The sequence below is a fragment of the Temnothorax longispinosus genome, chromosome 7 (genome assembly GCF_030848805.1).
Source record: "Temnothorax longispinosus isolate EJ_2023e chromosome 7, Tlon_JGU_v1, whole genome shotgun sequence".
In the NCBI taxonomy this organism is placed as follows: domain Eukaryota; kingdom Metazoa; phylum Arthropoda; class Insecta; order Hymenoptera; family Formicidae; genus Temnothorax; species Temnothorax longispinosus.
The window spans coordinates 4,527,273-4,810,667 of record NC_092364.1 but is presented as its reverse complement, the minus strand read 5'-3'; the positions used below and the strand labels follow the sequence as shown (position 1 = coordinate 4,810,667).

The 283,395-nt window shown below is 37.6% G+C and overlaps 28 protein-coding genes, 4 long non-coding RNA genes and 1 pseudogene across 64 annotated transcripts in view; 11 read left to right on the top strand and 22 right to left on the bottom strand.

Moving 5' to 3' along the window:
* Positions 1–12,422, top strand: part of Sns (sticks and stones) — a 276,474-nt gene extending 264,052 nt beyond the window's left edge. For 2 of the 3 annotated variants that reach the window (XM_071782967.1, XM_071782966.1), the window contains exons 17-18: positions 3,934–4,123; positions 4,461–12,422. In XM_071782967.1, the coding sequence (XP_071639068.1) occupies positions 3,934–4,123; positions 4,461–4,945 (675 nt within the window). In that variant the 3' untranslated portion in view covers positions 4,946–12,422. Of the gene's footprint in view, positions 1–3,933; positions 4,124–4,460 lie in introns of those variants that run through there. The other variant, XM_071782968.1, reaches the window with a different exon arrangement.
* Positions 12,423–17,139: 4,717 nt separating this feature from the next.
* Positions 17,140–17,258, bottom strand: LOC139817069 (5S ribosomal RNA; annotated as a pseudogene).
* Positions 17,259–19,309: 2,051 nt separating this feature from the next.
* Positions 19,310–20,984, top strand: LOC139816904 (cyclin-Q-like). 2 transcript variants are annotated; one of them, XM_071784736.1, is made up of 6 exons: positions 19,310–19,503; positions 19,701–19,834; positions 19,965–20,062; positions 20,132–20,350; positions 20,513–20,743; positions 20,832–20,984. In XM_071784736.1, exons 1-6 carry the CDS (start codon positions 19,466–19,468, stop codon positions 20,925–20,927), a joined length of 816 nt encoding a protein of 271 aa, XP_071640837.1. In that variant the 5' UTR covers positions 19,310–19,465; the 3' UTR covers positions 20,928–20,984. The 2 variants fall into 2 exon arrangements, with proteins under 2 accessions (XP_071640837.1, XP_071640835.1); XM_071784734.1 differs by having other exon boundaries at positions 19,316–19,539.
* A 206-nt stretch (positions 20,985–21,190) lies between these two features.
* LOC139816903 (serine palmitoyltransferase 1-like) lies at positions 21,191–24,309 on the bottom strand. The gene is made up of 3 exons (XM_071784733.1): positions 24,101–24,309; positions 23,093–24,005; positions 21,191–22,026 (listed from the first exon to the last, which is right to left on the bottom strand). The coding sequence occupies exons 2-3, from the start codon at positions 23,994–23,996 to the stop codon at positions 21,500–21,502; spliced, it is 1,431 nt and encodes a 476-aa protein (XP_071640834.1). The 5' UTR covers positions 23,997–24,005; positions 24,101–24,309; the 3' UTR covers positions 21,191–21,499.
* An 837-nt stretch (positions 24,310–25,146) lies between these two features.
* Positions 25,147–49,254, bottom strand: Naus (cortactin binding protein N-terminal like nausicaa). 3 transcript variants are annotated; one of them, XM_071784731.1, is made up of 8 exons: positions 48,316–49,254; positions 48,078–48,179; positions 47,490–47,714; positions 46,735–47,356; positions 46,475–46,570; positions 46,112–46,221; positions 43,266–43,745; positions 36,546–43,067 (listed from the first exon to the last, which is right to left on the bottom strand). In XM_071784731.1, exons 1-8 carry the CDS (start codon positions 48,595–48,597, stop codon positions 43,053–43,055), a joined length of 1,932 nt encoding a protein of 643 aa, XP_071640832.1. In that variant the 5' UTR covers positions 48,598–49,254; the 3' UTR covers positions 36,546–43,052. The 3 variants fall into 3 exon arrangements, with proteins under 3 accessions (XP_071640833.1, XP_071640832.1, XP_071640831.1); XM_071784732.1 differs by lacking the exons at positions 36,546–43,067; positions 43,266–43,745 and adding an exon at positions 25,147–25,333; XM_071784730.1 differs by having other exon boundaries at positions 36,546–43,745.
* On the top strand, positions 31,202–34,851 carry LOC139816901 (uncharacterized). 4 transcript variants are annotated; one of them, XM_071784727.1, is made up of 5 exons: positions 31,202–31,314; positions 31,972–33,387; positions 33,748–33,997; positions 34,108–34,175; positions 34,246–34,851. In XM_071784727.1, the coding sequence occupies exons 2-5, from the start codon at positions 31,995–31,997 to the stop codon at positions 34,605–34,607; spliced, it is 2,073 nt and encodes a 690-aa protein (XP_071640828.1). In that variant the 5' UTR covers positions 31,202–31,314; positions 31,972–31,994; the 3' UTR covers positions 34,608–34,851. The 4 variants fall into 4 exon arrangements, with proteins under 4 accessions (XP_071640828.1, XP_071640829.1, XP_071640827.1 ...); XM_071784728.1 differs by lacking the exon at positions 31,202–31,314 and adding an exon at positions 31,363–31,384; XM_071784726.1 differs by lacking the exon at positions 31,202–31,314 and adding an exon at positions 31,419–31,477.
* A 2,699-nt stretch (positions 49,255–51,953) lies between the features above and the next one.
* Positions 51,954–60,500, top strand: LOC139817041 (uncharacterized). Of its 2 annotated transcripts, none has more exons than XM_071784871.1 (6): positions 51,954–53,047; positions 56,408–56,669; positions 56,747–57,013; positions 57,090–57,453; positions 57,549–57,760; positions 57,934–60,500. In XM_071784871.1, the coding sequence occupies exons 2-6, from the start codon at positions 56,557–56,559 to the stop codon at positions 58,031–58,033; spliced, it is 1,056 nt and encodes a 351-aa protein (XP_071640972.1). In that variant the 5' UTR covers positions 51,954–53,047; positions 56,408–56,556; the 3' UTR covers positions 58,034–60,500. The 2 variants fall into 2 exon arrangements, with proteins under 2 accessions (XP_071640972.1, XP_071640971.1); XM_071784870.1 differs by lacking the exon at positions 51,954–53,047 and adding an exon at positions 56,179–56,326.
* LOC139817042 (uncharacterized) lies at positions 54,416–56,069 on the bottom strand. Its single transcript, XR_011733118.1, has 2 exons — positions 55,864–56,069; positions 54,416–55,190 (listed from the first exon to the last, which is right to left on the bottom strand). It is a non-coding gene; the product is annotated as an uncharacterized lncRNA (long non-coding RNA).
* A 609-nt stretch (positions 60,501–61,109) lies between the features above and the next one.
* LOC139817040 (uncharacterized) lies at positions 61,110–64,557 on the top strand. The gene is made up of 5 exons (XM_071784868.1): positions 61,110–61,600; positions 62,644–63,024; positions 63,191–63,469; positions 63,626–64,119; positions 64,196–64,557. Exons 1-5 carry the CDS (start codon positions 61,151–61,153, stop codon positions 64,344–64,346), a joined length of 1,755 nt encoding a protein of 584 aa, XP_071640969.1. The 5' UTR covers positions 61,110–61,150; the 3' UTR covers positions 64,347–64,557.
* A 253-nt stretch (positions 64,558–64,810) lies between these two features.
* On the bottom strand, positions 64,811–69,219 carry Dna2 (DNA replication helicase/nuclease 2). The gene is made up of 2 exons (XM_071784867.1): positions 69,005–69,219; positions 64,811–68,705 (listed from the first exon to the last, which is right to left on the bottom strand). The coding sequence occupies exons 1-2, from the start codon at positions 69,041–69,043 to the stop codon at positions 65,019–65,021; spliced, it is 3,726 nt and encodes a 1,241-aa protein (XP_071640968.1). The 5' UTR covers positions 69,044–69,219; the 3' UTR covers positions 64,811–65,018.
* A 13,556-nt stretch (positions 69,220–82,775) lies between these two features.
* On the bottom strand, positions 82,776–86,912 carry LOC139816313 (leukotriene A-4 hydrolase-like). The gene is made up of 11 exons (XM_071783727.1): positions 86,789–86,912; positions 86,027–86,139; positions 85,799–85,941; positions 85,595–85,706; positions 85,453–85,521; positions 84,926–85,225; positions 84,222–84,533; positions 83,814–84,083; positions 83,457–83,734; positions 83,123–83,389; positions 82,776–82,942 (listed from the first exon to the last, which is right to left on the bottom strand). Exons 1-10 carry the CDS (start codon positions 86,829–86,831, stop codon positions 83,161–83,163), a joined length of 1,869 nt encoding a protein of 622 aa, XP_071639828.1. The 5' UTR covers positions 86,832–86,912; the 3' UTR covers positions 82,776–82,942; positions 83,123–83,160.
* An 8,670-nt stretch (positions 86,913–95,582) lies between these two features.
* On the bottom strand, positions 95,583–98,469 carry LOC139816003 (alpha-tocopherol transfer protein-like). Its single transcript, XM_071783290.1, has 4 exons — positions 98,314–98,469; positions 96,921–97,242; positions 96,361–96,724; positions 95,583–96,085 (listed from the first exon to the last, which is right to left on the bottom strand). The coding sequence occupies exons 2-4, from the start codon at positions 97,202–97,204 to the stop codon at positions 95,831–95,833; spliced, it is 903 nt and encodes a 300-aa protein (XP_071639391.1). The 5' UTR covers positions 97,205–97,242; positions 98,314–98,469; the 3' UTR covers positions 95,583–95,830.
* A 2,392-nt stretch (positions 98,470–100,861) lies between these two features.
* LOC139816672 (uncharacterized) lies at positions 100,862–103,208 on the bottom strand. Of its 2 annotated transcripts, XR_011733059.1 has the most exons (5): positions 102,813–103,208; positions 102,455–102,712; positions 101,846–102,224; positions 101,609–101,757; positions 100,862–101,530 (listed from the first exon to the last, which is right to left on the bottom strand). It is a non-coding gene; the product is annotated as an uncharacterized lncRNA (long non-coding RNA). The 2 variants fall into 2 exon arrangements; XR_011733058.1 differs by having other exon boundaries at positions 102,455–103,208.
* An 892-nt stretch (positions 103,209–104,100) lies between these two features.
* LOC139816436 (leukotriene A-4 hydrolase-like) lies at positions 104,101–109,397 on the bottom strand. 2 transcript variants are annotated; one of them, XM_071783926.1, is made up of 11 exons: positions 108,733–109,397; positions 107,405–107,576; positions 106,868–106,983; positions 106,597–106,784; positions 106,384–106,492; positions 106,242–106,310; positions 105,690–105,993; positions 105,233–105,546; positions 104,841–105,077; positions 104,459–104,745; positions 104,101–104,391 (listed from the first exon to the last, which is right to left on the bottom strand). In XM_071783926.1, the coding sequence occupies exons 2-11, from the start codon at positions 107,460–107,462 to the stop codon at positions 104,136–104,138; spliced, it is 1,938 nt and encodes a 645-aa protein (XP_071640027.1). In that variant the 5' UTR covers positions 107,463–107,576; positions 108,733–109,397; the 3' UTR covers positions 104,101–104,135. The 2 variants fall into 2 exon arrangements, with proteins under 2 accessions (XP_071640027.1, XP_071640028.1); XM_071783927.1 differs by having other exon boundaries at positions 108,996–109,397.
* A 285-nt stretch (positions 109,398–109,682) lies between these two features.
* Positions 109,683–111,455, bottom strand: LOC139816673 (uncharacterized). The gene is made up of 3 exons (XR_011733060.1): positions 111,300–111,455; positions 111,065–111,211; positions 109,683–110,986 (listed from the first exon to the last, which is right to left on the bottom strand). It is a non-coding gene; the product is annotated as an uncharacterized lncRNA (long non-coding RNA).
* A 1,625-nt stretch (positions 111,456–113,080) lies between these two features.
* LOC139816015 (leukotriene A-4 hydrolase-like) lies at positions 113,081–119,356 on the bottom strand. 2 transcript variants are annotated; one of them, XM_071783306.1, is made up of 11 exons: positions 118,773–119,356; positions 117,440–117,612; positions 116,909–117,024; positions 116,606–116,823; positions 116,396–116,504; positions 116,257–116,325; positions 115,715–116,003; positions 115,266–115,576; positions 114,804–115,055; positions 114,414–114,712; positions 113,081–114,346 (listed from the first exon to the last, which is right to left on the bottom strand). In XM_071783306.1, the coding sequence occupies exons 2-11, from the start codon at positions 117,495–117,497 to the stop codon at positions 114,094–114,096; spliced, it is 1,974 nt and encodes a 657-aa protein (XP_071639407.1). In that variant the 5' UTR covers positions 117,498–117,612; positions 118,773–119,356; the 3' UTR covers positions 113,081–114,093. The 2 variants fall into 2 exon arrangements, with proteins under 2 accessions (XP_071639407.1, XP_071639408.1); XM_071783307.1 differs by having other exon boundaries at positions 119,030–119,356.
* A 3,297-nt stretch (positions 119,357–122,653) lies between these two features.
* Positions 122,654–123,881, bottom strand: LOC139816796 (uncharacterized). The gene is made up of 3 exons (XR_011733089.1): positions 123,339–123,881; positions 123,107–123,253; positions 122,654–123,028 (listed from the first exon to the last, which is right to left on the bottom strand). It is a non-coding gene; the product is annotated as an uncharacterized lncRNA (long non-coding RNA).
* A 1,244-nt stretch (positions 123,882–125,125) lies between these two features.
* LOC139816014 (leukotriene A-4 hydrolase-like) lies at positions 125,126–132,413 on the bottom strand. Of its 2 annotated transcripts, none has more exons than XM_071783304.1 (11): positions 131,231–132,413; positions 129,630–129,802; positions 129,100–129,215; positions 128,818–129,014; positions 128,608–128,719; positions 128,469–128,537; positions 127,924–128,215; positions 127,478–127,785; positions 127,016–127,267; positions 126,614–126,924; positions 125,126–126,546 (listed from the first exon to the last, which is right to left on the bottom strand). In XM_071783304.1, the coding sequence occupies exons 2-11, from the start codon at positions 129,679–129,681 to the stop codon at positions 126,279–126,281; spliced, it is 1,977 nt and encodes a 658-aa protein (XP_071639405.1). In that variant the 5' UTR covers positions 129,682–129,802; positions 131,231–132,413; the 3' UTR covers positions 125,126–126,278. The 2 variants fall into 2 exon arrangements, with proteins under 2 accessions (XP_071639405.1, XP_071639406.1); XM_071783305.1 differs by lacking the exon at positions 131,231–132,413 and adding an exon at positions 130,974–131,224.
* A 591-nt stretch (positions 132,414–133,004) lies between these two features.
* Positions 133,005–139,356, bottom strand: LOC139816013 (leukotriene A-4 hydrolase-like). 2 transcript variants are annotated; one of them, XM_071783301.1, is made up of 11 exons: positions 138,713–139,356; positions 137,369–137,541; positions 136,815–136,930; positions 136,514–136,731; positions 136,305–136,416; positions 136,166–136,234; positions 135,627–135,912; positions 135,178–135,488; positions 134,716–134,967; positions 134,329–134,624; positions 133,005–134,261 (listed from the first exon to the last, which is right to left on the bottom strand). In XM_071783301.1, the coding sequence occupies exons 2-11, from the start codon at positions 137,418–137,420 to the stop codon at positions 133,994–133,996; spliced, it is 1,980 nt and encodes a 659-aa protein (XP_071639402.1). In that variant the 5' UTR covers positions 137,421–137,541; positions 138,713–139,356; the 3' UTR covers positions 133,005–133,993. The 2 variants fall into 2 exon arrangements, with proteins under 2 accessions (XP_071639402.1, XP_071639403.1); XM_071783302.1 differs by having other exon boundaries at positions 138,971–139,356.
* Positions 139,357–141,428: 2,072 nt separating this feature from the next.
* LOC139816008 (protein transport protein Sec61 subunit alpha-like) lies at positions 141,429–145,044 on the bottom strand. Of its 5 annotated transcripts, none has more exons than XM_071783292.1 (8): positions 144,802–145,044; positions 144,485–144,695; positions 144,222–144,411; positions 143,933–144,147; positions 143,554–143,732; positions 143,222–143,352; positions 142,990–143,136; positions 141,429–142,912 (listed from the first exon to the last, which is right to left on the bottom strand). In XM_071783292.1, exons 1-3 carry the CDS (start codon positions 144,865–144,867, stop codon positions 144,236–144,238), a joined length of 453 nt encoding a protein of 150 aa, XP_071639393.1. In that variant the 5' UTR covers positions 144,868–145,044; the 3' UTR covers positions 141,429–142,912; positions 142,990–143,136; positions 143,222–143,352; positions 143,554–143,732; positions 143,933–144,147; positions 144,222–144,235. The 5 variants fall into 5 exon arrangements, with proteins under 5 accessions (XP_071639393.1, XP_071639394.1, XP_071639397.1 ...); XM_071783293.1 differs by having other exon boundaries at positions 143,933–144,144; XM_071783296.1 differs by having other exon boundaries at positions 143,933–144,039; positions 144,802–145,043.
* A 2,231-nt stretch (positions 145,045–147,275) lies between these two features.
* LOC139816573 (F-box/LRR-repeat protein 4-like) lies at positions 147,276–157,396 on the top strand. 2 transcript variants are annotated; one of them, XM_071784173.1, is made up of 9 exons: positions 147,276–147,416; positions 149,544–149,716; positions 151,927–152,400; positions 153,901–154,125; positions 154,764–154,899; positions 154,993–155,494; positions 155,577–155,736; positions 155,822–156,203; positions 156,294–157,396. In XM_071784173.1, exons 4-9 carry the CDS (start codon positions 153,910–153,912, stop codon positions 156,608–156,610), a joined length of 1,713 nt encoding a protein of 570 aa, XP_071640274.1. In that variant the 5' UTR covers positions 147,276–147,416; positions 149,544–149,716; positions 151,927–152,400; positions 153,901–153,909; the 3' UTR covers positions 156,611–157,396. The 2 variants fall into 2 exon arrangements, with proteins under 2 accessions (XP_071640274.1, XP_071640275.1); XM_071784174.1 differs by lacking the exons at positions 147,276–147,416; positions 149,544–149,716 and adding an exon at positions 150,214–150,520.
* Positions 157,397–160,566: 3,170 nt separating this feature from the next.
* Positions 160,567–165,886, top strand: Eif3c (eukaryotic translation initiation factor 3 subunit C). The gene is made up of 15 exons (XM_071784542.1): positions 160,567–160,722; positions 161,139–161,244; positions 161,349–161,481; positions 162,014–162,298; positions 162,391–162,488; positions 162,575–162,702; positions 162,805–163,215; positions 163,320–163,529; positions 163,611–163,764; positions 163,846–164,061; positions 164,132–164,411; positions 164,515–164,708; positions 164,789–164,992; positions 165,080–165,218; positions 165,526–165,886. The coding sequence occupies exons 2-15, from the start codon at positions 161,152–161,154 to the stop codon at positions 165,663–165,665; spliced, it is 2,685 nt and encodes an 894-aa protein (XP_071640643.1). The 5' UTR covers positions 160,567–160,722; positions 161,139–161,151; the 3' UTR covers positions 165,666–165,886.
* On the bottom strand, positions 165,877–168,686 carry Vps33b (vacuolar protein sorting 33B). The gene is made up of 7 exons (XM_071784543.1): positions 168,431–168,686; positions 167,941–168,176; positions 167,635–167,858; positions 167,045–167,551; positions 166,743–166,973; positions 166,289–166,614; positions 165,877–166,211 (listed from the first exon to the last, which is right to left on the bottom strand). The coding sequence occupies exons 2-7, from the start codon at positions 168,096–168,098 to the stop codon at positions 165,948–165,950; spliced, it is 1,710 nt and encodes a 569-aa protein (XP_071640644.1). The 5' UTR covers positions 168,099–168,176; positions 168,431–168,686; the 3' UTR covers positions 165,877–165,947.
* A 110-nt stretch (positions 168,687–168,796) lies between these two features.
* Positions 168,797–173,625, top strand: LOC139816797 (uncharacterized). Of its 3 annotated transcripts, XM_071784531.1 has the most exons (10): positions 168,797–169,001; positions 169,407–169,525; positions 169,967–170,212; positions 170,294–170,415; positions 170,524–171,984; positions 172,062–172,271; positions 172,370–172,479; positions 172,613–172,827; positions 172,962–173,218; positions 173,280–173,625. In XM_071784531.1, exons 1-10 carry the CDS (start codon positions 168,840–168,842, stop codon positions 173,378–173,380), a joined length of 3,003 nt encoding a protein of 1,000 aa, XP_071640632.1. In that variant the 5' UTR covers positions 168,797–168,839; the 3' UTR covers positions 173,381–173,625. The 3 variants fall into 3 exon arrangements, with proteins under 3 accessions (XP_071640632.1, XP_071640634.1, XP_071640633.1); XM_071784533.1 differs by lacking the exon at positions 173,280–173,625 and having other exon boundaries at positions 172,613–172,802; positions 172,962–173,180; XM_071784532.1 differs by lacking the exon at positions 173,280–173,625 and having other exon boundaries at positions 172,934–173,143.
* A 644-nt stretch (positions 173,626–174,269) lies between these two features.
* On the bottom strand, positions 174,270–176,838 carry LOC139816801 (sorting nexin-7). The gene is made up of 7 exons (XM_071784544.1): positions 176,581–176,838; positions 176,157–176,312; positions 175,953–176,063; positions 175,623–175,787; positions 175,344–175,539; positions 174,983–175,257; positions 174,270–174,757 (listed from the first exon to the last, which is right to left on the bottom strand). Exons 1-7 carry the CDS (start codon positions 176,743–176,745, stop codon positions 174,398–174,400), a joined length of 1,428 nt encoding a protein of 475 aa, XP_071640645.1. The 5' UTR covers positions 176,746–176,838; the 3' UTR covers positions 174,270–174,397.
* A 408-nt stretch (positions 176,839–177,246) lies between these two features.
* On the top strand, positions 177,247–196,947 carry Rfx (regulatory transcription factor Rfx). Of its 7 annotated transcripts, XM_071784538.1 has the most exons (19): positions 180,236–180,639; positions 181,805–182,132; positions 182,658–183,171; positions 183,986–184,308; positions 184,795–184,987; positions 185,294–185,338; positions 185,712–185,817; positions 185,898–185,997; positions 186,086–186,235; positions 186,772–186,894; positions 187,329–187,510; positions 187,590–188,060; positions 188,298–188,419; positions 188,498–188,595; positions 188,720–188,875; positions 188,995–189,197; positions 189,269–189,422; positions 189,663–189,714; positions 189,806–196,947. In XM_071784538.1, the coding sequence occupies exons 3-19, from the start codon at positions 183,150–183,152 to the stop codon at positions 189,847–189,849; spliced, it is 2,544 nt and encodes an 847-aa protein (XP_071640639.1). In that variant the 5' UTR covers positions 180,236–180,639; positions 181,805–182,132; positions 182,658–183,149; the 3' UTR covers positions 189,850–196,947. The 7 variants fall into 7 exon arrangements, with proteins under 7 accessions (XP_071640638.1, XP_071640636.1, XP_071640635.1 ...); XM_071784540.1 differs by lacking the exon at positions 181,805–182,132; XM_071784535.1 differs by lacking the exons at positions 180,236–180,639; positions 181,805–182,132; positions 182,658–183,171 and adding an exon at positions 177,248–178,008 and having other exon boundaries at positions 184,807–184,987.
* A 3,126-nt stretch (positions 196,948–200,073) lies between these two features.
* Positions 200,074–205,835, top strand: Pmp70 (ATP binding cassette subfamily D member Pmp70). The gene is made up of 12 exons (XM_071784170.1): positions 200,074–200,753; positions 200,815–200,860; positions 200,931–201,118; positions 201,195–201,264; positions 201,397–201,494; positions 201,814–201,994; positions 202,091–202,303; positions 202,394–202,463; positions 202,574–203,049; positions 203,307–203,603; positions 204,146–204,307; positions 204,426–205,835. Exons 1-12 carry the CDS (start codon positions 200,635–200,637, stop codon positions 204,501–204,503), a joined length of 1,998 nt encoding a protein of 665 aa, XP_071640271.1. The 5' UTR covers positions 200,074–200,634; the 3' UTR covers positions 204,504–205,835.
* Positions 205,836–208,392: 2,557 nt separating this feature from the next.
* LOC139816569 (uncharacterized) lies at positions 208,393–244,288 on the top strand. Of its 2 annotated transcripts, none has more exons than XM_071784168.1 (5): positions 208,393–210,199; positions 230,232–230,319; positions 238,685–239,857; positions 240,761–241,100; positions 241,348–244,288. In XM_071784168.1, exons 1-5 carry the CDS (start codon positions 209,688–209,690, stop codon positions 241,614–241,616), a joined length of 2,382 nt encoding a protein of 793 aa, XP_071640269.1. In that variant the 5' UTR covers positions 208,393–209,687; the 3' UTR covers positions 241,617–244,288. The 2 variants fall into 2 exon arrangements, with proteins under 2 accessions (XP_071640269.1, XP_071640270.1); XM_071784169.1 differs by having other exon boundaries at positions 208,394–210,199; positions 238,685–239,827.
* Positions 244,289–244,509: 221 nt separating this feature from the next.
* Positions 244,510–249,075, bottom strand: LOC139816572 (E3 ubiquitin-protein ligase MIB2-like). The gene is made up of 7 exons (XM_071784172.1): positions 248,871–249,075; positions 248,416–248,713; positions 248,025–248,339; positions 247,547–247,910; positions 247,240–247,448; positions 246,809–247,053; positions 244,510–246,652 (listed from the first exon to the last, which is right to left on the bottom strand). Coding segments are annotated over exons 1-7 (1,734 nt in total). The 5' UTR covers positions 248,872–249,075; the 3' UTR covers positions 244,510–246,350.
* Positions 249,076–250,919: 1,844 nt separating this feature from the next.
* LOC139816574 (uncharacterized) lies at positions 250,920–255,257 on the bottom strand. Its single transcript, XM_071784175.1, has 6 exons — positions 254,783–255,257; positions 254,440–254,701; positions 254,075–254,362; positions 253,635–253,998; positions 253,328–253,539; positions 250,920–253,155 (listed from the first exon to the last, which is right to left on the bottom strand). Coding segments are annotated over exons 1-6 (1,227 nt in total). The 5' UTR covers positions 254,784–255,257; the 3' UTR covers positions 250,920–253,055.
* Positions 255,258–258,565: 3,308 nt separating this feature from the next.
* On the bottom strand, positions 258,566–265,657 carry Mib2 (mind bomb 2). 2 transcript variants are annotated; one of them, XM_071784167.1, is made up of 12 exons: positions 265,181–265,657; positions 263,761–264,221; positions 263,571–263,683; positions 263,091–263,479; positions 262,600–262,812; positions 262,322–262,499; positions 261,750–262,011; positions 261,362–261,673; positions 260,896–261,259; positions 260,589–260,800; positions 260,171–260,415; positions 258,566–260,014 (listed from the first exon to the last, which is right to left on the bottom strand). In XM_071784167.1, the coding sequence occupies exons 1-12, from the start codon at positions 265,214–265,216 to the stop codon at positions 259,713–259,715; spliced, it is 3,087 nt and encodes a 1,028-aa protein (XP_071640268.1). In that variant the 5' UTR covers positions 265,217–265,657; the 3' UTR covers positions 258,566–259,712. The 2 variants fall into 2 exon arrangements, with proteins under 2 accessions (XP_071640268.1, XP_071640267.1); XM_071784166.1 differs by having other exon boundaries at positions 263,568–263,683; positions 265,181–265,656.
* Positions 265,658–268,731: 3,074 nt separating this feature from the next.
* Positions 268,732–273,522, bottom strand: LOC139815912 (uncharacterized). Of its 4 annotated transcripts, none has more exons than XM_071783172.1 (5): positions 273,371–273,522; positions 271,988–273,271; positions 271,073–271,927; positions 270,776–270,977; positions 268,732–270,688 (listed from the first exon to the last, which is right to left on the bottom strand). In XM_071783172.1, the coding sequence occupies exons 2-5, from the start codon at positions 273,164–273,166 to the stop codon at positions 270,411–270,413; spliced, it is 2,514 nt and encodes an 837-aa protein (XP_071639273.1). In that variant the 5' UTR covers positions 273,167–273,271; positions 273,371–273,522; the 3' UTR covers positions 268,732–270,410. The 4 variants fall into 4 exon arrangements, with proteins under 4 accessions (XP_071639273.1, XP_071639274.1, XP_071639275.1 ...); XM_071783173.1 differs by having other exon boundaries at positions 271,073–271,909; XM_071783174.1 differs by having other exon boundaries at positions 271,073–272,349; positions 272,449–273,271.
* Positions 273,523–278,371: 4,849 nt separating this feature from the next.
* LOC139816413 (leukotriene A-4 hydrolase-like) lies at positions 278,372–282,500 on the bottom strand. The gene is made up of 11 exons (XM_071783898.1): positions 282,290–282,500; positions 282,010–282,225; positions 281,420–281,535; positions 281,082–281,330; positions 280,930–280,998; positions 280,358–280,628; positions 279,854–280,155; positions 279,401–279,670; positions 279,019–279,311; positions 278,682–278,946; positions 278,372–278,523 (listed from the first exon to the last, which is right to left on the bottom strand). Exons 2-11 carry the CDS (start codon positions 282,056–282,058, stop codon positions 278,518–278,520), a joined length of 1,890 nt encoding a protein of 629 aa, XP_071639999.1. The 5' UTR covers positions 282,059–282,225; positions 282,290–282,500; the 3' UTR covers positions 278,372–278,517.
* Positions 282,501–283,395: the final 895 nt, after the last annotated feature.

Sequence of the window (283,395 nt, the reverse complement as noted above, 5' to 3'; positions counted from 1 at the left end):
GATTATTTAAAAACTGTTTTCATGCTCAGTCGAATCTGTAGAAACTTTCTGGTTACAAAGCTAACTTTAATAATTCGAAGTTAAGCTACTTTTTTGTTTAAATTACAGTTATTTTTTGCAGCTTTGGCACACCATAGCACGTACTTTTATTTTCGTATATAAAGTCCCGATATTTTTTATAATATACCGTCACATATTTATATCATGACGATCTCATGTCATTCGATCGCAGAGTTCGGCTAAAGGTAACTATCCTCAGGTAAAATCTAACGTATCTCTTAAAAAATAGCGCTATGATGAGAACAATCTTAGTGTTAAACGCTCGCAACATCTTAATCCAATAAGATATTTTTTACATCATAAATTCTCTGCGAATTTCTTCACAAGACCACTCTAACATGGCTTTTCTAATCATTAAACACTCGCCTGCTTTCTCGCAGTAGCGTTAGACCTCGCATACAATGGAAGTAGGAGCAGTAACGAGAGAGTAACAAGATATGAAGTAATCGATGTTAACATTCAATCGCGAAGAGAAAGAAATGTTGATATGGTGGTTTCAATTCCTCGCATTAATCCGTTATTTTACAGCAATAAAAGATTTATACAACTCACCGAAATGATGTGAAACTGAATATCAGCGCAGAACGTTGATCTGTAAATAAAAACAAGAATTATACATATATAAAAAAGTTATGTTTTTTTTATCGCAGACAGAGAATACAAAATATATCTATCGTATAAAAATTATTTTTCTAAAAGTAACCCAGAGATACTTGAAACATTTTTGAAACAATAATTCAGTGAGAGAAAAATTATATTCCGTGCAAAAGAAATTAAGTGAAAAATAATTGTTTGCAAATCAGATAAAAATTATATTTTTCATTTCTATTTGCTTACAGTTCGGTTTTCATTATTTTGTTATTTAGTCAAAAAGTTATTTTATTATTTTTTATCGTTTTATTATTTTATATTCGCTCTGTTAAAGATAGGATTAACGAATATATAGCACGCACGAAATATCAAATTTATTACTATTGATCGGGCAAGAATGCGATATGAGAACACACATATAACGTGTGTAGCTTATTTTTTTGTGATTCGCGGTAAACTCGCTTTTTCGTGATTATGAGCCGATTTCACAGTCTCCGATTAATTTGATCGTCCGATTAAACTCACTCTGCATCTCTTTCTAACTGTCCCCCTTAGAAAGAGGCGAAGAAGTGAGTTTAATCGAAAGATCAAGTTAATTGGAGACTGTGAAATCGGTCCAATGCCGGGTAAATTAATCGAACGATCGAACAAATTACTTACCACGCAGAGTCGTTACGCCGTCGCCTGCATTTTTCCGTCGTCGTTTCATCGCGCGGGAATCGGGATATATAGCGCACTGAGATGAATAATAGCCGATCGGAAGCGCTATACGGCTAATTACGGTCGCGGCGATGCTAATTAACGCGACACGACAATCGCCCGCCACTTTGCACGGCACTTTTGGCGTTTATTGCACTCGCGACAACGAAAAACCAACGTAAAAAGGCGACGATCGACCGCGTCCCTCTGTCCGGTCGCAACTTTCGACGTTCATTACGCGCGATATAACCCCAGCCGGAATGATAGCGTCTTTTCGACGTCTATAGATGTCGATAGATGTCGAATCGACATCTATAAGATGTCAATTCGACGTCTACAGACGTCGGCGTTCCGGCTGGGACGGCGGTCGTTGCGAAGTGAACAACGAGCGAGAGATTCGGGCCGCGCGCGGACAACTTCACGCCGGTTCGCGAATGTCGCGCGACACAAATATCGAGTATTAGATGACGATTAACATAATCTGGGTATTAGACGGTTTAATCGAGCTGATTAGCGATCGCAAACAAGTACTGATCGATCCGATGCGCGATTTAGAAGAGCAGATAACGAAATAACGCGTCTCGATAGTTAGCCTCCCGCGAATGTCGAAAATGAAAAGACGCAATTGAAATAGAACGATCCGATTAATCGTCATTGTACATACATATGACGTTGATATAATACAATACGATGCTCGTCCATTATTTTTGTTTCGGCATTTCCGACGTTTATTGTACTTACGACGCGTTCGGGACGAGCAAGTAGCGCGAGACGCAACCGATTCTTCGACGCCATTACGGTGCACGCTGCACCGCGACGTTGGGGAGGATTCGCGGGAAACGCGCTCAACTTCACGCAGATCCGCGGAGAGTCGACATATACTATTTAAAGAATTAAAAGTTACTAAACGCCACAATCGATACGAATATCCGGAATATCTAATTCAATTACTGGCGCGATGAGCCCCGAATGAGTACCTATAATGTCGAAATAAACGCGTTTTTTAACAAATATAGACTGTGAAGTGCGTGAATAACGCGGAACGAGAACTCGACCGAAGAGAAACATTTCGGTAACGCGACGTCGAACGATCCGATTAATCTCGCGCGAGCGTACCTACATGTTAATACAACGCGATGATCACCCATCGTTTCGGCATTTCCGTTTATTTCGCACTCGCGCGACGCATCCGGGATGAGTAAATATCGCGACACGGTAAATATCGCAATAAATCGATGCTTCGGCACGTTGACGTCCGTTACGTGTGTATACGCAAAACGTTTAGGAAAGATTCGAAGCGCGCGCCGGCAACTTCACGCCGCTCCGCGAACCGCGAACTACGATCTAAAATCTAAATTCTAAAAAGATTAATGAAAATGAAATTTATATTAAATTACTGGAGGATCCCCACAATTAACGTAGGAATCGTGTCGATCGTATGCGCGATGCACTTTGAAAGAGTAAACAATATCGAAACGATGTCTTTTAATAAATAGATTATCTTAGTTCACATAACTGTAGCTATAATATGCGAGACGAAGGGAAGCGCAATATCGGAGAACGCGGCTAATCTCGATCGCGTGTTGATTTAACACGCCACGGCGATTATACGACGCCGTTCGACGCTCGCGCACGCAAGATACTTACGCTTCCCTTCGACCGAAGAAAACACACGCGCGAGTAAAGGTCTCAGCGTTGCAAACCGAGCGTAAAATGGCGGGTCGTGTAATTCAAACGGAACTAAATGAGCGACGGCGAGCTTCGTTATAAAATTTCTATAATGGACGTTAATTAGAATTATTTGGACTTAACGATCGAAACTGATTCTCGATTAAGTGTCGCTAATTATAAGCGATTACGGATTTTATGATTATGTTATTAATTTGTTGTAATGATATAATAGTATATACTGTTGATAAATCGCTAATTACAGTCTTATTATAGATTGATTATATTATTAATTAGATTAGTAAAAGTAATTATTAGATACTTTAGATATTGTTATTGCCGCATTACCTTTGTAAAATTAATAGGAAGATTTGAAATGAAAACGAGGCCGATTGTAAATGTTAACAAATGCAAATTGGATGTACATTTTAATTATCACGATTAAAGTGTTATCGCATTAATTGTCAGTATTCTGATACTATAACAAGCTATCATAAACAACTCTCACTCCACTACTCGTACTTCCATTGAATAAGATCTTAAGTACAAGAAAACACTTGTTGAAACTTGTATTAATATATTAATTACAAAGGAGGGCGTGAAACACAAGGGCTTAAATAATAAAAAAAACAATTAAATTATACACAGAAAAAGTAATATTTTTTTTAATCTATACATTTAATATCTAATTATAGGAACAGTGTATAACAAAATAATTCTCTTATATATCATAAATTAATATGTATATTGATTGTATTATTATAAGAGGGATTTTGCGATTTATTGGAACAAAGTTTCAAGACAAATAGATTTAGCTTCCAAAGTCCGTTTCATGCCTGTTGTTTGCAAAATACAATACCGGATATCGGACCACAAATCACAAATCAATTTGTCGTTTAATTTGTTGTATAACAGGACGAGGGGCGCAAAACCGCAGCTAGCACGTATTTAATAGATCAAACTATGCAGGATTTCGGGAAAGGCGGTTTAGAGATGCAGGTTCATCAGGGCACCCTCGGTCGTCGCAGCAATCACATGCAGACGTCCATGAACATGGACTCGCCACCGCAGCGGACCACCGCCAGCGGGACTCTCTCGGGCACATGTAAGTATTCATAATTAAAATGCATATAAATACATAAACCGCGAACCACTACATTTTTCATATACTTCACAACTTTAAAGATACTCCTCAGTTGCTACATTTTCAGATATACTAAAAACAACTACTCACATTTTTTTTTTTTAATTTCTCTGGTCATTGGAAATAAAATATTAAGAAATATTGGAATCCCAAACGCGAAACTTGGTGGGACGCGGTGACACAAACCGTATCAATAACATACATGGAGCCTGCTGATTCCTCGTCATTGTTTCTTCGGCCATCTAACGTCTACGTAAACTTCCGACACCTTCTAACGTCCCGTCATCTAATGTTACAGTGTCAAAGTCGAGTTACATTGGCAATCCGAGCCCGGCGCCGCCCAACGACGTGAGCTTCTACAGCGTGGAGATGGACAATGGCGGCCGGGGGTACATCAGCTACGACGGCAATCCGAGTCCGGCGCCGCCCGTGATCGATCCGACCGGCGGGCCTTATTATCCTTCGTCCATGGGCTCGACGGGTCACATAATGGGTGGACACATGACAGGGGCCGGCACCGGCACCTTGACGCGCACCAGGACGCTGCCGCGTCCCGTGCCCCCGCCCGACGTCACCGTGATGACCGCAGGCACCAAGTCGCCGATACCACCGTCGGTGCCGCCGCCGCCCGCTACGTTCGCCCGTGCCGGCGCCAACAACGGCGGGCCCCATCCGCATCCGCACTCGCATCCGGCACCGCCGCCGCCGTCCTGCCAGAGCCACCCGCTGTCGACGTTCGCGGCGACGCCGACCTACTCCGACATCGACGGTCATCTTGTCTGAGGCTCGCCGATCTTCGGGCCCAGCTCGACGCGCGGCAAGTATCGCGCCGTCGCCCAGAACGAGGACGACGAGGATCGCCGGCCGGCCACGGTCACGGAGAGGAGCACGCGTCTCTGAACGACGCCGTGCGCCGCGATGATTGTTCCTCTTCCGAATCGTCCACGTCGTTCGTGTCATACCGATCATCTCCCTAAACGGCGGCGACGGCTCGCGCACGACGACGTCGCGGCTGAAGGCCCTGCCACTCATCATCATGCGCCTGAACAATCTCCTGAAAACTGTTTGGTGCGCGAGAACGAAAGTACGGCGAGGTGTAAATAGAGAGAGAGAGAGAGACATGAGGCAAAGAGAGATAAAGAACGTTGATGCGGGAGTGAGAGAGTGGTGCACCAGGTTCACGCTGTAAACAGCCTTTCCCTTCCACGCGGTTACTTCCTAGACGAGAGGAGACACGCGCGTGGGGCTCTCCTACGCGATTGAATTCTAATCTTAGGGGTACATGTATGTATAATTGAACGCACGACGAAGAGCGATCTTGGAGAAGGAGAGAAAGAGGGAACGATCGCGCGCCAGCACGCGCGAGCGTTCCCCGAAAAGCACGAGGATGGTTCTACCGTACCTCCTCCGCTGTTCTTCTGCCTTCCCCTTCCCCCTTTTATCTTTATCGTTTTCCGCGCTCTAAACTCTTCGTCTTTGTCCGCTCGCCTTAGCGTTATTTAGCGTAACTCGCTAAACAGCGACGTAATCACGATGCATCGAACGATCGAGCTCCAAATCGACGCACCGATCGTTGAGGAAAGTATATTTTTTCTGTAAATACACGCATAATCCGAGAGGTAGACGAGAGAACAACCCCGCGATAATTTCCTCGGTTGCTTCGTGCATGTCGGCACGAGTACACTCTTCGTCATAGCGATTATGTTTAGATATCACTATGCTGGTATCAATAACTGTCGGGAAACTCGCGAAGGATCTTTGAAATATCAATACGGGAAGTGATTCTTCCTCGCTCCGACCGTGACTGACGCCAAAACGCCATTTCCAAATTTTTCAAGTGTGCAATCATAAATTTTCACGATCAACAGTGACGTTATTGTCACTATAAATATCATGGAATATATTCCCTTTTGGCACTAGAATAGCCAATATCATGCTATGGTATCATATTTAAAACGCGGAAGAAAAAATACATTCAAATTACTTTTTTTATTTTTTGTCTCTAACAAGAAGAAAAGGATTATATTTGTAATCATATTATCAAGAAATTTATCATTTGTTAAAATATATTTTCAAGCATTAAAAAGATATAAATTATATGTCTGTAGCATATATATCAAGTAATATCTATACAAAATTATTTAATATATATATTTATATATTATTTTTTCATAAAACCAATCTCTATTTGAAAAATTAGCTCACCATCAGCAAAAGCAAGCTGTTTCTTGCAAGCTTTTTTTAATGCACAAATCTATCCGTCTTCCAATTTGACATTGGTTATCCTAGTGCCAAGATACCGATTTGATCGGTATTAGATTTTTATGATCACGACGCAAGATCAGTAATATTAATTTCTAAAATATTTACAACACTTAATGATCGCACAATACTGCCCCTTTAAAGCTCACAAAAGTGGGCATATCCGTCATGACCGTCCATTGTTTACTTTCGCGTCGATGAATCGGTTCATCCCGATGATTCGAAACCGAGGGAGGCGAGACAATCGTTATTACAAAAGAGGTGTATACATGGAAAATCGTAAAGAGTCCGATAGCAGCGACATTAAGTTTTCTTTCCCTTCCCACTCTCCATTCGTGTCGTTTACGATCCTCTATTTAAGTTAACGGCGTCTCCTTCTACACGATATCTACGGGTGCTAGCCGAGTTTAGCGTTAAATGTGGCAGTTTGATCTCCAATCTCGATAGAGAGTCTCGCTTGATGAAACACTTAAAGTTATAGAATGCAGCCACCTTTAGCACTGAATGACAAAAATACTCAGTGAGTCCATTATCTCGTATTTTACAAGAGATTCAGAATTTTGCGAATGAATAGGAGAGCCTGGAGTCAATTGCAATTTTAGGAAGGATCACGATCTTAATTAATCTGCTGCTGTATATCTGGAGAAGAAGTAGACTCGAATTCTTCGCAACAACGCGAAAGTAAATCTTGGCCACAAAATATGGTAATCCGAAATTTTGATGAAATAGTTATATTTATTATATACCTGAGAATTTTTTAATACAGTGTTATACAGAGTTTCCGAAATATCTCCAAATTTAAGAGAAATATCCGTGTTCTACTCCTGGTAATTTGAACATAACATTCTGTAATACGGATATCTTTATTGTTACTCAACAAATCTCTTGTAATATAAATTCAGAATTACATATATTATGTATTAATATGGCATTTATTAGCTTGAGCCGCTCAATTGACAAATTGTATTTCTGCAAGCATGAAAACTTGCAGATTTTATTCTTTCGTAGCGACTCAAATTGTTTCTCTTGCCATTCGTCTTCCACTCTTCAATTGACTTCGGATTACTCTACGCATCGCGAGAGAGGAAGAGAGAGAGAGAGAGAGAAAGAGAGAAAGATTACGCGGCAACTTAAGCTACATATATTTGTTGAAAAGTACACGGGAAGACTTTACCATTCCGTTGTTTCTGAAACGCGAAACGACCCGTACGAGTACGTTATTAGCATAATCGCACAATTTGCATATCATAAGTCACATTCGCGCTTTAATCACTTGCGCTTTAATTACTTCGAGTTATTTATGTCGCTTAAGTTACTTATATCGCGCTATTTACGCAACTGCGCTGCGATTGTCGTCCCCTTGAGTAATTCCAACGAAAATGGGGAAAATGAATCCGAGCACTGTCGTACATCGTAGAAAACGGAGTTTTCACTGCCGATCCTGAAGTCAATACTGTAGATAGTTCGTACCGACCGTTTAATATACGTTTACCTTCTACACGCGATAAATACGAAATATACACGTATACAATGTATGTTAAATGACCGTTCGCCGCGTTGCGATTTCACGATTGTCAATCGCGATCAAAAGCGATCGGTCGGTCATTAAAACAAAAAAAAACCTGCGTATGTTTGCGTTTTTTACTGGTATAATTCCGACTTTCTTGGTGTTCCGAGTTTTTCGTTCGCCACGGATACATCGAGTTGCCGAATGCGTCTTCACTTTAGGGATGCGTTTAGGGGTGCGTTTACGAAACAAAAGATGAATAATAACGACAATGCAGACTCACTCGATCGAGACGGGCTGAGCCCGAGGTCGCAATTCGATCGTCGCGGACCCCGCTAATTGCGCCAGGATTTCACCGCAAACGGATACCGCCGCGCGAAATGAAGACACGCGCGAGATACTTATAACATAATCAGCGACAGATTTCCCCCAGAGGAGGAAACCGAAAGAACGGGGGGGGAGCCATACCAGTTAATGTCTCGGCGTAGTGATATCTTGAACAAAGACAATAGTACATAAGTTTAATTGCTACGTAATGGTTTTTAGTTAAGGGTAAATAATTCTCTGCCGACGGCGCGGCGATGTTTCGAGAGAGAACCGCATGAAGAAGAGCGGCTGTTGTGCGACTCGCGCGGACGGTCGAAAGACATAAAAAAAAAGAAACAGAACCTGCGCGGATACTCGTATTAGCTCGACTAAATGTTCATACATATACATATATTTTTGCATTTATTTCCAATTACTAATTATGATTAAAACCGTGTAAATAGTGCGATAACGTCTCAATGTTTCACGCGGTCGGAAGAGTGCGAAAAAATTTACAAAAAGAAAAAAAATAACCGAGAAAAAAGTAATTCAAATGGATCATATGAGGGTCTCACTATTACCTAGGCTATAAACGAAGTATTTGCTAGAGGGTAATAACGCTGTATATCCGGGGGAAGAAAAAAGAGAGAGAAATTAATCCTGTTGATTGTGAACGAGACAATGTCTTTCCGTTCTTCGTCGAGAGCCTAAGTAGTCAGCGTAATATATATTTTTGAAAATGACCACGACGACGACGACGACGATAACGATATGATGACAATGACAATGACAAAATGATGACGACGATGACGATGAAACTCGATGATGCGTTTGGCCTATCGTAAGGGGGATATATTGCAACAAAAGGGAGCTATGTAACGCACGCTGTGCCCTACGTTTCGGCGGTAAAGGGCTGTGACAATGAGGTGCAAGGGTCCCGACGACGTCGCGTTTCTTCGAATCGACGCCTACCGACCACACGAGGTTGCTCTATCGGGGAGAGAGGGGATGGGAAGGGGCACGATAACGTAGTTCATAACGATTCCCGCGCTGTACGATAATTATAATGATCATTGTAACTTCGCCGCTTATGAGATTGCTCGTTTCCGCGCGGGACCACGTCCCTTCATCCGTTCGTCGGCGGTAGGATTGCCCTCCTTAAGCCCCGGAGGTCGCGTAAGAAAGGAATCGATCCGCAACGACGAGAGAGAGAGAGAGAGAGAGAGAGAGAGAGAGAGAGAGAGAGAGATATCTTCCGGGATCCGCGCTTCATCCCGCGATGAGTGGAATTGTAGGAGACAATTAATACTTTACCTGGCCGGCGGCCACGTGCGTTACATCGCTCGTCGAAGAGATTGTTTGAAAGTTTTATGGATAAACGTTTTTCCGTAGCGTACGCATATATATTGTTGTTTCTCATTACAGCGATATTATTTGTTAACACGGTAGATATTACGAAGCTTAAGGCAAAAGGAGGGAGAAGTGAGGAGAAATAAAAAAGGGGAGAGAAAGAGAGAGGGAGAGATAGAGAGAGACGTGTATTGTTAAACCGCCGTTGTGTATGGAGCCGCACAGTTCGGCTTAGACTGATGATAAGAAATTCACGTATGCTCAATTAGAGATGAACATGTTCGCGCATAATTAAGAGTTCTATTTACATATACATGTTTTATATTTGTAATTAAAAAAAAACAAATCATCTATACTTAATATTACCTGAAGATTATTATTAGATTTATGTAATCTCCAAAGTATTTGCTCATCAAAGTGCTAGGCATGTTAGACGGACCGCTATTCGTCCAAAATGGTACCTTGGAGATGGACATACCATCTAACACGTACGACATTTGATATTTTACATATAAATAATAACGACAGCTCGTAATTCCGTTGATTACTCTAAGACATAGTCAATCCTAATTATACAATCATTAAGGATATGGAAAAAAAAAGAATCAATTAATCGTTTTACATGTATATAAACATATAATGTACATAGCACTTAGATAGACACAAAAAGGGAGAAAGGAAATAATGAGAAATATACTTAAATACGAATTATATCAAACTTACGAAAAAGAGGAGAAAAAAATGAGGAAAAACGAAAATCGAGAGCTTTTGTATACTAGGTGTATATTGGGTAATATATTCACTTTGTATCGTTCTTTTTACCGCGAGAAAGAATTATCGATAAATAGGGATTAGCGGCAGCGTCATTGTTTCTAAAAAAAAAAGTGCGACAAAAAAAAATGTTCAACGACGCGCGAGCGTCGTCGGATCGGGAATCGACGACGGGATTAATAAATTGTGAAGAACAAGCATCGAGGATGAACAAAAGTCGCAAGCGACGCCGCGACATTATATCCGTTCCAAAATTGATATCGCCAGTGTTCCATCGCCTTCGCGTCACCGCCACGTTTTTTCGTATATAACGCGGAATACTTTTACAAGGATCTTTCTTATTGCTCGGGCTACTTCTATACTTTTTCACACGCGTAGGGTGATAATTTTTACCCCCCTCCCCCTTTTACGCCGGAGCGTCACCGCCAAAATGATACACGAAAGTACGTCGTACTCCTCCCCGCGTCGTTTTCAAGTTTGTACATAAACTATTATATCGCGCCGCGACTGGTCTAAATGTTGCTTCCGTTTTATGTGCCAACCGATCGACGTTGTTCTTCGACGCGTGTAACATATGTCACGGAATATTAATGCGAGACGAAGGGGGGAAAAAGAAAAAAACCCAGACAGCGTAATGTCCAAAATCGAGACAAAAACATCTTAATGACATCTTTAAGACGTCTTACGTCCCCGCTTTTGAACACTGCACTGTCCGGGAAGGGTCAAGGAATCAGCACCGGTCGACAGCCGTTTAAACGGAGATTTTTCAGCTCGCGGCCGGCGCTGTTTTCTCCGAGTACAACAAAAGAGACATACGTCGGGAAAGAAAATCGAGGAATCAATGGGGGATAAACAAAAAGAGGGGAGAGAAAAAAAATAACAAAATAGAAAAGAAGCGAGAAGAAAAAGCTCTCTGATCGACGTAACGGTGTAACATAATTGAATACCCACGATTAACTGATTAATGTACATATACATAGTATTTTTACATTCTAATTCTAAATTACATTTCCAATTCTAAATGGTATACACAACACTACACTCACTGTGAGCTTCGCTCCGTCATCTGCGTATCGTGATCTGCGACGACGACGGCTGTCCGTTCCCAGAAGACGACGCGCGTGTCCCAAATCGGGACACATGACGTCTTGAAAACGTCATACGTCCCGATTTAGGACATTGCGTTCCCTGGGTTCTGTCGTCGTTCACCATCCCCCGCGCGTCGGGGGGTGAGATTGTGTCCCGTACAAAAGTGCATTTACAGTGATTATTGCTCAGCAGCATCCTCTTCTCCGTTGACTCTCCTCCATGTGCATTACATTCTCGCGCTGTTCACACATTCAATAAACGCATGCCTTGTGCCTTTTCGCCGCGCATCACGTTGCTTAAACCGTATAAATACGTAGGGCAGAATGAAGGGATAGGAAAGATACCTTGCGCGCGATGCATTTTACTATTGTTTTGCGAGACATTCGCGCGGTTTGTCCATGCAGGAGCAAGATCGTGAAAAGACGTCGGTCTTTCGAGACGCGAAATAATTAAAAAGCAACATACATATTCATTTATCTCTTTTAATACTCCACGCGATCACACTGTAGCATAATTTGCTAATTGCAAGATTTTGCGTTTGAACGACTGCCAATATTTTAATATTCGATATTAGAGAAGGAGGTATAAATGCTGATTTTATATAAAAATGTATACGCAGAGGCAGAGCGGAGCTCAACACGCTAGTCCTTAATTTAAAACCAAAGTAAAAGCAACATTGTGTAGCGTTTAAGAATCTCTATTACGTATACACACCTGTGTGTCTATACAGACATAATTATAATTAACGATTCCAATCATTGTAATTAGGTAAATGAAACTAACCGATAAGCAGATAGGTAAAAAATAAGCCACTCATTATGTGTATATCATCTTGTTTTTCCATTCATAATTTTTCACTACACAATTAACAACATTTTACCTAGGAGAGCCTTTCGTCAGCTAGGATTATTCTGTATCTGTATTCTGTATATTGTTTTCTATTGCAACTATTAAAACTGATTGTCAACTTATAAATCCGTCTGTTATTTTCTTCGTCGACAGTTTCCTTTCCCCTTTTCTAACGCAGAGAGAATTTTGCCTAATAAAATAAATTGCGTAAATTCGCAGATTGAATTTTTTCTCCTTTTATAATTGAAGTTTGGAGCACTTTTGGAGCAAAAATTAAAAACTGGCGTTATATAAAAAAGATATTTAAAAAAATACATTTAAATATAAAAAATAAAATTTTAACAAACAGTTTAAAATTAATAAACAAATAACAAAAAATGAAAGAGGTAAATTTTTTACGTAAGCACATTATTGAAAATTTATACTTTGTTATCGAAACAATTTGTGAAAAATCCAAGGAAAAATCACAATTATAAATATTTATTGCAATAATTCTTTGTTAAAAAAAATTAAATATCTATTATATTTACGTACTAAATACACTTTTAACGTATACAACATTTTTGCGAGTCATGTGTTATTGTGCAATAAACGAATTGCAAAGCGGAGCAACTATGTGAGTAATTTATTATTTTTTATTTCAAAGCCATAAAAAATCCAATCAGTTTCTAAAAGTCTAATTTTTATCTACAAGATTGTTACATAAAGATATAATTAATAATATAATAATTATAATCCAAATAATTAGAAAAAAAATGACGATAAAAATTACGGAAACGGCGAGACATTCTTTGTAGCCCAGTCAAATTTTTGGATGAAAAAATTCCCGGCAAGCTGGAAATTGGTATACAGGTTCATTTTAGTGTTCTTTTAAACATATTAAAAGTCCCCATACATAGAGCGTGAGCCGGCTGCGCCATCTTGAAAAAAAGAGTACAAAAATGAGCTTTTTGCGAATAACTCGGAAATTATTAGTTTCACGGGAAAGAACATTCAGAGCGAAAATGTAGCTGATAAAATTCCTCGCAATTTGGTTTTTTGTAGAACTTCGTACGACCATTAGTTCCCGAAATAGATGTTTTTGAAGCATCGGACAAATGAGGAAAGAGCTGTTTCTTTGAGCGTTTTTTCAAAATATCTCAGTTCTGGCTGTCCGAAAGTAAAAAATGCATACAATGAAAGTGAAAGAGAATTAAATTACCTACAAAATGCATTATTTATGTTATACCGCGCAACTAATATTTCTGGAAATATTACGGTTTAAATGAAATTTTGACTTTCGGAAATTATGAGAATAAATATTTCCTCGCAATATAAGTCGGAAATGGGTAATCCTACGTAAAAAATTGTTAAAATTAAATAGAAAGGTTATTAAATTTTCATTATTTTGGTTTTTGACCGATTTGCACACGACTAATAGTATTTTTGATATCCGTAAAAGAAACGGTTTTTAGGTACACTTCTCAAAATGGCGGACTTCCGAGTTATATTTTTTTAAAAAATACACATGTTTTTTGAAGTTTATTAAATTATCTTTAAAATGATTTTTTATTTAACCTTCTGTGATGAATACTTCCAGAGATATAGCCTTTTAAATATTTGTTTATGTTAAAAATTTCTTAATAATTTATAGTTTTTTTACAAAACATGACATAAAATAACTTTAGAAAAAATAATATCGACATTTTTTCAAAAGTTTATATGCATATGTATGTGATCCTGCAGTGGAACCGGTTTTGAAATGAAAGTTTTTAAAAAATTGTCATTTCAATTAGGTATGCCTTTCTTATAGAGTTTTCGTAAAAAATGGGGTTTGCCACACTTTTTTGTAATTTTCTCAGTTTCTATGAGAGATACGTACAAAATGCTTCAGACCAAATTTGAAGCTTATAAAATTTCCTGAAAAACAGTATATTCGGCATTAATATATGACCAACAATTATACCAACAACAGATGCTAGAATAATGTTGCTCTTTTTTCCTCAGTTTACCGTAATTTTTAATGATTTAAATATTGTCGAAAAAATTTATTTGGAAATTTTTGCGATCGGCGTAAGTTTCAAATCTCATTATACATGATGTAAGCTTCCCGTTGGTCTTTGGGTTAAATTTTTAAGACAGGTAGTATTCGAGATATAGGGCGTCGAAAGTGGCCGCAACAAATTTCTGTTTCATATGCAGAGGCGAGCACACAGTGCAAGTAAGGGATGCATATTTATTGTTGATATACTAATAAATTAAACCAATAAAAACATAAAAAACTGCGCACATAACCTAAAGTAAAATTCATAAACAAATATTAATGTCAAAACGTAAATATAATAAAATACTATAATAAATAATAATAATAATCATAACAATAATAATAATAATAATAATAATAATAATAAATAATAATAATAATAATAATAATAATAATAATAATATAATCAACAAATAATAATAATAATAAATAATAATAATAAAATAATGGGGAATTGAACTGTACCAAACATTTATAATAATTTTATGAACTTTCTCAGGTGAAGGCATAGCGAAACATGGCACATGAAATTAAAGTGTTTCATCTGCAATGAGAGAGATTCTACACAAACACTCTTCGAAGTTAAGGGAAAAGGATTGCAGACGATCCTCGAATGTAGCAAACTGCGAGAAAATGGGAAAGAGTCCCTTGATAATGCAATTAACTTCTGTGCGCGTGCATCAAAAATGTCGGAAAACTTATACGAGAAGAAACAGTATCACAGCTGATTTAAAAAGGAAAGAAAGAGATGAAGCATCCACTTCTACTGATGAATCTACATGGAAGAAAATGTTGAGAAGTGAAAAAGAATTTTTCGATTTTTGGAACACGTGTTTTTTTTGCAAAGGTGTTATCGACAATGACTTTTATAAAACTAAAAAAAAAACGTCCACAACGATTGAAGCGAATTGTCTGTACAGTAAAAAAACAGAGTTTACTTGATTATTTGAGAGAAGCCGCAAAAAAACGCAACAATGAATGGGGTCGTGAAGTGGCTGCACGTATCTCGACAACTTTAGATTTGGTGTCTTCTAAAGCGGTATATCATCGAGATTGTTATAGAAGATGGAGTGAACCAAAACCACGCGAACCACGTTTTTAATCACGCGTTATATAATGGTATATAATGTAAATGATATAAAATTGTTATAAATACATTTTTGTTTGTCTAATTTTTTTTAAACTGTTTAAAAAAGTTATATTTGAATATACAAACGTGTAAACGAAACGCCTTCTCATTAGCTCGCGAGACTTGTGACATCACTGTGACAACCAGATCTCCATAAAGGTAATGTCCCATGGCATGTATTTTCCGCGTAAAGGTGGCCAATCAGAAGCGTTTCGCGTTTCCCATTACGCATATTCACGCTTCTGATTGGTTACGTGGAAAATATGTGCCATGGGACGCCATCATCCTAAACTATTTCATATACTGAGTCCCCGGATTAGTCCAGGGAGGATTAATCTGTACAATCCTTTGGGTCTAACAAACCCACGGACTCGAGTTTATCACTACGGACACCCACACGCAGTAACATACTACACACACTCACAAATACACATTTCCGACTTTGTATTCAACTGTACCACTTGCTCTGGCCGTATTGCATTCTGTAAAGAGGAGGCAGGTGCCATTTACTTTTAGACGAAGAAGTCTACCGAGTCCGGTCTACCGCTTCTCATGCGCTTATTTGCTCAAACATTTTAGTTAATAACTCAATAACTATTGCAAATTTTGCAAAATGGTAAACGACTTTTCCTTTCAATCTATCTCCCCAATCTATCTCCATCTTTCATTACATCGAATCGAACATGCCGTATATTTATGTTAATATTAATAAACAGATACTAATATATTTATGTAATTAACTAAAATTATAGTATACAGGGTGTCCCATTTTAACTTTCGCACCGTAATATCTCGGGAATCGATGATTTCATTGAAAAATGTTTCGGACAAAAGTTGTATGGTTTAGAGGGGACCATCAGATGAGCTGACTAAATTTTGGGTCTGGCGCCAACTTTAGACCCAATAAGACCCAACTTGATTTTTTAAAATGGAAACCCCAATTTTTTATTGTATCATCTTTTTCTACTAATTAATTTGAACAACTTTTGTCTGAGACATTTTTCTGTTTGCCTGATACTTTTTGAGATATTCAAGGAAAACTTGGTAACTTTTTTCAATATTTTAGCTTACGATATCTCGACAATTGTTTGTCGGAGGGAAAAGTGGTATAGGACTTCTTCACTTCATTTCGTCTCAAGAATATGCTATTGCAATAGTACTTCAATTTTTTTTAAATATTTGTGTATGCATCTCCTTGGAGTTTTCATGTATAATATAATAATTCAAAAAATTAAAATTTAATACGGGCAATAAGAGCCAAGAGTGCCGTTTTACCGCTCAAATTTATTATAAAATACATGTGGTCAAAGTTACGAACGTTTCGACCCTTTTTGGGGTCCTCCTCAGCGCATTATATAACAGTAAATTCTACATAAATAATAACTCAAGCTATCAATTGGGTATACTTAGAACTTGACCGGTTGAGCGGTTATTGAGATCTCAAAATCTCGGGTACTCGCAACTTGTGCGTTCGCGTAAAAGAGTCACGGTGCGGTCTAGCTTCGCGGGTACTTGGCACGAGACACTACCGTGTCTCTTGATATTCATGTGATTAACTAAAATAATAATATAGAATTAAATAATATATTACATGCTATTATTTTAATTAATTTATATAATAGACAATGTATAACTACAATTAAAAAAATATCTTTCAGGCACATAAAATAAGTAAATTCCACAAAAAAAAACGCCAACAGTACGCGGTGTTCCCAAACGGTCACCCATTTAAGTACTAACCGCGCTCAACGTTGCTTGACTTAAGTGATCGGACGAGAACTTGTAGGTTCAACGTGATTTGACCGTTGGCGAAAGTATCTTTCTTACAAAGAGATAACACACTTCTTCATCAATTTTCATATTATATAAAAAAGAAAAAATTTTTTAAACCACCGATAGTGCGTTAAACTTGAAACTTCAGGCTTTAAAATGCCTTAATTTTTAATTTTTTGTCTACGATGATTTCTCGCCGAGTATCGACATCATTTCTAAAAAGTACAGGTTTAGTTTCAAAATCGTATAACTCGGTAAAAAAAAATTGTAGAAAATTAAAAAAAAACGTTTTGTAGGCAAAATATAGTTTACGGAACTTGTCAAATTCTAAAAAAAAAAAAAATTCCGAGAAATTTTTTAAATAAAAAAAATTATAATAGTAAAAAACAAAATACAAAAAACAAAAACCTAAAAATTAATTGGTAAAAAAATTAGTTTTAAAAAATGACCCCCGACTACTGCCTAAAATAAGTTAACCCTCTGGCCAGCTAACCGTTTGTTAAAAAACAAAAAAATAAGTACATGGATACATAATTATTGTTATAAGAATGTAAAATATATATATACATATATATATATAGTCATGGTGGAAGAACCATGCATACACAGTGTATGGATCACAAGCGTCGATAAGTATACGAGCTACGCGCATGAGTAGACGACTGCGCATCATACTGCGCAAGCGGTTGTCATGGAAACATTATGTGGGTTAGAAAACTTAGAAAAGTGATAACAACGAGGTGGACATGAAAGAAGTTCCACTAATAAATAAAATAAAAAGAATTCCAGTAATAAATAAAAATAAAGAGAAAGAAGAATACTCCCGAAAACAAAGGAACATGAAAAAGTAATATAATTAAGTGAATAAGTAAATTGGATTATTAGATGACAACAAACATTTTTCTAAATAATTCTGCAACCTGTAAAAAATTTAATATTAATAAAAAAATTAACTAAATAATAGAATTAACTAATTTTATAAAGCGTATTAATATTATGTTTTTGTTAATATTTTAATAATAATAAATAATTTCTGTTATATGAACAAAGTTTATTTTATGAAAAATTAGTGCAAAAATTAGTGCGAACAATTTTATTTGGTAATATCTTTTTATTAATACTATTAAAAGCTCTTTTTGTTCGAACAAAGCCTATTACAAAAAGAGCTCTTTAAACATTCAGCAAAAGATAATTTTCTTTTTTAATAATTTAAAATATTCGATGTATTATCCACTTCTCTATATATATAAATAGAAGATATCATCTGTAAGATAAATTCATGTTATTTAAAAGAGTAATACAATTATTTTTCAAAGATTTTATTAATATATTACTAAAACTTGCTATTTTTATGTATCCTTTTGTTTCTACTTGTTGACCCTTTGTGAAGTAATTTTCATATTCATAATTTGTCACTTGAATTTCAAGTTTATGAGTATATATACCATCAACTAATCCGTAATCACATGTTTTATAATTAGTTAAAAGTGTATTGAAACTGGTCTTTATACAGCCGCGTATATACAAATAATTATCAAATAATTTATTTTAGTATTTAACTTATTTTTATTAATAAACATATTTAAACTAGAAAAATATAAATCATTCATAAATGCTAACATTTTTCCTAACAGATACTTTATTTGATTAATTTGCTGTATGTGTAAATGTTTAAAAATATTATGTTAAAAATATGCTTTGTGTGTAGAAGAGAAGCAGTGTGTGCGCGTTTCAATTATCATTCTTTAATTATCACTCCTCGCAAGTGCTTATTATAATCCTATGATAATTGTATACATATATATTTGTAAGAAATAAATATTAATCAACGGGGGAGGGAGATTTCTTTAAACCAGCGTTAATCTCCCTTTCCTGTTTATTAAATATATTAATATTTATGTATATATTATGGTCAATAATATACATGTACATAATTATATACATAATATATATACACAATTATTAGATAGGCATTATATATATATATAATATATATATTTGCTATATAAGTGTAGATTTGAATTTAAGCGCTACTCGTCACGTGACACACATTTAGTTCATCACTTTGACACTGAAATTATTCTCTCTGTTTTCTTGACGGAAATTCCTTATTGATTATTACATTTGTGTGGACTGTGTGGACGCATCTCTTGTACCTGAATGAGAGGGAAAATAGAGTTTTCTTACTAACGCGCTTACGATTTTTAAACGAAACCTTTCTCGCCAAAGACAGTATATTCCGCGATGAATCCCTCAGAGCCAAGCGGCACCGAGACTCTCAGGTACAATGAGTTCACATTGGATGACACTGACATAAGGTTATACATCAGCTTACTCTTGACAGATCAAAAGCTTTTCAGTATTTTCGCAACGCAATGTGATTCGGACATGCGTTGTTATTTTCACAGCTAATTTTTCGTATGTTCGAATGATGTTTAGTTTTCTTTTTACGTTAAATTCACATGGCGTTTCGTTTTAGCTCTAAGATGAAAGACGTGATTGACGTTCTCGCGATGCAGCGCGAGAAAAGGAATACATTACAAAAGAGTATTACGATCGATTATACCAAGTCCAGCGACAGTTTCACAGTTTCTCGATTTATCTTCGAGTGTGGTATGTTGGGTGCAACGATATCTCACCATTGAAAAGTTGTTAGGCACTTTAGAAAATTTGTCGAGCTTTAGAAATCTTGTGTTTACCGTAAAAAGGTAAAGTCTTTAATAAAACGCTCGTCTGAATTTAGGTTTGAAATTGGAGGCTCATCCATTGACGATAGCTACTGCTGCAACATTATATCACAGATTTATTAAAGAAGCGACGGCACAGGGATATGATAATTATGTAAGAACGGATGGTACTTCAAGACTCGATAAGTTCTTAATAAATACGACAGAATTTTGTCTCTTTTAGCTCATAGCTGCAACTTGCCTTTATCTGGCTGGTAAAGTAAAGGACAATACGCTGAAGATAAGAGACGTAATGAATGTATCTTACAACACGCTTCACAGAGGTTCTCAGCCACTCGATCTTGGCGATCAGTATTGGAGTATGAGGGATGCAATCGTACAAGCTGAACTTCTGATCATGAGGATGCTCAAGTTTCAAGTCACGCCTGTGCATCCGCACAAGGTAAAGTGTTGTAAATATTACTAAGGCTGTGTTCCACTCTAGTTAACGTTACGTACACTAGCATTTTAGTTAACTAGAGTGAATTTGGAACACAGCCTAACTGAATAACATTAATAGACGTATGTGATAACGCATAAATAACTGCATTATGTTTCCTTATAGTACATGCTTCATTATCTGCGATCTTTGCAAGCTTGGTTTGGTGAAGAGGAGTGGTCCAAGTATCCGGTCGCCAAAACTAGCATGGCACTGCTACAAGACTTTCATCATTCCCCAGCTATTCTCGACTATCCACCGAACTTAACAGCGATAGCTTGTATCAACTTGTCATTACAAATTTACGGCGTGGTCGTACCTCTAATGGACGAGTGTGATCAACAGCCGTGGTTCAATGTAAGTATACATGATGCTACAAAATTTTTTGTCCATTTTTCTATGTTAGTCGATAGATTTATATGTAAATTTTCTTGTCACCACACAGGTTTTCTGCAAAGATTTAGCGAGGGATAAGTTATGGGAAATTATGGAAAAAATCATGGCGGCATATGATGACGAACCTGAAACGAGAGACAATTAATAAGCGCGTATCTGTATCTATTACAATAATAAAGCACTTTCCGTACATTACAAACTATGGCAGTTGCTTTATATACACTTTTTTAATTATGAGCCGTATTCAGCGAATTTTTCTAAATTATTCGATCAATAGAAAAATTTAGAAAACTTTATTTTACAATACTCGAGTATTTATTCAATATTCGGTTAAAAATATTAATTTGTATTGTATCATACGCAAAACGTTGTAATCATTTTTCTATAAAGTGTTAAGAAATAAACCTGTAAGAGATAAAACTGAAGTATATTTTCAGAACTAAAGTACAATTTAATTCGCTAATACATTTTCTCTATCCAACATATTCTTTATAATCGCAATTCTCGTATCATCCATTTTCTTTAATAACAAATATGTTCACTTTGTACAAGAAAAAAAATTTACTTGGACTAATTAATACGTATGTTGATGCATACATATGTTGATGCATACGTATGATGTATACGTGTATGCACAAAGTAGGAACATAAATATGTATAAATATTAGATATACCTATTCCTAATATACGAGAATAAAATCTTTAAATATACCTCTTTTAAGATTCATTTATCTCACTCATTAACGACAAAATTTCTTCTGTACATTTTCTCAAAGTATTTAGCACAAACTTAATATCATTGTTATCCAGACTAGCAGATATACAAAGTCTAAGACTAGGCCTAGGTAAGATTCTTTCCGTTTCCAGATAGGCAGGTAGTATGATTGCCAAGTTATTTTCTATACATTTGTTAGAAATTGCAGATAGTAATTTCTCCTCGGTGGCACGGTCTTTCTGTTCTTTCAAATATACATGCTTTAAAGGCGATTCTGCGAAACTAGAGCACACCAACATCGGGATTTCTTTGAGACCGTTGTGAATCGATAAGGTGTTATTTTTCAAAGATTGAAATACTTGTAAATTATTTTCAATCATATCTAAAGAAGTGATAGCAGCAGATGCCAGGAGAGGTGGTTGAGACGCCGAGAAACAGTAGCCAAGCCCAGATAAACGTTGATGATCGATGATAAAGGATGTTCCCACACAAAAGCCTCCAATAGTTCCCATAGCGTTTTCTAAAGATCCTAAAGAATATGTAGATATATATTATCATATACACATTTTCATATATTAACAAAAAATATCTAGCTTAGAGATGTGCGAACTATTCGAATTCGAATTTCTATGATTCGAATCCAAACTATTCAAAAATTTCGAATCTAGATGATTCGAATACGAATTATATACAGGGTGAGGCAATAACTATTACCACCTTAAATATATTCGAATCTATAAGGTCCAGAGAAAAATTAGTGTAACTAAAATTGTACGGTACGAAGGGGGCTATCATATAGCAATAATAATTTTTGTCCAGGTGGAGGGGCTTCGGAGATATCAAGGTCATCTTCATTTTTTTAAATTGATTCGGTACGTTTTTTTTCCATGTCTTCTTCGAGCTGAAGGAGAATAATCGACTGTGATTGGTCTATCTATTTTCTTACGGCCTTACCATTATGACTAAAACTTTGTTACGCGCAATGGCCTTAACAGAAAATACGAAACGTCTGATTGATTACGCGATACGCGTTACGCGGAAAATATTAGTCCATGGGGCCTTACAGAATAGGCCCTTTAGTTTGTAAGTGACCCTGTAGTAAGGTCGAAACGCTTAGAACGCTTTATTTATTTCAATTTGTAATCTTAGTACGTTGTACACCTGCCTTGTACATACTACGTTTACGCGAGCGTTACTTCTGTAGGAACTTACGATAATTCCTTCGCGTAAACGGGATTTTGCAGTAACTTACGATAATTTACTCCGCGTAAACGAGTGAATTATCGTAAGTTACTACAGAAGTAACGCTCGCGTAAACGTAGTACTGGTTCGTTAACTACTTTTTTAATTTTTTGAAATCTGGTCTTTTATTATTTTAATAATTATATTGTTAATTAAAAATTATATTTCAACAATTCGAAATTATTTGATTCGCTTCAATTCGAATGGAACTTTGTCGATTCGATTTGATTCAAATTTGAAAAAAGAAACAAAATTTGATTCGATTCGACTTGACATAACAAATCCTTGATTCGCACATCTCTACTGGCTTTAATTTCTTTTTAGTTATTATATTAGTATTAATTAATTTTTACCTATTATCATGTCTACTTCACTTCTGGGAATGTTGAAATATTCGGTAACGCCTCTTCCATGTAGACCGACGGTACCAAACGATATCGACTCATCAATAAAAATTCTCAATTTGTACTGTCTGCAAAGATCCAGTAATTCAGGTAGAGGACAAATGTTTCCTGTATTCATATAAATACCCTCTACAATCAGAAAACGTCTGATTTTCGCAGCCTTTTTAGGATGTCGTTTGTCCGCTTCCTCCTGTTTCTTCAGGAGATTATGTAGATCTTGAACATCATTATGTTTAAAATATTGGATATTTCCTCGAGACGCGTCCAATCCTTTCTGCACAGCGAAATTTACTCGCTCATCCACGAATATCAAGTCGGTACGTTTACAATAAGCTGGGATTACGCTCGACATAGTAGCGAACCCATAGGAATATGTTATAGCGTTTTCCGTGCCCATGAAACTGGCCATACGTTTTTCTAGCTCCAGGTGCACGTCGACAGTTCCATAGAAACCTCTTGGTCCACAAGATCCAACGCCGTATTTCTTGATAGCCGCCTCGGCGCTGTCTATCAGCTCTGTATTGTCACTTAGACCCAAGTAATTATGCGTACCCAAGTTGAGACAATCCCTGCCATTGACCGTCATCCGCTTCCCGATTCTAGAAGTGATGTGTTTGGGACTCAGCGAAGGATGGTCCGCTGGCGATTCTGGCACGAGGGACTCCGGCCGCCACTCCGCCAGTTTACGCTCCACCAACTCTTTCGAGGGTACCGAATCCTGGCCGCCGCTTCGTCTCTTGGAAATAAACCACACTATCCAAAGCACCAAGATCGCTTCTAGCAGAGTGTGGTAATGCGGCAAGGTGTCCCGCAAGATCTCCACCGATTCGACAAACAGGAGTTTCGTGCTCATTTTTCTTGACTAGTCCGAGCAGAGAGATATATAGAGAACGCAGGCACTTTTTCTTATCGTACGATAAAATATCAATTAACTAGAATTATATCTACATCTCTTACAAAATGAAAACATGCGACGAAAGGCTGATAACGATAAGCCGAATTATCAAGCCTTCACGAGCCACGGGCCTCACCCTTGCCCACGGTCGTGTCACATACTGTGGTCGTGTATTGGCACTTGGCAGCCTTCGCGCCAATGACCCATTAAATCTATGAGTAGTTGGAGCTTTTAGATGGTTATATAAGTACGAATCAAAGAGGTGCGAATTTGTATATTAATGCACCATTAATGCAGGCGCACAAAGAAACGAACCAATCAAGTGTCTAGCATGAAAAACGCAGCAACATCTGTCCTTTTTACCTGAACTTCTTGCACGGTTCATCTTTCCTCTTTCTCTTTTCACATTGGAGAGAAAAGGAGAAAAGATGAACTGTGCAAGAAGTTCAATTGAATAGAATAGACCTGCGATACTGTTTGCATCAGATATACGATTGGCATGCATTTCTCGGTGCGTATGAATACATGATTATTTAAATAGTTTGAATATTGAATATTTATAATAATTATTTATAATAAATATTCAATAATTTTGTAAAAAAAAAACAAACATAAAGCTTTTATGACAGAATCATTATTTTTGCGAAACGAAATATGATAAAAATATGGTGTATATGTATATTATGCACCCGCGTAAATAAGGAGCGGTAGATTATTTTATTTATTATAATTATTAAAAAGCCAAAATCTCCGGCTCTTTAGCGCATATCATAATTTCATAGAGAAATAATCTAAAAGACAGAATAATACTTTTACGAGGTGAAATAATATATATAGAGTTACGTATATGCGTACAATGGTGTTTGTGCACTGCGATAAATAAAAGGAACAATGGGTCGATTGTGTATCTTGAAACGATGTGAAAATTACAAAAGTGAGGAAATTCACTAGAGTACCTATCCACGATTTTATTTGTCAAAATCTATAAGTAAATCTGTTCACTTTTATAATTTCCACCTCGTTTTAAAATACATATAATCCGATCTCTAAATTATCATCTTTATTTATTACAATTATTAGAGATTAAATTGCAAAATTAATTTCTTTATCGGATATCTATCGTATAGCTTTGTAAGAGATAATTGCTTAAAAAAGTATTATTGACAATTAAGTACTTATTCATTGCAATTGAAGTGTTGATGAAAAACTGCAGACTTGCTGTCGTCTTTTATTCTTGCTAATGCTGTTTTCACACCTCCAATGGCAGCGCACGGTTCATCTAGTAGAAGAAAGACCTACGCAACAAATCTATAGATAAACTTTTAGCTAGGACTGTACCGAGAGAGATACACTGTCACTCGAAAGTTTTCTTTCTTTCTCTCTTTCTCTCTCTCTCTCTCTCTCTCTCTCTCTCGGCTGACCAGTAACGACTTGCCAGTGCTCTTTTCAGTATTTTATCAAAATTTTGATAACGCACGCCGCGCACCTCGATCGTGAACAGACCTGTGATTGTTCCAATTTCCGCAAACTTTGAGGTATCAAACTGATAGCGAATTCGGGCGCTTGCACTAGTGCACACTGAGTGCGCACTAAGGCTTGTTTATAATCTATTCTTATATTTAAAGTCATTTAAATACACATTTAAAAACTTTTTAGCCAATAAAACAATCTGTAATATCTATATGGATGCTGTACAAATCATTTTACAGACTAAGAAGTATTTAAGATAATCTGTAAATAATAACAATTGATTAAGAACAAGCCTTATTAGTGCGCACTCAGTGTGCACTAGTGCAAGCGCCCGAATTCGCTATGAATTTTTTTTATGGATAATTTTTTGTTACCAATTTTTTGGAAACCAGTTTGGAAATTATTCAAATTTCGAGAAATAATAAGTATTAATTAACCCATTTTCTTGAAACCAGTACCAACTTTTGTTTTAATTTTTGGAAGATAAATTTAATTTTTCATTAATGGATAATTTTGGAATAATGGATCGATTTTCTTGAAACCAATGCCAAAATTTTTCTAATTTTTTGTTAATGATTTTGATGAAATTGATATCAAAGGATTACTAATTTTATGGAAATGGCTATTATGGGGTTGAAAATTGGGTTTTATGGGGTTCTGTTGGCTCCTAATTAAAGAATGAGTTTGGGGAGAGGGGAATAGATTTTGAGCCCGCGCGAAGCGCGGGCGAAAAATCTAGTCATACTATTATATAAAACCCGACTGTTTGTCTGTCCGACCGTCCGTCCGTCTGTCCGCGAACTACTCATTCGTTAGTGGACCGAATTTTTATCAAGGGTACATGAAATAGGGGTAGAATTTCCCGGGGAGTGCCATAAAGTGTATAGTTTTTCGTTACCGATTTTCTGTAAACCGGTTTTTCTAATTTTTTCAAATTTTTCGGAAAATAACTGACCGAATCTCAAAGAATTACATATGAAACGGGTAGAATTTTCCGGGGAGTGCTATAAAGTGTATAATTTTTTGTTACCGATCTTTTTGGAAGCCGGTATTAGAAATTTTTCCAATTTTTTGGAAATTAATTGACCGAATCGCAAAGAATTGTATATGAAGTAAGGGTAGAATATTTATGAGGAGCGCCATGATGTGTACAGTTTTTGTTACCGATCTTTTTGGAAACCGGTTTTTTTAATTTTTCCAATTTTTCAGGAAATAATTGATTAATTTTCAAAGAATTATACATGAAGTAAGGGTAAAATTTCCCGAGGAGTGCTATAAAGTGTACTATTTTTTGTTACCGATCTTTTTGGAAACCGGTTCCAAATGACTGAATGTCAAAGAATTGTACATAAAATAGGGGTTGAATTTCCCGGGAAGTGCTATAAAGTATATAATTTTTTGTTACCGATCTTTTTGGAAACTGGTATCAGAAGTTTGACAAATTCGGGAAATAATTGATCAAATTTTAAAGAATTGTATATAAAACAGGGATAGAATTTCCCGGGGAGTGCTATAAACTGTATAGTTTTTCGTTACCGATTTTTTTGAGAACCGGTATCTTTTTAGAAATCGGTTACGAAATTTTCCAGAGAGAGAGGAAGAGGGAGAAAGAGAGGAAGAGGGAGAAGGAGAAAGAGAGGGAGAGGGAGAGAGAGAGGGAGAAAGGAAGAGAGAGAGGGAGAGAGAGAGGAAGAGAGAGAAAGAGAGAGAGAGAGGGAGAGGAAGAGAGAGAGGGAGAGAGTGGGAGAGAGGGAGAGAGAGGGAGAGAGAGAGAGAGAGAGAAAGAGAGAGAAAGAGAGAGAGAGAGGGAAAGAGAGAGAAGGAGAGAGAGACTATTTGCGTGTCTTGCATATGTTACTTATTACATATGTTACTTATTACATATGTCCTCCGGGGCGAAGCCCGGGTAACCAGCTAGTATATACATATAAGTACCGGACGTCTGTCTGTCTGTCTGTCTGTCTGTCTGTCTGTCTGACCGCGAACTACTCATTCGTTAGTGGACCGAATTTTTACCAAAAGTATATGAAATAGGAGTAGAATTTCCCGGGAAGTGCCATAAAGTGTATAGTTTTTTGTTACCGATTTTCTGAAAACCGGTTTTTTTTAATTTGTCTAATTTTTTGGAAAATAACTGACCGAATCTCAAAGAATTGTACATGAAACGGCGGTAGAATTTTACGGGGAGTGCTATAAAGTGTATAATTTTTTGTTACCGATCTTTTTGGAAGCCGGTACCAAAATTTTTTCAATTTTTCGGGAATTAAATGACCGAATCTCAAAGAATTGTATATGAAGTAGGTGTAGAATTTTTCGGGGAGTGCCATAAAGTGTATAATTTTTCGTTACCGATCTTTGGGGAAATCGGTATCATCAAAAATTTTTCCAATTTTTCGGAAATTAATTGACCGAATCTCAAAGAATTGTATATGAAGTAGAGGTAGAATTTTCTGGGGAGTGCTATAAAGTGTATTATTTTTCGTTACTAATCTTTTTGGAAACCGGTTCAGAAATTTTTCAAATTTCTTGGGAAATAATTGACCAAATCTGAAAGAATTACATGTAATAGAGGTAGAAAAACTAAAGAATGTAGTATTGATATTTAACGATATTAATATTTTGATTGCAGAGATTACGGTTTCCAAAAAATCGGTTATGAAAAATTATACACATCACCGTCATCCCCGAAAAATTTGAAAAATTTTGAAACACGTTCTACCGGTACATCCGCGCAACGCGCGAGAAAAATAATATATATCTCTATCATACTTCATACTATAATATAAAATCCGACTGTTTGTCTGTCTATCCGCGAACTACTCATTCGTTAATGGACTGTATCTCATAGAATTGTATATGATGTAGGGGTAAAATTTTCCGGGAATTGCCATGATGTGGTTAATTTTTCGTTACCGATGTTTTGGGAAACCGGTTCAGAAAAAAATTAAATTTTTCATGAATGTATTGATTTTCTTAAAACTGGTGCCAAAAACATACTTATAATATAAAACCCGACTGTTTGTCTGTCTGTCCGCGAACTACTCATTCGTTAATGGACCGAATTTTAAAGAATTATATATGAAGTAGGAGTAGAACTTTCCGGGAATTGCCATAAAGTATATAATTTTTCATTACCGATTTTTTGGAAACCGGTTCCGAAATTTTTCCAATTTTTCGGGAAATAATTGACTGAATCTTAAAGAACATATAATTCAAGTAAAATTTGTAAAATAATTAATATCATGTGTTAATATAACTTGAAAAATAAAGTCAAAGGAACAAATATAAATGTAAAGTATAATGTCAATTAATTAACATTTCTAATTTGTCAACAAGTAACACACGATAGATGAGTCATTTTAACTTAAAAATTAGAGTGGACTTTCTGGGACATGTAAAAAATGTTAAAATTACGTATTATTTTTTACTGTGTAATGGAGCTGTAAATTCACTATATACGGCGGGGTAAATCCTGGCACATAAGATATAACCATTTATGGCGAAAATTTTCAAAACTGTGCCATTTGGAAACCTCAGCGTTTAGAGACTTCCGCCATTTACACGTTATCTAATAACAAAGTGGTGAAAAGGGACAGGGAGAGAGAGAGAGAGAGAGAGAGAGTGTGTGTGTGTGTGTGTGTGTGTGTGTGTGTGTGTGTGTGTGTGTGTGTGTGGAGCAATACTGCGATTTGAAATAACAATCTCACGTTGTTTGTTGTAAAATAGACTGATCTTTTATTTTCGTCTCTCATAAAAAAAATATTATTTATTATTTGAAATTATGATTATTATGCACTCAAATTTATCAAATGTTATGCAATCAATGATATACACTACAATCTTATTGTTGTATATTGTAATATCTGTATAAAGATATATCTATTTCTATTTAAAATGATAGCTAAATTTAATCAACGTATAGTATAATTCTAAAACCCTACAGAATCTAGAAACTCAATTAACCGTAGTATGTACATCTTGGATTAATCTCGCCACGAAAAATGTAAATTGTTAACGATTAGCCTCTCGTCCTATATGTTTCATGAATAAAACAAGAATATGTAATGAATAAAAAAGATCTAGATGAAAGCTCTCTTTAAGAAATAGACGCGCGCTTGAATTATATAGATCATGGAATAAATCATGGATTTTAACTTTACAGAATAAAGAAATACTACAATAATAATGATGATTTAGCAGAGGGGGAAAGGGGTTGAAAGACGGAAAGAGAGAGAGAGAGAGATAAAGAAAAAGACTTTTTTGCAGTTAATACTCGCGGTACACCTATAGCTGTGTGTCGTATCGCGCGCACATTTTGTGAAGTAAACGGGTCTACTTTGGGGTGGATCCGCGCGATAAGTCGCGCGACCGCCTAATAAATACAAATGCGCGTATGTACTCGCGGTAAACTGAAAATAATACTCCCATCCTCAAGCGAGCGCTCATTTTGCCCTGCAAAGGTACGATAAGAAATGGCTGCTTCCGAGAAGCGTCATAATTGCGAGGTAAATTGGCGAATAAACACGTGATATCGTTTTGAGGGTGGAAATAGAGATCGATCGCGTGTTGTTTCACGCGGGTAAATATATAATATCAAACCAGGATGAATTTACTCTGCGACGTGATGTTTCTCTTCTTCCCTTTTTTGCATTGCGCGAAAATTTTTGCGACATTGATAAATAGCTGCCTTTAACGAGTTTAGTAAAAAAAAAAAAAGAAGAAGAAAGGGAAAGAGAAAGACAATTTCGATATTTGCGATACATCATGCAGAATTTTGTGTCAAAATAACGTAATTTCTGGCGCGTTTGTTACTTAAACTTGTTGGAGATCCTAATTAAACCACACACGAATGACAAATCTGTCTTAAGGCGCTTCGGACTGCCTTACAGTAACAAGTTTACAAAGTTTCTTCTCGCATACTTGGTAAGGAAGATTATCGTCGAGTTATTATAATTATGGACTCTAAACGTTTCTCTACTTCAGTAGATACGCGACTTGCACCGACAATTATCTCTCTGTCAGAAAATTTGTTTAGACGACGAAGTTTCATTTGTCACAACGATTTCATTCGCGTTATTGTATTACCTATCGCGTCTCTTTATTAAAATGTAACAGATCAATGAATAACGTGTGCTTAATGGAATATGATGTTAATTCAAAAGGATATAATATCTGACATATTTTGTTCAATTGTAATATGACTGCGAGATGCACATTAATTTTAAAGTGCTTTTGGAAATTCGAGAATGTTTAGAAAGATGAAGGACTGATGGTATTGCAATCAAGACGTTGCGGTACGACTTGCAATTTCAAGAATCTGAGAATATAGCTTTCAGGCTCGGTCCACTGTACTAGAAATGATGATGCGGAAAAAATTATGCAATATTGCAAAAGTTGTCTAAACACGAATAAAATTACAATGTTAATGACATGCGTATGGTCACATAAAGAATCTATTAAAGTTAATTCGGAGCTTACTCATTGTCAGTCAAAATCACATATGTATAAGGTAAACGCACCTATTTGCGTCCGTGCACCTATTTGCATCCGAATCTGATTAAAAAATAATAAAATCAATTAATATCCACACTTATTGATTCATGAAGAATATTTATTCCATTCTATAGACAATATTCTATAATTGTGTCTATTTTAAAATGTGTTTTATTGAAATTAAAAAATTATAACACGGTTTCAATTTTCATAGTCCGCGCCGTGAATGACCATCTGTGTATAAGCGTGCGCTGAGGGCAAATTCTTAGTAGATCGGTTATCGTTGTTGTGGATCCTGAGAAATAATCACGAGGTAAGTCCAAGTGTTTTAAGCAATCCAGCTCCACAAGCTACTCAAAACGTGTGATTTCATCACACGAAAGGTCAGTAAATTATTAATTTCACACAATAGTAGCAAAGCAACGCAACAACATCCTAATGTTCATGCGTGCGTCCGGTTGCTTCGAATATTCAAAGTAATTAAATCGTCAGTGTATTCATGCTAAAAATTGTCGTGAATGATGCGAAAAATATCACTTTTTCGATGTGCACTGTTTTTTCCTGCGGCACAACCTATAAAGTAATATACTTTTTATCAGAATAATTCAAGTCCACCATAACCTCTGAAGAGCACACGCAAATGGGGGCCCTACACATTCTGTTTCTATTTGCGACCGAACGATTCACTGTCAAATGTGAATTTTTTTTATTCATTAGTTTATCATTCAAGATACGTCAATGATGAACAAGAAATCAGGATAACATTAATTGACGTACGCATGTACATTAGGATGTTGTTGCCCTGCTTTGCTACTATTGTGTAAAATTAATAATTTACTGACCTTTCGTGTGATGAAATCATTTTGAATAGCTTGTTGAGCTGGATTGCTTAAAATAAAGAGAATTCTATAATATATGTATATCGGAAAGTATATAATTGTCTGTTAGAATACGATTATATTTTTTGCAGTGCGACGTTGTAAACAATCAAGAATGGGAAAAATTAGAAAAAAATGGACGCAGGCTGAAGTAAATGATGCTCTCGGACTTATCAGATCCGGAAGATCGGTTTTTTCAGTTAGCAAAATCACCGGCATCCCAAAAACAACGCTTCTCGACAAATTGAAAGGGAGAAGACCTTTGGCAGCATCATCGGGACCTGCTACAGTTCTAACAACTAAAGAGGAAGAAGAGCTGGAAAATTGGATTTTATACCTTAGTAAGAGAGGTTTTCCAGTCACAAAAACGATTCTCGTGCACAGTGTGGCAGAATTAGTCAAAAAACTAAGACGAGAAACTCCCTTTACTGAAGGACGCCCAGGGCGTAGGTGGCTTGAAGGGTTTTTTCGTCGGCACCCGCAGATTTCACAACGTGTAGCTCAAAATTTGAGCAAAAGTCGAGCTTTGATTACGGAGTCAGCTTTAAGGGCGTGGTTCGATGAGGTAGAAAAGTATTGGAAGGAAAAAGATCTTATGAACATCGACGGATCTCGCATATTTAATTGCGATGAATCTGCCTTTTATCTTTGCCCCAAGGGAGAGCGAGTTCTAACTAAGAAAGGAGACAAGGCAGTCTATAATTATGTTCAAAATGATGAGAAAGAGTGCCTCACCGTTTTGTTTATGACAAATGCGAACGGTGATCTTGTTCCCCCTATGATTGTATTCGCCTACGAACGTTTGCCTTACAGCATTTCGCAAAGCATGCCATCGGATTGGGTCATTGGGAAAACGAGCAGCGGATGGATGACAGCGGAATCTTTTTATGAATATATTACTCACACGTTTGAACCCTGGTTGACTGCAAATAACATCCAAAGACCAGTGATACTTTACGTTGACGGTCATTCTTCACATGTGACGGTACCACTTGTTGAATTTTGTGTGAGTAAGGGAATAGAATTGGTTTCGTTTATTCCCAACGCGACTCATCTTATTCAGCCCCTCGACGTTGCTCTTTTCCATACCTTGAAATCTACCTGGCGGAATACTATCAACGATTGGTGTATGGAATCTGATAACTTTCAGAAAAAAATACGTAAAAAAGATTTCGGACAGCTTCTTAAAAAAGCTGTCGATAAAATCAATATGCCAGAGGTGATGAAGAATGGATTCAAAAAATGTGGTCTTTGTCCATTTTCACCAGACGCACTTGCACAAAATGAACTGTTGAAGAAGACAAAAGAAAGTCCACAGACGCAGATGACACCGACGAATGCAAAAAACATCCAAATTGCCCATCAAAGTCATTTGGAATTCATCGAACAAAACATCGATAGCGAATTGCTGGAAGACTTTAAAGAAGCTGGTAAAACTGGCGTTTGGGAAGGCGCTGTCGACGATCGAAGTCTCTTTCTATTTTGGCAAAAAGTTGCTGGAATCACAAGTACGATACATTTTACATATTTTTAATTTTTTCACCAAATTTCAGGTTTTTTGTGTGCAGTATATCGCATAATTTCTTTCCAATTAATAATTTTACTGATTTTAATAATTATATTTATTTTTTGAATAGTGGTTTGTAGACTTTCAATTTATATAAAATTTAATTTTATTATATATTAATAAATTTAATAATCTCGACGATACCCGATTTCAATAGTACAATCAAAATTGAGCTTCAAATTTTTAAACGAATTTTTTTACCATGTCTAATTGGCATAAAAAGTTTATCATTCGAAAAATTATTCTACATTATCTCTGGCAATCATTTTAATTCAGAATTGTTGTTTTCTGCACATATAAGGGAATCCATCAAGTTTTCCTGGTGAAGAAAAAAACGAAAAAATCGATTTGATTGTCATCGAAAATGATAACGATTGTAAGACTATCCCCGACGAAAACTCTGGCTTTTCTTTCGACATAACATTTCAAGAACTTTTTAATGAGTCGGCAGAGCAAGATGTAGAAGATCTTGTTGTTGTTGACGAGCAGAAAGAGCCGCTGTTGTCTGAAATTCACGAGATTAACAACGATAACTGCGAGTCAATTTTAAAGTACATTTTATTTATGAATTACACTTTTTTGATACCCTCATACACCTATAATTTACACGCGCAATGCACATAACATTACTTTGTTGCTTTATAGTTGTTTTTCGTTTTAGGCCAACAAATATTGACACTGAAGATGTAACCACTGCACCACATGTATCAAAAGAGAGTGACAATAAAGGTAAATTAGGATTTCTCACAGCAACACAATGAATTTTAAGATAATGAAAAAGTTGCGATTTTTTTTACAGAGAATACGAACCACATTCCTCCAAACGTGTCGTCCCCTTTCAAACAATTCTTGTTTTGGCCTAAACCAAAAACTGGCCCAGAAAAGAAAAGGAAGGCGAGGATCAAAACACCGAGTGTTGCCACGTCAGCCGAATGGAAAGCTCATCATGATCATCTTGAAGAAGAAAAAAGGAAACATCGAGTAGAAGTGGAAAATAGAAAAAGAATGCGTCAAGAAGCAGCTGCGGAAAAGAAGAGGATAGCTGAAGAAACGAAGAAACGCAAAGAAATCGAAAGAGCTGAAAAGAAAGCCCAGAAAGAGCTTGAAAAAGCTGAAAAGAAAACATCTAAAACTAAAGATGTGAAAAAAAGGAAGCGTTAATGCAAGCAAATTGGTCGTAAATAATTATTTTTCAATTTTCTATGATTGTTCTATTATGTTTTAAATAAATTAATAATATAAGTATTACAAAATAATATTAACGACAATTTTCATAAATGATAAATGATTAATAATCGATCATAAGTAGCAGCTGTTATTTGATGATTATTTTTTCAATAAACAATGTTAATTCGATCACTACCAATTAAGTAGCTCGAATAAATATTTTGAAACAAAAGTTACGTCTTATAATGTTTTTGATGTATTACCAGTCATATTTATATAATTTTCACAGTAAAATTACGAACCATTAAATTTGGAAATCGCCTTAACTAGTATGGACTCATTTTTATAATAAATATAATTTTTATAAATTATTTTTATCAGGAATGTAGATAGTAAAACATCCAATACATATTTGTTTTATCCATGACGGACGCAAAATAGTGCAGTCAAATCGTGTACTAGTTTGCGTCCTGACGCAAACGGGGCAACGCAATGGACGCAAATACGTTCGAAAACGAATCAGGCGGACGCAACGACATACAATGATACCTTCGCGTAATTTTATAATTTTCCGGTGCAATATGTAGCAATTTGTCAAAACAAAAGCTTTTTTCCATAAAGAAATATATATTTTTCAATCAGTAATGATTTTTAATCAAATTGGAATAGATTATACTCGTATATTGGTCTTCTATTCTGCTATAACCCTTACATGGACGCAAATAGGTGCATCTTAATGATAATGATTTCTAAATAATGCACAGGATATTTTTGCGTTTATCAAAATCTTATAATGATATAAAGTATTATATAAGTATTATATAATACTTTATATTATATAATATATGTATTGCAATATTATATATAAAATATAGCAAAACTTAATTTAATACAATAAAACAATATTTTTGATAACAGGTATGTTAAATAAAAATAATAACACTTAATTACAAATACAAATGCCGATAACAATGATTTTATTTAATATAAAATGAAAATAATACTAAAGCGTTCAAAGTGATCAATGCACACTAAATTATCTGGATGCAAAAAATTTATCTTAGTTATTCTAGCATTAGTATTCCGGAAAATTAATTAATATCAAGTGAACTTTGACACATAGTCAGCTGCTTTTCTTGATTTTTTCTTCAACTTTTCAACTTTTTGAAGAAGCTCTAGAGTAGGTACGTATACCCACTCCATTTGCACACTGTTTCGCTTAATTAAAAGCTTGTCGATCCACGTCTGTGAATTAAAACATTGATTCTGATCGTCATTCGCCGGTATCGGTTCCTGTTTAATCTCCCAATCTTCTCGTTGCTCTAAGACGGTCTGATCCCTCACAAAGATAGGTAAATATTTGGAAGAAAAGGATGCTTTGTGAGAGCTTTCTAAAATCAATGATACGCCGTCCCGCGTATAATGAACCAAAAAACGTGGACCAAAAAACCACGTGAACCAAAAAACCAAATTGCGAGGAATTTTATCAGCTACATTTTCGCTCTGATCTTGTTCTTTCCCGTGAAACTAATAATTTCCGAGTTATTCGTAAAAAACCCATTTTTGTACTCTTTCTTTCAAGATGGCGCAGCCGGCTCACGCTCTAAGTATGGGGACTTTTAGTATGTTTAAAAGAACACTAAAATGAACCTGTATACCAATTTCTAGCTTGCCGGCAATTTTTTCATTTAAACGCCCAAAAATAATCTAATTTGACTGGGCTATTGATATAATTTTCAATATAGGTATTTTTAGAGAATTTTATAAATTTTTTCTGACAAAAACTCCTTTTTATCTTTACACGAACATAAATGTTTAGCAATAAAGTAATAATAATAAATAAACTATTACGAGTTTCCAAGTTGGTCATCTTAAATCATCTAGTCCTAGGTGTCTAAAGAAGTGTTACTGGGAGAAAGAAGAGCCTTGTGATCATATGTCAATGTATATTTTTCCTTTTGTATAGCACAGAAGATAACAATTACTATTATATTACATTACATTTGTTGTCATTCTGGACATAGAGGATGATAATGACGATGATCATGACAGTCTATAAAAGACAGGTAATAATGATGATGATAATGTGGAACAATTATGATAGAAACGAAGTACTTAAATAGATTTTAATAGAAGTATGTCTCTTAAACATTTAGTTGCGCTGTTCGAATCCAGCCTTCCTTTTTCGTAATTTGACGAACGAGACTGTCGAAATTTATTGAAAGTTTATTATTATTATTAGACTGCTCAGTCTTCATGCATCTTAATTACTCGATTTACGTGTGTAATTGCCCACGAGTGATCTTAATTCTTCGTAAAAAAAATCTCATCGTAATCGATATCATTTAATAACGGCACTAAAATTTTTAACTTATTGAATGAAAAGATCAAATACATTCACCGTCTAAAGCATTCGCAGAGATAAATTTAAATTACATTGAAAAAATTCTATTCATTTTTCATAAATTCAATTTTAGTATTAAATCGTTCAGTCGTAAAGTAAACATTATAAAGAAAAACATCTCGTTGTACCAGAATTTTGGTCGATTGTGAATTTTGAATGGATTCGAACAAATTCGCACGTCGCAACGAGATTACATACGTAATTCGCGTTATCCACAAAGGAAACAGATCGGTGATTATGACATAATTTCTTAACTGCGCTTTCGAAAAAAAAAAACGCTAGCGCATTTCTTTCCTATTCTTTTATATATATCTATATCTCTTAAACTATTAAAACGCTAGTTTTACAGCCCGAAACGCTCTTTCGTCCGCGACAAATGCGTTTGCAAAACTCACTAGAATTCTGTACATTAATAAAACCGCCCGCTACTCATGATCATCAATGTAAACTCAATCAATATTGACAGGTACCATGCTGATATATCTCAGTATACACGAAATAGCTTAAAATAAATATACGGTTCGTCTATGTTCTAACGCTCAGTGATCGCGGCAGAGTATATCAATTAAGAATACGATAAATTTTTTTTGCAAACTATTTGCAAATCTGTCCAAATATCCCTCTCGCGCGTGATATCTCGCGACGAATACGCAATTTGCGAATACGAATTTACAAATTGTACACGAATTGCATATTAAGTACAATCGTCGAAGAAAGTCCGATTTATTGAATTTTTCATCTCTGTCATCATTTAACGCAATCCCATGCGAGATTTGCGAATGCTATTGGAAGATCTCGAACAGAACTTCGATACCATTACAGTATTCTTTAGAAAAGCACAGAAGAGAGAGTTATCCAATATATATTTACATTGTGATGAGATTTAAAGTTAACGCCAAGAACCGTACAATAAAAAGAAGTACATAAGAATATTAAAAATATACACTATCAGTCAATAATTTGAACAATCTTTCTCCTATTAATCTCTCATATGTTAAAATTTCATTACAAATTCTAACAGCGTTACTACACAGCAGTAATTATTACATTAAGAAATATCAAGTTTCGTATCAAGAATTTTATAAATTTTTGATAATATTACCTAACGGTTGTTCCTTGTTTTATCTTTTTTTTTTTGCCTTCTTTTTGAGAAAAGCCGCGCTCATAAAATAAATTGAGCATTTAATTTTTAAAAAATAGTTTTTAAGCTATTGACTAACAGCGTATATACAACACAGATAAACATTTAATAAGCCTGTAAAAGCCTTGAATTACATCGGCGATAGGCTGTTCGGTAAACTCAGAGCAGACGGTAAATAAATCGGCAACCGAATATATATAATGCCTAATAACGTAAAAAAATCACAGTTTTTTATTTAAGTCTAGAAATTCGTATGTATATATATATATAAGCGGTATTAAATAATTATAGTATTTACAATCTCGAGGAAGGCCTCGGCGCGGCCTATCCAGCCACACGAGACACACGTTCTGATAATTAGTCAATTAATAATATAATGTATTCTCTCGGACAGCCCCGCTCGAGAACAACGGTCTATCTACTACGAGAGAGTTCTGAAGAAAGAGAAAGAGAGAGAGAGAGAATATAGTTAATAATATAACATTTATAAAACGTTCGTCTCGTGTTCGCAATCGTGAGTACAATTATTTTGATCCGGTACTTTGACATGGGTGAGGTTTCTCGCGCTTTGTCGTACTAAGGTAAAAGACAAGCAACGATAAGGCGTATTGAAGAACATATTTAAAATATGTGATTTCAATAGCAATTGCACGCTAGCAACAATAGTAAATTTCAATACGAGCCAGTTATTACTTTTCTTATCTCGCTTAACATGGTTCCAACTTGAAAGTAGCTAAGCTACTTTATTATCATAGATATCTAATCAAATCTTTTAATTATTAAAAACTGAAGAAATGTAAAAAAAAAATTTAACAGAATCCAGATATTTTAATATAGAAAAAAAAATTATCACTACATTTATTATCTGCGAGAATTAAAACAAATAATTTATTTTACTCGCACCCTCTGTACATTTGCCGAACTAATTACTGGCTTATAATTACAGTTAATCACGATTCGATTTTACTCTGATTTTCGGTTCTATTCCGCTCGTAGCCGCTGATCGCGGTTAATGTCTTTTACTTTATTACTCTATTTAGCACAATTGCCGCTAACAAACACACGCAATCCCGTGTGGGATTGCGGAGAGAAAAGGGTCGCTTTGATTGAGTTACGTAATATGCATATAATGGAGTTCGCGAGAACATCTCGCATGTATAAAAGTTTATCTCTCTCTTCTAATATCTCGCTATCACTTAAACGGTAAAGTCTTTTCTACGTACGAGGACAGTCACCCGATGATGATACTCCTACTCAGACAACAACACCACGAGATCTACAGTATCATGAGAAACTCAAATTTCAGATTTCAATTCGACATTTACAATGTATACCTTTTTTTATATGTAAAACGCGTTTGCATAGCTTTTGTTGGGGTATTTAGAAATTAATATCCGGTTTTAGCAAACCCGGACAGACGGAGAAAAGTTTGCAACATATGTGAAATAAATTGCATTGTCAAGAGGGTTCATCATTAAAGTATGCGGTTATTAAATACCACCATTAACGTATGCAGTTGGAAATGAGTACAATTAATGCCAACAAAGATCGTGGAGTGACGGCTCGCTAGCATTAGATATGAGTCAATTTTACAGAATAGAGTCTCCCGACAGTCTCAAAATGCGAGGCTGTCAGGCCTCAAAATTGTCCGACGTTCGTCTAAATACTCAGTACATATCCGCATTTCACATTTTTTTCAGTGTCAAGAAAATGACTGTCTCCCTTAAAACTTTAACCCGCCCGCCTCTAACACGCGACTGGTATACTATGCCTTATACACGTATATACATCCATGTGTTCGATAAAATTAACAAGACATGAATACGATTTTGTATGACTCATTGAATACCATCAACGTCTCTATTTTTTTTTTTACGACTAACTTACGTCTTTACGTACATATCTAATATCTATGTACACTAATTACCTATCAAGTATACAAAGTATTATTCGTCTTTTTTGGATCTACGTTTGTGTATTTATACGAGTGTATATATATATGCGCGTTGGTGTAAAATTAACACCAAAAGGATCCGTTTCTTGATTAATATGATATTTTACGCAGCAGTTCCTTCAAAATCATAAAATAGTCAGAGGGATGTAAAACACTGCCAAGTAACACGCGAGATAATTTTCGATAGTTCGCTCGAGAGTATTATCGGACCCTTCTCGTGTCAATTGCTAATTAAGCTATCCATTAGTCACATGGACACGAAAAACGAAAACTTCGTGCGATGAATGATACGTAAGAACACAGCGGCCTTCGAAAGCAGATGTTCATTAAGAGTTTTACTGAACATTTCCTTGCCATTTTCTATATATACGTATAAATTTTTATATCTATAGCGTACAAATACATATCAAGAATTGCCCTCTTGGAGGATAATAGTTTCGAGTAGACTCTAGCCATTAAAAGCCATTCCTCGTTTCTAACTTTAAACTGTGTTTGCTATCGAGAGAGCCACTACTCGGAGAGTAAAACTCTTAAATGTACACCCAATCTAACTCGGACGAATCTCTTTGTTGAATTATTTTGACTTAGAGATAGTGAGTATGCACAACGCGCGATGAGATCTCCGTCTTTTTATCGATAACTTTTTTTGCTGATGATTTCTCTCCCTTATTTCGAGAAGCACATCTATTATTATTATTGTAGTCATTAGCGCTACTCTCTACTATTAATTGATACACTACTATTGTTACTGTCGCTGCTGCTGCTGCTGCTGCTAAATGCTACTAAAATTACACATTTGTTAGCGTCCTGTTACTTTTTCTCCCTCTATTAATGTCATATTATCAGTTATTACCACTAGTATCGTCAATAATCAACGTAATCATTAGCGATATATTTGTTAATCTTATTATTGTTATCGTTATTTAAAGTTCACTATTTATTGTTGCGGTTACTTTTGTTCTCTTGCTGTTGCTATTATTGCGAGCATGTTCTTCTCGGTGTGTTGCAAGCTGCATGTTAATCCCCTTGGCCCTGGTCCCAGTTCCTGCTACTTGTCCGCTTGTGTTTCGCAATGACGATCGAAAGGATGACTCAGTCCTTACATATAGCGAGGGTACATTCAATCAATTAACGTATATTATTATCGGACTGTCGTGACTAAACCCTGAACTTAAATTCTACAAACGTACGTATAACGTAAAACACTGGAAGACTTTACAATGCCAGGAGTATTATTCGTAATTTCATAGAGATCATACCCCGTATCTCGTAATTAGGGATACGCCACCTAAGAATCCTAAAATCATAAGGCTATATATACATTCTTCTACGCATGATGGACATTGATTTTACATTAATAACGATTAATAACACAATCTGAAAGACAAAAGCTATTTAAGACGTTGCAAGGATTAACGTGTCGTCAACGATACACGGTAAATTGCGTGAGATTTATCAAATCGTAATCAATAAATGCAAATTTCTAGCGTTCGTGATTTAAATAATAGGTTTCAATTATCGTGCTAAATTAATGACAGTAAAAAAAAACCTACGAGAAGGAAATTAATATCTCTACGATCCACCTATTCATCGTACACTTTAGCGTAACACAGCGTTTTTACCTGAGATACGAATGAATCGTTATATGAAAAAAGAAGACGTTAGAATGTACAAATGTATAACCATCTTTTTCTTTATATCAAGGGTTTTAAAGGATTGAGTAGAAAACACTGGATCTTCTTCTATTTCCATTTTCTCAGACATTTTCTTAAAGTTCCAATGACAAAATTAATTGTGCCTTGAAAAAACAGTGACGCCTATTCTTTGGCAATGTGTACAATAGTTTCTTCCAGATAGCTCTAAAGCTTGTAGCTTGTATACGCAATTATGTGAGACAAGGCAGTGATTATAGCACGTGATAGAGTTTCTAGTTTCCCATTCTAAGTTGCGCACCTGACAATCTGGTTTAGTTAACTAAATTTATTTAATGCTTTAGCACTATCCTCTTGTAAAGATTATAGTTCTACCCGTGATATATATATGTGTAAATGCAGAACGATCATGCGAAACAGATTGAATCCGGTCAGATAAACTCGTGGTAAACTTGCAAAACGCCATACATCGAAGTCTGTTTTAAAGAGATATTTTCTTGAGATTCTTGATGTTACTTTGTGTACTATCTAGTACATATAATGGCGAGAAAGGTAGAGGAAAAAATATCTAGAGATTGCAGAATATATCTATATATATATATGTATATATATAAATTTATAAATATATAAAAATATGTGTACCAAAAAAATTTTTTTACAAAGCCAATAAGATTTGCGAGAGGTGGATTCAACTCGTTTTGCGTTATCGTTCCTCAAGTAGAAAACGAAAATCTAATTAAGAGTTGACATTACACGAGCCCTTAAATTTTTGCAGACGTTAATAAAATCTACGCGTCGTAATCAACGCTCCATACTTGGCCTAAAACGACTCGTGCTCGTCAATGATAATAATCAATGTCCGTACAGAATGAGCTAGGAACCTACACAGCGACTATCTTACATATCTGAGAAATATTTCTAAGTTTTCGCGGTTGCTCCGGTCACAACCCGAAATGCCGTTCCGTTGCAAATAGGATCCTGAAATCCTTTCATCGGACGCCGCCGATCCATGATGAGATCTAGTCGTAATGTACAACACGCACCGCTCGCCGTCCTCAAAGGACAGGTCTATCGAAAGTCTATCGAATGTACAAAGCGCCTCGCCTTTTCGTTTCTCTCCCCCTTGGCAATCTCAGAAATGGTCTCCCGCGCGGAATCTCTTGCACCGTGCAGATCCAGCATAGATTCCCATCAAGCTTTTGCGACGTAGCGTCTCGGTTTTTCTTTTTTTTTTCTATTACGTATCGCAGTGTATGTACGCTTTTACTCTCTCTATTTCGGCGCTAAATCAACGCGGCTTTGTCTGAAATCAACATTCACACGATGCTCTGTATATTGAACACATATTGCGTATTGCGTGCGTGAGTATGTAAGTGTGTATGTACGTATTTACATGTATTATGCGTTTGTTGGAGGGTGCATCTTTTTTTTACCCTATTTACGCGAATATATGACGATTATTCCGCTAAATCTACCTCGACTCCGCCGTCTTGTTACTGACCTCTTCGTCGGCGGCGGCTTGGGTGGTGCTCGCCGGAAGCGGGTGCTGCTGATGCGTTTGCATGGGAGGAGCGGTTCCGCTCGTCGCACCGTGCGACGGGACCGCCTGTTTACCGTACTTAACGGTATCCTGCGGCGGCGCGTTCTGCGATTGCAGTTCCGGTCTTCGGAGGTAAGCGGCCGCCTCTTTTTTCGGCGGTACCACTGGCTTATTCGGTGGTACCGGGGGCGGCACGCCGCGCGAGATCGGCGGCTTTTTCGCGGGCAGGACACCACCACCACCACCACTACCAGTAGTAGCGGCGGCGGCAGCGGGTGCTTGAACAGTGGGGCTGGCGGCAGGACTTGAAGACTGGCCAACGTGAAAACCGAGCTTCCCCGCAGCGGCGACGGCGGCTTGCGACGACGTGATAAGCTTAGCCGCGGCAGCGGCCGCGGTACTAACGGGCGCAGGTACAATCGGCTGTCGCTTGTCTACGGCCTGAGGAATGAACACAGAACGATGACCGATTTCAGAGAGCCGAGCCGCGGAGACGGTCGCTTTCGTACACGCTCCGCCGCCAGACAAGACCGAGCACACCGTTAAAAAACCGTTATTCTCTGCAAGGGGTGGTGGTGGAGAAAAAAGAACCATACCAAAGAACTAATCCAAAGCAGAGAGAGAGACAGAGAGAGAAACAGAGACAGACTTGGTGGAAGGTAGGTACGATAGCTTAAAAAAATTGTCAAAACCCGAAGAGGAGGAGAGAGAAACACCGTTATTTAAGCAGCAAACGATCACAACTCAGGCCGAGGCTCTCGAAATGCTGAAATTAAATTCTGCGTATATCATCAAACTGTTAATAGATAATTCCGAAGATATAGGAACACTTTTTTTCTGGCATACTCGCAAATCATCAGAGAATAAGACTTTTGAGACGTGGTGTTGGAGTTACACAATCAAAGAATATATTAGTAGAACTTAATATGCGTAACAGATCTTCAGAGAAAATATACGAGCTACAGACTATGTTTTTGAGAAATAAATATTTCAATCTGCAGACTGTGTCGGAATGTAACAAATTCGATTTGGCCAAGTATTCATCTACTTGTTAAGATATGGTGCAAACCAAGTAGTAGTAGTACGTCAAAGTTCGTAAGACCGTAAGACCGTATAATTTAGTAGTAGCGATTACGCTATTGCGATTAGGAAGTCAAGCTGGGGCAGTTTGTAAATAAAGCTCAGAAATGAGTTGCATACAATCTTTTTTTTTTTAATTGTAGGAATCGGTCGATGTACACATGTGAAATAATAATAATCTTATGTACACAAAATAAAAGTATCGTAATAAAATATAACTCTAGGTATCGATGATGTGCTAACTTATAAGATCGGTATACGGTGGAAGTGTGTGTAATATTGCGAGTGTACAACTGTTAACTTTTTAAATAAATCGTGAACGTGTATATAAAGGTATATACATGTATAACGTAAAACAAAACTGGCTCAAAATAATCTTGCGGACATTTATAGCGATCTTATTTGTAGTGTGAGGCAACGGTTCTTAAACTTTAGTGCACCATCTGATAGAAGTAGCGAGAATATATTCCGATCAATACAGAAGTTTTGTGCATCAAACATAAAATTATGTAGAAGCCAAGAACGGTGTTGTTTTTGGAACAAGCGAAATTCACTTTTTTAATTTAGTTTTTTAAATTTATTTCTTTTAATATGTAATATCTAATATTATTCTACATAAACATTTCTGCATTGTTATATAATTTAACAGTGCAGATATATTTCGTGTCTTTATTTTGTAACCAAATGTTATTTGCAAAGGAACGTAACAAATTGGTTATCAAAATGTATACATCTTTCATTAAAAAAAAATTAATAAATAGGTACATATAACATCTGTTTTTAAATAAAAAAAGATGAATACATATTAATTGTAATAATAATAATAATTATATAATTGCAATAAATATACGACTAAAGTGCGATATATTTATGATCTATAAAAATATAGAAATAAGATACATAAGACTAGAGGAAAGCTTATAAAATGCTTGTGTAAAATCAGTGATAACAAATACGTTATTCCTACTAAACAAAGCTATAGGAAGTGATGTAATAATATATATATATATATATATATATATATATATATATATATATATATATATATTATTCGCTAAATAACTTTTTTATACACAATTCTTCCACATATTTTAATTGCATAAGATGGATCTTGAGTTGGAAAAAAAAAAAAACGATTGGAAATGCAACATAAATACACAACTATTTACACTTCAAAAATATAAAATGTTTCAAAATTTCTTCAATTATTAATCAAGATTTAACATCTATATTGATGGTACACTGTGCACGGAAAATTATTTTCCTAAAATTTCAATGTTATGTATCTCTTGAATTATAAAGAGCCTACTTACATTATTAATTACAGTCTTTGTAATAAAATTCTATATTATTTTAAAAGACAGAATATTTTATCTGTCTTTATAATTTACAATATGTAAACTTAATTTTTTTTTTCAGGATCTACTTTTAAATAATATCTCTTAAATGACACACAAAATATATCGAATTAAAGCTAATCCTTATTATTCGCACAAAACACAATACTGACTTGATTTAGCTGATTTCTACTTCCAACTAAATTTTCCTATCGTTACAATGATGAATTGTTTATAAATTAGCATCTTTTGTTTTCTCTCTTTCAAGAAAATACTAGCGAAGTACGAGTACTTCTCAACGTCAGATATAAAAATATCTATCGTGTATAAATAGGCTCTATATAATCTTTAGATTAACGTCGAGTGTGTAGGGAAATGTGGATAGGTTACCTGCGTATCTGAAGGAGCTGTAGATTCTCCACCCACAGATGTTAAATTAGGCGTATATGCGACTCCGCGAAGTGCCTGTCCAGGTGTTACAGACCTAGCAATCCCAGTCGCTAAAGAAAAAAAAATTATGTTTATTATTTAACATTTTATCATTTAAAACGGCTATGCAATTCAATATAAAACTGACTAAATAATATTTTCATATATATGTATATAGAATTTATATTCTATCAAAGATTTCATTTAAACTAAGGACAATACATGTTTTTATATATTTATACTACTATTTAAAATGTATTTTGTTAAATTTTATATGTACATATTGTTTATGTTATATATTGAGATATCTAAAAAAAATCTTACTTGGTCCACTGACAGGAACACTGGATACTGTCGCAGTAGGCTGAACAACTTTACTGCTAACCATAGGTGTCCCTGTACCCAAGACTGCCCCTTTCACTGTAAAAAATGTAAAAAAATTACAAGAGATTCTTTTGTAATATCAAACATATATATCAAGGGTGAGCTTGTGTCTTATAAAATTCCCTTCATTATTCATACCAATCAACAACATCTTCTTTGATATGCGTAATTTCTATTTTTATAACTTTGCAATAACATACTTGGTTGTGGAGCACTAGCCGGCCTGAGTGTCGGCATGGCGACCAAGTTGGCTGGTTTTGCGGGTGGCGGTGGTGGAGTTACCCCAACTCCCCTGGCAGGACCGCGAGCCTGCGACTCCTTCCACGTGTCCATTTCGACTCGTAACTTTTCCAATTCCGTCTCGAAATCCTTCGCTCTCTTTTCCTCTTTCACGAGGGCCTGCCGATATTGCTGCCTCTCGATGTCGAATTGCGCTAATTGCTTCTCTAATTCCGCTTCCATCTGCAGTGACTTTTTACTCTCTTCCTCGAGGCCCTCGGCCATCGAGTCTATCCTCACCTTCTCTTCGCTGAGTATTTGTGCCAAATCCTCAGATCGTTTCCTCTCCTCAATGTACTTCATAATAATCTTCTTACGTTCCGCTAAGAGGAGCAGTACTATCTGCTTCTGTCGATTTTTTTCTTCCTCGAGATGATCGTTGGCCTTCTTTAATTCCATCTCTAGTCTTTTCTTTTCTTGTTTCTCTAATTCTAATTCCTTCTTTAATCTTGTCCGCTCTTTCTCAAGACCGTAGGTGATATCGTCACCTTGAGCGGTATCATGTTCGTGTTTCCGCTTCTCTTCCTCCAATTCTTTAATTACCTAAAGATATTTATTCATAATGAGGCAAAAATAATTATAAAATAAAATAATACATTGCAATACTTATGCTACACATATATCGCATTGCTGCTACAATATGTAACAACAAACACGATAAAAATAAGATACATACCGATCTGTGCCTAATTTCAGCATCTCTAAGGACTTTAGTCATCCTACATTGCGCCTTTCTTTGCTGTGTCACTAGTGCTTCTAGACTAGCGACTTGTTGATCAATTTGATTTCCCTCAACACCAATAACACCACCTACTATCGCAATGTCGCGAGCTAATGCCGCATGTGGATCTGCAGTACTACTAAGATACCGGGAACTTAGAAGGTGTTTCATTTTTTCTGACTGAAAGGAAAAACGATGATTGTTATGCAACAAGCCAAACGACCATTACGCGACATAGTCTGGAAGTTAAAAGATGATTAAAAAGCTTGGAGAATTAACACGTTGTCATGCAAGAAATACTCTTAAAATTTAACTCAATATTTTATAATTTCTTTATCTTTTGTATCATTTTAAAAAATAATACAGTGAGATAGTTTTAAAATAAAAGAATATCAAATCTCATTATGTATGCTTTACAATTATCCAACAACTTTATGCATGTTACTGTCCAAGCTGAAAAAACTTGCTACAGTTATGCAAGAGGACAACTATAAGACCCTTCTAAAAACTATCCTTTAGTAACAGTTATATTATTCTGATTACTTTTAATGCTGCTATCACTATGTCTCTCGCTTGGAGCTCGCCTTCCAGGTATCCCAGTAACTTCAGCAAATCAGTTTTGCTCAGCTCCATCTTTGGATTACGCTACAAATATGCACAAAGCACGTGTTAAACATTCCCAAAATTCATCAGCAGTTCATCAGATACCGCAAGGCCTCATCAGGCTCGCAGCTCATCTGACTCCAAAGCCAAGAAGAAGACGCAATGCCAGGAAACGTACCTTTAGAGTATTGGAGGAGCTCTTGTCCAGCGGTTCGATGTTATTGGCCTGCTGTTGCTGCTGCGATTGCTGCTGGGATTGCGACTGCGACGGCTGAGCGCCAGAGGCGAGGGTCTGCGCCTTCGCAGCCGAGATGGTGGCCGCGCTGGTCGGGACGGTGGTGCCCGGCAACGACACCGACGTCGACGGCGGCCCGTTAGCCGTGGTCGTTGTCATCGTCGTCGTTGCCGACGTGATACCGGGCGAGGTAACGTTGACGGCACCCTGATTCTGCGATGCCATTGTCGCGCGCGCTCTCTTTCTCTCTTTCTCCCTCACTCTTTTTCTCTCTCGTAGAGGGTGAGCTATCTACCTACCGTCGACGACGACGAGCGGGGGTGTTGTCGTCGTCGTTGCCTCCCGGCTCTGGCGCGCGGCTCGGAAAGGATGATCTCGTGAAACTCGCTCACTCGTACGTTCGCACTTCGCTCGCACGCACGAGCTATCGCCTGAGCGCGCTCCCCAAGCTGCTCCCTACGTCGACTCCCTCACCCCTCGATCCGGAGATTCGCCACGGCCGTCACGGGACGCGCGAGCACCCCCGCCGGACATCCAGCGGCCCAGGACGCTCGCCACATCGCCGACACGGGACCGACGGCCGCGCGTTGTTCTTCTTCCCGTCGTCGTCGTCGTTGTCGTCGTTCTCCTCCTCGTCTTCCTCGTCCTTTCTCCTCTCGTCGTCGTCGTCGACGTCGTCGTCGTTCTCTCGTCGCCGGTCACCTGGGTCCGTTACTCGTCGGATCGGCGCCTCGACGCCGACGGGAACGTATATTAACGTGGCGGCATCCGGCACGGCGGGCCGCTCTGTCTCTCGCTAGTCTCGCTACACTACGCTCGTCCCCTTGACAAATCAAGCGCACAAAGCGCAGCCAGCTCTACACTGCTCTACACGGTACGGCCAAGCGAAACTTGATGATCGCAGATCGTCCCCTCGTGAAAGGCGCCCCCCCACCGATATCTACCATCGATATCGATTCCGCGCCGGGTCGGATATCGATACGGCCGCGGTATCGATAGCGGTCGACCAAGTTGCCGCGGCGAAATACGAAACGCCGAAGACGCGCGTCGACGCTCGAGCTCCTCATCGTCCTCCTCCTGTCTCTCTTCGGATTTTTTGGTATACTTCAACGATGTCCCGTACTGACAATCCTACTATAAATCAGATTTTATAGCTGTCAAGTAATAGAACGCAGTAGATCTCAGAAAAAATCGGGGCATTCGTACTTCGGGATTTCGCTCGGATTAAAAAATCTTGGATCATCGATTCTTTCGGTTGTGGCCTACTGTTACATTCTCAGCGCTACAAACAAGACAAATGTATGCATATTTGGCCATCGGAGACAAAGGAGAAAGAGAGAGAAAAAATAAAAAAAATATATCGAAAAATGCGATCGAAATAATAAACCTTCGTGTCCATCGTTCAAGCACTTCAGTCAACGTCATAGATATATTATAAAATAATATGAGAGTATACATAATACAATTATAATTACAATTTATTATTATTATTACTTGACTACTATTAGTACATTTAGTACTATTACTATTGTTACTATTATTAGCATTATTGCTATTATTACCATTGTTACTATTATTACTATTATTACCATTGTTATTATTATTATACATCATACATCGATGATTACTCATCTGTCATCTCGTCACAAACGTGGTAATCACGGTCTTACATACAGGTCTGGAAACTCCTGTGTTTTTAAGTGGTGGGGGGTGTCACCGTTAGTGAGGCACGTAGACCCACGGTCGTATACACAGGTCTGGGAACTCCGGTGGTGGGGGGTGACTCACTTATTGAAGCTAGTCGGGCTACTAGATCGCAACGACAGCGGCGGCCAAACAATGAATTACAAAACGCGCCAAATTTAAGTACGGTTATAACGAGACAAATAAAGAACGCGATGCTGACTGGCAGGAAATAAATTCGTTGTACATGCAGGCGAGCATGATAAATATGACCGAGTCTTATTATACCGTGATTTTAAATAACGTTTAGTCGAGTGTCTTTAGCTACGGCATGAGACATTTTGATGATATTAGTGTCCGATTCCGGATGAATCATTGATACAATTTTAACATTATTCACTCATGAATAATGTTTAAATTGTATCAGATTTGAAAAAAAAAACACATTTCAGGTTTACATGGTAAAGAAAAAAGTACAATATAACATTATTATATAAAGAGCAGTTTATTCATTCGTCAATTTTGACAGCTTTTTTTTCACAACAAATTTTTTACTTAATTTTAAGTTTTGTTGATGAGCGTGTTGCCTCATCCTTAACCGAATGTAATAAACTAATGCAAAGGATAGTATGTCAGAAGCGTGCTCTTTGCACGGAAACGTAAAATCATAAGTTGTAATAACTTCATCGAACGTTAACTCAAAAACATCCACATAATATGCATATTTTGCGAAGCATGCTTCTACGTGACGGATGAGATTAAAAAATTTAAGATTGGCGTAAATCAAGCCACCACGAGTTTTCATATCTATCAGTTTCGTTGCCGCGTTCGGTACTGAAGCTCGACTGCAGGAATCAATTTTCACAGCTTTTATACAGGTATCGCACGAGTTATAAATTTTTAGGACCTGCTTGCACAGATATCCTAAAATTAAAATCGAATGGTTTCAGCAAATTGTTCAAAAGCTTGAAACGGCAACTTGAGAGCAAAAAACATATAACTACCATAGCAGAGAGTAGAGAGTTTGCCATCACTACTTTTAGGCCCGATTGCTCAATGTAGATTAACTTTAAACTCGGTTTAACTTACTTTTATCCTTTTCTAGTTCGAAGAATTAGAAAAAGATAAAAATCAAATTAAACCGAGTTTAAAGTTAATTTACATTGCAATCGGACCTTAAGTTAATGTACGATTAAGGTGACTTGATACAAGTCCGTCAGTAACGCGACTGTAGTTAAATTTTCGTAAAGTTAATTTTTATAATACGGGAAAAAAGCCAAAGAACGATAATTAATCCGTCACATAATTAATCCGTTAATTGTCCCACAGTAAGAACCGTGCCGAAAATCAAAATTGAAAAATGCAGCTATATCTCTTGTCCCCGTCAGATCACCTTAAATGAAGCATGGAAGCGTAACTACTACATACAACTATATTGCGCACTCATAGCTAAGACAGTACAATAATAATAAATGTTAATGTTTCTTTAAATGTCACTACACCAGGAATAGCGGCTTCCCATTTTTTGCGCATTTCTATATTTCTCGGCACTTTGAACATTGACAATTTCTCTTTCTGACTTTTGTAACCCGATTTACATTTCGGTACTGCGCACGTTATAACCATTTTTCAAAATTTTACTCGCACTGCTACTACACGTGACACAACACACAACACACGACCGTGCATTGAACCACTGAACATATAATGATATAACGGCGGCTACGGTCGTGGACTGTGGTACGACCGTGATGGCGGCTGTATACTAGATAGTAGCGACACGTGGTGGAGATATCATAAATTAAAAAACCTGCTTCAATAACTATGCTACCCCCACCACTAAAATTCGGCCGAGTTACCAGACCTGTGTATACGACCGTGCGTAGACCCCAGTATTGGAGCAAACCTATCGGACGGACGGGAAACTGAGCCGACCGTGACCATGTTCAAATGGTGGTGATCGTGTGTCAAAATTCGAAATCAGTGAAAATCTTTGAAACTTGTATGAGTGAAAGTTAACATAAATTGTAAATACAATGCCAAAAGCGTGCATTGTGCCGAATTGCTGGAAGAAATTTAAAGCCCCTTGCACAATGCCAGGCAACAGGCAATAGGAACAGGGAATAGAAATCAGAAATCATGTATAAATGCAGAATAAACAGTGACACAGGCAATAGACACAGAGTTTCCGTCACGTTGGAAATTCTGTGCCTATTGCCTATTGCCAACCAATCATAGCATTTGAATTTTTTAGGTTGTAATTAACGATTTTTTGGTTATTTCCTGTTCCTATTGCCTGTTGCCTGGCATTGTGCAAGGGGCTTAAGGCTCCTGGTCCCTGAGCCGAGAACTCTGCGTTGACGGTGGCGCCACCACTCTCTTCTCTCACTCTCTCCAATGGAGAAGTCTGTCTTGTGACATGTTGACAACCTATTTTGTTGTGCGTGCTATTTCTTTATTATTTGCTCTGTGCTTGTGCTCTAACGTTTAACGTATTCGTGAAAGTCGTAAAATTGGCCGAAAAGTAAGATTTGCATGCGGAAGGAACGTTTTCACCTCCTTTCGATAGTCGTTAAACAGCTGTTTTTCCCGTATGTTTAGGCTTCGTTTTATGGCTGTTTGTTTATTGTCGAGGGAAAAGGGTAGTTTTCGGCCAATTTTGGAAGTGTTCTGAAACGATCTATAGTGATGTTTTATTGAAATGTCTTTTTATTTGAAAATGGCATGCACAACAAAATTGGGTGTTTTCCTCGCCTCGATAATAAGAATCCAATATGGCCGCGGTGACTACCCAGGAGCCTTAAGGACAATACAGAAAAATGTTCCGTTTTTAAAGTGCCTCAGGACGAAGAATTGCGTAAAAAATGGGAATCTGCAATTCCCGGCATTGCAGTATTGAAATCGTCGCAATGTGTGTGAGCGTCATTTTGAGCCAACGTGCATCGTGCGAAAATTAGAGAAGCGTGGTCCAGATGGAAAAATTGTCATTGATGTAAGTGTGAATTATTTAAACAGTTTTGTCGATTGCATTTTCGCATTTGCATAAGGTTATGTATTAATTATATAGAATTATATACAATTATATAAAATTATATATCAAAGGTATTATATATATCAATGTACAAAGGTATATAATATATATATATACAATTATACATACATACATATTATATATGTATATACATATATAATATGTATGTATGTATGTATGTATATATGTATATATATGTATATATGTATATGTATATATGTATGTATATATATCTATATGCACACGCGCGCGCACGCACGCACGCACACACACACACACACACGCACGCACGCACGCACGCACACACACACATACAACGAGACAATCTTTTTGACAGATTCCTTACAAGCGCTTAATAGCGCTTTGAACATGCATCGGAACGCGGCCTAATTTGATTGGCTCAGCCCTAGGTTCGCCATTTTGCCTCACTATCTGAGTCACTCCCCACCCTACAAGTTTCCAGACCTGTATGTAAGACCGTGGACACACCTGACCATCTGGGAGTCGATTGTGTATCTTGAAACGAGGTAAAAATTACAAAAGTGAACAGATTTTACTAGATTTCCACAAATGAAATCGTAGATACGCTGGTGAATTTCCTCACTTTTGTAATTTTCACCTCATTTCAAGATGCACAATCGACTCCCTGACCTGACACCCTGTTGAAGGTGGCATGGTATAAATACAAGGGTATGCTCTTGCGCATATTTCCGAACCCAGCCAATCAGTGACTTGTCTAAGCTTACGTCACACTGAGCGGCACATTTAAGCAGCGAATCTGTAATAGTCTTTTATAAAAGCATTTTGAGCGGACAATATATGAATACAAAATAATGTTGATCATTTATGTGAGAGAAAATTCTGTTTTATAAATAAATAAATATATATGAACGAAAATATATAAATATAAAAAACGCACGTGACATACGGATAAACGCTCATCGTTTCCCGAATTTGTCTCTCGTTGTAGATGTTAGAAACGTTATTGTTATTTGACGAATTTTATAATTATTTTATGTGGGTTTGTCTAAATATATGATATTACAGAAAATATTATTATTATTATTAAAAAAAAAAGAATTGTGTGCATTGAATAAAAGTCATTGCGACGTACCGAAAAATTTCACATAAAACGAGATTTTAATTTCCAGTCATTTATTATTAAAATTCTGCGAATTATTAGTTTTAATCAAAACTGGTCGGAAAACGATTGGAAAAGAATTGTCAGCTGAGACGCAAAACAAAAATATATTGTGGCGTACGACATAAAGAACTATATATGCAGAGGAAAGATGCAGATAAAAGATCAAATAACAATAAATGCAGATATTTAATATACAGGTTTTTTATTAGTAAATTTTGACATCTTTCTTTTTTTTTGCCTGTGATTTGCGATTGCAATCGCTCGGTTCATTTCGCGCAGCCTAATATATGTCCTAGTCCTAATGAAGCATAATGCCTCTCTCAGGATTTTAATTTTCAATTGTGGTTCTATTATTTTTGCTAAGTTTTGAAATATAAGATTTTCTTTATTCAAACTGGATCCGTGATATTTAGCAAACTCAATATTCATTATACGAGCACATTGTAATAATTTGTCAGTCGGATACATACATTTTCCTCGCGAAATAACTTGCAGCCAATCTTGGTCACCCGTTGTTTCCAATTGGCGCGTTTCAATACCTAATATTTTATCTGTGCTTTTAAATCTAAATGCTAAGTATCCGGCTATATATTTTAAACCCTCTTCTTCGATAGCCTCGCTAATATTATCTGTTTTTCTGTACTGGACGATGCTGGTGTCTGTTCTTCTGTACTGGACGATGCTGCTGTGTGTTCTTCTGTACTGGACGATGCTGGTGTCTGTTCTTCTATACTGGACGATGCTGGTGTCTGTTCATTGAAACTTCATTTGATACAGGCAAAGGCATTGTTTCAGCTAACACATTTTCGTTTGATGTTAGTGGAGGTACTGCATGGAGATGCAACGTCGGGATAGCATCAGGATGTATCTTCCTAGTTCGTGTAGGTGAATAACCTAGTAGATGTTCTTGTAAGGGCTTCGTAAAAGCTTCATCAGCAAAATGCTTCGAACATATCCTAGCTGAAGCAAACAAGGTTTAAAGTTCTTAAATATATGCTTATAATAATAAACAAGAGAAATCTGTGGTACAATATTAGTTGCTTTCCATTTACATCAAAACTCAGATAATTCTCACTTGTGACGTCATAACTCAGTTAAATGCACGTTCCTTTTGCATGCTGGCAAGTGAGATTCAGCTGAGTTTTTATCCACAATCGAGACTGTTGCGATAATCTGGGAACGCACGGTTGCGAGAGATAGGGTAGCACAGAGAAATCAAACCGTTATGTATGAAAGTCGCATTTATTCTGAAGACGATACACACTCGACGCCGGTAGCTGATATCCGCGACAGAATTCGGAGCAGGAGCACAGGTGATAAGAGAGGGGTGGTTTGGCCTATCCCGGCCCGCCTCGTGCCGACCTCGTGTCAGCATTCCGATCGCGAAAGTTCGAGAAGCGCGAAAACTAATCGTCCTCAACAGAGACCATGTGCTTTAATGAATCTAATAAACTCACATTAAAAGTGAGGCTATGGACCTGTATTATTATTATGCGATAGCTTTGTCACCAAAATAAGCAGGTAAATACAAAATGACATATCTTACCTGAGTATAAAAATACTCACATATCTGAGTGACTCAGATCACTTGAGTGTAAATGGAAAGCAACTATTACTATACAAAAGTACATACCATATTTTGGTGAAATATTTTCTTTTCCGCATGCTTGACGCCACTTATTACACAGTGCTGCATCCTTTGGGAAGGAAAAATATTTTATTTTATTTCCTTCGATCTTTCTGGTCTTTGCCAGATAGTTCCCACACCCTTTCACATTACACGTCATTGCGTACACTGTAATAATCACAAACGAATTACTCGGCATAAATAGCGAACCGAGCGAACGCAGCCATTGCGAATCACCGAGTACATCCGATCCATTCCGATGCTACACGAGTATGACGTAAGCTTAGACAAAAGTGGTGGGAATGCGCAGTGGTCTGACACGGTAGGTGGTTGAAGGTTGAAGGTTCAAGTTCAATTCAAACCAATTCAAACGAGAGAGTCGGAGAGACTGGAGTACTGGAGAGAGTGATTGTCAGACCACCTAACCACGCGGATGTTCAGCCACCCTGATTGCCATATCGGAAAAAGAGTGATTATATATTGTATATAATATATTTATGTTACTGCGTGTAAAACGAAACCGTCTGTTTGATTTGTTCTCGTGACGTAGTGGACGGTACTGATAGCGAAGTAGAAAAGCTGTTGAGGGACGCCGCAAGAGGCGAGGCCGGTGTGGACGCGGTACGAGAATTTCTCAAGAAGTATCCTGGCAGGGTGGACGGGTGTGTTCCCGGCGGTTGCAGAAAAACGTACCTGCAGATGGCCGCGCACCAAGGTAAGCGTGAGCTCTGCACCCTTCTTCTGGACGCCGGTGCCTCTTTGTGTGCGGTCGACGTGGACAAAAATACGCCCTTGCATTACGCGGCATACGGGTATGTTGGAAATTGTTGCTGGAGTTTCCACAGCAGTGTCAGGTTACATCAGTATTCTTTCTCTGTTGGTTAAACAGCAATAACCCGGAAATAATGAAATTACTGTTATCGCGAGGCGCGGCTATCAATGACGTCAACATTTTCGGAAGAAGCGTTCTGCACGTAGCGGTTAACATTCAGCACGTGCAATGCGTGAGGGTGCTGCTGCGATCTATCAATGTCCTCAACCTCTTCAGACGTAGCGTTCTGCACGTGCAATGTGTGAGGGTGCTGCTGCGATATCACTGCGATGTTAATCTCCAGGACAAGGACGGAAATACGCCATTGCATCTCGCGGTCTCCAGGTACGTTGAAAATCGTTGCCGGAGCTTCCACAGCAGCGTCAATTACATCGGTATTCTCTCTCTGTTGGTTAAACAGGAATCAGCCAGAGATAATGGACCTGCTGTTATCGCGAGGCGCGGCTATCAATACCGTCAACATCGTCAGACGTAGCGCTCTGCACATAGCGGTTATCAATCAGCACGTGCAATACGTGAGGGTGCTGCTGCGATATCACTGCGACGTTAATCTCCAGGACTGGTGGGGAGCTACGCCGTTGCACTTAGCGACTTCGCAAGGACACTGGTCGCTCGTCGAGCTGCTGGTGCATCACAACGCGGACATCGGCAGCACGAACAAGTACGGTGACACCGTGCTGCATATTGCGATAGCCGAGAGCCCGAATAAACAGGCTGCCGTGCCTACACCCGAAAGTAGTCGGGATTCACCGCTTATATATGCTGTACGTCGTCTAAGTTCTTGGACTTTACATTAATACGTGAATCAATTTTGTATACATAGAGTCTTTTCTAACGAACAATGTCTTCTTTTGGACAGATCTGGCAGAATCTGGCGAGGCAAGGTGCAAAGACTGAATTAGCATTAGCTTGTTTCCTAGTAAGCGTGGACAGAAGTTGCAAACTTCTCGAGCAGGTCAGAAACAACAAGGACAAGACGCCGCTCGACCTTCTGGAGGGTAATCCCCAGGCTGCTCTGCTCGCCGATCTCTTACGATCTTTCAAATACCAAAGTCACAGCACGCAATTAAAGTAAGACAACAGGATACGTATTTCAAACGGTTTTTTACTAAAACGCGACGTTAAAATGATCTTATATTTTAAAAACTAGTCTTGCAACATTTTCAGAATTACTTAATAGATTTTGACGACTTTTAGAGTTTATCAACGAACGTATGTAAAATGTAATTTGATTCGTTTTGCAGGATAGAGAATCCACCGACCGGTTACGTAGAGCCTGGAAACCAGAGTCGCATATCTCGAGGAAGCGATTATGTGCAGCATCTGCATAACACGTCGTCGTAACGTCGCCTTCCTCTGCAGACACGGCGCGTGCGAGCACTGCGCTGCACCGCTGAAGATCTATCACATGTGCCGCAAGACGATCACCAAGAAGATCAATTTATATTAGAAGATCGATCGATAATCAACACGCTTATATTGGGACGTTAATTTCCCACGCGGCGCGCGCGCGCACAGCGGGTCTCGGGAGGTAGCGATGATAGATAACAATAGCAAAACGGCTCTGTTGTGTTCAGTTTTGAACAATTTAGACCCTACACAGCTCGGGACGAGAGTCACGTGTTTGGAGGAATTTCTTTACTACATGTTGCACATTCCTCCCGAGATACTCTGTTTACTTGCCTAACGGGGAACTCTGCGGTGTCAGCGTAGGAAAATGTTCACCATTTGATCGTAGCACTACGTGCGTTACGTTGTGTGCTGAAGAAATTAAACTGCCAAAATGTATATTTCTTTTCCACGGCAAATTTGTACGAAAGAGATGAAGCTGTCCATTATATCGCACCATCGTCGTGCCATTGGGATTGGCGGTCGTGACGTCACAAGGCAAAATGGCCGGAGAGAGTAGGTCACTTGTCACTCTACAATACGACGTATGTGCTTATTCCCTGAACCGAATTTTTACCAAAAGTATATGAAATAGGGGTAAAATTTTCCGGGGTGTTCCACTATGTGTATAGTTTTTTGTTACCGATTTTCTGGAAACCGGTTTTTCTAATTCTTTTAATTAAAAAATTAAAAAAATAAAAAAAATCGGTTTCCAGAAAATCGGTAACAAAAAACTATACACATAGTGGCACTCTCCGGAAAATTCTACCCCTATTTCATATACTTTTGATAAAAATTCGATTCAGGGATTTGGGCTGGGCGTTGATGAGTCAGTCAGTCAGTCAGGACATTTTCCTTTATATATATAGATTTCAGTAATTAAAATGAGACTGCCCATAAGTGAAATATGCAATTTTACCAATTCGACGCTTTCATGCCGCAATTCGATTTATTTATGTGGCAGCCGGCGACCTACTCTTCTATACTATTATATAAAATTCTTACGGGTGGTGTATGTTTGGCCGTTTTTAACTTAAAAACTATTGGACTGAATTTTTATCAAAAGTATATAAAATAGGGGTAGAATTTTCCAGAAAGTGTTATAGAGTGTGTAGTTTTTCGTTACCGATTTTCTGGAAACCAATTTTTTTAATTTTTCTAATTTTTACGAGTAAAGAAATTTAAAAAATCGGTTTCCAGAAAAGAGATAACGAAAAACTATACACTCTATAGCACTCCCCGGAAAATTGTACCCCTATTTTATATGGTATTAATACAAGTTCGGTCTAATAGTTTTTAAGTCGATTTATTTATGTGGCAGCCGGCGACCTACTCTTTTTAGTTCTGTTTTCGCCACCAGATAGCGTATCGCAGTTTAGCCATTCCCAATAGCGAGACAGGTTTGTCCGGACACGAGATAATTCGGTCTTACGTTACCTTTTGTTTTTTTTCTCGGCAATTAGTTAAGTAATCGATTGTTAAAAATTGATATCCGTACGGGGGTATCTTGTGTTCCGACAAACACGTGCGACGTACGATTTTCCTTCCTCGCGAATCGGCGTTTTCGCCTGTTCTTTATGCCGTCCATTTTTTATCCGTCTTGAAGAGAGCGCGGATAACGAGCACGAAAGAACTAGAGCTTCTCATCTCAACGTAGGAAACGCGATCGTGCTTATCATCGTGCGACAACAATCATAGGGGCTCGTAGGAACGTTCGTACATATCGCCACATTATTGCGGGGAGAAAAAAAGAATACTGCGTTTCCACGTGTTCGAAAACTTCCAAACTGTGCGAACTTCTGCTGCTTCACACGCGCAATAGAAGGGAAGGGGGCACATTTAGGTAATTTAATTCTTAACCTCCCAAGTCTCAATTTTTACATTTGTTAAAATCAAGAAATTTTTTTTATAAATTTTTGCTGAGAGGTCTCTTGTTGGCTGGTTTTATCAGTCTGTCACTTTTTGTTAAATGTTATTAATAGTATAAATTGGGATTGTGTACTATTGTGCATTTGCTATCTAGCAAGACCAGATATTTAATAGGGATTAAATATCACGATGGAATGTTGTCGGTGTTGTAGGTTGCACGAGCATTTCAATCGAACTGGTGAAAGTATCTCTCCATTGATACTTGAAATTACACGAATCTGAGGCAGCGTTTAAATTTTAAATGTATCCCCTTTTCCCATCGCATTTGCATCGTTCGATGAACGTTCTGCGTAATGATTAAAGACAAGCTAAAGGGAAACACTCAGTCTTAGAGCCAAATTTTCTAGATAGTTTGTATAAAGTGATTCGTTTGTGATCGAAAACGACAGCAGTGGAACCACGTAATTTTAAGCGCGCTTCTCATCACAAATAAAACGCACCTTCAAACGAAAAGAAAGTTCGCTTTATAATAAAGAAGCCGACATTTGCCGAGGTACAAGCTTATTATTAAGGGAATCCTAAAGTGAAGGCTGAACTTCCTCGACGTCGGTAATGTCAACATTTCTAATTCTGTTTTCTTGTCATATATCTATATCTGTCCTTGTCTAACGAGAGGCATCTGTCTTTGTTCGATTACTGCGCCATCTCTTACCACACGCAATATTGTTTATCCTGTCAACCTGAATGTGCTTTTGCACATATAAAAGTTATATAAAGTAATCTTTTTTTCTAGGTTTTCAATCTTAGATCTAATTGCACAATATTGTTCTTAAATGTTGTCCCTAGGTCATGCCGGTCTAATTTTGTGGATATTTATCGTGGAATTTTTGTACAAAGCAAATATTGTCACGTATACCAAAAATTAACAAAAATATTAATTTTTTTTTGTTTTCGATATAAATTTGACCACCATGACCTAGATTTTGATGCGTACTTTAATTCTAGACAAGAATTTTGCATTTCTATAAAGTCAATTAAAAGATTAGTGCTAAGACCGTGGTGGTAATTGAACGAAGAAAACGAAAATTGTCGGGCAAAAATTTTCCACGAACCTGGGGATTCCCACAAATTCCCTATACTGTAGCCAATCACGTTCGAACAGATTTGTCTGCCTTCTGTGGACCTCTCCCCTCTACGCTGCAGATGGGAAGTGGGAATTGGGAAAAGCCTGCTCACGCCTCACGCTCACGTCTCGGCGACGTCTCTGTCGTCTGCGTTTCTCACTCTTGCGACGTCGATGACCGTGGCGAGGGCGAGGGTGGACCGTCGGGACCGTCGCATGCATATGGTGCCGTGTGTGTTTGTTATCGCGGGTGTTATGCGGACGGTGCTGTCGGTGTTGCGAGTATCGGTCTCGGTATAGTTTTCCCACCCCCCTTCCCCGGTCGCGGTGCGAAGCGCAGGATGGGCAACCAGGTGGCACGCGTCGGGAACACGTCGCACAGGAAGGTGGAATCCGGGGCCGCGACGGGCGCCGGCAACGCGAATCACGGCACGAACGTCGCCGCCTCCGCCAACGCCGTCGTCTCCAAGAGCGAGCCGGACCATCCCAACTCTCACACGCAGTTCTTCCCGATCGAGAGCCTGGCCAAGGTACGACGGTCCGCTCCGGTCCCTTCAAAACTGCCCTCGAATCCTGATAGCTTGATACCCCTGGATCGAAAATTGCCTGGATAGAACGTGGAAGCGATACAGCAGCGATCCTCGATTGCCAAATTATTTTTACAGCTGCTTGGGAGGACGGCAAAAATAGCCTATTGCCACCCAGGATTATTTTTCTCCTTAGAATTATTTTTCCTCCTTAGGATCATTTTCCTCATTAGGATTATTTTCTTTGCATCAATTTACTTTTGTCTGTGCTACGACTCACAGAAGTCGTTTCACGCTCTTCTTGTAACTGCTTAGAATATTTTTATTATTATTAAATATTTCTCTGGATATTCTGAAATCTTGAACATCTCGAATCGTACCTTTTTTTCTGCCAATTATATAAGTTAACTATTGATATTTGAGATTGTAATCAAGTGGAAGTATAGGGGTTGATTCAATTAAGTAATTATTTTTTCTGCAAAGACGTTTGATAATATTAAAAACAAAAGTGTGGCAAGTTATTCAAAGATTGTTCAACGAGATTCCCACTGTCCCTATCTACTATCTAGCGAAACCACTGCCAAGGGAACGGGCTTGGAAAAATTAGCGGGGAAAGAAGACCCTGTTGAGCTTGACTCGATAAAAAAATTATGCCTGAGATATAGAATTGTAGAATTGGAAAACTGAGCAATTGCTCTCCCAGTTCCTTTATTTTAAGATCCCAAAACTTTCCACAGTTTCTATTTCATCATGTCATTTTTTCTGTCTATAGGTTAGTAGCTATATGTATTTTATTTATCTTATACATGACTAGCTGTTATCAAATGCTAGCATTACCTGGCTAGTTTTATTTATATAATGAAAACATGCATGGGTAACCTTCCTTTGCAAACAAAAGTATAGAAATTTATGTTTACGACGTATTCTTTCTTTGATATATTTTAATAGTCTTTTTATGCAGATAAGCAACGTATGTCCCCCTTCTTTGGAAAAGTGTAATATATTTAGTGGTATTTCTAAAACATGTAAATCTCTTTATTTTGCAGACACTGTCACAGCTCTCCTACCAAGAAGGACATGTTAACGGCATTACCAAGTCTGTATTCGAAAAGTACTTATTTCCCACTCATCCCGAACTGAGCGAGAAACTCTTCACTTACTTACACCACAATGCCCATGGCACGACTGCGTACATAAGTACAACAGCTTTCAAGCAGCAAGCTGAGAAATTTTTGTCAGTAATGAACGACCAAGCTATACTGGAGAATTATATAAAGATGTATTCGAACATAAAGAATGGCGGTAATGTTACACCCGAAATGCTGCGAGCGTTATTGATGTGTTGCTACCAGCTAGCGATGGAGAACAACAGCACCAGTTTGTGCCTTCACTCGCAACAGATAATAAATGCAGTTGTTGTCTCATGCGTTAGTAAATTTATTAATGTGATACGGTATAAATATGGTTATTGTAACTATTCATTCATTCACTATTGAACATGTAAGCGCGGTCTATCTATACTAAATTGGTGCTTTGAGTGAATAATTCATGTACAAATGTACGATATGCAATTATTCTTGTAATATTTTGCAGTTTCACGGCAAGACTAGCTTGTCTACAAGTTACGTGAGCAATTGGATTGGGCAACATTGCCCACGCCTAGTATACGGCCTACAGCGATACGTAGTACACGTGTTAACAACTGCTTATCGCAACGGTAAAGCGCTTCTGTCGAAGGAGCAACCGCAACCCCCTGTGGAGATGGTTACTCCCGTATTGGAAAAGTCGGATCGAGAGTTTCCTCAAGCAAACTTGTTACCGATAAGCTATGTCTGGTTGTTGTCGTGTACACTGCCGCAGTGTTACCTCCAGGTACGTTGTCACAGAGCAGGCAGTACAAATAATCGATACTATTATGCCCCGCCTGTAAAGTATTTTGCATAAAGAGATTAATTATTATTGCCGATAAGCCTAGTATTGTACACATAACTAGATCTACGTATCTATGTGCGTGGTGTGTATGTGTAGACCAACGATTCACCGAAGGACATAACTCACGCTTTGATAGCCAGAAGAACAGGCAGTATTTGTCCAAGGCATTGGACGTTACTGTACAATAGCGGGGAGCACGGGACCGGGGCTAATCGCTTCCTTCACCATGTATTAGGTTACAGAGGTCCCACTCTGCTAATAATAAGAGCCGCTAGTATAGAGAAGGATGAGGAATGTCCGACGTTTTGCGTGTGCTCGGCCGTCGAGTGGCGAGAGAGTCATCTCTATTGGGGCGACGAAGACTCGATGGGCATTCAACTGATTCCGTCCTATAAAATCATGGAGAAAGGCCCGAAAATACTATACCTGAACACGAATATCAGGGGCTACCCGCACGGCTTGCGACTTGGTAGCGATCCGCGTTCGCCGCTTATCAGTATCGATGAGTCATTCCACTCCGTGTCTATCGCCGGCGCGCCCTATCGCATCGCCAGCCTGGAAGTCTGGGGTTGCGGCGATATGAAGCTGAGGTAATGTCTTGCAAACTGCGAAATGTAACCGCATGTCGATGCGGATTGCGATAACGAGATGCTATTGCGTTTGCAGGGAAAAGCAATTGGAGATCAAGAAGTGGCAGGTGAAAGAAGCGGAGAAGCAGAGGGTCGTCAAGTTAAGCGCGAGCGAGTGGTTGGACCATCCCGATCGTTACTTGCTAGAACTGGCTGGTAGAGCGTCTTACAATGAGTCTAACAAATAGAGCCGCGAGAGGATAACGCGCGTGCTCAAACAGCTGCTCATATTACTATTTTACTTTGTAAATATGTATATAGCGTCAAAAATATCACCGGGATTTCTGTACTTACGTGGTGTACGAAGAACGTACGCATGAAATGTGATTATGTGACTTACGTGAAATACAGGGACTTATGCTTGACGTACTTAAGCACAAGTGCCAGTTTGTAATCGTCTATTTATTTTTCTTTTTTTCAGTATTTCCTTATAAAATGTTATTTCTATTTTACAAATATCACTTTCATTTAGTAGATTTATCTATGAAAAGATTATTTCTTAGAGTATTTTTAAAAAATTTTTAAATGTGCAATTTTTTGTTTTAAAAGTGTTTTTATCTGATTTTCATAAACTTAACTTCGTAAATTTTACTTTAATAATCAATATGTGGAATCATCTTCTGATTATACAAAAGAAAATAACATGCATATATATGAAATTGAAAAATAAATATATTTTTGTACCAAATCTCGTACATACTTATATCTATAATTATCTCGATATGTCGCGTATTTGTATATTCGCAAGGTTTTTGTTAATTGTACACTCGGTGTGATCGCGTGATGCTATTTTACGAAATCGTAACAAAACGTGATGGTTTTATCAGTCTGTTTTTCAATGCTAAACTGTTCGATTAGTCTTAAAGTTCTTTATCACGATTGTCAAGTCTCAATTCACTGATAAGACTTTTCCAGCTAAAGTCTTCCTCGCCGTCGATCAGATTTATCACATTCTTCTCGTCGATGACGTCAAACAAATTTTTGAACGGCGTGTATTTCAGCAATGTGATTTTATCAGCGATTATGATTAGCTTATGCCTCGCGCGAGTGATGGCCACCGTCAAACGTCGCTGATCGTCCAATATCTCGAATTCCTTCTTCGTGTCGTACTCGACACTCTTCGTGCACGAATACAATATAACGTCCTTGTCGCGTCCCTGATACTGATCTACAGTATTCACTTCCACCTCCTTATCTATGGTCTTTCTTAATAAATTTATATGAGCATTATAAGGTGCGATAATTCCTATATTTCTAGCATGTACGCCCGCTTCGGTGAGTGCCTGGACGAGACGCAAAGTAATAGCGACTTCCCAGACGTTGGAGTACGCTTGACTCGACACAACGTCTCTGTTCCCAGTCTCCGTGTTCAAGTTGTAAGTGCTACCGGTATTGAGTACCATCACCGAATCGTCCAAGTGCCTGGAGAGCGCGCCTCTTATCCACCTCTCGCAGGTCGAGAGAACTTGCTCCATATTCGTGCCGATCAACGTCGCGTTCTCCACCTGCTTGTTGCCCGACACCAGCTTGCCGCGATACGTCGCGTCGTTGGCCAACCTCATGATCCTCCCGTTCATTCTGTACTGCTCCCGCAGATTGACGGTGTTGTCGTCGCTGTCCAGCCTCACGAATAGGGATTCGTCCGCGCCGAGTTTCGCTGCGGTCTTGCTCTTGATGACGGGCGGCAGCTGATCCGGATCCCCGACAAGGACGAACTTGCGCGCGCTGTATAACGGTCGCAGCACCGTGGGCTGCATGATCTGCGCGCTCTCGTCGATCACGCATACGTCAAAGCTGCGTCTCCTAATGAGAGCGTGATACGCGCCGTAGCAGGTCACGCCGACGACCCGTTTGCTGTTGTAGAGTGCCTCCAGGTCCTCCGGCGAGTCGCAACTCTTGATCGCGTATTCCTCGCTCTTGCATGTCAACAGGGGATGGATCTGCTTTGTCGAGCCCAGACGCAGGAAGTCGATGTTCCGTTCCAGCAGCTTGAGGAGAACATTGTCCACCGCGCTGTGCGTGTGCGCGGTGATCAGCACGCTGGAACCCAACTCTAGCAGCAACTCTATCAGAGCCACCAGGGTCTGCGTTTTTCCGGTGCCTGGCATGCCTTTTATCAGAACGTACTCGTGAGCGGCCACAGCCTTCAGCACGGCTCTCTGTTGACTCTCGTTTAGATCGCTTATTATCTCAGTGCTGGCCGACACTACCGAACGTGGCAATTTTTCCGTAAACGTAGCCGGTCTTTTATCGATGACGATGCGTCGTAGCTTGACGCACGTCTCGTCGTTGCTCAACAGACCGGCCACGTTCGCGTAATTGAACGTAGACAGACCTGAAGAGGGAAACTTATCGATGTGGAACGTGGAATGTGCGTACAATCGCGTAATATCTTTGTCCAATAGGACTGCGACGATGTCATGCGAAACGTGCATTATATGTCCGGCGGCAATATTAACTCGTGCATCCGTGCTAACAATAATATAATCGTCCTCGGCAAACGTGCCGCCGAGCACGCTGTTCTCGATCGTCTCTCCCTTAATGTTGACGCGTGCAAACTTATGCTGGTACCTATCATCTCGCTTCACCACCCTGTCGATGGTCTTCAAGTTGCAGATACACGTCCCTCTCGCCTCCCTCTTCTCGGGACTTGTCGTCCATACGCTGCTTAAACTGCTATTACCGTTCTCGTGGCTTTCTTCCAGTTGCAATAATGCGATCCACTTCATAATGTAATCCAAATGACTGCTCTCGAAGTCGTTTCGCAGCTCTTCGATTAACGCCGTTAGTGGATGCGACGGTGACAAATTCGCGCTCGGGTCCTTCGCCAAATACGCACAGCACAGAGCCTGATAGGAACATCTGCCGCACGCGCTGTGGTGGTTTATCGGCTCAGGCAATTCCATCGCCTTTAGGTCCGGCTCCGAGTTAATATTCTGTAGGTCTTCCGGTTTTTTAGCGAAATAATGCGCCAGGGTATTGCGCAGCAATATCAAGTCCCTCTTTTCGTGATGTCCGCTTTTAATTTCCCGCATCTCGTTCTCCTTTAGATACAACAAAAGTCCGGTATCGATATCCTGATCCCTGAAGCCCATCATCATGAGATAGAGAATAACCTGGCCCCTGTGCTCGAAGGAGTACGAGGCTCTCCCGGTTTTCAACTCCAGAGGCATGATCCTCCTTCTCGAATTGATGTTCACCTCTGCCGTCACGTCTATCCTGCCCTTTATGCCTAATTTCGGTATGTAAACGCTTTCCTCAATGTCCTGTATGCTATCAATGCTCCCTTGAAAGTTGTCCTTCAGATTGCTTATGTGCTGCTGCTTGTTACCCTTAATGTAATGCTGAATGAACTCGAAAATTCTCGGGGCATACTCCGTCATGCGTTTCCGACAGTCCGCGAGCGACAATTCCGACGCGTAGAGATAGTTTATCGTGTCTTTCGATCGCAGAATATCGTCCCGCAGTTTCATCACGTCGGACAGCGTGCAGATATTTTCTCGCAATGCCTTTTGCAGCCATTGATGAACCAAAGATCCCACGGTCATCACGGAATAATCGCCGTCCAGATTTGGCAGTGACTCTATCTTCCTGAACTTCTCGGTCAGCACCGCTCGCCTGTTGCAAAATAAACCACTCGTTATTGTCGTGCCCGATATCAGCAAATCAGGCTGCGTCACGAGGAGGCCGTTATTGTTATCCACAACCCATTGCCGTGAATCCTTCTTCGCCTGTATTGTGACAATATCATTAATCTTCATTTGTGCATCCTTCCAAAATCCTGAACATGCAACAGTGTCGATACTTTCAGACTCCAAGTGCTGCACCGTTAAAACAGTAACTCTCGATTCGTGCTTGACATCAGTTATCTTACATCTCTGCAACGTGGTGAAATCAATCTGCGCGTGCCACTCCTGATCGAAGAAGCCGTCGAGCTCGTCCCCGTTCATCATCACGGAAAAGTCGTCGGAAGATTCCACCTTTAAATCGTGTAGCTTAGCTTTTTCACGCCTAGACGGTTCCACGGCGGACGACTTCAAAGCAGCGGTATTTAACTCTTGCGTTTCTTTAAGAACATGACCGTTACTATGAGTAATATCTGAAACATTTATGTTTTTAATACTGACAGAGTTTTGTGACCAATTTACACATTGCTCGCTTTTCGCCGCATCTCCCTCATTCTTATTAACTTTCTGAAGTGCCGCATCCCCGTTGCATGTTCCTTTATTTTCCTTAAAATTACTACATGGATCGTCCAAACCGTTCACTACAGATAACAATACTGAGTTCTCATGAGTGTCGGAATTTCCTGTCTTTGCAACACAGTGTTCTTTCAATGGATCTTCGTTCACATTACATTTCTTCTTAACGTTCAAATAGGATTCTTCGTCAAACGTATTATCTCTTTCCTTCCTTTTCCTTTCAATCGAGGCTTGAGTTGAAGAGTTTATATCTGATATCTTTTCGTTATCTACCGCAACCTTGGGAACTTTTGTAAAAAACGACGATATCTTTGTCTGAGATTTATTAATACCAGCGGCAGAAATCTGTAAGCAAACGAAAAAGAACAGTTTATCACACAAATTAATTTTTTAGGCTACTTTTTTGTATATAAATACAAATTGTATGCTAATGTAACGTTATGTTCTATTATACCTGTGCTAGATATTTCTTTTCTTGAATCTAGTTTAGAATTCAGAAGTGGAGAATCGTGTTAAAGTTCAACATTAATATTTTATAATAATAAGAAAAAGAATAGGAATATAGAAGGACAGAAAAATAGTAATGAGTATCAAAACAACATGCAGATACACAGTCGCAGAGAAATAATACTCATTTTCCTCACCTTCCTCTGCGACGACTGCGACAGCTGACGTTTCTTCATGTTTGCGTATAATGTATGTACTCGAAGTGACTTTACGTATATCTCTTATACACATCAATCTAAAGTGCTATCAACGTGTACCTGCACCTGCTTCAAGCATGATCGATCTTAAGTCCCACGAAAACTTATGGCGCAGAATTATCGTTCCCGCGTAAACGACAAACGTGCCGCATGGACGTCGCCATTTTGATTTTTAACAGCGCGGCCGCGTTTCGTAAACATGAGACACGTGTCTACCTGATCAGCTGTGAATTGGACTTACGACACGGTAATGCGAGTTTTTGACGCCAGATGCCTCAGATGGGCTGGATTCGGGGAGCGCGCTATTAGCGCTATTTGCTTATTCTATCCTTGTTTTACACCTGATGAGCGATAAAGATAGAACGATGCAATAGCGCTTAATAGCGCGCTCCCCGAACGCAGCCATGGTATGTGATTGAGCATTTGGGCCGATTTCGGCCCTTCGTCTCTTTCTAAAGGAGGACATCAGTTAGAAAGAGATGTAAAGTAAGGGTGCGTTCCCACTATACGCGTCGCGCGTCGCGTCACGACGCCGCGTCATGAGTTATCTAATCAAAACGTTTCATTTTCGCATATAGTGGGAACGCAGCCTAAGTTTAATCGGAGCGGAGGATCAAGTTAATCGGGGACGGTGAAGTGACAAAAATTGAAATTTTTTAAAAGAAGGGAAGAGAAATAAGCAGAAGAAAGACGAAAAGGAGAAGGAGGAAGCTAGTGTGAAGCAGCGAAGATGTAGTAAATATTTTATTATTTGTATATTATTTCCGTGTTACATGCGAAGTTAATTATATTTTTTCCAATAGTCGAATCGTACAGTTTTATTCCATTCATTTTGAATTTTTGTATCAATACGTGTGTACAGTACATATCTCGTCGCGATAGAAAGAAAATTCAAACTAAAATATTTCTCTTAATTCAGGAATTTAAGTCAGGTTTACAGAGGGGTGGTAGTGTGGTCTTTGTAGTAAAGCGCCAGACTCGTAACTCCGAGGAACCGGGTTTCGAGTCCACCTGATCACAGGAATTTTTATATTCCAAACTGCACCCCCCGCACGAGTGGGGCTCGTGCGGAGAAACTGGGCTATCTTTCGGAGGAGACATTACATTTGAAATTGGTCGTCAAGCTTGAGGAGCTTGGGAATAAGACGGTATTGATGATTTCTCTTGAGAAAATTGGTGTAGATGGTGTAGATGTAGATTGTTGTTAGATAATAGAAAATGATGTGAACCACCAACAGTTTGCCTTGTTTGCCTTGTTTTATATTTAATTTCAATTATACATCTGAAAACATTATATCATGATGTGCATATCAACTATAGTGCATCTATAATTTTTTAAATTTGTATAAAATGTTTTTTAATAAGTGCACTTTGTTAAAAGTTTACAGTTTTGTTTTTTACTTACCGTTTATCTGCAGCTTGTGGTAACTGAATAGAAAACTTATTACTTCCAAAAGTATCGTTACGTTCAGATATTTCACGTCTTAAATCAATTCCAGTAACTACATCTGTGACCTCTGATATATCAAGTCTGTAGCTATCTAAAATCTAATTGTTTTATATTACAAATTATTCAAAACCCTGGCCTACTACTTCGTTACTTGAAAGTTCTATTTTTTCTATAGTCAAAATCGCTTTTCCCTTAAGAACTTTTTGATCAAAGTCCACTTTTAGTTTTAAATGAATATCGGTTACACGTGCAAATTCTGATGATTAAAAGATATAGGAAATAAATATATATTTAAATAAAAATAAGAATTTAAAAGTAATAAGCATAAGAGCATGTGACAAGGCTTAACATATTATAATTGAAATAATTTATGTTAATTAAAAATGATATTGTTCTTACGATAAAAGTACTTTTTTGAGTTGTATTTATACAACATTTAACATAAAAAATTTTTTAAATGCATGTTTAACAAGTCGAAATGTTGCAGTTTTATAAATGGCAAAAATAATGACCTGATTTTGAAAATTTATAATTATTAACTTGTGTGAATTACTAATTTAAGGATGTATTACCTATACCTTCCCAGTCAAAAGTACAGTATCTGAGAAATCCAATTATATCGGTTGTATGCATACTTTAACGGCTTACTACTATTTAATATCATAACAAGGACGTTAATGTTACTGATTTAAGTGATTTTAACCAGTTTTTATGATTATTAACAGCGTATTTGTAAATATTCTTAAGGATGTATGTCCGTTCAGTCAAAATAAAGGGATCAAGCTGAAATTTACAGAGATTGTGCACTTATATGTCCTAAAAACCTGTGTTAAATTTCAGATTGATTGTCTGACTCGTTTAAAAAATATTAATTTTTTAATTTTAATAATTATTTAAAATATTAATTAAGATATTAATTTTTTAATTTTAATAATTAATTAAATAATTAATATCTTTTAAACGAGTCAGACAATCGATCTGAAATTTAACACAGGTTTTTAGGACATATAAGTGCACAATCTCTGTAAATTTCAGCTCGATCCCTTTATTTTGACTAAACGGACATATATCCTTAAAAATATTTACAAATACGCTGTTAATAATCATAAAAACTGGTTAAAATTACTTAAATCAGTAACATTAATGTCCTTGTTATGATATTAAATAGTACTAAGCCGTTAAAGTATGCATACAACCGATATAATTGGATTTCTCAGATTACTGTACTTTTGGCTGGGAAAGTATATAGGTAATACATCCTTAAACATATACGCAACAGTTTTGTTTTTTAGATTTAACAAGTAAACTAAAAAGACTTCTCTGTTTTGCTCAGAAAAAATCTTTACAATTAATTTTGAATGTTTAATATTATTTCTACTGTAATTAATTAAGTAATTAAAATATACCTGGTCTCGCATGAGAGTGCGGATCTCCAGGTGACAAACCCACCGGAAAATAATCTTCTCAAGCTTCGACAATGAACGAATACTTTTAACTAATTACTTTTAAACGATTACTTTTAAACTAGTCACAAAAGCACTGTACTGCTTTACCTCTTTCCCTACCTCATTTCTCTCGTATTTTACAAACATAGTTTGTTTATTAGAATATCGTTTAGACAAATTAGCCGTGACTTTTAGTAGGGGAGCTAGCTCCATTTTTTCGTGATTATTTCGGTACTTATGAAACTTTTTGTAGTGATTCAGAATGTTATTTAATGATCAAAGCTCCGGGGACTGACAAAAAAGTGGGGCGCTTTGAATGGTATAGCCACTCACTTGTGCAAAAAAATTTTTTTTTTCAAGTCATTTCGGTATGTCAGTCATTTTGCACCATAATTCTTTGATATATTTATGACTATTTGCAAATTGACTGACAAAAAAGTGGGTCGCTTGTGGGTGGTAGGGCCGCCCAAAAATGTCTTTTTTTTTTTCAAATCATTTTGGTATGTCAGTCATTTTGCACCATAATTCTTCGATATATTCTATGCCTATTAGGATAATTGACTGACAAAAAAATAGGTCGCTTGTGAGTGGTAGAACCGTCCAAAAATGTTTACGTTACGTTGTTATGTTTAAGAGAAAAAAAAGAGAAAAAAATCAGTAGTCAAACAATCGTATTATGATTTTTAAATAATGTTACAGAATCGAGTGACAACTTTTCTGAGGATGAAGATGACCTAAATGATTGTGACAAATACGATGAAGAAAAAGAAGAAAAAGATTTTTAGTCTTTTTTATTTATTTTTTATGATGATGATTTAATGCTATTTTTTATTACTTTTTCTGTTTTGATTATATAATAAATGACCGTAAAAAAAGATTTTGACTTCAGTTTACGATGTACTTTTAATTATTTATTTGAGTAATGAAAAGACAATAAGAACTAAATGAGTCCTGAGGACCATCAATGGTAAATTTAAAGAAAGAAAAAATTCATAAGTCACAAACTGTGGAATTTACAATATTTTATGATAAAATATTATAAATTCATCAGGACTCATTTTAATTCTTATAACTTTTCATTACTCAAATAAATAATTAAAGTACATCGTAAACTGAAGCCAATATCTTTTTTTACGGTCATTTATTATATAATAAAAACAGAAAAAGTAATGAAAAATAGCATTGAATCATCATCATAAAAAAGAAATAAAAAAACTAGGAATCTTCTTCTTCTTCTTCTTCATCGTATTTGTCACAATCATTTAGGTCATCTTCATCCTCAGAAAGGTCGTTACTCGATTCTGTAACATTATTTAATAATCATGATATGATTGTTTGACTACTTTATTTTCTCTTTTTTTCTCTTTTGGGCGGCCCTACCACTTACAAGCGACCCATTTTTTGTCAGTCAATTTGCAAATAGTCATAGAATATATCAAAGAATTATGGTGCAAAATGACTGACATACCGAAATGACTTGAAAAAAATGACATTTTTGGGCGGCCCTACACCCACAAGCGACCCACTTTTTTGTCAGTCAATTTGCAAATAGTCATAGAATATATCAAAGAATTATGGTGCAAAATGACTGACATACCGAAATGACTTGAAAAAAAATGACATTTTTGGGCGGCCCTACACCCACAAGCGACCCACTTTTTTGTCAGTCAATTTGCAAATAGTCATAGAATATATCAAAGAATTATGGTGCAAAATGACTGACATACCGAAATGACTTGAAAAAAAAAATTTTTTTGCACAAGTGAGTGGCTATACCACCCAAAGCGCCCCACTTTTTTGTCAGTCCCCGGAGCTTTGATCATTAAATAACATTCTGAATCACCACAAAAAGTTTCATAAGTACCGAAATAATCACGAAAAAATGGAGCTAGCTCCCCTACTATTTCAAGTATCGCGTAAACGATTGGGTATGTTTGACAAATCGAACTCACATTAAACGGAATTCTTTTCTTTTAAATATTTAAATTACATTTTTTACGTTTTTTTAATTTTTGCGTTTTAAACCCTAAGCTAAAATATTAGAGAAAATATTAGAGAGTATAAGGATCTTTTGAGAGAAATTTTGAAATATATTTATATGATTAATATTATTTTTTGTGGGAAAGATAGATACAGGTCCACTTATCACAGATTGAAGAGTGAAAAGCTAATTGTTGTCGTAATTGATAAAATGCATAAATATTTAGAAGGAATTATGTTTGATCTTTGCTGCATGTATCTGCGCGAAATCGATTGCTTGTGATCCATTTGACCAGATTCTATTTAAGGGGGTATACCACCTTTGAGCATGAACTCTTTTCACGATTTGTTTTAACATATAAGGAATAGAGCAATCGAAAATCGGCTTTAAGGGGTCTTTTTATTATACATTAAAGATGTAAAAAAAGTTTTTTGTATATAAAATACACCCTGTCAAAAGAGGCCGTGTGCGTCACGGGGATCCAGCTGGTGTACATGATTTCGGCTGACTGGTATGACCTAGAACAGAAATCCAAAAAAATTCTTAATCTGTGATAGATTGGCTATGGAGGTACGTAGCCGTTTTTAAATTGGATTGTTAGTTTTTTTTGGGAACCAATTTTATACACGATTTTTCAGAGTAAATTTGGACACTTTTGTTCAAATTAGTGTCAATTTCGCAAAAATCAGTATTTTTCAAAAATCCTACGTACCTCCATAGCCAATCTATCACAGATTAAGAATTTTTTGGATTTCTGTTCTAGAGGTCATACCAGTCAGCCGAAATCGTGTACACCAGCTGGACCCCTATGACGCACACGGCCTCTTTTGACAGGGTGTATATTTTATATACGAATAATTTTATATACAAAAAAATTTTTTTTACATTTTTAATGTATAATAAAAAAAACCCTTAAAGCCGATTTTCGATTGCTCTATTCCTTATATGTTAAAAAAAATCGTTAAAAAGGGGTTAAATTTCATGCTCAAAGGTGGTATACCCCCTTAAAGATGAACGACAAGAATAAGAGCAAAACTCATATACGTATTTGTAAATGCAAATAACGAGAGCAAAAACTCGGTTTTTTAATTATATTTTTCTACATTACGTTCTTTCATTTCAAAAAATTATGTACTTATATACTTGATATAGAATTGATACTATATATAATCGTACATGCGCGAGAGATTGGATCTTAATTAGTTTTAACGTCACAGAAGTATCGTGAAAGATACCCACTGTATCTTTCTTTGAAATTAAGATGTATGCGATTGTAAATAAGAATTCATAAACTATATAAGAAGTTATAAAGAAACAACAAGGTAGGAACATGAACAAAACAGGAGGAAAATTGGGAGAATAAGGACGAAAAGGAGATAGAAGCCAGCGGGCAACGGCGGAACAAACAAATATATATTATTTACTTTATTATCTTCATCGTGTTACATATAAAATTAATCATAGACTTTTCAAATACTCGTACAGTCCATTCCGTTTATTTTTATATCGGTATAGTACATATCTCGTGAATATTATAATAAAGAAAATTCAAACTACATCTGATGTCCGATGATATTGTATGTCCAAAAAAAAGATCCGTTTACAAAAGACAAAAATGTTTATCAGCGTATCGAGACTCGCATCTATTGTCTCGGGTTGTAATGCAAATCATACAAATTGTAAAGATTATAATCACAAGAGAATGCATATATGCAAATTGAAAAAATTTGAATTCTTGTAGATTAGTAAATAACAAAAGAATATAGTAAAATATTATGGGGATGATTTTAACAAACTCCGAATATAATATTTGTAACTTTGTAAAAAAAAAATGAAAATTTGAGAACTTAAAATAATTTATTTGATTAAAAATAATAGATTACTCCATTCTTCACATTCACATCATAACAAAAAGTGAAAAAATCGTACCTATCATCAACTTATCTCTATATCTACATATATGGATTGAATTATTAAAAACTACTTTAAACAATTTTTTATTCAGTTTAACCCTTAAATGACCAGTGGGGTCCAGCGGACCCCAGACCCTTTAGAATGAAATGTTTTCAAATGTTTTTGCCAAAAATGGAGCTCATGCTCCCATTGATGATAGTTGAGTAATTGACCTACCCGTTTGTACACTTAGCAGTACTCAGTTTACTTAATTTTTTATACTATGTTGAAATTGAAATTTGAACAATATTAGCATTTTATACTCTTCTCTAGATCTTGAACAATATTGAAAAAAATTGTCATAACTAAAGATCAAAAAATCAATGAGTAAGGAGACATTTTTCATGCTGGGGTCTGTTAGACCCCTCAGTGAACTTACGAGATTCTTGAGAGGTGTGGCATTTAAGGGTTAATATAGAGGAAAAAGGCCAAAAGTATTGTTCAAAAAGAGAAAATATGGAAAAAAATGTTATAAAATGTTTTGTGAGATATTAGTGATATTATTTAAGATTTAACCATATAATTTTTCTAATTTTCATCATTCGACAAGTAGTAAAATATCAATATAGATAAGACCCATCAAGAATGACTATTTCCAATTATTTTATACATCAAGTTAATTTAGATATCTTAAAATTAAGCTTAAATAAAAACATAATTCTTCCCTCACACTTACTTTTCAAACAGTCCAACTATTTTGTAAAAACATTTTTTTTTTATAACAATTTATAACGAATAGTTATATTCGATGGCAATTAACAGTGACTCAACTTATATATGAAAGTCAACGTTACTCTATGCTTTATCAACCATCTCATGAACATTCTCATTCACACGAAGAATGGATGCAACTTTTTTTTTTATTTCGTCCAACATCTTCCAACCCTCGGATGTATATTTCTCGATCGCTGCTTTACGTGCATCCGACCAATTATACAAATCTTCGAATATAGGATAAGTAAACTTTGGAGAATAAAATTTAATGGCAAAATTCAAGGCGGTTGGAATCTTCACCATCCATCGACTTCTGATGCACAAGCGGAGCCAAACAAATCTACGAAATATGTACGTTACTTTGCGTTACTTTGCACAAGAATAAATCGTTCTGAATTTGCATACATGTATGTGTATTTACCGTATTTCGTCATTCTGATCGTCAAATTGATATGTGCTTGCCATAACATCCATCTTCCTTTCCGACAAAATTGTATCCGATCTATGTAGCTGGTTTAAAAAATATATTTTCTAAACATCACAAAAGTCTTCTTCTATATCAGTGCTCGTATATAAACGGCGACTCAGTAGAATGATTTCACTCGATCCATTTTTCTGCTAAGGAGTGACACACTTCTTCTAATTTGAGTTTTGTTGTATCAAGCAGCCCTGGTGGTATGGCCTTTGGATCGAACCAAAAGTCCCAGTCAAAAGAATCTAACTCCTGAAAGACAAAAAGTTATTATATTTATCATACTAAAAGTAATAATACTGGAGAGACTCAGTTTATAAAATATACATTACATGTAATTTGTTAGGAAAATAGTTATACAAGTATTCTTTCCAATCATTAGTCGTTGTAGTGCTGTATGCAAAATTATTCAAATAAGATTTAAGAAATGCTTCGAATACTGTTGATCCACCCAAGATACTACTTTGTAGCTCAACCAGCAACATATATCCTTTTTCGTAAGGTACAAATTCAGTGCGCTCATCGGGCAACGAACCGGGCAACGAACTTATCGTCTAATAAGCATTTCAGCATACGACGACTTCTAAGATATTTTAGATGAAGATTAATCTACATAAATAATACAGTTTAGAAAATAATGCAGTAGGATGGTGCGTACTCGCGCACTCGCGCGCGTTTGCGTGTGCGTGTGCGTATGTGCGTTAAACGTTATGTTAAAACATTATTATCTAGCAACATATTCTGATATTCAACATTATTTATTTCTGCGGCTTTATCTAATAAAAATTAATAATTTATCATGGTTCTCTCTGAACGTCCAAATCTCTTGCTCCAATAAATTGCTTATTTATATCATCATCAAGTAAAACTTCTAGAATTCTTCTATAGTTAAATAAACTAAAACTTTTATTCAGCCACAGATGTTTATATTTTTTACACGTAACTAAAATTCCTGTCCAATTCTGAGAAATGTTCCGAGCGATTGAACTGACCAAAGAAATATCTCCGCCGAGTAAAGTCGCGAAACGAATATTAAGCTTGGACATTCTATCTCGAAATATGAGATAATTGATGGAAGCACGCATATATCAAGTGAATCTACAAATATTACGTTAAACGTGTAAGTAATAAAAATTGATAATCTATAATACTAGTATAAAATACATTCCAGATATAAATTTAAACAAATAACTTGGTTGATATTTTACCCCAGGGATAAGCTCCATACAAATCTTCGACAATTTTCAGCATATCTTCAGTTTTTAGAAATGTCTGCTTACTTAAAGTAACATACTCGGTACTCATATTTTCGGTCCACATACTTTACCGATTCTTTCACTCAGTTGTTCGTGTTTTAAGACACCCACAGCAATAACCATCGCATAAGACGGTATTGATTTCTCTTGAGAAAATCGGTGTACGTTTCCGTCGGAAATCGGATTATTTTGTAATAATGCAGATATTAAAACTTTGTATTCTTCTAGTGCTACAATCTAATAAATATAATAAAATTTATATCCACGAAAACTAAATAGAGAAATTTTATTTCAATTTTATTAAGGCAACATATATGTATAAGGAAAAATAGACATATTTGCAGATATAAAATTATGTTGTTCTTGCAAACAGGCTATACTTTATTTACTATTTTTTTTATTACTTTTATCAATAACGTCAATAATAGTCAATCAAAAATTGGGAGAACTTTTTTGTGCTTATACGTTTCTCTACATATATACATATAAGTACACAATGTTTTTGTTTAAATTCTTACCGCAGCAGAGTACTTAAATCTGACAGACGGTGTATCCTGGCAGGGAAACCATGATCTAGCATAAACTAGCTGAAAAACCTTGTTATTTTATTATTACCTTATTGTTAGATAATAGAAAATGATGTGAACCACCAACAGTTTGCCCAGGTTGTAGCCAATATAATGAAGGGGAGTGAGGAGTTGTTTTATATTTAATTTGAATCATACATCTGAAAACATTATATCATCATTGCATATCAACTAGTGCATCTATAATTTTTAAAATTTGTATAATATGTTTTTTAATAAGTGCACTTTGTGCACAATACAGATAAGAACTAAACTATCTATAGTTTATTACCCCGAGAACGCGAAACCTGTTACACAGATCGCTCTTAAAACGATTGATTGTTAAAAATTTAGGGGTATAACAAAATGCCACTAAATAATATAACTAAATTTCCTGCCCAGCTCTGAGATATTTTCAGCAAGCCTAAAAACGACGCAAGAAAGGTCGCCGCTGAATCTGATCGGCCAAATAAATATCACGCATGGACATTTTATTTTGAAATAATGGGCGATACTTGGTGGAAGCACGCATATATTGTATGTTTCTAAAAATATTCTAAATGTATATAAGATTTATTAAATATATAAATTTAAATTTTAATAACAAGTATTAAATTTAGTTAATATTTTACCCCAAACATAAAGTCCACATAAATCTTGGACAGTTTTCAGCATTTCTGGAATTTGAAGGAAGGCTGTGGTATTCACTATACTCCTTCTACAGTTAAAATCGCTTTTCCCTTAAGAACTTTTTGATCAAAATCCACATTCAGTTCCAAATGAGTATCAATTACACGTGCAAATTCTGATGATTAAAAAATATAGAAAATAAGTATATTTAAAAATAGTAAATGAGAATATAAAAGTAATAAGCATAAGCACGTGACAAGACTTAACATATTGTAATTAAAATAATTTATGTTAATTAAAAATGATATTGTTCTTACGATAAAAGTACTTTTTTGAGAGTTTTATGCAATCATTTAAAATTTAAAAAATTTTTTTAAATGTATGTTTAAGAGGGCAAAATGTTGCAGTTTCATAAATGGCAATAATTATGACCCAATTTTGAAAATTGAGAATTATTAACTTAAATTACTAATTTAAGTATATATATGCGCAACAGTTTTGTCTTTCAGACATAACAAGTAAACTAAAAAGACTTCTCTGTTTCCTTCAGATCTTTAACAGTTAATTTTAAATGTTTACTATATTTCTACTGTATATTTCTACTATATTTCTACTGTATATTTCTACTGTAATTAATTAAGTAATTAAAATACCTGTTTGTCTCAAATGAGAGTGCGGGTGACCGAGCCAATCGAGAGAGAGAATTCTTTTCTTTTAAATTGTACTTTCTGCTTTACTCCGTTTCTTTTATTTCTGCGTTTGAAATTTTAAGCTATAATAAAATAAGAATATTAGGAAACATTATTGCGAGATGGTTATGTTGAGCATTTTATACAGGGTGTTTCCGGGTTAAACGGCCAAACTTGAAATATTAATTTAGGCCTTCAAAACAAAGAAAATTTTTTCGTCTCTGGAGGTATTATTGCAAACACTGTTCAACAGATTTTGACTTCTAAGTTATAGAACTATTGTAAATGAATAATTTCGAAATAATGTTTATCCTTTTTACTGCTTTCCAGCAATCAAAATTATAATAATTATTTTCTTTACTACTTTACAGTAATCAAAATTTAAGTATTTAATATTTTGTTTAAGCAGTAAAAAGGATAATTGTTTTAATTTTAATTACTGTTTTTATTACTGTTTAACAGTAAAGAGAATAAAAATACATTTTTTTATTTTGACTACCGTTAAGCAGTAAAGAGGACAATTATTTTAATTTTGATTACTGTAAACCAGTAAAGAGGATGAACCTACATTATTTCAAAATTACTTATTCTAATTATAGCCCTATAATTTCAGAGGTCAATATCTCTTGAACAAAGCGTACGCGAACAGAGAAAAATTTTTTGCTTTGAGATTGTAAATTTCAAGTTTGGTCATTTAACCTGACACCCTGTGTCTGGTAATAGAGTAGAAACAACAGTGGAGGATATGCAGTTTGAAGTAGTTTGAAATGCCACGCGATAAGAACTTTACAGAATTACTAAACATGTATAATATATACATACCTATACCAGTACGTGAAAAAGTAGCATCTTTAGAGATAAATTATCATAATCATTCTGCGCACGTGTGCGGCATGCATGCGACACGTGAACTTCATGCGTCGCCATATGTCTACGGCTACGACTACGACTACGGCTTTGACCTAAACGCCGAATATATTCGAACCATATCTAAATATGAAATAGCCTTTAGACGTAACCCGCCTTACCGCGCTTATCCATACCCCCCGTAGGGTTACGCTCGATCTATCTCTTCCTTAGTCTATCTATCTGGAAATTATGCAATATATTTATATAATTTAACACCTAAAGGATATATTAAAGCTATTATAAAGTATACGATATTATAAAATATTGCAAACATTTTTTTTTAAATCAATATTTGAAAAATATGACAACCCGCCCCGCTCCTACTGAGGTGTTCCTTAAAAAATTACTTTTGCAAACTGTTTTTATGTGTACAAAACTTTGCTTATATGACTATCAACATATAATCACATTAATATAAAATTCTTAGAGAATGTATACATATTCCTTATTCATATACATTAATATATTATACTTCTTAGCGTTTTCAAATCAAGATTTGGGTTTGTTTACATTTTCTATATCATTTCTTATGTAAAATATATTAAATATCTATGTTTTTACGGTTGTGAGGATGGTAATTTTGGGAGCTAATTAATTTATTTAACTTTATCGCAAATTCGCCGCGAAACGTATAATTTTGCAGACATTTTTTTAGCAACTAAAATCAGGCGAAGGTCAATCATTATGGGGGCATATACACCTAGCAGGGTCCAAAAAATCGATTTTTGAATTATTTACATATTGATAAAGTTTAATATTTCAAGAATATCTGGTGCAAATTTCAGGTCAAAATTCTGAAAAAACGACAAAGTTATAGTCCTGACAGTACATTGGTGCGTCGCCCCAACGCCCGCGCCACGGCCGCACGCCGCTCAGGGTTAGAGACCCTCTTCAGACCCTTTTCAGACCCTAGTCAGATACGGCTATAGGAGGGCCACTTGTGATTGGTCTACCGTTTCTCGTCAAAAGCAAGAGAAATATAATATGAAAGAGAAAGAGAAAGAGATATAGGAGAGAAAGAGAAAGCGATATGAATGTATATCGCTTTCTCTTTCTCTCTTATATTTTTCTCTCTCGCAGGACTTTGACGAAATTGCCTGATGGCCAGACCCTAATTACAGGGTCTCTACTCAGGATTACCGATATCGCCCGACCGTCCCTTCGGTTTTGTGTTTGAGTCTATTGTGTTCTTCCGTTCTAACGGTATTGCATTGGGAGCTTTCCAGCAAGCGAAATTTTTTAATAAAGAAAATTGTTAACTTTCTTTAAAATGTATATTTTTAACTGCAAAAAACCACAATCTGATAACTCCAACAGTTTCTCAGAAAAAATTACAGGATATTACCATTTCTTTTTGTCTTCTAGGTGCACATGCTCCCTTAATGGGCCAATTGGAATTTGTAAGGGATAACTTAACGTCATAGCTGTCGCGATAAACAACAAAAATTGATCTCCTAGCATTGAATATGAGTATTATGTAATCCAAACTATTCTGACGCAATTATTTAAAAAAGAAGCATCGGGAATTTATTACGTACTCGCATATTTACAATTTGATCTTTATTATACCAATTGATTGCTGATGTTCCAGTTGAAGCAACGTCTACTTCACTTTATTATGAGAAAAAATTTAACGAAAAGTTCATGCAGAGATATGTAAATATTTTATATACATCGAAAGAATCTAGTTTGTATGCTTAAGAATATTCTATTTAATTAATATTTTTTTTCTTTTTACAAAAAAAGTTTTAACGACCCAATAAGAATTGTCATCATATCCTGTTGCGCACCAACTCGTTTACAGTCTTTAGACCTGTAATTCACAAACAAAACAAACAATTTTTTAAATTTTAACCAAGTTATCTCGCAAAACATTTATGGTATAAAAACCTATTTTTGCCACATTTTTTTCGATAAATTATACAACATTTGTGTATACTCTTTTTCTCTATAATAAATAAATTACTTTGTATGTCAGTTAATATTGACTTACTTTATAAAAAGGAAAGTTGATTCAGTTGTTAATGCGCGTCAATTTAGGTGTAGAATTGATCTTATTTGTTTCTGTGTTTCATGAAAGAACTTCTTCTCGTTGCGTTTATATGCTTTGGTCGTTATTAGACCCATTTCTTTCCATTCGTACATATCTTCAAATATAGAACACGCATACTTCGGCATACCAAAGCGAATGGCGAAATTCAAGGCGGTATTAACTATAGGTTTCCATCGATTTTTTATACACAAACGTATCCAATGGAACCTGAGAAATACGTATGCGTTACATTACGCAATTATAAACTGGTCTAAACACAAATATACATATTTACCGTATTTCATAATTACGGACATGAAAATCATAAAGATTTTGCATTATATCTAGCTTGACCGCAGTCAGTTTCGATTTATGTAAACAGTTTAAAAATATTATCTTTTGAAGATCAGAAAATTTCATTACATCTAGGATGAATTTACGAGGTATATCGATATCGATATCATTCCAATTCTCCCATTCATCTGCTAACTCGATACATACGATTTCAATCGGTGTTAGAACCGAAATGACGAGCGGCTTATAGAATTTTGTTGTAAAAAAAATCTCCAACTCCTGAAAACAACATCAAAGTCATTATTTCTAATGATAAAATGCTGTAAAATTGTAAGTTATTTGTATAAAAGAGTGTTACCTTCACTTTTTCAGGAAAGAAGCTATACAAGTGTTTCTTCCAATCATCAGTCTTTATACTTTTAAATGCAAATTTGTCAAAATAAGATTTAAGAAACCGGTCCAACATCATAGGTCCTCCTATATATTTCTCTAATTGTTCCATGACAATACATCCCATTTCGTAAAGCGTATAGATACTGACAATCCATTGTGGCGATGAAAACATAGACTTCTCAAATTTTGGTGGTTTGCTTTGTAACGAGCCGTCCATTATTTCGACTGTTTCAATCTATAATACAAATTCAACAAATAATATAGTAGGAGTATATACGAACATGTGTGTGTAAAATATTGTTATCTGACATCATATTCAACATTAATTATTTATCACTCTATTTGCTTTATCTAATCATAGTTAATACTTTACTTGTCTTTCGTATTCGGGATACATATTGTTTCGGAAAAATTCTTTTATTTCTTTACTAAACATCATTCTCTGTAGAATTCTTCTGTAAATAAGTATACTGAAACTCTTATGCAACCAAAGATCATTATAATGTGCACATGTAACTAAAATTCCTGCCCAATTGTGAGCGATGTTCCGTGCGAGTGAACTGACTAAAGTCATATCTGCGCCAAGTAGAATCGGCGAAATAAATGCCACACATGGACATTCTATTTCAAAATGGCCGATACTCGGTGGAAGCACGCATATATCGTATGTACCTAAAGATATCATCTCAGATATAGTAATAGAAAATAGTAATAATTAAAAAATAGGAGAATTTATCGTTTACAAAAATCAAATTCATTATATATACATATATATATATATGTATATATATATATATACATATATACATATATATGTAGGTCCAGAAATGTTCCGGGACTGTTTACGTTTTTTGAAATGTACAGTCCTGGAATATAACGCATATATATGTAATCAGATTCAGAAAACTGTCCCGAAAATTGCCGTAGGACATGAATTTTTTCCAGGTCAGTCCTGGAAACTGCCAAATGTCCCGGAATATACCGATATCAAAAATAAAAGTCCCGGAACATACTTCCGGACCTACATATAATATCATGCATATATATAATACTGTGTACGCATATGTATATTTAAACAAACAATTTAGTAGGTGATATTTTACCCCCGAAATAAGTTCCACACAAGTCTTCCGCAGCCTGCAAGATACATTCAATCTTCTTAAACGTCTTGATACTTACGGCACTAAGTTTGCTTTCGGCAAACACACTGCTTCTTGGACTAAGATTTGCTTTCTCTAGTGAACCCACAGCAATAACCACCGCATAAGACGGTATTGGTATTGTTTGAGTGAATTTATATACACGTTTGTGCTGAGCTTCGTGTGTGCTACTCAACACTGCAGACATTATAACTGTGAAATTCTTTCGTACTGAAATCTAAAACATATATGATATATTCGTCAATAAATATTGAGCAGACATTTTATTTTATTTCATTATTGCAGTTTATAAGATGATGTAGATGTGTATATGTATATTTACAAACGTATACTTATATACAATTTTTCAATAATGTATTATAATTTCTTCCCAAACTTTTTATAATAAATAAATAAAGAATTCATATAAGTGCTATCTATATGTTTAAAACTTTAAATTCTTACCTCAGCAGTATACGTAAATTTGACAGATGGGGTGTCCTGGCATGGAAACATAGCTTTTGCATGTATATACTAAAAGAATTCAAATTTTTATTTAACGCATATTGGTGAAAATAAGATTGCTTTGTTTGTTTATCCAATTTACCTGGCTATTCGACATTAGGAACGGTTGTGTACCATTGGCGGTTTGCTCAGGCGTTAGCCAATTTAATGCAGGGGAGCTTGGACTTGTTTCATATTTAATTTGAATCATACATCTGAAAATATCATATCATTATTGATATACTCAATTTTTGCATTAATAATAATTTTTAGTAACTGTATTTTTCTAAAATTGTCTTATATTTACTTTCCGTTATTCTCTTGATCTCTTGGTAAAGATATGGTAAATGGTCTTCCACAAAAATAATTAAGTCCAGTGTCATAACGTAAAGGCACACCAGTAGCATGATTCGTAACTTCCATTATCTTAAGATCATAATTATCTAAAATCTAATAGATTGTATTATATTAATAATATTATATTAATAACTTGTCAAAATTTTATTGCTTGATATAAAAGAAAATTTCGACTCACTATTTTATCAATAAAAGGTTGTCTTTCTATAGTCAAAGTTGCTTTTCCTTTAAGAACTTTTCGATCAAAATCCACTTTCAGTTTTAAATGGGTATGGACCACACGTGCCTCTTCTAATAATTAAAAAGATACAGAAATTAAAAAATATAATTAACCCTAGCTAGCCACATTTATTTTCGAGTCCTTAATTTATCACACTCCGGTCCGTGGAAATACAGAGTCTGAATAAGATGTTTATGATAATATCAGGCTAAGAAAATGATTTGAGTTTAGACTTATTATAAGGAAACTAGAAAATTACGTTATTATGTGAAAATTAGAAAACCGAAAAACGTTCAGCGGTCCACTGAACCGGAATGTCGCGAGCTAGGGTTAATAAATAACGATATATGAATATAATGCGTAAGTACATGACAAAAAATGATACATAGTAATTAAAATTATTACAGTAATTGCGCGTAATAATATTTGTAAAATGTAAATAATTTTTTCAGACTTTCATGCTAAATATATTTTATGCACTTAAGAAGATTCGCAGAATATGAACGTCAATTAATTAAAGTCGTGAAGGAACAACCTATTTTTGAAAATTATTAATTACTAAAGTTTGAAAGAGTTCGTGCAACGGTTTTATCTTTCGAACATCCAAATGAATTTTGAAAGCATTCTTTGTTCTATGTTTCTTAAAGAAAAATAAATAAGTAAATTTTAAATATATCCTACATTATACTTAGAACGCAGTTAATTAATTAATTGAAATACCTGGTATTGATTTGGTGTATCGATCTTGATCAATATGATTCATTTTAAAAGTATCTTTCCGAACTTTCGATCACGGATCCGAAAAGTGAATCTTTCCGATCTTTCGACCACGGACCTTTATACCTGACTGAGAGGACACATTAGGACTTCCAGCTTCTATCCACATTTTTCTGCTCGGCAACGCTGTTTAGAATGCCGGAAGGTGAAGCCAGGAACACAATACAATATCCGTATATATATATATATATATATATATATATATATATACACGGAGAGTTTTTTCTTAGAATTTACCCTGAAATCATAGTAGTTGTGGGACATGTTACTACGAAGAATTTTATGCGAGCTATTCTAAATAATATCTACCATAAATAAAAAATATTAATATTTATTACATTAAAATATAAAATATGTCTGATTAATTGTACTAAAATTATATCTACAAAATTTCAATAATTTTTCAAAAATTACCAATCTGCTTGGTAATTTTGTCACGTTGTTTGTAAAATGTTTTTTGTATATTTCAAAAATTTCTTGGTTGCCAAGTTCTCCCAAGTTTGTAGTGAATTTAACGGTAAAATATAACAATGTATATATATATAAACATATATAAACGTATTCGAATAAGGCAAATTTAAAAAATTAAACTGTCGCACAATGCTAAATTCGTTTACATCAATTATATTTCCATTTGTTTGCTTCTTTGTATATTTTTAATATTTAGATACACACTTTTGCTTTATTATAAATAGGCAGAAAGTGGAAGAAAGGACGCTTTAAAGGGTATTCTAAAGTCGAGTCCGGACTTCTATCGTATCATCCTCTTATCAAAATACAAATACTTATGTTGGTTATAACAATACGCCAATGTTTTCAATCCGTATTTGCATCCCGTATCTTATAGATTGAAAACAAGACCTTTTTTTGACGTATTGTTATATATAACCAACATATCCGTATTTTGATAAGAGGATATCATGATACGATACAAGTTTAAGAATATCCGCAGATATTCATGAAAAACATCAGGATGATAATTGATAATAAATAATAGGATTAAGGTTACATTTGAACTAATTGTTCAAATGTATTAACAATTACGCGTCATATGTCTGTAAACCGACCGTTCTGAAGCTGGATGCACAATACAAAGATACAGGCAACAAGAACAGCACTAGGGTCGATTCAGACACAGCCGTGCCGTACCCGTACCGTATCCGTATCGTTAACATTAGACAAGGATGGAGTCAATAGAAATCCTTGTCTAATGTTTCTGTTCCGTGCACGGTACGGATACGGCACGGCTGTGTCTGAATCGACCTTTAATACATGGCTTCCGGATAGGTTGAAAATCTATTGCCTGTACCTTTGTATTGTGCATTTACACAATGCGAGACAATAGCGATACCGATAGCGACAAAATTGCCGACATAGCTACAGCTTTGATATGGGTATAAAGACTTCCGATAGGTTGAAAATTTTGTCGCTATCGTTATCGCCTCGCATTGTGTAAGGGGCTTTAATGATACATTGTCGGCTTCTGATGCAGTCACGTCACAATATAAGTAAAAATAATAGATACACTTACAGATTTCTATAATACATAGAATAATTTCAAATCTATTTTAGGAAGAATTAAAATCTAGCGAATATTACTCTTTAGCGGGATTATCAGAAACCATTTAAGAGAGAAAATATTATATTTGTCACGAAACAATGAATAATGGGAACTGGTCTGTTTGCAACAATTTTATCATAAAATAAAAAAGTAATAATAAAAAGATAAATGTAATAGTATAAGTACGAGACAATAAAGAATTTAACCAATACAAATATTATATATGGGATTTCCGTCATAAAGTGGACACGTAATGCAAGCTATTCTGAAACAAATATTCAAAGAATTAAGAAGCATCGAAAATTTATCGCGTACTCGTATAATTACGATTTGATTTCTTACTGTTTATGACCTGATTATTACATCAAGGAATGCTGATGTGCCAGTTGAACCAACCTGCATTTCACTTTATTATAAGAGAGAAATTTAACTAAAAATTTATGCAGATATATGTTTATTTATCAATTATTCATAAATTTAGTAATATTACAAATAATTATAATACATTTCTTCATTTCACAAATTTAAATATTTTTGACAACCCAATAAAAATTGACGTCACGCATAGCTGCGAGCCGACTCGCTTTCAATCGTTGGATTTATAGACAAAATGTACAAGTTTTTTAATTTTAACCAAGTTATCTTGCAAAGTATGCATGATATAAAAATCTATTTTTACCACATTTATTCTATAAACTGCACAACATTTGTTATACTCTTTTTCTTCCTAATAAATAAATTACTTTGTATGACAGTTACTATATATTGTTGCTGAGACACCCGTTGCGCGCTGATCTTCGCTCACGAGAAGCCTGAACTTCGCTCACGAGTAGCTTCAAGCCGAAGCGCGTTCCCTAACGACGGGACGTATTGATCTGTTGATTAACAACTTCGACTTTTTTTTTGTTTTAGGGGTAGAGAGAAAATGCCTCGCGCATTCTACCGGGGGCCGGCCCCCGGGATATGTGGGGCTTGCATCCACTAAAAACTCTCTCCCTGACAATCAGGACGCAGGACCACAGTTACGCCACGCGGGAGACACGAGGTATTACTTCACGCGACGCAACAGTCCTCTCGCAGAGGCGACAGAAAAACGTAAACCGAAGCACAAGACCACACGAGGGATCATTCATGGGGTGCTTCGATCCCCGAGAGAAAAGATTCCTAATCGAACGGCGAGAGGAAGAACCTCTCGCCATTCCACCACCTCGGAGAGCCCTTATGATAATAACCGCGGGCAGTCATATCATTGAGGGGTCTCCTCATCGGCTGCGGGAGAATTCTCCCAGGGAAGCCCACATCCCATAAATACACGTACATACACGAGACGCATACGAACTAAACAAACAGGAACCCTCTCTGTCCGGAGAGGGGTTCTACAAAAACACAAGACTAAGGACGTGAATCTACACGCCCTTCACAAAAGGGGTGGAATACAGATACCCATCACCACATAAATAGGGTAAATACAGTACGCCCATCACAACATTGCGACCGGTCTGACCACCAGTCATGATCACCCAAATCTCCCGCGCGCACTCGCTCACCCATCTCACAATTGTTTCCTGAGCAAACCATATTTATACAGAAACGCAGTAGTAGAATATTATCATGTTACGAAAACATGTTATAAATTTATTGTATTATTACGCGATAAATAATAGTGATAAAATGTTATTGCGACATATTGCACAGAATGTAATTACAGAATATATATAATACAGGATGCTATTCGAATAAGTTAGCGATGCGTTTATGTGTCTGATAATTCAAACGTTTAATAGCTTGATTTTTAAATTTTCTTTTTAGAATTCCAACAAATTAAAATATCTTTTTGTCTTATTATAATTTTTCTACGTCTAATTGGCATTCGAAAAACATTCTTTTTCCAGAGAGGAATAATATATGGATACGATTTATAAGAATTTAATGTTTCTGGCAATAACAAAAGTTTTTTTCAAAAATCCAGTAAGCATCTCACAACACCTCGACCAATTGAAATAAAAATTAAGACACCCCAGTGATTGGTAATTTAGTGAATGGTGTATATGTCTCATATAACTGTGCAAATAGATAAGTTCTTATACAGATCATGGTCCGTTTCTTTTGTGTTAAGTCGCGCATGCAAATCAGTAAATTACTAAAAATAATGAACAGTGCATTTTTAGTAATTGTAACGCAAAAAATTCATAATAAATAAAACTTTTTAAACTGCAATATTCAGAGTTTTAATATTTTACCATTCCCTATTCCTATCACATTTATTACAATCATTATATAGATTACAGATATTTTGCTAATTATAAAAAGTTGAAATGTATACAGTTGCACACACACATGCACAATACTGTATACTTTAAAGACTAAGGATAGGTATATGGTGAGTGCGTATGTCATGAAAACAGTTTTCATATGTTAATTATGTGAATACTATATTTACAAAACTTTAATAGCACAATAATTAAAATTAATAAAATATTTTAAAAACAATTAACCGTCTACGTCTAATATAAAATAATTAATTTTTTTTTACAAATTTAAATATTTTTGGCAAATAAGAATTGTCATCATATTTTGTTGCGCACCAACTCGTTTTCAATCGTTAGACCTGTAATTTACAGACAAAATAAACAACTTTTTAAATTTTAACCAAGTTATCTCGCAAAACATTTATGGTATAAAAACCTATTTTTGCCACATTTTTTTCGATAAATTATACAACATTTGTGTATACTCTTTTTCTCTACAATAAATAAATTACTTTGTATGTCAGTTCATATTGACTTATAAAAAGGAAAAGGAAATTTGGTTGTTGATGTGTGTCAATTTAGATGCAGAATTGAATTTATTTTTTCCCGTATTTTTCATTAGAAAATGATGTTTGGTGGCATCTATATATTTCAATCGCTCTTAGACGCTTTTCTTCCCAGTCGTATAAATCTTCAAATAAGCAACGTATACTTTGGCGTAGAAAAAAAGTGATATAATTAGAGGCAACATCCACTATGGGTTCGTATCGATTTTTGATACCCAAACGTATCCAACGGAACCTGAAAAATAGGTACGTATTATATTACGGAAATGTGAACTGTCTGACTCGTAATTACCATATTTTAAAATTGCGCTGATCGAACTTAAAATATTGTGACAGCATATTCATCTTTGTTACTGATATAACGTAATCACGTATAACGTAAGGTAATGTATAAATTTCATTCAAAAATTGGATTGTCCAAATGTCTGAATTAAATTGTTCATTTGTAAAGTCATTAAATATGTGATCCTGTTTTTTATCCAAACTTATTAATTTTGTTATTAATTCGTCACATTGTTGTTCTAATGTGGTTGATTCTACTTTTGAGACTTCGATTATTTTTTCTTTGAAATATAAGTCATCTATATCACAATCTATATCACAAAACTCTATCTCTTAAAACCAACACAAAAATTATTATTTTTAATAAAATGTGTTAAATAAAAAATTGTTAATAAAATTGTTATCTCATCAAAGTAACTGATGAAACGTGTCATATATTCCTTCCAATCTCGTGTATTTATACGTTTGTCTTTATACGTAAAAAAAAATGTTTTTAAAAATAATACGAATATAGTTTCTCCTCCTACTTTTTGTTCTAATTCTACAATTTACAATATTTACAATATTCATTAGGACAAACTTTGTTTAAATTAATTGGTACCAAACTTTTTAACTCATGATACTTTTTAAACTGTAATACAATAAGACATACAGAAATAACACAATGTGTGTATGTGTGTGTGTGTGAGTGAGTAATCAAAGTTAATATTGTACTTTACTTTTTTTATTAATTTGTGTTTTACTTTTGTTACTAAAAATTTTTTTGTTTCTGGATTATACTCGGCGTTTGATTTACAATTTTGTTGTATAAAAACATTCCTAAACTTTTGTGCAACCACATGATTATAATTCACAATCGTGACCAAAAAATAATGAGAACGCACGTTACTAATATCATACTTAACGAGCAATTTGTTTAAGTATGCTTGATCTGCGCCAATTGAATTCGGCGAAATAAACATTAAATTGGGATAATCTATTAATTTTACTGGGATGTTGCGTGGAAGCACGCATAAATTTAGTTCATCTAGAATTTTAAGTATAAAAACAAGAATATCTATAATAAATAAAAAAAGAAAATTTATAATTAAAAAAAATTTTTATATGTGTGTTGATACAATAAGACAAAACGCAAAAAATGTTGATGTTTTACCCAAAGAAAATCCGCATAAATGATTAGCAATCTGCAATATTCTTTCAACATCCGTACACGATTCCCTCATTTGATTGGCACCATACTCAGCAAACAAATTGCATCTTGTACTAAACATTTCTTTTTCTAATATCCCTACCGCAATGGCAATTCCATGAGCCGAAATGGGTTTTCTTTGCTCATACTCATATATGGCTTGGTCTTGAGTTTCAAATTTATTTGTCAAATGAGCGGACATTATGGCTGGATTCGGGGAGCGCGCTATTAGCGCTATTTGCTTGTTCTATCCTTGTTTTACACCTGATGAGCGATAAAGACAGAATGATGCAATAGCGCTAATAGCGCGCTCCTCGAATGCAGCCTATATAACTCGATAAATTTTTGGTGCTGAAATCTAGAAATAAGAATTTAAGAAGCATACATAAAAAAATTAAATAGACCGTTTTATTTAATTTTTACCAAAACAGCTTAAAAGAACATGTAAACATATATGTATATAGATATAAATAAATTATTATAAATACAGATACATATGTATATTTACAAACATACATTGAAATTAATTTTATTTACACATTACAATTTCTTTTCAAACTTTTCATTGCTTTATGAATTGTATTAATAATAATCATGTTACTATGTTTATATGTATAAACAAGTAAAGAATATAAATACCATCTATGTATCAATTCTTACCTTAGCAGAATACTTAGTTTTGACACATGGTGTGTCTTGGCATGGGAACATCCCAGCCGGAACGCCGACGTCTATAGACGTCGAATTGATATCTTATAGATGTCGATTCGACATCTATCGACATCTATAGACGTCGAAAAGACGCTAGCATTCCGGCTGAGATGGCTCTTGCAGACGTATACTAAAAGATTTGAAATCTATATTTAACGTATGTTGGTCAAGATAAATTGATTTGTTTATTTATCTATTTAACTGTAAGTTTACTTTGGTGTTAGAGAATAGGAAAGAATGTCTGCCATAAGTTTGCTCAGATGTTAGCCAAATTAGTGCACGTGAATGTTCATTTGTTCTATATTCAATCCCTATTATACGTGCTACATCATTTCTTGGCAATTCTATCTTAAATAAACTGCCCCAACGATTTCTAGGACAATTAGGTCCAGCATCATACCATAATGGTAAACGAGTCGTATAATCTATGACGTTTGTTATAAACCAGACCGTTAATTGTTATCTAGAAGCTATAGATGCTCGGTATTATATATTCGCACACACTCGCGAACGCGGCAGGCGGCGCAATCCCCGTTTCCGGGAATAAGAACTCTCAGTTGGAAGAGAACTCGTTTAATAGGCAAATGTAATAATTCACAATGGCTCGCAAACACGTCTGATCGGCACGAAGGCCCGGCGGAAAATCTGAATGGCAACAGACGTAAACGTAACAACCACAGGCTCGTCGTTAGGAACGTCGGTCGTCAGGCAGCGCTTATCGCGGCTGCCTTTCGGGCTTCTATCGGGCGTCTCGGCACGGGCGCAACACTATCAATAATAATTAATAAATCAAAATTGTAATTTAATATGAAAAATTATCTACTCACTATTTCTTCAACTAAGGGATGTTTTTCTACAATCAACATTTTCTACAATCGCTTTTCCTTCCAGAACTTTTTGACTAAAGTTCACATTCAATTCTAAATGGATATAAGTTACACGCGCAAATTCTAATAATTAGACAGGTACAGGTACAGAAATTTAAAAAATATATAATTTTCAAGATTTTATGCCAACACATTTTATACATTTAAGAAGATGTGCACAAGATTGTAAGTTAATTAACGCAAAATACTAATCTAATTTTGAAAATTGTTAATTCTAAAGATACGTGTGTTAAAAGTATATGTAAGACCAGGGGGAAAGTTTCATCTTTCAAAGTCTTTCTAAATGAATTGTGCTAACATTTGTCATTTTATATTATTGAAAAAGAATGAATAAGAATATTGTAAATGTTTTATATTATTTTCATGTAGCTAATTAAACAATTAAAGTACCTGATGGTTGCGCAAAGCTGTATGGATCATTAGTTGTTGAGAGAATATTCATTTTAGAAGATTCGCTATAAGAAAAGCACTTTGAGATGGATCGCTTTAAACTGACAGCAGTTTGTTTAGTATAGTTCTACCTTTGCTCATATTTTCCTTTGTTTGGCAACATCGTCTGTTTATTATATCGTCTGTTTATTATACCGTCTGTTTATTATACCGGATAGCCATTTATATGTATAACTTTAACAAGTAAAAAATCCATATAAATAACGTCTATATATAAATTCTGGGTGTGTGAAGTCCGCACCCCTACTTTAAAATTTTTTAATTCTGATTAGAGTTCTAGCTTCTTTTCGAAGAGTATAAGAGTATTTTTATGTTTATAAAAAGAGTTCCGGCGAATAACACTTTGAAAAAGACAATTAAAAAATGGAATGCTAACTTTACACCCAACTTTAAGACCGAATAGTTCTGAATAGCTCATCTGAAGCATTTTGACGAGTACTAGAGCTCCTGATAAAAGAAAAAATTTTTTTATTTCTAACTATTATATTCTTAACCCTAGAACTCATGAGTAATTTTTTTTACCTTTTAACTCATGACTGGGGTCAATATCGACCCCACGCTTTTTTTTATCGTAAAACCGGTCCTAGAGATAAAGGGCCTTAATAGTACATGAATTTCTTCGTTTTTTAATAAAGAAGAGAATGGTATGCGATAAATTTAATTTTACTCAAGTTTAGTTAGTGAAAAATCCATTTAAAGACCGAAAAATGCAAAAAATCAGCAAAAACCTTTTTTTTAAACAAAAATTTCTATCTTTTTTTGTAATCAACCGATTTTTAAATTTCAAACGGGGTTTTAAAGAGGACACATTAGACTATTGGAAAAAAATTGTCATCGCTATGTTCTGTTCAAAAAGTATATTTTAACTTGATCTAATCTAATCAACAATCAGTACAATTGTTATTAGTTGTTACAGTTGTTATTACTATACTATATTTAATGCCATAAAGATTGGTTAAATATTTAATGTTAATAAACATGAAACTGATTAGTATTTTTATTTTCCAAAACTGTGTGGTTATCGCCGCGTATTCTAAAAATAAAACTAAATAGCTATACCATTGGTGTTGCAAAACATTTAATTATTCAATCAATCGATTTCGAGCTTTTTAAAGCTGCCTTCAACTCCAAACAAATCCGTTGCTGTCTTCGCCTTGCCCGGTCGTAACGCCTCATTAACGCGATGACCTTCTTCCTCTTGGAACCAAGCAACGTGATTTACCAATTTTTTGACTTGTTTATCATGTAACTCCTGTAGAGAACCGGCTTGACCGCCTGCCTCATTCGGAAGAATTTCGAGCGGTATGAATTTCTCCAGAGTGTCGTTTGTGGTATGCATATGAAACTAGAATTTATAGAAACGTATAGTTCAAAACTTTTATACTTTTTTCATCGAATTATATTCCGCTCTACGCAATTTTTTCCAAAAATAAAAATATAATTAAAATACGTATTATATACGCAGTAAAGAAGTAAAATACACAATATTTCTCTTATCTCTTAGCATTTAAAATTATATTATCAAATAGGAAATTTGATCTTTTCACTTTTTCACTTTTAATATAATGACATGGATAATTGATCGGTAATGTGTGTGTATATATAAAATTTAAATCTTACCATATCCATCAACTGCTTCTTCATGAATGGTTTCATCATATTCATAATGACATCTATTACCGGAGAAGAATTCATAAAATGTAAACCTTTCAATCTGACAGGCAATCCTTCTTGTAGATAGTAGAGCCATTTCTTTAGGCCCATAGGACTCAAACGGCCGACGTGACCGAAAGAAACGTTTTTCATGTCAATTAATATTATGTTGCCTTCGCAAGTGCCCTCGGTGTAAAGCCATAGATCGATTACCATATTTTGCAATTTCATCACATCGTTGTAAACAAAATGCGATGGATCGCTGTCTAGGAGTCTTCCATAAATGATATTATAGCCTTCTTTAGTAGTTCCTTCCAAAACTTGTGCTGTTCTGTCGATAATAAGATCACTTTTACTTTGTATGCGAAATTTCTCTGCGAGAAATATTGCTGCATCCATTTGTCGTGTATAAGGAATACCACACACACACACACACACACACACACACACACACACACACACACACACACACACACACAAATATAACAAATAATTAAAAATAAAAAGATTATAAATAATATACTTACACCGTTTCAGTTGCTTTTTTGAGTTCCTTATTGTTATTAGGATCTCGATTGGAGAAGAACTCAGGTACGTGAGTCCTAACTGTGTAAAAAGCATCGATAGTAGTTTTTGTCGGTTCGAGTCGATAATAATTGCTATGCAAGAACAATGCTAATTCGCTGTCTGATATCTTGGGCAAGTGAGGCTGTTTTTCGCACCACTCTCTCAACATTTGAATATCTGCCTCTTTCAATTCAGGATTCTTTTTCAGTTCCTCCTCGAACGATACTAGTTTTATCGAAGCCATCGATACTAGTTTTATCCAGCCACTTTGAATTTGAACTCCTATGGAAGTGAAAGCAATAACAATGTTGACAGAATCGTATAACTACACTACTACATTGTATATCGTAACAAAACTGGATATATTTTTTATTTATACGTATACAGGTATATAGGTGAATATAGCAAGATGTGTGACTGAATGAAGACCGCGTGAAAATTGTTCAACTTGCGTAATTTCAATACATAAATATGTAACAACATTTATTGCTTTTATTTATTTGATCCTGCGCTAAAATAGCATTGATCTGAAAAGTTTTGCGAGATAGGTGTGTTTTATTCCTTCATAATACAAAGAGATTACAGCAGATTCTATACATATGTACATACACACACACATATATATATATATATATATATATATATATATATATGTATATGTACCGACTGTCTTCGCGCTCATCTCTGAGCGTATCCCGGCATTTCAATCCGGGACGATCTCGTCGAGATCGGCTCCCGAACAGATATAAAACTGTAACGTAACGCTCCATATTTCCTCAATCATATGTCGTTATTTTATATACCTATATAATAAGATACATATCCAGGCGACGCCCGGAACAATTCGCGTACACGCAGAGATTTTCGTCCTTCTGACAAGGCCGTTCCGTGAATCGGATGAAAAAATCGAAGATCTTGCAATCGGAGATCTTGATCGCGAGGCCGAGGACGATCGCGAGAATGATACGGGGGTCAGCTTACAAAATCATATAGAACCCTCAGTGTTACCGCACGCAAACGATTTTTAATCTTAAAACGCTCGACACGAGATTTTATTAAAGATCGTCAGTAGTCAGTTCTCCCGGTACGAACGAGCCAACGATTCAAAGTCTTTTGCCTGCTCCAAAACTCTCCGTTCGGCGGTCGCTCAAATGCAATATTATATTAACTTGTTTATACGAAATCTTCCAAATAATGCATTACAATGTTTAGTTGAACGTAGTCGAAAAATTATTGCGTGCCCAATACTTAATTTTTTGCAAGCCAAGTAACTTGTCTTGCACAATTGTTAGACTAAAGTATGATCATTTTAATGATAGCGAATGAAATATACAACTTATAAATTCCATATACCTCGGATATACGTGCTACACGTATGTGAAAGGATTTCGAACGTCTCACGATCAGCCTGATGTCTTGGACAGTACTAAGTGAGATCTGCCTAGACCTTTTAAGCTGTATCAGTGGCGAAGCGGCAATGGAGAATGTAGCGTGACAGTTGAGTACGTGACGTAACATGATATCTTCATGATAATTAGGGAATGTATGAAATTCTACTTTATAGACACGTACAGTTTTCCCAATCAGCAAAAATGAGAGACATGCAATCTATAGTAACGAATGTCTGGATTTATTTTGAGTATTTCTTACAATTTATATAGGTAATAAAAATTAAAATATATACATATTTATATAAATAAATAAAAAATTAACGCGCTACTAATATAAAACAAACAAAGAGTGTGAGGGAGTTATTTATTGTAATAATATTGTATCAATAATTTACTATGTCAGTATAGATCAGTATTAATATTTATTTATTGCATTTGTATATCAATCATGTCGATTATTTACATTGAAAATTATCTACATCTACTCTTCAATATTTAAAAACGGATAAAACATGATGACATACATATATATTATGAAAATATAGAGTTCCTGGGATATATTAGCTGCACACGGATGAATCTATACACATACAAATCTACATTTAATAGTTATCTAGTACTCTATCATTAGACACGTGACTATATACGTGACACGTAACATTTTTAAAAGTGTTTGTGTCACAAAAGAGAAATCGCATCTCAACAAAGCTATTAGAATGACTTTAAGAAACATGCGAATGCCATGTGAAAATAGTTTAGTTTGTCATTGGCGTGCTGAAGATTACGCTACGCTTAAAACAACCTGACTTCGATACGCGGATCTAGCTCGCCGCGGGGCTGGGTTCGAAGGAGGCGCGGAGAAACAGAAGCGAGACGTGGGCTGGTAGAATGAAGCGTAGGTATCGTCTTTGATAACAAAATAACAAAGGTTTATTCCACAGTAACAATTGCTCACGATGTACACGTATTTACAAGGAATTAACGTGCGCAGAGTACAATTAAATGTCGTGATACACGCGGAGGCGCACGAGCATATATAATTAAAATACCTGGTTTCGCAAAAGAATGTGGATCTTTATTAGGTCTTAAAATATCCATTTTAGAGAATCCCGTTGTAGCCTTTTCAAATAACTTGTGATAACAGATCTTTATGTCTATACTGACCGCACAAAGGCACAGTGTTGCTTTTAACTTGTATCACTTTCTTTTGTTTGGCAACACATATTCTGTTTATTAGAACGTCAAAGTAACTGTGATTTTTCGCGCATAAACATATCCAAATCCATCGATCGATTTCTAAAACAGGCATGTTAAATCGATACTCGAATATATCGAAGTCCTTTCGAAAGTTTTAAAGCGTATTGTTGGCTCTTTTCCGCGATGACAATTGGTTCTCTCGCTTATTTCACGTAGCGGCTGTCATAGCATAACAGGTATAACTTAACAGTTATGTGTATCAAGAGATTGATAGTATAGGTATATGACAGTAACAGTATAATGTTAAAGCTGAACAGCGCACGCATAGCGCACGTTTGTGATGTCCAGTTAGTAACCTAAATTGTCATACACTGCGAAACTGATTAACTTTTATTAAATTTTTTTGCTTCCATTCCTTTGTTTTTTCTATTTTTTTACTCACACAATGAAAAAGTGATCAAAATGTCGTCTTCCGCGCGTCGCAGTCAGCCTCGCGGCCCGATTACATAGAGAATATGTTCGATCCTTAACAAAGTACAATTGCAATAAATAACATTTATTCTGTATGACTTAATCTTGAATACACGTTTAAGCAATTTTTTCATAATTATTATTCTCTAATTAGCATTTTTCCGTAAATTACGCTGTCAAAATGTTTATTAGCAATACATGTTTTTACAGGATTAAATACCATGTGACCAATAATTTAAAAAATTAAAAAGGCCGAATAAACGTTATCCTTTTATCATATTGGTCACTCCGTTTGCTATCAAACATAATAATATTCGTCTTTAAATAATTTCTTATAAACCGTTCACCTATCCTATTAATACTTTTTTCAAGTATCAACACAAACAAAGGTATAGGTGATCTAAAGATGTTTTATATTTAATTCTTTAAGACAACAATCTTGCCTTTTTATTAATTTCATAAACTTCGAAAAACTAAATGAGAACCGCGATTAACGCTAAGTCTATTAGCTATATCCTGCGTCGTGCAGAATATATCCTATATATTCTTACAGTTTTAAAGGCACTTAGTTACAAAAACTTATTTCGGAAATAATATAATTTCCAAAAAAGATAAATTGCTTTGTTTAATATCCTGCAGCCATTAACATAATTCTATACACATATTCTTTAAATAGTTAAATGTAATTATATATATTCTTTAATATTTTTAGAGAAGCTTTCGAAAAAGAAATGTACATTCTACAAATTAATATTTTACTTATGTATTAATATCCTATTTAAATAGTCTGTCATTTGTAGCGCAATCGGCAAAAATATCCTAATTTAAATAGTTCTGTCATTTGTAGCGCAATCGGCAAAGAAAATAAGCTATTTATGTGTAGATCCATTGTCTTTCCGATTGTACTATCAATAACAGAGTACTTTGATATAATTGAGTATTTCTATATTTTTATAAAAAATTGAAATTATTATACAACGGAGAATTGGTGGTAACATCACTATGCGCACAGTAGGGCTATTTCATAGAGCAAAATATCTTTCAATAAAAAAAATATATATATGTATAATATATAGAGATAAAATGATATTTAGTCACTACAGTTTATAAATATCAAACTATTTAAATATTTAATCACGCAGCAGATGTTAAATATACACGATATTTTAAATCTATAACAACAGACTGATATACCTTTCGCATCTTTATCTTTGTAAAATAAATTAATAAATAACAATATCGATTGCTACGAAGAGATACTTGAGATTAAGTATTGCAAAATGAAATAAAAGTCTCACAGAACCGCTATACACAATCCTATCTATAAGCATTGAAACTGGTAAATATATATACATGTACATTTTTTTTAACAGCATTAATTGCCATTATTAAATAGTCGCTCATGGCGGTGCCGAATGTGGAGGTTGGGGTCAGCAATTTGAAACAGCACTGTGCTTCTCATCCGCATAATAAGACACTGTTACGACATCGCCACATTAACGACATTGACCCTAAAAATATATTTTTTTATGAAATATTCAACAAGCGTGGGAATGTGTATGCAGGCAAAAATAATGTTTTTTTCTAACTTGATTTTTTTGTGAGGGCTGTGAAGAAGCACACACTGCGTCATAAAGAACGCCACCGTAGTGTTTCCGCCTATTGCCGCAATGTGCGCGCGAACAATTGCCAAAACTTCCATTGCGAAACTGTTGGTGAAACCACTCAATCCACCATTCTGTAACACATCATCATCGTCATCAGGATTTTAATAGTTGAATTTCTAACAGTCCGTTGAGAATAATCGTCATTATGAACTCACTCACCTCCCGTATCGATGTACTTTCGCGAATGAAAAAGACATATATCTCTATCCTTCCACCTGGTAGATAAGATAAGGCGTTATATCCACCCCATATCTTCCTTTCAAAGGCACCTGTAATGAATTAAAATATAAAGAAATATTCTTGCAATTTTAACGCTTAAAACTTGATAATATCAGGAAACGATAACAAGTGCAAATATTAAATTATACGTCTATGAGTAGTGAATGATTTTAAACGCAAAGGTAAGCGTGGTCTTTGCTTTTGTATAGGGTACCACTTAAAGTGGCGGGAATTCCTATACAGGTGCGTGTTGCATTGTCGGATGTAACATTGTTCTCGAGATGATCCTCGTCTAGGCTGAATATCATATCACTATCATCTGATAGGGGAAATGAAAGAATTAATGCCTTTGTTTTAAAAGATATGGATGGCACTAGACGTTCAGCTAACAAAAATGTAGTAACTACATAATATGTATATAAAATCGTGAATTGTAATATAAAATCCGTATACGTATACGTATACGGATATATATAATTTAGTATACGTATACATATAATTTTCGATAAAAATGTAAATAAAACTTGTAAACAGAATTGCAAAAAGCACCTGATTTTCTTACTTGATTCTTGCTCAAGGAACGACACACGATTTTTCTTTTATATTTATTCGTGTTCAAAGGTTCTCCTAAACCAAATGCCATACCAGCGCCTTACCCGTCACCATCCGTACTGCATCCAAAGTATTCTTTATCGCGAGTACGGTCGATGGACAATATAAATTGTATAGATATTTATTGATACCCGTGTTTTGCTACGGTATGTAACTACTTTAAATAAAAAGAACCAAGTCGATTTTTCATCAGGCCTAAAAGATATGGACAAATTTGTGAAAACATATTTTACTTAGTTTCACCCTCTTATATAGGGGTTGAACTTGTAAAGCTTCCTTCTTAGTGGATACTTACGACATGCCAAAAATATGCGCCAATTTCATGAGTCTTTATATAGATTTAGGGGTTTAGGCTGGACGTTGATGGGTCAGTCGGTCAGTTAGGACATTTGTTTTTATATACCTATATATAGATTACAAGAATTAAGATATTACGCAACAAAAAAATTTAATGATGACATATTGCTACACACGTAGTACTGTGTTGTATGTGTGTATTTATAGGTACATATACCAATTTACTATAAGGTAGAGAAATGTGAAGTAAATTTTAATAGCTTAAATATGTATTGAGAAATATATTTAAAAAGTTGTATTGTTCGACAAGACAAATTTAAAAACGGAAATAAATGCGGTAAACTATGTGTCTTTCAATAGATGTTTTTTAAATAAAATTATATAAATTTTCTAACACATCAGAATAAAGAAATAACTAAAATAATAATAAATAATTCAATAATGTCAAAATACAAAACTGAAATTTTACACAATACATTTATTTATTAAAATAAATATATTTTAAAATTTTCAGTACTTATCGAAATATTCCGTAAATTAATATTTGTCTTAACTAGACATACAGACGCGCATACGCGCTATTTAGCTAATATTATAGATAAAGGTACTATTACTGTCACATTATTAAGCTTTACTTTAATATCTCTATGCAGAATAGCTGAAGGAACAGAATTACATATGAACAATTATTCAGTTCTGTTTAGAAGATAGGTACTGATGACATTAATATATCATATACAAAAAAATTACACAAAAAATTCTTCTAATACATTTATTTCTTTAATTTTCCTCTTGAATATTTGTTTGTTATAAATTTCGAACAGTAGTTATTAAAATATAAATTGAATGTATATAAGACAGAATATAATATAAATTGTTACATCATAGAACAGGCCTACAGCTGGTTTGCACATTTCAGCCGATCTTATACCTACTACATCTTTCCTTCTCGGGTTTCGTAGCATCTAGGCTGTTTGCGGAAACATAAGATGCTTGAGCTCAGAGATGGTATTACATTGAGAAAAAAATTGACTGTACGATTTATAAGTTAATACCTTCTCTTAGCTTAGCTCGAATTTTTTATGGCTCCGTGAACTACATATATGCTACGAAACGAAAGGAGTAAAGTTAATAGTTAGCAATATCGGCCGCAAATTAGCTATAGACCTGTATGTCATTTTGTATCAATCAGGACAAACTTATTTTAACTTCTTTTTCGACATATCATCTTCCGTCAGTTAATATATATATATACATATATATATATATATATATATATATATATATATATATATATATATATAGGACATTTGTTGTATAATCATGCTCTATCATCCAATGGAAAAAGAATGGATGACAATCCGTTTATGGTTTCGCGAAGCATTTTAGGACGTCTTGCAGTGTTTCTAAACCGTGTTCTGGCTAACTCACGAGTTACTTCCCATTCGTACAAATCGCGGAATATTGGGCAGGCATATTTCGGCATACAATATTCGCAGGCAAATTTTAAAGCATCCTCTAATATTCGTCCGTCATCTGACCATCTATTTTTGATACACAATCGCAGCCAGAGAAACCTGCGAGATACGTGCGCGATATGTTACTCAACTACAAAACAATCTAAACATAGAAAAGTATATTTACCTTATTTCACAAATATTCTGGTCACGCAGAAATTCATGTTCTATCTTTCGTAACTGGTATGCCGCCAGAACCGTAGACAATGTAAGTAAATAGGTTAAAAATTCTATTATAGCGAGATCATTAGACTGGTCCAGTCCAATCGTATCAAAACTCGGTATTTTTTGTGCGATCCACAGGTCTGCTTGACCTTGCCAAAAAGTTTTCCTTCTGTCCATAATATAAGGGTGAGAAGCTGGGAAACGTGGTTCATTAAACCATTTATCCCAATTTACTGCAATATTTAATATCTAACCACAAGATAAAAATTGTTATTCGCTGCTTAATAAACTAAAAAACTAAAATTAAGAACTATAGTTTATTTGCATAATAAAAATCATGTTACCTTGTGTTTATGGCTAAAATATTCATACAGGGAAGTCTTAAAACGATCACTCGTTAGGATTCTACGGTTTTCAATACAAAGTACAAGAAAAGGATGGAATTTTTCGGGACCACCTAAGATATCTTGTAAGTAATTCAAAAACACACATCCTTTTTCCGACACGTACTTGATAATATTCATGGGCAATAATCCATTCGTAAAATCAGGTACTAAAGAGACGGTATTTAATAACTGCGGCTGTAATAGTAATTCAGTTTCAGAAAATAGTATAGTAAGTATGTAGTAGAAATATAAAGTGGAAAGCGCAAGTATGAAGTGAAAAATATATTATCAATCAATATATTCAATACATTTCTTTCTGTAATTTTATCCAAGCAAAATTGATACTTTACCATACTTAGCAGATTGTTAAGGCTTTTTATTTTTAGATTCGCAAATAGGCGAAATTTCATTTCTTCGTCGATTATTTCATCATTTTTAGGATTCCTATAAATGAATGTACTAAGGCCTTTAATCAACCACAAGTGTTCGAAATTGTCAATCGTAACTGTCCTTCCTATCCAGCTCTCAATGATGTTTTGAACAAATGTATCGATTAAAGAATACTGTCCTTCGAGTAAACTTGATGACACGAATGTCATATCAGGATATTGCATATCAAATTCCGGCACATTTGGTGGAAGCACACATACATTAACTGATTCACCTACAGATATTATTTTATAAATATATTAAGAATAAGATAATAATAAAAGGAACGAGACTGACAATTCCTTATAAAATAAAATGCATATAAACGTATTGTATAATACATATAAACTGAAACGACAAATTAAGTTAAAATATTACCCAAGAAACCATACGACTTTTTGATGTTACACAGAATGTCCATAATTTTATTAAGAAATTCTGATGTACACCGCTGACGAGATTGCTCTTCAGCCCAAATTTCTAGATCCATAGGTCTATCAAATACAAATTCGCGACTTTTGCGTAAACTTCTTAGTGAACCTACTATAATATATATCTCATACGGTGCCATTGTTATATTTTGCGAAAAAGAGTATATAACTCTTTCTCGGTTATACGCTTCACTCATTTCTTTACTTCCAGGCATCATAACCATAATGTTAAGACTTTTTGGTACAGAAATCTAAAAAATGTAAAGTAAACATCAATAAAAGTTGAATAGGTAAACCATTCTGTAAATAGATAAAGTAGTAAATATAAAAGTATGAAATTATAATTGCAATTTTACATGCTTACATTTATCTCCCTATCATATGTTATACTTTTCACTTTGACGTTATATTACTTTTATTAATAATATTAATGTCAATCAATCAGACATTACTGTGCTTACAAATAAATACGAAATGCATACTGTGTTTAAATTCTTACCTTCGAATAGAATGTCATTTTATTTGATGGTGTATCTTGACAGGGAAATATAGCTCTGGCATATGTAAGCTGAAAATATTGATTTGTGAGTACAATACAGGACGTTGATAGAGGAGAACTAAATCATTCTTTTATAATTCACCTTACTGTTAGATATCAAGAGGGGTTCATCATCGGAAGTTTGTTCTTTTCTTAGCCAATACAGTGCAGGAGATTGTGGACTTGTCCTATATCCAATCTGAATTGTATAACTGAAAATACGATATATACATATCGTCATATATACATATAGAATATCTGTATCAATAATTTCGAAAATCTATATACTTGTCTCTCAAACATATTCTATACTTACATATTATCGCTAAATTCCATTTGTTTAGAGCTTGTAGGGACTGTTTGGTCTGCACTATCCACGTTTGGTAGGGTAATGGTAAGTTTCCTGCCAAAGTTATTATGATGATTTCCCAAAATGGAATATAAAATTTGCCCAGGAGAATAACTACTGACTCCAAATATGTCAAGTCCGTAGGTATCTAAAACCTAATTGCTTGATATTATTAACTAAACTGAAATATATATATATATGTATTGTATACTAAAATTAAAAAAAAATGTTTACTAACTAGTTCGTTACACCTCGATACTTTCTTCTCTACTGTCAATATTGCCTTGCCTACAAGAACTTGACTGGCAAAATTCACGGTTAATTCTAAACGAGTGTGAGTCACAGCAACGAGATCTAATAAATAACAATTTATAGAAATTGAAATTTATTCAAATACTTAAAGAGGCAATATATAAATAATAATTATAAGTACGTGTCGAGAAATATAATACATTACAATTACATATATAATTTTAAAACTCTTTAGGATATAGTTTTTAGTAGAGAAATTTCAATAGCGTTATGAAATGTTTAACATATATTTTTTGTATTTAAAGAAACAATGACCATGCTACAGTGAAACAATAGCATAATTTACAAAATTGTGCGGATTATACTTAAAAACTTGGAGATACGAACGACAGCGTCGCCTTTCAATACTGATAAACTTGTAATTACCCGATATCAATGTTTTATTTTTTTTAGAAAACATAACGAAAATAAAGGTTTAATATTTAATATTATATTTATATAAATAATTACGTAATTAATATACCTGGTCTCGAATAAGAATACGGAATATCTCCTGCAGGTGGCTGAGGTAGCTGATCCATTTTAAAATTTGTGTGAACCTTTCCAAATGCGTACCGACAATACAATTATATCAACAAATTAAAAACAGTATCGCTCTCTTCCCTCTCCAACTGATCCCTCTCCTACTGTCTTACCTTTAACGTTTAAATTTTCTCGTGTTTAGCAACTATTTGTTTATTTGTTAGAGTATGAAGTGGCTTTCATGTACCGTACAAACAATTTGACGGTTACGTTTGTCAAATCAAATATGCACAATAAATATTTATTTTTCTTAACGCACGATTTATACTGAAATTAATAAGTAACAATATATAATAATATAACGATATAATATACATGTATATCGTAGGAGCGTTTATACCTAAAAAAAAACAGCTCGGCGATACGGCTAAAGCACCACTTTGTAAAATGAAAAATTTTTAAAAATATTTTTTTGCTCTTTAAGGTTTATGCAATAAAGTTCTTATAAAAAGTTTTCGATTCAGTAAATTATTCTCCTTAAATAAATTGCCAAAGTTAGGTATCATTTTTAGGCCTCAGAGATGATAAGTACGCCCTTAAAAAATTTAAAATTTTATGTTTGCGATTTAAAAATGATTAAAGTTTGAATATTAATTTTTGAAATAACCGACGACTATCATTCCAATATTAAAAAATAACGCAACACGAGGAGATTGAGACAAAAATTATTCCACAATATTTTATCGAAAGAATTTTCTTTAAATCGAAATTAAATTCTCATCATGTTCGTGTTGCGAAATGAAGCAAATAGGATCATTCGTGGCAATGTCCTGGTTGACCAGAGGTTTACTCGAGAACGATTACCGTGCCGGATCACCCTGACTCGGATTATTATATTTTCATTCGCGTCTCATTTTGTTGTAATATCTTCAAACGTTGTCATAATGTCTTGCAACAAAAATATATCATATAGAATGATATTTCAGTACAAATGTTTGTAACAATGGAAACGAAAGCTATGCAAACTCGTGCGATTGCATTTGCCGTAAATATGGAAAGCGTCAATTTTAACGATAAATATTCATTATTTTACTGTTCTGGCGTAAGTTTCTAAAATTTATTAAATAAATAATTGATAAATAATGAAAGTTATGAAATAAACATTTTATTACAATTTGACATGATTGGTTATATATTATTCGAACGACGAATGCATGATTTATTCAAGTATGTTTCGTGCTCGACCGGATTCAGCGGAGCGCGATTTATGCCGGTACCACAGAAAGATTGCGAAACGAGGGGAGGGCTGCGGATGAGGGAACGACTTACTTTACAGCAATTAATTTGCACCGCGGGACCTCTTGTCACACTTGACGGATACTGTCGTGGTTCGAATCGCTCGGAATTAAATCTTGAGGCGTCAATAGTCTGCCGAAAACGCGAGACGGAAATCTTGCCGAGCATCGATTTGATGCCCTTACGACTGAAATCTTGCGGTCGAGGAAATCTTGCTCGCGAAACAGACTCCGAGCGCGAACGCGATTCGATTACAGAGATTCCGTGCGAGCTTCTTGGATAAGCTCGATACTCACTCGTGGAGAATACTCTGTCTTTCTGGACACTTCCGCACTTGGATGATTGTGCGGCGATGTCGCGCACAAATCGGTTGAGAATGTTGCGTTAAGCCGAGAGAACTTGCTTCTGATACGTGCAAAACCATGCAGTGTGCCGCGATCGTTCTCTTCCGCCCGGAAGGTTCTCGAGGGCCGAAAACGAAGGCGAGATATGGAACGCGGCGCTCTCTGATTGATCATCCGACGATTGACGGAGTTGCGCTGTGGACACAATTTTCGCAAACTAAGACACTGCGCGTGTCAGGAATTGCGCCGTACTCCGATTCTCGACAATTCCGGTATGTGTGCACCTGTATGTACGTGGGGCGGGATCGACGCGTGATCTACCACGCGGGACGGCGTGATCGACAACCCCATGCGGATCGAATCCGTGCCACGGGACTGACAGTAGGCACGTCGCAGTCAGCCTCGCGGCCCGATTACATAGAGAATATGTTCGATCCATAACAAAGTACAATTGCAATAAATAACATTCATTCTGTATGACTTAATCTTGAATACACGTTCAAGCAATTTTTTCATAATTATATTATTCTTTAATTATCATTTTTCCGTAAATTACGCTGGAAAAATGTTTATTAGCGATACATGTTTTTACAGGATTAAATGTGACCAATAATTGAAAAAATTGAAAACGCCGAACAAACGTTGTCCTTTTATCATTGGTTACTCCGTTTGCTATCAAACTTAATAATATTCGTCTTTAAATAATTTCTTATAAACCGTTCACCTTTCCTATTAATACTTTTTTCAAGTATTAACACAAACAAAGGTATAGGTGATCTAAGGATGTTTCATATTTAATTATTTAAAACAACGATTTTGCCTTTTTATTATTAATTTCATAAACTTCGAAAAAACAAATGAGAACCGCGATTACGCTTCATGCAGAATATATCCTATATATTCTTACAGTTTTAAAGGCACCTAGTTACAAGAACTTATTTCGGAAATAATATTAATTTCCGAAAAAGATAAATTGCTTCGTTTAATATCCTGCAGCTTTTAACATAATTCTATACACATCATTCCTTAAATAGTTAGATTTAATTACATATTTTCTTTAATATTTTTAGAGAAGCTTTTGAAAGAGGAATATGTACATTCTACAGATTAATATTTTATTTATGTATTAATATCCTCTATTTAAGTAGTCCGTCATTTGTAGCGCAATCGGCAAAGAAAAATAAATTTATATATTTCTGTTAATTCTACATATAATAGTTACAATTAGTTTAAGCTTTTTATGTGTAGAACCATTGTCTTTCCGATTGTACTATCAATAACGGAGTACTTTGATATAATTGAGTATTTCTATATTTTTATAAAAAATTGAAATTCATTATACAACGGAGAATTGGTGGTAACATCACTATGCGCAAAGTAAGGCTATTTCATAGAGCAAGATATCCCTCAATAAAAAAAGAATATATATATATATATATATAAAGATAAAATTATATTTAGTCACTACAGTTCGTAAATATTAAACTATTTAAATATTTAGTCACACAGTAGATGTTAAATATACACGATATTTTAAATCTATAATAACAGACTGATATACCTTTGTCACGTTTTGTTACGTTATAGTGTATTAATTCATAAAAAAAATAATATTTTAAATTAAGTATCGCATCTTTATCTTTGTAAAATAAATTAATAAATTACAATGTCGATTGCTACGAAGAGATACTTGAGATTAGGTATTGCAAAATGCAATAAAAGTCTCACAGAACCGCTATACACGATCCTATCTATAACCATTGAAACTGGTAAATATATGTATATATACATTTTTTTTAACAGCATTAATTGCCATTATTAAATAGTCGTTCATGGCGGTGCCGAATGTGAAGGTTGGCGTCAGCAATTTGAAACAGCACTGTGCTTCTCATCCGCATAATAAGACACTGTTACGACATCGCCACATTAATGAGACATTGACCCTGAAAAAAAATTTTTTTTATGAAATATGCAACAAGCGTGGGAATAGGTATGCAGGCAAAGTAATGATTTTTACTAACTTGATTTTTGTGAGGGCTGTGAAGAAGCACACACTGCGTCATAAAGAACGCTACCGTAGCGTTACCGCATAATGCCTTAATGTGCGCGCGAACAATTGCCAAAACTTCCATTGCGAAACTGTGGGTGAAACCACTCAATCCACCATTCTGTAACACATCATCATCGTCATCAGGATTTTAATAGTTGAATTTCTAACAGTCCGTTGAGAATAATCGTCATTATGAACTCACTCACCTCCCGTATCGATGTACTTTCGCGAATGAAAAAGACATATAGGTTGCCTTGATATCTCTCTATTCTTCCACCTAGTAGATAAGATAAAGGCGTTATATCCCGTATCTTCCTTTCAAAGGCACCTGTAATGAATTAAAATATGAAGAAAAAGTCTTGCATTTTTTACCGCTTAGCATTATAAATTTAAAAATATACGTGTTGAAAACTTGAAAATATCAGGAAACGATAACAAGTGCGAATATTAAATTATATTATATATTTTTTTTTTTTCAAGAAAAGGTTTTTACATGTTTACGTTTATGAGTAGTGAATGATGTTAAACGCGAAGGTAAGCGTGGTCTTTGCTTTTGTATAGGGGTACCACTTACAGTGGCGGAATTTCCTATACAAGTGCGTGTTGCATTGTCGGATGTAACATTGTTCTCGAGATGATCCTCATCTAGGCTGAATTGAATATCATATCACTATCATCTGACAGAGGAAATAAAAAAATTAAAACCTTTGTTTTAAAAGATGTGTATGGCACTAGACGTTCAGCTAACAAAAATGTAGTAACTACGTATGTATAATCGTGAATTCTAATATAAAATCCGATAATATACATATACATATATATTTCGATAAAAATGTAAATGAAACTTGTAAACAAAATTGCAAAAAGTATCTGATTTTCTTACTTGATCCTTGCTCAAGGAACGACACACGATTTTCCTTTTATATTTATTCGTGTTCAAAGGTTCTCCTAAACCAAGTGCCATACCAACGCTTTACCCGTCAATCGTCCTGCATCCAAAGTAGTCTTTATCGCGAGTACGGTCGACGGGCTGTATAAATTGTATAGGTATTTATTGATATAGCTTGATACTCGCTACGGTATGTAACTACTTTAAATAAAAAGAACCAAGTCAATATCTCATCGGGCCTAAGAGATATGGAGAAATTCGTGAAAACATATTTTACCTCGTTTCACCCCTTTAGGAGTTGAACTTATAAAGCTTTTTTCTTAGTGGATGCTTACGACATGGCAGGAATATGCGCCCCCAATTTCATGAGTTTCTAGATTTAGGGGTTTAGGCTGGACGTTGATGAGTCAGTCAATCAGTCAAGACATTTGTTTATATATATATATATATATATAGATTTCAAGAATTATAGATATTACGCAACAGAAAAATTTAATGATGACATATCGTTACACGCGTAGTACCTACTGTGCTGTGTGTTTGTATATATAAATACATATACCAATTTAGTATAAGGTAGAGCAATGTGAAATAAATTTTAATAGCTTAAATATGTTTTAAGAAATATATTTAAAAAGTTGTATTGTTTAACAAGACAAATTTAAAAACGGAAATAAATGCGGTAAACTATGCGTCTTTCAATAGATGTTTTTTAAATAAAATTACATAAATCTTCTAACACATTGCAATAAAGAAATAACTGAAATAATAATAAATAATTCAATAATATTAAAATACAAAACTAAAATTTTACAAAGCATTTACTTATTAAAATAAATATATTTTAAAATTTTCAGTATTATACTTATCAAAATATTCCGTAAATTAATTTTTGTTTTAACTAGACATACAGACGCGCTATTTAGCTAACATTACAGGTAAAGGTACTATTACTGTCACATTATTAAGCTTCATTTTAATATCTCTATGCAGAATAGCTGAAGGAACAGAATTACATATAAACAATTATTCAGTTTTGTTTAGAAGATAGGTACTGATGACATTAATATATCAGATACAAAAAAATTACACAAAAAATTCTTCTAATACATTTATTTCTTTAATTTTTCTCTTGAATATTTGTTTGTTATAAATTTCGAACAGTAGTTATTAAAATATAAATTGAATGTATATAGGACAGAATATAATATAAATTGTTACATCATAGAACAGGCCTACAGCTAGTTTGCACATTTCAGCCGATCTTATACCTACTATACATACTCCCTCCTCAGGTTTCGTAGCATCTAGGCTGTTTGCGGAAACATAAGATGCTTGAGCTCAGGGATGGTATTATATTGAGAAAAAAAAATGGACTGTATAATTGTTGATCCAATGGTTGATTCAACAATTATTAAGTTATACTAAGAGAGGTATAGTTATTCTATAGTTTATTCATGTCATCTATCAACATTTTTAAACTAAGAATTAGTTACTTTAACCAATGTTTAGTTGAATGTATCAGACTAAATATTTTAGTTTGATGAAATACATTTTACGTTTTTCAATGAACTTTTTTTCTCAGTGTAACTATAAATAGTGCGCCCTCGCGCGCGCCTGAGTGTGTATGTGTGTGGTGTGTAATAGAATATATATTACATGTTATATAATTATACATACATTACATATATTTTAATTATATATGTATAATATATGTATATTATATATGTATAATATATGTATAATATATTATATTATATTATATTATTACATGGATTTTATATGCACATATAATAACAATTATGACCAGTGAATACACCAGCGCAAACTCGCCAAAGTTTCACATAGGCATATAATTTATAAGTTATTACCTTCTCTTAGCTTAGCTCGAACCTTTTATGGCTCCGTGAACAACATGTATGCCACGAAACGAGAGGAGTGAAGTTAATAGTAAGCAATATCGGCCGTAAAGCGAAATTTGCTGTATACTTGTATGTCATTTTGTATCAATCAGGATAAACTTATTTTAACTTCTTTTTCGACATATCATCTTCCGTCAGTTAATATATATATATATATAGGACATTTGTTGTATAATCATGCTCTATCTTTCAATGCAACTCCAAAATGGATGATAATTTGTTTATGGTTTCGGGAAGCATTTTAGAACGATTATCATTACGCTCGCCCCTAAATCGTGTGATGGCCGACTGACGAGTTTCTTCCCATTCGTACAAATCGCGGAATATTGGGCAGGCATATTTCGGCAAACAATAATCGTTGCAGACAAAATCTAAAGCAAGCTTTGTTATTCGTCCGTCATCTGACCATTTATTTTTGATACACAATCGCAGCCAGAGAAACCTGCGAGATACGTGCGCGATATGTTACTCAACTACAAAACAATCTGAATATAGAAAAGTATATTTACATGATTTCACAATTAGGCATCAGGAGAGGATCCGCAAGAAAACTTTCTATCAATTGTAATTTGGCTGGCGAAAGATCCGTAGGCAATGTAAGTAAATAGGTTAAAAATTCTATTTTAACTATTTCATTATTAGGTGCTACTTCTAGAATCAGATTACGACTCTCCTCGTCTTCTTGTTCGACGACCAAGCTGTCCGCTTTATGATGGCAATCAGTTTTCTGTATAGCCATGAAATCGCGATAAGAAGGTGGGATACCTGGTTGATTAAACCATTCATCCCACTTTACAGAATTTAACTCCTAGCCACAAGATAAAAGTTTAAGTTGTTATTCGCTGTTTAATACACAAAAATTAAGAACTATATGTTTATTTCCATAAAAATTTTGTTACCTCGAGTTTCTCTTTAAAATGATCATACAGGGAATCCTTAAAATCATTAGTTGTTAGGTATTCTGAATTGCCGACAATATGACGGTTGAAAAAACACTTTTCAAGAAAATTCCAGAAATCTCTGGGGCCACCTAAGAGATCTTGTAAGTAGTTCAAAAACACACACCCTTGTTCCGACACGTATTTGATAATATTCATGGGCAATTTCGTCGAATCTCTATGTACTAAAGAGTCGGTGCGGTGTTCCTCTTGCTGTAATAGTAATTCAGTTTCAGAAAATAGTGTAAAATTATGTAAATGTAACTCTAATAGTATAATTCAGTTTCAAAAAATAGTGTAGTAAATATGTAGTAGAAATGGATATGAAGTGGAAAGCACACGTATGAAATGAAAAATAATATTATCAATCATATTCAATACATTTCTTTCTGTAATTTTATCCAAGAAAAATTAATACTTTACCATATTCAGCACATTGTTAATGGCTTTTATTTCTAGAAATTCGCGGATATCATTGATGAGTTTCACATTATTTATAGGATTCCTATAAATGAATGTACTAAGGCCTTTAATCAACCACAAGTGTTCGAAATCTTTAATCGGAACTATTTTTCCTATCCAGGTCTCAATGATGTTTTGAACAATTGTACTGGTCATAAAATAACGTCCTTGAAGTGAAGTTGACGACACGAATGTCATATGAGGACATTGCATATCGAATTCCGGCACATTTGATGGAAGCACACATACATTGACTTCATTCTTTTTACCAACTACAGATATTATTTTATAAATATATTAAGAATAAAATAGTAATGAAAGGAACAAGATTGACAATTTCTTATAAAATAAAATGCATCTAAACATATTATACATATAAACTGAAACGACAAATTAAGTTGACATATTACCCATCATATTATTGAAATGACACGAATCTTTTATGTCAGGCGGCATGTCTATTTCGTTAAAATTAAAAGCCGTTTTAATCTGATCAAAATATTCGCCTCCAGTCATCCACAAGTTGTATTTTAGATTCCCAGTACTGACCTCCTTTCTTAGTTTACCTACTATAATATACATCTCATACGGTGCCATTCCTATAGCTCCTTTGTCGGACTGAAATATGTGTTCATCTGGGTTAGCACTTCTTACTCTATTCAAAGGCATCATAATGTCAAGACCGCTTGGTACAGTAATCTAAAAAATGTAAAGTAAACATCAATAAAAGTTGAATAGGTAAATCATTCTGTAAATAGATAAAGTAGTAAATATAAAAGTATAAAATTATAATTGCAATTTTACATGCTCACACTTATCTCTTTAACATATATGTTATACCTTTCACTTTGACGTTTTATTACTTTTATTAATAATATCAATGACAATCAATCAGACATTACTGTGCTTACAAATATATACGAAATGCATACTGCAATGTTTAAATTCTTACCTTCGAATAGAATTTGATTTTATTTGATGGTGTATCTTGACAGGGAAATATAGCTCTGGCATATGTAAGCTGAAAATATTGATTTGTGAGTACAATACACGTTGATATAGGAGAACTAAATCATTGTTTTATAATTCACCTTGGTGTTAGATATCAAGAGCGGATGTATACCATCGAAAGTTTGATGCTCTTTTAGCCAATACAGTGCAGGAGAGTTTGAACTTGTCTTATAGTCAATCCGAAATTCACTGAAAATACGATATATACATCGTCGTATATACATATAAAATATCTGTATCAATAATTTCGAAAATCTATGTACTTATTGTCAAACATATTCTATACTTACATATTATCACTACCTTTCGCTGTTTTAGCTCTTTTAGAGGTTGAAGGGCTTGGGTCTGCACTATCCACGTTTGGTAGGGTAATCTTAAGTTTTCTGCCAAAGTTATCATCATGCGGATTTTCCAAATAAGTAATAGTTAACTTTGACCCAATATGTCTGCGATGTTTGATATTAACTTTTCCAACATAAGTTATTTCAAGATTGTAGGTATCTAAAACCTAATTACTTGATATTATTAACTAAACTGAAATATATATATATTATATATATGTATACTGAAATTAAAAGAAAATGTTTACTAACTAGTTCGTTATACGTCGGTTTTTTCTTTTCTACTGTCAATATTGCATAGCCTTCAAGAACTTGACTTTCAAAATTCACGGTTAAGTATAATTTAGTCTTAGTCACAGCAACGTGGTCTAATAAATAACAATTTATAGAAAGTAAAACTCAAATACTTAACAAGACAATATATAAATAACAATTATAAGTACGTGTCGAAAAATATAATACATTACAATTAAATATAATTTTAAAACCCTATAGAATATAATTTTTAGTAGAGAAATTTCAATAGCGTTATGAAATGTTTGACATATATTTTTAGTATTTAAAGAAACAATGACCTTGCTACAGTGAAACAATGGCATAATTTACAAAATTGTGCAGATTATATTTAAAAACTTGGAGGTACGAACGACAGCGTCGCCTTTCAATACTGATAAATTGTAATTACCCGATATCAGTTTTTTATTTTTCTTTAGAAAACATAACGAAAATAAAGGTTTAATATTTAATATTATATTTATATAAATAATTACGTAATTAATATACCTGGGTTCGAATAAGAATACGGAATATCTCCTGCAGGTGGCTGAGGTGGCTGATTCATTTTAAAATTTGTGTGAACCTTTCCAAATGCGTACCGACAATACAACTATATCATCAAATTAAGAACAGTATCGCTCTCTTCCCTCTCCAAACTGATCCTTCTCTTACTGTCCTACCTTTAACGTTTAAATTTTCTCGTGTTTAGCAACATATTTGTTTATTTGTTAGAGTATGACTTTCATGTACCGCACAAACAGTTGACGGTTACGTTTGGCAAATTAAATATGCACAATAAATATTTATTTTTCTTAACGCACGATTTATACTAAAATTAATAAGTAACAATATATAATAATATAACGATATAATATACATGTATATCGTAGGAGCGTCTATACCTAAAAAAAACAGCTCGGCGATACGGCTAAGACACCAAAAAAAAAGTTTTTAAAAATATTTTTTTGTTCTTTAAGGTTTATGCAACAAAGTTCTTATAAAAAGTTTTTGATTGAGTAAATTATTTTCCTTAAATAAATTGCCAAAGTTAGGTATCATTTTTGCCTCAGAGATGATAAGTACGTTCTTGAAAAAATTTAAAATTTTATGTTTGCGATTTAAAAATGATTAAAGTGTGAATATTAATTTTTGAGATAACCGACGACTCTCATTCCAATATCAAAGAATAACGCAACAGGAGGAGATTGAGACAAAAATTATTCCACAATATTTTATCGAAAAATGTTCTTTAAGTCGAATAAAATTCTCATCATGTTAGTGTGGCAAAATGGAGCAAATAGCATCATTCGTAGCAATGTGACAATATTTTCCACTTGTCCTGGTTGACCAGTGGTTTACTCGAGAACCTGTGCCAAATCACCCTGACTCGAATTATCATATTTTCATTCGCGTCTCATTTTATTGTAATATTTTCAAACGTTGTCATAATGTCTTGCAACAAAAATATATCATATAAAATGATATTTCAGTACAAATGTTTGTAACAATGGAAACGAAAGCTATGCAAACTCGTGCGATTGCATTTGCCGTAAATATGGAAAGCGTCAGTTTTAACGATAAATACTCATTATTTTACTGAACGCGTTCTGGCGTAAATTTCTAAAATTTATGAAATAAATAATTGATAAATAATGAAAGTTATGAAATAAACATTTTATTACAATTCGACATGATTGGCTATATATTATTCGAACGACGAATGCATGATTTATTCAAGTATGTTTCGTGCTCGACCGGATTCAGCGGAGCGCGATTTATGCCGGTACCACAGAAAGATTGCGAAACGAAAAGAGGGCTGCGGATGAGAGAAACGACTTACTTTACCGCGATTAATTTGCACCGGGACCTCTTGTCACACTTGACGGATACTGTCGTGGTTCGAATCGCTCGGAAATCTTGAGGCGTCAATAGTCTGCCGCAAACGCGAGACGGAGATCTTGCCGAGCATCGATCTGATGCTCTTACGACAGAAATCTTGCGGTCGAAAAAATCTTGCTCGCGAGGCAGACTCCGAGCGCGAACGCGATTCGATAACAGAGATTTCGTGCGAGCTTCTTGGATAAGCTCGATAATCACTCGTGGAGAATACTGTCTCTCTGGACACTGCCGCACTTGGATGATTGGGCGGCGATGTCGCGCACAAATCGGTTGAGAATGTTGCGTTAAGCCGAGAGAACTTGCTTCTGATACGTGCAAAACCAGTGTGCCGCGATCGTTCTCTTCCGCCCGGAAGGTTCTCGAGGGCCGAAAACGAAGGCGAGATATGGAACGCGGCGCTCTCTGATTGATCATCCGACGATTGACGGAGTTGCGCTGTGGACACAATTTTCGCGAACAAAGACACTGCGCGTGTCAGGAGTTGCGCCGTACTCCGATTCTCGACAATTCCGGTATGCGCGCACCTGTATGTACGTGGGGCGGGATCGACGCGTGATCTACCACGCGGGACGGCGTGATCGACAACCCCATGTGGATCGAATCCGTGCCGCGAGACTGACAGTAGGCATAGGCACGTCGCAGTCAGCCTCGCGGCCCGATTACATAGAGAATATGTTCGATCCTTAACAAAGTACAATTGCAATAAATAACATTCATTCTGTATGACTTAATCTTGAATACACCTTCAAGCAATTTTTTCATAATTATATTATTCTTTAATTATCATTTTTCCGTAATTTACGCTGGAAAAATGTTTATTAGCGATACATGTTTTTACAGGATTAAATGTGACCAATAATTGAAAAAATTGAAAACGCCGAACAAACGTTGTCCTTTTATCATTGGTTACTCCGTTTGCTATCAAACTTAATAATATTCGTCTTTAAATAATTTCTTATAAACCGTTCACCTTTCCTATTAATACTTTTTTCAAGTATTAACACAAACAAAGGTATAAGTGATCTAAAGATGTTTCATATTTAATTATTTAAGACAAAAATTCTGCCTTTTTTTCTGCCTTTAATTTCATAAACTTTGAAAAACCAAATGAGAACCGCGATTACGCCAAGTCTATTTAGCTATACCCTGTGTCATGCAGAATATATCCTATATATTCTTTCAGTTTTAAAGGCACCTAGTTACAAAACTTATTTCGGAAATAATTTTAATGTCCAAAAAAGATAAATTGCTTCGTTTAATATCCTGCAGCCTTTAACATAATTATATACACATTATTCCTTTAAATAGTTAGATTTAATTACATATTTTTTTTAATATTTTTAGAGAAGCTTTCGAAAGAAGAATATGTACATTCTACATATTAATATTTTATTTATACGTATTAATATCCTATTTAATTAGTCTATCATTTGTAGCGCAATCGGCAAAGAAAAATAAATTTATATATTTCTGTTGAGTCTACATAGTTACAATTAGTTTAATCTTTTTATGTGTAGAACCATTGTCTTTCCGATTGTACTATTATCAATAACGGAGTACTTTGATATATAATTGAGTATTTCTATGTTTTTATAAAAAATTGAAATTATAATTCTCGATAAAAATGCAAATAAAACTAAACAGAATTGCAAAAAGCACCTGATTTTCTTACTTGATCCTTGCTCAAAAGAAACGACACACAATTTTCCTTTTCTATTTATTCGTGTTCAAAGGTTCTCCTAAACCAAATGCCATACCAACGCCCTACCCGTCAATCGTTCTGCATCCAAAAGTAGTCTTTACCGCGAGTACGGTCGACAGACAATATATATTGTATAGGTATTTATTGATATAGCTTGATACCCGTGTTTCGCTACGGTATGTAACTACTTTAAATAAAAAAACCAAGTCGATATCTCACCGGCCCCAAGAGATATTGAGAAATCCGTGAAAACATATTACCTCCGTTTCACCCCCTTAAGGACTGAATTTTTAAAACTCCCTTCTCAGTGGATGCTTACGAAAAGAAGAAATATGCGCCCCCAATTTCATGAGTTTCTAGATTTAGTGGTTTAGGCTGGACGTTGGTGAGTCAGTCAGGACATTTCTTTATAGATTACAAGAATTACAGATATTACGCAACAGAAAAATTTAATAATGATATATCGCTACACGCGTAGTACTGTATTGTGTATGTATATATATATATATGTGTGTGTGTGTGTGTGTGTGTGTGTATATCTATATATATAGGTACATATACTAATTTAGTAGGTACAGCAATGTAAAGTAAATTTTAATAGCTTAAACATGTATTAAGAAATATATTTAAAAAGTTGTATTGTTCGAGAAGATAAATTTGAAAACGGAAATAAATTCGGTAAACTATGCGTCTTTCAGTAGATGTTTTTTAAACAAAATTATATAAATCTTCTAACACATTGCAATAAAGAAATAACTGAAATAATAATAAACAATTCAATAATATCAAGATACAAAACTGAAATTTAACAATACATTTATTTATTAAAATAAACATATTTTAAAATTTTCAGTATTTATCGAAATTTTCCGTAAATTAATTCTTGTCTTAACTAGACATACAGACTCGCGGTACGCTCTATTTAGCTTTAATATTATAGGTAAAGGTATTATTACTGTTATATTATTAAGCTTTATTTTAATATCTCTATGCAGAATAGCTAAAGGAACAGAATTACATATGAATAATTATTCAGTTTTATTTAGAAGATACTGATGACATTAATATATCATACAAAAAAATTACACAAAAAATCTTTTAATACATTTATTTCTTTAATTTTTCTCTTGAATATTTGTTTGTTATAAATTTCAAACAGTAGTTATTAAAATATAAATTGTATGTATATAAGACAGAATATAATATAAATTGTTACGTCATAGAACAGGCCTACAGCTGGTTTGCACATTTCAGTCGATCTTATACTTAGTATATACACTCTCTCTCTTCGCGTTTCGTAGCATCTAGGCTGTTTGCGGAAACATAAGATGCTTAAGCTCAGGAATGGTATTACATTGATGGTATTACTCTCCTACTGTCCTATCTTCAACGTTTAGATCTTCTCGTGTTTAACAACATACTTGTTTATTTGTTAGAATATGAAGTGACTTTCATGTACCGCATAAACAGTTGACGGTTACGTTTGGCAAATAAAATTCGCACAATAAAGATTTATTTTTCTTAACGCACGATTTATACTGTAATAAGCAATATATAATAATATAACGATATAATATACATGTATATCGCGGGAGCGTCTATATCTAAAAAAGAAACTCGGCGATACGGCTAAGGCACCACTTTGTAAAATACAAAGTTTTTTTTAAATATTTTTTTGTTTTTAAGGTTTATGTAATAAAGTTCTTATAAAAAGTTTTTAATTAAATAAATTATTCTCCTTAAATAAATTGCCAAAGTTAGGTATCATTTTTAGGCCTCAGAGATGATATATACCCCCTTGAAAAAATTTAAAATTTTATGTTTGCAATTTAAAAATGATTAAAGTGTGAATATTAATTTTTAAAATAACTGACGACTATCTTTCCAATATCAAAGAATAACGCAACACAAGAAGATTGAGACAAAAATTATTCCATATAATATTTTATCGAAAGAATGTTCTTTAATATATATGTATTTTGTGTCTAGTATATATATAAAATATATATAGTCACTATAACTCATATAAATATCAAACCATTTAAATATTTGTAACACAGTAGATATTAAATATACAAGATATTTTAAATCTATAAAACAGACTGATTTACCTTTGTCACGTTTCGTTACGTTCTAGTGTATTTAATCATAAAAAAAATAATATGTTAAATAAAGTATCGAATCTCTTTATCTTTGTAAAATAAATTAATAAATAACAATGTCGATTGCTACGAAAAGATACTTGAGATTAGGTATTGCAAAATGCAATAAAAGTCTCACAGAACCGCTATACACGATCCTATCTATAACCATTGAAACTGGTAAATATATGTATATATACATTTTTTTTAACAGCATTAATTGCCATTATTAAATAGTCGTTCATGGCGGTGCCGAATGTGAAGGTTGGCGTCAGCAATTTGAAACAGCACTGTGCTTCTCATCCGCATAATAAGACACTGTTACGACATCGCCACATTAATGAGACATTGACCCTAAAAAAAAATTTTTTTTATGAAATATGCAACAAGCGTGAGAATAGGTATGCAGGCAAAGTAATGTTTTTTACTAACTTTATTTTTGTGAGGGCTGTGAAGAAGCACACACTGCGTCATAAAGAACGCTACCATAGCGTTACCGCTTAATGCCGTAATGTGCTCGCGAACAATTGCCAAAACTTCCACCGCGAAACTGTGGGTGAAACCACTCAATCCACCATTCTGTAACACATCATTATCATCAGGATTTTAATAGTTGAATTTCTAACAATCCGTTGAGAATAATCGTCATTATGAACTCGCTCACCTCCCGTATCGATGTACTTTCGCGAATGAAAAAGACATATAAGTTGCCTTGATATCTCTCTATTCTTCCACCTAGTAGATAAGATAAAGGCGTTATATCCCGTATCTTCCTTTCAAAGGCACCTGTAATGAATTAAAATATGAAGAAAAAGTCTTGCATTTTTTACTGCTTAACATTATAAATTTAAAAATATACGTGTTGAAAACTTGAAAATATCAGGAAACGATAACAAGTGCAAATATTAAATTATATTATATATTTTTTTTTCTTTCAAGAAAAGGTTTTTACATGTTTACGTTTATGAGTAGTGAATGATGTTAAACGCGAAGGTAAGCGTGGTCTTTGCTTTTGTATAGAGGTACCACTTAAAGTGGCGGAATTTTCTATACAAGTGCGTGTTGCATTGTCGGATGTAACATTGTTCTCGAGATGATCCTCATCTAGGCTGAATTGAATATCATATCACTATCATCTGACAGAGGAAATAAAAAAATTAAGACCTTTGTTTTAAAAGATGTGGATGGCACTAGACTTTCAGCTAACAAAAATGTAGTAACTACATATGTATAATCGTGAATTGTAATATAAAATCCGATAATATACATATAATTTTCGATAAAAATGTAAATAAAACTTGTAAACAAAATTGCAAAAAGTATCTGATTTTCTTACTTGATCCTTGCTCAAGGAACGACACACAATTTTCCTTTTTATTTATTCGTGTTCAAAAGTTCTCCTAAACCAAGTGCCATACCAACGCTTTACCCGTCAATCGTCCTGCATCCAAAGTAGTCTTTATCGCGAGTACGGTCGACGGGCTGTATAAATTGTATAGGTATTTATTGATATAGCTTGATACTCGCTACGGTATGTAACTACTTTAAATAAAAAGAACCAAGTCGATATCTCATCGGGCCTAAGAGATATGGAGAAATTCGTGAAAACATATTTTACCTCGTTTCACCCCTTTAGGAGTTGAACTTATAAAGCTTTTTTCTTAGTGGATGCTTACGACATGGCAGGAATATGCGCCTCCAACTTCATGAAGTTTCTAGATTTAGGGGTTTAGGCTGGACGTTGATGAGTCAGTTAATCAGTCAGGACATTTGTTTTTATATATATAGATTTTAAGAATTATAGGTATTACGCAACAGAAAACTTTAATGATGACATATTGTTACACGCGTAGTACCTACTGTGCTGTGTGTTTGTATATATAAATACATATACCAATTTAGTATAAGGTAGAGCAATGTGAAAACAAATTTTAATAGCTTAAATATGTTTTAAGAAATATATTTAAAAAGTTGTATTATTTAACGAGACAAATTTAAAAACGGAAATAAATGCGGTAAACTATGCGTCTTTCAATAGATGTTTTTTAAATAAAATTATATAAATCTTCTAACACTTTGCAATAAAGAAATAACTGAAATAATAATAAACAATTCAATAATATCAAGATACAAAACTGAAATTTAACAATACATTTATTTATTAAAATAAATATATTTTAAAATTTTCAGTACTTATCGAAATATTCCGTAAATTAATTTTTGTTTAACTAGACATACAGACGCGCTATTTAGCTAACATTACAGGTAAAGGTACTATTACTGTCACATTATTAAGCTTCATTTTAATATCTCTATGCAGAATAGCTGAAGGAACAGAATTACATATAAACAATTATTCAGTTTTGTTTAGAAGATAGGTACTGATGACATTAATATATCAGATACAAAAAAATTACACAAAAAATTCTTCTAATACATTTATTTCTTTAATTTTTCTCTTGAATATTTGTTTGTTATAAATTTCGAACAGTAGTTATTAAAATATAAATTGAATGTATATAGGACAGAATATAATATAAATTGTTACATCATAGAACAGGCCTACAGCTGGTCTGCACATTTCAGCCGATCTTATATCTACTACATTCTCCCTCCTCAAGTTTCGTAGCATCTAGGCTGTTTCCGGAAACATAAGATGATTGAGCTCAGGGATGGTATTATATTGAGAAAAAAAATGAACTGTATGGTTGATTCAACAATTATAAGTTATACTAAGAGAGGTATAGTTATTCTATAGTTTATTCATGTCATCTATCAACATTTTTAAACTAAGAATTAATTACTTTGACCAATGTTTAGTTGAATGTATCAGACTAAATATTTTAGTTTGATGAAATACATTTTGCGTTTTTCAATGAACTTTTTTTTCTCAGTGTAGCTATAAATAGTGCGCCTTCGCGCGCGCCTGAGTGTGTATGTGTGTGGTGTGTAATAGGATATATATTACATATTATATAATTATACATACATTACATATATTTTAATTATATAAATATGTATAATATATGTATAATATATTATATTATATTATATTATTACATGGATTTTATATGCACATTAATAACAATTATGACCAGTGAATACACCAGCGCAAACTCGCCAAAGTTTCACACAGGCATATGATTTATAAGTTATTACCTTCTCTTAGCTTAGCTCGAACCTTTTATAGCTTCGTGAACAACATGTATGCCACGAAACGAGAGGAGTGAAGTTAATAGTAAGCAATATCGGCCGTAAATTTACTGTATACCTGTATGTCATTTTGTATCAATCAGGATAAACTTATTTTAACTTCATTTTCGACATATCATCTTCCGTCAGTTAATATATATATATATATATATATACACGGAGAAAATTTTATAGTAAATATTACTATGGTGTCGCACTAGCTGCGGACCATCGAGGAATTTTAAGTTAAATTACTATGTTTATGGTAAAAATTACGTTATTTTATCGTTTTTAAAACAATAATTATAGTATTTTAACTTGAAATTCCTCGATGGTCCGCAGCTAGTGCGACACCATAGTAATATTTACTATAAAATTTTCTCCGTGTATATATAGAACATTTGTTGTATAATCATGCTCTATGTTCCAATGCAACCCCAAGAATGGATGATAATTCGTTTATGGTTTCAGGAAGCATTTTAGAACGATTATCATCAGCACGCTCCCTAAATCGTGTGATGGCCGACTGACGAGTTTCTTCCCATTCGTACAAATCGCGGAATATTGGGCAGGCATATTTCGGCGAACAATATTCGTTGCAGACAAAATTTAAAGCGGTCTCTGTTATTCGTCCGTCATCTGACCATTTATTTTTGATACACAATCGCAGCCAGAGAAACCTGCGAGATACGTGCGCGATATGTTACTCAACTACAAAACAATCTGAATATAGAAAAGTATATTTACTTGATTTCACAAATAGGCATCAGGATATCCATAAGAAGACATTCTATCAATCGTAATTTGGCTGGCGAAAGATCCGGAAGATCCGTAGGCGGCAATGTAAGTAAATAGGTTAAAAATTCTATTTTAACTATTTCATTAGTATTACGTGTTACTTCTAGAATCAGATTACGACTCTTCTCGTCTTCTTTTTCGACGACCAAGCTGTCCGCTTTATGATGCCAATCAGTTTTCTTTATAGCCATGAAACCGCGATAAGAAGGTGGGATACCTGGTTGATTAAACCATTCATCCCACTTTACAGAATCTAACACCTAGCCACAAGATAAAAGTTTAAGTTGTTATTCGCTGTTTAATACACAAAAATTAAGAACTATATGTTTATTTCCATAAAAATTTTGTTACCCCGTGTTTCTCTTTAAAATGATCATACAGGGATTCCTTAAAATCATTAGTTGTTAGGTATTCTGAAGGGCCGACAATACGACGTTCCAAAAAACAATCTACAAGAAAATTCCAGAAATCTGTGGGGCCACCTAAGAGATCTTGTAAGTAGTTCAAAAACACACACCCTTGTTCCGACACGTATTTGATAATATTCATGGGCAATTTCGTCGAATCTCTATGTACTAAAGAGTCGGTGCTGTGTTCCTCTTGCTGTAATAGTAATTCAGTTTCAGAAAATAGTGTAAAATTATGTAAATGTAACTCTAATAGTATAATTCAGTTTCAAAAAATAGTGTAGTAAATATGTAGTAGAAATGGATATGAAGTGGAAAGCACACGTATGAAATGAAAAATAATATTATCAATCATATTCAATACATTTCTTTCTGTAATTTTATCCAAGAAAAATTAATACTTTACCATATTCAGCACATTGTTAATGGCTTTTATTTCTAGAAATTCGCGGATATCATTGTTGTGTATCACATTATTTATAGAATTCCTATAAATGAATGTACTAAGGCCTTTAATCAACCACAAGTCTTCGAAATCTTTAATCGGAACTATTTTTCCTATCCAGGTCTCAATGATGTTTTGAACAATTGTACTGATCATAAAATAACGTCCTTGAAGTGAAGTTGACGACACGAATGTCATATGAGGACATTGCATATCGAATTTCGGCACATTTGATGGAAGCACACATACATTGACTTCATTGCTTTCATCTACAGATATTATTTTATAAATATATTAAGAATAAAATAGTAATGAAAGGAACAAGATTGACAATTTCTTATAAAATAAAATGCATCTAAACATATTATACATATAAACTGAAACGACAAATTAAGTTGACATATTACCCATCATATTATAGAAATGAAACGAATTTTGGATGTCAGGCGGCATGTTTATTTCGTTATTATTAAAAGCACTTGTAATCTCCCCAAAATATTCGCCTCCAGTCATCCACAAGTTGTATTTTAGATTCCCAGTACTGATCTCCTTTCTTAGTTTACCTACTATAATATACATCTCATACGGTGCCATTCCTATATCTCCTTCGTCGTAGTGAAATATGTATTCATCTGGGATGTGAACACTTCTTCGTTTATTCCCAGGCATCATAACGTCAAGACCGCTTGGTACAGTAATCTAAAAAATGTAAAGTAAACATCAATAAAAGTTGAATAGGTAAATCATTCTGTAAATAGATAAAGTAGTAAATATAAAAGTATAAAATTATAATTGCAATTTTACATGCTCACACTTATCTCTTTAACATATATGTTATACCTTTCACTTTGACGTTTTATTACTTTTATTAATAATATCAATGACAATCAATCAGACATTACTGTGCTTACAAATATATACGAAATGCATACTGCAATGTTTAAATTCTTACCTTCGAATATAATCTGATTCTATTTAATGGTGTATCTTGACAGGGAAATATAGCTCTGGCATATGTAAGCTGAAAATATTGATTTGTGAGTACAATACACGTTGATATAGGAGAACTAAATCATTTTTTTATAATTCACCTTGGTGTTAGATATCAAGAGCGGATGTGTAAAATCGGAAGTTTGATGCTCTTTTAGCCAATACAGTGCAGGAGAGTCTGATCTTGTCTTATAGTCAATCCGAATTGTATAACTGAAAATACGATATATACATCGTCATATATACATATAAAATATCTGTATCAATAATTTCGAAAATCTATGTACTTGTCGAACATATTCTATACTTACATATTATCACTTTTCGTTTTTTTAGAGCTTGAAAGGCCTGGGTCTGCACTATCCACGTTTGGTAGGGTAATCTTAAGTTTTCTGCCAAAGTTATCATCATGCGGATTTTCCAAATAAGTAAAAGTTAACTTTGACCCAATATGTCTGCTATCACCTTTTCTAACATCAGTTATTTCAAGATTGTAGGTATCTAAAACCTAATTACTTGATATTATTAACTAAACTGAAATATATATATATTATATATATGTATACTGAAATTAAAAGAAAATGTTTACTAACTAGTTCGTTATACGTCGGTGCTTTCTTTTCTACCGTCAATAATGCATAGCCTTCAAGAACTTGACTTTGAAAATTCACGGTTAAGTATAAGTTAGTCTTAGTCACAGCAACGTGGTCTAATAAATAACAATTTATAGAAAGTAAAACTCAAATACTTAACAAGACAATATATAAATAATAATTATAAGTACGTGTCGAGAAATATAATACATTACAATTAAATATAATTTTAAAACCCTATAGGATATAGTTCTTAGTAGGGAAATTTCAATAGCGTTATGAAATGTTTGACATATTTTTTGTATTTAAAGAAACAATGACCTTGCTACAGTGAAACAATGGCATAATTTACAAAATTGTGCGGATTATATTTAAAAACTTGGAGATACGAACGACAGCGCCGCATTTCAATACCGATAAACTTGTAATTACCCGATATCAGTGTTTTATTTTTCTTTAGAAAACATAACGAAAATAAAGGTTTAATATTTAATATTATACTTATATAAAAAATTACGTAGTTAATATACCTGGTCTCGAATAAGAATACGGAATATCATCTCTTGCAGGTAGCTGATCCATTTTAAAATTTGTGTGAACCTTTCCAAATGCGTACCAACAATAGAATAACTATATCATCAAATTAAGAACAGTATCGCTCGCTCTCTTCCCTCTCCAACTGATCCCTCTCCTACTGTCCTACCTTCAACGTTTAAATTTTCTTGTGTTTAACAACATATTTGTTTATTTGTTAGAGTATGAAGTGACTTTCATGTACCGCATAAACAGTTGACGGTTACGTTTGGCAAATAAAATTCGCACAATAAAGATTTATTTTTCTTAACGCACGATTTATACTGTAATAAGCAATATATAATAATATAACGATATAATATACATGTATATCGCGGGAGCGTCTATATCTAAAAAAGAAACTCGGCGATACGGCTAAGGCACCACTTTGTAAAATAAAAAGTTTTTAAAAATATTTGTTTGCTCTTTAAGGTTTATGTAATAAAGTTCTTATAAAAAGTTTTCGATTGAGTAAATTATTCTCCTTAAATAAATTGCCAAAGTTAGATATCATTTTTATGTCTCAGAGATGATAAGTACGTTCTTGAAAAAATTTAAAATTTTATGTTTGCGATTTAAAAATGATTAAAGTTTGAATATTAATTTTTGAGATAACCGACGACTATCATTCCAATATCAAATAATAACGCAACAGGAGGAGATTGAGACAAAAATTATTCCACAATATTTTATCGAAAAATTGTTCTTTAAGTCGGAATAAAATTCTCATCATGTTAGTGTGGCAAAATGGAGCAAATAGGATCATTCGTAGCAATGTGACAATATTTTCCACTTGTCCTGGTTGACCAGAGGTTTACTCGAGAACCTGTGCCGAATCACCCTGACTCGAATTATCATATTTTCATTCGCGTCTCATTTTATTGTAATATCTTCAAACGTTGTCATAATGTCTTGCAACAAAAATATATCATATAAAATGATATTTCAGTACAAATGTTTGTAACAATGGAAACGAAAGCTATGCAAACTCGTGCGATTGCATTTGCCGTAAATATGGAAAGCGTCAATTTTAACAATAAATATACTCATTATTTTACTGAACGCGTTCTGGCGTAAGTTTCTAAAATTTATGAAATAAATAATTGATAAATAATGAAAGTTATGAAATAAACATTTTATTACAATTCGAAACGATTGGTTATATATTATTCGAACGACGAAAGCATGATTTATTCAAGTATGTTTCGTGCTCGACCGGATTCAGCGGAGCGCGATTTATGCCGGTACCACAGAAAGATTGCGAAACGAAAAGAGGGCTGCGGATGAGAGAAACGACTTACTTTACCGCGATTAATTTGCACCGGGACCTCTTGTCACACTTGACGGATACTGTCGTGGTTCGAATCGCTCGGAAATCTTGAGGCGTCAATAGTCTGCCGCAAACGCGAGACGGAGATCTTGCCGAGCATCGATTTGATGCCCTTACGACAGAAATCTTGCGGTCGAAAAAATCTTGCTCGCGAGGCAGACTCCGAGCGCGAACGCGATTCGATAACAGAGATTTCGTGTGAGCTTCTTGGATAAGCTCGATACTCACTCGTGGAGAATACTATATCTCTCTGGACACTGCCGCACTTAGATGATTGGGCGGCGATGTCGCGCACAAATAATCGGTTGAGAATGTTGCGTTCACCTGTAATGAATTAAAATACAACGAAAAAATCTTGCATTTTTTACCGCTTAGCATATTATAAATTTAAAAATATACGTGTTGAAAACTTGAAAGTATCAGGAAACGATAACAAGTGCAAATATTAAATTATATATTATATATATATTTTTTTTTTCTTTTAAGAAAATATTTTTACATGTTTACGTCTATGAGCAGTGAATGATTTTAAACGCAAAGGTGAGCGTGGTCTTCGCTTTTGTATAAGGGTACCACTTAAAGAGGCGGAATTTTTTATACAAGTGCGTGTTGCATTGTCGGATGTAACATTGTTCTCAAGATGATCCTCATCTAGGCTGAATTGAATATCATATCACTATCATCTGACAGAGGAAATAAAAAAATTAAGACCTTTGTTTTAAAAGATGTGGATGGCACTAGACGTTCAGCTAACAAAAATGTAGTAACTACGTATGTATAATCGTGAATTGTAATATAAAATCCGATAATGTACATATACATATAATTTTCGATAAAAATGTAAATGAAACTTGTAAACAGAATTGCAAAAAGTACCTGATTTTCTTATACTTGATCTTTGCTCAAAGAACGATACACAATTTTCCTTTTATATTTATTCGTGTTCAAAGGTTCTCCTACTCCAAGTGCCATACCAACGCCCTACCCGTCAATCGTCCGGCATTTAATAAAGTATAGTTTTTATCGCGAATACGGTCGACAGACAATATAGATTGTATAGGTATTTATTGATACCCGTGTTTTGTTACGGTATGTAACTATTTTAAAATAAAAAGAACCAAGTCGATTTCTCATCGGGCCTAAGAGATATGGAGAAATTCGTGAAAACATATTTTACTTTATTTCACCCCCTTAGGGTTGAACTTATAAAGCTTTCTTCTTAGCGGATGCTTACAACATGGCAAAAATATGCGTCAATTTCATGAGTCTCTAGATTTAGGGGTTTAGGCTAGACGTTGGTGGGTCAGTCAGTCAGTTAGGACATTTGTTTTTATATACCTATATATAGATTACAAGAATTAAGATATTACGCAACAAAAAAATTTAATGATGACATATCGCTGCACACGTAGTATTGTGTTGTATGTGTGTATATATAGGTACATGTACCAATTTACTATAAGGTAGAGCAATGTGAAGTAAATTTTAATAGCTTAAATATGTTTTAAGAAATATATTTAAAAAGTTGTATTGTTCGAGAAGATAAATTTGAAAACGGAAATAAATTCGGTAAACTATGCGTCTTTCAATAGATGTTTTTTAAACAAAACTATATAAATCTTCTAACACATCGCAATAAAGAAATAACTGAAATAATAATAAACAATTCAATAATTTGTCAAAATACAAAACTGAAATTTTACACAATACATTTATTTATTAAAATAAATATATTTTAAAATGTTCAGTATTTATCGAAATATTCTGTAAATTAATTATTGTCTTAACTAGACATACAGACGCGCGGTACGCTTTATTTAGCTTTAATATTATAGGTAAAGGTACTATTACTGTTACATTATTAAGCTTTATTTTAATATCTCTATGCAGAATAGCTAAAGGAACAGAATTACATATAAATAATTATTCAGTTTTATTTAGAAAATACTGATGACATTAATATATCATACAAAAAAATTACACAAAGAATCTTCTAATACATTTATTTCTTTAATTTTTCTCTTGAATATTTGTTTGTTATAAATTTCGAACAGTAGTTATTAAAATATAAATTGAATGCATATAAAACAGAATATAATATAAATTGTTACATCATAGAACAGGCCTATAGCTGGTTTGCACATTTCAGCCGATCTTATACCTACTACATCCTCCCCTCTCGGGTTTCGTAGCATCTAGGCTGTTTGCGGAAACATAAGATGCTTGAGCTCAGGGATGGTATTATATTGAAAAAAAAAAATGGACTGTACGCGCGGACTAAATTTGTATAATTGTTGATCCAATGGTTGATTCAACAATTATTAAGTTATACTAAAAGAGGTATAGTTATTCTATAGTTTATTCATGTCATCTATCAACATTTTTAAACTAAGAATTAGTTACTTTAACCAATGTTTAGTTGAATGTATCAGACTAAATATTTTAGTTTGATGAAATACATTTAGCGTTTTTCAATGAATTTTTTTTCTCAGTGTAGCTATAAATAGTGCGCCCTCGCGCGCGCCTGAGTGTGTATGTGTGGTGTGTAATAGGATATACATTACATATTATATAAATGTATGTATAATTATTATACATACATTACATATATTTTAATTATATAAATATGTATAATATATGTATAATATATTATATTATATTATATTATTACATGGATTTTATATGCACATATAATAACAATTATGACCAGTGAATACACCAGCGCAAACTCGCCAAAGTTTCACACAGGCATATGATTTATAAGTTATTACTTTCTCTTAGCTTAGCTCGAACCTTTTATGGCTCCGTGAACAACATGTATGCCACGAAACGAGAGGAGTGAAGTTAATAGTAAGCAATATCGGCCGTAAATTTACTGTATACCTGTATGTCATTTTGTATCAATCAGGATAAACTTATTTTAACTTCATTTTCGACATATCATCTTCCGTCAGTTAATATATATATATATATAGGACATTTGTTGTATAATCATGCTCTATGTTCCAATGCAACCCCAAGAATGGATGATAATTCGTTTATGGTTTCAGGAAGCATTTTAGAACGATTATCATCAGCACGCGCCCTAAATCGTGTGATGGCCGACTGACGAGTTTCTTCCCATTCGTACAAATCGCGGAATATTGGGCAGGCATATTTCGGCGAACAATATTCGTTGCAGACAAAATTTAAAGCGGTCTCTGTTATTCGTCCGTCATCTGACCATTTATTTTTGATACACAATCGCAGCCAGAGAAACCTGCGAGATACGTGCGCGATATGTTACTCAACTACAAAACAATCTGAATATAGAAAAGTATATTTACTTGATTTCACAATAAGGCCGCATTTCCAGAATAATACTTTCTATCAATCGTAATTTGGCTGGCGAAAGATCCGTAGGCAATGTAAGTAAATAGGTTAAAAATTCTATTATAACTATTTCATCTGCAGTATGTGTTACTTTTAGAATCAGACTACGACTCTCCTCGTCTTCTTTTTCGACGATCAAGCTGTCCGCTTTATGATGGCAATCAGTTTTCTGTATAGCCATGGAACCGCGATAAGAAGGTGGGATACCTGGTTGATTAAACCATTCATCCCACTTTACAGAATCTAACACCTAGCCACAAGATAAAAGTTTAAGTTGTTATTCGCTGTTTAATACACAAAAATTAAGAACTATATGTTTATTTCCATAAAAATTTTGTTACCCCGCGTTTCTCTTTAAAATGAGCATACAGGGAATCCTTAAAATCATTAGTTGTTAGGTATTCTGAACCGCTGACATCACGATAGTTGAAAAAACTCTTTTCAAGAAAATTCCAGAAATCTGTGGGGCCACCTAAGAGATCTTGTAAGTAGTTCAAAAACACACACCCTTGTTCCGACACGTATTTGATAATATTCATGGGCAATTTCGTCGAATCTCTATGTACTAAAGAGTCGGTGCTGTGTTCCTCTTGCTGTAATAGTAATTCAGTTTCAGAAAATAGTGTAAAATTATGTAAATGTAACTCTAATAGTATAATTCAGTTTCAAAAAATAGTTTAATAAATATGTAGTAGAAATGGATATGAAGTGAAAAGCACACGTATGAAATGGAAAATAATATTATCAATCATATTCAATACATTTCTTTCTGTAATTTTATCCAAGAAAAATTTATACTTTACCATATTCAGCACATTGTTAACGGCTTTTATTTTTAGAATTTCGCGGATATCATTGTTGTGTATCTCATTATTTATAGAATTCCTATAAATGAATGTACTAAGGCCTTTAATCAACCACAAGTCTTTGAAATCTTTAATCGGAACTATTTTTTCTATCCAGGTCTCAATGATGTTTTGAACAATTGTATCGATTATAGAATAACGTCCTTGAAGTGAAGTTGACGACAGAAATGTCATATGAGGACATTGCATATCGAATTCCGGCACATTTGATGGAAGCACACATACATTGACTTCATTGTCTTTATCAGCTACAGATAATATTTTATAAATATATTAAGAATAAAATAGTAATGAAAGGAACAAAATTGACAATTTCTTATAAAATAAAATGCATCTAAACATATTATACATATAAACTGAAACGACAAATTAAGTTGACATATTACCTATCATATTATTGAAATGAATCGAATTTTTTATTTTAGGCGGCATGATATCGTTATTAAAAGCACTTATGATCGACTCCATCAAATATTCGCCTCCAGTCGTCCACAAGTTGTATTTTAGATACCCAGTACTGACCAAGTTTCTTAGTTTACCTACTATAATATACATCTCATACGGTGCCATTCCTATATCTTTTTTGTAGTTAAATTTGTATTCATCTTGGTTGTCATCACATCTTGTTTTAATCCCAGGCATCATAACGTCACAACCGCTTGGTATAACAATCTAAAAAATGTAAAGTAAACATCAATAAAAGTTGAATAGGTAAATCATTCTGTAAATAGATAAAGTAGTAAATATAAAAGTATAAAATTATAATTGCAATTTTACATGCTCACACTTATCTCTTTAACATACTTGTTATACTTTTCACTTTAACGTTTTATTACTTTTATTAATAATATCAATGTCAATCAATCAGACATTACTGTGCTTACAAATATATACGAAATGCATACTGCAATGTTTAAATTCTTACCCTCGAATATAATCTGATTCTATTTAATGGTGTATCTTGACAGGGAAATATAGCTCTGGCATATGTAAGCTGAAAATATTGATTTGTGAGTACAATACACGTTGATATAGGAGAACTAAATCATTTTTTTATAATTCACCTTGGTGTTAGATATCAAGAGGGGATGTGTAAGATCGGAAGTTTGATGCTCTTTTAGCCAATACAGTGCAGGAGAGTCTGGCCTTGTCTTATACTCAATCCAAATTGTATAACTGAAAATACGATATATACATCGTCATATATACATATAAAATATCTGTATCAATAATTTCGAAAATCTATGTATTGTCAAACATATTCTATACTTACTTATTATCATTAACTTTCGCTCTTTTAGCTCTTTTAGCTTTTTTAGAGGTTGAAGGGCTTGGGTCTGCACTATCCACGTTTGGTAAGGTAATCTTAAGTTTTCTGCCAAAGTTATCATCATGCGGATTTTTTTCATAAGTAAAAGTTAACTCTGGCCCAAAATCACTGGTGTCACCTTTTCTAACATCAGTTATTTCAAGATTGTAGGTATCTAAAACCTAATTGCTTGATATTATTAACTAAACTGAAATATATATATTATATATATGTATACTAAAATTAAAAGAAAAAGTTTACTAACTAGTTCGTTACACTTCGACTCTTTCTTCTCTATTGTCAACATTGCAAGGCCTTCAAGAACTTGATTTTGAAAATTCACTTTTAAGTATAAGTTAGTCTGAGTCACAGCAACGTGGTCTAATAAATAACAATTTATAGGAAGTAAAACTCAAATACTTAACAAGACAATATATAAATAACAATTAAAAGTACGTGTCGAGAAATATAATATATTACAATTACAAATATAATTTTAAAACCCTATATAGGATATAGTTTTTAGTAGAGAATTTAGTAGAGAAATTTCAATAGCGTTATGAAATGTTTAACATATATTTTTAGTATTTAAAGAAACAATGACCTTGCTACAGTGAAACAATGGCATAATTTACAAAATTGTGCGGATTATATTTAAAAACATGGAGATACGAACGACAGCGCCGCATTTCAATACCGATAAACTTGTAATTACCCGATATCAGTGTTTTATTTTTCTTTAGAAAACATAACGAAAATAAAGATTTAATATTTAATATTATACTTATACTTATATAAATAATTACGTAATTAATATACCTGGGTTCGAATAAGAATACGGAATATCATCTCCTGCAGGTAGCTGATCCATTTTAAAATTTGTGTGAACTTTTCCAAATGCGTACCGACAATAGAATAACTATATCATCAAATTAAGAACAGTATCGCTCGCTCTCTTCCCTCTCCAACTGATCCCTCTCCTACTGTCCTACCTTCAACGTTTAAATTTTCTCGTGTTTAACAACATATTTGTTTATTTATTAGAGTATGAAGTGACTTCCATGTACCGCATAAACAGTTGACGGTTACGTTTGGCAAATAAAATTCGCACAATAAAGATTTATTTTTCTTAACGCACGATTTATACTGTAATAAGCAATATATAATAATATAACGATATAATATACAGTATATCGTGGGAGCGTGTATATCTAAAAAAAACATCAGCTCGGCGATACGGCTAAGGCACCACTTTGTAAAATAAAAAGTTTTTAAAAATATTTTTTTGCTCTTTAAGGTTTATGCAATAAAGTTCTTATAAAAAGTTTTCGATTCAGTAAATTATTTTCCTTAAATAAATTGCCAAAGTTAGGTATCATTTTTAGGCCTCAGAGATGATAAGTACGCCCTTGAAAAATTTAAAATTTTATGTTTGCGATTTAAAAATGATTAAAGTTTAAATATTAATTTTTGAAGTAACCGACGACTATCATTCCAATATCAAAGAATAACGCAACACGAGGAGATTGAGACAAAAATTATTCCACAATATTTTATCAAAAGAATGTTCTTTAAATCGAAATAAAATTCTCATCATGTTAGTGTGGCAAAATGGAGCAAATAGGATCATTCGTAGCAATGTGACAATATTTTCCACTTGTCCTGGTTGACCAGAGGTTTACTCGAGAACCTGTGCCGAATCACCCTGACTTGAATTATCATATTTTCATTCGCGTCTCATTTTATTGTAATATCTTAAAACGTTGTCATAATGTCTTGCAACAAAAATATATCATATAAAATGATATTTCAGTACAAATGTTTGTAACAATGGAAACGAAAGCTATGCAAACTCGTGCGATTGCATTTGCCGTAAATATGGAAAGCGTCAATTTTAACAATAAATACTCATTATTTTACTGAACGCGTTCTGGCGTAAGTTTCTAAAATTTATGAAATAAATAATTGATAAATAATGAAAGTTATGAAATAAACATTTTATTACAATTCGAAACGATTGGTTATATATTATTCGAACGACGAATGCATGATTTATTCAAGTATGTTTCGTGCTCGACCGGATTCAGCGGAGCGCGATTTATGCCGGTACCACAGAAAGATTGCGAAACGAAAAGAGGGCTGCGGATGAGAGAAACGACTTACTTTACCGCGATTAATTTGCACCGGGACCTCTTGTCACACTTGACGGATACTGTCGTGGTTCGAATCGCTCGGAAATCTTGAGGCGTCAATAGTCTGCCGCAAACGCGAGACGGAGATCTTGCCGAGCATCGATTTGATGCCCTTAACGACAGAAATCTTGCGGTCGAAAAAATCTTGCTCGCGAGGCAGTCTCCGAGCGCGAACGCGATTCGATAACAGAGATTTCGTGCGAGCTTCTTGGATAAGCTCGATACTCACTCGTGGAGAATCTCTCTGGACACTGCCGCACTTGGATGATTGGGCGGCGATGTCGCGCACAAATCCGTTGAGAATGTTGCGTTAAGCCGAGAGAACTTGCTTCTGATACGTGCAAAACCAGTGTGCCGCGATCGTTCTCTTCAGTCGAGAAGGTTCTCGAGGGCCGAAAACGAAGGCGAGATGCGGAACGCGGCGCTCTCTGATTGATCATCCGACGATTGACGGAGTTGCGCTGTGGGCACAATTTTCGCGAACAAAGACACTGCGCGTGTCAAGAGTTGCGCCGTGTTCCGATTCTCGACAATTTTGGCATGCGCGCACCTGTACGTGGGGCGGGATCGACGCGTGATCTACCACGCGGGACGGCGTGATCGACAACCCCATGTGGATCGAATCCGTGCCGCGAGACTGACAGTAGGCACGTCGCAGTCAGCCTCGCGGCCCGATTACATAGAGAATATGTTCGATCCTTAACAAAGTACAATTGCAATAAATAACATTCATTCTGTATGACTTAATCTTGAATACACGTTCAAGCAATTTTTTCATAATTATCATTTTCTAATTATCATTTTTCCGTAAATTGCGCAAAAATGTTTATTAGCGATACATGTTTTTACAGGATTAAATGTGACCAATAATTGAAAAAATTGAAAACGCCGAACAAGCGTTGTCCTTTTATCATTGGTCACTCCGTTTGCTATCAAACTTAATAATAATATTCGTCTTTAAATAATTTCTTATAAACCGTTCACCTTTCCTATTAATAGTTTTTTCAAGTATCAACACAAACAAAGGTATAGGTGATCTAAAGATGTTTCATATTTAATTATTTAAGACAACAATTCTGCCTTTTTTTCTGCCTTTAATTTCATAAACTTCGAAAAACCAAATGAGAACCGCGATTACGCCAAGTCTATTAGCTATACCCTGTGTCATGCAGAATATATCTTATATATTCTTTCAGTTTTAAAGGCACCTAGTTACAAAACTTATTTCGGAAATAATTTTAATGTCCGAAAAAGATAAATTGCTTCGTTTAATATCCTGCAGCCTTTAACATAATTCATCTATACACATTATTCCTTAAATAGTTAGATTTAATTACATATTTTCTTTAATATTTTTAGAGAAGCTTTCGAAAGAAGAATATGTACATTCTACATATTAATATTTTATTTATGTATTAATATCCTTATTTAAGTAGTCTATCATTTGTAGCGCAATCGGCAAAGAAAAATAAATTTATATATTTCTGTTGAGTCTACATAGTTACAATTAGTTTAAGCTTTTTATGTGTAGAACCATTATCTTTCCGATTGTACTATCAATAACGGAGTACTTTGATATAATTGAGTATTTCTATGTTTTTATAAAAAATTAAAATTATAATTCTCGATAAAAATGCAAATAAAACTAAACAGAATTGCAAAAAGCACCTGATTTTCGTACTTGATCCTTGCTCAAAAGGAACGACACACAATTTTCCTTTTATATTTATTCGTGTTCAAAGGTTCTCCTAAACCAAATGCCATACCAACGCTCTACCCGTCAATCGTTCTGCATCCAAAAGTAGTCTTTACCGCGAGTACGGTCGACAGACAATATATATTGTATAGGTATTTATTGATATAGCTTGATACCCGTGTTTCGCTACGGTATGTAACTACTTTAAATAAAAAAACCAAGTCGATATCTCACCGGGCCTAAGAGATATTGAGAAATCCGTGAAAAAATATTACCTCCGTTTCACCCCCTTAAGGATTGAATTTTTAAAACTCCCTTCTCAGTGGATGCTTACGAAAGGAAGAAATATGCGCCCCCAATTTCATGAGTTTCTAGATTTAGTGGACATTTCTTTATAGATTACAAGAATTACAGATATTACGCAACAGAAAAATTTAATAATGATATATCGCTACACGCGTAGTACTGTGTATGTATATATATATATATGTGTGTGTGTGTGTGTATATCTATATATATAGGTACATATACTAATTTAGTAGGTACAGCGATGTAAAGTAAATTTTAATAGCTTAAACATGTATTAAGAAATATATTTAAAAAGTTGTATTGTTCGAGAAGATAAATTTGGAAACGGAAATAAATTCGGTAAACTATGCGTCTTTCAGTAGATGATTTTTAAACAAAATTATATAAATCTTCTAACACGTTGCAATAAAGAAATAACTGAAATAATAACAAACAATTCAATAATATCAAGATACAAAACTGAAATTTAACAATAAATTTATTTATTAAAATAAACATATTTTAAAATTTTCAGTATTTATCGAAATTTTCCGTAAATTAATTCTTGTCTTAACTAGACATACAGACTCGCGGTACGCTCTATTTAGCTTTAATATTATAGGTAAAGGTATTATTACTGTTATATTATTAAGCTTTATTTTAATATCTCTATGCAGAATAGCTAAAGGAACAGAATTACATATGAATAATTATTCAGTTTTATTTAGAAGATACTGATGACATTAATATATCATACAAAAAAATTACACAAAAAATCTTTTAATACATTTATTTCTTTAATTTTCCTCTTGAATATTTGTTTGTTATAAATTTCGAACAGTAGTTATTAAAATATAAATTGTATGTATATAGGACAGAATATAATATAAATTGTTACGTCATAGAACAGGCCTACAGCTGGTTTGCACATTTCAGTCGATCTTATACTTAGTATATACACTCTCCCTCCTCGCGTTTCGTAGCATTTAGGCTGTTTGCGGAAACATAAGATGCTTGAGCTCAGGGATGGTATTACATTGATGGTATTACTCTCCTACTGTCCTACCTTCAACGTTTAGATCTTCTCGTGTTTAACAACATACTTGTTTATTTGTTAGAATATGAAGTGACTTTCATGTACCGCATAAACAGTTGACGGTTACGTTTGGCAAATCAAATTCGCACAATAAAGATATATTTTTCTTAACGCTCGATTTATACTGTAATAAGCAATATATAATAATATAACGATATAATATACATGTATATCGCGGGAGCGTCTATATCTAAAAAAGAAACTCGGCGATACGGCTAAGGCACCACTTTGTAAAATAAAAAGTTTTTTTTAAATATTTTTTTGCTCTTTAAGGTTTATGTAATAAAGTTCTTATAAAAAGTTTTTAATTAAATAAATTATTCTCCTTAAATAAATTGCCAAAGTTAGGTATCATTTTTAGGCCTCAGAGATGATATATACCCCCTTGAAAAAATTTAAAATTTTATGTTTGCAATTTAAAAATGATTAAAGTTTGAATATTAATTTTTAAAATAACTGACGACTATCTTTCCAATATCAAAGAATAACGCAACACAAGAAGATTGAGACAAAAATTATTCCATATAATATTTTATCGAAAGAATGTTCTTTAATATATATGTATTTTGTGTCTAGTATATATATAAAATATATATAGTCACTATAACTCATATAAATATCAAACCATTTAAATATTTTGTAACACAGTAGATATTAAATATACAAGATATTTTAAATCTATAAAACAGACTGATTTACCTTTGTCACGTTTCATTACGTTCTAGTGTATTTAATCATAAAAAAAATAATATGTTAAATAAAGTATCGAATCTCTTTATCTTTGTAAAATAAATTAATAAATAACAATGTCGATTGCTACGAAGAGATACTTGAGATTAGGTATTGCACAATGCAATGAAAGTCTCACAGAACCGCTATACACGATCCTATCTATAACATCATTGATACTGGTAAATATATACACATATATATATTTTTTTTAACAGCATTAATTGCCGTTATTAAATAGTCGTTCATGGTGGTGCCAAATGTGGAGGTTGGGGTCAGCAATTTGAAACAACACTGTGCTTCTCATCCGCATAATAAGATACCGTTACGACATCGCCACCCACATTAATGAGACATTGACCCTGGAAACATATTTTTTCATGAAATATACAACCAGCGTGGAAACGTGTATGCAGGAAAAATAATGTTTTTTACTAACTTGATTTTTGTGAGGGCTGTGAAGAAGCACACACTGCGTCATAAAGAACGCTACCATAGCGTTACCGCCTAATGCCGTAATGTCCGCGCGAACAATTGCCAAAACTTCCATTACGAAACTGTGGATGAAACCAATCAATCCACCATTCTGTAACACATCATCATCATCAGGATGTTAATAGTTGAATTTCTAACAGTCCGTTGAGATTAATCATCATTATAAACTCATTCACCTCCCGTATCGAATCGATGTACTTTCAAGAATGAAATAGAAATTTAGGTTGCCTTGATATCTCTCTATCCTTCCACCTGGTAGATAAAATAAAAGCGTTATATCTACCCTGTATTTTCCTTTTGAAGGCACCTGTAAATAATTAAAATATAAAAAAAAATTAAAATAAAATAAATTAAAACATAAAGAAAATTCTTGCGTTTTTTAACGCTTAGCGTTATAAATTTAAAAATATACGTTGAAAACTTGAAAATATCAGGAAACGATATCAGGAAGTGCAAATATTAAATTATATAACATATATTTTTTTTTCTTTTAAGAAAAAATTCTTACATGTTTACGTTTATGAGTAGTGAATGATTTTAAACGTAAAGGTGAGCGTGGTCTTTGCTTTTATATAGGGGTGCCACTTAAAGTGGCGGGATTTCCTATACAAGTGCGTGTTGCATTGTCAGATGTAACATTGTTCTCGAGACGATCCTCGTCTAGGCTGAATATCATATCACTATCATCTGACAGAGGAAATAAAAGAATTAATGCCTTTGTTTTAAAAGATATCGATGGCACTAGACGTTCAGCTAACAAAAATGTAGTAACTACATATGTATAATCGTGAATTGTAATATAAAATCCGATAATATACATATAATTTTCGATAAAAATGTAAATGAAACTTGTAAACAGAATTGCAAAAAGTACGTGATTTTCTTACTTGATCCTTGCTCAAGGAACGACACACGATTTTCCTTTTATAATTTATTCGTGTTCAAAGGTTCTCTTAAACCAAGTGCCATACCAACGCCCTATCCGTTAATCGTCCTGCATCCAAAGTAGTTTTTATTGCAAGTATGGTAGACGGACAATATAAATTGTATCGGTATTTATTGATATAGCTTGATACCCGTGTTTCGTTACGGTATGTAACTACTTTAAATAAAAAAACCAAGTAAAAATCTCATCGGCCTAAGAGATATGGAGAAATTCGTGAAAACATATTTTACCTCGTTTCACCCCCTTAGGTGTTGAACTTATAAAACTCCCTTTTTAGTGGATGCAATACGATAAGTCCAGCGACGAATAACTGGATGAAAATCAGGAGACAAACACCAGCCCCAATTTCAGTCGGATCACCGTACATTCCGGTCATTACATACACAATGGCTTGTCCAACGGTAATAACCATGCCAAATACTGCATTAAAATAAAACAAACGTTATTGCTGCTCCATTTGAGCAGTACCATACTGAAATAAATATGTACTTACATTTCTGCGCGCCGTTGAATAACGCTCTATCTTTTGGAGTATCGCCGACCTCAATAATCTTCGCACCATGAAGCAGTTGCATAATAAGACCCGAAGTAACGATCGGCGAGATACCCAATTCCATAAGGGTTCCTCTGTTTGATGCAAGTATCACACGAATCCAATAGAATGGATCCGCGCCGTCCGAAGACATGATATCGGACAACGGAATCTGAAAATAACAAGATTATGCATTTGTATTTATTTGCGACGGTTCAAACTATTTTAACCCAATTTCCTTCTGCATTATTATTTAAAACAAAGGTCCATCAACTCACCTGGCAACATACTAAGAAGATAAATAATGTAATTGCTGTCCATAGTACTTTTTCTCTGAACTGCATGGATCTCTGAAGAGATAGAGAAACATAACTCCTTCTTAATATGATTAAGATACATTAAGATGCTGCAGAGATATTAAAAGTAAAGTACGAGAAAAAAGATGTCAAGGAACATTCTAGTTTCAATCAAAATCGATTTTACATACACCTTATTACAATTATGTCACGGACCTAATGATGTTGGCTGTTGGCCGGCACGCTTCCGCCGCCCACTGCCAGATAACGCGCCGCGCGGGCCGGTCGATAATCGACTGTAATTAAAAGATTGTATCGATTCTAGGTAAGTTTTCCCTTCTCTCGAGATGACCCCAAGGATAATAATCGAAGAGCGTCGATACAAATTTTTCGATCGCTCCTGCATAACTTATTTGGCTTTATGCAGCGATGCACGACGGATTGCATAACAGCAGGCTCAAAAAATGTTTCACGCTATTTCAAATGCGAAATTTAACTGCGTGTAACTGCAAAGAGATTTAATTGTTTTTCTGAGTTTATAAATAATAAGAACAGTATAATATCAATAAGTTTTTAATGCAACAACACAGTGCATATTATTAGTTATCACATTCTGTAACTAATTTTTAGTACAACAAAACTCTAAGAATTATTACGTGTCATTATATATGATTATTATCATTTTAATTAAATTAAATTTATTAATTAAAATATGTTCTCTTTCATTCTCTCAAGTAAAATTTCTTTATTTTATTGTCTGAAAATAAAAGAATTGTAAATGTATTTCTATCCTGCATGAATAAAACTCGCCATCGTCGAAATTGAGAAGTTTTTCGAAGTTTCCATAATTTGCATAATACCGCAATTACATAAAAAAAAGAACCTGTACGTGTCGCAGTTTGTATAACACTTACATTTTTACATGAAGTATAAATTACGTAATTTCTCGCCTTGTTTCCTTGTAGCGATCGCATGATTGAACATCCGGACATGTCGGTCAGGGGCTCATATTTTATGCAGAAAGAAGTATAACAAATGTCCCCTGTTACAATCGACTAATTCATCACTCTCGTTATCTCGCTTTCATTTACGTATGTACACAGACGCGCATATATCCAGGATTTATTACTCCTTCAACATTAATTTTATGTATCATTAATTGTTATCGGATAATTTTTATAATTCACTACAAATCTATCTAATATTTTACTTCTTCCATATTTTACGGATTGTTTTTGAATATCAAATATATGTTTTATAAGATTGACAACGTTGTAGATCAAAAACATATCTTACGCTTATTATGGTGCGTCTAATGTTAATTTGCTTTAGCCAATGCGCGCTGATTTGCATAATCAGATATACGTGTAACGTCTTAAATAATTCAATAATGCTCACACGCGCTAACCCTTATACTTATATTGTTCCTGTTGCCACGAAAGACGAAAGCATTTCTGACGCGAAAGAAATTCATCATCTTTAATATCAATTTAATGAATTATATTATTCATGTTATTATCTATACAAAAGTGTTTATATAAACGCATCCATATAAAACTAATTTATAAATTTTTATTTCGCAGCATCGTACGCCTCGTCGCGAAAGCTTGGGCAATACATCTTCACAAATTATCACAATCAATATCCGCAGTTCTTTCTTTGTCAAAGATTATTATCGCAACGGCGCGGCGCGGCGGCGTAAGTAATATCGATCGTTAAAACATCCCATTTTTCATGCACCAAATGACGCGACAATTCGCGAATTATTGTTTAAAAAGAAAAGAAAAAATGGGGCAAGGTAATTTGTGTATGTCAGTCAATGTTATCTCTCTACTACCATTATCACTGTTATTTATTTGTCAGCACTTAGGGTGGAACGGAAAATCTTCGGTCAATATATATTATCTCCTACACTTAGGGCGGAATGGAAAATTTTCGGTCAATATGAATATTATCTTCTACTGCTACTACTATCACTATTTTTACTGTTATAAATATGTTTTTACACTTAGGATGAAACAGAAAACTTTCGATTGTGCGCACAATATAGCAATAGCGCGAAAAAATTGTTATTTATGAATACGAATTCCAAATAAAAAAGGATTTTGAAATCCGTTAATATCTTCCGCTCACGCATTGCATTCAAAATTTCGTAAATTATGTCAATATTTTTAGTTTTTATCATCTTCTTCCGTTAATGAGCCATTTTGGTGCTCAAAAGTAATTTTTATATGATAAAAAGTTTATTTAACGCATTTTTGGACCCGCTTCTTAATGTCATTTCTCCAGGATGCACGCATAGTAGATTGGGCGTAGAAAAAAGTTTTTTTGCCCCACTCTAAATGCTGATTCATCGCAATTCGTAAAGCGTGAAACTCCTCCGTAGATTCCGACCGAACCGGGGAAGGTAGGAGCGCTCACATACATATATATAAGAAGTATAGCCGGTGCGTTTAGGTTTTATTTGCTTCTTTCCAGCCTACCCTGAAAGAGAACATTCCTTTCCAATCGAGCACTGCGACGAAATACGTCATGAGAAAGATAATTTTTAAAAACGTGTTCTTGGCGTGCGTTCTCGTCGCCCTCATCTCTGGCAGGTAAGTGAAAGGGACACTGCATCCACAAATTGGAAGTGCCACGCACGCATGTTGATAAAACGGAAGTCGGTATTAACGCATGTGTCACGCAATATATCTCCTCCTGGTGAAACAATGAGAAATAAAAGTTGGATTTTTCAATTAAAGGGCTTAAAAAATAAATGTAATAGCATGTGTGTATATAATAGGTGTGTAACATTCGTGTAAAATGTGTGCATATGTGGCAAAAAATAGCAACAGAGATTGCTGTTGAGTTGTGCTAATTGTAAGTACTTAAATCGACTCATCCTAATCGAAGTATTTATAGGATGAAAATGTTTCCATGCAAAAAAAATATTGATCAAAGTTGGGATGTGTATAATAAAATTCTGTTTTCCCGAGCATATGTATAATTATAAAAAGAGAAATCAGTAATCGGTTAAACCTTGATCACAAAGATGTTAAGTTAAGTCACTCCATAGCTTCGAGATTCAGCCAATAATAAACATTATTAAAAAATATATCGCGGATACCTATTTTCAAACAATTACTACGATACTAATTGTTAGACTTTTCCCTCATTTTCCGCGAACAAGTGCAATAACGCATGTATGAATTTGCATGAGCGCATTAAGGAAATTTTTTAACTGATAGGAATACAACTAATCTGGCACGTTTCCTTTTCTGCCCTCTCTGTCTGCATAAACTTTGTTGCTACTTATATCTAATACCCCGTTAGAAAAATGTTTATATCTTAAAAAAGAGTCTACCGGCTAATGTTTATTTTTGTCAATGCAGATTAATTTTAATCTTGGTTTAACTCACTTTTAATCTTTTTCCAATTATTAGAACTAGAAAAAGTTAAAAAAGTTAATCTACATTGGTAGAACACGGGTAGAAGGTAAAACTCAAAAGTAACTTTTGAGTGATGAATAAAATCATGATTATCATAACATTGTAAATTTTATGATCTCTCTGACATGTTCTAACATAAGTAAGCCCTTTGTAATTAAAGATTTAGAGACAAAGTCTATTTTTGGATATTCCAGCACAACTCAGCACAAGTCGCAAAATTTCATTCACGGCAATGTCACGGTTCAAAAGTTATAGCGAAGAATTTGAAAATTGGAATTCCTAAAAACTGCTTTATCTAGATGATTGTGCTGCGAAAACTAACGACTTGCGGACATTTTGACATTAAGAAAAGTTATTGTAATCGCCTAGCACAATCCGGCACAATTTTAAAAAATTTTAAATTGTAAAATTTTTTTTCTCATCCCCATTTCTCTCCCTCCCTTAGCCCATTATTTTCAACCCCTGCAACTTTCTATGCATTTTTGGCCATTTTTTTGTTGTACTCATCTAGCGAAACTCAGCACAGTTTACAGAAGTTTGATAAATGCGTTTTAAAAGTAATTAATTGTTATTTTGTTTAAAAATTTAATATTTTTTATCTGCCCAAGGAAAAGAGATATCGAGTTAGTTCCAACGGCACAACGTGGCACAAATTATTATCTATCAACCAAAAAAAAATGGGTTTATTTCGATAAAAGTGCGGGGCTAGTATAATTTTGTTTTTATTTTTTTTCTTAATTGTTATCGAAGTTATCAATCTCTCGTTTGCGGCACAAGTCAGCACAAATCCAGCACAATACGGCACAATAAAAAAAAACTGAAAATTCGAAAAGTGCGGGGCTATCAAAAATTTTGTTTTTTTTAATTTTCTCGAATACGCTTTGAGTTACGGAGTTGCGGTTTGCGGCACAATACAGCACAAACGTAGCACAATACGGCACAATAAAAAAAAACTAAAAATTCAAAAAGTGCGGGGCTAACTTCACATACATAATTAACTTATATCCTTTATATGTTGTGTTTTTTTGACGTTATGTTGCGTTTTGTAAAACTTATATATATTTTGTTTGTATTAATGCCACGCAATACATAATTTCCATTGATTGGAATGATCGAGGGTATTGAAAACTCTAACTCTAAAGAGCACTTTAATTAAAACAGATGATAATGGTCGATATAAATAAATCAGGAGTGTCATTCTTGACGCATGTTTGTATATCTACGTACTGAGCATTAATAATTAGTTTTTAGACCTTTTACAAAATGTGTAATGTACAATAATCCTATTTGCAGGGAAGCTGAAAGCTGCGCGAGTGTGACTGTTGAGAAGGTGACACCCGTTTACGGCCTTTCCAAGGGCCCTCATTGGGACGAGCGTACTCAGAAGTTATATTTTGTTGATATATATAATCAGTATATACGCAGACTAGACCCAGCAACAGGTGTTGTGACCAGCGCACACATAGGTATAAGAGCATGCGTTTCTCCTTTAGGAGCACTTATAATTAATTTCACTAATAACAAATGAAAAAATGAAAGAAGAAATATAACTAGTAAGCTCAATGAGTAGTCAGATATATCAGATGAATAATCCTTGATCATAGATATTGACACACTAATTCTCATTAAAAGAATACAAATATCGCTTGCAATAATTTATCTAAAAGTATTTATTATCTTTCTTGAAAAAAGAACACACGCAAGATTACTTATTGAAACGTAAACGAAAGATCTATACTCGAATCGCACGAGATAATTAATGATAATAATATTTACAAGAAGAAACGCTTAATATAATCAAATTTCGATTTACAAGAATCAATACGTTATTGTTAGAGAAATATATTCTGATAATATGTAATAAACTTTATATTGAAATAAAAAAACTTTAATGGCGGTTGCAACCTCACAAGAAGAAACGTATTATATTAATATGTCTACTGAGCTCAATGTTCACAATATTGAATAATGAACCACGAAGATTAATCTAGTCTTTCTCACGGATGAAGAATCCTCAGTTTGTACGCTCGTGTAATGGTTGGTCGTCGCGACCAGGCTCGTCAGGACTCTCTCTCTCTTGTATTGTTACCTGAGTACTGTCGATACTAGTGAATACGTTCTCTAATGGGTGGTCATCGCGACCAGGCTCACTAATACACTCTCTCGTTTGCGGAGAATGGTAGCTTCTACCGAGCTCGAAAGGATGTTCCAGAACTTTCCTGATGCGTCGTTCCTTGTCCGTCTCTCTCAGCAGCTCTCGCGTATAAAAGGTAGATGCTCGTTGTTAAATGTAATAAGGCCGTTCACAGGCTCGCCCTTTTCGTCCGACAGAAATTATCGTTCGGTTAATCTACAACTCATTAACACAAGAAGTATTACAAAGATAAACTGCGACAACGTGCGACGCAACAAAGAATGTATTACACGACCCTGTCGAGGAGGACGTAAGTACGACACGAGAATGAACGCCGGGCTGCACGCACGAGCCTCAATATACTGTGCCTCAAGCCTGCACCCTGCAGGCTCCTGCATGCGCATTTGCAGATTCTCGACCGTTCTCGATTTCCGGGTCGCAACGTGGTCTGCGATTTTCTTTAGTGCGATTTATTACATTTGAGGAAACGTATACTGAAATAAAGTTAATCACTGTTCCATGGAACACGAGGCGGCGATGATCGAACCATCGCAGGAGCGTCGAGCGCAATTCAATTGTCGCGGTTGAATTTGTTAATTAACTAGGCAACGAAAAAATCAATTAGTCACGCGAATCTTCTTGGAATAGTCAGTCCATCGCGCCCTTCTTCGCAAACGATCATTTATACGGTGATATTATTTCACGTAGAAAGAGCCGAGTCTCATACACGAATACGCGATCGAGCCGAGTCTCGAGCACGCGAAAGAGCCGAGTCTCGATTACGGGGCCCCGTTCGCGATACCGAGTGTCGCTATTAATTCTTTGTATACACGTATTCTCTAACTATTCATCCAATTGTATATCACACAATCTCAGGGGGTTTTTATGCCTTAACAGGCTTTTCCCCCATGAGTCAATAAAGAATTATTTCCCTTGGCTCAAAATTACGACTTGTTTATTTCACTTTTCCGAAACTGGGAAACTTCTTCATGTTGAAGAGGTTTTCGACGATACAGTCACCACTATAATTTGTGTGCCGCGGTATACAGTTCGTTACTCCCATTCGTATGATCTGCATTTTCCGCCGTTAGCCAGCGGTTGTTCGGCATTGTTATACGGAGATTCTGTATTGTGTATGGATCAGGGAGAGTATCCTGCATCCCGCAAGGATAACTGTCCTGCACAGTCATTTATAGGCTTATATCGATCGTTAGCGAACCCACGGACCTGAACTCAATACACTGCAAATACTCAATATACCTTTGCGCATTATCACTTTTATACATAAAACATATTTTGTTCTTGAATATTATTTCTGTGACGCATGATCCATTTCTCTTCTCTAAATCAATTACGTACCCTTATTACGCTTCTTTCTAATTATTTCAATGATGCAAATGCCAATACGTGTTATTCTATTAAAATTCATAAATCACAATAATTTTATTTAATTCCCTGCTCATTACATTGTTTATAACGTATTGCAATCATTTTTAAAGTTTTAATTTGCTTCCTTTACTAATCTTACTTTTTTATTTTCAGGTACGCTATGCTCACTCTGGATCTGGATCATCAGAACTGCGTTCGAAAACTTTACTCGGATGCACAGCGCGTCGTTCCATCTTTGTTACTTACTAAAAATTGAACAAAGACAGAATAACAGTGCTGGTGTGCGCCCGCGTGAAGTTTTCGAACGCAACCCAGTGATGATCGGTCGAGTTGCAATTTACATTAAAAGAGAAAGTTTCCGTTGAGCGGAAGAGAGAGAAAGAAAAAGACAGCTACATGATAGAAAGAGAAAGAAGATGGCAGATGTGCATGGTGCATGGCATGACCGCCCAGGCGCTCGCTGCGTATCCCATGCAGGTAGCAAGATGACGTCCAAAAATATTTGACGTCACTCTGCTACCTGAAATACTAGAAGAAAAGGTCGAGATAGGTCGAGGTCTTTTCTCGCCTAGCTGTTGAAGAGTGCGGACGTACAGTCGAATGCGGTCTTAGAGTATTCTTAATAGCGTAAGTGTAGCGAACGTAAGCAATTTAAATTTTGCAATTTTTCTTCTTTGGTGCACGTGAACGTGTGTATGCCGTATGTTCTTCTACCGTGTGAAACACAGTACCACGTGGTAGTAGAACATGTTATAACATATGTATCGGAAAATGAGATAAAAGATACATTGAGTAAGATATATAAAAAATACATTTCGGAAAATCTTAAACCCATATCCTGCCTTTCTCCTCCTACTCCCTTACTTACTTTTATTCACCCTCCCTCTCTTCCAATCTTTTCCTTGCTCTCCCGATCCCTTCCTTCAGCTTTTCCACCTCGTTTTCCACGACCCGTCTCTCAAGTTCGCTCCTCGCCTTACTTCCCGCCACGTGCGTTTGCCATGCGCTCACCTCGCTCAATCGACCCGGGAAGTCAGACTACGGAAGTTCGGGTGACGACCAAGACTTCTTGGACGAGGCACAGATTACTGGACCCCGTTTTGCGTGTCGCCCTAGGAGGTTCTGGTTAGGTCTCTCTTCTTCGGGAGCAGCGGATCGGTTGCTGATCTCGAGTCGAAGTGTCTTCTTTCGCCGCAGCGCCGATTTTTATAAAGGGATCGGTAGATTCGGTGAAGAGGCCGATCTTCGTGCGAGCCACGCGGCGGAGCAGTGCAGATGAATTACGCGCGCTCGCACTCGGCGGAGATCGGCTCCCGTCACGGTTCGTCGGGGCCGCAAACGCTCGTGCACACGATAATTTTGAGTCACTTAAAAAAGGTGGGCGCACCCGCGCCTTATGGCTCCTGCACACAGGACGCGGCAGCGCGGCATTGCGGCAACGCGGCACCGCGGTAACCAATCACCATCTGCCTTTCCGTACTACTTTCAAAAGTAGAACGGAAAGGCAAGACGGTAATTGGTTACCGCGGTGCCGCGTTGCCGCAATGCCGCGCTGCCGCGTCCTGTGTGCAGGAGCCATTATCCTCGCCCGACGGATGGTCGGGAGGCATCCGGCGGGTGTTAACCGGGAGACGATGCGTTGACAAGGGTGCATCGTTACAAAATAAATAAATACATCTATCTATTTCATGAAAAAGAATATGTTACAATGCAGAATATTGAGATCAAAATTAAAATATATAAAATAATTATTTGTTAACAATTTATTCATAATATTCTATAATAATAATACAATTTGTTAATAGAAAAGTAAAGAAATTATAGTTTCAGTAAAAATTAATGTTTTTAAAAATAGATGCTATATATGGATGGTACACTATTCTCTGTAGAACAAGATTTGCAATGTATTGTTAATTAAAATCTTTAGTTAACTAAAAATCTATAGTTTACATTACGTAATACACATGCAGACAATAGTGTCAGTATTAGCAATGTGAATAGAAGGAAGATGAATTTAGATTATACAATCTTTATGCTATAATTACAAATATATGATATTATAATGCATTTTAGCATATGCTACAAAAGCAAGGATTATAATTCTCCATATTTTTGGTCTTTTTTCAGAGAGAAAATATGGCATCCAATTACCAAATTTTATATGGTGAGAGTTGTGGTCGATATCCTTATATCGGCAGAAAATCCGTGGGAGAAGAGGATATTAGAGTTGACTTCATCTATCAATTTGTGAAGAAAAGATACGTTAAAATCCACTTTAATTACAGTGTATTTTATACTGCCCCTGACATAATTGGACCACCCAAATTTTCAAACTATGAAGAACCATTTCAGGTAATTATTTAAATAGAAATATTTAAATAGATGAATTTCCCTCCGCGACTTTAACTTTGACATATGTAGCCAAGATCTCTCTTCTGAATAACATTTCAAAGATTTAGCAGTCGTTATTGATTAAAAAGTTATTAACAAAAGATATAAATAGAATATAGATTTTACTTTAACACCGTATTATAGATAGAACTCTAGTACGTAATAAGCATGTATAGTATAACGAGGTGTATATATATAGACTTATACATAAAAAGGAAGAAGCTGAATCCTTCTTCCGCCCACATGTATACTGTCTATAAACACATATCAGCAAATTGACTTTCCTTAATTAGCACTATTATATTTCTCAAACTTTTTTGTTAATAACGTTTTAATAAATAACGAACGACGGCTAAAACCTTTGAAAGGTTATTCAGGAGAGTGCTCCCTATAATATATATGTCAAGGTCAAGGTCGGAGAAGGTTGCTCCTTTAAACTAAATAAATATCCTATTTTATTCTTCGTGTTTCAATGGAGGAACATATTTCATAGTATGTGTATTATCCGTTATATTGTCCTGTACAAAGTAATCGGAATCTGAATTTATATGCTACAAGAATTTTTCTACGGTTTGATACATTTTGACTTTTCAAAACAGAAATTGAATCGATGGAATAATGATATCGACATTTCAATAACTCCGTGGCAATACCAAGAATCCATGACAACTTATCATAGTATACTACGGCCACCACGGCATCAACATGAAAGACCGATCGGAAATAATTATATTGGTATGTAATACCTGAATTCACAAGTAAGATATTGTTAAAGAAGATACGTTTTTGTTGAGAAAAAAGTATAATTATATATATATTTTTTTGAAGATATCGAGTTTCATGAAGCTGTATATCCAATCAGAGTTTCTATATACGAAATGTCACGAAGCAATCCTGGAGACGTAATTCAAATTTTGGCTCAAGATGATTCTAATAATAAGTGGTTTAAATTGTGGGGAACTGATGATAAGTCTGAGATTGTACCCCCGACATCAAGATTATTTTCTCCACCCTTATCACACCCGCGTGACTTTAAAACGAAAATGCTAAGACTATTTTTTAAAGACAGAGGTACAGATTTCTGTAAAGTACCTCCTTACACAAAGGTAGACGCTGTGACGCTTATCGGTACGTCAGAGTTGGTTCGTCCTAGAAATTATGAGAAGAGTTTAAGTAATCTGTTAAAGGAAATTAATTGCATGTACTTTCCACACCATGAGGATATTCATAATTTAACAGCAGATTTCAAAAATGCACACTTAGATATAGATTATCTGCAACGACATTTTTCTGAATATTGCATTATAATGGAATATTGCAAGGATGGAAGGTATTATTATCAACATTAAGTAATATTAAAATCTCTATCTTCGTTAATAATAAAAATAAATTTGTTCCGATGTTATTTGCAGCTACATAAGAAGGGTTTCTAAGGGGAGTATTTTGAGAAAGAATTTGATCCACAAAAATGTATCTCTGGAGGTAATTCGTCATTCGAATTGTGCAAAACGTATAAAACTCTCTTCAGATGAATCCAAGGAGCTATCACGTCGCAATATATCTGACCTTCCTGTAAAGTATTCTAAGAAGCCTACTTTTTATAATATTTATTGCAATGTCATCTCGTGTATTAAAGTTTTATATTTTATTTTTGCAGGATGAAATACTACTAATAATATTAAAAAACTTGGATCTGATGACGTTATGCCGCTTGAATTATGTAAATAAACGCTTCAATGATTTGATACGAGACCCTCGACTCTATACACGTTTGAATATACACTGTTTCGCAAAGTATTTTGGGAATATTCGGCTAGATATGGCAGAACGCGATATGAGCAATATATTTTGTTACTTTACATCTAGATGTAAATATTTGCAGCAGTTAGATCTTACAAAAAGCATATTTAGTGTTGAGGATTTTAATAACTTTCTTGATAATTGTGGCAGACGTTTGACGCACTTAAGATTAGAAAAATGCTGTTCTATCAATAATCTTGCCCTACTTAAAATTTCAGAGATATGTGTAAATTTGAAAGGTACGTATATACATATAAAGTACATGAAACATGTGATTGTCGGGATTATTGATAAATTGTATATGCCTAACACATATTTTTTTTTTTTAGAATTAAATCTAGATTGTTGTAATCGCATAGACGACGAAGGATTTTCGTATCTCGAGAAATTAAATAATTTGGAATATTTAAACCTTTGTCGTACAAATATAAGAGTCGGACGCCTTCACAAAATACTGCAAAAAAATCAACGGATGCGTGATGTCGATTTTAGATATACATTCTTGAGTAGAGCCACAACACAGTTTATAAAATTTTGTCCTAACTTGGAAGTAATACGTTTAGAGGACTGTATTAATTTTACATCGCAGGATATTGACGTTCTCGCTGACTGTAAGAATGTACGAAAAGTGTATTTTCCCAAGTAAGTGTGTGCTTCTTAATTTTTTTTAAATACATGTTTACTATATTTTTTATTGAAATTTGTATTTGCTTCTCTTGCATTTTAAGGATCTTGAAAAAGTTACATTAATTTTCTTTGCGCTTCTTCATAGAGAAAGTTGTGTTTCTTGTATATAAAAAGAAGTTCTTTAACTTTATAAAAATTTTGAATGTTTTGAGAAATGTCCGTGGTAGCTCTAACTTCCGCAAATTTTGAGATATTTTGCTATTTACAATTCCATTTTATTCTTCAGTCCTTTCTACCTTTATTTCATATATAATTCTTTAAGATTTGGTTGATTATACCTAGTTTTATACGCGATCAAAGGTCCATATGTGGAATCCATATATAAACTGTATAGCCTGAACTCCAAAGTTAACTTCGATTTGACATTGCGTCGATTGTAAAACCCCACTTGTGCTAAGCTGATCTTCTATCAATTCATAAAAAAATTAAACTTAAAATTTGAAAAAAGTGTGCAAATTAGGAACTCGTTTCCTCATTATTACAGATCGATCGCTACCATTGCTCCTATTTTATTTGGTTCATAAAGCTTTCTCTATGAGAGAGCTAAATTAATAAATACTAATAATTATACATCAAGCAAAATACAAGCTTCTTCATAAGAGAAAGCTTTATGAGCGAAATAAAATGTTAAATTGCTCTGAATAGGAGCAATGGTAGTAATCTGTAATAACGAGGAAATTTCTAATTTGCACACTTTTTGTAATTGCAATACTATAATAATTATATGATTTTTGTTACAGATTCCCAACATGTCCAATGGCTGATGATTGCTTGCACAGATTACTTTCTTCTTGGCAACGCCTGGAATTAGTTACTTTAAGCAATATTGTTCTCACTGATCACAATTTGAAATTATTAACGCAGTGCAAAAACTTAAAACAGTTACAACTTTATTGTGGGGAACTTGTTACACCTGATAAGTGTTTTACTATTTTGGAACAATGTCCAAAACTGCAAGAGTTTCGTCTCTTAGCCTGTAACATTGACGATTGTTTGGTTAACGAATGGAAGGAAAGATATCCGCATGTGTCCATCTATACAATTGAATGATAATTTTAATAGTTTTGTTAACCCTTTTGGGATATATATATACATATATTATATATGTTGCAATTTACTTTTTAAAAATTATCTAGCGAACTAGATTGTAAAAGAAGTTAATACCTAATAAAAACGAGACATCCACATTTATTTATAATTTATTTTCGAACAGTTTTATCTTCTTTTTTCTTTTTTGTAATTTGACTTTTTTGGCAGATGGTCATTTTTTTGCTTGAAATAGTTGTTTAGCGAAATATTAAGGCAAACTATATTAAGGCTCTTGGCCTCTTTCCGCTATCACATAAGATTAATTGTGACGTCAGAAGCGAGAAATGACACGCTGAGAATTTTTGCGTGCCATTTCCAAATAAAAAGATATTTGCATAAAATAACCACTTCATATATCACTTCAGCACACTTCAAAAATACTCCGAGGTGCTCCATGATCTTTACGTCTGCTATATTACTACCAATAATGTTACCAATTGACAATAATATATTAGATTATCTGCATAATAATCGTGCACACATTCCTGCATTCTTATTGCATTATTTTCGGAAATTGTATTACAGATCAAAACTGAAAACATCGGAAACATTGATAAGACCCTTAGTACCCAATTTGGGTATAAAGATGCATGGGTAATAAGCATAGTCTATATCAAGTCGATATTTGCAGGATTTTTTATCTATAATACAATTTCAGAAAATAATACACAATAAAAATGCAGGAATGTGTGTACGATTTACTATATGCATATAATGTAAAATATTCAATATGGTTTCTATCGTGACAAAACGATAGAAACCATATTTTAACGTAGGGAAATTTACTACTGGGATCCCGAAAATTTGCTCGGTTTACCCAGTAGCCCCTAAGGGGAGAAGACCCCCCTGCCCTTCGGGGAGAGAACAGGGGTAGTGCCGGATTCTATGCATGTGTACATCGTCTGTTTGCGTAATATATCAATTAAATTGCAACTTACTTATCAACTTTATAACACACACATATAAATTTTTTTTTAATTATAAATTTTCTTTTTTTTTTATTTATTATATTTTTTTGTTATTATATTTAAAATCCTAGATAAACAAAATATATGCGTACTTCCACGAACTATCTCACCAAAGTATTTAAAAATAGGACATCCAAATTTGATATTTATATCGTCGAATTTACTTGGCACAGTTACATCTTATCAAATTAAATTGCTCGCTCAACAGATCTCAAACATGTGTTCAGAATATTCTGTCACAAATGTAAATTATAACCATGGGTTGAAAATAAGAGTCTAGGTATGTTTTCCTTTTACAAAATTATAAACGAATGCCGATGATTGATGCGAAAACGAAGGAATATTTAGGAACAGAAATAAAACGCAAATTGATGAAAGGTAAAGTATATTAACTTTGATTAATACTCACACACATACACACACTGTGTTATTTCTGAAATTGTATTATAGTTTAAAAAATATTAGCATATACTGGTGAATTAGAAAGTTTAGTACCCATCAACTTGGACAAGGTTTGCCTTAACGAATACGTAAAATATGTTCTTTATGAAACAGAAACTCTATATTTGGAAGAGTTACAACAGAAAGTAGAAGGACCGTCAGTATTCGAATTATTTCGGAAAACATATTTTTTTATTGTAAAAACAAAAGTATACAAACTCAAAATTGGAAAGAAGATGTGACAACTTGCTTTGATGAAGAAATTGAGGTAACTATAATTTTATTAACAATTTTTGTTGCATCAAAATAATGATTTTTGTGTTGGTTTTAGAAGTCGTCTTGTCATACAGACTTAATTTTTAATGGTAAAAATTAACTGAAGTTCCAGAATATTTAGCAACCAAATTAGAACAAACATGTGACGAATTTATAAAATTAATAATGTGGAATAAAAATTTCGAAAAAGTATTTGATAAATTGATAGAAGTACAATCTTATTCAGATATTTGGAAAATACAATTTTTAAATCGCCTATATTTTTTACCTTACATTATAACCGAGATTAAAATAAATCTGCTGTCAGATTGTTTTAAGTTCCATAACCGCAGTTTTGAAATATGGTAATTATGAGTCAGACAGTTCACATTTGGGTAATATAACACTCACTTATTACTCAGGTTCCGTTAGATGCGTTTGGGTATCAAAAATCGATACGAACCCATAGTTGATGTTGCCTCTACTTATAATGTCATGCACTCTATTTTCTACGCCAAAGTATATATATACTTTACGTATTCCATATTTAAAGATTTATACGACTGGGAAGAAAAGCATCTAATAACGACCGAAATATATATAGATGCTACAAAACAATGTTCTCTCATGAAACACGGGAAAAAATAAATTCAATTCTGCATCTAAATTGACACACATCAACATAACGTACCAAATCACCTTTCTTATTTATAAAGTAATAAGTCAATATGAACTAACATACAAGGTAATTTATTTATTGTAGAGAAAAAGAGTATAACAAACGTTGTACAATTTATCGAAAGAATGTAAAAATTGATTTCTATATCACACATATTTTGCGGGATAACTTGATTAAAATTTAAAAAGTTGTTTATTTTGCTGTGAATTACAGGTCTAAAGATTGAAAACGAGTTGGTGCGCAACAAAATATGATGACAATTCTTATTCACCAAAAATATTTAAATTTGTGAAAAAAATTAATTATCGGGACGATCGAAACGCAGCCCGCGCAGCCGTCGCCAGTTGCCGTCGATGCTTGGGGTGCGTTCCTTTTGGGCGCTCACGCGCTGTAAGCATCGCTCTATCTTCGTTTGATATTCGATGTGCAACGAAGATAGAATGATGCTTACAGCGCGTGTGAGCGCGTGAGCGCCCAAAAGGAACGCAGCCTTGGAGTCACGTGACGTGACGAGTCACGTAGTCACGTGACCTTCCCATTCGTCGCCGCCGCCGCCGCCTGCCGCCTGCGTGTATGGTGCATAACCGCTTAACCGCCATAACCTCGCAACGCATCTGCTTTCAACGAGGAAGAAAACAGGTAATTTGGAATTTCGTTTGCTGGTCGCGTCTCGCGTCGTCCGAATTTATTCCGCGCGCGTCTCTTCACGGACGTCGAGTTATTCGCTTTTGCTAAGAAAAGTTTGTCCCGCCATACGTTGAATCCAGGTTCGGGGGGAACACGTTCGGGATGACACGTTTGACATGCGATCTTGTCTTTGTGGCTCCGAAATTGTTAGATCGCGTCTGCCGCGTCGCGCCGTCGCGCCTGATATTTGTTAAACGTACGACGTTGCTAAACATTTCTTGCATATTACACGCTTGAATCAGTTTTTTATTTCTATATATATTCATTAGTTACAGGCTCGAGGGTGCTTTGCGTCGTTTTGCGATGTAATTAGGGAGTGTACACACACACACATTCGCCTTTCATTATATTTTGCTTGATTGTTACAGAGCGTTCGCAATCATGAGCCGTTTCTTCGCAACTGGCTCAGATTCTGAGTCCGATAGCGCGTCGGAGGAGGAGCAGGTGCAAAGGGCGCCTGCGACGGCTTTCACTGTGAGTATTGCAGCCGAGACAAACGTTTTCAACATACTTTTATCAATAAATTTTTCCTACCGTGTCGTCCTGTTATTAAAATAACACGAAGGATCTCTTTACAGTTCAGCGATGACGAGGAAGAAACAAAGCGGGTTGTGCGCTCCACAAAGGAAAAGAGATATGAAGAAATTGCGAATCTTATAAAACTTATTAGGAATTACAAGAAGATTAAGGACATGAGCAGCATGTTGACCAGTAAGTAGTTTTAGTTTCACAAATCTTCTGACGTTTTAAGAAATTGGAAATTAGATCTGTAAAGGTCAAGTACGAACAGTGTTAGTTAACGAATATATTTCAATTGTATCAACTTAACTGGCCACAATTTAGTATAAAATTACTACGTTTCAGTTCTTGGTTTGGGCTCTTTTCAAGTGTAAACTAAGGCTACGTTTTGATATTCACTGCAGGTATTGAAAATCTATAGTTTACGTCACGTATATTATTGATATTCAGGATTGGCAGTGAATTTTGAAACACAGCCTAAATTATCTGTAAGAATTGTTGTTGATTTAGTTTACACTTGAAAAGTGTCCAAACCAAGGGCTGAAACGTTGGGATTTTATACTAAATTGTGGCCAGTTAAGTCGATAGAATTGAAATATATTCGTCAATCATCACTGGCAAGTTACAAAATTGTTTATTTTTATTATTAGTTAACTTTCTTTAGAAACCTGTTGGTGTGATCAAGCGCTTCCATTGTAACAAGTATTTGTTCTTATAATTCTAGGTTTTGAGGACTTAATGCGAGCTTATCAGAAAGCTTTACCAGTTATCTCGAAGGAGGAGCTTGGACAAACACCGCGATTCTACGTTAGATGTTTGGTGGAGATGGAAGATTTCATCAACGAGGTGTGGGAAGACCGCGACGGACGCAAGAATATGTCCAAGAATAATTCCAAGTCGCTTTCAACGTTGCGTCAAAAATTGCGAAAATATAACAAGGACTTTGAGGAGGACATCGCCAAATTTAGGGAGAATCCCGATCAGGACGACGACGAGGAAGAAGAAAGAGGTTTGACTACCATGAGAAACACTTATTATAAACGCTTGTTTAAGTTCAAATCTTTGCAAGATGAAAAAAAATGAATTATTTCTATTTTTCAGCCGAGGAGGTTGTAGAATCTGAAGAAGAAGAAAACAGTGCCGTAGCTTTCAAGAAGGCGGGATCGGAAGCAAGTGAACCCGATGTGTCCAAGTTCAAGGTTGTCTATTAGATCGAGATTTGCAAGCACCGGAGGTTGATCAAACAAATTTTTTATAAATCTTTCCGTGCATTGTTGCATTGCAGAAGACTGCGACCGATGGCGAAGACGGCAGTGAAAGCGAGTCTGATTGGGGCAGTGATTCAGACAGTGAGAGCACAAGTAGCGATGACGAAGGCCAATATCAAAATATTCGCGAGCGTTTCATCAAGAAGTACGTTCTTTCAATCTACAAAATTGGATAAAATTATTTTCTACTTAATAAAAAATAATAAATTTAACGATATATTATGACACCATAATTTTTTTTACATAGGGCTTTAGCTCAGGAGGAGGACGAGGATAAAGCGAAGAGGAAGGAGCAACGTAAAGAACGCAAAGAAAAAGAACGAAAGAAGAAACGCGACGAAGACGATGGCGAAGGAGAGTGGGAAACCGTTAAGGGCGGCGTGGCTATTCCCTCCGAGAAGCCGAAGATGTTCGCCAAGGACGCGGAAATTAATATCGGTGCGGTGCTGAAGAAACTTTCCGAGATAATTGCAGCTCGTGGTAAAAAGCGCACGGACAGACGCGAGCAAATAGAGCTCTTGCACGAGCTACAACTGATAGCCGACGCTCATACTCTCGGCCCGGCTGTAACCGTGAAGATTAAGTTTTCCATTGTGTCTTCCATATTCGATTACAATCCAAAGGTTTCCGATGCTATGAAGCCGGAGTATTGGTCAAAGTACGTATAAAATAGATATATGTATGTAACGTAAATATATAAGCCGTCTAAAATAGAAGATTTAAAGTAAGCGAGTATCAAATAGATAAATATTTTTGTTACAGAATACTGGAGCGTATTACCGAGATGCTGGATATGTTACTGAGCAACTCGGACATGGTAATAGCGGAAACAATAACGGAAGAAATGGAGGAGTTTGAAACGACGCCATATAAAATGCATGGTTGTGTGTTGACGCTGGTGGAACGTCTCGATGAGGAATTCATAAAGTTGCTGAAGGAATGTGATCCACACAGTAATGAATACGTGGAAAGGTAATATCTTTTGAGAGAAATTGATGCGAAATATACTTACGATTATTATTTTTTATACGATAAAATATCTACTTGTCACAGATTGAAAGATGAGAAGCAGGTTGCTGCCATAATTGACAAGGTTCAAGAATATTTGGAGAGGCAAGGAACTGTGTCCGAGCTCTGCCGCGTGTATCTTCGTAAAATCGAACACATGTATTACAAATTTGATTCGAATGTTTTGAAACAAAAGGAGGTAAATCTTGCAAAGTATATATATGTGCGTATAAAATTCTCCTATTTTATTAAATTGTCAAAATAATCAAATGTGCGTTAGGGTGAACTGGGATCAGACGCAATCACATCCGTGCAAGTTATGGAAAAACTATGCAAATACGTTTATGCCCACGATAACACTGATCGGTTGAGAACTCGCGCGATTCTCTCGCACATTTATCACCACGCTCTTCACGATAACTGGTTCCAAGCTCGCGACTTGATTCTGATGTCGCATCTCCAGGAAACTATTCAACATTCTGATCCAGCCACACAGGTTTGAATGTGTATCTGCGTTTACAATTATCTCGTTAAAACGTGTATAAATAATGTATTTTATTTTTTAGATTTTATACAATCGTACGATAGCCCATCTGGGATTATGTGCGTTCCGTCATGCGAATATTAAAGATGCCCACAACTGCTTGGTCGATTTGATGGTGACGGGCAAAGTGAAGGAACTTCTGGCGCAAGGTCTGCTTCCGCAACGGCAGCACGAGCGTAGCAAGGAGCAGGAGAAGATCGAAAAGCAAAGGCAAATGCCTTTCCACATGCATATTAATCTAGAGCTTCTGGAATGTGTATATCTTGTTTCAGCAATGCTCATCGAAATTCCGTACATGGCTGGTATGTTTTCTATGTTTGATATTTTCTATATAAAATACATTTAGTGTATTTTTACGATTGCGTAGACGCATTGCATTATACGCGACAAATTATTTAATTCTAGCGCACGAGTTCGATGCGAGACGGAGAATGATTTCGAAGACATTTTACCAGCAACTGCGGTCCAGCGAACGCCAATCGTTAGTCGGACCTCCGGAATCTATGAGGGAGCACGTCGTTGCCGCTGCCAAAGCGATGCGTAACGGAAATTGGTCCGCTTGCAACAATTACATTATAAATGAAAAGATGAACGCAAAGGTATTAGCGCGAGATTTACATAGCAATTTTTTTTTTTCAAATGCAGAATACGATGTAGTAATTACGTTTTATTGAAATAGGTGTGGGATCTCTTCCATCAAGCGGATAAAGTGCGAGCTATGTTAACGCGATTGATCAAAGAAGAGGCATTGAGGACTTACCTGTTCACGTACTCGCATGTATATGATTCGATCTCGATGCCGAAGCTCGCGGACATGTTCCAGTTGAAGCGGCCCATAGTCCATTCGATTATCAGTAAAATGATCATCAACGAGGAACTTATGGTATTTTGGCAGAAATATTTTTATGTTGTTCAATGATTTACGTAATATTCTTTATAACTTATGTACTTCCTTGTTTTACAAATTTAGGCATCTTTGGACGATCCAACTGGAACTGTAGTTATGCATCGAAGCGAGCCAAGCCGCCTTCAATCATTGGCTCTGCAGTTGACGGATAAAGTCAACAACTTTGTAGATTCGAACGAACGTATCTTCGAAATGAAGCAAGGTATGTATAGATGGATGAAGTATTTTTGATAATCTTTACTTTGATATATCATCAAGATCAAGATCATTGACTCGAGTACTATCAAAATTGTATTTAATTTTAACAATTAAATAGATCAATTCTTTGCAAAATTTATAAATTAATTATATTCATTCCAAGGCAATATGTTCTATTTAAATTGTTGTTTTTGTTTTTCATGTACTTATATTTTATATTATTTTTATATTATATTATAATTTTTTCATTTTATATTATAATGCATAATTAAAATAATCTTTTAGTTCATAATAAAAATAAATACTTGCAGGTAACTTCTTCTCAAGAGGAAACCAAGGCAATTTCCGCGATCGTCAGAATTACAATCGCCAAGGACAGGATTGGGGCCGGCAGAGACGCGATCGTGATCGCGATCGTGATCGTAATCGAGAAGAGAATCGTAATTATTAAGTACATGATAATACCGATATTAAAACGGTGCAAAATAAGAAATCAGAGGTCGAAACATTGTAATCGTGTAAGCACCAATACATAAATAATACCGATGACATTATATACAAACAACAATTGTAATTTGTTGATACATTGCAGAATTATTCGTGTTTTTTCCTGCAATCGTCACAAAAAAGGTGTTATTTATAATTTATATAAAATAAATATGTATGAAATTATTTGTCTATTTATTATACGAAAAGATAACATTTTTACATTCCTGATGGATGCCACGAGATTTCATATCTTTTGTATCCTCTGGATGAGTTTGTTACCCGTTAGAATAGTATCGGATATAAGGACGAGGCGTATTCCTGTAGATTTCTCTATGAGTCGACAAGCCGTTATTTCTGCGCAAGTAATACCTCCTATCACGCAAATCACGACCATCTTTGGCGATAACGCACCCCGACGACCATTTACCACACAATTTGGTAAATTCGTCAAATCGTCAAAGCTACGAGGATCCTTCTCCTGATTCGATACGATGTTTAATATTTGCGCCTGTAATACGTTGAACGATATTACGTTAATATCCCACAATCGCTTGATTCATAATACGAAAAGAATGAAATACGAACTATTGCGGGTATATAAACGTTGTTGAACACGTAGCTAGGACAGGTACGTCCGTTCTGATCAGTCCGTTTGGAATAACTGGGTAAGATCTTCAATTTTTGCGCGTTGCTGCTCCATTCGCTGCTCCAGTTCGGCAGTTTATGTAAAATATATTCGTTTCTATACTTCAGCAAGCCGGCTGTGTGCAACTTGTAGAACAGCGGGATATGCTGATAACCGTGGGTATGGAGATGCAGCTTTTGGATATTTTGAAGCTCGCTCTGCGTGATACCGTCGGTGGTGATAGACAACAAGCACAGAAGACGCAAACATCGTAACGCATGTTCGTCTGCAAAAAAAAAGTATTTCACATTTTAATCGTAATTAAGTCATATTTTAATCCCAATTTAGTTCTGATAGCGACCGCGATTAGATATAGTTTTAATTTAATTGATTCTAGTATTTAAGAATGCACACCTATGTTTCTCTCAATATAGCTCAAACATTCCTTCCGGTCTTTGCAGTCGAGCATCAGTTTCTCGATCGTCTGCAAGACTTGAAATTCGGAGCCTAACGTGTCCGCGATGGTCTGGCACGCGGATATGTGAAATGCCAATTGCCGGGTCGTGTCTCTAGTCCTTTGCAATCTCGTCGACACATATCTCTCCATCTCGGTCAACTTCATCATCTGTACCGCCTCCTGTTCAGCTGATGTTAGGCCAGTTATTAAAAATATCGACAAGGCGAGAGGCGCGATAATTAATGATAAAAATCAATACATTTAAGTGACTTGGCCTTCCCGTGTAAAATCGGGAAGACGTCGCTGCAGGGCATATCTCTCACTTCCCCGTAGATCTGATCTTTATTCGGATCCAATCTGGTCTGCGATTTTTCCAACGTCGCCGTGCCGACGTTTACCTCTACGACTTCGTTCAACAAGCCTGCGTACGTTACGGGCGTGAGGAGAGCCGTAGCCAGATCGAAACCCCTGTCCATCACGATCAGGGCGCCGATCTCGTTTTCCAAACTAGACTGGCCCAGACTCTGTTCCATGGATTCCATCAGTTTGATCATTTGCTGGCTGTGCTTGCCGAGAAGCAGCGAGAGCTTCGGCGAGCCGATTATCAGCTGCAACGACCACAGGTTGCGCGCTAATGCTCGCAGAGGACTGGGGTCTTTGTGATAGTAGAGGTCGATAAATATTGGATTTTCCAAGGACAAAACGTTCCCGTCTAATCTTATGAATTCTGCAGATAACGTTCGCAACGTAATCAGCTCGGACAAGCCTGAATAAACGATTCAATATAATAAAGATTAAAGATTAAACAGGAACAGGTAATGACCGTCGTTGGCGCGGTAATTTGCTGACCTTCCTCTTCGACTAGATTGTATAACACAGGCGGAACGAACGGCATGACCAACAGATGATGGCACACTTCGACGTGAGGTCTGCCAATGAGAGATATTTCGGATTGTACTTGATCTAGAACCCTCTTGCACGCTATCAAGCTGTTAGACACTAAGAATATACGTTGACTACTCGACGGCTTCAGTCCTTCCTCCATTTTATAAATCTTGTCCACACCATATCGCCTAATTATAAAATGACACAGTTTAGTATGGATTGTTAATAAAAATAAAACGTAGGTGTATTTTAGAATATAAGGACATTAACTTCAATACGGTTACGCCTACGAAACTATCCAGTATCTTCATCAGTTGTTGTTCTATTATCAGATCTTTCGTTCCTGGAATGGTATCGAGTATCTTCACAAGCTTCTGCTGACTGATCTGCTGCAGCGCGGACAATTTATCATCCAAGGTGATGTCCATTTCGTTTTATTCGCAATAAACAGTGCTCCGAGAAAAGTGGTCTCTAAAGCTGATTACCTTCATGGATGTATTTCATACCTAAAAATAAGGTATTTAGTATATATAAGGTAAGGTATTTATTATTTATAACAACCCAGCGAAATCTTTTCATTTCAATTTCGCGATTTCGCTGAATTTCTCCTTACATGAAACTAATTAAGAATCAAAATTACTCCTCCTTATTAAAAGGATTTAACGCATAACGTGCGTTTTTGGTCCGCGACCCGTTCGATCGTAGAGAAATTAACAGACAATTTAAAGTCCGCGATAAGAGGAAAATCAAGAAAGATTACCACAGTCGCGTTCACGTTATCAAGGAGGCCCGCAAATTGCGGGCGTAACGTTGGCGCGCGATAAGCTGTCGGTTTGCGCGTCGAGCGAACATTTACATACGCGAAGACGCAAAGGATGCTCGGCGACGTGTCGCCACTGCCAGCACGCACGCACGTACATACGCACGCACGCGTGTGCGTCGCCACTCGCCACTTATCGCGCGAGGAGGATCGGAGCGATCCCCGCGCCCGTCGCGGCGGCGACCCTTTTTCATCTTCCGCCGCCGACTCGCCGAGCGAGACGAGAGACGAGCGCGCCGCGCACACCACCGCACATTCCGCACTCCGCACACCAACCGTGAACCGTGGCCGTGCTCCACGCGAGGAGCGAGCGTACTCGACGCCACGAGCCGTGCGAGGTTATTTAAAAATGGCGGACGCGTCGTCTTCCGACACTACCTCGGACTGCTGCAACGAGTGTTTCTCTGACATTACGTCGGAAAAGTCGGAGTATGTCGTCGTGGGACGCAAGCCGTGCCCGTCGCACCGTCGCAGCAAGCGGAACCTTCTGCAGAAGTTGCTGATAAGGGAGGTAGGGCCGTCTAAAGTCGCGCGACAATTCGAGTCGCGTCGTGAGTGACAGGCCTCGATGCACCGCGCCTCGAACTGTCAAGAACGACTCCTTGACCGCGACGAGACCGGCGAGATCTCGTAAAGAAACGCGGTCTCGTTCGTCCGCCTTGATCCATTTCACCTCGAGCGAGGTGCCGTTCGCGTTAAACCGCGGTAAAAAAAAACTCCATAGACGCGCGAGCTTCAAGCTTCCTTTTTTTTTCTTCTTTTTTTCAATATCTTGAGAGCTCTCGGCCTGGCAGCGTCCCGGAAAGTTCGTTTCACGCTCAGGGAGTCTCGTTGGAACGTTTTGAACGTAGACAGTTGCGGGACCTGTACTCAGGATGTTGCTGTAACATTGACTGCATGATTTTGCTGCTTGCAGATGAGAGGATGTCTGTCAGCGCACAATTACGCCTCGGAGGAGAGACTGTTCACAGCCGTACCTAAGTGGCGGCACTTCCATCTCCTGCACATAATCCCAAAGTCGGCGCTTGAAGCGGGGTACGCATGGATAACGTCGATTCAGTACACAGAGACTTGATGATTTAACTCATTTCTTATCACATAGCCATTTAGCAAACACTAACACAGTAGCATTATATCAATATTATAATTTCTTACTCAACAACGTAACTGTTACGTGTAACATGTATTATATTACACTTATGTTGTCCATTGGGAAATTATAATATTGACGTAATGTCACTGTTAGCTGGGGTTTGCTGGGCGTAGTTTGGTTTAGATGAGGTAAAAGAAATGAAAATTGTTGTCGCAAGCGCTTCAAGATTTCTTTATAGAAATTGAGAGAAACAAATTGGACAAGAAATGGGTTAAATGGCGAGTGTCTAACGTTAACTCGCCAACACGCAGAAACATAAATGTCAAAATAGTCCTGTTCTAGTTTAGGTAAACGGCATTGTAAAGATATTTTTGTTTTGCCAGGCACATTGTTATGGGATTGACGCAATGTGGCCAGTTCCTGCTCACGTATACGTACACGTTGGACGTCAGCAGCAACACGTCTTTGTACAAATACCTGCTGCACTGGTGGGCCTTCACGCCCAACCGTGCAGCTCGCAAAGTCGCCGAAGTTACATTGTTCGGCAATTATACAATTTATAGGGAATTAAACATAATTATATCGCAATGGCCGATGGAGCGGAATAAGCTTGTAATTCACGGCCTCTGGTACATACACTTGAATTGTCTTCCTATGAAGTCTTCAAAGTAAAATACGCGAAAGTCAGTAATATTATTTGTTCGTTACAGTACAAATTTCTTACATTTGCAACCGACTGATAAAGCGTATTTAACTATAACGACAGTGCCGTCTCTGGAAAACTGCAAAGATTGTCTGAAAGTTGCCGCATCGTACGAGGAAGAGGGTGAAGGTAATGAAATAATTTACGATATATTTTTAGGCGGAACATTTTATACAAAATATACTCGTAATAGCGTGACTGTAATAGGATTAATTAAAATTATGCACCTTGTGATAGATTTAGCCGTGAATTGGGATAGCTGTGTACGATGTAACTGTTTGCAACATGGCCTTACGGTTCACACGACTTACGAAGTAATCTCACCGTATCCGAAGTTTCGTGCCACGGTGTGCCTGAATTATTGGAATCACGTGGTGATAAACACGGGAAACTTCCTACATGTTCTCAGGGTAGATTTAAATATACCTAAATCGAAGAATCAGAGGGCGTGCGATAAACAGGATAGCGTCATGCACGATCCCGTGGTTCCGGATACGATCCCGCTGGACATGAGCGACGTCGAAGAGACGGACTACACGACGAGAGCGGAACGATACGAGAGTTCGGACGAGAAAGTGGGCACGCCGGAATGCGTCGATCGATCTCCCAAATGCGAATCCAGCTTAGAGCATGACTTTCTAGACGAGACAATTAAGTTAGACTATAAGCTAGGACGCGATTTGCCATTAAATACCTCAAGCAGTAATCAAAGCGACTATGTCTGTGATATAAATAGTAAGTCTACCGCTCCAGGCGCTTTAAACGTCGTTAAGTTGTGCGAATGCTCGGACATGGCTGAATGCAAGTGCTGGAATAGCAGCGGCGGCAGCCCCGTATCGCGGCCGGCCGTCGTCGAGCAGACGGCCATCTCGGTACGGGACAAGATCCTGCAGGATTTCTGCGAGGACACGTCGCAAGAGCTCAATATCGGCAGCGATCTCATCACGCTGGTGAAACATCCGTCGTGCTCGCCGCGCTCGACGCCGCAGAGATTGCCCGCTGATCTCAAGGCGATGACGTGGTCGTCGCCGATACTCACCCCGCCGTCGGACATCCTGCGCACACGCAATTCGGAATCTAGTCACAGAATCCAGGTTCAGCGTAATAGCGGTAGCAGCCAGCAACGTCCGAGCTCGCCGCAACCCGGTGCCTCGCAACAGGACAACTCCGTGGCTTCCATAAATTCGCCGTTGCAGTCCGTGTCGATCAGTCCCTCGTCCTCGTATTCATCTCGCTTGATGTCGCCGCCCATCGCTCGATCGTTTCGCTATCCGAGCTCGCGCAAGAGATCGAATCTACACTCACCCCCTCCCGTCCCGGCCCAGTCGACGAGGACAACGAGAGCGACGCACAAGCTCACCCTCGAGGCGGAGAAGGCGTACGAATTCACGGACGAGGCGCAGGAGACGACCTGCGAGAAGCTCAGCTCGTTCAGGAAGCGCCGACTCGCCGACAAGAAGTACGAGTTTTGCGACGAGACGGAGGACGCGGAGAACATAGTTCCTTTCAAGCACATACGCGATCAGTTCAGGCATCGCGGTACCTGCTCCATACACCAGATTCCCTCCTCGCCGGCAATGTCGCCGGTTCTGCCGAACGGCCGAAGGCATTGGGTCGACTCGGATCAAAGCGAACCGGACGAATTGAATCTAGTTGCTCAAGATATTAGCGTAGCCAGCGACTTGAGTACCGAATCAGGTATGATCTTACGATTGTTATCGAAGCGGAACGAGAGTTTGAATAAAGTGATATACAAACCTTATACGTTTTTCCAGCTGAGAAAAGTGTACTACGACCGTTGAATCAGAATCAGCTGTCTAACGGGAGCGTGCATAGAGACCGTGTCGGCAAGTGTTGCCCGAATTTCTCGCCGTTGGTTCCTAGAAATAACTTGCAGTACCCTTTGATAAAGTGCACAGCGCGTTTTAAACGGAGCTACATAGAGCTTGACGATGAAATGATATCAGTTATAACAGATGTGGAAGGTATGTATATATACATTCAAATTTACATGGATTTTACTTTTGAATATTATTGTCATGTTTTAATTGTAATTAGTATTATATTGAGACAATGTTTGCAGATGAAGAGACAGGGGGCTATGTAAGTTACCAGTATGTACTTCCGATGCACGTGCATGGCTCCGGATATGTCCAAATGCACATGATCAGCAATAGTAAAGCGGAAAAACTGGTAGTTATTCTTCTAAAACATTTAAACTATCGCAATGTGACTTTTTGCGAAGCGTATCTCTAGATAATTTAAGATTTAATCGGTGAAAGAGTAAGATGTTAACGTATCTCTAATATAATGAAAATATTTTCAGATAGTGCCATGTGTTTCTATAACACAATTGAGTTTCGATATCGAGACCTTTTCTCACCACATAGCAGATTGGATCTGCTCGAGATTCAAGAAAAAGTATTGGCACTGCAGCGACTACGATATCGAAATAATCGACGTGTGCGCGCTTAGCGGCGACATTATATGTTTGCACATAATGAAAATCCAAGCAAGTGAGTTGTGTAGCCAAACGCAATGGTAAGCACATATGTCATCGTATGAATTACATTCTTAGTCGTTGATTATTTCTTTGCACTAACTGTCGCACGTTACGTTTTAAAGTTACCACTTAAACAATATACAGTTTCGATAAATTAATACGATGCATCCAGTTCGCAAGAGAGGAAGCAATACGAGGTCGGATGTAAGTTCACGTGGAACATCGACACGAGCCAATACAGGATAACGGACGTGTTACCAATGGAAGAGGTAAAGCCGGAATCCTGGAAGCTGACCATCACAAACATACCGAATTTTCGTAGCCAATTGTGGAATCCGACCCGTCGCTTGGCCACACAGTTGCGAGAAAGGATTCAACAACCGTACGCACACACAGTACGCTTTCTTCATAATGAGATGAGCCTGGCAGGTCAGTATCTCCCAAATTTACTGAATTATTAAGACAATCACATACATAAAGTCCGTTGCAGGCGAGTCTTTAACCAAGCTCACCGATCTGGACAATCTAGTGCAGTTCTACATAACGCCGATGGAGTGTTACGTAGAACGTAACGACGCCTTAATGGAGTGAGGAAGACCGCAGGAATCATCGCATTTAATTGCAAACAATAATTTATTTATTGATACAAACTCCGCCATGTTTGCTAACTCGCCGAGTCGCGGCGCATAAATGTATAGAAATGTACTCCGCATTGTTAACAATACTGTTAGCAGCAAAGAGTATCTTCCCTTTCGAGCATAAATAACGGATACGCAGAGGAATGTATAAGCCATATAGGACTCTCGTTCCGTCTTTTTTTTTTTTTTTTCTTTGCCACAATACTAAGCGGAATCGTCTCTGTGCGGTGCGATTTGTTCATAACTTAGAGGCATAGATTAAAGGTACTAATTAACGATACAACGAAGCTCTCGCAAGCGTTTTGCTCCGATTTGTAAAATTTACCAGTGCTGTATACTATACATTGACGCTATCTACGCTATCATGGTAACTACTGTACTTTGGTAACTAGTAGATATAGATGACTAAACTGATTGTCAATAAATGTATCGTAACGTGATTCAAAGTAAGAAAGAGAGAGGGAGAGAGAGTGAAGGGAATACCGACAACTGCCTCGATATACTTTGGTCCCAAAAATTAATCGATGATCTAAACCTCTAAAGAAAGAACGTCGGAAAATTTTTTCTTGTACATAATATACACGAAACTTGTCCTACATGCATGTAGGATCAAATGCGTTATACTTAATTTTTCACGTTATCACAATGTTATTGTATCATAAAGGCGAATTCTCCGAATAGAATTTTGATATTAGCGTATTACATTGTACATTAAATGCAGCTTTCGTCGTCATTAAATGCGGCCGTTTGCGATTCGCAAATATTGCATAATCTTCTTTCGAGATTATTTCAAAACGACGAGATTCAATTTCAAAAGCAATGATACCGAAGCTGATGATAGATTGTTTTTTTTTTTAGATTGTAATAAACTTTGTGTCATTATTTAATAGAATTTTTTAAACTGGTGTAATATTCTCGTGTTAACGAATATTTATTCTATATCCTTCTGAGTGACGAAAAGACTAGCGGTTCAAACGGGTATTTTGACGGGCGGCCCTACGTTTACGTCAGATCCCATTCCGTCCAACTTGAGGCCGGTGAGAATATCCTCCCACGCGTTCATGCATTGCTGATAGTGTCTGATATGTCGGTCCGCCATCGCGATCAGCATGTTCTTCAGATCCTGCTGCTTCTCCACGTTCCACCTCTGAAAATCGCTTCGCAGACTCTCGTTCGCGCACTCCACGCGATCCTGCAGTATCTCCGCTTGTTTAGCCAATCGCGGGATGGTCTGGCCGAGCCTCTCCAATTTCTCGTCGCGAGATTCCGCTTTCCATAGAGATCCGCCCCAGCCTTGCGCAGGAATCATATAACTCGTATTTCCTACCAGCTGTATGAACGCAATTAAATGTAATTAATAAATCTGTCCTCCTTTCTAGCAATATGGTAATGTTGATTAATCTCCTTCCATTTAAAAATCTAAGACTTTATATCACATTTATATCAGAAAAATAATATAAGTCGTTATTAATACATTTGGAGATACATTATGGTTCTTTGACTAATTACAATCTGAGGAGATTACAAAAGAGGAAAATATAAGCGAGATTTATACCTGATCCTTTTCTATTCTTCTCTTCGCTAATACGTCGACTGTTATCTCGTATTCGATCTGCATCGAGTCGCGCCGGGACAATGCGCTCTTGACCGCTTCGACATATGAAACGTACTCGCGTTCGTCGTTAGGAACGTCCTCCAGAAGTTTCTGATGAGCCATTGCGTTCGTTTCTACCGCTTTAGCGATCGCCAATAAAATGGGGGCAAGTTCCGGTTCCGAGGTTGCCCACAGCGTGAATATGGGATGCAGTTGATGAAGCTCCAATAAATAATCTATTGCGTTACAATGTACAACGTGAGAAACAACCGAGAGAGCTATTTTATTACGATATGTACTTATGAACAATTTTTGTGCGCACCTTGCCTTTCTTTATGTATGCGATGATTGATCTTATCTATAGCCGACAACTTTTCACCCAACGCTGTACAATAGTCCCGTATCTGTTCGAACTCCAAGTGACGCTGTTTCATCGTATAAGTGCTCGCTATGTTTTGCAAGGAGTCGGTCACTTTTCCGAGCACGTTCCCGCGATTTTTGCGATGAACAAGAAATTCCTGCAATTGATTTAAACAGCAATTTAAATATCAATTAAAAACTGACACGGTATTGCTATAACGATGCTATATATCATACTTACTGAAGGTTTTGTCGTGAGAAAAATATAGAGATTCTTGTCACAGCTGAGAATGGGATGGTTCACTATTCTGTTCAGGAATATATGTAAAAGCTTCATACGCGCTATGATAAATTCCTTGGAATAACGATCCAGTTGGGCGAGCAGCGTATGCTTGCCCGGCATCGGCTGTAACAAAATCCAAGATTTGTAACCAATCTTTTGACCTCTTCTCAATTAATATTCTAAATATTTAAAATACATTTCATTTAATTATATTTAATATACATTTTATTTCATTATATAAATCGCATACCACATATATTATGTGCATTGAAAATAACAAAAACTTACCGGTATAATATGTGTCGGATAGACATCCACTAATTTCTGGCGCAGCCAAATAAAGTCATTGTATCGCCTGCGAACTACGTACTCTCCTTCCTCAAACTCCGGACGTGTAGTCTGCAGGATTATTTTGATATGATATTACAACATATGTCTCAACTTCAGAATCAGATAATTGAAATCATACTTCTGCAATGAAGCCGTACGTACTCTAGTCGTTATACGGAATGTGATATATGTCTCCAGTGTTTCCAGATGCTTCTGTGGATTGTCCACTTTCACTTGCAGGTCTCGCGAGTCCGTCTGGAAGTCCGATATCTCCTGATCCGGCAGAGTGGAGAAGCTGTCGATGGAAGGAGACGCGACCTGTAAGATTGCAGAAGTCCCTTGATATTTATCGATTAACAATCAATCAATATGGAACTCTCAGAGTCAGACTCATGATAAAAAAAAAAACATTAACAGTAAATGATGATCAAGATCAACCTGAGTCTGGATCGCCTACGGTCTTTCGCATATGTTAATGTTATTTACTGCAATTCTAACTTATCGATTTCTTCCAGGGCAACAGACGCCTGGTAAGGCACTGGGGAACTGTCAAAGTGGGGTGTCCCAGGTTATGTTACGCTCGTACCACGGATCCCTCGATGGAGGTGCTGCAGTTGGACAGGTAGTCGACGTCGCGGCTCTCCTGCTTCACGATCCCGCCCACCGCCATGGAGCTCACCTCCAGGATCGCCGAGTCCTCGGCGCCCTTCTCGCCTCCCGGGTTCTCCACCTCTGACGTTTCTGACATCATTTTTTTTTTTTTTTTTTTTTTTTTTGACAGGAAACAACGCGGCTGATAATGCTGATAACAGCCGTCCTCGCTGGTCTACTGCTGGTCTTCGCGAGACAACTGTTGACAGCTTCGCGCAGACGCTGCGCGAGCGACGTATCATCGCGAGGGGGTGCACGAAGGGAACTTCTTTTATCTGTCTCATTATTATTATACAAATAAATTTTATTTCTAATTTGTATGCATTGCCGATTATTTCACTTTATACTTTTATTATGTTACATTAGCAATGCGAGTTTTTCTTCACTAATGTTAAATCGTCGACGACACTTCGATTTGTTTAACTTTCTGCGATTTTGGGCCGAATTTTATTTAAATTTTAAGTCGATTAATTTCAGGCTAATTGATTTCAGGTTAATTAATTTCAGGGCGATTAATTTCAGGCTGATTAATTTTAGATCAATTCATTTTAGGACGATTTTATAATTTCAGGCTGAATAATTATAAGTCAATTAATTTTAGGGCGATTAATTCTGATCAACTCTCGCTTGGTAAGGATGAATAGGGATTATTTCGTGTTTTCAGCTGAATGAGATCGCGTCGTTTTTACATTCTTATTCTTACTATAATTTCGGCTCGGGTCCGCTCGGGGCCCGCGAGCATCTCGATCCGCCGCTGCGAGCGAGACGACGCGCGCGCGCGACACGCGCATCGATCATCGATTCAAAATGCTGCGCCAACTTTGCGTCGGGCGTGTTGAGAGTCCGATTGACCCACATCCCCCTCTTTCCCAATCAAGGTTGGGACATGCACGGCAATTCGTTCGCGCCCAGGGAAACAACAGCGTTTTCCGGGGATGAATAAATCGCCTTTCGAAATTTTGAGTGACGTTCTCGACGAGAATTCGTCCTGCTCTCTCGAAAGTCCTCCGAGATGAAAACGCGCGACGATGGCGTGCGAAAATCGATGGCGATCCGCGATTGTTATCATGGCCGCGGCGAAGATCGTCTTTTTTTTTCGGAGGAGGAAGAGGAAAAGTCCTCCCGCATACATGGTGGTTACATCTCGCGCGAAGACGGCATCTCCGGGTACCGGCGATGGATTTTCTTTCGTGGGATCCGCAGAGAATGTGGATGGAGATCAGGAGCATGGCGAACTCCGACTACGTCATCCCGCCGTCCTTCTACGTGAGCCTAGACTTCGTCGCGACGCCGGCGGAGAACGGGCAGTACGGCCACTGGTCGGGCATACCTCGCTACTTCGTTGGAAACCGATCATTGTTGTGTAAGCGATTTTGTATTTCTCTTTTTTTTTATATATAATTGACCAACTTCGGTGGGTGTCCCGCTTGCGCAAATACTCTCTTTTCTTCGTCGCGACATAAGTGATGGAAGATCGATCCACTCATCGAAGTCGCCGATCCGGCCGATCGTCTTCGCGAGCCTCGCTTTCCTAATTCTTCGCTTTCGTGAATTTACTTGTGTCAATTTATAACAATGTGGATTAATTTTAACCCTTAATGTCCATTTTTATACCAATATGCAAGTTAATTTTAATATTGATTTAACTTTTCATCTCTTTTTAGCTCAAATGTCTATTTCCACCAATATAGATTAACTTTTCATCTCTTTCTTTAAGTTAATTTTAATATTGGTTTAACTTGCTTTTTATCTCTTTCTAATTCGAATGTCTATTTCCACCAATGTAGATTAATCTCAGTTTAATTTACTTTTTATCTTTTTCTAGTTCTAAAGCCGGTTCTATAATACGTTGCAAACGATAGCAACTGCTAGTTGAAAAATGTTAGGTATTTCCACATCGCGGTTGTCAATTGCGGTTGTCGAAAGAGAGTTGGCGAACTTTTAAACTTTTTTGGCGACAATAACTGGCAATCGGCAATCAAAATTAACACTTTTCAACTAGCAGTTGCCATCGTTTGCGACGTATTGTAGAACCGGCGAGTTATGTCCATTTCTACTAATGTAGATTGACTTTAATCTCGGTTTAACTTTTTATCTTTTTCTAGTTCTAAGAATTAGAAGAAGATAAAAGTTAATCTGCATTGATATATAGAAATGGGTATTTAGATAAAAATAAAAAGTAAATTGAACCGAGATTGAATTTAATCCACCTTGGTAGAAATGGACATGAAATGATTGTTGATTAATTCAAATCGCAGAATTTTTAATTATACAATACGTTATCCCCAATCTAATCTTTTTTTTTACAATTATTATTTGTTGAATAATGAAAAATTATCAGTTCAATAAAAAAAGTACAGTATATAGTTTATAGTTTTATAAATTAATATATATATGCGATCAAATTAATCAGAGTCCGTGGACACTTCTCGAGCGCGGATAGGGAAGAGACAAAAAATCGGAGCAGCGGGCGCCTATAGTTACGTCATTGACGTAGAATCTGCGTAGGGGCGACACAGATGGCGCCGGAAAGCCGCATTATGACACGCGCCTTCGCCAATCGACGTAATCGACAGCGATCGAAAAAGGGTTCGTGCATTATCGGCCGGCCGATCGCGTTCCACCAAACTACCCCTCGACTTGCGGGTTTCAGGGTACCTATATTCTTGAAATCGTTCGTTATGAAACGAATTCGTTTATGAACGAAAAGGTGCGTTAACTGGGGGTTTCCATTGGCGCTCAACTAGAAAATTCCCACCTTTTTGTTCATAAACGAATTCGTTTCATAACGATTTCAAGAATAGGTAACCCAGAGCGGAAACGCTCGACCCCCCCGTCGCATTTTCCCCCTTTCGAAATTGCGACAAGCTGCCCCAGGTAGCATTAATGTCTAAAAGACATCATAAAGATGTCTTTAAGATGCCAGAAATCTTAAAGTTGTCTTTATGATGTCTTTTAGACATTAATTGCTACCTGGGCGGCCCGCGGGCCTATCTCACGGCGCTAATTTCAAAATCGCATACCATTCGCGTTGCGAAACGCACGCGGCAGTCCCCTTCAAAGATTCGGATTTATGACGTTGTTTTCACGGTCTATGCGATTCCTCGAGTTGTAGCAAAAAGAAAGATCGTTTTAAAATCGGGAGATAAAGATAGGGAAATTGACATATCTTTAAAGGCAATCTTGTATTTAAATTCATCTCGAGTCACAATCCGTATAGCTTCTCGAAATCGTCCGCTACGGACTTTGATATCTCCCTCCAATGTGTCGCAAGATATCGAAACATAACGACGGGCGAGTCAAATTTCGCAATTTAAATACCTCAATTTAAATTCTCCAAAAGGACGCGTGGAAGCAAAATTCGCGCTCGCCGATTGAGCGAGAGACAAAAGGGGTCGCGTACGCGAAAGAGAGAGGGAAAGAGAACTCGACGTTCCCTTCCCGACGAACTCCCGGAGCCAACGTGTTCGGCACGGAGAAAGCGAAACGCGCCGGATTTCGCGCGCGACGGATGCCCCCGGTGGCGCCGGGCGCGCCGCGCACGGCCCTGCGCGTGACGCGGTCAGTGATGCCGTAGCCAAGGCGACGGGGTAGCAGCAGACAAGCAACACCACTCCGGCCAGCCGTCCACAACAAAGTATACGGGGGGTTCGTCGGAGTGTGTCGCCCCGCTCTTTTCGTCGCTCCGTGTGCCGGCGTGCCGTGTGTGCGAGCGAGCGAGCGCCGCGAGAGCCCTACGAGCCGACCGCGGCGCGCGGTTTCCTGGGTGACGGGCCCGCTGTCGTCTCTTCGAGACCGAAAGGAGCGACAGAGAAAGAGAGAGAGAAGGAGCGCGCGCGCGCGCGCGTGAAACAGGGAGAGGAAGGGAGATAGAGAGCGCGCCCGCTCGACGACGACGACGACGACGGCGACGGCGACGGAGGGACACGTCGTTCGGCCGCGCGAGTGCGCCCGGGCGCCGCTGCGTTCGAGCACACGCTATTCATGAAGACAGGTGAGTGCGAGAGAGCGAGAGTTAGGGAGAGAAGAAGACAGGCGGACTCCTGTCTGCCGGCGTTTCCGATCGCGGAATCTTTGCGTCGACGTCGGACCGACGGAGACGCCGCCTTCGTCGCGAATCGTCCTTTCGGATAATCCTCTCGACGGTTTCGTTCGCAGGCGGCCGCACGACGTGCTCGCGAGGACGCAGAGACGCGGAGAGAAAGAGAGAGAGAGATTGTCTTCCCTGTCAAGGCTTGAATGTTTAGCGTAAATGTTTAACGCAAAGCGTGGAATGTTAAGGCCGTGGCACATAGAAAAACTCAAGTAGTAAGGAAATTAACGTTATAGATTCGCTACACCGCTTAGGACTGTGCCTTAAGTTCTTGAATGTTGTTGGCTGATTTGCTTACTGCTCAAGTTTTACTGCTGAAATTTTTCTTTGTGCCACGGCCTTTACTCGGTGCGCGATCGCCGAGACACGTTCGTAGAAGAAAACAACCTGCGGGAAATGTTCCTGGGTAGGTCGAGAGCCGTTTGTTGGAATTGATTTCACTCGATTCATTCAGGCGAGAACTCGAGGCCAGGGCTGGAGAGCGGAGCCCTGGTTCGAGTATCTTTTGGGGATTCTTCTTTAGGTCGCGCAGTTTTGCGATTTCGATTCTTTGCACGCTATATACCCTATCGATCTGTTGAGGGACGCTGATTAAACTCGGATGTTGTATCGAAGCAGGGCCGATACCTTTGTATGATACTCTCCGCAGAGAGAGAGAGAGAGATCTGCTTCATAGATTCCCCTAATTTGTAACGCATTGGCGAGCCTATTATACAGGTCCTTCCTATGGGGCACCTAACGTGAAGAAGCTATGAAGATTTCCAATTAAAATGGGCTTATCAATTACATGAATGCGATCTTCCACCCCTGCGGCCTTAAGCTGATGAACATATTAATCGTTTCCAGCCATCTCCGCCCTGACTCGCATCGAAATCAGCTTGTCTGAACGTACTTGTTGCAAATGATATTGGATATCACCTTTATTGGTGATTTACATCTCGGCACAATGTTTCTCCCCGCCAACCGTTTGTTGTTTGATATTTCCACGCTATCTATCCCTTATCTCTGCCGTTTTACTTTTCACCATCTGCATAAGTTCTCAGCCCACGGGTTTATCTGACTCCAGGTGCATACCGTTTCCACAGGACATTGGGACCGAATGGATATATATTACTATGAAAAGCCGAAGTGTGTTGTAGCTTCTGCGTAACGGGCCTAAGTAATGGTTTCTCGTGTACAAATTACACAGGGGAGGTTGAAATATACACGTGAGACACGTAGATATACGTCGTATGGATAGGAAGGACTTAGAAAGAACACAGGAGTCTCTCCCCATCAGCCATGCATAACAGACGCCAGGTGCACTTGTGACATTACGTGTGTATAGGTAACAGACACAGGCCCACATCGTATCAGCCTACTACCAGTAACATTTGCAGCAAATGCTATATAAGGTATCTTTCTAAATGTAACGCTAGATATATTTAGAAAAAAAAAGTAACATAATAGATGCCTCAGAGCTTCTCTTGAAAGAAACATGCGAAAAGAAAACTTAGTTATATTTAATGAATGTTCTCAAAATCTGTAGAGAAAGTATACAATTTAAATGTTACAAAAGTTATTTTCAAACAAGGAATATTTTTCTTTATTTCAACACTGTTATTCGCATACGTATAACAGTTTGGTTTTTGATTGCATTGTTAGGGTAAGAACCATGTTGATGTAACATTAGTACGTCTCTCTACCTACCTAGAGAAACGTACTAATGAGTCTACCGAGTCCTATATTAATTAGCTGGTATGTATACATCAAAACAAGAGAAACATCAGATCCTATTACAAAATTTTCTCCTGATCGATACTACCGAACAACGTTACGATTTTCTTATTAAAGCGTATAGCTCTTACAGTCTCTCACGACACATTATATTATTAGAAAACGATAAAGTAATCGTTCATCTTATGTATTTTATTATATAGCTTGCAGAGAGAAACGAAGCGCGCGAGTAGAAGAGAGAGAGACGGGAGAAGAGGAAGCATGGCCACCTTTCCCTCGCGTATCAACGCGGTACTGTGCGTCGCTTATTAGCCCGCCCCCCTGGTCCATCCTTGGCGGAAAAAGCGAGGGTTGCAACGCTGGACTCAGGATAATGCTCTCTAATTGCTTTCGTGATCCCGGCCGCCTTCATTGATACGTTTTCAACCCTCTTAAAGCGAGCCGTGTGTCCAGTCACGCGTGGGTAGCGGCAATCGTCGCTCTAGGACACCCCTCGCGCGCGCACGCCACCCCTCTCTCTTTTCCCTCCCCGCGGGCCGATTTCTTCCCCCTTGATACATTGTGTTTGGTACCTGCCGCCCCAACAGGTACACGGCGCCCGATACACCATGATACACGCGCGTAATAATGGCAGTGACGTGTACCGTTCGTATCGCGAGCCCGCCGGGGCTTCCCTTTGATCTGCGGATTATTGAATGCGCCACACCTGCGAGGAAAGTACGTTTATTGCCATCTCTCTGTACTGCGATATAGGTTAGGAACGGCGGCCGGAACGCGGGTGGGAACTTTGTCCTTGTTTGTTACGTTCCTCCGGCGATGCGCGGGCCACGCTTATCGTCGTCGGCTCGCTCCCCCGAAAGCGATTTCGTCGATCCAAAGGCGAGATGTTTCTCATCCCCAAGGGGAAACCTTATTTTACAGAATTGTAACGCGATAGGGCGTTCTCTCTCGCTTCCTTTTCGCTCCTTAGCGACGGTTTGGCTTATCGACAGGTTTACGCGATCGTACTAGCGCTTCCATATGAAGATTTGTTAGCAATTTTGTAACTGTTGTACAGAAAATAGTTTCGAGTTGTATTTAAGTTTTTAAGGCAATATTTTTAAATAACGAGTTTAATGTTGTATTTAATATTATAATTGATATGTGAAAGTTTTCTTTTTTTATTTACAGATACAATTTTGAGATCAAAATCAAGCATCTATTCTCTATGCAATAGATTTTATGTAATATGAGAGTGTAAACTTTGTAGGATATAGTATATATCCTATATATATATATATAATTTATGTCAAAAGTGAATACTAGAAGTGATACTTTATTTAAAAATATTTATGATATTACGTTTGATGAACCTTGTTCATCAAATGCATATCTTGTTTCATAATTACCAAGTAATATTCCTGTTTCGGTGAGTCGATATTGATATTGGGGGTTGCGGAGGCACGCTGTTCTTAAAGATCTCTCCGCTGGGTCTGGTGGAAGATGTTATTGATATTTAGTGAGACGGTGTATGTGCGTATCTCTGTTATAGATTCCTCTCTCCAGCATCGGAGAGGTAGTAGCGGTGGTGGCGACGACTCAGTGGGTGCAGAGAGAGGCGAAGGAGTGATTGCCATGACTACGACAGGAGCCCAGTATGCCCTCGCAGCAGCATCCACCGGGGCTAATAACAGTGGGGGTAGCTCTACGGCGGTAGGGGTGGATTCTAAGCAAAATGTGGTTGTCGTGACTACTACTTCCAGTTCCAGTGGCGGTGCTAGCGGAGCACAGACTCAGTCTGCCAGAGGCCAGCAACTTATCACTGTCGTGACGAGCCCCGATCCTTCCAGTCCAAATAATCTGCAGCCTATTCAGGTTGGTAATATTTGTCCTACATTTATATCTCTGTGTTATGCCTTTTGTCAGTGTGATTTATGAAGATAATTATTTTTATTGTTCTCAAGAGTTACAAATCTCAAAGATATAATCTATATGTCAGATTACTTCTCCTTCTTTTTGTTACTTTCTCTGTATTACTGCTGTTGTAAAATGGATAAGAATATAACGTGTAAAGGATATATATAAAATTATTCAATATACATGTGATCTCTGTAGATATTATAGCATCTGTTTGCAGCTCATTTTTATATCTGATAATATATTTCAGCCATCTGCTCCTAGCGACTGATAAGAGCGATACACACAAATGTTGAAATAAAATCCAAGTCAATTCTACCTTGCGCCTGAATATATAAATATTCACATACGTACAAAAGGCATATATAATTTTTCTTTTTAAATTTCTATTATGAAAACGAGTCGTGGGCCATGAGGACACGCATACTATAAATAATAATTTAGTTATTGGTTCAGGATACGCTTGAAACAGCTGCAGATTCGTCCAACGGCTCAACAGGTACGCCAGCGCATGTTACAGCACAGGTAGTGGTCAATACTACTCACTCGGGCCAGCACGCGCTAGTGGACTCCGACGCTGCTTCTACGTCAGCCGGCACCATCGTCAGTGGTTCCCCGCACTACATAACAGTCACAGGTAACAGACAAATATAAATTTCTTGTCTGATATTGAAGCGGTGTGAATTGATCCTTATTCGACCTTACTGCAATGCATACAAATCAAATTGCGAGCGATTACACGCTAAACTGTAGACATCCGATTGTACGCGAGCATACAGATAGAAATTAGTATCGAATGCGAAACTTAATTGCAAATAAGTTTACTATTTGTGGTGAGTATATGAGGATCAGTTTGAAAGATTATAGTATTTGAGTAGAGATTTGACCCTTTCCATGCTGCTGAAAAACATGCACCTCTGTACTTCTACTCTGACCACACTAGGCACCGGTGATTCATCGTCCTACGCGTCCCTCACAACGGCTGTAGGTGAGGGCAGAAAATAAACAGCATGCCTTATATGTTCTGTTTATACATTTTAATTTTGTAGACATTACAAGATCAATGAATGGGTTCTAATACACCGGTTTTTAATATTATTTTGGTTTATTTCATCTTTATCTATCGCCACTCTACATTATTATCGATAAGCGTGAATACGACTACAATTTAGAGTTTTTAGTCATTTACAAAACTACCTTCTATCCAAATTGCAGTGCCAAATATGGCTTTTGGTTATTGAAACGATTTCTAAGATGATGTTTATGACAGTATGTTAATAAAACTTGTTGCGCTTATGCAAACTTTGTGTGTCAGTACAAGTGATCTATTCAAATACAGCCACGTTTCTTTTTTGTTTCAGTGTCTGGTGACGCAGAGGCGGTGGGGTCCGAGTCGGTCTCTCATCCAACTTACGTTCAATATGTCGAGGGGGATGGTTCCACGTATATACCGGCGAATGGCCAGATGTAAGTACCGCAATCTCGCACTTGTCAGTTATTCATAACTTACGGAACGTTCTATAACAATCACGTAATGTTCTGCACAGGACATATCCCGTTTATGCTGTCGGTGAGACGGGAGCGATGTACACTCCGGCTTCGGGTCAGTACTATACTCCAGCGACAACGCCAGTAACGTATGCACAGGTAATTGCACGCCCAAATACTTCATGTGCGATAATTATCGTGATAAAATTATGACGATATTAACGATACATTATTTGTATTGCGTCAGGTCACGGGACAAGGCACGAATTCAACCGGGCAACTGTTATCACAAGGCAACGGCACGTACTTGATTCAACAGAGCGTAGTGGACGGAGACCCGACTCATGCGCTCATATCCGCGGCTGCCGCGCGCGCCAGTCCGCAAACGGAAACTGCGGTAAATTGCATGTCCTATGACTTTCTTAGGTTGCTCTTTAACCTTTTAGACGTTGGATAAATTAGTTCTCGATCACATTGAATGATTAACGTACTCATTTGTGACAATACAACGTATATATTTATGCCTTATCGCTGCAGGCATGGGGATCTGTGCTCTGCATGATTATATGGGCCATAAAAAATTGTTCTTATAAGATCTTATTACAGTTGTAATTACATAATCGTTTATAGCATCAAAAGTTTGCAAGAATGTATGCTATAAACAGGGTGTTCAGTAAATTGTAGTGCAACCAGTGCGAAGATGCTCTTTCTCGAAGAGCAAAAAAAGAATTTATATTCATTGCGTAGTTTTCTCGACACTTTATAAATAAATGAATGCTCTAATATTGTAGTTTTTGAAATAACTTATATTACGTATTCCACTACAAAGTTTACAAGCAGAATTGCGGATATTAGTGTTCAAGGAGAAGTATCCTTGTTCGTATCTTAATTCGGGGGGTTAACGAGGCATCGGTATGTTGGGTTGTTTGATAGGAGGCTGTGGTTAGCGGTGGTGGCGGGGCGTACTTGATCAGCGGTAATTCTGGAGGTACCACTGTCACCGTGGAAGAGACAGCGGCAAACGTGACGCATGCCACTAGAGTCTCCCAGGCCACCGTAAGCCAAAAAACGAAACTGATTCCGCATTTTTCGTAGCTTGTCTGGCATACTAATCAGTATCTTATTTTTTTAATTTTTTTCGGCATGTCTGTTATTAATTAAATTGCTTTGTACTGCTTAATGTTATGTATAGTCTAATTTCTAAAGGTTTTCTTTTGTGGAATCTCTAGCGAGACAAAAAGTCAAATGGTTATGTGATTGATAGATCTTCAAAAAAATTACAGCTAATTTATTTTTATTTGCTGCTAGTAAAAAATTATTTTAGAAGCAATTTTAATTTTAATGAGATATCTTTTTCCGTAGAACTGTATAGTTATTTTTTTCTACCTTTAGTGCATTTATTTTGTTGATTTATATATTTATATTTTTTAATAAAAAATTGTATTTATGAAGAACATGAATACTAATTTCTGATGCATTAATTTGAATAGGTACACTGGTTGTTGGAGAATTACGAAACCGCTGACGGCGTGTCCCTTCCAAGATCAACTCTCTACAATCATTACCTACGCCATTGCTCCGAAAACAAATTGGATCCTGTGAACGCAGCCAGTTTCGGGAAATTAATACGCTCTGTATTCTTGGGATTGAGAACTAGGCGTTTAGGGACTAGGTAAAAGGCTTCATAATAATTAGCGCAACCTTAGTGTTTATCAGATTAATATCTCTTTCATTGTTTTTTTTTATAATAGGGGAAACTCGAAATATCATTATTATGGAATTCGTGTGAAGCCAAGTTCATCTCTGTCTATATTGAACGAGGATGGCACATCGAGACAACAGCAGAGCGCGAACTCTCAGACTAAACGATTCAAATTTGTCAATCAAAAGCAGGAGTCGTCTTATGAGAATAACGCACACGCGAACACAAATATCTCCACCAATTCTTCACCGCCACAGTATCATCAGTACCTCGGTGAGGCGAGCGGCGCCATTCCCGATTTCCCGGAGATCTTCATCAGTCACGATTCGGCTCTGCCCGAGGATTGCACTCTCGAAGATATCGATACGTTCCGCAGCATATACAGAGAACATTGCGAAGCGTTCTTGGACGCGGTGCTGAATTTCGAGTTCGCCACGGTGGAGAGCCTCTGGAGAGAATTCTGGCGCAGCCAGGACAATAATAACGGTGATGAATGCGAAGAGGAGAAATATTTGTCAAAGTATGATATATATTATCTATTAGAAAAATTCATATCAAATAGGAGAATTACATTGACAATCTATTACATTGTATCTATTTTTTTTTTTTATTAAAAATCAACTGCGTAATTATTTTTCTAATATTTTATTTCTAAATTATTCCTTAAATGCATCTGACTTATACAATAAGTCATTTATATTTTATTTTTAGAGCTCTTGATGTGCGCGATGAATATTTTTTAACCTCTACTTTTCAGAACCAAACTATATCAGATGTGTCAGTGTGCGGGAGTACAAGACTTTATCAAAAAGGTGGACTATACATTCTATCAGAATCTAGTCGATGTTTTAATGCCTAATGTATTGCGACCGATACCAAGTACGTTATTATTATAAGATTCGTTGTTGTTATTCTGTCTAGATTTACGTATTAAATGCTTCTTTTTGTCCCGGCAAGGTTCGTTGACACAGTCTATCCGAAACTTTGCAAAAGGATTAGAATCTTGGTTGCAGTCAGCGATGGCCGATTGTCCTGAAGAAATGACGCAAATTAAGGTAGCTCTTATTTAAATCTATTGTATAATGATATCAATTAGAACAAGAATCACAGATATAAAAAATATATATATTTCTAAAAAATTATATGCGAGTCGTGCAGTATAATTATTGTTGGTTACAGTTAACTGCAGTGTCAGCTTTTGCTCAAACTTTAAGGCGCTATACATCGTTAAATCATCTTGCACAAGCCGCGCGAGCCGTGCTTCAGAATTCTAGTCAAATTAATCAAATGTTAGCTGACTTGAATCGCGTTGACTTTCACAACGTGCAAGAACAAGTAAGTTGACATCTTTCTCTGAAATATTTCTAGAGAATTCTACTATTTAATATTAATATACATATATACACGCAATATGTTCACAAAGATACAGCATACATAAGCGATTGCCTTTTCAGGCATCCTGGGTATGCCAATGTGATTACGGGATGGTACAACGTCTCGAGGCGGATTTTAAGGTAACGTTGCAGCAACAAAATTCACTGGAGGATTGGGCGATCTGGTTGAAAGGAGTTGTGACTCAAGCGCTCAAGCCACATGAAGAGAAGCCAACATTTGCTAAAGCTGCACGTCAATTCCTGCTTAAGTGGTCGTTTTATAGGTACATTCTGTTCTCTGCCATGTTACATAAACATCTTTTCAATTAAACTTATAATATTATGTCTTCCATAGCTCGATGGTTATCCGGGATCTCACTTTGAGAAGTGCTGCGAGTTTCGGATCTTTTCATCTTATCAGATTACTTTATGACGAGTACATGTTTTATTTAATAGAGCATCAAGTCGCTATCGCAACTGGAACTACGCCAATAGCTGTAATGGGAGACGTGAGTATACCTCAACGCATATATCGACTGTTACATTATTCACGTCATTTAAACATTCTTTGTTTTTCTGATCTTTGGATTATCCTAATTTAAATTCTTAGAGAAAAACCTGTTTACAACATATTTCTTAAAAGGTCATCCATAATTTCACAAATCAATTTTATTCATACTGTACCAAGAGATATTAAATAAATATAATTATAAATATAAAATAAATAAAAATAATTTTGTCTATTTCAGAAAAGTCAAAATTGCTCTTTAATTAGTGGCTTCGGGGCAACGTCCAATGGAGGTGAGGCATAATACTTGTCCTTATCAGAATTTTATCTTTTTACTATTGTGTAAAAATTTATTCGGTACAAGTTACGCAAATTGAATTTCAGATGCGTCTAATGCGAGCCAACCAAAACGTATGAAGCTAAGCTAACTGTGTGCCTACGTCCTTTAGTTTATGAGTAAACCGGTAACACACGAAAATGTGAGGATACTAGCACGAAAGCATGCAGGCCTACTACAAGAGAAAAAAAAACACTAGTCTCATAAATTATTATTTTATATAACGTCAAATTACAATTACGACATATAAGAAGAGGATTTTTGCATAACGCCTACGATGTATACAATTCAAGTAAGTCTGTGTGATATAAGATATAGAGAGGTATTGTATTGTACTACGCGAAGCCTTGTCTCATACACAGGTATGGCGCAGGTTTAAAGTATCGCTGGCACGATTTTAGTACGTTAGTATATATCGAATCTAGTCGAAACATCTTTTGGAAGAAAATAAGAGTATACGGGACCATGAACTTATCATGCCCTCACTAGAACATGTATGAAAAGTCCACTCGATTGTGTTTTCTGCATTTATTGGAAAAAGATTTTTTTGTAGTTATAGATAAGAATAATATACAGAGTGCGACACCCTGTATATATTACATTATTAGTTACATGTTGTTAATACCTGTTAAGATAAATTTATATTTAACTTATAAATTTCAGATTTTATTTATTTTTACGTTTAAAACACAAGGTATAAAACATAACAATGGCAAAAGTGCGCTAAGGCATACATATTCGTTTGTATATTATTGTGAATAAAGATATTCAAATTATTTAATACCACTGTTTGAAGAAAACTATATTGAGTGGGCTTGAAATGATCATCAGTTTGCGCAAAGGAAAACGCGAGAGAATATAATTCTATCTTCGACAAGATGGATTTCACCTACGTTTCGCTCGCGAATTCTAGTTTGCGCAAATCACACGCAAACCAATTACAAAAATCCGCCCTACCGACGGTAATATGTCACAAGTATTCCTATCGGAATATTAGATTGCTGTAACGGTACATAAACTTTTAAAGTTTACACACATACATATATCCGACATTCATATTTTTTAACGTAATTTATTGATTGAACACATCGAGCTCTGTGGGAAGATTTCGTTTGAGAGCAGTCTATTGCAGCCGGTTGCTATTCTCTCAGTATAATTAAACGAATAGTACAAAATTTTATTGAAAAGAGAGAAAGGTAGAGAGGGAGACGCGAGTATCCGAGATTGTTTTAATTTACTGATAGAATATACAGTGTGCGTCTTATACGTTGGATGTATATACATATATAAAATGTAGCGGATGAAAATACGTACGATTGTTGAAGTTAAAAGAGGAAACTGCAAAATATATGATAAGCGCGATACGAGCATCTTCAACCATTTCAAAAGTCGGTTGGGGATGCCTACGGTAAAAATATGTGTCGGTATATGTTTTGTATTCATAGGCACTCCAATAGCGTCTTTTGTATTGTAAAAAAATATTATAGGATGTAAGAGTCTCCAATATCGCTAGAATTTCGTACGTTGAGTTTCGTTTGTTTATGTATATTATTTAAGGCGATTTAATATTTATTCACGCGGTTGCGCATGTTACACAGCCGCGTTACACGAATTTCTATTTATTTCAAGACGAAGTTGAATCGGTCTTACGTTTCAAGCGACAAGTATTTATAATGAATTGTTCTACATATATCCGTGGATAAGTTGCTTCTTAAACATCGAAGACGTTGTAAATCAAAATAAAAAAAAAGGAATTTATAAATATTAATTAATTACATTGTAGCACTGGACAGTAGTAATTCGACACGTCCGTTCTTTTTCACAATGATTTTTTTATTTTAAGTATAGCTGTTGATTTATTGTACATTTTAAGTGAATTATACATTTTGCGAGAAGCCTATAGGCAAGAAATCTGTTTGATGTATCTGTTTATGTATGTCGGAAATGTATTTTTAAATATTTCTCAACGCATATATATATACAACATATATGTAATACATATGTATATATAGATGCGTGTAAAACGCGCAGTTTCAACGAAACCAAAGTGCACCATTGCATAGCTTAACTCGTTTCTGTAACTTTTGCATGGTAAAACGCTTCGGCGAATCCTATGTTTTCGCATATTACTTTCCAAATTTGCCAAGAAACATACAAAATGCAAAAAAAAAACCGTGTAGGAGAGCAACGAGGCCGCTTAAGCAAATTGAGATTTTTATATCCTTGGTAATTAACCTTGTAATAATGATGCAATCATTTTATGAGGTACTGCGCTCAGATTCTTCCGAACGTGAGATCAATGCTCTTTTAATTAGCATCACACTTTCCACTGTAAAATATTAAATTTATACAAATCTCTCGCGACATCATTTTTCCACTCGAGTGAGAATTACAGTTTGATGAAGCAGCACAAATGATAACCCTCGAGAATGACTTGGCAGAATTGTTGATTTAGCATGAGTATCATTGTATGGCCAAGCTATTAATTCGCGTCGTTAATTAAATCGGGTTTTATTGAATTCTCAACGAGGTCGCACGATATCTAAGAAACAATATTGTGAGGAGAAAAAAGAAAGAAGAAAAGGGAACTCGGTGCCTTTTATTTTATAAAGACGAAGGGACATAAGCATCTTTTCACACCGCATTCTAATAGCGAACGACGAGCGTAGAAACTTTACCAGTAGCAATATAAAGAAAATGCCTGTTAATTAATCGCAACCGCCTTCTACGTTTGTAAAGAAGGCGTGCTTTATGATCGGTACCTCTCCCTTCGGAACCCGTTGTTTACCGGCTATTTATTAGAGAAATGTCTACGCCGGGTACGGTTCAAAAATGCGCCACGTGTCATTTGCGTTACAGACCACTCGGCTGTTGAGAGAGATTGATATCTCTTTCAACAGGAACGCGCGTGATCTTCGCCACTCACGCCCGTTCCTTGACATTCTCTTCGGCGTCCGAATAATTTAATCTTTTTTGCATTTCGTTTCTCATTTACGTGCGAGGGCACGAGCGTAGGGAGCATATCATTTCCGCTTTTTCGTCGCATCCTTGACTGAAACTTTGCGTCCACGTCCCGCGAGCGTTTCCTCTTCCAAGCTACGTAACGATATGACAACAAAGGGTACTAAAAGAAGAAAAGAAACGAGAAACTGATTTCATTGTTCGCGACGCAAATCGCGGAGTAAGCGTCGATAAAAATACATAGAATACGTGCGTTTATAATTTATTGCATAGGATTATCGCGTGCTAGTCAGAGAAAAACTTGGTAGTATGTCTAAGTGATGAGAGACGAGAGATTGGGAACGTGAGTGAGTGAGAGTGAGAGAGAAAAGGTGAGAGCACATCGAGCAGGATCTAGGACGTTTCCGTAACTGTAATGAGCTTATACGTGTAAAGATATAGAGAATGAAACTTATCGTCGATACCTATGTGTACCTAGGATGTAAGGAATACTGCTTTACGGGGGCGATTCGCGGCGATTTCTCCCGCCGTCAACGAAGGAAAGGTCCGAGTGCGGGGGCGACCCGGCCGCTGCGAGGGAAAGAACGGAAGGAAAAGGGTCCTGCCCTTCCAGAGGAGAGAATTGGAGAGAATCGCTTCCTCTAAGATGAGGCGCGTCTTTCAGCAGCCGCCGCGTCGCGCCCGCTTCTATGTTTAAGGGGATCGCTCTAATCGTAAGTTTTGTAGTCCCGCCGCGATAGACGGGGGGGAGGGGAGTGAACGGTAGTCCGATAGTAACTGTACTGTACGCAAGATCAAACATACATCGTGGTTTCCTATGTTGCGAGATAAGTAAACACACGGCCTTAAATATATTTCAGACTGTACGACGGAGAAGGAAAAATAGGAGGAGGGAATGGGATAAGTGGAGTAGGATTTAGGGGTAGGTTCGAGAAGGAGAGAGAGAGAGAGAAAAAAAATTGCTACACATTTTTCCTTGTGACGTATAGAAGATATTTTGATACCTCCAGATTTGCACAAATCAAGTGTCATTCGTTACCGCTTGAATAAGATTATTTTTACTGAATGCCGCTCAAAAAAAAAGAGAGAGAGAGAGAAAGGGGAGAGACAACAGCGAACTTAGGGTGTAAATCGAGACGCAAGAATCTTCGAGAGTCTGTGTGAATGTGCGGATCACGAGAAATGATTAATAAATCTATGTTTAAAACTTGTAATCGCACGATCTCGAACCTCGTATGTCCTCAAACTGCGAAATTTCGTATAACTTGATTGGCGCGAGTCTTGCGTTATTATATTGCGCCATTCGATCCCAGCACGCATACATGTCAAATGTCAATTATGATGTAATACTTAAAAGACGTCTTTCTCCTGATTTTGGACATGGTGCTGTCTGGGATTTGCTGTCGTATTTGTCGTTATAATTTACATAATATACGGTACTTTATAATTTAATTTGTTTGTTTCCTTCGTACGTTTCGTATTCTATATCGCCGCACTCTAAACTTTCGATTCTTTTTGTTCGGCGAAATTTCATACATCCGGGGGAAAAAAGAGGAGCGCCGAATTATCTTATCACGTAGCACGCGTAGAAAAATCTCAATCACGTTCATAACGAAACGTTACATATTTATGTATTTCTGCCAGTCTCATGAAGAGCACAACACTCTCGTTTTTGTCGATAGTTATAAAAACGATCGGCGAGTTAACGAAGCGTTATCTCTGACACAACGCGCCGCGCGTCAGGAATTACAAATGCGTGATATCGCCAATATGATTGTCATTCATTATCACCGGATTGCGGTCGCATCGTTTACATAACACGGTATTACGATATTACGTGTCGCTTACCAATAACTGTTCACCATAATCGTCAATGATATCTTTTTTTTTTTTGTGTTTTCGAATGAAATCCGGTTAATCGCTAATTATTTCAATCAGCGAAGTCAAGTTGGAGGAAGATTTCGAATTGCGTAATTTGTTGTCATTCATTTAATCTTTTTTTTTTTATATGTTAAACAAAAAATTAAGAATGATGTCTAGTTAAATAGCATAGTTATCATTTGATAAATTAAACCTCAATATAATATTATTTAATATGTTAGTTCTTAATCCGCAATCAATTGAGAAGCGACAGAATTTAATTTCCAATTATACAGTTTGTTGTCCCTAACTTTTCTTCTCATATATTGAATAACAAAAAATTAAGAATGATACCTAGTTAAATGCTATAGACATTATTTGATAAATTTAGTATTCAAATTTAGTATCTCAATATAGTATTATTTGATAAATTATTCCTCAATCGACGATCAATTCAAGCAACAGAATTGCTTGAAGCAAAGTTTCTAATTATATATAGTTCGTTGTTTTTAATCTAATCTTTTTTCATATATTAAACAACAAAAAATTAAGAACGACGTCTAGTCAAATAATCGAGCCTCAATATAGTATTATTCGATAAGCTAATCTTCAATTGGCGATCAGTTCAATCGACAGAAATTGTTTAAGCAAAATTTCCAATTATATAGTTCGTTGTCTCTAATCTAGTCTTTTTTTCATATATTAAATGACAAAAAATTAAGAACGACGTCTAGTTAAATGGTTCGCAATATATAGTATCATTTGATAAGTTAATCCTCAATCGACGATCAATTCAAGCAGCAGAATTGCTTGAAGCAAAAGTTTCTAATTCTACAGTTCGTTGTTCTTAATCTCTTTCTCCCATATGTTGAATAACAAAAAATTAATTCTATGATTACGTTAGCGAAATAGTACAGGTATTGAGTGAGTTAATCGCCGATTGAGTTAATTGGACTTTCGCCGAAGTCATCATTGCTGTTCATTCTAGCGTCAATCACGTGTCTTTCTCGGGATATTTTGTTTTTGTTCTGAACCCGTTCTTCGATGACGTTCTTCTCCCTCTTATATAATATACCGTAAAAAACATTGACTCATTGCTGGTGTGATTTAATCCATGATCATTTATACCGTAAATACACGTTTTTTTGCAGTGTCATCTTCCGCGTTTTATACTTCGCGTCGGTTCTCCAGGAAACGTCTACCAAGTTTTTTTTATTATTTTTTTTTTCAACTGAACTTTATCCTTCCTTGTCTTCTTTCCAACATATTCGAAACTAATTTACATATTCAAAATATTAAATATATTATAATATACATAATATATTCGAAACTAATTTACATATTCAAGATATTAAATATTATAATAATACCTATATATAATATTTAAAAACTTAAATATATTAAAGCGCGGTGAGACAAAATACAAATCTCATGTATATCTGCATTTAATTTGCAGAAAAATAGAACAAAAACTAGTTTTGCAGATACACAGACTGCATCTATATATATACCTATGATAATTTAATATATTCGTAACGATACACACAAATACATGTACGACTTTATTAACGTTCTACATTCAGGTCGAAATGGCGAAGTATTCAGACAGGGAAAAAGGAAAGTGAAAAATAATAGGCAAACGGTAAGAAGCGCGGAAGATGAAAAAGAGGGAATTTCCGTTGTCCTTCTACTCGCACTTTCGCGCCTTCCCGCTATCCCTCCTCGTGCCCCTCTTTTGATAACGCGCCCTGAGTCTCTGCGTGCGTGTCACATTGAGTTGTTAAAAGCGAAAAATAACGGTTTTTCTCATTTACATGTATTTAGATGCGCCGCTTTTACGTATGTCGCAATTTGAAATTTCACCTGAATTTAGGGTAATTCATTATGAAGATAAGAAATGCAAGGAGAGCGACCTTGACGAACGTAAAAGCAGAAGGGGAGGGAGAAAGTGCATCGAGGGACGCCGTCTTGTCTCACTGACGCGCGCGAAACGCGCATTTGGGCGAAGCGCATCAAGCCCGTATCACACTAGCGATTGGCGATTGTGTCTACGTTTGCGTTTACGTCTCTTGACCAATCAAAAAGTAGCTGCTGGCGATTGCGATTCGCGATTTCCGTTCTGATTGGTCAAAAGACGTAGACGCAAACGTAGACGCAATCGCCAATCGCTAGTGTGATACGGGCATCACGCGACATTCGAAAACAACGACACAAAATATGGCGCCACCAATCAGATTTGCCACTCTTTTCATCCCTCTTTTCATCCGCGGGTAACTTTCGGGCCTTTCGGCAAAATCATGTGCTGTTTTTTATTTTTTAATTTTTTTTTGCTCTGCGGAGAGGAAGAGAAACGAGAATAAGAGATACCTAGCACCCTCGTCATTAGGAACAAAAGTTTCTACAATTCTTTTTCAAGCCGTTTTTTAAAATGCGACAAGTGTTCTAAGCCGGGTGTGTTTTTTCGTTTCCTTCCGATTTAAAGCCAAATCTACAATGTGTTCTTTGCTTCCTGTTTTCTGCTCTTAACCTCTTTGCGACTATACAATATCTCGTATTTCGCAATTCCGTTGCGTAACGTGATGTTTCTTATAATTTAATTAATTGTCTCTTCTGAAATTCGTCAATTTTTATCTTGGGCGACAGAGAACAAAAAACATATCGCGTTACGCGACGGAATTGCGAAATACGAGATAGTCGCAAAGAGATTAAGAGCAGAAAACAGGAAGCAAAGAATACATTGTAGATCAGGCTTAATAAGAGACCAGCGGAACTCCGAGGAAAATATTTCTACACGACGGTGTAAGGAAATCGCGACGAAAATGTAGACACTTCTTTCAAGGTCGACGCGCTCGTTAGAGGGGACGACTTATTTACGTCTGAGAATGTGTTATCGATATACTTATCTATCGCGGACGAGACGCATCGATATTATACTTTTTGCGGAAACGCAATTTGTTTCTCATGCGTTCATCGTCGAATTTTTAAAGCCGGGAGGCGAAGATTAACGGAATTATAATTAAAGACTGTTGAGTCTTTCGCCTGCCACCACATTTGGCGCCAATTGGTAAAATGTCAAAAATATTTTAACGGAAGAGGAGAACCATCAATAAGATGTGAAATCGGTCCCCGTGTTTTTATAAAATTAGAAATTTCCATATGTAATTACCCAGACAGCACGCATGTCCAAAATCGGGATACAAGACGTCTTAAAGACAGCTTTAAGTTATCTTTAAAACATCTTATGTCTCGATTTTGGACATAGACTGGATTCAGGGAGCGCGCTTAGCGCTATTTGCTTATTCTATCCTTGTTTTACATCTGAGTGATAAAGACAGAATGATGCAATAGCGCTAATAGCGTGCTCCCCGAACGCAGCTATAGTGTGTTGTCTGAGTATATATTATATATAATTCAAATAAAAAGAAAAAGCTAATTCGGAGGGGAATTCTCGATAATAAAATCAACAATTCTTCATCTTGTCAATCTGTGTTTCACAATTTGGTTTCCTACGGTTTCAATAATGACAGCGATTTTGCGCTCGCGATCGACAATGATTGATATTCAGAATATCCTATAAGATCACTGCTACGATATAGCTTTTGTAATAAAAAAAATTATCAGTAAAAAAGTAATATTATGCACGTAATATATGTATGTTTTTCTATTTTGGTATTCTATTTTAATATTCATGCTTAATTATTTTCTGTGTTTTTTTTTCACTTCTCTAAATCGCATTTATATAATTTCAGCCTTTAATCGTTGCAATCAATCCCATGGCCAATCTGAGAATTTATTTCATTGTCACTTTCGATGCCCTGCGGATATCGTTCACAATGTCCTACATGATAAGTTATCGTAAAAAACATTAAAACAAAGATATCATACACCAGGCACATCTTATAAAAGAAATTTCTTTACAGACGCTACAGTTTTGCTTTCCAAGCATTATTGGAAAGCAGATTTCGTTGACATTTGGTCCTACAGTATCAAAAACTGTTGAAAAATTAACAGCAGAATTTGGAAATGTTGTCGTTACTTGCTCAAAATCGGGTAAATTAACAAAAGATTTATACAAAAAGTATTTAGAAACAACATTAAAACCGTACGTAACAGACAACAATTTTCTTCTAATTATTGATTCTTGGGGAGGACAGACTGATGCTCCTTTGCATGACGAAGTTTTCGGAAATGACGGGAATGCAACGTGCACCCTCAAAGTTATACCTGGAAAATGCACCCCATTTTGTCAGCCTTGCGACGTTTATTTTTATCGACAGGTAAAGAATTTGATAAAAAGATTGCAAAATGCTCCTGCGTTAATAAAAGAACAAAGGAAAATAGCATCTCGTGAAGATGCTATAAAAATTCATTCTCTAGTTCACCACCAATTAAGCGCTCCTTCTTTCACAAATATGATAAAATATGCCTGGTATGCTGCAAAATTAGTGGAAGAGAGAACCTGTTTTTCAAATGTCAACGAAATCTGCTTTCCAATAATGCTTGGAAAGCAAAACTGTAGCGTCTGTAAAGAAATTTCTTTTATAAGATGTGCCTGGTGTATGATATATCTTTGTTTTAAATGTTTTTACGATAATTATCATGTAGGACATTGTGAACGATATCCGCAGGGCATCGAAAGTGACAATGAATAAGTTTCATTAAAAGCCTTCTACAGAAAAACAATATATTTCTATGTAATATCAGTATATATACATATATTTCTTTATATTCTTGTTCATTGATTAAATAGTATAAAAAATAATTATTATGTTTATTATTTCAAAAGTGCTCTAACTTACAATTAATTATTGTCCTCAAACTTATTTATAACATTTGAGAAGCAGCGAGAAATAATTATTATTAATTACTGTGTATTGAAACATTTTGTAAAGGTATAAAGGTACGCATTTCCTTTATTTTGCTTATTTTTATTAAAATTATTAATTTATTTATTTTGCTTCAATTTAACATTTTTATCATTAATGCTAATAAGGAAAAAAAAATAAAGTAAAAAAAAGATTTGCAAAAGATCAACGGGAATCGAACCCGGGCCAGCGATGTAGCAGACACGCGCCTTAGCTGCGCGGCTACGCCGCTTCATCGAAGATCTCCGCTGGCGACCGGTAGACTTGCGTCGCAAAAGTTTTCACGAATTTTTTTCTCGAAAACGGCTGAGAATTGCGCGCTAGCGCTTCACTATGTTTACTATTAGTGAAGGGCTATTATGGGAAAAAGTTTCATTCAGATCCGTTTCCCGGTCCTCGCGTCCTCCCCTTGTGAGTCTCAGAATAAAAAAATGATAAAAAATCTATATACGCGTGGCAACATCGCGATATCAGGAGGAAGCGCACGCGAGGAGCAATTTTTCCCACATCGTATAGTCAACCGATTTTCCAAGACGAGACACGAGAAACCGCGGCGCAGAGAGTCGTCCGTAAAATTCCATTTCGAGAACCTCGGATTCGAGTAGGTAGTCGAAGTAGTCGGACGCGTCGCTGCGCAACGGCAGCATTTTCAGCGGCATGCATATCGCTCGGGCATGCATATCGCGGCAATCGGACGTTGCAATCTCGAGTGTCTCTCCGAGTGCATATACTTGTATTTTGCACTCTCGCCGCCGGCGCGGACGGATGAAGGAGAAGGAGAAAGAACGGCGAGACGGGCTTTGCATCCGCGGCAGCGCCGGCAGCGGCAGCGGCGAAGAGGAGGAGAGACTTGAGTGTATATATTTCATCCCCGCTGTTACGTGCAATGCGACACTCCGCTATTACGCGATCGCAGAAAGTACACGCGGAATGCCCGTGCTGGTTGTTGAGTCAACGGAGCCACGGCGCGGGGACTCGGGCTCTCTCGCCTCTCTCTTTCTCCTTCTCTCCGCCGCGTCTCCCACTCGGCGTCGTCGTCCACCACCACCTCGGCACGACACGGTCGACTCATCATCCGCTCCGTCCGTGTTCCCTGGCTCTATGCTCCAAAGGCCACGCGCGATAGTTCAGCCGTCGCGCCAGGACGGTAACGCACGCCCGCACCACGCGAGCCCGACACCACCACCGAGATGGCACCGGCCCTCAGCAAATTCGCCACCAGACGCACGCTGGCCGGCGCGGCCGCCGCGATCGGCACGCTCATCTGGATCCTGAGGAACCGCAGCAGGCGACGGACACAGCGGACCAGGTAAATATTGCGCGTCAATCGTCGTTTCGCGACTTGTCTCTGAGCAACGGCATGCTTTCAGGAACCAGTGGCCCACCGGCAACGATATTCAATATGTCATCAAGGAGGTAAGAGCGTAGGACAGCATCCTGACGCGGAGATAGACCGAGATTGTATTGACTGTTTACTTGTCTGCAGGAGAAACCGAAAAGCCCCAAGGCGCAGGTCAACGCCGTCTTCTTCCGCAGGCTCTGTCAGCTGCTCAAGATCGGTATCCCCGGTGTATTGTCGCCGGAGTTTGGCTTTGTACTTCTGGTGGCGACCGCCCTGGTCGGCAGGACCCTGTGTGACTTGTGGCTGATCAAGAAGGGCACCGTGATAGAAACGTATGTGCAGCATTTCTGATTGGTGACGTTAAAAACAAGCTTTATCTTGCTGACGCGAAACCTTGTATGCTACCAGGTCGATTGTCAATATGGATGGGCCATTGTTCAAGCGGCATTTGCTGAATTTGTTCGCCGTAGTGCCGATGGTAAGCAGAGTATTCTATCGACTAAAGGTTGCTTATGGTAATGAAATTCTTTCCTTAAGCACAATTTTAGCTCAGCTTCATTGAAAAACGGTTAATAATGTGCTAATGTTTCGTGTGATTGTATTTATTTAGATAGCGGTCGTAAACAACATACTGAAGTATGGTATAGGCGAAATGAAGTTGAGATTGCGTACAAATATCACGCGTTATTTGCTGGATCATTATCTTAAGTAAGTAACTGATATATATTTCTTTGTTAACTTGGACTCTATTCCGTTTTATTTTTGTCAGTCTAAGTAGTTCTTTATCATATGAAACAGTAATTTCGCAATTAACGAATCATTATCGATGCGTACGTATTTCTATTGTATTTGCATAACTTTAAAAGGTATTTGGTCTGTCGCTGATATCGACAGCACTTCCGTTTAAATAATGTATGACTAAAATAAATTAGGGATTGAAATGATGTTTGTTCAAGGGGTACGCGATAAGAAATGTTGAGGAATAACCTTGAATATTTAACAAAAGAGGCATTTCTTTCTTTCGCAGAGGCTTTACCTACTACAAAATGAGTAACCTGGATACTCGAATCGCGAATCCGGATCAGCTACTAACTACGGACGTCGATAAATTCTGCGAAAGCTGTACAGATCTTTATAGCAATATAGCGAAGCCTTTATTGGACATCGGTATTTACGTGCATAGATTGACAACTACTCTTGGCGGACAGGTGCATAAACGTTTACCTTATTTAATGATAATTAAGCAGAAGATATTACTGCAGAATAAGCATTTTATCGCTATAGATAATATTATCTTTTTCTAGACGCCGCTCTTGATCCTCTCGTATCTGGTAGTTGCTGGTACATTTTTGACTCATCTTCGCAAGCCGATCGGAGCAATGACAGTCAAAGAGCAACGACTGGAAGGAGAGTATCGTCATATCAATTCAAGATTGATTGTCAACTCGGAAGAGATAGCCTTTTACGGAGGAAACAACAGGGAGAAACTGACGGTGTTAGCTAGCTTCTACAAACTCGTGAGTGTTTCCAAATGTTTGTTATTCACGCGTGTTATTCACGCTCTATAATATTATTTATATTTGTATTGTGTTTTTCTTTAATTATAGGTGACTCATCTCCGTCAATGCTTAGAATTTAAAGTCTTGATGGGCGTCATTGATAATTTCGTTGGAAAATGTAAGACGATAACTGTTGTGTTAACTGATATTGCGCTTTATCCATACCAGCTTATGCTTTCTAATGCTAATCTAACGCTATTGTTAATTCTAATCGCTATTTCCTGTTAGATTTCGCGACCGTGGTCGGCTTCTACGCGGTGAGCATACCCTTCTTCCAAAAGAACCACCCCGTGCTCTCCGGCACGCCCGATCACAGGTTCAAATCGTACTACACGTACGGCCGGATGATGGTGAAGCTGGCCGAGGCGATCGGCCGATTGGTGCTAGCCGGCAGGGAATTGACGCGTCTGGCGGGATTCACGGCTCGGGTCACCGAGATCAAGACGGTCCTCGACGACCTGAACGCCGGAAAATACGAGAGAACGATGGTCTCGGATTACAAGGAAAACACGATCGGTTATCCTGGTATCGGCAAAATCGTGCCGCGCGACAACATCATACGTTTCGACAACGTTCCCCTGGTGACGCCGAACGGAGACATGCTCGTCAAGGCGCTGTCCTTCGAAGTGAAATCGGGGATGAATGTGCTGGTTTGTGGTCCGAACGGTTGCGGCAAGAGCTCCATGTTTAGGATCCTTGGCGAAGTACGTGTGCTCTTATTTATACCGTTCTCACTTATCGCTCGTCTCACAATGTCTTTGTGAATCGATTTTGTCAATGTCGATTGAATCGTATCGTAATCTGCCCGAGTTTCTTCTTAATATCTTATCTAGATATTAAGTTATTTCTGATATAGAGAATGATAAGTTGAAAGTTCTGTTATCTACGCGAATAGTGCGAATAGTGCGTCAGTGATCTTGACAGGTCTATATATGTTGATTCTACAAATTGTAATGTTTAGTTGTGGCCGACTTGGTCCGGCACCATTACGAAACCACCACGCGGTAAGCTCTTCTACATTCCGCAACGTCCTTACATGACGCTGGGCACATTGAGGGACCAGATAATATATCCCCACACGAAGGAAGAGATGAAGAGACGCGGTAACGCTAGCGACGACGATCTGAAGAAGTTCCTGGAGCTGGTGCAATTGACCCATTTGTTGGAAAGGGAAGGTCTGAACAGTGAAAAACACGGTTGGGACGCGGTAGCTGACTGGATGGACGTCTTATCAGGTGGCGAGAAACAACGTATAGCAGTGAGTCACTTTTTTTAATTTTTTTCTTACGTCTTTCAAGACTAACCTTTATCATGTAATAGTTATTTGTGTAACAAGTGCGATCACCCGCACGTCCAATTTTCAACTTAACACACGTGTTACACACCCTATTTTATATTACATTTTATATTACATGATGTAAAATAACTTAATGATTAAATAACTTTGAAGTACTTTAAAGTCTTTAAACAGGCTGCGTTTTTCCAAACCTCTGCTTAGCTAAGCGCAAAATAGCAAATGTAATTGGTTCTTATCTTTGGATCCAACCAATCACAGTTAATTGCTACTTTGCGCTTAGCTAAGCAGAGATTCAGCAAAACGCAACCAACGCAGCTACATTATTTGCTATCATTACTATTTTTTCCTGTAGATCTGTTCTTTTTAGCTTCTTTCCAACGTGGAGAAAAAAGAGAAAAGATGAACGGTGCAGGAAGAATTATCTAAAAAAGAAGAACAGATCTTATATCAATATTGTATCATGACGCTAGTGAAGTATTTCTCAATCGTTTTTATTATTTAAGATGGCTCGGCTGTTTTATCATAAACCGCAATTTGCGATCTTGGACGAGTGCACGAGTGCCGTCAGCGTCGACGTCGAGGATTCCATGTATAGATATTGCAAACAAGAGAACATTACGCTGTTCACGGTCTCGCATCGTCGCTCTCTTTGGAAGCATCACGAGGTATCGCCATCAATCTGTTTCTTTTCCATTGATTAACTTTTTGCCACAAATGTATTTACGTTTATCATGTGTTTTATGTTATTTTATCATTGCTTAACTTTCTATTTACTGTTTCTAGTACTACTTACATATGGATGGCCGAGGAAGCTACGAGTTCAAGCCGATCGAACAAGACACGATAGAATTCGGATCGTGAATTCGTGTCCCTTGTATACGCGGAAACGCGCCTGCGTGCGAGGGGCATCTAATTTAGCCTAATTCAGCCCTTTTTTTGTTTTATTAAACAATTAGGGCGCGATTTTTGATAGACGAAATTTCAACTATTATTCAGTAGTTTTAATAATAGGTAAAGTGCAAAATTATCACGACAAAGACCGGTGTTGTTGAGTATTAAATATACATAATTCACAGGATGCCTTACACACAGAATGTATATGTATTGTACAGGATGTATTGTGTGTATATACTATACAATTAGGCACCTGAAGTAAAGACAAATAGCGTGATTGCGGTTATTTTTGGCGCTATCACTGATTCTTCCACGCAGGTACGTAGTCAAACCTGCCATGCACAACGATATATTTTTCGATCGATATTTTTCTACGGGATAATATATTCTTAGCAATATATTCTCGATTGTACCTTGAGCTTGAAACATATGTGATGTCATCATAAATGACTTGAAATTTTGTTGGATCCTCGGACCCTTTGAGATATAACTGTAAATATACCCAATTTTATAGTGCCTAGAGTTTTCCAGTGTAAATTTGATTAATTACTAATGATCACTTGATTTTCTATTTAGCGAATACTTGCCAAACTAAACAATGTAAATGATACATATAAGATTGAATTAAAATCGCGAGGTCTTACTAACAGTTGTATTATATCGAGGAAAGTGTATATATATGTGTACATGACAGGATTTATTGTAAAGTACGTTTTATAAGAATGTAATTATTAATATCGTTATGTGTGGATCGCATATATGTGATTCAAGCGAAAAAATTATATAATGAGATTGCTGAGCAATAAGAGGATGATAGATATAATGAAGAAAGACTTATTGTAAATCCGGAGCAAATTAATATCAGCAAGGCATACGTAGGAAAGATGCTTTGAGGTACTATAATTTGTGATTCTCTTTCTTCCACAATTGCATCGCAATTGCAGATCTTTTTCTCTGTTTGACAAAGTTATTATAAATGATACATTATTCCTATTGATATGTAGAAGAAATTCTTTTCTTTTTCTGCTTTATAACGTATATACATGTTCGAATAAAGTTGAAGTATTCTATTCTTTACAACAACTTTGTCATATTCCGAAAAACTTTCTCTATTACAATAAATTGTTTGCTATAATTATTAAGAAAATGTATACGATGGACTCGGATTTATTAAAATACGTTAATGAGTTTGAAGTCAAATAGAAACTCTGGAATCAAAATGTTTTCTTAGCGCAAATTTCTATGAGGCTAATAAGTGCAAAGATATTTTGTAAAAAATAAAGAGATTTTTCTAATCGAGCTTGTGTAAGTAATTAACGATATTATATACTTGATTAAATCCTTTATTGTACTTTTACAAGAATTTTCCAGAACGCTTAAACCCGAGAAATTTAGAAGTTAGTAATTTTGAATCCAATTTTCATCAATTTCCATAAATCTTTATTTAGATGTTTATATAGATATAAAATTGTATTAATTAAAGATTGATTCAAATATTTTTTAGGTTTCTTTCGGATTCCATTTATATCAGATAAGGATGTCGAGAACAGTATAGGAAATTTTTATTGATACAAAAAATCGTCGATTGATTTAGAATATTTTTTTTCTATTTTTTATGGTGTATCTTTTAGGAAATAATGCAACACTTTTTTCTTCCACTAAATTTTTTTTAAATATATTTATAGGTCTAAGTTTTCGGAATTTTTCTAATTTCTATTATCATACAACGTATATAAAATTCGCGACTTTCTTTGTTTTTTACTTGTAACATAGAACAAATATTTGGGTCGTAATATCATGATTTCTTCTTCCTATTCTCTTTTATCCTCAATGTTTTATTTTAATTTCCAGAAAAATTTCGACGAAAGTGAGAAATATACTCTTTTTCTTCCTAATAAATAAATTACTTTGTATGACAGTTAGTACTTTACAGTTACCTACTATTCGTGTGACAGTTTGTATAACAGACATTCACTTACTTCATAAAAAAGAAAGAAAGTTATTGATGAAACTACTTAGAATATAATGATTACCCTTTGTCCTACTTGTTGTTCTACTTTTTCGAAAAATATTGTTCCTAATTCATAAGGAACATATTCTTCATATGTATTAGGACAAACCCTGCCCAAGTATTTTGGTACTAAAGTCTCTAAATTATGTTGATACTTTTCAAACTGTAATATAATTTAAAAAATAACACAGTGTGTGTATGTGTGTTTGTGTGTGTGTACGTGTGTGAGTAATCATTAATACTTTACCTTTTTTATTAAATTGCGTTTTGGTTCCGTTACTAAAAATTCTTCTGTTTCCGCACTTATAATCGAACTGTGGTTGATAATTTTGTTGTAGTACAAGAATCTACTCAAACTTTTGTGTAACCACATATAATTATAGTTTCCGCTAGTGATCAAATAATATTCTGAACTCATGTTTGAGATGTACTTAGCGAGCAATTCGGATTGATATTCTTCACTTGCGCCAATTGAATTACTCGACATAAACATCAGGATGATCTATTAATTTTGTTGATATGTTGCGTGGAAGCACGCATATATTTAGTTCATCTAGGATTTTAAGTATAATAACAAAAGAATATAATAAATAAAAAAAGGAAATTTATAATAAAAAAAAAACAAAATTTTATATGTGTGTGTTGACAATAAGACAAAACGCAAAAAATTTAGTTGATGTTTTACCCAAAGAAGATCCACATAATTCGTCGGCAATCTGCAACGTTCTTTCAAAATTCATAAACGACCTACTCATTATATCGGCATGGTATTCAGCAAACAAATTGCATCTTGGGCTAAGCACTGCTTTTTCTAGTATTCCTGCAGCAATGACTATTCCATAAGCCGGGATTAATTTGGTTTGAACAAATGTATATATGGCTTGGTCTTGAGTTTGGAAAAAATTATCGAGTTATAATGTCCGCTCATTTGGAAAATGAATTTAAATGTCAAGCTTGGGGAGCTTGAGAGTTTTGATATCCATTTTAGAAGAGTCGCTATAAGAAGAGCACTTTGTAATGGATCGTTATAAACTGAGCAGTTTGGCAGTTTAATTCTACCTTTGCTCATATTTTCCTGTATGTATGGCTTGGTCTTGAGTTTCAAATTTATTTTCCAAAAGTGCGGACAATAACTCGATAATTTTTTGGTGCTAAAATCTAGAAATAAGAATTTAAGAAGCATACATAAAAAAATTAGATAGATCGTTTAATTTAATTTTTACCAAAACAGCTTAAAAGAACATGTAAACTGATCTAAACATACATGTATATAGATATAAATAAATTATTATAAATATAGATATAAATCGTTTTATAAGAAAAATGCGTGCTGCAAAATATCATATTAAAAACTTTTAAATTAATTTTTGAAAACGGAAAATAAACTCGCACAATCGTTTTAGAAAAACATTCAAGACGCTGTTCTTGCTGTAATTAATAAATTAATGCTTAACAGCAACTAATAGCTTTAAGATAAATTAACAATAGCGAAAAGAAATTAAATTAAATTAATCGGCGATTAACTGAACCACAAATCGGCATTAAAGCAAAATTTTTAACTACGATACATAAATTCGTTATCTCTGTGATCCAATCTTTTTTTATCACATATCAAGCAATAAAAAATTAATTATTCTATCCGCGTTAACGAAATATGACGAGCATAAGTTAATTTACAAGTCAATTTATAAGTTAATAGAGTTCGATCAAAGTGGCCGGACAAAATTAATTCGGATAAATCGCGGCGATCGCCGCTCGGCGCAACTCGGCTCGCGTCGGCTCGGCTCGGCCGCGGCGACCGGCCGCTCGGCTCGACTCGGCTCGCCTCGCGTCACTTCGACCGCGCGCATTCGTTCGTGGAACGGGGAACGGGTACGGCGACCGCCGGGGTCTGGGAATCTAGCAGAAGCTCCGGGGCGACTCCGGTTTTCGTTCGGTTGCTAGTCGCAGGATTCGAGCGCTCGAGGGTGGGTCGTCTCGTCGTGGGTGCGTGCGTATACGTGCGTGCCGTGAAATATATACGTGGAGTGCGCGAGCGCGTGAGAAAGCCAGCGAGATACACGCACACACATATACGAGAAAAAAGGGAGAGACGGACGGTCTCGAGGTAGGAGAAACGCCAGACGGAGAGAAAAGAAGAAAGAAAGGAAGGAACGCCGAAGTCAGCCGCTTGTAAGCCAGAGAGAGACAGAGAGAAAGCGGTGAGGGGGGAGAAGACTCGTCGCGTTGTATGTATGCACATACGTGTGTGTCGCACAGTGCCGTCGAGAAGGAGGAGCGGGAGGCGGAGGAGGAGGAGGAACGAAGCGGCCACCAGTGTTCTCTGTCGAGGCTAAGCGAGGCCTCCGAGGAAAATATACTTTATCGCGCGTCGCTATCGATCGCGTTCGTCGCCGTCGCCGTCGTCGTCGGCCACCGTGCCGGATCTCCTCGTGCACGCCACTCGTGCCGGACGCCACGAATTCCGCTTTCCTCTCTCTCTCTCACTCTCGCGCGTAACGTAGCTCCCCCCTCATTCCCGTCCGTCTCTCGCCGTCGCGCGGCGTGACTCCCCGCCCCTCCCACGGTCGCTTGTTGTCCGCCGCCACCTCTTCGCCGCGTGCGCGCGGCCGCTCTCCTCGGGGTGCCGGCTGCCTTCGCTCGCCCGACGGCCCGACGCTCTGCTGTGCGCGCGGGGGGGCGGCGAGAAGGGAGGAAGACGGCGAAGAGCAGTGTGGTGGAGGCGGCGGGACGCGCCGGAGGAGTACAGGTGCAGGTGCATGCATATAGACGGCGGTAACGACGACGGGCACGTAGAAGAGCGCGAGGTCCCTCGAGCGGGGCGAGGGGGAGGAAGGTGAAGAAGAAGAAGAAGAAGCAGTCGACGGCGGGCGAGCGGAGCGAGGAGAGAGAAGGAGCGGAAGAAGGAGAAAGAAGAGAAGGAGGAGGAGGGGGAGACGGCAGACGTACACGCGAGCGCGTAGCGGCGGAAAGAGTGTAGTCGCGAGCGCGGAGCGCGGCCGACCGACGTTCCTCGTCCTCGTGTGTGCGCGCGGGTCGAAAGTTCTTTTTCCTCGTTACCGTCCTCGCGCGCGTGCAGTGCCGCTCGATCGACGGGTTTAGCAGAGGTTCCCTCCCCCCCCCCTCGGCACCGTGGCAGGATGGACGACACCGCGGGCCCGCCGCGAACGTCGGACGTAGCGGCGATGGGAAGCGAGAGCGCGGACGACGCCGCCGCCGCCGCCTCGAAGATGCGGACGATCGACGATGACGACGCGAGTGCCGCCCCCGCCGCCCCTACCACGGGCGACGCCGCCGTCGAGTGCCGCCGCGATAACCGGGGCTCGATAAGGGCCGCGTCCCCGGAACCCCGCGCCGCCGTTGATGCTGTTACTACCTCCTGCCCGACGATGACGACGACGTCGTCGTCGTCGCAGCCGCTGACGCCGCCGCCGCATCCGCAGCCGCAGCTGCCGCCGGCCCCGCAGCCGGGGTGTGGCTGCGTGGCCGCGGCCGCCGACCGGGACGAGATCACCGTGTGCATCACGCCGACCACCGGCGGCCAGTTCGAGCTCGCGGTGGACCGCAACGACACCGTGGAGAATCTCAAGAAGATCATCTCCAAGAAGCTGAAGGTCGCCAAGGAGCGCATCTGCCTGCTGCATCGCGAGAGGTGAGTGAAGGTTTTCTTATTCTTCCCTCTCCCCCCTCCCTTCCCTCTTCCCCTTCCCCCCTTTCGTCGGGGATTCTGTCGACGCGATTTTTCGGCGATTTCCTTCGAGAATTTCTCTTTCGGGTTGAGGTAGAGACGGGGACAAAGGGGGGAGGGGGGGCAATACTCGCCCCGCTCGCCCGTCGCGACGAAGAACACAACTCTGGGGATCCGGAATCGCGGATCCTTCGGATCGCCCTCGCGTTTTAAAACGGAGCGGAGAGAAAAACAGATGACGGAGGCCACGGATGTAATAATCGTGACCGACAATAAGCGTACGGTATGAGTAAGTTATTTTTTGTAAATCAAGATTTCACATTTATTGGCTAATAAGTTAATAAAGATTGATTTATTGATTGATTTAACATTCAACTGACAAAAGCGTGTGATTGAAGATCGCAGCCCTTTTTTCACATGGCTTGCTTCACCGCGCTGTTTTATCGTATCTCGCGATGAAGCTCTTGGGCTTTCAGCGAGGCCAAAAAAAAAAGGACAAAAGTTCGTCCGAGAAGGTACTCGAAGAGAAAGTCGCGATGGAGAATAGATCGGAGATCTCGATCGCACCTCTGAGGCTCTAAACTGCGCCTTTTTACGCTCCCCGCTCCTAAATCGGGACAATTGTCGGCAACGATCGCACTCCGACCGGAGGAGAAGCTCGCGCAGGAAAAGTACTGGGGAAACGTGGCACAATATTCAACGTTACGCGGAAAAAAGTATGCAAAGTCGCACTACGTGGAGGTAAAAGTCACACGATTTACGCATCGGATCCCATCCCATAAATAAATAACACGGTCTTTTAAAGATATATCCTGAAACACAAAACAGAAACTTTTACATTAAACTTTTACAGTTTAATTTTCATTCTAAATATACTTCCCGGTTTCAAAATGTACTGCCCATTATTATCTACAACTTTTTCCCCATTCTAATGTTTTCAGTTCCCTGGCGATAAGAGTCTTTCGGTTCTGAAGAATAAATCAAGCTCCCTTTTGTACCGCATTATTTATAGGACGACGCAATACAATACGCGTACAATACACTTGTTTCATCGCCGTTTGCATAATGCTTCACATACTTTTTTTTTCTCTTAAAGACAGATCGCGACATGTCTTGCCTCTTATCCCGTTTCTTTTTTTTCTCTCTTTTTTTTTTCTCTCTCAATCGGACGAAATAACGCCCGCGTCCCTCGACCGCGGTCGACTTCGTCCACGTTCTCCGCGCGTGGAAACGAAACGAGACGAGACGAGAAACACGCGTAAGTACTCGATGAACCGAGGCAGAGAGGACGGCACCACAGGAGGCCGGGCGGGCGGAAAGGAACGCAAAGGAACGCAAAGGCGCGGGATGAATCACGAGGAATTATCGTCGGTCAGCTGAAACGTTCGTGATATCCGGCGACGTCACACGTCACACGTCGCCGACGTTCGTTTTTCGTGAGCGCGGTCGCCCTCCCCGGTCGGGCGGCGATTATCCGGAGTAGGAACGTCACCGAAGGTGGAGGCGAAGGAGAGATCCGTCGCCGCGACGCCCAGAAGGCCCGGGGTCGACGCGGTGCGTGTCTCTCTCTCTCTTGCTTGTCGCTTCTATTTTTCCCACGAGCGCGACGTGCGTTCGAATCGGACCTCGCCCCATGCTCCGGCTCCGTAAAGAAAGAAGCGAAAGAGCGAGAGGGGGATGAGAGGGAGGGAGGGAAGGCAGAATAGAGACCCGGGTAGAGAACGAACGTGTGCAGACTCGTCCTTCGTGCCTGTGCACTTTTGGACGCTGAGAAGAGGAGGTGGAAGAGGAAGAAAAGAGAGAGAGGGGGGGCGAAGTGCATATACACCCGGTGTGCACGGTATACCGGGTGTCCCAGACGCGGCAGTCGATTGCTTCGGAAAGAGATAAAGGAAACGAAGCGTCGTGTTATTTTAGGCCACATTTTTAGGATTATCTGTATGTAAAACCGCTCGGTGTGTTTTGATTCGTCGTATCAGATTAAAAAGAAGGATAACTTTATTATCTTAATTTTTAGGTAGATATTTTCCTTGGGTATCCTTAGATATTATTATATTTCGAGACAAAGTGACATTTTGGTTCGAGGAATTTACAGACGAGACACGAAAAAGGCGATCTCATCGTTTTCTTAGTTTACTGTTTTAATGTAAAAATTGCGAATTTATTCGTTCATTATTATCGCTCGGAACGCTATAAGCTCGGAATGCTGAAGCGTTAAATTTGAGATGCCTCTAGGCCCTTATTATCAAATCGCGATGCGCGATTGTAGAAGATTATTCGAAATTGGACACGCGAGCTCCTCGAACATTTTTTTTCACAATAGCACAACGTCGCCATTCCGTTTATCTTATCAGTCGCGGAGTTTCTCAAGTTTCCCAACGCAGATATCTTATTCTTCTCGATCTTTTGTTACTTCAGATATTTTATAATATTCAACGCGCGTAAATCGCCGCGTATATATTTATTAAGTATTCACGCGTATAGCATACCGATACATTTGCCACGATAATCTAGTCGATAAAAGGAGATAAGCGTGCGAAAATGAAACAGACCTAAAATGCAAGCCATACTTTATACAGTTAAAATGTCTCTTCGCACATGTACATCTTCCACATACCTTCTGTCAACACATTTCATACGCTTCACTTCAAGATAGCGATGCTATTTAAAATCTCCGGAAGAGTGATGACGTTTTGCCGACTTATAAATAAGATTCCGCCGGAAATTCCGACCGAGGGAGAGGTCCGTTCTCCCCCGGTTTCGCTTCGAGTATACCGATAACCCCGCGGCAGCGTTGCTGCCCCGAAGTATCGACCTATCCTCCTGAAACCGCCTGTATACGTGTATGCTCTCGTAGGCGTCCGTGGGGGCCGCAGCGCGGATCCATCCACCTCCACTACACCACCTCCTGCCGCCGCTGCTTCGTGCGAGTACACGAGAGAAATATGGTGGAGTGGAAGGTTGGCATACCGCGGTGAGCAGTCGAGAAAGAAACGGTGGGGGAGAGACGGGAGGAGGTGGCGGAGGTGGTGTGTAGTAGTATAGTAGGTAGAGGATATCTCGGGAAATCGCGCTCCCGTAAAGTGGAACAGTGACAGCCATCTGCGGCGGTAGGCAGCGAGAGAGAGAGAGAGAGAGAGAGAGAGGGGGGGGGAGGAGAAAGAAAGAGATCGAAACACACGAAAGAGACGGCGAGAGGAGGCAAGATGGAGAAAGGAATCTATTTTATTATTCGTGGTAAGACCCGCCAGAATGCGTGTGACTAAACAGAAATCGTAGAGGGGAGAAAATACAATCGTAATGATAACAGCAAACGCGAGGATATCGACGTAAAGTAATAAGATAGATAAAGCGACGGTATTTTTATAAAAGTTGTAAAAAGCACGTTTGCAAAGTAGGCGGTCGACGATGATAAAAAGGAAGAAGCTTTTCCGGTCAGTTTTTTTTCTCCTGTTCTTTAATTGCTTCGCGAAATTCCCACCGACAGTGCAAACTCTCTTATAGGTTTCGGTTTTTAGACGAATTTTTGTTATATTCAAGAATTTTTTCTAATCCACGCGTGTAGTATTTTTTCCCGACTCAACGCAATTTTTTGTCAACATCAATAATGTTAAACGGTATAAACGCGTTATAAATTTATTCACAATCGATGTTCCGGTCGTTATAAGTCGATCAAATTTAAACGTTAAGAAATATTGTGTTGAAGAATCACGCAAAGTGATGAAGAAAGAAAAGGGGAAAGAAAAATACAAAGAAAAGAATTACATAATATTAATGTATGATTTTATTGTATTTTATATGTAATTTTTTTATCACATGTATTATACGTATATGTAATTCCCTGCGCAACATATTGTCGATATCCGCTTCTTTCTTTCTTTCTCGCTTGCTTACTTTCGGTCCTCGATATTTTTTCTTCTGCCTCGTTTTCTTACGGTGCCTCGATCAGGTCCGCCACGCGTAATTCCCTCGAGATCTCTCGTCGTCCGTCGTTGATCCCTCTCTTTCTCTCTTTCGTCTCCTCCCTCCCTCTCTCTCTCTCTCTCTCTCTCTCTTTCTCTCTCTTTCTTCGCTTCTCTTCGCCGCAGTGTTCCTTGGCCCGGCTCTCCCGAGAGCCACTACTATTCGCCGCCGCTCGTTTCTTTGTGCCTGCCGGGGCAGTTTCAGGCGCAGGTAGCACGCCGGATCTTTTTCCTCCTCCGAACAACGCGACGCACGTGTGCGTGCGTGCGTGCGTGTCCTCGCGATACGAACAGCTGTACGTGTGTCAGTTGCCATGGGCAGTATCATAGCGGGAGTATGACACGTCTCTGCCGTTGAGAAAATACTTTCGATAAACACGAATGTACGCTGTTAAAGAAAGACCTTTTTGAAACTTGTGTCCGTTTCTACCAACGCAGATTAACTGTGTGATCTTAGTTTAACTCACCTTTTATCTTTCTCTAATTTTAAGAACTAGAAAAAGATGAAAAGCAAGTTAAACCGCGATTAAAGTTAATCTACATTGGTATAAATGGACACTAGAGGATTCACGTACTCGTTAAACCGAGTGGAGAACACCTGATGCGGCATCGAATAGAATTAACAGCGATTTTGGCGACGCGAATGATTCGCGAAGATATATTATTATACTTTATTGATCTTTATTGTTACGTAAAGTGCGAGTTGATTATCAGTCGAACGGAAATGCGAGAGAGGCACAATATTTCCTGCCCCTTTGATATTTTTACCCTCCTAACTAATCTAAACTCGCAAGCTTGAGAAAAAGTGATGTTTATATACTTCCTAATGCCTTACTTTGCAGCCTTTTGCGTTGCATCATCATTATGCAAGATTGATAAAATCAGAAGGTTACTGGAAAGAACGGAAATATCAACGGGGTAATGCTATCCGATACATCCTGTGATATTTCCATTAACCAAATGAAAATAGCGCGAACGAATGCGAGAATTATTTATAGAGGCTGATTGCTTGTTTTATAAATTTCCAGCTCGCGTTTTTCCCTCTCTCGTTCAATGACGGTAAAAAGAGATCGCCGAGAGATGAGATGAAGAAATACACCGTAGAACGTAAACCGACGCGTATTAGGCAACGCTTGGGAAAATGAGCGAATTTGAATTTCTGTTAACCCTTAACTCCAGTCTCTTCGAGATTTGTGATTCATAGCCAAAGCTCAACGTACACGCGCGGTCGTGTGATAGTTCATCCGTCTCCTCAAACTGTAAACATGTTTCCGCGTCGCGCGTACAAAGAGAAATGTCTAAACAGACGAATAAAGGAAACCCGGGAGATCTCGGAAGCATATTTCCGATAAAGCAACGTTTGTACGTTACTCGTTTTAAAGTCTTGAAGAACCGCCGTGTTTTCCAGCTTTTTATCTTCTTTGAAACGCGTGCCGGTAATGCTAACCGCGGATCGGCGAGTGATAGTTCGGTCGATCAGCCTCGCGTCCTCCCGCAGAATCCTTCATCTCGCCGTTTTTCCAGATCTATTTCGCCACGCTAATTCACTTTCGGGGGCGCGCGACGTTAATTAGTTTTAACGCCGACACCTGCCACGATAATCCGCGACTGCCGCGGTAGTAGCCTTCGGTAAAAACGCGACATTGTCAACGCGATTGTGTGACATTCAGTGCCTCGTGCGGCACGTTGCGTCACGAAATAACGTGACGCAAGTGTGTGTCTTGCGATAGTCGGTTACGTTACCGTTTCGTCTTTGCCCTGCGAACTGTCCTCCTTACCTCGTGATCTCGCATATTAATTAACCGCCGCCGTATCTACGGCCATCTTTTGTGCACCTCTACCTCGGCGAGAGACAAGCGAGATCTCCGCGAATTGTTTCGAGCTGTCGATAGAAGGACGCGGATTGAGACACTGCAGGCCGATCTTACGCTCGTTTTCTCGCGCTTGACGGATAGTAATTCGTTTTTTTTTTTCTCTTTTTTTTTTGTAAAACGAGAACTTCTGTTAAAATTCACAGCGCGATCCACGCGATACGGCGCTCTGCGTCACCGTCAAGTGCGAATGTGTCATTGTGGGATTTCTGTTAGTCATCGCGTGTGCGCGTAGAAGGAGCGGACTTTAAGCGCTCGCTCTCGCCGTTTATGGCAGAAGGACAACAATTAGCGACGACTTTTTTCTTTTTTTTTGTTTCGCGATCGAGGCACCGTATCCATATTAAAGAGTGAATTCTTTGGCCTCTGGGGGTGTCGTAAGAGAGAAAGATAGTTTCTTCTCGGAGACCTGCCGTTTATTTGTTTAATAATAATTACGATATAGTCAATTAACAATAAGTAAAAAATATATATAAGGCTCTCTTGAATAAAATCAAATAACATTGAGCCAGGCGCGGTAATTAGTGCGCTATACAATAAATTATTATTTGACAGTTAATTAAATTATTAAAGCCAAATAGAATTAATATTAACACAATTTTACTTGCGATTGGAAAAATTTGTTAGAATCAATTTTGAGTGGAAAGAAGAGACTCTTCTCTTCCAAAATTCTCAATGATTCTCACTCAAGTGCTACGTCATGCTATTATTACGCTAGAATGAATAATTTTGCGACGGCGCGAGAAGAAATTCCGGGAAATCGCGGAAAGGCGTTAAAACGTGCCGCTTTTATCGCCGACTTCTGCGAAATTCGAACGGAGAGCGACTGACGTGTCAGAGAAATGAGCCTATAAGTTCGTTCGCTGTTATTTTTCGCGATCGCGGCGAGCGAAAACATGTTTATCGGTCGTGCTTGCTCGCGGGGCCCCGGGACAATCCGTGGAAAGTCGCGAGGCGAGGCGAGTGAACGCGCCGGGCGAGTGAATCAGTTGTGGCCGGTCGCCAATTCGAGAAAACAAGGATAATCGATGGAGCGGAATTGCCTCCCCTCGGCGGTTTGCGGTGTGGATTTAAAAAGCCACGTTAACTTCCTTCGTGTGGCAGCGCGCACCACACGAAAAGCGCGCCACGCGAGACAAAACAGGCTCGGAAAACGGCAGCACGTCGGACTATATAATCAAGCCGCTTTTAAATTGCAAATTATATCTGCCTCTCGGGGAGGGAACATTATCTTTGCTTATCGTTGATATTAGATTGATAATTCGCGACGACTCGAAGCGCAAAGAATATTTCATTGTGAATACTTTGGTCAATACCGAAAGGTCGATACCGCGCATTCATAGAATTGTATAGAATATGTTGTATTTAATAAAATACTAATTATTCAGTTGTGATTTTGTAAATCAAAAATAGCACGGTTGATTGAATTACATAACAAATTCTCGTTTCAAAGAAATAAATAGAAAATTTATTACATTTGGAAATTTAAACATACGTGGCACGACTGGAATTTTATGAGGTGACCGACTAAAAATTGCATTCCGATTGCTTATCAACTATTTTTATTTTCTATTTTTATATTCGATAACGTTCGGCTAATGTGACAATTCGACCATTGGTTTTGGTCAGATTGGGTCCATGGGTTTTGGGTCGTTTCTAAATTGATTTAATCTTATCAAAGTATCGAAGTTTAAATCAATTTAGAACGACCAACGGTCGAAAAAGTCTTGACGATTAATCTGACCAAAACCAATGGTCGAATTGTCACGACATTAGCCAAACGTTGTCGAATATAAAAATAGAGTCTTTCTCGTTTATTAATTATTGGCGAAACGAATACATATACTTTCTGTTATTTTTCTTTTTTTATACGTCTTTAATGGGACCGTGTGCTTCGATTTTTTTCTCAACAAATTTTTTTCTTCGTTGCTTTACACGCATGTTGCATTATTTGTGTTACTACTCGTGATAATTCAGCTGACCAAGGTATCGCGGAGTTGCGCATGCACTCGCGCGGTAATCATGCGAGCCGAGCACGACGACGCGTGGCACGATTATGCCATAAGACTATGAAATTACGTCTACGTGGTTTTTTTTTCTACGTATTGTGTCTACGCGTTGCGCTTACACGAGCGTCTTTTCGCGCGGACTATAGGGAGGCCTGCGTAAGCCACGACGCGATATTTTGTCATTACGCAAGAAGCTGCGTCTCTGAGTCAATTGTGGGCAAAATAAAACGAGATAATATAATAACGAGCTAGAAAAGCGAGAGAATAATCCGTTGCGAGAGAAAAGGGAGGAATGCAATTTCTTAATGCGGCTTTATCCCTTTCACCGTAGACATAAATTTTTATTACATTCTAGTGGACGTTGAGTTCGAAGAGAGTTTTTACCTTTAGATATGAAAGAGAAGAAAAATACAAATAATCGCTCTCCGCTCTGTGTACAGCTTGCTGCCTGTATTTTCTTGTATTTTTTAGTATTTTAGTATTAATTGTGCACAGAATCGAGTTCTATCTGTTTTTATAAGGTAAAAAAAACAATTGTTTAAAACCAGACATTTTGGCACGAAAATGTGGCAGGAATCTCCAAACACTCCATATCATATTTACAATTGAAAGTTGGTTGCTATTCTTCTATTCATATTTCTTTTCTCCTTATTTCTGTCTTTGTTGAATCATTTTATATAAATACTCTGTCGATTAGTTGAGCGCTTTAGAGCTCTCAGAACGGATGATCGCTGTACCTGACGAGTATCCGGCTAATAGCCAAGACAATCGAGACCCACGTGCGTGATACCCAAAATACCCGCTCCCCTGTACCTGTAAATAGCTGTTTACAAACGGGTACATCGCACCTATTGACCGGGTGATAAACTACTCGCCAACGAATAAGCACGAAACTTATTACGTGACTTAGCAAAGAGAGTAGTCGTATATTTGTCGAAGGATAAATATTGTCCCCGTGAGTCATTAGGCATTTTTTAACCGCGATGGCGGTCGAATTTCTTTGTCATGCATAAGCGCTTGTATTAGTTTTTCGCTTGCATAATTAATTACCTGGTGTTCGCGAAGAACGGAGAGAATCCGTAGGCCGTTCGTCGCGAGGCTGTCCCTGCGAAGCGTCCAGCACCTGCGACCTACTCGAGTATCGATAGAATATCACGAATATCCTCGCTCTCTCTCGCTCTCCGTGCGATCTCCGGCGTGTAAAACGTCCGAGAAATGTAAAACGGCCCGAAATCCAAGTTGCGAACATTTATCTCCGGCAAATATTTAACGTTGAAAAATAATTTCAGCGTAGCTCGCCTCTCTCTGGGCGCGAGAGCCTCGCGTCGAAAACACGGGTGGGAAAGAGGCCCGGCTATCGCGAGCGTTGTCAAAATCGATTTTGCATTGTCCGCACATGTTCCAGCGCAAGAACTTAATTTACGTAGCCCACACATAGGCGTGGGCTAGCACTGTTTACACGCCATGTGCGACCAGTGCGACCAGTGCGACGACGACGACGACGGCGCGGGCGGCGGCGGGTGGCGAGACCGGTGCGCGATATTTCGCGCATGAGGAACGCGGAGAAGGTCGATCCTCCCCGCCTCTCGCGCTCTCTTGATGTCCCTGGTCGCGGTGATAAAAAAAAAAGAAAATATTTCGCAGCTGTGCTCTGCCGTCTCTTTCGCGGATTGTCTCGCGCGCGCGCGCCGCCCGAATCCGCAGAGGCGAAACGCAACGGGGAGTTAATTCGGTCCTTGTGGGAAGCGAGGAGCAGTATCGTCGTGCGATTTCAAGGTGGTATCGGGCGTCCTACATCCGCGCGACGGTGGTCCAGAAGCATTTTCTTCGCACGAACCTTCTCGGCAAAGCACGGGTTATCTTTATTTTTAGATAGAAGCGTGTCCTTCTATCGATTGCGCGGAAATATTTATAGCAACACGAATTAAAGCGCATGTCAATACGAAAAAGTATTATAAGATTTTCGAGGACGTTTATATACGATAATGCAAATCTCGGCACAAATGCACGCGTGCTCATAATATTTCAATTTATGTAACATATTGAAAAAGAAATACGTAGAAGACTATACAGCGTCATAAATTATTATAAATTATTTGTATCTACTCATTAGATATTCCTACTCGTACAGACATTTATTAAGTTCTTAAAGAAAACAATGGAAGACGTCTTACGTGCCGCGCTCCGACATTTCTTTTCAATTCAACTAAATCTTGAAGATTTTTCCGAGGAGAAGATGGAAGTAAACGTTTCTTTGATTCGCATTTAAGTCGCGTTTGAGAAATAATGATTTCCCTCGCATCATATCCAATCGCTGCACGTGTTAATCTATCCTTGAAGAAATCATCTATCTGTTTGCGACGTTGCACGCGAACTGCTGCTGCATAGCCTTATCGATCGTCGAGAGGCGCGGCCTAATGCTTAATTCCTTTTTTTTCTGTAAAGGAGCATCGGAATTCCCTCGAGGACTTTTGATGCTGAAATTATAAATACAGAGAGGCGTATAAGCACTTTTGATTTGAAGAAAAACAGTGACACGATTTTTCAGAACGAGCACATTTATTTATAGCTTTTCTTATCGTAATTATTTAAATGATCGTTTTATTATTCTCAAGATCGTTCTACGAAATTACCGCTAAGTATTCATATCGTGAAACGTAAAGTTGCACAAGTATACTTTCGGCGACCGATTTATTATTATACTGCCGTGCAGGAGTACGACCGCATTAAAACATCGTGGAGTTATTTATAAGCCCTAATAAGGCTTCTATTTTTAATCCGCACTTTCTACGTCTATTTTCTGCTTCTCTCTGCCAAAGCGCGGGCTAAATAATCGGATTAGTTTAAGTACGGCAAGTGTGAAAAAATGTTATTAAAAAAGAGCAGCCTCGCCGGAATGAAACTGCGCGTCCGGTAATTTTATATATAAGAAAAGTTAAGAAAGATTAAAAATATTCCGTTACATGAGGAAGCGGAAAATTACTTTTACTGTCGTAAACTTGGGGGGGGGGGTAAGCTCTGGTATATAATTTACTTAAAGCGAGCAAATTTAAAATGTATTTAAACACAAGTCTAATTTATCCAAAATGGACTTACGCGAATTATTTAAGGCTAAGCGCTTGAAAATACCCCCGCTAATGAAGGTTGTGTAAATTGACCTGGAATATATACGCGAGACAAATCCAAAATAAACGCTTGAGTAATTGCTTTATTTCGAGTACAGCGAGTACAAAGAAAGAACGTGCTAAAACCGTTAAAAAACATATCGATTATTTAACTTAAATAATATTTCAAATATCAATATCTCGTTAAACAAAATCAGATCCCTTTGTTTAATTACAATAGGTGTTATTTTGATGGAATGTTTAATTTGAGATTTAACTTTTTGATAGCCACGTCGAGATATTTGATGCTGAAAACCGAAGTAACGGCATATCGCGATCAAATTGTCGCCAAGGAAAGATCGAGTTCGTTGAAGTCGAATATACGTTCCGCATAAAGCATCCGTGTATCATAAGGAAGCCGAGATTTATCTGTAACATTACACTCCGATATACTGGCGAAATGAGCGCGGCATAAAGCGTTGAGCAAACGGGACAAAGCGTCTCGCGATTACAAACGTGTTTGTTCCGTTCGCACGAATATATTCCGCGCCTGACCTCTCTCCGAAGCAGCGGGCGTGAACGATAGCGACAGAGAAGCAGAACGATAATATTTATAGTATAAACGGGCGCTATAACACGAGGGTTCTCCGGCCCTATCGCGCCTACCACGCGCTTATTTACGCTCGTCTCACTTCGAGAAAGGTTCACTTCGCCAAATATTTTAAGCACTCTCTCTCTCTCTCTCTCTCTCTCTCTTTTTCTCTTTATCGATTCAATAAGGAGGAAATTGCACGTTCATTTGTTTGACGCTAATATAAACGCGTGATTGCGTACAGAGCGCAAATATCTAGATGTACGGCACCTCCCGAAAGCCGCGGGTTATTGACTTTCCTGGCGTTTATACCAAGAATAGATTTTCCCGAGGCGCTCCTTGTCTCGCAGAGAGATACGTTTTTTACCGCGCATGAAAATCTCACGTGTCGCATTTCGCGAGTAAGATCGCTTTTCGCGTCTCGGCGGCGCGCCGGCGGCGGCACATACTTATAAACTCCATTCGCACGCAGCTGATGTGCGTCGTAGCGAGAGAACTGGATTCGGTCTCATTAAGGAGTTGCAGGATCCTGGCGCTCCAGGAGTAAAAATTAGGAAAAATTTGGGGAGTTATAAAAAGTTGTAAACTAATAAAGGTTTGAATCGTGTAACAGAATTGAAATGGGCAATGATGTTCATATGCACCATAAAATCTAATTTTATACTAAGATATCGTTATAAAATGGACATAACAGAATGTTTATGCTCCTATTAATTTACAACTGTTTACAACTTCTCAAACTAATTTTTACTTCTGTCAGAGTCCTGTGATCCCTGAAAGAATAAAAAATTGCCACAATTTGGGAGAAAATATGTGTCGCGAACTTATCCAAGCGACATTTCCGTCGCCAGTAAGCTTTGCGCCGCGTCACGTTTATTAATTAGATGAGCTTCAGAATTCGAAAGTCGTTAATTACACATTTAGAACGCCGTCACGATATCTCGCTACGTTTTTTATTTTTAAAAACCGTATCGATGTTATACGTATAAAAGATCTTTGAAGGAAGTGCCTGAAAGATCCGAATCGTTCTACTCTTTCGCTTTGAGAAACGTCTTTACGAAATCCTTTAATCATTTGCGTTACGTGGGACTAAACAGAGCACGCGCTTACGCCTGCGGTGAATTATTTACTCACTTTATTGTAATCCGCGGACAACGGTACCGCACTTTCTCCCGCTACTGTCGCATTACCTCGTTATTGCAATTTAGAACCGCCGTACCTTGAAAAATATCTGAATTCCGTCATCGAACGTCCTAAGCCCTCCCAAACGAAACGCCGTGTCATTTTTCCCGCTCCACGTTTTTGCGACTACGTCAAGAGTATGTGTGTGTGTCCGTTAGTTTAATTTAATACAAAAAGCCGGGAGTATACCGCTACGAATAAAGGCGAGACGACGAGGCGGACACCCGATGTTGCGCGAAACATTCGCGTTACGTTCACCGGTACGCTCGTATCGGATCTCCCTCGCTCGTCCCCCCGAGTTCCGATTCTAAATATCGCGATGACGGACAACGTTATCGCGGCGCAAGAGGCGGCTGCCTTTTTATCGCCGAGCGTAAAGGTCAGCGACACGCATTGGATCGGATCGGGGGATCGGGATCTTGAACGAAAACCCGTTAAACTCGCTCGACCGCGCGCTCTCCGCGTAACGAGCACCGCGCTCGCTCGCGTTCCTCGGCTTCCGCGCGCTGGGCGCGAATTTCGTGGGATACCGGGGTGGAGGAAAGGGGGAAATTTTCACGTGCCATCGAAATCTATACTCAGCGAAATTATACCGGTCTCGCTCGCCGTTTTGTCGACTCGTGCGCGCGCGCTTCGGGCTCGGTTGACGAGCGAGTTCAGGAATTACGGGGAGATAACGCGTTGTTGACAAACTGTCGGCTAAGCGAAACTCCGTTTTCGAGCTAGCTAGGCGTACGTAAGATATCATTTTTGTAAAATCCAGCGGCCATGTGTATGTACGGCGTTATAGCGATAACCGCGATAAGAAAGTTTACCTGAAGAGAGCATCAGTTCCCACAACCGTGGAATACTAAGAAAAGATAAACATAAATAGTTATGATATAATTAAGAATGTTCATTACTATACTCCGTCCAACGAGAGATCATGATTGATCAAACATATATAACGATAGGGCACAAGGTGTTCGCGTTAAATTATTTTTATTTTTAATAGTGTTGGAAAATATCTATTAAAAATAAAATAATTTATAACGCGAACACCTTGTTGCGGCTCTGTGCCCTATCGTTATTTATGTTTGATCAACCGTGATCTCTCGTTGGACGGAGTATAGACATGATATACATTTAAACGGAGATCTAAAATTATAATATTTTATATAATTAAATAATATTGTGTTAAAGATAATTGAATTCATAATTATAATATTTTAATTTAATTTTAATGTATAGATTTATTATAATATATTAAATATAATATTTAAATTTAATATAATATAATATTTGAAGTGTAGTTACATACAACTGGATTTTTTTTATAATTCTAGCACTATAAGGTAGATATAATTACCAGTTTTTCTCACGTAATTATCTCGAGATCAATTCGATTAAATAATCGCGCTGTCCCTAAATCATCACGCAATCAATTGCACAATTAATGCGTGGATTAGGCCCTGTTAATCTTCCTGCGTGACAATCTGCCGCGAAATTTATTCGCGCGGCACGAGCCGTACGCGCCGTTCGCATAAATGCCGACGTGGGAATTATTCGACGCTCGTCATTTTCGCAATCGCTTTAAACATTAATAATGGACACACATCGTTTCCGATTTCGAGTGTGCGAGCGACGCGCGCGCTTAACATTTGCAAAATCATTGACGGACTGCAATATCGCCACAACTCTAGCATACAAAAGGAGAAGCGAACGGACGGTCAATAATAAGTTTTAAGTAAGTGCCGATATTCCGAAATTATCGAGCATCACTTTCGACACCAATCCGATTATTGATTTTTTATTTCGGATTTTTTTTTTTTTTTGTTAACTCTGAAGCAGTCGCGTGACGGGTGACGCATGTCATTCAGTCTTTTTATATCTCGTCGAAATGTCGATGAAATCAAGCGATGCCCAATGAAATTTCATGCTGGATGCAGAAATAGGCATGCGAGAGATTTATTTGAAAAAAATTTTACAAGTTATTCTGACGAACTTGCTTTTTTTTTTTAGACAAAGCCGGTCGAGAGTTAATATCTTGTTTCTTATTTTTGATCATTTTTCAGATATTCGGACGAGTTTTAGTGATATTTTTATTCTCCTAACGCAGAAATGATTGACGCTAGGCTGAATAAATTAACGCGAAGCTATCGCAAGAGGATCATTTTTAATTACAGTATCGGATTCATTCAATTTATCGAGAAACAGTGGGAGGTGGAACAACTGCCGGTATCGAGCAACACCCATTTCGCGGATACACCCGAGTCGATATCTCCCGAACGATCTCGTGATCGATGCAAGATGCATATTCGCCAAGGCCGTGGAGTTTCGCCTTTTTCCCTTTCCTTCCCTTCCCCTCCACGGCTCTTGTTTGCCGATCGGTACATCGATTCTACGTGCCGGTATATCGCCGCGGCGCGGGCGTTTCGCAATGGGAATCGTCGTGGCCGCTCGCCGCGTCGAGGGAAAACGACAGCGCTTGGTCTAAAGATTCCCAACGTGGTCGGACACGTTGCTCAAGTGCGATCGAGGGGTGGGTAGAGCGAGGCGTTACCCCGTGCAGCGTAAAATCTTCCCATGTCGGTTGCGGAACGTAGAAGCGTAACGAGAACGCTCGATCGTTCGTCGAACGGACAATAATATCCCACTTTTAACCCTAGACAGACTCACTTATTTTTCTCATACGTGAATGACTCACTGGGGTCTTAAAAACCCCAAACTTGTACCGCGTGTATAATATTTCCAGAATGTTCTTAGAAAACTTTGTAATAGATAATTTTGTTTGTTGTTTAATAGGGAAGACGATAGTAGTCATCAATTTGTGGTAGTAAAAAAGGAACAATAAAAAAATTTCGAAAAACAAGAAAAAGAACCAAAAATTGGGCTGAAATGACTATTTTTATTAAAAATGCTGTAGTTTTTCATAAAATTCACCGATTTTAAAATTTCCAACGGATTTTGAAAGACGAATAGACAACCTTCAAGGGCATGTAAGCGACTTTTTCGTTTCTTAAAAAAAACATATTTCTTTGAACGTCTGAAGTAGAGGAAATGACGAAAAACTATCGGATGGGAAAAATCGCAAGAAATGGAAAGTAAAACAGATTCTGTCGATTATTATTTATTTGAAAGGTAGTCAAAAGTTATAAAAGTATATGGAAACAGTAAAATTAACTCCACAAAAACTTTACAAAGTTTTAATCAGTTGCTGTGCAAGAACAGCAAAAATGAAATAATTGACCGAATTTTAAACAATTATATATGAAACAGGGGTAGAATTTTCCGGGGAGTGCTATAAAGTGTATAATTTTTCGTTATCGATTTTTACAAAAAATCTGAAATATACTTTACTGTGGTAAATGTCGAGCGTAAATGACTCACTGGGGTCTACGAGACCCCAAACGATTTTCTTTTTTGGTCACAGCTGCTGCACGGATCTAACGCACTCGCTGAATCACAGAGGTCGATTGCCGGATGACTAAACTGAATTATGGTTAGGGTCTCGGTATGAAAACTAACCTTCCTAAAGCAGGGGCTCAATTTGAATTTCGCGTGGGGTCCCGTAGACCCCAGTGAGTCTGTCTAGGGTTAACGACGCTCGGATTTGTGGTAAAATTCGCCATTTAACACTGGATTTTATTTAGAAAGAAATCTCAGAGAGAGAAGGCCTTTATATCTGTTGAGAAAAGATGCGACTCTGACGCGACTTAAAATAACCATTGAGATGCGATATTGGCGTTGAATTCGCGATGGAATGCCTCGCTTCAGGCCTGCAAATATATAGGCAGAGATGATATTTCGACGAAATATGATTTGACCTCGCGTTAATTAGCCTGGCATTCATCGGCAGCCGTTTAGCTTTAGCTTCTCGGCTCGCCTCGTCTCGTTTAAGTCACCGCCTTATACATCACCGGTAAATAAACGAGCGAGAGATCGCTCCGGACGCGGGGGCTGCGCGATAAGGAGGCGGTGGACGAAGAGGGGAGACACGAAACACGAGGCCGAGGTACGTTCGAACGCTTTTTTCCCGACCGCGCCGGTCGACCGGGGACCGGAGCTTGTGGATTCGGGCCATTCGTCAAGACCCGAGATAACCGGCGGGGCTTTTGGCACCCGAGGAATGGCACCGAGGGTGCAATAACCCGGGTGCGCGACGCATGCACGCACGGGACGTTCTCTGGCACGGGCATCGCATCGGTCGCCTCTCGTCCCCCGCTTCGGTTTAAGTATATACCGATGCGGAACGCCGTGTTCTACTGCATGCGCCTTCGTCGATGACGTTAGAGACGAGACGTATACGTCTCCGCGAGTCTCGCTCCTTCGTCGGCCCCGGTTCCATTTCTGGGATCGCACACCGGCTTTCTTCACGCGCGAAAAGTAGAGCGACGACTTTTTCTTTCGGGCAAAATCAGTAAAACAAAATCGGGACGGTCGGGTTCCACGAAGGTGATCTCGAGATGGCGAAGGCGAGACTCTCAAGATTAATTGGGACGTTTCCTCGAAATGGAATTTAAATGGAAGGAATTTAATTTAGAATGTATACTCTTTTAATAATCGATAATTTTTAGTTTAACAATTATTATGCATGAAAGACGTAAATGGGACGTCTTGTCTATCGAATATCCCTAAGATTAAGTAACTCTACAGTTTCTTAATCTAATTTTTACAATTTAATTTCTTTTATCTTTATTTTCTCTTAGCCTTGTAGCAACGTATAAACTTGTGATATGTACTTAATAAAGTTATTATTATTAATTACATACGGGCTCTCTCGTGAGGATCGATTTAAAAAGCGCTCGGCCCGATTAGGATCGAGCGTAAATCGGAGTAACGCCGCCGTATTTATACGGCGGCAAGGTCTCGTTCCTTCGATCGAGGTCCAACGAGCGACGGTCGCCAATGGAAACCGTCGCGATATCCGGCGACGTTACCGGGAGTCGTGCGGCCTAATCTTCGAGGTCGGCGTTTTCTTATCGGGACATTTTTTCTTCCTTTTTTTTTACGTACGCGAATCCAGGCACGATCGCGATCGCGTTATCGCGGCCACCGGCGTCAATGCCAGCCGAGGTCGTGGATTTGTATCACGACTCGCGGTTATTATCTTGTTGCGTGCGCGCGTACACGCTATCGACCGATACCGGAAGCTATCATGCGTTATCGCGGATCCCGCGCTCGGTGGGAATTCCCAGATACGCCGAAAACAACGAGCCAAAATGAGTTGGAGCTGAGTGAGTCGCTTTAACGAGTCGATAATGATGAGATATTTTTAGCCGCGTCGGTAAGAACTTTCTTTTTATCAGGATAAAAAAAAACACGAAAGAAAAAGGTGTAGCGTAGGTGTGAAATAAACAAAAAAAAAGAGTTATTTATGGTTGGCCTATTTACGTTAAGACGCGATACATATAACAGATGATTATTCTTGTCTTAATTATACTTCACAGCGTTAAAATTAAATAATATATGTAATATCGGATACGCAGACCGGAATGAGAAAGTTCCGTTTCAATCTGACGGTACGGAGGACAATGTTAATGTTAGAGATAAGAGTCATACACTGATTTTATAACATTGTCCCATTTTATGCGTTTCGCATTCCGTAATAGCCGATTTCTCGCCGTCTCCTTTCCGCGCCTCCATATTATAGGAAAGAAAAAAAAATGATAGCGCGCTCGGGGCTCCGTGCTTCCGCTCGTTGCTCTTATAGCGCGGCTTTTTATCGCGCGCGCGCACGTTTTACACGCACGCGTGTTTATTTCGGTCGATTTCCGCTTCGCGGTAGCGGTTGCATCAGCAGCAGCAGCAGGCCTCGCGATAGCGCCGTGGCGTGCGTGCGAACCGGGTCGCGGTGGACTTTGATTGTCGCAGAAATATATACGACGCAAAGTCCGGACGCAAAGAAACGGACTTCTTCCTTTCTTTTCTTTTCTTCAAATCATCATCGCCTCGCGTTACCATTTCCTGCCTGCGCGTTATATACCTTATATACCGTTTTTAGAGTTGATGCAACTCGCACGCGGCGCGGATAAAAGCCCATCAGGGTCTCGCGAACTCTTAAACCGGTATAAATCGCGTGTTTTTCTCGACCCGCGACCGGGTGCCTCGAGAGGCTTCAAAACGGACGGAATCGTGACGGACTCCAACGTCGGCGATTTATTTAGAAAGCCGAGGGAAGCCGATATATAGACCGGGATGTGTTTATATGCCGAGACGCGGCGAGGCGATCGCGACCCAATTCTGTCCGACTGTTGCATATAAGTATTTTTCATCGACTGTGCACGACTCCCCTTCTCTCCTTTGCTTCGTGGAGGCTCCCCCCCCCCCCTGGTCGTATCGCTTTCTTCCGTCACGTCGCTTTTCGAAATGCCAAACTGCGACAGCTCTCTCGGTTTAACTGCACTCGCTCTAACGGGAATATTTCCAACCACTGCCGATCTTCCTATCGGTATAACGCGAGATTCGGGCCTCTCTTCTGATGGGAACAGGTCGCAGATGTGACCGGAAACTCTTTTCGCGAAAGAACCGTAACGATTTTACGGAACGAATCCTGATCTCGTTATATCGCAACCCAATATAATGAAACCAGTTTCTCAGATGTAATGAACCAATTACTCAGATAAAGTCTACAGAACCTTTTAGACTTGCGTAAAAGCAAAGCGTTTCTCGATCACTAACGATTGACTATGAATAAATGCTGATACAGTAAATGTGGCACTTTTATCAATAAATAGATAGCTTTGTATGTGTCGAGGGGGGGGGGAGGGAGAATCGGGAGCTATTATTTCTACAAACAACTCTTCTAAAGATAAAATGATAATCTCTACTAAAAATATCATATCCTTTTCCTAATGCATTATTAAATATTCAGCATATGGTTGAAGATCCGATCTTTGTTTGATAACTATTATAGTAAATGTGGCACTTTTATCAATAAATAGACAGCTTTATACTTTTGTACGTGTCGAGTTAATATTTCTACAAACAACTCTTCTTCTAAAGAGAAAATAATAATTTCTACTAAAACAATTATATCTTTTTCTTAATGGTTTATTAAATATGTAGCATATGGTTAAAGATCTGCGTTTGATAACTAAAATATAATGTTAATGATTCTCAGAGAACTAGGTACGTCAGTTTTCTAAAGCTCCAGTCTCCACGATAATTCTGCGATAAATATCATTTAAATTTGTTTAAATGCCCAGAGTGCTGTCCGATTGCTTTTATATCTCACTATCACGGCAATCGCGGCGATAAAGTTGCTAAACCATCCTCGTTGATATTCTTGTTTCAGGCAGCTGCGCGAAGGAACACTCGCGGAAAACGGCCTACAGAACGACAGTCGGCTGACGCTGCTGCCGAGCGTGGAAACCGGATTGTTGGTGAGTTGAACACTCCCGTGTCCTGCACTCGCACTGCACGTGTGGGTATTAATCAAGTCGACCTACGACGCGCACTCCGGCGCGGGTAATGAGTAGTTTATCGGCGCGATTTTTATCGCCGTGAAGACGGACCGTCGACTCGCGGTGGAAAGTCCAGTAAATTTAGTCTGCCCCCCCCCCCCTCCCCGTTTTCCTTCTTGGTATTAAGGAGAAACATTTTGTACGATTGCTGGGAATTACATAAGATCTATTTACAGAACGGAAAGATATACATATATATACCGGAATAGAGATATGCTAAAAACCCTTCTTCGTTTCCTCGAGTTCTGTCGCGAATTAGAGATTTATCCGACAGATAAGCCCGAAACGGGCTCGGGGTTCAGGTTCCCAATTGCTTCCATCTGCCGTCTCGGCGAAACTCCGACAAGCGGAGTTTCCAGCTGGTGGATCGCTCGCGCGACCGACGCGGTATACGCCGCCGTCTGGTTTTTCCGTCGCGTCCGCGATCGCAACCCGGATTCTCGCGCGCCCCGGCACACCGGCTCCCTGGAACGGTTCCTCGCTCCGTTCCGCCGCCCGGCGCGGAGGACGCGCCGCCGGTGACTCGGGCAACGGAGGAGAGCGTACACGGAGGCGCGGACAAACGCCGTTAACTCGCCGGCGTTCGCGTGTGTATTCGCCGGGTCACTTGGTTTCTCGGTCATATCGTCCCCGACACCTTTATCCTCCGCGGATCCGGCCCGCTCGCGATTCATCGCGATCGACGCGCAACCTTGTCCCCTCGGCCCTTCCAGTCCTTAAATGAAACGAACGTTTAACCCTTCGTAGTCACACTTCTCTAGAATCCCGCCGCGGTAGTCACGCACTGGGTCGTATTGACGCAGTCGACTTTTAATGGTTGCCATTTTAAATGGTATCGGTCTGATCGGGTTCAAATAATTCTGGAACATACCTTGAACATTCTAGAATGTAAAACAACTGCGGTTTTGTGAGAAATCAAATGGTAACATGTTGAAAAAAAATCGTGAACGAGTACATGATTAACGGTCTCTACCTGTAGAGGATACTTCAAACTCTTGTAGATGGCGGACCAAGCCCCATTTTAAGCATTTAGCTGATATTTAGATCCAAATGAAGGTGGGTCAAATTGACCCATGTGTGACTACGAAGGGTTAAGTATCTCGTTTTCATTTCAATGTTGTTTAGCGGAAATTTAGCGCTATCGTAGCCAATCCACGCGAATTGTTACGTTAATATTAAAAAAAAATGTATTACAATATTATATTATACGCGTGTGCGAAGCTTATATAAAATTATTTGGTACTTTACACGTGTAATTGTATATCATCAGTTACGGTGACTTAATTAGATTCGCCTTGATGTAATTAATGTCAATTAATTTAATTTAATTCCGTGCAATTAATACCGGAACCTTTTTCCGTACAGTGTGACACAAATTTCGACCTTAGAACACGCTCGTCGCGCGCGGGGACATCTGGCCGCGGAACGATCTGTTACAGAAATCGGAGCGCGTAAACACACATGACGCCACGGCCATATGACTTCGGGCGATGTAATGTTTCGTAAGGTTTGGACTCGAAGTAGCGTAACGTAACGTAACTCCAGCTCGGCCCTAACCGGCCGCGACGCGACACACAGGTGCTGCTGTTCCGCGCGCGGAACACCCAGCCTTTTAGGAAACAAGGTGTAGCAACGTCACGGAAACGGTTCTCCCCCTCTCGTTTGTGCGTTTCCGCTTAAGAACCGCGGAGGATATTGTCGAGTCGAACAAAACGCGAAACGAAACTAAACGTGTAACGCTCGAAACTTCCTCCGGCCATTCGCGAGGTCTGAGGAAGAGCCGCGTGTAACCCTTTGCTTCATCGGGCGATGCCGCTGATTCGACTGTCGATTGCTCGAAATCATCCGTTTGCTTCTGAGAACAATAAGAATAATATTATTGCGTGCACACACAAGATTGGTTTACGATAAGTCGGAAAATGACAAAGAACACGAACGAACAAAAGATGTATACACGCGAAAGGTAAGACGCCAGCGAAACTGCCGTTGGCTACGACGCTTATCTAATAAAAACAAGATAATCAGAGCGCAAGGTGGACGGAACGAAAAAATAGACGTAGACTAGAACGTAAGACGGAATAATGCCACAGAGGTAATTTGGTATAATCAGAGGCGACAAACGCGTTGCAAATTTCCCGACAGTCTTGATTCTCCCCGACCGTGCCTCGGATTTCGTCTCTCGCTTCGCGAACGATCTCTCAGTTTCGGGGGCGTTTCTAAGCCTTTCCGGGGATTAAGGGGTTGAAGGCATCAGGGTAGGGGAGCCGAACGAGGCTTTCTCTCTTTCCTCCCGTGTCTGAAATTGACTCTGACCCGGGCTAGCAACAGCGCGCGCGCGCGCGTGCGCACGTTTCCCCAGGTTCTTATCGCGCGAGCGACTGAGACTTGTTCGCATAGCTGTCAAGGGGGTCCGGCCCGCTCGGCTCGGCTCGGCTCGGCTCTCTCGGTCACCCGCAGTCAATTTTAAAGTCGGCCTCTGCGTTGGCTCCGGTCCCTACGTGCCATGCCGGCCGTATACGCCTGTGTATGCGTTGCGTGCGCGTCTCCCTTTCTCTCTCTCCTGCGCGCCCTCGCCTTTAGCCCTCTCCCCGTTCTCTCTCTTTCTCTCTCTCTAGCCGCGATCAGGCCTACAGGGCGTCGCGGAAAAAAGGACACGTCTCGGTGCGTGCCGTAATTATTTCCGCTGTACGCTATACGCGACGGTTGTACTCGTGAATATTCGCCCGAGAATTAGATTCCCGGCTCGATACACCGTTGAACATTTTTTTTTGGCAGATGGAATTATTTTCTGTACGTATCCAGCTGACGTATACATTTTTTTTCCCAGAAATCGCGTCCATTTAGCTAAATTAAAAACTTTTTGTTGCAAATATTTGTAAAAATCTTTTGCAGCGTCAGGAAATGAATCTGGGCCTCTTCAAGATCGTGTCAGTTTCGATTCCGACGCTTTTTATTCGAAGGAAGGTTCTACGGAACTTCCGCGAGCGTTTGCGAGTGGCTTATAGCTGCTCTTCGGTCCACCCTGTAGATATCACTCGTGGGTGGTTTTACGGGGCAGGGGAGCGAGGCGAGACCTACGGGCCGGGTTCACACAGCTCGGCTGCGAGAGCGAGCGCCTCGCGATCGAAGAGCAGCGTTTCGTAGCGCGATTTATCTCTGCGCCTTCCTTTTTTCCTCGTCCGAGCGCTCGCCCGACAATCCGCGAGAGAGAGAGAGAGAGAGAGAGAGCCCGGTCGGCTTTTCGGACTCGGACTTCGTCCGGCGACCAGCTCTCTCGCTTGGCTCGCGAAATCACCGTTAGACGTTGGCAAAATGGCAGAATCCATCTTCGCCGGAGTTCGATTAATTTTCGTGCTCCTGGTCCAGTCCGCGACTCGACCTTTTTTTCTTTTTCCCCCCTTTTTTCTTTACGCGTCGCGCCCCCGTGGCATTTCCCAAGCCGTTCGTCGAGGTTTCAACCTCGACCCTCTGAATTACTCCTGTCGAATCCGTCCACCGATATTCCGGTGAAAGTTCTCACGGCGGTTAGAAATGTAATCTTTCGTATCTCCACCGGGTGCACATTATTGCATATCGTTAGTCTCGTTAATTCATTCGCGCGCTACATTTCTCGCTGGTCATTTTTTATTTTACATTGCGCGTGACGTTCCTGGATATTTTAAGACGCTTTTTCCGTACGAATAAAAATTTACGACAGCGATCGCGCGAGAGAGAAAACATGTGGGAAGTCACGTGTAACTTTTAACCGTATTTTATTTTAAGAAATATTTAAGGGGGGCGCTAAACACGAATTCGGCGAAGATTGGATTCTGTCATTAATCATTGATAGAAGTATAGTTGTTTTCTAAGATAAGATAAGAGCTTCTCTAAACTTTCTTCAAAACAGATTATCTGCCGTGATTTATTTTTAAATATATCGCCATGCACCACCGATCGTTCGATATCTTTCGAAAACACTAAAAATTTCTTTTGAAATGCTTCAAGTGTCCAATTAGAACACTAGAGAATTACCAAAGCAGTCAAAATGACTGGGTTGTAATTTTTTTTAATTACTTAAATTTATAATTGCATTTTCTGAGATTTTCCGCAATTTTTCTTGCAAAACAAAAATGATTAAATTCAACAATTTCCTCTTTTCAAAGATATATACTAGTATAATAAATAGCGTAATAAATAGCAGGAAATGAATAATAGAAATTAACCGTCGGTAGTTCCAGTATTAAAGACGATAGCCTTCTAAGCGCCATCCTTTCTAAAATCTCCCAGCCTCTTCCGTCCTCGTCGCACGTATCGCTCGACTTAACTACTTTATCCAGTCTTTGGATTTCCGGCGTTTTGGCTTAAACAGCAAACAAGATTATCACGTTAAGGCGTATACGATACACACCCACTTTACGGTAAATTGATTTTGCGGCCGAAGATGACGGCAGGCACCAATCGGTGCGTGCGTCGGCTGCTATTTCCGTCGGAAATACAGCGGCCAACGGCCGCTATTAACCGTTGGGATAATTGCATGGAGTTATAGACGGATTATCATCGCATTTGCTCTCGTGCCGACCGAAAGTTTTCCTTTCATTTCTGGAATTTCAATGGAAATGAATTAAGGGAGAAGCGCGTATAGCCGGAGGATCGAATCGAGAGCCATTTTTATTTTTCTCAGGAAAGCGAGACTATTTCCGCGTGAAAAAAACATCTGCGAAAGTATCCGATATAAAATTCAGTTATTGCATTTTATACGTTTTTTTTTATTGCAACAAAGAGAAAAGTCTGAAATTCGGTAAATTGATATCCAAGCGAGAGTCATGTTACATCGAGAGATTTGATTTTCACGAATATATTTATAGCTATATTTCTCCTTGGCTTTTTACATCCAATTTCATTTAATTCAGCTAGCGGAAAGCGAACAAGTTCATCGTCAGTTACGCGATCGACCACGTCAGCGTTCAATCTACTCTTGACCCGTATCGCTTTTATTATCGCTTTCACTCGTTTAGTTTAGTTAGTATCAGCTTTCGAGAAGTTCCGTAGCGGCGTAGGGATCTCTTCGCGTAAGTTCTCGCGCGTATACGCTCTCGATTGCTCGAGAGCGCAACTAGTTTTAACAGTTCAACACTTTTCCGGGAGCTCGGAAAAATTTATTTTACAATTTGAGGAGGTCAGCTTTGCGACGTAAATCAAACGACCATTTTCTTTCTCGGGGAGTTTTTAAAGAGCGAGTCGCAGAGCCACTTCGCAATCCTTAAACGGTCCATCGCGATTCGCCGCGAGGTCCTCCCGCGTCCGATCGATGATGGTGTTGCCGCACCGAGGAAGTTCGCTGTGGGAGACTCCAGACGAGATTGGGTGCCGGGAGTGGGCCCGATTGGTTAATCGTTTTGCAAGAGCGTTTCACCGAGCGACGAGATCGGGCGCTTGGGACACGCTCCGTTCACGAACGAGCGAAAGAGCGTCCGATTTCGCGGCGAAGGCGAAGACGACTCGCGCAGCCTAATTCACAAGGACATATAAATATATGCACAATATTTTTTTAGGCTCTTTGAGATATGTCGTTTATTCAAATAAGACATTTGCCGAGAAAGTTTGATGCAAAATTATGTATTTTTGTGTGTATATTATTATATATTTATTATGTATAATATTTATATATAAATTATATATTTATATAGTATGTCCTTGTTTATGTAGTATTTATTATATCTACATTTATTTATATTTATTGTATAAAGTCAATTAAAAAATTTCTACGTAATGTTTCTATATCGAGAGAGGTTTTAATGCAACGTTTTGGTTTCCGGGAAAAAAAAACTTTTTTAAATGCAGAAGGAGTCTACGCGGTTTACGTTTAAAGGCGTGTCGATTGGAACGCCTTGCATGTATGTAACGAAATACGCAATATTTCCTGTTTTGCTTTGGCACTGCAAACGACCCGATACCGGTATCTCGTCCTTTAGCCGTGAATAGAATTTATTTAATGCGACACGTGGAGCGAGCGCATCGGCTTGATGGCTCTCCCGAGCAGAGCGCGACCGTTTTCGCTGCAGCCGCTTGCAACATCGGGTGCGACGATCGCGCGCGTGCAAGCGGCGCGCGGGGTCGATTTCTTATATTTAGCGTCGGCTAGATTAATAATTTATAGCGTCGCACACGACGGCATACGGCGAGTAAATTTAACATCTGCGACTCTCTTCCGCGCCGCTGTCCACCGATCGCGCGACCCACGGAGATATCGACGTGAGGTGAGGTGGATTCCCGATAGTAGAGACGAGCCCGAGATAGTTCTCAGGCTCGTGGAAGCGATAGCGAGCATTTTATTTGTCCAGATGCTTGAACCGGTCAACTCGATCCAGCATTTAAAACTGCGGATCGCTGAGAACGTGATACGCAGGCACGCGTGAAGGTTGCATTCTTGCATGTGGCACTTTTACGTTGCATTTTTGCCCATCGAGCCGTGATCGTGATCGATCAGCGGACTTTACCCTTCTGCTGAAATTCCTCTTGAATCCCAGCCACTGCTGCGTCGAACGTAAATGATAAAAAAAAAAGTGGAAAAAAGGCATTTAATTCTATTAATATCACATGCCTTTTTTAACTTGCTCTTTTCGGAGCTTCCTAGGATTTAGAATTTTATATTCTCTTTGGGAGAAACTGGTCTTGAGATTGCGTTAATCCAGAAACGACGGGATAATTTATGGAATAATAAAAAAAAACGTGGCAATGCAGCTCTTTCGAATCGATTAACAATACAGCTCTCCACAAATTTGATATGCGCAAACAGATAAATCCTTCAAGTGGACTTCAAGTGGGTTAAATGGAATTTTAATGCAACATTAAATTATTCTCAGACATGAATTTAACCGAAAATTGAAAATACATAAAAAATGGTCTTCGACAAAAATGCTGACAAAGAGTTAAACTTGTGTGATGAAAAGAAATCAACAAACTTTATTCTACATGACGTTAGTTCTTTTTTATTGACTGGTCCTTTGCTGAAGCTGCGAGAGAAATCGCTTAAAAGAAACGATACAGACTTCGCGACACGATTGGACGCGCGATTCCCGCAAAGTCGGGACTCTCCTTAGAACGAGTCCGCGAATCGAATTACCGAATCCGACGATGACCGCGTCCGGCGAAAGGAAGTCCGTTAGGTGTGCGTGAGGGATGCCTAACTGTGCTCGTCGAGGGTCTGAGCCTCGGTTCCGCGAGGTTTCCTCTCTTCTGCAGGTCTTCTCGCGCTTTCTATCTCGCGCCGCGGCCTTATCGATTCGCGCGGTCTCATCTTGCACCGGTAACACTCGAGAAAAAACGCCGACGCGATCGGCATTCCGCCGCAAAATTAAAAAAAAAAAGAAAAATGCGGGACATCGCGTTCTGGAAATACATCAGACTTTGTTTCGTGAACGTTGGAACGTCTGGAAATTTAAAAAAAGACTACTAACAATATATAAGTTAAACTGAAGAGGAATTACTAAGTTAATTACGGATATGAATATAAAGCAATGAGAAAAGTAAATTTCTAAGTAAGATGACGCAAGAAATAATTAAGTAAACATTAATCGTTTATCTTGCGTAAGCAGCGTAAGGCTTATCACCATAACACAATTTCATATCATAATTTTTGCTTAATCAGGTATTTCTCTTTATGCCGATAAGTGCAAACTAGAAAATTGTGTCGACATTGAACGTAAAAGTTTCCGAATTAATATTACTAATAACAGATAATGTAATCAACATCTTTATTATTATTATGGACGAGTCGGTTACGACCAAAACACGAAACTGCGCGATAAATAATAAACACTGTCCTTTGGATGAGTCTCTTGAAACGATATCGTACTTCGTGTTTCTCTTTCTCCGTCTTATACAATGCTGTAATAATTCTTATATCATTTTATAGTGTTGTAATAATTCCTACAATATATTTAATTCAAATTCATACATAAATAATATGATTAAAATGACATCTTTCGTATGCTGCGTTTAAAGTAAAATTGAAAGATTAATTGATATGACAGCATAACATATTATTTTACAGTGCTGTAATAATTTGTACAATACACTGTTATTCTGTAATATCCAACTCGTATATATAATTAGTATATTAATAAAGAATGCGCTATAATCAGTACGTCACTGCTGCTGCTCATATCGCATTGCGTCGCATTGTTTATTATCTCTAAGACGCAAGCGGTTCTCGCGTTAATCATACGTCTCTCGATAGCGACATCAAATACGCAGCCGAACCGTTATCGTTTCTGAAATAACGATCCTACCACCATTGTTTCAGGCGCAACGACCGGAGCAGAGCGTAATGCAGGCCTTGGAGAGTCTCAATGATTCACAGGTGAATGACTTCTTGTCCGGCAAGGCGCCGCTTAATCTGACGATGCGACTGGGCGACCACATGATGTTGATCCAGCTGCAGTTGTCTACCGTAACCCCGGCATCACCGACCGCCACTCAAGCGACCTCCGCCAGCAGTAACGGCCACAATCACCACAGCAACAGCAGCAGCAGCAACAGCAACAGCAACAACGTCGCTGGCTTGCCTAATAGTGGTAATGCCACGAGCATGTCCAATTTGTCTGGCGGTCACTCGTCGTTACAGGCCAGAAGATGCCTAACGGCCAGATCACCGGGAAATATCGTCAAGCCGCAGAACGCCGCCGGGGCACCGGCTGGCAGAACGTCGCATCTAATTAGCAGCCTCGCCAGCGCCCTACACGCAGCTGCCAGCTACAGCAGCAGCAGCAGCAGTCTACCCACCGCCAGTATCACTACCACGACCACCAGCCCGGTATGCTCCAGCCGGGTCACAACATCCTCCACGTCCGTCTCGGCGGCGCCAATTAGCCCGACGCATTCGTCGTCATTGTCGTCCAGCGGCAACTCGGGCCAGTCTACGCGTGGCAATTCGCACGGCGTCCCACCTACGAATGGCAATTCTTCCAGCGCGTGTCAGCCCTGTCCGCTCTATCATCATCATCATCATCACGGCCATCATCACGGTCATCACCATGGCCACCATCATCACCACCACCACCATCACCATCATCACCATTCGAGAAACAAACCTAGCTTGCCCAACCTTTCCTCTTCTTCTTCCTCCTCCTCCTCCTCCTTCAGTTCGGGTTCGTCCCCGATTCAGGAGCAGCCTGCCTTGGAGCCGATGTCCTACGACGCGACGCTACCCAGGAAGAAGCTCTGCAGCGGCCATCACCATCACGGCCAGCCGTCGTCGTCCGTTACCACCAGTAGTGGCGTAGACGCCACGAGGAGTCAGCACGAGGAATCGAATCCGCAGAGCCCGACGTGCGCCTCATCGCTGATGCTGGAGCAGTCGCCGCCCAAGCCCGCCACCCTCGACACCCGGGCGCTCGCCGAGGCGTCTCGGAACCTCACCCAGAAGCTGAAGCAGCTCTCCTCTGAGGTACTCACCTCGCGGGTCGACCTCGCAGAGGTATACATTGTTACCGAAGCCAGTTCCCCCCTGTGTATCATTATTCATGATTCATATTTGTGATTGCACGTCGATTAAGGTCCTAAGAGGTGTGCCGTGATCGTATATCCGGTCTAGCCGCGAACTGAATTATCTGTCACGATCTGATTTTTTTACAAATTGGACTGTCTGTCTGTCTCAGTAAGACGGAATTCTTCGCTGATATTGAATTTATTCCTTGACCGTGGATAAGAATTTACAAAAATGAATTCTTTTACTCATATACTCTCAGGTCCTTAAAATTATCATATTTATGTACTATGTACTCAGCGTTACTTTATATTATTAATGTTAATGACATTTAAACATTACTGTACAAAATTTATTCTATACAAAAAGTGAAGTGCATATTCTCAATTAATATTAATATTAATATAATACTAATGTCATATTGCACTTTTTAAAAAAATATTCTAAGTTTAACATTACATCAGCGTCTAAAATTTCTATTTTGTTTTGATACTATATAATTTTATGTAGATAAACTTAACATCAATAAAAATTTAATTATACTTTATGTTTGTAAGCTTGAAGAGAGCCTTATCTCATAAGAGAGAAAATTTGAATTCAGATTTTTTTATTCTAAAAAAATTGTGTATGTCAGATATTTAAAAAATTTGTAAATTTAAAATTATTTTTAAAAATATAATAGAGAGAAAAGGAGGAAGGGGTAGGATATATAGAAACCAATTGTTATAGTCTGCTGTCAAACGAAAATAGTATATTTCTAAAGCGTTCTTTTTTTTCCGAAACACTTCATCAGAAAAGTATTTCGTAAGTCATCCTACATATGTAGGAAAGCAATTAAGGGCATGGATACATTATGGATACGGCACAGAATCTGACGTGTCTCTTTAAATTTAGGAGAACGCGAGACGCAGGCAAGGCGCTATAATAGAGAGTATGCATCATCATGGCAAGGGCGTGTATTCGGGCACGTTCAGCGGCACGCTGAACCCAGCCCTCCAGGACAGACACGGTCGGCCGAAGCGGGACATTAGCACCATCATTCACATCCTGAATGACTTGCTCTGCGCGACACCGGCCGCATCCGCAGGCCACTACAGGCATCATCATCACAGGCATTCGCATACCCGCCAGCAATCCTCCTCGATGTCCGCATCCTCCGCGGGCATCGCAGCCGCCGCGAGTGGATCCACCACGTCGGTCGGCTGTCACGATTCCACACCAGGCTACTCCAGCGGTGTGCACCTATGAATTTATATCGAATAACACTTTCAAATAATAAGACCTGAGAAAAGGTTTCGTAATATATTTAATGTGCAATGCGTAACATATATATATATAATTTTATTATATATATTTAATACCTTGCAATTATATAACGTACGTCGTTATTTTTGCACAAGATCTATAACTTTTTAAGAGATATCTTGAGATACAATTAATCTCCATTAATACTAATACGTCGCGTGGTGTTTCCAATGCAGAGGAATTGTCGAAGGAGAACGAGGCGACGAAGGGCAAGATGCGTCGGTTGCGTTTAGTCATGGAGCAACGTCGCGCTAAGAGAAAAGCCAGGCGACAGGCGCGAGCGGCGCCGTACACCACGCAGTGGGCAGCGATGACTCCCGCCGACCCGAACCACGAGCCGAACACGTCGACTGCGACCTCGGGCACCACCACCACCGCTAACAGCGCGGAGCCGCAAAACGAGCCGGAGCTTCAGCCGTGCAGCCCCGAACCGGTCGTAGCTTAAATATCACGTCACTGACAGTCAATTCACGGCACAGTAGTATCCTCTATATTCGTACACATAGGGTATGATTGTCGTTCGCGTTTCTACCTATCGCACTGATTTATTCCGATGGAAGAGAATGCAGGATCGAACGTGTCCTATTCACAGCAGTTACATCCGTTCCGTACAACTCTCGTTCCGCGCAACCAAACGCTGCAAAACGTTCTAAATGTTTTGATTTGACACCTATTTTTGTTGATACCCCGTACACGATCATTACCGCGGATCCGCTGAGTTTCTCTCCGTATTATGCAAGTGTCTCGCTTTCTCCGATTCGCATTACCTTATGCAAATAGACGTAATTCGCGAAGATTCGCTGGCTGACGGATTGAGAGATGAACTCCAATCATTTGTCCTTTCCTTCTAACGCTCAGAATCGTCCCTCAATTAATGTAACATTCCTTTTCTATTCTTCTTTTTTTTTTACAAATATCTTGTTTTGCCTTTAGAGTTCTGTTCTTAGGATCAGGAATCTCTCCTTTTTTGTCACCTGTCTTTAAATTCCTTTCTGCGATGCAACAACATCGCATGCGTCACGCATTAATATACAGTCGTCCCACAAAAAAAAATCACTTGCAATTCATCTTCATCCACGGACACATCGTTCCAACTCAATCGCGTTTGCTTATTACTATCATCAAGGCACAATGACAACGCATCACGATGATCACACGAACGTTTCCCGTGACGCGGACGGCATGCGAAGCGCGTCGGGGCATTTGAGTGTCTATGAAAATGATCGTGCGTGGCGCTACGGCTATATATTAGGCAATATATAGTGTTACCGCTATAATAAAAAAAATTTATATTACATATATTACATATATATCATTACTATTATGTGTATTTAGCGTAACGAAATACTGGGTATCTTACGGCTATCGTTTTCGAACGTTGATAAAACGGTGATCTCGCAGTGTTTGGCCGGACTCAGGACTTGATCGTAGTTGACAATAATTACGCTCGGCGAATGAATCAGTGTGACGGTTTTATGTATCTGTACATCGACATCGCGCGGGAAGTCGATGAATCGTTCTGAAAGGGAGAGAGAGAAAGATTGAGAGAGAGAGAAAGAGAGAGAGAGAGAGAGAGAGAGAGAGAGAGAGAGAGAGAGAGTGAGAGAGAGAGAGAAAAATAGAGAGCAAAAGCTCTTATTAAATCTCCTATTAAGGAATCCTATTAAGGAACTTCCTGCTAGAAGTAAAACTCGCCGATAAACACGCCACACGCGTTCAAGAAATGGAAGAAAAGACAGGCAGGATCGTCGTAGTTTCGTCCGTGCACGTTTGCTACGCTCTCTTGACTATTCTCTCGCTATCGGACACTCGAAATCTTATACGTAGATGCGAACGGAACCTTGATCACGCGCGTCGCGATGGATCGCAGTACGAGAGAAATGATAGCGCTTTTAAAGTAAGAAGAAGAGAGAAAGAAGTGCCACGGTAACTCGCGCGTAACGACTAAATCTGTACAAATTTGTACTTCGCGTCCCCTGCGGACGATTGATCTAAATCACTCCGATTTTTTTCTTTATAAGTAGCAAGTGCACTTTCCAATATCTTCCTCGGATTAAAATCGCACTGATGCATACGCGGATGATTGTACGTTGGGGTATTTTCTATTTAAAAAACTTTCGGTGATTTCTGGCAATGTTGGTCGATCTCTATTGTACACTTTACTCGTACTTGATCGCGCGTAGGAAATGTAAATTAACGATGCAAGAATAAGATTTAAATAAGAGTAAAGTGAACAAAATACGAAAGCTTGACCGCGCGTTTCTCATCCAATTGTCCTTCCAAGCTCTGCCTGGTAGATTGAAAATCGGATGAAACGCAAAAATAATCGTTTTATTTAGTATCTTCCCTGCGTTTGTGTTCGTTCCTTGATGCCTAATATAATGCAATTAATATTCGTTTTCAGTTAATGTTCCAGATTCGTACAGTTTACCTTCGATCGTAAATACATTATCTCAACTCTTAATCGCGTTTATCAACTAACGAAAACAAAAGTAGCAAAAGAAAAAAGTGAAGAACACACGAGGGGAATAAAAAATTATTTTTTACGTTGTATGTAATTTATAGAATGATCCGAGAATAGGGGAATCATGTGTCTAAGTGAAGCGTAAAGCCTGTTTAATCGAGTTGGAAATAGCATGTTGATGTATCAGTTCTTGCGGAGCATGTGACACATGATGAAATATGCTGTACCTCTTAATGCTTGATGAATCATATCTCGTCACTTGATTACCCTTTCTCAGGATCACATTATATATTATTCTTCGAGAAGAGACGAGACGCGAAAGAGGATAAGATCCGCATGCTCGAAAAAGGCGTGTAAGGCGCGGTTCTAGGATGAAAAGTTGCGTGATCGTATTGCATGGCGTGCTACGGCCCCACGATTTAAGTTTAAGTTAATTAGGTACTACAGATAATACAGTGTCACATACTACTAATAGAATACATTGCGTTTAGGTTTAATTTAGGAGAAGAAAATATTATTACCATTATTACTATTATTATATATCATTAGTATACCGCTATTACAATTTTTGCAAAACCGGCTCAATATTGTAATATACGACTATCGGAACCTTTATCGAGTACCAAAATAAATAAGATTGCTTGCTAAGCTAAGATGAAGTTTATTTTGCGATTCTCGTTTGTGTGCGTGAGGTGTCTGGTACGTGTCATACGCATTTGTCGTTTTCGTTATCGCTTGTGTCTTACTTGTATAACGTTGTTCATCATTTTTATGACAACACGATTAATGCAAAAAAAAAACAAATCTTTCTCGTTACTCGACCAAGTTTAAAGGAGAAAAACGTATATAAAGGGCGCATTGAATTAGATTAAAGTTCATCTACCGTAAAATTGTTTATTAAAATTACGTCTTAAATTACAATTATAGAAATTTATCGACGCTTTAGTTACGCTGTAGCTTTTACCATAATACCATAATATCACATCTTTCGCAGTATATAAACGACCGAAAATATTTAAACGACAATACAGCTATTATTATTAAAAAAAAAGAAAGGGAAAAGAAGGAAGAAGCTAATATCATCTTGAAATCAGATTGGCGTTATCGCAAATTGTACGTTTATCGTCGTGAACGTAAAATTCGCGATGCGTTACCCTGAAAGGACCGTTCTCGCCCCAGTGCAGTGATCCTTTAAAAATCACTGGACTTCTCCAGCCACCAGTGTAGAAATTACGCTAGCCGACGTAAAAAATCGATTGATTACGCATCCTTCGATACGCTCCGGAGTACGTCTTACGACTTATCGTATCAAATACAACTCCCTACGCGCCTCGAGTACAAATTTTTTTCGTTGTGCTGAGTAGAAAGGCAAGATATCTATTACTGAAATGGGAAAAAAAATTCTCTCAGAAATCACATCCGTAGTTTCTTTCTCCGGTAATTTGAGGATCCCCAGGAGATCGATCCTCGTGTTAATAATAAGCTTGTACTTCGGCAAATGTCGACTTCTTTATTATAATACATTTAAACGCTGCGTCAGATTCGTGTAATTTGAATATAAAGTATCAATGGAGAGATACTTTCGCCAGTTCGATTGAAATGCTCGTGCAACCTAAAACACCGAAAATATTCCATCGTGATATTTAATCCTCATTAAATATCTGGTCTTGCTAGATAACAAATGCACAATAGTACAATCCCAATTTATACTATTAATAACATTTAAAAAAAAGTGACAGACTGATAAAACTAGCCAACAAGAGACCTCTCAGCAAGGATTTATAAAAAAAATTTCTTGATTATAACAAATATAAAAATCGAGACGGTTAAGAATAAAATTACCTAAATGTGTCCCCTTCCGTTCTACTGCGCGTGCGAAGCAGCAGAATTTCGCACAGTTTGGAAGTTTTCGAACACGTGGAATATAATATAATAATACTTTTTTTTTCCCCGCAATAATGTGGCGATATATACGAACGTTCCTACGAGCCCCTATGATTGTTGTCGCATAAGCACGATCGCGTTTCCTACGTTGAGATGAGAAGCTAGTTCTTTCGTGCTCGTTATCCGCGCTCTCTTCAAAACAGTTAAAAAATGGACGGGATAAAGCACAGACGAAAACGCCGATTCGTGAGAAAGGAAAAGCGTACGCGATTGTATACAATCGGACGTCGCGCGTGCTTGTCGGAACACAAGATACCCCCGTACGGATATTAATTTTTAACAATCGATTACTTAACTAATTGCCGAGAAAAAAAACAAAAGGTAACGTAAGACCGAATTATCTCGTGTCCGGACAAACCTGTTTCGCTATGGCACGACGATGGTGCGATATAATGGACAGCTTCATCTCTTTCGTACAAATTTGTCGTGGAAAAGAAATATACATTTTGGCAGTTTAATTTCTACAGCGCACAACGTAACGTACGTAGTGCTACGATCAAATGGTGAACATTTTCCTACGCTGACACCGCAGAGTTCCCCGTTAGGTAAGTAAACAGAATATCTCGGGAGGAGTGTGCAACATACCGAGTAAAGAAATTCCTCCAAACATGCGTCCCTAGCTGTGTAGAGTCTAAATTGTTTAAAACTGAGCACAACAGCCGTTTTGCTATTATTATCTATCATCGCTACCTCCCGAAACACGCTGTGCGCGCGCGCGCCGCGTGGGAAATCAACGTCCCAATATAAGCGTGTTGATTATCGATCAATCTTCTAATATAAATTGATCTTCTTGGTGATCGTCTTGCGGCACATGTGACAGGTCTTCAGCGGTGCAGCGCAGTGTTCGCACGCGCCGTGTCCGCACAGGAAGGCGACGTTACGACGACGTTCCATGCAGATTCTGCACATGTTCGCTTCCTCGAGATCTGCGACTCTGGTTTCCAAATAACGTAGTCGCTTGAAGCCTTTGTCCTTCTCCTTCTCCCTGTCGCCGATCTCCTCCTTCCGTTTGCCCTTCGACGGTACGTCCTCCGGATTGGCTATGGAGACCTCACCCGTCGCCAGCTGACCGTCTAGAAAAATGTACGAAGATATATTATTCAATCTAATTTTTTATAGTTGTAATTTGTTATATACAATATTTCGCTACTTTGCTAGTACAACAAAAGCTTGGCTTTCTTAAATCAATTTAGATCATTTGATCGCGGAAGATCAGTATAATCGCGCACCTTGAATTGCTTGCGTTTTGACGACGGTATGGCCGCAACGTGCACAACCAACGAGCGTAACGATACTGCTGGGATCAATTCGGTTCTCCTGCTTTGCGTCCGCTATGATCTCCGAGCAATCCCGACACTCCGCAGCGTCGCCGGAACCGGCTATATTCTTCGCGCCACGCAATCCTTCCGACTGCGATATATTATCTATCCGATACGTAGGTGGCTCTACGTAACCGGTCGGTGGATTCTCTATCCTGGAAAACGATTCAAATTACATTTTACACGTTCGTGTCGTTCGTTGATAAACTCTAAGTCGTCAAAATCTATTAAGTAATTCTGAAAATGTTGCAAGACTAGTTTTTAAAATATAAAATCATTTTTAACGTCGCGTTTTAGTAAAAAAAAAAAAACCGTTTATAATATGTATCCTGTCGTCTTACTCTAATTGCGTGCTGTGACTTTGGTATTTGAAAGATCGTAAGAGATCGGCGAGTAGGGCGGCCTGGGGATTGTCCTTCAGAAGGTCGAGCGGCGTCTTGTCCTTGTTGTTTCTGACCTCGAGAAGTTTGCAACTTTTGTCCACGCTTACCAGGAAACAAGCTAATGCTAATTCAGTCTTTGCGCCTTGCCTCGCCAAGTTCTGCCAGATCTGTCCGAAAGAAGACATTGTTCGTTAGAAAAGACTCTGTATATAGAAAATTGATTCTCGTATTCATGTAAAGTGCAAGAACTAGACGACATACATACAGCATATATAAGCGGTGAATCCCGACTACTTTCGGGTGTAGGCACGGCAGTCTGTTGATTCGGGCTCTTGGCTATCGCAATGTGCAGCACGGTGTCACCGTTCTCGTCCGTGCTGCCGATGTCCGCGTTGTGGTGCACCAGCAGCTCGACGAGCGACCAGTGTCCATTCGAAGTCGCTAAGTGCAACGGCGTTTTCCGTCGATTATTGCGCAGATCAACCTTAGCGCGGCCGCCGTTCTGCGAGAGAAGGATGGCCGCGACTTCCCTGTGTCCGTTCAACGCCGCTATATGCAACGCTGCGAATCCGTCCTCCTTTTTCACGTCCACCAATTGACGCGCGCGTGCAACCAGCCTCTCCGTTGCGCTGTGCAATCACGGATTTACGAAGTAAATCAGACGAATTTTAAGTCAAGCTATTGCTACGCAGACGTGACTGCAATACTGCATTGGGTCGTTAGTATCTTGTATGTACACATACTGAGCGTTGCCTTTGAGAGCGGCATGCTGAAGAATGTTGAAGCCCCGTTTATTCCGCAGCGTGAAGTCAATCCTCTCGCAGGCGCATAATGCATTGATCACGTCCATCAACGCGTCCTTCCTGATCGCGTCGTGTAATGCTGTATCGCCGTTCGAGTCCTGGAGATTAACGTCGCAGTGATATCGTAGCAGCACCCTCACGCATTGCACGTGCTGCTTATTAACCGCCATGTGCAGAGCGCTACGTCTGTCGTTGTCGACAGCATTGATAGCCGCGCCTCGCGATAACAGTAGATCCATTATCTCCGGCTGATTGCTGTTTAATTAACAGAGAGAGAATACCGATGTAATTAACGCTGCTGTGGAAGCTCCGGCAACGATTTCCAACGTACCCGAAGGCCGCGTAATGCAACGGCGTATCTCCGTACGCGTCGACCGCACGCAAAGAGGCACCAGCGTCCAGAAGGAGGGTGCAGAGCTCACGCTGACCTTGAAACGCGGCCACCTGCAGGCACGTTTTAAAACAGCCACGGCCGGGAGCACACGCGTCCACCCTGCCAGGATACTTCTTGAGGAATTCTCGTACCGCGTCCACATCGTCCTCGCCTATTTCCGCGTCCCTCAACAGCTCTTCCACCTCGCTATCAGTACCGTCAGAGAGAAACCTAAGGTTCTCTCTGGTAACGTCCACTAATACGTCACGAGAACAGATCAAACAGACGGTTTCGTTTTACACGCAGTAACATAAATAAAATCACTCTTTTTCCGATATTAATTTGACATTTATATGTGATATCTTTCTTAATTTTAGCGCTAACAAATTTGTATATAGTAAAAATAAACGTACTCGAACGATCTCTGAGAACGGTGATCTGAGTGATCTCGCAGTGTTTGGCCAGACTCGGGACTTGATCGTAGTTGACAATTATTACGCTACGCTCGGCGAATGAATCAGTGTGACGGTTTTATTTTTCTGTACATCGACATCGCGCGGGAAGTCTTCTTTCTTCTTTTTATAATGGCCGGTGAACTGTATAGCTCTAAAAAGGCCAGGGCGATCCTCTTGTCTTAGCGCGCGGGAAGTCGATGAATCGTTTTGAAAGGGAGAGAGAGAAAGATTGAAAGAAAGAGAGAGAGAGAGAGAGAAAAATAGAGAGCAAAAGCTCTTATTAAGGCTCCTATTAAGGAATCCTATTAAGGAACTTCCTGCTAGAAGTAAAACTCGCCGATAAACACGCCACACGCGTTCAAGAAATGGAAGAAAAGACTGGCAGGATCGTCGTAGTTTCATCCGTGCGCGTTTGCTGCGCTCTCTTGACTATTCTCTCGCTATCGGACACTCGAAATCTTATACGTAGATGCGAACGGAACCTTGATCACGCGCGTCGCGATGGATCGCAGTGCGAGAGAAATGCGCTTTTAAAGTAAGAAGAAGAGAGAAAGAAGTGCCACGCGCGGTAACTCGCGCGTAACGATGAAATCTGTACAAATTTGTACTTCGCGTCCCCTGCGGACCGATTGATCTAAATCACTCCGATTTTTTTTCTTTATAAGTAGCAAGTGCATTTTCCAATATCTTCTTCGGATTAAAATTGCACTGATGCATACGCGGATGGTGTACGTTGGGGTATTTTCTATTTAAAAAACTTTCGGTGATTTCTGGCAATGTTGGTCGATCTGCGTATTGCACACTTTACTCGTACTTGATCGCGCGTAGGAAATGTAAATTAACGATGCAAGAATAAGATTTATAAATAAGAGTAATGTGAACAGCACGAAAGCTTGACCGCGCGTTTCTCATCCAATTGTTGTCCTTCCAAGCTCTGCCTGGTAGATTGAAAATTGGATAAAACGTAAAAATAATCGTTTTATTTAGTATCTTCCCTGCGTTTGTGTTCGTTCCTTGATGCCTAATATAATGCAATTAATATTCGTTTTCAGTTAATGTTCCAGATTCGTACAGATTACCTTCGATCGTGAATACATCATCCCAAGTGAAGAACACACGAGGGGAATAAAAAATTATTTTTTACGTTGTATGTAATTTATAGAACAATCCGAGAATAGGGGAAATCATGTGTTTATATATAAGTGTACCTCTTAATGCTTGATGAATCATATCTCGTGATTGACTTGATTACCCTTTCTCAGGATCACATTATATATTATTATTCTTCGAGAAGAGACGAGACGCGGAAGAGGATAAGATCCGCACGCTCGAAAAAGGCGTGTAAGGCGCGGTTCTAGGATGAAAAGTTGCGTGATCGTATTGCATGACGTGCTACGACCCCACGATTTAAGTTTAAGTTAATTAGCTACTACAGATAATACAGTGTCACATACTACTAATAGAACCCCAGCAAACAAAATACACAAAATACACCGAGTAAGGAATTTGATAACAAATTGTCGCCAAGGTGCATCAAATTCGGAATTTGATGCCATCTTGGCGACAATTTGCTATCAAATTCTTTACTCGGTGTATTGTGTTTGCCGGGAATACATTGCGTTTAGGTTTACTTTAGGAGAAGAAAATATTATTACCATTATTACTATTATTATATATATCATTAGTATACCGTTATTACAATTTTTGCAAAACCGGCTCAATATTGTAATATACGACTATCGAAATCTTTAATGAGTACCAAAATAAATAAGATTGCTTGCTAAGCTAAAGTCGAGTTTATTTTGCGATTGTCGTTTGTGTGCGTGAGGTGTCTGGTACGTGTCATACGCATTTGTCGTTTTCGTTATCGCTTGTGTCTTACTTGTATAACGTTGTCCGTCATTTTTATGACAACACGATTAATGCAAAAAAATAAATCTTTCTCGTTACTCGACCAAATTTAAAGGAGGAAAACGTATATAAAGAGCGCATTGAATTAGATTAAAGTTCATGTACCGTAAAATTGTTTATTTAAATTACGTCTTAAATTACAATTTTAGAAATCTATCGACGCTTTAGTTACGCTTTAGCTTTTACCATAATATCACATCTTTCGCAGTATACGCCGAAAATATTTAAACGACAATACAGCTATTATAAAAAAAAAGAAAGGGAAAAGAAAGAAGAAACTAATATCATCTTGAAATCAGATTGGCATTATCGCAAATTGTACGTTTCTCGTCGTGAACGTAAAATTCGCGATGAGTTATCCTGAAAGGACCGTTCTCGCCCCAGTACAATGATCCTTTAAAAATCACTCGACTTCTCCAGCCACTAGTGTAGAACGTACGCTAGCCAACGTAAAAAATTGGTTGATTACGCATCCTTCAATACGCTCCGGGGTAAGTCTTACGACTTACTCGTATCAAATAGAACTCCCTACGCGCCTCGAGTACAAATTTTTTTCGTTGTGCTGAGTAGAAAGGCAAGATATCTAATACTGAATGAGAAAAAAAAAATTCTCTCAGAAATCACATTCGTAGAGTTTCTTTCTCCGGTAATTTGAGGATCCCCAAGAGATCGATCCTCGTGTTAATAATAAGCTTGTACCTCGGCAAATGTCGGCTTCTTTATTATAAAGCGAACTTTCCTTTCGTTTGAAGGTGCGTTTGTGATGGGAAGCGCGCTTAAAATTACGTGGTTCCACTGCTGTCGTTTTCGATCACGAACGAATCACTTTATACAAACTATCTAGAAAATTTGGCTCTAAGACTGAGTGTTTCCCTTTAGCTTGTCTTTAATCATTACGCAGAACGTTCATCGAACGATGCAAATGCGATGGGAAAGGGGGATACATTTAAAATTTAAACGCTGCCTCAGATTCGTGTAATTTCAAGTATCAATGGAGAGATACTTTCACCGATTCGATTGAAATGCTCGTGCAACCTACAACACCGACAACATTCCATCGTGATATTTAATCCCCATTAAATATCTGGTCTTGCTAGATAGCAAATGCACAATAGTACACAATCCCAATTTATACTATTAATAACATTTAACAAAAAGTGACAGACTGATAAAACCAGCCAACAAGAGACCTCTCAGCAAAAATTTATAAAAAAAATTTCTTGATTTTAACAAATGTAAAAATTGAGACTTGGGAGGTTAAGAATTAAATTACCTAAATGTGCCCCCTTCCCTTCTACTGCGCGTGTGAAGCAGCAGAAGTTCGCACAGTTTGGAAGTTTTCGAACACGTGGAAACGCAGTATTCTTTTTTTTCCCCCGCAATAATGTGGCGATATGTACGAACGTTCCTACGAGCCCCTATGATTGTTGTCGCATAAGCACGATCGCGTTTCCTACGTTGAGATGAGAAGCTAGTTCTTTCGTGCTCGTCATCCGCGCTCTCTTCAAGACGGATAAAAAATGGACGGCATAAAGAACAGGCGAAAACGCCGATTCGTGAGGAAGGAAAATCGTACGTCGCGCGTGTTTGTCGGAACACAAGACCCCCGTACGGATATTAATTTTTAACAATCGATTACTTAACTAATTGCCGAGAAAAAAAACAAAAGGTAACGTAAGACCGAATTATCTCGTGTCCGGACAAACCTGTCTCGCTATGGCACGACGATGGTGCGATATAATGGACAGCTTAATCTCTTTCGTACAAATTTGTCGTGGAAAAGAAATATACATTTTGGCAGTTTAATTTCTTCAGCACACAACGTAACGCACGTAGTGCTACGATCAAATGGTGAACATTTTCCTACGCTGACACCGCAGAGTTCCCCGTTAGGCAAGTAAACAGAGTATCTCGGGAGGAATGTGCAACATGTAGTAAAGAAATTCCTCCAAACACGTGACTCTCGTCCTGAGCTGTGTAGGGTCTAAATTGTTCAAAACTGAACACAACAGAGCCGTTTTGCTATTGTTATCTATCATCGCTACCTCCCGAGACCCGCTGTGCGCGCGCGCGCCGCGTGGGAAATTAACGTCCCAATATAAGCGTGTTGATTATCGATCGATCTTCTAATATAAATTGATCTTCTTGGTGATCGTCTTGCGGCACATGTGACAGGTCTTCAGCGGTGCAGCACAGTGCTCGCACGCGCCGTGTCTGCAGAGGAAGGCGACGTTACGACGACGTGTCATGCAGATGCTGCACATAATCGCTTCCTCGAGATATGCGACTTTGGTTTCCAGGCTCTACGTAACCGGTCGGTGGATTCTCTATCCTGCAAAACGAATCAAATTACATTTTACGTACGTTCGTTGATAAACTCTAAAAGTCGTCAAAATCTATTAAGTAATTCTGAAAATGTTGCAAGACTAGTTTTTAAAATATAAGATCATTTTAACGTTTGTTTTAGTAAAAAACCGTTTGAAATACGTATCCTGTTGTCTTACTCTAATTGCGTGCTGTGACTTTGGTATTTGAAAGATCGTAAGAGATCGGCGAGCAGAGCGGCCTGGGGATTACCCTCCAGAAGGTCGAGCGGCGTCTTGTTCTTTTTGTTTCTGACCTGCTCGAGAAGTTTGCAACTTCTGTCCACGCTTACTAGGAAACAAGCTAATGCTAATTCAGTCTTTGCACCTTGCCTCGCCAGGTTCTGCCAGATCTGTCCAAAAGAAGACATTGTTCGTTAGAAAAGACTCTATGTATACAAAATTGATTCACGTATTAATGTAAAGTCCAAGAACTTAGACGACGTACAGCATATATAAGCGGTGATTCCCGACTACTTTCGGGTGTAGGCACGGCAGCCTGTTGATTTGGGCTCTCGGTTATCGCAATATGCAGCACGGTGTTACCGTCCTCGTCCGTGCTGCCGATGTCCGCGTTGTGGTGCACCAGCAGCTCGACGAGCGACCAGTGTCCTCGCCAAGTCGCTAAGTGCAACGGCGTATGTCCCCACGAGTCCTGGAGATTAACGTCGCAGTGATATCGCAGCAGCATCCTCACGTATTGCACGTGCTGATTGATAACCGCTTTGTGCAGAGCGCTACGTCTGTTGTTGTCGACGGCATTGACAAACGCGCCTCGCGATAACAGTAATTCCATTATGTCCCGCTGATTGCTGTGTAAACAACAGAGAGAGAATATCGATGTAATTGACGCTGCTGTGGAAGCTCCGGCAACGATTTTCAATGTACCCGTCGGCCACGTGATGCAACGGCGTATATCCCTGCCAGTCCTGGAGATTAACGTCGCAGTGATATTGCAGCAGCACCCTCACGCATTGCACGTGCTGATTGATAACCGGTACGTGCAGAACGCTACGTCTGAAGAGATTGAGGGCATTGATAGATAGCAGCAGCACCCCCACGCATTGCACGTGCTGATTGATAACCGCTACGTGCAGAGCGCTACGTCTGTCTTTGTTGACGGCATTGATAGCCACGCCTCGCGATAACAGTAATTCCATTATGTCCGGCTGATTGCTGTTTAACCAACAGAGAAAGAATACCGATGTAACCTGACGCTGCTGTGGAAACTCCAGCAACAATTTCCAACATACCCGAATGCCGCGTAATGCAAGGGCGTATTTTTGTTGAGGTCGACCGCACCCAAAGAGGCACCGGCGTCCAGAAGAAGGGTGCAGAGCTCACGCCGACCTTCGTGCGCGGCCACCTGCAGGCACGTTTTTCTGCCACCGCCGAGAGCACACGCGTCCACCTTGCCAGGATACTTCTTCAGGAATTCTCGTATCGCGTCCACAGAGGTTTCGCCTCTTGTCGCGGCTCTAAACAGCTTTTCCATTTCGCTGTCAGTACCGTCCACTACGTCACGAGAACAAATCAAACAGACGGTTTCGTTTTACACGCAGTAACATAAATATATTATATACAATATATAATCACTCTTTTTCCGATATGGCAATCAGGGTGGCTGAACATCCGCGTGGTTCGATGGTCTGACAATCACTCTCTCCAGTACTCCAGTCTCCAGTCTCTCCGACTCTCTCGTTTGAATTGAACTTGAACCTTCAACCACCTTCAACAGGGTGTCAGGTCAGGTGGTCAGGTGTGTCACCCGCGCATTTCTCACTCAAACCAATCACACACAGTTCACTCGTCACCACCAATCATCGCACTTCATTACAACCAATCACCGTTCGTGAGGTCGCTAGGCGCGAAGTATGGGTGCACAAGCGCCTCGCAGGCGAACGCAAGAAATTCAAACGCGGCCTATGCCCTTAGTCGACGTTTACATTTGTGATTTGTGATATCTTTCTTAATTTTAGCGCTAACAAATTCGTATATAATGAAAAAAAAAAAAAAAACGTACTCAAACGATCTCTGCTCATCGGTTAGGCGACATTGGGCCGGTATCACAGTCTCCGATTAACGTGATTCTCCGATTAAACTCACTCTGCATCTCTTTCTAACTATCCCCCTAGAAAGAGACGAAGAGTGAGTTTAATCGGAGAATCTAGGGAGAATCACGTTAATCGGAGACTGTGATACCGGCCCATTTTCCATAAAAATAGACCTCATAGAAGTTAGCCGGACAACTTCGACTTATGACATTTTTTTAATGAATCAATTGTTAGTCGTTTGTTATTGATTGTTAGACTAATTAGAACGTTTGTTAGTTAATAGTTTTTACGTAATCACGAAAATAATTTTTAACGTGTTAATTTAGCCGGTAAATATAGAATTATTTACAATTTTTGGTTCAAACCACGCGGAGTCAATCGATGCGGAATCTTTGTTAGTTCCGAATATACTAATTAAAACGTTTGTTAGATCACGGTTTCGCTTAAAAAAGCGAAAAAATGGGTGCATTCAGCCGATACTCCGCTAGCCTAGCAATCGTGAGCAGTCGCTCGTTTCCTCTCCTTTTAATCTATTGGGTCAAAAAAGAGGAAACGAACGAAAACGAGCGACTGTTCACGATTGCTAGGCTAGCGGAGTATCGGCTGAACGCACCCATTGTATGTATATCGGATCGTTTAGCTGCCGGAGAGTGGGGGTGAAACGTAGAATATGTGGTGGTTTCGGAACGCATTTGTCCGACGACATGTAACGACACTGCCCTGCATATGCCCTGCGGCCACATGCGCATGCTCAGTGGCCGCACGGGTATGCAAAAGTGCGCGAATTTGAAACGTATGTATACTTATATAATGCATATCACTATAATTGTTAGCTTTCAATGATGAATATATCTTATATAATATATCAAAGTACATGCGTGGACGGGAGGGCTTTGCTTCTCTGCATCCCCCTTCCATGCATGTACTTTATAATTTCGCTTTACAACTTAGCATGTACTTTAAGTTGTAAAGCGAGGTCCACGCTGCCTTACGGCGAAAGTGGGTGCGGCAGGGGGGGCCGAAGGCCCTTTTGCATCACCCCGCGCGCGCGCGCGCGTGTGTGTGTCCCCATAATATCTACAATTTAATATAGTCAAGATAAACTAATAAAATCTATTAATTTATCCTGATTATCCTGACTATATTAAATTGTAGATGTCCTTAGATTAAAATCGCACTGATGCATACGCGGATGATATGTACGTTGGAGTATTTTCTATTTAAAAGACTTTCGGTGATTTCTGGCAATGTTGGTCGATCTGCGTATTGTACACTTTACTCGTACTTGATCGCGCGTAGGAAATGTAAATTAACGATGCAATAACAAGATTTAAATAAGAGTAAGTGAACAGTAGCACGAAAGCTTGACTGCGCGGCGTTTCTTGACTCGCACGAAAGCTTGGTAGATTGAAAATTGGAACGCAAAAATAATCGTTTTATTTAGTATCTTCCCTTTGTGTTCGTTCCTTGATGCCTAATATAATGCAATTAATATTCGTTTTCAGTTAACGTTCCAGATTCGACAGTTTACCTTCGATCGTGAATACATCATCTCAACCACGGTCTTACATACCCGTGATCTCAACTCTTAATCGCGTTTATCAACTAACAAAAACAAAAATAGCAAAAGAAAAAAGTGAAGAACATGAAGAACGAGGAGAATAAAAAATTATTTTTTACGTTGTATGTAATTTATAGAATGATCCGAGAATAGGGGAAATCATGTGTCTAAGTGAGGCGTAAAAGCCTGTTTAATCGAATTGGAAATAGCATGTTCATGTAACAGTTCTTGCGGAGCATGTAACACATGATGAAATATATATGCTGTATACCTCTTAATGCTTGATGAATCATATCTCGTCACTTGATTACCCTTTCTCAGGATCACATTATATTATTATTATTCTTCGAAATAAAGAGACGAGACGCGGAAGAGGATAAGATCCGCACGCTCGAAAAAGGCGTGTAAGGCGCGGTTCTAGGATGAAAAGTTGCGTGATCGTATTGCATGGCATGCTACGGCCCCACGATTTAAGTTTAAGTTAGTTAGGTACTACAGAGAGATAATACAGTGTCACATACTACTAATAGAATACATTGCGTTTAGGTTTACTTTAGGAGAAGAAAATATTATTATTACCATTATTACTATTATTATATGTCATTAGTATATACCGCTATTACAATTTTTGCAAAACCGGCTCAATATTGTAATATACGACTATCGGAACTTTTATCGAGTACCAAAATAAATAAGATTGCTTGTTAAGCTAAGATGAAGTTTATTTTGCGATTCTCGTTTGTGTGCGTGAGGTGTCTGGTACGCGTCATACGCATTTGTCGTTTTCGTTATCGCTTGTGTCTTGTATAACGTTGTTCACCATTTTTATGACAACACGATTAATGCAAAAAAAAAAACAAATTTTTCTCGTTACTCGACCAAGTTTAAAAGAGAAAAACGTATATAAAGGGCGCATTGAATTAGATTACAAGTTCATCTACCGTAAAATTGTTTATTTAAATTACGTCTTAAATTACAATTGTAGAAATCTATCGACGCTTAATAGTTACGCTGTAGCTTTTACCATAATATAACATCTTTCGCAGTATACGCCGAAAATATTTAAACGACAATACAGCTATTATAAAAAAAAAGAAAGGGAAAGAAGGAAAAAACTAATATCATCTTTAATCAGATTGGCATTATCGCAAATTGTACGTTTCTCGTCGTGAACGTAAAATTCGCGATGCGTTACCCTGAAAGAACCGTTCTCGCCCCAGTGCAGTGATCCTTTAAAAATCACTCGACTTCTCCAGCCACCAGTGTAGAAATTACGCTAGCCGACGTAAAAAATCGATTGATTACGCATCCTTCGATACGCTCCGGGGTACGTCTGACGACTTACTCGTATCAAATAGAACTCCCTACGCGTCTCGAGTACAAATATTTTTCGTTGTGCTGAGTAGAAAGGCAAGATATCTAATACTGAATGGGAAAAAAAATTCTCTCAGAAATCACGTAGAGTTTCTTTCTCCGGTAATTTGAGGATCCCCAAGAGATCGATCCTCGTGTTAATAATAAGCTTGTACCTCGGCAAATGTCGGCTTCTTTATTATAAAGCAAACTTTCTTTTCGTTTGGAGATGCGTTCGTGATGGGAAGCGCGCTTAAAATTAATTGGTTCCACTGCTGTCGCATTCGATCACAAACGAATAACTTTATACAAAACGAGTACAATTATTCTATCTAGAAAATTTGGCTATAAGACTGAGTGTTTTCCTTTAACTTGTCTTTAATCATTACGCAGAACGTTCATCGAACGATGCAAATGGGAAAAGGGGATACATTTAAACGCCGCGTCAGATTCGTGTAATTTGAATATAAAGTATCAATGGAGAGATACTTTCGCCAGTTCGATTGAAATGCTCGTACAACAGCAAATGCACAATAGTACAATCCCAATTTATACTATTAATAACATAAAAAAGTGACAGACTGATAAAACCAGCCAACAAGAGACCTCTCAGCAAAAATTTATAAAAAAATTTCTTAATTATAACAAATGTAAAATTCGAGACGGTTAAGAATTAAATTACTTAAATGTGCCCCCTTCTCTTCTACTGCGCGTGCGAAGCAGCAGAAGTTCGCACAGTTTGGAAGTTTTCGAACCCGGGGAAACACAGTATTCTTTTTTTTTTCCCGCAATAATGTGGCGATATGTACGAACGTTCCTACGAGCCCCTATGATTGTTGTCGCATAAGCACGATCGCGTTTCCTACGTTGAGATGAGAAGCTAGTTCTTTCGTGCTCGTTATCCGCGCTCTCTTCAAAACGGATAAAAAATGGACGGGATAAAGCACAGGCGAAAACGCCGATTCGTGAGGAAGGAAAAGCGTACGCGATTGTATACAATCGTACGTCGCGCGTGTTTGTCGGAACACAAGATACCTCCGTACGGATATTCATTTTTAACAATCGATTACTTGACTAATTGCCGATAAAAAAAAACAAAAGGTAACGTAAGACCGAATTATCTCGTGTCCGGACAAACCTGTCTCGCTATAGCACGACGATGGTGCGATATAATGGAGAGCTTCATCTCTTTCGTACAAATTCGTCGTGGAAAAGAAATATACAATTTGGCAGTTTCTTCAACGCACAACGTAACGCACGTAGTGCTACGATCAAATGGTGAACATTTTCCTACTACGCTGACACCGCAGAATTGGCAGAATTCCCTGTTGGGCAAGTAAACAGAGTATCTCGGGAGGAATGTGCAACATACCGAGTAAAGAAATTCCTCCAAACATGTGTCCCTAGCTGTGTAGTCTAAATTGTTTAAAACTGAGCACAACAGAGCCGTTTTGCTATTATTATCTATCATCGCTACCTTCCGAGACACGCTGTGTGTGCGCGCGCCGCGTGGGAAATCAACGTCCCAATATAAGCGTGTTGATTATCGATCAATCTTCTAATATAAATTGATCTTCTTGGTGATCGTCTTGCGGCACATGTGACAGGTCTTCAGCGGTGCAGCGCAGTGCTCGCACGCGCCGTGTCCGCAGAGGAAGGCGACGTTACGACGACGTTCCATGCAGATGCTACACATATTCGCTTCCTCGAGATCTGCGACTCTGGTCTCCAAATAACGTAGTCGCTCGAGGTCTTTGTCCTTCTCCTTCTCCCTATCGCCGATCTCCTCCTTCCGTTTGCCCTCCGACGGTACGTCCTCCGGATTGGCTATGGAAACCTCACCTGTCGCCAGCTGACCGTCTAGAAAAATGTACGAAGATATTATTCGATATCTGATTTTCCATAGCTGTAATTTGTTATATACAATATTTCGCTACTTCGCTAGTACAACAAATGCTTGGATTCCTTAAATCAATTTAGATCATTCGATCGCGGAAAATCAGTATAACCGCGCACCTTGAATTGCTTGCGTTTTGACGACGGTATGGCCGCAACGTGCACAACCAACGAGCGTAACGCTACTGCTGGGATCAAATCGGTTCTCCTGCTTTGCGTCCGCTATGATCCCCGAGCAATCCCGACACTCCGCAGCATCGCTGGAACCGGCTATATTCTTCGCGCCACGCAATCCTTCCGACTGCGATATATTATCTATCCGATACGTAGGTGGCTCTACGTAACCGGTCGGTGGATTCTCTATCCTGCAAAACGAATCAAATTACATTTTACACACGTTCGTTGATAAACTCTAAGTCGTCAAAATCTATTAAGTAATTCTGAAAATGTTGCAAGACTAGTTTTTAATATATAAGATCATTTTAACGTCGCGTTCTAGTAAAAAAAAACGTTTAAAATACGTATCCTGTCGTCTTACTCTAATTGCGTGCTGTGACTTTGGTATTTGAAAGATCGTAAGAGATCGGCGAGCAGAGCGGCCTGGGGATTGCCCTCCAGAAGGTCGAGCGGCGTCTTGTCCTTGTTGTTTCTGACCTGCTCGAGAAGTTTGCAACTTCTGTCCACGCTTACCAGGAAACAAGCTAATGCTAATTCAGTCTTTGCGCCTTGCCTCGCCAGGTTCTGCCAGATCTGTCCGAAAGAAGACATTGTTCGTTAGAAAAGACTCTGTATACACAAAATTGATTCACGTATTCATGTAAAGTGCGAGAACTTAGACGACGTACAGCATATATAAGCGGCGAATCCCGACTACTTTCGGGTGTAGGCACGGCAGTCTGTTGATTCGGGCTCTTGGCTATCGCAATATGCAGCACGGTGTCACCGTCCTCGTCCGTGCTGCCGATGTCCGCGTTGTGGTGCACCAGCAGCTCGACGAGCGACCAGTGTCCTTGCGAAGTCGCTAAGTGCAACGGCGTTTGCCGTCGATTATTGCGCAGATCAACCTTAGCGCGGCCGCCGTTCTGCGAGAGAAGGATGGCCGCGACTTCCCTGTGTCCGTTCAACGCCGCTAGATGCAATGCTGCGAATCCGTCCTCCTTTTTCACGTCCACCAATTGACGCGCGCGTGCAACCAGCCTCTCCGTTGCGCTGTGAAATCACGGATTTACGGGGTAAATCAGACGAATTTTAAGCCAAACTATTGCTACGCAGACGTGACTGCATTGAGTCGTTAGTATCTTGTACACGTACTGAGCGTTGCCTTTGAGAGCGGCATGATGAAGAATGTTGAAGCCCCGTTTATTCCGCAGCGTGAAGTCAATCCTCTCGCAGGCGCACAACGCATCAATCACGTCCAACGCGTCCTTCCCGATCGCGTCGTGTAATGCTGTATCGCCGTACGAGTCCTGGAGATTAACGTCGCAGTGATATCGCAGCAGCACCCTCACGCATTGCACGTGCTGCTTGTTAACCGCCACGTGCAGAGCGCTACATCTGCCGTTGTTGACGGCATTGATGGCCGCGCCTCGCGATAACAGTAGGTCCATTATCTCCGGCTGATTGCTGTTTAATTAACAGAGAGAGAATACCGATGTAATTGACGCTGCTGTGGAAGCTCCGGCAACGATTTCCAACGTACCCGAATGCCGCGTAATGCAACGGCGTATCTCCGTCCTCATCGACCGCACGCAAAGAGGCACCGGCGTCCAGAAGAAGGGTGCAGAGCTCGCGCTGACCTTGGTGCGCGGCCACCTGCAGGCACGTTTTTCTGCCACCGCCGGGAGCACACGCGTCCACCCTGCCAGGATACTTCTTGAGAAATTCTCGTACCGCGTCCACACCGGCCTCGCCTCTTGCGGCGTCCCTCAACAGCTTTTCTACTTCGCTATCAGTACCGTCCACTACGTCACGAGAACAGATCAAACAGACAATTTCGTTTTACACGCATACTACGTTTACGCGAGCCTTAATTCTGTAGTAACTTACGATAATTCACTCGTTTACGCGAAGTAAATTATCGTAAGTTACTACAATATCCCGTTTACGCGAAGAAATTATCGTAAGTTGCTACAGAAGTAACGCTCGCGTAAACGTAGTAGCAGTAACATAAATAAAATCACTCTTCTTCCGATATGAATTTGACATTTATATGTGATATCTTTCTTAATTTTAGCGCTAACAAAAATTCGTATATAATAAAAATAAACGTACTGGAACGATCTCTACTCCTGTTCGCATTATCATGCGCAGCCGTCGTGGCGTTCGTGCCAGAAGATACCGGGACGACACTCAGAGGATTAAATGTCCATGTATGACCGTGTACGTCCAACGCCACGCGCAAGTCGCCATCGGAATAGATTTTAATTACCTTCCCGGTTTTCCCCAGAGCCTGCGACAAGCATAAAATTCAACATTTCACACGCGTCTATTACTTTCGCATATATAGTCGTATTAAATAACAAAAACCAGCATGTCAATTGCTGACTAACATTTTTCATGACGTCTATCCATTCACCATGGCCACGTTGATATTGCCTGACGGCGGCGAGGTCGCTTTTTACGCGGACTATATCACCAAGAGAGAACGCGTCTTTAGCGGTAACTTTCGTCAGAGCACCCGGGTGGAAAGTCCACCTATTATGGCAGCCTTCGTACTGCACGCGGATATCTCCCTTGTCCGTAATCCGGTGCACCGTGCCAATCTAGATTTCAAATTGAAAAATTAAATTCCATAATATTTCTTTATATTAAATCTAATTGAATACATTAAATGTATTGATTTCCCAATAAAAAAAAGAACCTAATAGAATAAAATATACTCCCAGAATCTCAATTAAAATTTAACTTTTTTTCTGTCTTGTTCCAGAGCAACAAAACTGAGATTCAAAAAGATTTTAAAATCGTGAAGTTGAACTTTAATTGACATTAATTACTGTTTAGGGAACAATTTGTAAACAATCGTATCACATTTGTGAAGTACCTTTCCTATGTACTCAGCCATACGCGGATTCCATCCACCGTGACCGTCCTGCATCTCTTTTAACGTATCGACTTCCATTAGCACTTTCACCTTGTCACCAACGTTAAACGTTAAAGGGTGTGGACTAGACGTGATGCTGGCGACACCGCTCTTCGTCGGCGACGTGCTGTTTCCGTTATCCGGTACGGTCAAGACCGGTTGGCCGAGTAATGGAAGGTGTTCCCTGTAATAGGTACCAGCATTGGCCTCCTCCACGTAACACAGATCCACGCAGCCTTTGAAGCCTAATCGGTAGACGTTAGTGCTACCCGTGGACCATGTAACGGTTGCGACGGATCGACTGCTCTCGTTGTCCCATCCACGTATGTCCATGACTCTGCCGGTTTTCCCTGAGATATCCGACGGGAAATTAGAGATCGGCGACTTTATTACGCGGTTATATAATTCGTATAAATGATTTAAACAGAATGTGAATACCACGTCCGCCGTCCTGATTTCCCCATTCCCAATCCGGTCCGCGAATGACTTTCGCTCCTATGAAGATCCCCTTCAGAGGTATCTTCGTGCAGCCTTCTCTAGGTCCTAGACGAACTCTGCGCTCAATTGGAAACCGTGATTATACATCAGGATGAGTTAACACGAATTTAATTACAATTACGCGAACGCTCACCCGACGGAATTCGCTGTTTGATATCTCTCGAAAGTGTGAGTCAACTCGTGCACGTCGGCCATGTAACACTGCGTGCAGAGATCGTAGTCGAAACACTCTGTACACTTCCACCTGATGCCGATTATCCCGTGCCTCTTGCAACCGTCGCAGATGATGTTGGAGTGCTTGACGCCAGCGGCCGCGTTATCGAACACCAGGAGATCGTAAGCACCCTGATAGCCGATCCTATAATTGCTCCTAGCGCCGTGATCCCACTGAACGATGACCGTCTTGTCCGGCGTTCGGTCGGTGGGATTCGGACTGGAGGTCGAGTTGCCGGTGGAGGGAGGCCTGCCGATCTCTACTATCGTCCCGGCGTGACCCTCGCCGCCATCCTGATCGTCCCACTTCCAGTCCTGGCCGCGGACGACTCGCAGACCAACCTCTAGCATCTCCGAATATATAAAATTTGGCTTCTGTCCCTTTAACAAAAATATTACATACATTGAGCGTTACTATTGTAATACGTCGCATGCAGTCTACATTATATCAAAGATAATAAATATATGTAATAATGAATGTGTCAATGAAAGAAGAAGTAGGAAAACATAAAACTATATCCTTCATTCTATAAAATTGCAAAATTTGCTTTCTTCTAGTTAAGGGAGATTATCTCTCTATGTCATACAGTTAACGATAAAATTTCTTATTAAGAAGATAATTAATAATAATTAGTAGAATGTCAACTCTCGTCTCGACTTGGAGAGACACATACGAGACACCGAACTGTCTAAAGTCATTATTTAAAACATGGCAATTCCCACAACAAGATATTCATCAAATTTTGCAGTCACGTGGAACGAAAATATCACAATGCAAAACATGTTCCACGTGCTTAATTATATCCTTCCTTCTATAAGATTGCAAAATTTGCTCTCTTCTGATTAATAAGGAGATCATCTTTCTATATCATGGGTCATACAGTTAACAATAAAATCTCTTATTACTATAGCATATCAACTTTCGACTTGGAGAGACACGTACGGGATGTCAAACTGTCTAAAGTCATTATTTAAAACATGGCGATTCCCACAACAAAATATTCATCAAATTTTGCAGTCACGTAAAACAATAATATCGCAGTGCGTTATGTTCCACGTACACGTGCTTAAATAATCAGAAACTGTCGCGTCGCGTCAGAAACCGTTCCGTAATGCAGTGTGCTGTCAGAAACGTCATCGCATACATATATATTTTTTATAACGCAAGCTCTCGCCGCGCGTTTGCTCCGCAATATCTCCTTTCTCCTTTGCGCCTCGTCCGGAGCTCCGTCTAGACCCTAATGACCCTCGGAACCAGGTGGAGTCGAGACCGCTCGTGATTCCCCGGAGCTCCGTTTCCAAGTTTCAGAGATTCGGAGAGACAGAGACACGTCGATTACCTGAAGGCAGTCCCGGGCTCGGTCCTTATGAATCATACGCGGCGGAACGGCGGCGGCGGCGACGGCGAGACCAGCGCGGCCGACGTTCCGCGGGACCGTGCCTGGCGGGCACTGGCGTGACGACGCGCGCTGTAGCTGGTAACCGGCCGTGAAGAACGGGAAGAGCCGCCGACATTACGCGACATCGTCGCCGGGAGGATCACGCGCGCTCCATCGCAGCCCGCAGCAGCGGCAGCGGCGACGGGGACGGCGACGACGACGGTGACGATCCGATGTCCGGGTCCGGGTTCTCACGTCCGCGATGCTGACGACGATAACCTCATAACCGGGCTCGTTGACGATGTTGACGATGGCGCCTCCTTCGATCCGGGGCACATCCGCACGTTGGCCCGCCGATCCGGCCGATCCGACGCACGGAGAACCAATTAGGTGTCTCTCTTCTGCTTTTCGCATGCGCTCTTTCTCTCTCTCTCTCCCTCCCTCTCTCTCTCGTGACCGTTGGCCGTCTGGGAAAACCATTAAATGTTATTCAGTAGTTTGATCAGCTTGACGTAGCTTTTGCGTCAGCATGAGTCAATTTACTACTACTACGTTTACGCGAGCGTTACTGCTGTAGTAACTTACGATAATTCACTCGTTTACGTGAAGAAATTATTGTAATTACTACAGAAGTAACGCTAGCGCAGACGTAGTAATAGATTTCATACAAATAGATATGACAATAACATATTTTCAGTTTGGCGGCAGCGCGGGCTCGCGCGGCGAGAGAGTTCGGCTCGCGCTCGCTACGCGGCGCATCGCCAGTATCCTTTTCGCGTAATTAAAATTCAACATCGACTCCTATAACTAGGGCCGCTCAGCAGGCCCTAACTAAAAGATAAATAGGAATCACTTGCGTGGATTTTCCGGAGCCTGCTCAGAGTGCTCAGCAGGCCCTAGTTATAGAAATTGATGCTAAATTTTAGTTACGCGAAAAGTTACTGGCAGTGCGCCGCGTAGCAGGCGCGAGCCAAATTTCTCGCCGCGCGAGCCCGCGCTGCCACCAAACTGAAAATTTGTATGGAGTCTATTACTACGCTTAAAGGTGCGAATTCATGGGACGCTCGTTTCAGCGTATCGCGAGATCACGTGATTTCGATCTGACGCTAGCGTCAAGCAAAGAAAGCTGGATTTTCTCAGCTTTAAGCGTCAAAGCCAAAGCAGCGCGAAGACGCCGAAATTTTGACGCTGTTTTCCTTTTCATGAATTTCAATTGACGCCGGCGTCAATTGTGGTCATGCGACCTTCTTGCCGCTGAAAATGAGCGTCGAGCGTCAGCATGAAAAGGCACCTTTACGCGAGCGTTACTTCTGTATAGGCCAGTCATATTAGACGTCGAATCGGGTAATTAATCTTCCCAGGTTGCAACCACCGTGAATCGCTTTGATTTGAGGTGCTATAAGTGGGATTTATTTTGCTTCGCAAAATGAACGCGGAATAAAAAGTTATTAACAATTTTATGAACAAAAAACACGATTTTTTTTATTTTTTCTCAAATATCTCGAAAACTAAGCAAGATAGGGTAACTAACTGTACGTACCTTTTTTGTAGAGCGTAAAATTATCTACAATAATGATCTGAACAACATTTATCGTCAAGTCAGTCGTTTAGCTTGCACGCGTCGTCAAAGTCCGAGACTCGGATCCCGAAAACCCTCGATTTCATCGTTTTTTTGCTGTTGCGCCGGTGATTTTTTTCCGTCATTTAAAATAGAATTAAAAATTCAAAAAAATCACACATTATCTGAGAACTACAAAGAATACTTTTCATAATGTAACCGATTTTTTAGACCCTTTTTTTTTAGTTTGTAGCTATGTAAGCAAAAAATTTTGATTTTTTTGGAGTAGTCTTAGGTTTTCGTTGTTTTCAAGCCTTAGAATTTACTTGAAACGAATTTTATCGTATGCATCTTGTTGTGGACGAAATTTGCAACAAAAAAGAACCCTTGTATTTTTTTCGTACGACGAACGCTGATTTTTTTATTGACACGCAAAGTTATTCAATATTGCGCACAGGTCGGATAACGCTTAACTTTGCGCGTCAATAAAAAAATCAGCGTTCGTCGTACGAAAAAAATCCAAGGGTCCTTTTTTGTTGCAAATTTCGTCCACAACAAGATGCATACAATAAAATTCGTTTCAAGTAAATTCTAAGGCCTGAAAACAGCGAAAACCTAAGACTACTCCAAAAATATCAAAATTTTTTGCTTACATAGCTACAAACTAAAGAAAAAGGATCTAAAAAATCGATTGCATTATGAAAAGTTATTCTTTGTAGTTCTCAGATGTGTGATTTTTTTGGATTTTTAATTTCATTTTAAATGACGGAAAAAAATCACCGGTGCAACATAAAAAAAACGATGAAATCGAGGGTTTTCGGGATCCGAATCTCGGACTTTGACGACGCGTGCAACCTAACCGACTGACTTGACGATAAATGTTGTTCAGATCATTATTGTAGATAATTTTACGCTCTACAAAAAAGGTACGTACAGTTAGTTACCCTATCTTGCTTAGTTTTCGAGATATTTGAGAAAAAATAGAAAAAATCGTGTTTTTTGTTCATAAAATTGTTAATAACTTTTTATTCCGCGTTCATTTTGCGAAGCAAAATAAATCCCACTTATAGTACCTCAAATCAAAGCGATTCACGGTGGTTGCAACCTGGGAAGATTAATTACCCGATTCGACGTCTAATATGACTGGCCTATACAGAAGTAACGCTCGTGCGTAAACGTATAGTATTATACGTTCATGTTACTACACGTTTACGCGAGCGTTACTTCTGTAGTAACTTACGATATATCACTCGTTTACGCGGAGTAAATTATCGTAAGTTACTACAAAATCCCGTTTACGCGAAGAAATTATCGTAAGTTACTACAGAAGTAACGCTCGCGTAAACGTAGTGTATGTGTTACGTAAATAATACGCAGAGATTTTATAAAATTTACATTAAAATAAGCTGATTATCATCTTGACAATCTTCGTCTTTTTTTTCTTCAAAAGATACGGGACCACCAAGAAATTAATTCGGGCAACAAACTCTCGATCAAATTGGTCTTCCCCAGGAATTTCTAGTGACTTTCCGATCTCTTGCCGCTCTTTACGTGCCTAGTAACTGGGGGTTTACGTGTCTAGTAACTTTCGGTGGTTTTTCCCATTCTTGGATTTGCGAGTTTGCGAATTTAAACTTGCGACAATTGAAACTTGCCCATGAATTTCATTTTCAGGGAGAGCAAATGCACCAAGAAATTCTCTGATTTATCTTCTCGTTATTTGACTTGCATGCATTTTTAAAAAGCGCCGCCTTCCTGTCTCGCGGCGTAATATTAGGCGATTTTTGGCGATCGTTTGGTATGGTTTGGTACATATACCAAAGTTGCTATTGGTTCTGGTGCAGTTTGGTACCCTTTGGTTACTTATACCAGAGTCACGCCAAAAATCGCCTATTGCTAGCTATAATATTAAAAGAAGTAAGGACATATAAATAAAAAAGTAACAACATATAAATAAAGATACAGAAATAAAAATATAATAAATGTACACTATTATTATAATAAAGATATACAAGATAATTTGTCTTGAGTAACACACGTATCTTTTATAGAAATTAGTGTTTTCTGAAGAAAAAAAACATTTTGAGCAACTTTGTTTGGTTCCAAGATCAATGAGGAAATAAGTCATAATCTTACTTCCTCTTTTAACCCTTATTTTGAACTTACAATTAGACTGCTCCATTAAAGTCTCATACTTATTATTCCTTAGAATCAAATAATTTATGTAACATCACTCACATAATTACTAAATTTTGAAAAATTATATAAACCATATACATCAATTTCTGTTTTGTAATTATAATTATATAATAAATATATATATTTAAACTTTTATATATATATATATATATATATATATATATATATATATTATTATATACATATACATATATATGAATAATAATTATACATTAATTTAACCCTGCTATATAAATAGGGTTAAATTAAACAGTAATTACAATTACAATATCTGCATCAATTATATTATTTAATTATCTTAATAGTAATATTTTCAAGTATTATTATTATAATATAATAGTTTTTATAATACGATACAAAAATACTGATTTACATTAAGAAAAATATTATGCCATTCCTGCAGCGTCTTATAAAAGGTAATATTTTATAAAACGCATTTCCAATGTGAATATGTACATAATGTTGTGCATAAAAATTAATAAATTGCTATTCAATGATAGTCACGAACACTGAGCATAGTGTACTTCTTCTAATACATATAGCTTATGAAATCTATTCATCTTCCGTTTTTACATACGTTTATGGACATATGTTAAGGCAAATACATAAATTGTATATAATACAATATATGTAATGCAACTTTTGGCACAATTATGTACAAATATTTTAAATATAGTCTTAAAAAAACTACTATTATGCAGAATATCCTATAAATATAGCATCATTATGTGCATGTAACATCATTATCTCTGAGATCATTAATCATGCGTTTTCTGACTGGATATAAATTAACTTCGCGTATTGAGAACAATGGTGGACATATTGAGCAGATTGTAAAAGCTTTTATTTTGTCCTTTTAATTATTTTGATGCTGGACTCATGGAAAACCCCATATGTCCGATCAATGATTCCTGTCCTAGTATTTACATGTAAATAAATAAAACTAGCACTTATGTCACACATATATAAAAATAAATATTGAAATCTAATTTTGCAGCATTGTTAAAATTGAATATATTCCTTGTCTTCTTTTTACAAATTTTTTTTACAAAAGAAAAGAATTGTTTACTATGTAAACAATGTATTAACACTGGAAAATATTCAACGGCGATTTTCATTCCTTCCATTACTTAATCGACGACTAATCTGTAAAATATTATCAAACCGTTTTATTAATATTAATAATTTTGTCTTAAACAATTTATCGGTTGAATTACCGGTACAGTTAATCAGAATTTGATTGAAGTCATCTTAGAGTAGTAGATGTATTACGTTATGTTATTTTGACTAGTTTAAATAAGTATTAAAACTAAAACCATTTCCAACAAATAAATAATTTTCGTGTCATATTACATAAAATAGTTTTACACTGATAGGGTGTTACGTTTCGTCGAGGGCACGTTATTTCATAACAATAGTAAAAGTAGAAAACGATCACGTCACGTCTTTTTTCAATGACATTTTAAAAGCTAAACTTTTCGGATCGCTAAGTATGGACAGAGCAGTTTGCCCCGCGTAATTCGCAATGTTCGCGACAGCACCGGAATTTAACAATACTTGCGTCACCGACGTATGACTATTGTCTATTGCGTGAAACAATGCTGTCCGTCCCGATTTCATATCCTTCAGATCTACAGTCGCACCGGCTGATATAAGCGCCCTGACTCCTTCCAAATTACCGTGTATACTGCAATAATGTATCGCCGCGAGACCTTCAGAGACAACAGATGACGTTAATGACGGTGACCAGTTCTACAAAATTTCACTTGCATATACATATATATATAAAATAATCTTACCGTCCGAATCAATTTGATCGAGTAAATCCGAATTCGAGACCCGGCTGACGAGCATTGGCAACATCGGTGACGATTGTTTGCTGGCTATAATCACTGCCGATTCGTGTATGGATCTTGATATCACCGGCTGTGCTCCGGCATCGAGTAAGAGCTTCACTATCTCGCTGCACGCGTCATACTTGATCGCCAATTCCAAACTCGTCTGCGGAGCATGCAAAACGTATTATCTATCTACGTCTTTTAAAATTAGATAAAATTAAATGCGAGAGATTAGATAAAGGAAAGAAATTAAATTACCACTCCATCCTCAGTTGATATATCGACGCTTTGTTTACAGTGCTGAAGTACTATTAATTGTCTCCGAACGAGATAGACGTTATCGCTGACGACGGCGTTATGTATATTCAACATGCCATTTTGATCGTATTCTTTAACACGTTCAAAGTCTCTTTGCAGATTCTCCAGAAGACTGTTACATCTTACTCTCGTCATCGATAAAGTCTCCTTCATTTTAAGGGCATCTGTATCCTCCTTCCAAAATTCTTCCATAAAACTATCTACGTCGAATGGTCTCTCTTGCTCGCTTACATCAGGGTCCTTGGATACGAAATTATTATTAGAGTGCGGATCGTCCGCTAATCGATTTCCATTGTCGGGCATATCTTGAAGAGTAACCTGATCTAGCCTGTGAACGTCTTCCAAATCTTTGTTTATCAATATAAAGGAATTAGGATCGAGCAGGCCGAACACCGTGGTCTGCACTTGCGTGTCGTGCACGGCTTTGTGATCCTCCGGCGGGCGTATCGGGACGTATCTCTCGATTCCGATGCCGCAGTCGGCCAGGGCCTTCAACGCCAGCTCGCGCAGCTCATTGTCCTTCACGCTATCCATCGCTTTTTTTATAATACTCAATCGATCCGACAGGTCTTCCCGAGGCGAATTCTCATCCTGTACATTTGATTGTACAGCGTCTGTAATTTGTTGCGGTTCTGGAGTATCCCTCGCGTGATCGTCGACAACCAGATGATCATTTCGAGATTCTGCCTTCGAACCTTCGCTTTGCGTATCGTCACACTGTGTCTCGCGTCCAACTGTATCGAGATCTGGGACGTTCGTGACATCTTTTGTACTTGCCTGCGCCAAAACTTCATTCTGATTAGAGGAAAGAGTTTTATTATTAGGTATAACTGTCATAACATTTTGTGTATTTACCTCGGGCACTTGACTCTTAGGAACTACATCAGACTTAGCTTGAAGTGAATTACTTTTATGCGACTTGTGCAAGACTTCATTACTGTTGAAATTTTCTCTACTGTTGTCACGTAAGCCGTCGTGATTTAAATTCTTATCAATCTGATTGTATTTCTGTCCAAGTTTCGCACTCCTCGAAGGCCTAATCATTTTCCAACCATTTTCCGTGTTTATAGCAGTATATACACGTTTTTTCTTATTTGTTTTAAAACTTTTGTCAGACAGCGGTGCGCCATTCTTATCGCTAGAATTTCTTGCAAATTTCTTACTCTTTGCGAGACACGGTGATTTGACAAGTTCTTTATGCGAATGTGTTTTTATAGCTGAAAAAACATTGGTATTCTCAGCAGCAGTTTCTTGAATTCTTGTACAATTACGAACGTCTGTATCGCTTGTTCCACGGTGTATTACTACATACTTACGATTACTGCTATCAACAGTTTGACACACAGAACGTTTAGAACTTATCCCATTCGTAGAAGGTGCCTTGGCATTAATTGGCATTAATTTAGTATTAATATTAATATTACTATTAAGCATCTGTTTTTTCACCTTATCTTCCATACCTTGATCATTCAAGAGTATTATGTTCATCGGTTGGGTCTTAGATTGCTGCTGATGCAACCCACTTCCATTATCAACGCAAGAAATAATGCTCCTGCCGCAAGACAGCTGTGTCCAATTTTTCTTCGGAATGTTTCCGATGCTCTGCGGAAGTATCCTCTGTGGAAACATCGGATGCGGGATCGGAGCTAGCGTCAGTAACTTTTTAACAGGCTTGAGCTTGGCGATGGTAATCATGCTGCTCCCTTGCGGCTCGGCGGGTTTCAGCTTCACGTTGAACTCACCCAGATCTCTTCCTTTTGGAGACAGGATTCTCAGCTTCTGCAGATTATAGGGAACTCGGACATCCGACTTGGGACCGGATGCTGACACATCCGACGAGAGAGGCTTGACACCTATACCGCTCTTCCGAGCCTGTTCTATCGTGCTGGGGAACTGCTGCGGCAGCTTGAATTCCCGTATACATTCCAGCGGCCGCTGGAATTTCTGTTCGCACTCCAGCGGCCGCTGTTTGCTCTCCTCCGTCAGCGTGCGCCTTTTCTTCGCCGACGGGGGGGATTCCGCCGGAATGTCCATTTACATGTGCGAGCCTCAAAACGTCGACATAAAGACCCCTCTCCGGCTTCGCGCCACTTCTCTCGATCCCGCGGTAAAATCCCCCTCAGATGTCGGGGATATAACCTGTGTCAAATAAATGATGCTTAAAGTGAGAAATTACCTTTTCTCATATAATAAAATACACATACGATTCAACGAACTCAATCGCAAAGAATGACTTGCCAAGATCAATCTGCATGCATATGCAACAATAAACGGAGCAGGAATCACTGCTACGAGGGGAGATCCCTGGGCCATCCCCTTAATCGACAACCTCCTGCGATCGGCGGACTGCGCTCCGGCAAGATTCTTCCGCGCGTGTGCAGCGCTTGAAAACGAGCATTTCCGAATTAAAGGTACTATTGCATTATCGTACGACAAAATTATTCAAGCGTATTGATTGGCTACGAGATAAAGACTTGAGAATTTTTCCATCTTGTGACCAATCAACACGCTTGAAAAATTTGTCGCGCGACAAATGAAATACCGCGTCCGGCGTCCGACGATCCGACGTCCAATAAGAGAATTCTATTGTCTAGGAACAAAAAAATCATTAACTAGAAATTTTAGAAAACGAACTTTCCTATTGGATATCAAACATATTGTGCGTCGGACGCCGGTGTGAATCCTCCATTAGAAATATCTAGATATTTGTGCGCAGGGACTGCTTCGTTTCAATGATTTTTGGAACGCATTCGGTACTTTTTAAAATTGTTGTGTAAAACGCATACTCCCTCGTCTTCGCCAACCGAAGGTTGGCAGTAGTCGGGAGAAAAATGTAATAAAAATTATCTTATTATTCTGTATATTAATTATAATTGCCAAGAACTTTATGATTATACCATACACACTGCTTCCAAAATCGCGGCTTAATTTTGATCAATATTACATCTTCTAAGAAGTTATTTTATATTTTGATTTAATCACAAATTTTTACAATTTGCCTGCGTACACATTTTTTTAATTACACAGTACTACAGCCAAAATAATTATTGAATTTCGCTGATGGATTATGTTGGGTGGGTGCTTCCATATAGCACACTGATATTATACTAATAGTTCGTTTACGTTACATCAAAGTACTTTTTTTTTTTTAATTTGATGGTTGGCCACTTTCAGTTACATTTAAAACCAAATTCGGCTTTATTTTAAAGCATAATTATAAAATAATGACATTTTAACAAAAATTTAACTTTCTGAACATTATTTTTATTTAAAAGTAATGAAATAAAATCAATTACATTTAAAAAAAAATTGAAGAAGGAATAGTTGAAAATTATTGTTTATTTTTCTTAGCGGCAGTTTAAAAACGTCGTCCCAACATATATGTCAGCCAGAATAGAATCCAGTTTCTTTCCTTTATCGTATCTCATCCATATAGGCTTGGCTGCTTGGTGAAATCTCTCTCCTTATTATTGTTTATTTGATTCTGTAATTAATACATTTTTTTGTAAAGTCAAATATTTTTACGATCCAATAAAAATCGATGTCACGCGTGGCTGCAAACTGATTCACTTTCAGTCGTTGGATATCTACAGACAAAATATACAAGTTTTTTAATTTTAACAAAGTTGCCTTGCAAATAACGTGGCATAAAAATCTATTTTTACCACATTTATCTCACAAATAGTACAACATTTCTTATACGTTTTTTCTCTATTATAAATAAATTACTTTGTATGTCAATTAATATTCACTTATTTCAAACATAGGAAAGGTAAGGTTGTTGATAAAGTAAACTTAAATAATGTCGTTGGTTGTCTGGGTACAAATAATATCTACTTGCGTTTCAAACGACATTCTTGCGTGTATATTACAAAATATTGTTATCTGTCACCATATTCGACATTATTTATTACTCCATTTACTTTATCTAATCAATGTTAATACTTTACCCTTTTTACCAGTTTGTGCTTTATTTTTATTTCCAAAAATTCCTCTGTTTTCTCATCAATCGACATTCGATTTTTTTGTAACGAATTAAACATATCGAACTCGAGATCGACTCTTACGTACACAACCTCGGCATCAGTATGTTTCTTTACAAAACATTATTATAAATTGGTCTCGGTATGTTTATTGATAAATTATAATTTATACCTGTAACTATAAATACTCTGCCCACATGTGTGAGATTTGCCGAGCGAGCATCTTGATACTGCCGAAAATTTATATGCAGTTTATCTAAAAAATTAACTCCACATAAATCGCCGGCAATCTGCAACATGCTTTCAAAATTCTCAAACGCCATGCGGCAGCTTTTATCGATAAATTTGGCTTCAGCAAACAAATTGCTTCTTGGACCAAGCTCCGCCTTCTCTAGTAATCACACAGCAATAATAACTACCCCATAAGCCGGTATTGGTCTCGTTTGAACGAATTCATATATGGCTTGGCCTTGAGTTTCAGATACCTACATTTTCCAACGTTGCGATTCTAGATTTCAATGCCGGAGAATTTTACAGTATTAACGTTGCGTTATAAGTTAAAACTTTAAAATTCTTCGGTACTAAAATCTATAAGAAATAAAAAGACGTATGAAATATACATACAAAATGAAAAACGTTTTAATTTAATTTTCATCAAAACAGTTTATAAAAAAGTTTATACTTTGGCGTAGAAAAGAGTAACATTAATCGATATCGAACCAATATATGATGTTGCCTCTACTTAACATCAACTATGGGTTCGTATCGATTTTTGATACCCAAGCGTATCCAACGGAACCTGAGAATGTGGGTGTTATAAAAACGTTTATAGATATATCAATGTAAGATAGATACATATATGTAAAAATATATTTACAAACATACTTTGCAATTTCTTGTTATTACATGCATTTAGTTTCTTCCAATTTTTTATTACTTTTACATATGATATAAATGAATAATTAACAATCGCATTTATAGGTATAAACAAGTAAAGAATCCATATAAATACTGTTTATGTATAAATTTTTACCTCAGCCGAATACGTAGATTTAATAGACGGCGTGTCTTGGCATGGAAACATATATGGTTATTCTTGCATATGTATATGTATATACTAAATGTTCGGGAGCCGATCTCGACGAGATCCGAGATCGTCCCGATTGAAATGCCGGGATACGCTCACAGATGAGCGCGAAAGACAGTCGTTTATTGCGCAAATCCTCATCAGATTCGCTGAAGGATCGTGAGCGGGAGAAAAACTTGAGAGTTCGTGTCGCAAGGCGACGCCCGGAGCAATTCGCGTACACGCGGAGATTTTCATCCTTCTGACAAGGCCGTTCCGCGAATCAGATGTAAAAATCGGAGATCTTTTGAAGTTCTGCAGTCGGAGATCTTGCAGTCGGAGATCTTGCTCGCGGCCGACGGAGATCTTGGATCGCGAGGCCGAGGACGATCGCGAAAATGATACGGGCGTCAGGTCACAAAATCACAGAACACTACAGTTTTTTACCGCACGCAAACAATTTTCAATCTTAGAACGCACGACACGAGATTTTATCAAAGATCGTCAGCTCCCGAACGAGCCGACGATTCAAAGTCTTCTGCCCGCCCCGAGACTCTCCGTTCGGCGGTCGCGCCGTGGAAAACAGGTGAACGCGCTTATTCGGCCAATCGCGCGAAGCGTGACTCTATTTTCAAGCTTTAGTTTTTCTTTATGGGGTTGCTAATGCTCGCGCGTCGAGCACGTGCTACTGTTGCGAGGCGCGGTGCCTTAACGAATAATCGCGCGCGACGCTCTTCGCGAGGCGCGTGATCGCTCACGACCTGAACGTTACCGGGCAGCGAATATCGACGAGTTTGAATTGCATACCACACGATATAGATAATATATATTTCGTTTTGACTTTCAAACACTAAAAGATTTGAAGTCTGTATTTAACGTACGTTAATCTAGATAAATTGCTTTGTTTATTTGTTTATTTAATTATAAGTTTACCTTATTGATGCTAGACAAAAGTAAGGATGCCTACCATTGGCAGTTTGCTCAGGTGTTAGCCAAAGTAGAGAAGTGAATTTTCACTTGTTTTGTAGTCAATCTCTATTTTATATTGTAAAAGAAAAGACGATTTCGTGGTAACATTATCCCAAATGAACTTCTCCAAAGATATAATTAAGTTTAATAGCATAATGTGTAACGGTGATCGAGTAACAAAATCTGTGACGTTTATCATTTATATCCAGACCGTTGTTATTATCTAGAAACCTAGTTGCTCGGTATTATATATCAATAATAATTAATAAATCAAAGTTGTAATTTAATATATAAAAGGAACTATCTACTCACTACTGGCGCGTTAGCTGTAAGTTTTCTTTCTACAGTCAACATCGCTTTTCCCCTTCTAGAACTTTTCGACTAATAAATGGGTATGGGTTACACGCGCAAATTTTAATAATTAGAGAAATACAGAAATTTAAAAAATATATAATTGATAAGTGATAATATACAAATGTAGTACGTAAATATATGACAAAAACAATATATTGTAATTAAAATTATCATAATCATTGTGCGTACGGTATTATTTATATATTTGTAATACGCAAATAATTTTCAAGATTTTATGCTAACACATTTTATACATTTAAGAAGATTTGCACAAGATTGTAAGTTAATTAACGCGAAATAGTAATCTAATTTTGGAAAATTGTTAATTCTAATAAAGATACGTGTGTTAAAAGTATGTGAGACAGGGGGAAAGTTTCATCTTTCGAAGTCTTTCTAAATGAATTGTGCTAAAATTTGTCATTCTATATTCTTGAAAAAGAATTAATATAAGAATATTGTAAATGTTTAATATTATTTTTATGTAGCTAATTAAAAATTAAAGTACCTGGTTGCGCACAGCTGTATGGATCATTAGTTGTTGAAAGAATTTTCATTTTAGAAGAGTCACGCGCTATAGCTCCTTATAATCCTCTGTAATGGACCGTTATAAACTGATAGCAGTTACAGTTATCGCTTCTTTGCACATATTTTCCTTTGTCTGGCAACATTGTCGGTTTATTAGAATACCGGATAGCCGAAGAGGATGTGACTTTCAGCTAGTATATAAAAGATTGAATGTGTGTGTGAGACAAAACGAGGGATTTGTTTATTTTGGTTACATTTATAAGGATTTCTGATGTTTTATATGAAGCAACCTGTACGAGCAACCTGTACGATTTTATTACGAGGAAAAAATTTAACGAAATGTTCATGCAGAGATAGATTTATTTATCGATTATTAACAAAATTATTTATATTTTATATAATTAATTTTTTTCACAAATTTAAATATTTTTAACGATCTAATAAGAATTGTCATCATATCCTGTTGCGCACCAACTCGTTTTCAATCCTCAGACCTGTAATTCACAGACAAAATAAACAACTTTTTAAATTTTAGTCAAGTTATCCCGCAAAATATGTATGATATAAAATTTTTTACATTTTTTCGATAAATTGTACAACATTTGTTATAGTCTAAATAAATTACTTCGTATGTCAGTTAATATTGACTTACTTTATAAAAAGGAAAGGGGATTTGGTTGTTAATGTCAATATTTAGATGCAGAATTGAATTTATTTTTTCCTGAGTTTCATGAAAGAACTTTTTCTGGTTGCGTATATATGTTTCGATCGTTATTAGACGTATTTTTTTCCAGTCGTATAAATCTTTAAATATAGAACACGCATACTTTGGCGTAGAAAAGTGAGTGGCGAAATTCAAGGCGGTATCGACTATAGGTTCCCATCGATTTTTGATACACAAACGTATCCAACGGAACCTGAGAAATAGGTGCATGTTATACATTACGCAAATGTGAATCAGTCTAAACGCGGATATATTCCATATTTACCGTATTTCATAACTCTGGCCATGGGACTCAAAATAACTTGACATTAACTTCATCTTGATCACGGTCAGGCCGACAGACGAATCAAATAGGTATTTTAAAAATTCTCTCTTCTCAATATCAGAATAAGAGTTTACTTCTACGAATTTACGAGGTATATCTTCGGCATTATCATCCAATCTTATCCATTCTTCCGCTAAATTGGAACATGCTGTTTCCAACGCGGTTATTGAAATGTCTGGAATAAGTGGTTCTGTGCAAAAAAAGTATATGCTCCAATCAAAAGAAGTTATCATCTAAAACAACACAAAAATTATTATTTCTAATACTAAAAATATAAATACTGATAAAACCATAATTTATATTTGAATAAAAATTTCGTCACCTTTTCTTTCTTACAAAAATTAACACCATGATCAATCAAGCTTATTATCCAATCGTGTGTGTTTATACTTTTGTATAGAAAAGTATGAAAATATAATTTAAGATTTGTTAAATATCCGAATACCGATGGTCTTTCTAATTCATGCTCTAACTGTTCCAAGAGCATACATCCCACTTCATAAGGCACACATTCCATGAGATAATTAGGCGAAATATTTCCCAATCTGGGTATTAAACTTTGTAATCTACCGATATCCTTGTATCCTTCAGTCTATAATACATTTTCGGTAATAATGTATAGTAGGAATACCAAAACGTGTGTGTATGTGTGTGAGTGCGTGTGTGTGAGAGAGAGAGTATTAATTGTGTGTATATTACAAAATATTATTATTATAATATTCGACATTATTTATTACTTTATTTGTTTTATCTGTAATAAAAGTTAATACTTTACCCAGCTTTTTACCAGTTTGCGGTCCATTTTCATTCGCAAAAATTCCTTCTTTTCTTCATCAATCGGCATGTTGTTTATAAATTTTTTGCAAATAAACATACCGATACTCTTATTCAACCACATGTGATCATAATTTACAACAATATGCTCTGTCCACAAGTGTGAGATTTGCTGAGCAAGTGAACTGACTAAATAGATATCTCCGCGAAGTAAAGATGGCGATACAAATATCACGTTTAGACATTGTACTGTGAAATACTTTGGTGAGATAGTTGGTGGAAGCACGCATATATTTTGTTTCTCTAGAAATTTTAATGTAATAAAAAGAATAATAAATAAATAATAAATAAATAATAAATAATAAAAATAAATAAATAAATAAATAATAAATAATAAGTAATAAATAAAAAAGAAGAGAATTTATAATCTACAAAAATAAAACTTATTGTGTGTGTGTGTGTTTTATTAAGTTGATTAATATATGTAATTTAATCGATGTTTTACCCAAAGAAAATCCACATAAGTGATCGGCAATCTGCAACATGCTTTCAAAATTCTTAAACATCGTGCGGCTTTCATCGATAAATTTGGATTCAGCAAACACAATGCTTCTTGGACCAAGTCTCGCCTCCTTCAGTGATCCCACAGCAATAAATACCCCGTAAGCCGGTGTTAGATTCCTTTGAACGAATTTATGTATAAGTTGGTCTTGAGTTTCAATTACAACTATCAAAGTTGCGGACATTATAACACTAAAATTCTTTGGTGTTGAAATCTAGAAATAAGAATTTAAGACACATGAAATAGACCGTTTAATTTAATTTTTACCAAAACAGCTTAAAAGAACATGTAAACATATATGTATATAGATATAAATAAATTATTATAAATATAGATACATATGTATATATTTTCAAACATACATTGAAATTAATTTTATTTACATATAACAATTTCTTTCCAAACTTTTCGTTACTTTATAAATTCTATTAATAATAATCGTGTTACGGTGTTTATATGTATAAATTTAACGAGTAAATAATCCATATAAATATCGTCTATGTATAAATTCTTACCTTAGCACAATACTGATTTTTGACAGATGGTGTGTCTTGGCATGGGAACATGGCTCTTGCATATGTATACTAGAAGATTTGAAATCTATATTTAACGTACGTTGATCAAGATAAATTGATTTGTTTATTTATCTATTTAACTGTAAGTTTACCTTAGGGTTAGACAATAGGAAAGGATATTTGCCATCGGCAGTTTGCTCAGGTGTTAGCCAAATTAGTGCACGTGAATGTTCACTTGTTTGGTATTCAATCTCTATTTTACATTTTACACGCTTTATTTTTGGCAACTTTATCTTAAATATACTTCCGCGAGAACAATTAGGTCCAATATCATAACATAACGGTGACCCAGTATTATAATCTGTGACTTTTTTTATATCAAGATTGCAGCTATCCAGAAACTATAATTATTCGGCATTACTATACATATCAGTAATAAGTCAAAATTTTTGCTGAATGTAAAAAAAAATATCTCACTACTTATACTCACAACAGTCTGTACATCTGACCATTCTTTCATTATAGTCAAAATCGCTTTCCCTTTAAGAACTTTGTGTTTAAAATCCACATTCAATTCTAAATGGGTATGGGTTACACGCGCAAGTTCTAATAATTAAGACAGGTACAGAAATTTAAAAAATATATAAGTTAATATTGATAATAATTGGTAATATAGAAATGTAATGCACATGACAAAAGTACATGACAAAAAACGATATATTGTAATTAAAATTAACATAATAATTGCGTACGGTATCATTTACGTGAGACACTACCGTGTTTCTTGATATATTTATAATACATAAATAATTTTCAAGTCTTTATGCTAACACCAGTTTATGCACTTGAGAATATTGTAAGTTAATTAATGTCGCGAAATAGCAATCTAATTTTGAAAATTGTTAATTACTAAAGACACGTATATTAAATGTATGTACAACGGGAAGAGAATCTCGTCTTCCCAAATGAATTGTGCTAACATTTGTCATTTTATTTTATATTCTTAATAAAAAAGAATAAATAGAAACATTTTAAATGCTTTACGTCATTTTCATGTAGCTAATTAAATAATTAAAGTACCTGGTAGCGCACAGCTGTATGGATCCTTATTTGTTGAAAGAATATCCATGTTAGAAGAGTTATTCTACACAGCTCCGTATAATCCTCTGTAACGGACCGTTGTAAACTGACAGCAGTTATAGTTCTTATACCTTTGCTCACATATTTTCCTTTGTCTGGCAACATCGTCTGTTTATTAGAGTACCGGATAGCCGAAGAGGCCGTGACTTTCAGCTACTAATATGAAGGACTGAATATATATGAGACAAATCGAGGGATTGTTTACTTCGGTTACACTTACTAGGCTTTATTTTTGTATTTATTTGTTTAAAATTTAAATATTGAAACATAATACTGCAGCATATAGTCGAGATGTTAGATTTGCAGTTGAACAATTTCGACATGAGAATCGTGGAAATAATAGCGGAAGAAAAGACGATTTTGAAATGACGTTATACAAATTAAATATACCGTTGTATTAACGTTGTTCCTCGATAAGAAATTCATAAAATTGAAAATCGTACGCGATCTATACAGTGCAATGAATACGCGACATATTTATTGAAAGAAATCATGCAATCCCAGCGAGGTAGCAAGCACTCGTCATTTTGACGTCAATTGACGTCAAAAGACGTCAAAATGACAGACTTTTGACATCAATTGACGTCAAAATGACAGACTTTTGACATCAATTGACGTCAAAATGACAGACTTTTGACATCAATTGACGTCAAAATGACGAGTGCTTGCTACCTGGGATATATTTATATGATTATTTTTATGCTTCGTAATTATGATGTCTTGTCTATTTGTCACAGATTGAAGGATGTATAAGTTGCTGAGATAATTGATTAGGTGTAAGAATGTGTATTTTAGAAGACAAGGATATATATCGCGTATACTTCCACAAACCTGCGCACATTGCGCATTACAAATTTGAGGAAAATATTGTTAACCAATAAAAGATACCATGTGTGATATATTTGTATAAATTAAAAATTATTTACCTATATATTTTTTTTACAAGCCTCGCCTTCTCTAGTGATTCTACAGCAATAACTATCCCGTAAGCCCGTATAGGTCTCAATTGAACAAAATTATATGTGGCTCGGTCTTCAATTACGGAATCATATATATACCAAACTTCCGGACATTATAACTTTAAAATTGCGTGGTATACTGAAATCTAGAAATAAAAGTACGTATGAAATATACATACATTAAGAAAAAATTTCTCTGCATTTTAGTAAATATTAGTTTGGATATACAATTGTGACTCCATTTACTAAAATAAAGAAAGTTTTTCTTCTTATTAGTATATGTGTATTCACTGAGAAAGAAATACACTAATAAAAAGGAAAATGTTCTTCATTTTAGTAAATGGAGTCACAGTTGTATGCAAACTAA

Bases quoted from the DNA above. Each gene is read 5' to 3' on its own strand.
- LOC139816569 (XM_071784168.1), top strand. From the start codon at position 209,688: ATGGACGACACCGCGGGCCCGCCGCGAACGTCGGACGTAGCGGCGATG. The intron at 239,858-240,760 runs GTATACATTGTT...CTTTAAATTTAG, and splicing joins CGCGGGTCGACCTCGCAGAG to GAGAACGCGAGACGCAGGCA. The intron at 241,101-241,347 runs GTGTGCACCTAT...TTTCCAATGCAG, and splicing joins CACACCAGGCTACTCCAGCG to AGGAATTGTCGAAGGAGAAC.
- LOC139816572 (XM_071784172.1), bottom strand. The intron at 247,449-247,546 runs GTATGTATGTCG...TCTTTCGGACAG, and splicing joins ATTCACCGCTTATATATGCT to ATCTGGCAGAACTTGGCGAG. The intron at 247,054-247,239 runs GTAAGACGACAG...ATCGTTTTCCAG, and splicing joins AGTCACAGCACGCAATTAGA to GATAGAGAATCCACCGACCG.
- LOC139816904 (XM_071784734.1), top strand. From the start codon at position 19,466: ATGAATCCCTCAGAGCCAAGCGGCACCGAGACTCTCAGGTACAATGAG. The intron at 19,540-19,700 runs GTTATACATCAG...GTTTCGTTTTAG, and splicing joins TTGGATGACACTGACATAAG to CTCTAAGATGAAAGACGTGA. The intron at 20,744-20,831 runs GTAAGTATACAT...GTCACCACACAG, and splicing joins ATCAACAGCCGTGGTTCAAT to GTTTTCTGCAAAGATTTAGC.
- LOC139816436 (XM_071783926.1), bottom strand. From the start codon at position 107,462: ATGGATCAGCTACCTCAGCCACCTGCAGGAGATATTCCGTATTCTTAT. The intron at 106,984-107,404 runs GTATATTAATTA...GTTATTTATTAG, and splicing joins GTATTCTTATTCGAGACCAG to ATCTCGTTGCTGTGACTCAC. The intron at 106,785-106,867 runs GTTAGTAAACAT...TCAAGCAATTAG, and splicing joins TATCGAGGTGTAACGAACTA to GTTTTAGATACCTACGGACT.
- LOC139816574 (XM_071784175.1), bottom strand. The intron at 254,363-254,439 runs GTATGTTGGAAA...TTGGTTAAACAG, and splicing joins TTGCATTACGCGGCATTCGG to CAATCAGCCGGACATAATGG. The intron at 253,156-253,327 runs GTAAGACAACAG...TTCGTTTTGCAG, and splicing joins AGTCACAGCACGCAATTAGA to GATAGAGAATCCACCGACCG.
- LOC139816801 (XM_071784544.1), bottom strand. From the start codon at position 176,745: ATGATGTCAGAAACGTCAGAGGTGGAGAACCCGGGAGGCGAGAAGGGC. The intron at 176,313-176,580 runs GTACGAGCGTAA...GCAATCTTACAG, and splicing joins CCTCCATCGAGGGATCCGTG to GTCGCGTCTCCTTCCATCGA. The intron at 175,258-175,343 runs GTGCGCACAAAA...GTAACGCAATAG, and splicing joins CATACATAAAGAAAGGCAAG to ATTATTTATTGGAGCTTCAT.
- LOC139815912 (XM_071783171.1), bottom strand. From the start codon at position 273,166: ATGGACATTCCGGCGGAATCCCCCCCGTCGGCGAAGAAAAGGCGCACG. The intron at 270,978-271,072 runs GTAATTTAATTT...CATGCTCCGCAG, and splicing joins TATCAACTGAGGATGGAGTG to ACGAGTTTGGAATTGGCGAT. The intron at 270,689-270,775 runs GTAAGATTATTT...TTGTCTCTGAAG, and splicing joins CGATCAAATTGATTCGGACG to GTCTCGCGGCGATACATTAT.
- Vps33b (XM_071784543.1), bottom strand. From the start codon at position 168,098: ATGGACATCACCTTGGATGATAAATTGTCCGCGCTGCAGCAGATCAGT. The intron at 167,859-167,940 runs GTTAATGTCCTT...TTTTATAATTAG, and splicing joins GTAGGCGTAACCGTATTGAA to GCGATATGGTGTGGACAAGA. The intron at 166,615-166,742 runs GTGTGCATTCTT...TTTTTTTTGCAG, and splicing joins CTATATTGAGAGAAACATAG to ACGAACATGCGTTACGATGT.
- Dna2 (XM_071784867.1), bottom strand. From the start codon at position 69,043: ATGAAGAAACGTCAGCTGTCGCAGTCGTCGCAGAGGAAG. The intron at 68,706-69,004 runs GTGAGGAAAATG...GTTTGCTTACAG, and splicing joins CGCAGTCGTCGCAGAGGAAG to ATTTCTGCCGCTGGTATTAA.
- LOC139816903 (XM_071784733.1), bottom strand. From the start codon at position 23,996: ATGAGCACGAAACTCCTGTTTGTCGAATCGGTGGAGATCTTGCGGGAC. The intron at 22,027-23,092 runs GTAAAAATTAAT...CATATTCTTTAG, and splicing joins TGAAGTAGACATGATAATAG to GATCTTTAGAAAACGCTATG.
- LOC139817040 (XM_071784868.1), top strand. From the start codon at position 61,151: ATGGGAAGTGGGAATTGGGAAAAGCCTGCTCACGCCTCACGCTCACGT. The intron at 63,025-63,190 runs GTTAGTAAATTT...AATATTTTGCAG, and splicing joins ATGCAGTTGTTGTCTCATGC to TTTCACGGCAAGACTAGCTT. The intron at 63,470-63,625 runs GTACGTTGTCAC...GTGTATGTGTAG, and splicing joins TGCCGCAGTGTTACCTCCAG to ACCAACGATTCACCGAAGGA.
- LOC139816797 (XM_071784531.1), top strand. From the start codon at position 168,840: ATGGCGGACGCGTCGTCTTCCGACACTACCTCGGACTGCTGCAACGAG. The intron at 169,526-169,966 runs GTACGCATGGAT...TTGTTTTGCCAG, and splicing joins AAGTCGGCGCTTGAAGCGGG to GCACATTGTTATGGGATTGA. The intron at 172,480-172,612 runs GTAGTTATTCTT...AAATATTTTCAG, and splicing joins ATAGTAAAGCGGAAAAACTG to ATAGTGCCATGTGTTTCTAT.
- Eif3c (XM_071784542.1), top strand. From the start codon at position 161,152: ATGAGCCGTTTCTTCGCAACTGGCTCAGATTCTGAGTCCGATAGCGCG. The intron at 164,062-164,131 runs GTTTGAATGTGT...TTTATTTTTTAG, and splicing joins ATTCTGATCCAGCCACACAG to ATTTTATACAATCGTACGAT. The intron at 165,219-165,525 runs GTATGTATAGAT...AAATACTTGCAG, and splicing joins TATCTTCGAAATGAAGCAAG to GTAACTTCTTCTCAAGAGGA.
- Naus (XM_071784730.1), bottom strand. From the start codon at position 48,597: ATGGCATCGCAGAATCAGGGTGCCGTCAACGTTACCTCGCCCGGTATC. The intron at 48,180-48,315 runs GTACGTTTCCTG...GCATATTTGTAG, and splicing joins GCTCCTCCAATACTCTAAAG to CGTAATCCAAAGATGGAGCT. The intron at 46,571-46,734 runs GTATGTTATTGC...CATTTTTTACAG, and splicing joins GGCTAGTGCTCCACAACCAA to TGAAAGGGGCAGTCTTGGGT.
- LOC139816014 (XM_071783304.1), bottom strand. From the start codon at position 129,681: ATGGATCAGCTACCTGCAAGAGATGATATTCCGTATTCTTATTCGAGA. The intron at 128,216-128,468 runs GTAAGAATTTAA...TACATTTTTTAG, and splicing joins GAATCAGATTATATTCGAAG to ATTACTGTACCAAGCGGTCT. The intron at 127,786-127,923 runs GTAATATGTCAA...TAATATCTGTAG, and splicing joins TCATTTCTATAATATGATGG to ATGAAAGCAATGAAGTCAAT.
- LOC139816313 (XM_071783727.1), bottom strand. From the start codon at position 86,831: ATGAATCATATTGATCAAGATCGATACACCAAATCAATACCAG. The intron at 85,226-85,452 runs GTAAGAATTTAA...TATATGTTTTAG, and splicing joins AATTTACGTATACTGCTGAG to ATTTCAGTACGAAAGAATTT. The intron at 84,084-84,221 runs GTAAAGTATTAA...TTTGTATTATAG, and splicing joins ATCCCGAATACGAAAGACAA to ATTGAAACAGTCGAAATAAT.
- LOC139816573 (XM_071784173.1), top strand. From the start codon at position 153,910: ATGGCATCCAATTACCAAATTTTATATGGTGAGAGTTGTGGTCGATAT. The intron at 154,126-154,763 runs GTAATTATTTAA...TTTTCAAAACAG, and splicing joins ACTATGAAGAACCATTTCAG to AAATTGAATCGATGGAATAA. The intron at 155,737-155,821 runs GTAAAGTATTCT...TTATTTTTGCAG, and splicing joins GCAATATATCTGACCTTCCT to GATGAAATACTACTAATAAT.
- LOC139816413 (XM_071783898.1), bottom strand. From the start codon at position 282,058: ATGGATATTCTTTCAACAAATAAGGATCCATACAGCTGTGCGCTACCA. The intron at 279,671-279,853 runs GTAAAGTATTAA...AATGTATTATAG, and splicing joins GCAAACTGGTAAAAAGCTGG to ACTGAAGGATACAAGGATAT. The intron at 279,312-279,400 runs GTGACGAAATTT...GTGTTGTTTTAG, and splicing joins ATTTTTGTAAGAAAGAAAAG to ATGATAACTTCTTTTGATTG.
- LOC139817041 (XM_071784870.1), top strand. The intron at 56,670-56,746 runs GTATGTTGGAAA...TTGGTTAAACAG, and splicing joins TTGCATTACGCGGCATACGG to CAATAACCCGGAAATAATGA. The intron at 57,761-57,933 runs GTAAGACAACAG...TTCGTTTTGCAG, and splicing joins AGTCACAGCACGCAATTAAA to GATAGAGAATCCACCGACCG.
- LOC139816003 (XM_071783290.1), bottom strand. From the start codon at position 97,204: ATGGCTTCGATAAAACTAGTATCGTTCGAGGAGGAACTGAAAAAGAAT. The intron at 96,725-96,920 runs GTAAGTATATTA...TATTATCGACAG, and splicing joins AAAAAAGCAACTGAAACGGT to AACAGCACAAGTTTTGGAAG. The intron at 96,086-96,360 runs GTAAGATTTAAA...TATAAATTCTAG, and splicing joins AGAAGCAGTTGATGGATATG to TTTCATATGCATACCACAAA.
- LOC139816015 (XM_071783306.1), bottom strand. From the start codon at position 117,497: ATGAATCAGCCACCTCAGCCACCTGCAGGAGATATTCCGTATTCTTAT. The intron at 117,025-117,439 runs GTATATTAATTA...GTTATTTATTAG, and splicing joins GTATTCTTATTCGAACCCAG to ACCACGTTGCTGTGACTAAG. The intron at 114,347-114,413 runs GTAAATATACTT...CGTATCTCGCAG, and splicing joins ATGCCTAATTGTGAAATCAT to GTTTCTCTGGCTGCGATTGT.
- Pmp70 (XM_071784170.1), top strand. From the start codon at position 200,635: ATGGCACCGGCCCTCAGCAAATTCGCCACCAGACGCACGCTGGCCGGC. The intron at 201,495-201,813 runs GTAAGTAACTGA...TTTCTTTCGCAG, and splicing joins TTGCTGGATCATTATCTTAA to AGGCTTTACCTACTACAAAA. The intron at 202,304-202,393 runs GTGAGTGTTTCC...CTTTAATTATAG, and splicing joins TAGCTAGCTTCTACAAACTC to GTGACTCATCTCCGTCAATG.
- LOC139816013 (XM_071783301.1), bottom strand. From the start codon at position 137,420: ATGGATCAGCTACCTGCAGGAGATGATATTCCGTATTCTTATTCGAAC. The intron at 136,931-137,368 runs GTATATTAATTA...GTTATTTATTAG, and splicing joins GTATTCTTATTCGAACCCAG to ACCACGTTGCTGTGACTCAG. The intron at 134,262-134,328 runs GTAAATATACTT...CGTATCTCGCAG, and splicing joins CGGCCTTATTGTGAAATCAA to GTTTCTCTGGCTGCGATTGT.
- Mib2 (XM_071784166.1), bottom strand. From the start codon at position 265,216: ATGATTCATAAGGACCGAGCCCGGGACTGCCTTCAG. The intron at 263,480-263,567 runs GTATTCACATTC...CGGATATCTCAG, and splicing joins AAATCAGGACGGCGGACGTG to GGAAAACCGGCAGAGTCATG. The intron at 262,012-262,321 runs GTACGTTTATTT...CTCGTGACGTAG, and splicing joins CAGGAGTAGAGATCGTTCCA to TGGACGGTACTGATAGCGAA.
- Rfx (XM_071784534.1), top strand. From the start codon at position 177,822: ATGGATTTTCTTTCGTGGGATCCGCAGAGAATGTGGATGGAGATCAGG. The intron at 186,895-187,328 runs GTAAGCCAAAAA...TAATTTGAATAG, and splicing joins CTAGAGTCTCCCAGGCCACC to GTACACTGGTTGTTGGAGAA. The intron at 188,596-188,719 runs GTAGCTCTTATT...TGTTGGTTACAG, and splicing joins AAGAAATGACGCAAATTAAG to TTAACTGCAGTGTCAGCTTT.
- LOC139816901 (XM_071784726.1), top strand. The intron at 33,388-33,747 runs GTACGATACATT...TGCACATATAAG, and splicing joins AAAAGTTGCTGGAATCACAA to GGAATCCATCAAGTTTTCCT. The intron at 34,176-34,245 runs GTAAATTAGGAT...TTTTTTTTACAG, and splicing joins AAAAGAGAGTGACAATAAAG to AGAATACGAACCACATTCCT.
- LOC139816008 (XM_071783292.1), bottom strand. From the start codon at position 144,867: ATGCAGTTCAGAGAAAAAGTACTATGGACAGCAATTACATTATTTATC. The intron at 144,696-144,801 runs GTGAGTTGATGG...TGTTATTTTCAG, and splicing joins TCTTCTTAGTATGTTGCCAG to ATTCCGTTGTCCGATATCAT. The intron at 144,412-144,484 runs GTAAGTACATAT...ATTTTAATGCAG, and splicing joins ATTCAACGGCGCGCAGAAAT to TATTTGGCATGGTTATTACC.